Source organism: Oryza brachyantha, chromosome 5 (assembly GCF_000231095.2).
Source record: "Oryza brachyantha chromosome 5, ObraRS2, whole genome shotgun sequence".
Classification (NCBI taxonomy): Eukaryota; Viridiplantae; Streptophyta; class Magnoliopsida; order Poales; family Poaceae; genus Oryza; species Oryza brachyantha.
In genome coordinates this window covers 2148941-2398465 of record NC_023167.2, presented here as the reverse complement: position 1 = coordinate 2398465, position 249525 = coordinate 2148941, and the positions used below count along the sequence as shown (strand labels likewise).

At 41.0% G+C, this 249525-nt stretch overlaps 24 protein-coding genes, 1 non-coding gene and 1 pseudogene across 39 annotated transcripts; 11 read left to right on the top strand and 15 right to left on the bottom strand.

Moving 5' to 3' along the window:
* Nucleotides 1-36580: 36580 nt before the first annotated feature.
* On the bottom strand, nucleotides 36581-42177 carry LOC107304227 (putative pentatricopeptide repeat-containing protein At1g68930). Of its 5 annotated transcripts, none has more exons than XR_005811766.1 (6): nucleotides 41796-42177; nucleotides 40560-41393; nucleotides 40261-40415; nucleotides 38564-39949; nucleotides 37082-38177; nucleotides 36581-36971 (listed from the first exon to the last, which is right to left on the bottom strand). XR_005811766.1 is itself a non-coding variant. In XM_040523818.1 (3 exons), the coding sequence occupies exons 1-3, from the start codon at nucleotides 42085-42087 to the stop codon at nucleotides 40604-40606; spliced, it is 972 nt and encodes a 323-aa protein (XP_040379752.1). In that variant the 5' UTR covers nucleotides 42088-42177; the 3' UTR covers nucleotides 40560-40603. The 5 variants fall into 5 exon arrangements, 1 of the variants encoding a protein (XP_040379752.1); XR_005811767.1 differs by having other exon boundaries at nucleotides 38572-39949; XR_001550260.2 differs by having other exon boundaries at nucleotides 38564-38606.
* An 18360-nt stretch (nucleotides 42178-60537) lies between these two features.
* On the top strand, nucleotides 60538-65456 carry LOC102717434 (triacylglycerol lipase OBL1-like). The gene is made up of 4 exons (XM_040524169.1): nucleotides 60538-60959; nucleotides 61717-62027; nucleotides 63611-63644; nucleotides 64406-65456. The coding sequence occupies exons 1-4, from the start codon at nucleotides 60620-60622 to the stop codon at nucleotides 65308-65310; spliced, it is 1590 nt and encodes a 529-aa protein (XP_040380103.1). The 5' UTR covers nucleotides 60538-60619; the 3' UTR covers nucleotides 65311-65456.
* A 3012-nt stretch (nucleotides 65457-68468) lies between these two features.
* Nucleotides 68469-72950, bottom strand: LOC102717155 (annotated as a pseudogene).
* Nucleotides 72951-73494: 544 nt separating this feature from the next.
* Nucleotides 73495-79590, bottom strand: LOC102720235 (villin-1). Its single transcript, XM_006653995.3, has 20 exons — nucleotides 79244-79590; nucleotides 78650-78749; nucleotides 78481-78549; nucleotides 78137-78373; nucleotides 77874-78051; nucleotides 77464-77599; nucleotides 77214-77376; nucleotides 76774-76924; nucleotides 76602-76687; nucleotides 76369-76524; nucleotides 76051-76119; nucleotides 75873-75941; nucleotides 75628-75765; nucleotides 75359-75487; nucleotides 75109-75256; nucleotides 75016-75026; nucleotides 74750-74890; nucleotides 74513-74641; nucleotides 74323-74385; nucleotides 73495-73916 (listed from the first exon to the last, which is right to left on the bottom strand). Exons 1-20 carry the CDS (start codon nucleotides 79285-79287, stop codon nucleotides 73569-73571), a joined length of 2565 nt encoding a protein of 854 aa, XP_006654058.2. The 5' UTR covers nucleotides 79288-79590; the 3' UTR covers nucleotides 73495-73568.
* Nucleotides 79591-82161: 2571 nt separating this feature from the next.
* On the bottom strand, nucleotides 82162-87005 carry LOC102716872 (beta-glucuronosyltransferase GlcAT14A-like). 5 transcript variants are annotated; one of them, XM_040524646.1, is made up of 5 exons: nucleotides 86196-87004; nucleotides 84515-84590; nucleotides 84328-84443; nucleotides 83724-84251; nucleotides 82162-82454 (listed from the first exon to the last, which is right to left on the bottom strand). In XM_040524646.1, exons 1-4 carry the CDS (start codon nucleotides 86767-86769, stop codon nucleotides 83734-83736), a joined length of 1284 nt encoding a protein of 427 aa, XP_040380580.1. In that variant the 5' UTR covers nucleotides 86770-87004; the 3' UTR covers nucleotides 82162-82454; nucleotides 83724-83733. The 5 variants fall into 5 exon arrangements, with proteins under 5 accessions (XP_040380580.1, XP_040380582.1, XP_040380581.1 ...); XM_040524648.1 differs by lacking the exon at nucleotides 82162-82454 and adding an exon at nucleotides 82583-82680 and having other exon boundaries at nucleotides 86196-87005; XM_040524647.1 differs by lacking the exon at nucleotides 82162-82454 and adding an exon at nucleotides 83320-83662 and having other exon boundaries at nucleotides 86196-87005.
* A 6265-nt stretch (nucleotides 87006-93270) lies between these two features.
* LOC102716596 (translocase of chloroplast 101, chloroplastic) lies at nucleotides 93271-97439 on the top strand. The gene is made up of 2 exons (XM_006654939.3): nucleotides 93271-94184; nucleotides 94271-97439. The coding sequence occupies exons 1-2, from the start codon at nucleotides 93369-93371 to the stop codon at nucleotides 97220-97222; spliced, it is 3768 nt and encodes a 1255-aa protein (XP_006655002.2). The 5' UTR covers nucleotides 93271-93368; the 3' UTR covers nucleotides 97223-97439.
* Nucleotides 97440-101129: 3690 nt separating this feature from the next.
* On the top strand, nucleotides 101130-103007 carry LOC102716319 (REF/SRPP-like protein OsI_017815). The gene is made up of 3 exons (XM_040524194.1): nucleotides 101130-101392; nucleotides 101494-101751; nucleotides 102356-103007. Exons 1-3 carry the CDS (start codon nucleotides 101345-101347, stop codon nucleotides 102809-102811), a joined length of 762 nt encoding a protein of 253 aa, XP_040380128.1. The 5' UTR covers nucleotides 101130-101344; the 3' UTR covers nucleotides 102812-103007.
* A 1030-nt stretch (nucleotides 103008-104037) lies between these two features.
* LOC121054408 (translocator protein homolog) lies at nucleotides 104038-105123 on the bottom strand. Its single transcript, XM_040523901.1, has 2 exons — nucleotides 105057-105123; nucleotides 104038-104969 (listed from the first exon to the last, which is right to left on the bottom strand). The coding sequence occupies exons 1-2, from the start codon at nucleotides 105121-105123 to the stop codon at nucleotides 104194-104196; spliced, it is 843 nt and encodes a 280-aa protein (XP_040379835.1). The 3' UTR covers nucleotides 104038-104193.
* A 687-nt stretch (nucleotides 105124-105810) lies between these two features.
* On the bottom strand, nucleotides 105811-107000 carry LOC102719954 (desiccation-related protein PCC13-62-like). The gene is made up of 2 exons (XM_006653994.3): nucleotides 106393-107000; nucleotides 105811-106299 (listed from the first exon to the last, which is right to left on the bottom strand). The coding sequence occupies exons 1-2, from the start codon at nucleotides 106978-106980 to the stop codon at nucleotides 105916-105918; spliced, it is 972 nt and encodes a 323-aa protein (XP_006654057.3). The 5' UTR covers nucleotides 106981-107000; the 3' UTR covers nucleotides 105811-105915.
* Nucleotides 107001-108302: 1302 nt separating this feature from the next.
* On the top strand, nucleotides 108303-112114 carry LOC102716040 (histidine--tRNA ligase, cytoplasmic). The gene is made up of 6 exons (XM_006654937.3): nucleotides 108303-109734; nucleotides 109894-110073; nucleotides 110292-110684; nucleotides 110767-111048; nucleotides 111279-111419; nucleotides 111499-112114. The coding sequence occupies exons 1-6, from the start codon at nucleotides 108370-108372 to the stop codon at nucleotides 111796-111798; spliced, it is 2661 nt and encodes an 886-aa protein (XP_006655000.2). The 5' UTR covers nucleotides 108303-108369; the 3' UTR covers nucleotides 111799-112114.
* Nucleotides 112115-112407: 293 nt separating this feature from the next.
* LOC102719671 (bifunctional protein FolD 2) lies at nucleotides 112408-114670 on the bottom strand. The gene is made up of 5 exons (XM_006653993.3): nucleotides 114480-114670; nucleotides 114206-114389; nucleotides 113190-113347; nucleotides 112879-113091; nucleotides 112408-112795 (listed from the first exon to the last, which is right to left on the bottom strand). Exons 1-5 carry the CDS (start codon nucleotides 114570-114572, stop codon nucleotides 112565-112567), a joined length of 879 nt encoding a protein of 292 aa, XP_006654056.1. The 5' UTR covers nucleotides 114573-114670; the 3' UTR covers nucleotides 112408-112564.
* Nucleotides 114671-124094: 9424 nt separating this feature from the next.
* On the bottom strand, nucleotides 124095-127010 carry LOC102715760 (heavy metal-associated isoprenylated plant protein 35). Its single transcript, XM_040524427.1, has 3 exons — nucleotides 126419-127010; nucleotides 126207-126282; nucleotides 124095-125295 (listed from the first exon to the last, which is right to left on the bottom strand). The coding sequence occupies exons 1-3, from the start codon at nucleotides 126713-126715 to the stop codon at nucleotides 124364-124366; spliced, it is 1305 nt and encodes a 434-aa protein (XP_040380361.1). The 5' UTR covers nucleotides 126716-127010; the 3' UTR covers nucleotides 124095-124363.
* Nucleotides 127011-128546: 1536 nt separating this feature from the next.
* LOC102719384 (ATP-dependent DNA helicase Q-like SIM) lies at nucleotides 128547-138207 on the top strand. Of its 2 annotated transcripts, none has more exons than XM_015837843.2 (17): nucleotides 128547-128682; nucleotides 128814-129588; nucleotides 129725-129944; nucleotides 130022-130132; nucleotides 131028-131217; nucleotides 131761-132064; nucleotides 132343-132542; nucleotides 132729-132785; nucleotides 133266-133346; nucleotides 133517-133580; nucleotides 134319-134418; nucleotides 134532-134615; nucleotides 134852-134939; nucleotides 135727-135846; nucleotides 136067-136159; nucleotides 137190-137820; nucleotides 137950-138207. In XM_015837843.2, exons 2-16 carry the CDS (start codon nucleotides 128952-128954, stop codon nucleotides 137496-137498), a joined length of 2658 nt encoding a protein of 885 aa, XP_015693329.1. In that variant the 5' UTR covers nucleotides 128547-128682; nucleotides 128814-128951; the 3' UTR covers nucleotides 137499-137820; nucleotides 137950-138207. The 2 variants fall into 2 exon arrangements, with proteins under 2 accessions (XP_015693329.1, XP_015693330.1); XM_015837844.2 differs by having other exon boundaries at nucleotides 128548-128682; nucleotides 135733-135846.
* Nucleotides 138208-146370: 8163 nt separating this feature from the next.
* LOC102719109 (transport inhibitor response 1-like protein Os05g0150500) lies at nucleotides 146371-152807 on the top strand. Its single transcript, XM_006653991.2, has 3 exons — nucleotides 146371-147322; nucleotides 150323-150815; nucleotides 151613-152807. The coding sequence occupies exons 1-3, from the start codon at nucleotides 146823-146825 to the stop codon at nucleotides 152381-152383; spliced, it is 1764 nt and encodes a 587-aa protein (XP_006654054.2). The 5' UTR covers nucleotides 146371-146822; the 3' UTR covers nucleotides 152384-152807.
* A 3745-nt stretch (nucleotides 152808-156552) lies between these two features.
* On the top strand, nucleotides 156553-161184 carry LOC102718831 (double-stranded RNA-binding protein 2-like). Its single transcript, XM_006653990.3, has 5 exons — nucleotides 156553-156847; nucleotides 157370-157508; nucleotides 157644-157891; nucleotides 159273-159492; nucleotides 159760-161184. The coding sequence occupies exons 3-5, from the start codon at nucleotides 157646-157648 to the stop codon at nucleotides 161049-161051; spliced, it is 1758 nt and encodes a 585-aa protein (XP_006654053.1). The 5' UTR covers nucleotides 156553-156847; nucleotides 157370-157508; nucleotides 157644-157645; the 3' UTR covers nucleotides 161052-161184.
* Nucleotides 161185-161268: 84 nt separating this feature from the next.
* Nucleotides 161269-171969, bottom strand: LOC102715482 (probable chromatin-remodeling complex ATPase chain). Of its 2 annotated transcripts, none has more exons than XM_015837583.2 (26): nucleotides 171344-171969; nucleotides 170693-170824; nucleotides 170449-170552; nucleotides 169767-169879; nucleotides 167543-167640; nucleotides 167223-167402; nucleotides 166924-167145; nucleotides 166651-166785; nucleotides 166284-166566; nucleotides 166114-166187; nucleotides 165678-165898; nucleotides 165513-165600; nucleotides 165021-165114; nucleotides 164750-164938; nucleotides 164351-164382; nucleotides 164125-164204; nucleotides 163940-164029; nucleotides 163792-163861; nucleotides 163434-163479; nucleotides 163298-163356; nucleotides 162986-163151; nucleotides 162683-162861; nucleotides 162403-162609; nucleotides 162159-162263; nucleotides 161678-162060; nucleotides 161269-161593 (listed from the first exon to the last, which is right to left on the bottom strand). In XM_015837583.2, the coding sequence occupies exons 1-25, from the start codon at nucleotides 171827-171829 to the stop codon at nucleotides 162040-162042; spliced, it is 3474 nt and encodes a 1157-aa protein (XP_015693069.1). In that variant the 5' UTR covers nucleotides 171830-171969; the 3' UTR covers nucleotides 161269-161593; nucleotides 161678-162039. The 2 variants fall into 2 exon arrangements, with proteins under 2 accessions (XP_015693069.1, XP_015693070.1); XM_015837584.2 differs by having other exon boundaries at nucleotides 161269-161556.
* Nucleotides 171970-173660: 1691 nt separating this feature from the next.
* LOC102715209 (pyridoxal phosphate homeostasis protein) lies at nucleotides 173661-178512 on the top strand. Of its 4 annotated transcripts, none has more exons than XM_040524047.1 (8): nucleotides 173661-174005; nucleotides 174919-174985; nucleotides 175377-175423; nucleotides 175762-175849; nucleotides 176140-176273; nucleotides 176357-176455; nucleotides 176538-176629; nucleotides 178187-178512. In XM_040524047.1, the coding sequence occupies exons 1-7, from the start codon at nucleotides 173784-173786 to the stop codon at nucleotides 176610-176612; spliced, it is 732 nt and encodes a 243-aa protein (XP_040379981.1). In that variant the 5' UTR covers nucleotides 173661-173783; the 3' UTR covers nucleotides 176613-176629; nucleotides 178187-178512. The 4 variants fall into 4 exon arrangements, with proteins under 4 accessions (XP_040379981.1, XP_040379982.1, XP_040379980.1 ...); XM_040524048.1 differs by lacking the exon at nucleotides 178187-178512 and adding an exon at nucleotides 177861-178180; XM_040524046.1 differs by lacking the exon at nucleotides 178187-178512 and adding an exon at nucleotides 176921-177854.
* Nucleotides 178513-179609: 1097 nt separating this feature from the next.
* Nucleotides 179610-180175, top strand: LOC102714921 (monothiol glutaredoxin-S8). Its single transcript, XM_040524225.1, has one exon. The coding sequence runs from the start codon at nucleotides 179763-179765 to the stop codon at nucleotides 180087-180089; it is 327 nt and encodes a 108-aa protein (XP_040380159.1). The 5' UTR covers nucleotides 179610-179762; the 3' UTR covers nucleotides 180090-180175.
* A 6-nt stretch (nucleotides 180176-180181) lies between these two features.
* On the bottom strand, nucleotides 180182-187313 carry LOC102718548 (anaphase-promoting complex subunit 7). The gene is made up of 18 exons (XM_006653989.3): nucleotides 187155-187313; nucleotides 186736-186804; nucleotides 186457-186507; nucleotides 186028-186165; nucleotides 185870-185932; nucleotides 185570-185685; nucleotides 185285-185369; nucleotides 184437-184496; nucleotides 183746-183791; nucleotides 183304-183377; nucleotides 182987-183037; nucleotides 182714-182914; nucleotides 182577-182621; nucleotides 182226-182319; nucleotides 182009-182154; nucleotides 181624-181853; nucleotides 180949-181009; nucleotides 180182-180839 (listed from the first exon to the last, which is right to left on the bottom strand). The coding sequence occupies exons 1-18, from the start codon at nucleotides 187221-187223 to the stop codon at nucleotides 180753-180755; spliced, it is 1686 nt and encodes a 561-aa protein (XP_006654052.2). The 5' UTR covers nucleotides 187224-187313; the 3' UTR covers nucleotides 180182-180752.
* Nucleotides 187314-188479: 1166 nt separating this feature from the next.
* LOC102714647 (probable serine/threonine-protein phosphatase 2A regulatory subunit B'' subunit TON2) lies at nucleotides 188480-193776 on the bottom strand. The gene is made up of 12 exons (XM_006654932.3): nucleotides 193515-193776; nucleotides 192794-192885; nucleotides 192516-192578; nucleotides 192294-192392; nucleotides 191854-192012; nucleotides 191307-191378; nucleotides 191099-191231; nucleotides 190941-191005; nucleotides 190721-190796; nucleotides 190446-190547; nucleotides 190075-190267; nucleotides 188480-189009 (listed from the first exon to the last, which is right to left on the bottom strand). The coding sequence occupies exons 1-12, from the start codon at nucleotides 193690-193692 to the stop codon at nucleotides 188769-188771; spliced, it is 1473 nt and encodes a 490-aa protein (XP_006654995.2). The 5' UTR covers nucleotides 193693-193776; the 3' UTR covers nucleotides 188480-188768.
* Nucleotides 189720-189837, bottom strand: LOC121054592. The gene has a single exon (XR_005811980.1). It is a non-coding gene; the product is annotated as a small nucleolar RNA snoR104 (small nucleolar RNA).
* A 14889-nt stretch (nucleotides 193777-208665) lies between the features above and the next one.
* On the top strand, nucleotides 208666-214617 carry LOC102718267 (cullin-1-like). The gene is made up of 18 exons (XM_006653988.3): nucleotides 208666-208958; nucleotides 209071-209170; nucleotides 210133-210318; nucleotides 210394-210441; nucleotides 210523-210726; nucleotides 210815-210892; nucleotides 211078-211167; nucleotides 211254-211334; nucleotides 211420-211482; nucleotides 211990-212025; nucleotides 212091-212177; nucleotides 212273-212422; nucleotides 212500-212555; nucleotides 212663-212945; nucleotides 213102-213245; nucleotides 213329-213547; nucleotides 213634-213801; nucleotides 214116-214617. The coding sequence occupies exons 1-18, from the start codon at nucleotides 208819-208821 to the stop codon at nucleotides 214215-214217; spliced, it is 2235 nt and encodes a 744-aa protein (XP_006654051.1). The 5' UTR covers nucleotides 208666-208818; the 3' UTR covers nucleotides 214218-214617.
* Nucleotides 214618-215586: 969 nt separating this feature from the next.
* Nucleotides 215587-218950, bottom strand: LOC102714376 (protein O-glucosyltransferase 1). The gene is made up of 5 exons (XM_040524406.1): nucleotides 218695-218950; nucleotides 217979-218571; nucleotides 216979-217168; nucleotides 216816-216880; nucleotides 215587-216248 (listed from the first exon to the last, which is right to left on the bottom strand). The coding sequence occupies exons 1-5, from the start codon at nucleotides 218836-218838 to the stop codon at nucleotides 215765-215767; spliced, it is 1476 nt and encodes a 491-aa protein (XP_040380340.1). The 5' UTR covers nucleotides 218839-218950; the 3' UTR covers nucleotides 215587-215764.
* A 3740-nt stretch (nucleotides 218951-222690) lies between these two features.
* Nucleotides 222691-224114, bottom strand: LOC102717987 (1-aminocyclopropane-1-carboxylate oxidase-like). Its single transcript, XM_006653987.3, has 2 exons — nucleotides 223855-224114; nucleotides 222691-223729 (listed from the first exon to the last, which is right to left on the bottom strand). The coding sequence occupies exons 1-2, from the start codon at nucleotides 223960-223962 to the stop codon at nucleotides 222911-222913; spliced, it is 927 nt and encodes a 308-aa protein (XP_006654050.2). The 5' UTR covers nucleotides 223963-224114; the 3' UTR covers nucleotides 222691-222910.
* A 7242-nt stretch (nucleotides 224115-231356) lies between these two features.
* Nucleotides 231357-232805, top strand: LOC102717708 (1-aminocyclopropane-1-carboxylate oxidase-like). Its single transcript, XM_006653986.3, has 2 exons — nucleotides 231357-231660; nucleotides 231786-232805. Exons 1-2 carry the CDS (start codon nucleotides 231553-231555, stop codon nucleotides 232602-232604), a joined length of 927 nt encoding a protein of 308 aa, XP_006654049.2. The 5' UTR covers nucleotides 231357-231552; the 3' UTR covers nucleotides 232605-232805.
* Nucleotides 232806-233869: 1064 nt separating this feature from the next.
* On the bottom strand, nucleotides 233870-240702 carry LOC102714097 (nascent polypeptide-associated complex subunit alpha, muscle-specific form-like). 2 transcript variants are annotated; one of them, XM_040524138.1, is made up of 4 exons: nucleotides 239841-240667; nucleotides 236499-236576; nucleotides 235618-236288; nucleotides 233870-235500 (listed from the first exon to the last, which is right to left on the bottom strand). In XM_040524138.1, exons 1-4 carry the CDS (start codon nucleotides 240583-240585, stop codon nucleotides 234013-234015), a joined length of 2982 nt encoding a protein of 993 aa, XP_040380072.1. In that variant the 5' UTR covers nucleotides 240586-240667; the 3' UTR covers nucleotides 233870-234012. The 2 variants fall into 2 exon arrangements, with proteins under 2 accessions (XP_040380072.1, XP_040380071.1); XM_040524137.1 differs by having other exon boundaries at nucleotides 233870-236288; nucleotides 239841-240702.
* Between the last annotated feature and the right edge of the window lie 8823 nt (nucleotides 240703-249525).

Below are 249525 nucleotides of genomic sequence, written 5' to 3'. Positions count from 1 at the left end.
CACACCACTTTAAATGTCTGAGTCTGAAGTTTGTGATGCTGCCGTTTTGATTTCATCGTCACAACTTTAAATGTTTGAGTCTGACGGATTGCACAGCCAAAAAATACTAATATGTAATACTACATGTCCCAAAATATAATCATTTTAATTAGGTTGTTTAGCAGATATTAAGTTTAAGAAAAAAGAATTATGACGTCTTTATAATAAATAAAGAATGAATGGGAGTGAGAGGGTGTGTGAGGATAAAATAAGAATAATCAACACAACAAGTGATTGATTGGACATGTAGTATTGTGAATAATGCTAAGTGGCTGTATGGATCCAGAAATATTTTTGTAGTCCCTTGTCATGTTGGATGTTCGGACGTTAATGATGAGTATTAAATATGGCAAAATTTGCTACATGGCATCGAAAAAACGTTAATTAGCCGGTGGACACCGTAAGATCACGAATTTGCTGTAGGGCACCATAAAAATATGTTAATTAGCTGGTAGACACTCCGATCCTTATTTTATTAATTTCGCAGTAAAAAAATTTAAAAATGACGAGATTGCCCTCGGTGGCCAGGTCGCCGCCGCCCTCGCCGGAGCTAGATCACCGCCGCTGCCACCTGCTCAGTCACCCTGTAGGCTAGGATTCGGGTGTGGTACGACGCCAAGACCGACTGGGTCTGATAACCGGAGCATAACGGGTTGATCACCGAGGGCAATCTCGTTATTTTTAAAATTTTTGACTCCAAAATTAATAAAATAATGGCTGGAGTGCCTACCATCTAATTACCATGTTTTTGTGGTGCCCTACAGCAAATTCATGATCTTACGGTGTCCACTGGCTAATTACACATTTTTTCGATGTCCTGTAGCAAATTTTGCCATTAAATATAGACTGATAATAAAACTAATCGCATAAATAAATGCTATTTCATTACACAAATTTTTTAAGCATAATTAACCCACGATTAGCAAATGTTTATGGTAGCATCATATTTGACAATCACGGACTAATTAGGCTCAAATAGATTCGTCTCGCGAAATAGTTCAGAGTATGAGATGAATTTTATTGGTCTATATTTAATACTTCTAATTAGTGTTTAAACATTCGATGTGACAGGAACTAAAAAAAGTTGAGGGAAATAAACACCCCCTAAATATACTTATATTTTGGGACATGATTGAAATACTGAAATACTTACATTTTGTGATAAAGAGAGTAGTTGAAAATAGTTGCCGTCTCTAATGATTAGAGGACACTATACAAATATTTGGTCAGTGGTTTGTAGCGGTGAATCCCTAACGATTGGTGAACAGTCATTAGCTAATATTGTGACCTCTAACGGTTAGAGGGAGGGATAAGCCGTTATGGACCATTATCGATTAACTGAAAGATGCATATTCTTTTATTATGAGAAATTCTAAATCCTGGCATTGATAAATAACTGGTTCTATAAATTGCAGTCCACGAATATAAGATCTTCAAAATACAATTGTACAATTGCTTTTGTCGCACTTTTACCACTGTTGTCAGGTTACTATCACTGAAGCCATATATATAGGAGTATAAAAATGTCACTCTGTGTTCTGTTTGTTTGTTTTTGTATGCAACTATTTGCACGAGAAACACGTACGCATGCTGAATATAGTTCCATAGATATGCAGACATATGCAGATGCAGTTGACCTAGCTAAGGTCGCGTTCGGGTAGAGGAGAGGGTAAGTTAACTTATTAGATTAGTACATGATTAATTAATTATTAATTATTAAAAAATATAAAATAGATTAATATAATTTTTTAAAATAACTTTCCTATAGAATTTTTTATAAAAAATATACCGTTTAGCAGTTCGGAAAGTGTGCGCGTGAAAAAGGAAGGTAAGTTAACTTATGGGTGGGTGGCGAACGCGGCCTAAGCCAGCTGCCTACAAGATTCCCTAATCCAAATATTTTTATCAACTCTATTTTTAATTCAACTATCATTCTATACATGTCACATTCAACATGTTGAGATGCTTGTTCTCCTCTCCAAACTGTGTGGTATGTCAAAGTACCCATAGCTTGTTGATCCCATCTAAAAAAGAAATAAAAAAGGCTAGATTAATATTCATATGCTTGCCTTTTTTGGTTTTTTGTTGTCATTTTTTTCCCTGCGCTGAAGCTACCAAGCATATTTTGCTTCTTAATAAATTAAGAGTTGAAATTAGGGTCGTGATCCATGTGTTCAAATATTTTATCGTCGTTTGATCATGCATGCATGTTAATGTGTACATCTCAATACCTAGATTAATAATTAGACATTTAGACTGGGTTTGCATGACTTCAGGCAACTATTTCTAGAAAGGGAATGGTGTTAGTTAAAACAAATAATTCAGCACAGCCTGTCCGCTTTCTTTTTCCGAGATCACAATCTACCTAAATAATTATTTTCTCAACTAAGCTACCTTGTTTCTGTCCTAATTATTCATCAGATTATTGAAGCATATTACTTGTTTCACACTTAAAAAAATGCGGTTTTTCTCAAAAACCTTTCTTTTACCATCACATTGATTTCTGCACGTTTTTCAAAATGTATCTGGATATTCTTTTGTTCAGACACATTTTGAAAGACACCAAAAAATGCTTATAAATAAAGATGTTATTTGTCGAGCTTATTTCTCAAAATATTTATAAATAATGGTTAGAGGACCTGTTAAGAAGCCCTTTTGCGTGTTGCATCGTTCAGCCCCTTTCCACTACTTTTCTTTTCTCGGCCTCTCTTTTTCTCCCTAGTCTTCTCTCCTAATCACCTCTCCTCTCTAACGGGCGATAGGCACAAGTGACAGTGATGGTCGAAAGTGGCTGGTGGTGCAGTGAAGGCCAACATCCACAGTGACGGGTGTGGTGTCGATTGGCACGACAAGCGGAAGCTGCCAGCGCCTGGCACGACCACGAGCAGATCTAGAGCCACTGGCCCCGCTACGAACAGATCTAGCACTGGTTAACTCGACTGGTCTAGGGCTTCTCCTTCTCTGCCTTTTCATTGCTAGCCAACCTGACTTCACCTCTTTCGCCCTAGATCGCCGTTGGCAGCCATGGGAGGGACAAAGGAGGTGCTGGTCACAGATAGGCATGGTGGTGGAGAAGAATGGTTGCATCCGTCGTGGATGATTGTGCCAGACATATGGGCTAGGTTTTGGAATTGTTTTTGGGGATTATTTTCTGAAATTTCTTTGTGTAGATGAACGACGTAACTTGTTCATTTGTGAAATTGACTGTCATAGGCAGGTGCAAGGACCACATCTGAAAATTTCAAAATTTTCACAGATATCGAAGGTCAGGTGGGCCTTGCACCCACGTGTGAAAACCAATTTAAAAATATGCAAAAACCATCTTTGGAGTAGTGTTTTATTTTCTCCCTATAATCTAGTAGATAATCTGTCACAATAATTCACTGAATATTGTAAATCAAACAAGACCCAAAAGTTATATAGTTCCAAACTGGAATTCCAGAATTGAATTACCTTCTGCAGATCAAAGATCAAATTTTTTTGAGGAAGGCGGCAGGAGTTCTGCCAAATTCATACTAGAGAGAAAAAAACAAGACCTGATACAACCACACTATCGTACCGACGGACGCGTCAAGCACAGAAGCGTCCACTCCAGAAAACTAAAGGAAACAGAAAGCTCATAAACTAAAGGAAACAGAAAGCTAATATTAAATCAAAGATCATATTTAATACACATTTCATTCTATATTATATTTCTAGGAGAGTATCTCAACTAAAAGAAAGCTCATAAACTAAACTGGTGATCAATTCTTGAAAGTAACGTATGAGTGGAACTATATTGCTGTCAAGCTTAGTTTGTGCTGATCCATGGAATTAAACTGAAGTGGCAGCAACCATTGACCTGTAGCAACATATACTATATAATCCAAAGTCGGACCGATTCATACATGGCTAATTATATACATATATCTAGCAAGTATGATCAGTTCAAACAAAAGCTAGTTAGCATCGCTGTTAAGGAATGAATAAGTGCGTGCAAAACGTGCACCTGTCCATCTGATCAATCTCCAACGATACTAGAAAAAAAATGGCTGATAATTAAAGAATGAATGAATGAAATCATGAATGAGAGAGAGGTTTACATATATGTAAATGGCCTCACCATTACTTTCACATTAATTTGGATATATCTGGCTGGATTTTCTTTGGTTCTTCCCAAAAGGTCACCATCTTGTGAGCATGATTCAATTTTGGTCCGAAACTTCTGAAATTTCAGGAATTTTGGTTGCCCTAATAGCAAATCTTTTTGGCTGGCAGAGAAAATGCAATTTTTAATAAGTAATTTTTATTAGATTCAACAAAAAACCGTTCAAATTTCAATATTTTTCGCTCTGAAATTTATTGAAAATTTTGCTTCTATTTAGTAACCTGAAAATATTTTTGATTTCTTTGATCTATAAAACACTGATTGTGAGTTGCAAGCAAATAGCATAAGCCATTTCATAGCAGATTTGTTTAGTGAGCTGGCATACATCTACTTCACTGCTCTGCTAGCTAGGACTACATCACAGTCACGGCCGAAACAAAAAAAAATACCATTTCTTTTGCGTATAATTTGCTCTACGCCGATTCCTTTAACGTCAAACATCAACTACTGGATAGTTTTAACCTACCCATCAGTTTGACATCCCATTGAAAACTCCAGCTTAGTATCAATGTTCTTGCTACAAGTTCATCTGTGGGCTCAATATAGTTCATCCCCTTCCAGTTCTGCAAGTGACAAACAAGCTCGAAAGCACACACTCTTATATGGATTAAAGATAATCCTAGGAAACTACTTTATCATAAAGCAACCATTACGATTGCCTACTATTTCCATATTAATTTTTTCTAAGCCTTTGTTCATCCACGGGTCCGAACTATAGAAGAAAGAAAGCAACACAATCAAGTAGCACGCAAGCTACGACAGGTTGACAACACATATTCTCTTCTTATAACTCACATGGCAGCTCTTAGATGTATATGTAGATAAAATGTTGATGCATATATATGGCTCATTTTATAGCTGCTGTATTCTGATCTGTCATTAATATGGAGGGAATGCTACGATAACCACCGGAAAGAAATAATCAAAATCACAAAAGCGTAAAAGAATAATCAAGACCTACCATTATCACTTGCCCTTGTTTCACCTTCTTGTGACTCATGGTTGTTGAGAAAGTTAATAAGCTAGGTGGCAAGGCAATCTTCTGGTTATTAATGCAGCCAATAACATTTCATTTACTTTCAACTACAAGGACATATTAGGAAAGAGACTTTAGCACCAACGAGACTCTACGAGAAATACATGCAGGGAAGGCCTCGTATTTTTGCTTTTGTTTATACTTATAAGTCAAAATTTAAATTTTTAATCTTAAATTTTAAGTTGAGTTTAGGTTTTTTCATCTTAGTTTATTTTTTAGACTTTGCTTTTATATCGTTAAGAATACATATATAAATTTTTTGTTCGCAGGTTATTTTTCGTTTGTGAATATATCGTGAAAAAGCCAGCCTGGAAATCACTGCACTGTTAAAACGAAATGATTGTTCATTATCACCGATATATATGGACCATTTTTGTTGCAACATAGAAGACAAGGGACAGGGAATATGGGTATAATCTAGCACCTCCAATCTCTATTTTTTTTCATTAATATGTGTTTCATTTTCCTAGCTAACACCCTGCATACAAGGCAACAAAATTACAGATAACATCTACAACACGGGCGAGATGGGAATACATGTCTAATTTTTTATTTTCTAAGCATATCAAAAGGTTTAAGCTATTCTGGCAGGTTTGGGCTACTGGCCATCATTAGCTAGACATAATCAGCCCATTTTGCAGCCATGTATATTTTGTTTAACTACATAATATTAGGGGTTCTAAAATCTTAAAGAGGTAAAACATGTGCAGGGCTGTCTTGTCCGATTGTCTCGCTGTCCTGAACACCCATACCAGTATGTGGGTATGTGCCATATGCATGGTAGCTTCCCCTGAACTTAGGCACTCTTTAGTTCCCAAAAAGTTTTATCAAAAATATCACATTCAATTTTTGAACATCTAAATAGAGCATTAAATATACATGAATATTAAAACTAATTACACATTTATGGGAGAAATCATGAGACAAATATTTTAAGCCTCATTAATACGTGATTAGCTATAAGTGCTATATTAACCTATATGTGCTAATGACGGATTAGTTAGGCTCAAAAGATTCGTCTCGTAGTTTCTTGGCGGAATCTATAATTTATTTTGTAATTACACTACGTTTAATACTTCAAATACGTGTCCGTATATTCGATGTGATGTTTTTGCAAAAAGTTTTTGCAACTGAACAAGGCCTTGCTGAATACAAGATACAGTATTTGGGCGCGTGGGGGCCTTGTTTTCGATCTATCCGTGCCGGGTATTAGGGATCCGACACGGATGCCCTGACGTTTTTTGGTTGTTCTGGGATAGTGTCTCGTTGACATCAACATTATTTGTAATGATATATTGACGTTATTCACTGGGCCTTTGGATATATTTCTCTCTCCTTCCCATTCCCATACCTACATTCTGTTTTCTCCAAGGTTGTTTGGGAGACACCTTAATTAGTTACATGGGATATTTCCTTGTGGACTTGGCAACACCAACACTTACTTATGATGTATCTGCAAGCAAATGATCGATCAACTGATGCTGTTATCAATAAATTAATTTCTGATTGTTAGTGAATTTTAGAGATCTTGTTTGCAGCAAATAGATGATATGAGATAGGAAACTGATATTTGGATGGACGAATAGAGGATATGCTTTCTTTCATTAATGTGTGCTATATTTTCTAGTGAACGCTCTATGTACGAAATAATGGAATTTCAGATAGCACCCAAAAACATGAAGAACACATGAATAAATGTCTATGTTTTTTTTTTGTCTCTAAGCCACACCAGCACTTCAGGAGGTTTAAGCTAGTATAGCAAAATTTGGGCTACTAGATCATTAGCATAATACACAAAACTGGTCGATTTTGCAACTATGCATATATATATATATATATATATATATATATATATAATTGTAGAATATTATAGATTTAACATTCTTAAAGACTTAAAATACACACAAACATCTTAAAAAGATTTTCCATATCTCCATACTATTGGCCACATAGGTGTGTCTTCCTGATTCCTGTTGGGCAACAGAGTTATTTGCAGGAGCGTAATAGCCGTGGACAAAATTATTCCATTGCTCTAGGGATAGATTTCTCTCTGCTTCCCATTCTCATACCTACACCCTCTCTAGAAATCTCACTCATTCAACAAGACATGTAAAAACTCCTTTTGTGGTTCCACCTAACATCCTGGCAGCACTTGTTTGCTGTTTCTTCTCTCCCTTGTAGGTAAGAGGGACATGTATAGATATAACTTCATATAAGTCATTCTACAAGCACAATTATGATTGTATAACAAGGGTCAGTGAGGAGTTACCCTACAATCTACCATCCGCACTTCTCTATTCAAGTTCATTCATTGAATTTCACATTTGTGGTTCAGCCATTATGAAACATGGTAACCTGTAGGACATCTTAAATAGTTACATGGAATCTTCGATTATGTCATTGAATTGAACAATCAAAATATGCATGCATAGTATTGATTATTTTATGTTATTGTAATTGGAGGAAGAAGAAGATCAGGGCCATGCCATTATAGGTCAATATTGATATTAACACACAATGGGCATTTCCGGGCATGTCCTTTTGGGATAACATTTGTGTTAAAATTGTGGATATTGATCTAAATAATAACAACGATCTCTTTAGATGGAATTTACATCGGAATACTTCTGTTCACTATATATATATATATATATATATATATATATATATATATATATATATATATATATATATAGCCTTCATCAATAATGGTTATGTTGAGAGGAATAAGTTGTTGTGGAAACTTAAGTTGCCACTTAAGATCAAGATTTTTATGTGGTATTTATATAAAGGAGTTATTCATAGTTTAGCTAGGAGAAATTGGATTGAGATTAAGAAATGCAGTTTTTTATGCATAATGAAACTATATATCGTCTGCTTTTTTATTGTCATTTTGCTAATATTTTTATGGAGAGTTATTTATGTAGCTTTGATTTAGTGTTACGAAATAGTTTTTTACTTATGTTTTGGGTTATGGCTTGATGGTGTGGATACCAAAACGAAAAGCCAAATTTTAGTAGAGGCATATGTACTTTGTTGGGCTATGTGACTTAGTAGAAATGGCATATTTGTAACAAAGCTCCAATTATATTTGACATGCATGTATTTTACAAGGACTTATTGGCTTTGACACTGTGTCATGTTGCAAAGGTTTGACAAAGACAAGGACAAGATGCAACTTGTATGCCAAAGTTCGGAAAAAAAATTGTCATGCAAATATTCACAAATCATGGATGGAGGTTTAACCCTAGGATATGTTTCTGAATAATTTGTCTCCATTTGTTGGTGTTTGATTTGTTGTCTTCCTGTAGTACTTTGAGTTAGGTACTGTACAGTTTGTAATAATCGGCCATAGCTTTTTCTGAAAAAAATAATAATCAAAGGCCATGTTTCCATTACCTAAAGAAATGCATCTATTTGCCGTTGCGTTCACACTTCTATTTTTCACTCTTAGTATTTTTCTCCTACCTTTCCAATTTTGTGATTTCCCCTAAATTTTTTAATTGAAGCTTGTGCTCGCTACCATTCCGTTAAGAGAAAACTATACGGTGCTAAAATTCATGTCAAAATAAAGGCAAATCTCATGTAAAAATTTTCAATGTCAAAATAGGTGCAAAATCACAAAGTTATCCAGAAATTAAGTAGGGGCAAATATAACGGAATTGGGGCGAACTAAGGCAAAATGACAATGTTGAAAAGCAGGGGTAAACACTATTGAAGTTGTGCCATTTTTTCTGACAACGAGCATTACGACGGGAATTAATGTGTGAACATATATATCACTTTGCAGACGTATAACGAAATTGACCAAAATTTCTCCCCAAAAATGAACTCTAGCAGTAATATAGAAAGCGCTAGAATAAACTAGCTCTTTTTATTTGGTTTCATCAGCTCTGGTCTTGAGACCAATACTTTGGCTTTATCTAATTAATCATGAAGAATCTGACAATGTTCTGGCTAAACTTTTAATACTGATGTCTCATATGCCTAACAACACATTTGTTAATTAAGTACTCCATGTACATGCATGCGTATGCACTATCTGTAACCTATTTGATCATGCATAAGCAAGATAATGGCTAAATACACCATCATATGTATGAGAATACAATTTCCTATAAGGGTTTGGTTAATGATGATTTGCAACAATGAAACTATAATACATTCATCGACAGAGGTGGATGAAACAAATGTCATGTATGTTGGTTAATTGAAACCACCCTAATGGGGGGCAACATCAATAGCCTAAGTGCCTAACACAACTAACAAAAATCATAGCCAAATTCCCGATACCTTCTATCACCTCTATGGAAAATCATCAACCAGAGGAATCTACATATGTAAGGTCATATTTGTGATCTACAACCGGTGTAGTTTGCTTCCTAGCTAGGCACACATTTTATAGATGAAGGATGAACAGTTCTACACCTGCCATCTCTCTCTATGTGGGTGATTGTTTCAATAAATGTGCAAGCGAAAAATAATTTATAAATAAAACTTATATATACATGTTCTTAGTGATAAAAACAGAAACTGAAAAATAAACTTCGATGAAAATCCCCAAAATTAACTCCAAATCTAAGATTAAAAATTCAATTTTTTGCTTATAAGTATTATAAAAACGAAAAGGTATATACGCAGAAGCTACTCCCTATGACAAGTTGACAACACCTAATTATCTTATCTCCCACTTGGAAGCTCCTAGATATGTAGGCAGATGCATAGTTGCATACTCATTGATGCATATATGGATCGTTTTATTGCTGATACATGAAGCTAGCCTGTCATTAATAAGGAGAGAAGGTCAATTAGTATCTTAACCTATGTAAAGAATTAATTAAGACCTCTCACATGCCCTCATTTGACCTGCTTGCCTGTCATTTGTTTTTTTTTATGGAAGTGTAGAACCATTTGCCAAATTCAATGGCAGCAAACATTGAAAATTAGAGGGAGTACATGCTATGTTCTATTTATATACTGTATCATTGAATTGAACGAGCTAAATACGTGTGCAGAAAATATGCTATTTTACTGTCACTAGGAAGAAGAAGTGCAGGATAATGATGTCCAGTACTGATATTAACAGACATGGGGTGTTTACATGAACAATGTAATTTTGCTGTAACATCTTTCTGGTGAGGAGTTTTGCAGTGGCATTAATGTGTGATCCTATCTAAGAGGTATTAACATGTGAACTAATCAATTTTTTAAGGTATAATGAAATTAATAAGAAAGTCCTACAAAAATTTAGCTCTTTTATATTAACTATAATCTGCAGAGCACTTAGTTCTTCAAACTTTGTTCTTATCTAATAGTTTCTCTACACCTAAAATATTCTAGCAAATACTGATGTCTCATATGCCAAACTAACCAGATTATTGTCTTTCCTCGAACTAATAATTTAATATTGCCAATACCTATTTTTAGAAACCATGACTCAAATTCCTGATACCTACCATCCTCATCTTGACGATTTGCCATTCTTCAGAGAGTTTAGATCAGTACTGATTGAGATAGTGTAGAAAATTTAATTAATCTTGGCAAAGGTTATAATTAACCCACACAAACACAGCAGAGATGCCTCCATATATAACTCATCCATGCTGTTTCTCAGTAGCAGCAGTATCATCCAGATTATCCTTTCTTTGTTGTGCATAGGAGAGGAACACATCATTGGCATCATGCCAATATATAGGGTTGGATGCAGCCAATTTGTAAGGTGAAGACAGAAGAATCATTGGAGTGAAAATGGTGAAAAATATTACTATTTTGAAATTAGATCCAGCTAACAACAAATAATCAACCTAGCATATCATTTCTTTTTTAATTTACAGTGAAAAACTTGGAGGCTTAATCCACGTAACTTGAAGACTTGATTACCCACTTTGCTATGAAATCTGTAAATAAAATCTTTCCATCTCACCTGACAGATGCGCATGAGCGCGCTGGATCGTAAAGTCGGCACCATTCATACTAATCATTATTAACATATGGTTAATTATTTTAATTATAAAATAATAAACATATTAAGTTGAAAATTTTAAATTCTGAAAAGTTTTAAATATTAGGTTGAAAATTTTAAGTTTGAGTTAAAATTTTTGAAATTTGTATTTGAGTTGAAAGGTTTGAATTTGAGATTGAAAGTTTAAAATTTAAGGTTAAAAGTTTTGATCTAAAGTTGAAAATTTTGATCCTAAAGTTGAATGTTTTGTTCAAAAGTTAAAAGATTTTAGTACACGTGCGCTAATTAGCCAGCCCCTATATATCCATATACTTCAATTTATTCATTGAAAGATCATGTTGAAAAAAAAGTAGTATCCAATAAGTGAATAATGGAAAAAAAATGATGTACTAAAGTTAGAGGTCTAGGCCCAACATCATCACTGGGTTTGTTCCCTGATGGTTACAATAGACTGAGTTATACATATTTTCCTTGGTGACTAACTTTATTGTTTTCACCATATCTTCAACCTCTGAGAGGTAGATAGTTATGTTATAAGCTTAACTTTTTTTTTTGAAATGTTGCTTCAGATAAAAATCCCTGAAAAAATACAAATGTAAAAAATCTGCTCAAAATGGTCCAAGTTAGCAAAAAAGAATCACCATTTTGTTTTTTTTTAATCTACAAGTACGTATGGCAACTTCCTTCCAGTGATTTAATCAATATAGACAGAATGGATTAATTAAAACTATGCATCAAAATTCTGAAACCTGCCATTCCCATAATTATAGCTTGACACTGTTCAATCTTCATAAACTTTAGTTTTATTAGGATCTAGTTGCTACATAGGACCAAATAGTTGGAGTTGACAAAGTCATAATGAATACTAATACAGTATAATAGATGGCACTACAACTTTATATGCCTTCACAATTAGCAGCAGTATTGTAGTTGCTGATTTTTATCCTGTCATGTAGAAAGGAGAGAGCCACTATGTCAACGTGTCAATTTATAGGTGTTGGATGTAGCTAGTGCCAAGTGAAGACAAAACCTGAACTTTAACTAGGGTTAGATATGAGTACTACAATTTTTCACCTACCATCTTATCTTCACTGGATTAAGTAGAATTTGCGCTTATGATTGCAATATAAAGTCCAATAAACCATGCAATTGGCTACATGCATCTTTAGGGATGGCAATGGATCGAGCTTGGGACGGGTAGAGCAATTACCCGCCTGTCAACTTGAAGGTTGAGGATAGAATTTTCTACCCGTACCTGTGCCCGCAGGTAAAATTTAATACTCATACCCATACCCGTAGGGTACCGAGCGGTTATCGTGTACCCGTTGAAAGTGCATCTAGCCCCTAAACGAAGTTTTGGATGATTAATAACAATGCTAGCCAAGTATGTGTGCGCTAATGAGTTGTGATTGCAGAGAAGATGCGAGATCATTTTGATTGAAGGATTACTTGATCAAACTTAGAGCATGTGTGACCCGAAGCGGCGGCTCTACGAAGACGAAGGCGCTCGAAGGCGTACTTTTTTTGAGTCGTAGGAACTCTGTACTACTAAGAGGGGTCACTGGAATCTCTGCATGCATCCTGGAGTAAGCCTAAGCCGAGTGGAGTAAGTTTAGGTCCAGTTGTAGCCTATGCTGTTTTTCCTGAAGCAGGGACAGGACGGTCCGGTCCTTGATCCGGTGATAGGACAGTCCGGTCCTTGGTCCGGTTTCTGCTTGGTCTGGCCCTTTGTCCGATGACAGGACAGTCCGGTCCTTGGTCCGGTGACAGGACGGTCCAGTCCTTGGTCCGGCCCCTGCTCAAGTCGAGTGTGTGGACGGTCCGGCCCCAAGCCGGTTAGTCCGGTGGCAGGACGGTCCGGACCTTGGTCCGGCCCCTGCTCTGAGTGAGTGAGTTAAGTGTCGGCCGGACGGTCCGGCCCCCTAGCCGGACGGTCCGGCCCCCTAGCCGGACAATCCGGTTAGGTTTCTTTTCCAACGGCTAAGTGACGTCTGCCAGCCTATAAAAGGGGCTCTTGAGATCTAGCCGTTGGTGAGGCTTTCTGTTTGAGTTTTCTGGTTGCTAAGGCAAGTTTAGCACCTCTCAAGCCTCCCCACTAACCTAATACACCTCCTAGAGAGATTAATCGTTGGATCATGTCTTAGAGAGAGTGTTAAGGTTAGTGAGTGATAGAGTATTCATTCTCGGGCGTTGATGGATGCATGTGGAGCCAAGGTGGCCTATTACTCTTGGAGATTGATCTCCTAGACGGATAGGCGTCGCTCGCGAGCCTTCGATTCGTGTGGATCGCCGGGAGCAAGTTGTGAAGGTTGGTGCCTAACCTCCGCAAGAGAATAGGTAAGATTGATAGTGGATTCTTGTGCTTTCTCATAGAAGGCTGCAGGGTAGAGCGAATTGCAATCTAGGGCTAGGCAAGCCGCCTTGATCTTGACCTTGGTGGTCGATCGAAGGGGTTGCTAGTCCCTAGTTGTGAATTCGGAGACCCGTGTTGTCCTTGTGGGAGGAAGCCAAGAGTGGGAAAAGATCGAGAGATCCCACTCGCAGGAGCGCCTCAACGGAGAGTAGGATCGAAAGATCCGAACTTTGGGATAAATCTCTCGTGTCTTTGTTCTTATGATTTTGTGTTCTGTTTGTTCCTGCGATCTTTCTGCTATTTTATTACACAAATAATCACATCACTTTTCTAGAACATCACCGAAAAGATAGATTGTCAAGTCTGCATTTTTCACTGACCGGACGGTCCGGTGTTCTAACCAGGACTGTCCGGCCAGAGCTCTCGGCCCAACCCGAGAGTGCCAACCGGACGGTCCGGCCATAGGCCCGGACGGTCCGGCCCCTGTACTGACCGCTGCGATTTGAAAGTTTTTTTAGGACACCTATTCACCCCCCTCTAGGCTGTCTCTCTAGGACTTCAATTGGTATCAGAGCCTATTCTTCTGAAAAGGCTTAAAAGCTTGAAGTGATCCAAAATGAGAGACACGACTAGCGACGTTTCCAACAACAACAACCGTAAAGATGAAGATGATGGAGAAGGCTCTACCAAAAAGGGAGCCTCTATTGAGTTTGATTACTCTAAACTCAATACTTCATCATCTAACATTTCTATCTCTTCCGGCCGTGCACCTTCCTTTGATGGTACTCACTATGGGGCATGGAAACATAAAATGAGACTTTATCTAATCTCCTTGCATCCAAGTGTTTGGAAAGTTGTGTGCACAAGTGTGAAGGATATGTCGGAAGATGAAGAAGATCTCACTCCGGCGCAAGAGCTCCTCATCCACCGCAATGCTCAAGCGGCAAGCGTGATTCTCAACTCCTTGAGCCCGGAGGAATTCAACAAGGTTGATCAACTTGATGAAGCCAAGGATATTTGGGACACGCTCCGCATTGCTCATGAAGGATCAAGAGGAGTTCGAGAATCCAAGATTAAACTTCTTGAAGGGAAGCTAGGTAGGTTCGTGATGGAAGATGACGAAACACCTCAAGAGATGTATGACCGGATGATGGTCATAGTGAACAAGATCCGTGGCCTTGGGAGTGAAGACATGACGGATCATGTGGTGGTGAAGCGCTTGCTCCGGGCAATTTCACCAAGAAATCCCACCTTGGTGACTTTGATCCGTGAGTCAAGCGGTTTCAAGAGAATGACTCCAAGGGACGTGCTCTCAAGGATCATCTCGCATGAACTCTTGGAGGAAGAAGCCAAGTAAGTTAAGAAATACGCCACCAATGCCACCCAAGCCAAGAACAAGGAGGTTGCATTCAAGGCAAAGAAGACTAACTCCAAGCTTCAAGAAGAGAGCTCAAGTGACTCGGAGAGTGAGGATGAAGAACTCGCTCTCTTGGTTCACAAATTCAAGAAATTCCTCCGCAAGAAGAGCTATGGGAGAAAAGATGAGGACCGGTACAAGAGGCAATCCAAGAAAACATGCTATGAGTGCAAGGAGTTTGGGCACTTTATAGCGGATTGCCCCAAGCTCGCTAAGAACAAGGAGGGCAAGGGCAATACCAAGTATTTCAAGAAAAGGCCCGGGAGAGCTCACATTAGTGAAGAGTGATTCTCAAGCGACAATGAGAGCGACAAAGAGGAGGAGCCCAAGTCAAGCGACTCCAAGAGCAAAGGCGTCGCTACCATGGCCATATCGTCATCAAGCACAGAGCGGCTCTTCTCCAACTTGAGCGACGACGACGGTGATCATACGCCATTGTGCCTCATGGCGCAAGGGCGCAAGGTATATCTAGCTCCCAAGCATCATGTTGACTCTAGTGATGATGATGATATAGACCATGATAATGATGATGCTTTGCTTAGAAATTTTAGCAAACCCGCTCTCATTCATATCGCTAAACTCATGAAAGTGCTAGAAGAAAAGGAAGGATCTCCCGAGAGGCAAGAGGATCTCCTTATTCAAGAGAGGATAAAAAATGACTCTCTTGAAAAGGTCCTTGCCGGAAAGGATGAAAAGTTGGTTGATTTGTCTAAGGAGCTCACGCTAGCAAATCAAACCATAACCAATCTTAAGGATGTCAATGAAATTCTTGAGGAAACTATTGTGTCCATGAATGTGAGGCACAATGGTCTTGAGAATGAAATTGACAATCTTACGCACAACCTCTCCAACTCTAAGGACAACACAATAGTCAATACTATTCTTGATTGTGAGAAATGCAAAACTATTGACTTAAGTGTTGTTAAGACTAACAATACAGCTCTCAAAGAGTTGAAAAAAGAAAATGAGAGGTTGGAGACCTTGGTAAAGTTTGGATGCATTCGAACTTACCAATCTAAGGATGCTCTCTTCAAGACAATCACCTCTTATAACAATAAGGATAAGAGGGGTCTTGGATATTCCCCCGACTCAAATGCAAGCCCAAAAAGAGTAATGATCAATGGTAAACCATGTGTTACATTTGTGAAGGAAAGGGAGTCAACTGCTGAAGAGGACACAAAAATCAGCCCTGAGGACAGACAGTCTGAATAGGGCTGGACAGTCCTGCCTAAGTCCTCTGTTCAACAGAGAAGGCAGACCGGACGGTCCGGCCCGGTCCGGCCCCTCTGTTCAACAGAGAGGGCAGACCAGACAGTCTGGTCTGGGTCGGGCAGTCCGGTCAGACTTCTCGGTCTGGCAGAAGGGTCCTGCCGGACGGTCCGGTCCCAATGACCGGACGGTCTGACCTGAGCTGTCTGTCTGGCAGAGAGTACCAGTCAGACAGTCTGGTCCTACGGGCTGGACAGTCCGACCCCAGCTGAGCAGAAAGGTTGACTTTGAGCTCTCCTTAGTTCATGAGGATCTAGCTCGAATCAGGCTTATCTATGGCTCTCATGTGATCATGAAGGACAACCGTGGACGTGTGGTTGCTATCTTCATTGGATCAAGTCAAGAGAAGCGAAGGCCAAACATATGGATCCCAAAGGAGTTGATCACTATTGTTAAGGGACCCAAACTTAAACAAGTTTGGGTACCTAAATTGCATGCTTGACCTGTTTCTTGTAGGCATACTCCTTCGGTGGCTTGAGTTGGGTGATCAATAGCGGATGCACTAATCATATGACCGGAGAAAGGAGTATGTTTATCTCACTCGACGAGAATGGAGGAAATTGCGACGACATTATCTTTGGAGATGACAACAAAGGAAAGGTAATGGGCTTAGGTAAAATTGCTATCTCCAAAGACAATTCTCTCTCAAATGTCCTTCTCGTTGAGTCCCTTAGCTACAATCTACTCTCGGTTTCTCACTTATGTAAGCTTGGATTTAATTGCCTCTTCACCGATATAGATGTTACCGTCTTTAGGAGAGATGACAAATCGGAAGTGTTTAAGGGAAGATTATAAGGGGATCTCTATCTTGTCGACTTCGACAATGATAGAGTTAACTCTAAATCTTGCTTAATCGTCAAATCGACTCTTGGATGGCTTTGGCATCGATGCCTTAGTCACTCCGGGATGAGAAATTTGTCAAATCTTCTAAAGGGGGAGCACATTCTTGGCTTATCTAATGTCATTTTTAAGAAAGACAAAGTTTGTAGTGCTTGTCAAGCGGGGAAGCAAGTTGGAACCTTCCACCCCACAAAGAACATCATGATGACTACAAGACCATTGGAGTTATTGCACATGGACCTCTTCGGACCAATAGCTTATCTAAGCTTGGGAGGTAACAAACACGGTCTAGTAATTGTTGATGACTTTTCTCGCTTCACTTGGGTCTTCTTTCTCTATGACAAGAGCGAAACTCAAGAAATCTTCAAGAAATTTACGAAGAGAGCGCAAAATAAGTTTGAAGTGAAGATAAAAAGAGTTCGGGGTGATAACGGAGGAGAATTCAAGAATACCCAAGTTGAAGAGTTTCTTGATGAAGAGGGAATCAAGCACGAGTTCTCCGCTCCATATGATCCTCCTCAAAATGGGATTGTGGAGAGGAAGAATCGGACACTTATCGAGATGGCTCGGACAATGCTTGATGAGTACAAGACTCCGGATGTCTTTTGGGCCGAAGCCGTCAACACCGCGTGCCACTCCCTCAACTGTCTATACCTCCACAAGCTTCTCAAGAAAACTGCATATGAACTTCTAATCAGTAAAAAGCCAAACATATCCTACTTTCGTGTCTTTGGTTGCAAATGTTTCATTCTTAGCAAAAGGCCTAGATCATCTAAGTTTGCATCCAAAGTAGATGAAGGTTTTCTATTATGATATGAGGCAAACACATGTGCCTATCAGGTTTTCAACAGAACCACCAGTATTGTTAAAGTCTCAAGGGATGTGACGTTTGATGAAACTAATGGCTCTCAAGTAGAGCAAGTTGAAGTGAATGATGCAGGAATTGAAATTTCACGGGAAGGTCGAGAGGAGCTACCACAAACTGGTTCCTTCCCCTTCTGCTTCTTGATTCTTGCATTTTTTGTCCTCAGTCATGACTTCAGAAAAGTGTCAGAAGGCTCGTCAGGAGCTATCTATAGAAACAGACAGTGAGGATTCCTCTCCTGTTGAGTTGCCAAGAGGGAAAATGACAAAAGGAAAGAAGGTGGCAACCAAAGTGGGAGGCAAGCGAGCTGCTATCCGTAAGCGCTCCATGGGGATTGTGATTGAGTCTCCTCCGCATCCCCGCACTCGTAGTCAGACAGGTCGAGAGACCGCTTCACCTGTCTCCCCCTCATCCCCTCCTGCCAAGAGCAAGAAAGCCAAGACAGCTAAAAAGTCCAAGAAATCCAAGAAGCAGAAGGGGAAGGAACCAGTTGGTGGTAGCTCCTCTCGACCTTCCCGTCGTGAGTCGAGCGGCCGTCCCCTTGAGCTACGGAAAAAAAATGTTGTGATGCACTATAACCAGTTTGAGACTCCAAGGAAGAGCATTGACTACATGAGGTGTATGGGAAAGACCAGAGTTGATCGTTTGAAGGCTCTAGAATAGCAATACCTGTGTGAAGCAGATTACCGTTTGAAGACCCAGGTGCAGGTGGATTGGTACAACTCAGTATTCCTCGGCAGGACCAATTCCCTCACAGAGATGAAATGGGTGGATTAGGACTACTTGCAGGCTTCTACTATTCCGGTAGCTAAACAAGTGATCAAGATGTGCATCAACAAGGATGTCGGTGGCATCATGTGCTTGGAGAAGGATTGGAATGAGGAGCTGATTGGACAGTTCTTTGCAACTGTATTTTTTGAGGAGACGGAGGATGGGATAGAACAGCAGATGCGGTGGCTGACTGAAGGGGAAGAGTATATTGTGACCATGTCACAATTTGCCACCATCTTGGGACTCGATGCACTCGATCTGAACAAGCCCAGCATATACGCAGAGTCCCCAATGTCTTCAGAGGTGGTTCGCACCTTGTATGTAGACCGGATGCTGGCAGGGGCACTTGGCTCGATCAAGGGGCTCCTTCCTCATTACGATCTGTTACTCAAGCTTTTGAAGACTACTGTTTCGCCCAAGAGCGACGACAAGACAGCCCTTACCTCTAGGCACCATACCTTGTTGTTGCGCATGAGGGAGAATGCGCCTCCTTTCAGCATCATGAAGTATATCTGGTATGAGCTGCAGCAGATCATCCTGGATGCCTCTCGTGGACTTGCTTATGCTCCATACCTGCATCTGATGATTGAGACAGTCACTGGTCTGCGTTTTGTAGCTGACTGTGCTCACCGTAGTTACAAGCCCATTCTCCCCAAAGTCAGCAAAGCGAAAGGAAAGTCCAGTGCCTCAGCTCGCCCCTCCTCTTCGCAGATTCCTGAGCGTCCATCTTCAGGATCGCTTTCTCCTTTCAAGAAAGCGCTCTCTGCTATCTTTGGGATCTGCAAGAAGACAGCAGTGAAAATAAAATCCAACGAAAGAAAGATCAATCAGCTTCTGCGTGAGTCTGGCATGAGATTCCCTCTGAGTCCGAGGATGAGGTCTACGAGGATCCCTTTGCTACCTATGAGGCTGCCCGTACCATCGTCCGTGACGTCGACGCATCCTCTTCTCGCCCTGCTCCTGTTGATAGTGATGTCGACACCGAGGAGGAGGAGTACGTTGAGGAGGACGACGAGGAGTTCGAGGTGCCTGCAGCGGAGTCCTCAGAGGAGGCCGAGTCTGATGAGGGCGAGGCAGCAGACGATGAGGAGGGAGACGCACAGGCAGGGGGGAGCCAGAGCAGCAGGCAGAACAACTGCTAGAGCAGGCGGCCCTAGAGCCTCAGGTTTCAGGTGGCCACTCTACTCAGCAGGAGTTTGTGTTTGGTGCACCTCAGATGGAAGAAACAGCTCAGCCAAAAGTAGCTGCAGAGGCGGAGGCCACTGAGAGTGATGGAATTCAGACAGAGGACGACACTGCGAGCATCGCCTTTGGCGCCACTGAGATTGTCCCGTCAGATGAGGATTGACCATCTCATTCCTCTGCTTGCTCCCTTTTTTGGTGTATTTATGTCAAAGGGGGAGAAGTTGCAGAATTGAGAGGGGGCCAAAATGATTCTGAGTCTGTGTCGGCCGGACCGTCCGCCCTGAAGTCGGACAGTCCGACCCCTCTTTTATCCTGTGTTCTGAACTTTTGTGTTGTTGGGATGTATTGACCGTAGGCTAGCTCGCATTTAATTTCCTTGCTATGTGTTGTGTGTTCGTTGTATGAACTCGTATGCCTTACGTTAGAAAAATTCAAGTTTCATGCATAATTGTTTGTTGAAGGTAGCACACATCTAGGGGGAGCTAGATTTATTGCATCTTTGCATGTATAATGTTTTATTGTCACGCGTTGACTAGTATTGTCATCAATCACCAAAAAGAGGGAGATTGAAAGTGCATCTAGCCCCTAAACGAAGTTTTGAATGATTAATGACAATGCTAGCCAAGCATGTGTGCGCTAATGAGTTGTGATTGCAGAGAAGATGAGAGATCATTTTGATTGAAGGATTACTTGATCAAACTTAGAGCATGTGTGACCCGAAGCAACGGCTCTACGAAGACGAAGGCGCTCGAAGGCGTATTTTATTTTTTCTTTTTGAGTCGTAGGAACTCCATACTATTAAGAGGGGTCACTGAAATCTCTGCATGCATCCTGGAGTAAGCCTAAGCCAAGTGGAGTAAGTTTAGGTCCAGTTGTAGCCTATGCTGTTTTTCCTGAAGCAGGGACATGACGATCCGGTCCTTGGTCCGGTCCTTGGTCCAGTTTCTGCTTGGTCCGGCCCTTTGTCCAGTGACAGGACGGTTCGTTCCTTGGTCCGGCCCCTGCTCAAGTCAAGTGTGTGGACGGTCCGGCCCCAAGCCGGACAGTCTGGTGGCAGGACGGTCCAGACCTTGGTCCGGCCCCTGCTTTGAGTGAGTGAGTGAGTTAAGTGTCGGCCGGACGGTCCGGTCCCTAGCCGGACAGTCCGGTAAGGTTTCTTTTCCAACGGCTAAGTGACGTCTGCCAGCCTATAAAAGGGGCTCTTGAGATCTAGCCGTTGGTGAGGCTTTCTGTTTGAGTTTTTTGGTTGCTAGGGCAAGTTTAGCACCTCTCAAGCCTCCCCACTAACCCAATACACCTCCTAGATAGATTAATCGTTGGATCATGTCTTAGAGAGAGTGTTAAGGTTAGTGAGTGATAGAGTGTTCATTCTCGGGCGTTGATGGATGCATGTGGAGTCAAGGTGGCCTATTACTCTTGGAGATTGATCTCCTAGACGGATAGGCGTCGCCCGCGAGCCTTCGATTCGTGTGGATCGCCCGGGAGCAAGTTGTGAAGGTTGGTGCCTAACCTCCGCAAGGGAATAGGTAAGATTGATAGTGGATTCTTGTGCTTTCTCATAGAAGGCTGCAGGGTAGAGCGAATTATAATCTAGGGCTGAGCAAGCCGCCTTGATCTTGACTTTGGTGGTCGATCGAATGGGTTGCTAGTCCCTAGTTGTGAATTCGGAGACCCGTGTTGGCCTTGTGGGAGGAAGCCAAGAGAGGAAAAGGATCGAGAGAGATCCCGCTTGCAGGAGCGCCTCAACGGAGAGTAGGATCGAAAGATCCGAACTTCGGGATAAATCTCTCGTGTCTTTGTTTTTATGATTTCGTGTTCTGTTTGTTCCTACGATCTTTCTGCTGTTTTATTACACACATAATCACATCACGTTCCCAGGAACATCATCGAAAAGGTAGACTGTCAAGTCTGCATTTTTCACTAACCGGACGGTCCGGTGTTCTAACCAGGACGGTCCGGTCAGAGCTCTCGGCCCAACCCGAGAGTGCCGATCGGACGGTCCGTCCATAGGCCCGGACGGTCCGGCCCCTGTACTGACCGCTGCGATTTGAAAGATTTTTCAGGACACCTATTCACCCCCTCTAGGCTGTCTCTCTGGGACTTCACCCGTCGGGTCTGACATTTGACATGTCAAAAGCACATCAAAATAACCAAACATACTGCTAATAATATAATATTGCATCACACATGAAAAGTTCAATAAATATAACATATTGCTCATAATAAAATATTCCAACAAATACAACAAACTAATCATAGTAATAATAATAGCACATAGCACATTATCTGATGTTCAGATTCAACCATTCAATATTGCATCACACATCAAAAGTTCAAGACATAGGTTACATAAAAGTTTTTAGTTAAAAGGGAGTGCATCACAAATATTATTACATGAATAACCTAATAAGTTTTTAGCCAAAATTCAATATGTGGACTATATTCGGATACCGACGGTGGAGAAAAATGCCAATACCCGTAACCGTGTTGATTCGGGTCGGATACGAGTACTATCTATGGGTAAACAATCATACCCGTACCTAGGGGCGGTATCAGGCGTGGGGCAGCTTCGGCTGGAGCCCCACGCCTAGCCAAAAATTGCACAGAAAATTACTATTTTTTAGTTAAAATTTATCTGAAGATTTATATTTTATTGTTAAACTCTAGGCTTAATAAATTTCTTGTTCTGCCCCTACCCGTACCCGTCCCAGTCGGGTCGGGTACCTTGTACCCGTACCCAGATTGCCATCCCTATGCATCTTAGCTATGCAAAGTCCATAAATATTCTTAATACGGTTGTGCCATCTGGTTAAGTTCAATAAAATTTCTATTATCTAAAACAAAAGAAAACCATGCAAAAATGTTTGAATAACTACGTCATTAGCAGGAATCACATAAGTCTTTAATGGCCAGAGTATGTAAATTATCCATCTTGTAAATCTCACTAGAAACTATACATCAATGCTTTCTAATATGACCAAGCAGTACATTTTAGTATGAATTAAAGAGGCTCAAATAGATAGGCATAATCGAGAAACAAGAGGAATTTGTGAGTCCGTTAGTTAGAAGAGAAAAATGCATTGATAATAAGAAGAAATATATAGCATAAGCAAAAAAATAAAAGAAAAGGATGAATTTCTATATAGATTTTTTGGGCAAAAAATAAACTATTTAGCATTTTAAGAAACATGTATGTAAAAGACGAGGAATAATCTAGCCCAAAAGAATGCAACTCTAAGACCTTGTTCTTTCTTTTCTTATTTGATCACCATTTGCATTGTTTGTATGTTAATACTTTTGAAGTCAAAGCATGTACCTTGCATAAAACTTTTTGGCAAATTTATAGAGAAGCTTTATTGGAAAGATAAAACAGATTTGTGTGCCATGCAGCTCTACAGTAGCAACTAAGATGAAACTTCTCCTCCCTAGGAATTAAAAAATGAATTTTTTTCATCTTCGGATTTACTGCCCCTTAGTATCAGTGACGATAATCAAGCATACAGCTATGATGATATCACAATAATAGTAGTCTTAGATAGCTAAGCATATGTTCTGATATCTCGATGCCTCCTATCCCTACATGTGCAAATTCCTCGTTAGTTTTCCCTTTACCACGAGCTAGCAATGAACACGGCACAGAAATTGGTACATGTATAGGAGAGAGAAATTCTAGTTGACAAGGTCTTAACACATAACATACACAAGAGAGATGTCATTATATATCACTCCATGCACCTTCTCACCAGAAACAAACGACCTCATATTTTAGCTTATATTAAGCATAAGTAAAATGACTTATTAATGATTAAAAAATAAGTTACATGTAAAACTTTTATATACATGTTTTTAGTAATATAAAAGTAAAGACTGAAAAATAAACTATGATGCAAAAGAAAACCTTAAAATCAACTCTAAATTTAAATCTTAAAATTTAAATTTTGGTTTATAAGCATAAGCATAAGAAGCGAAAAGATGGTTTTTGTCCCTCGTGGTAGAAAAGAGTTAGCCACGATAGCAGCACGCCAGTTTATATGTATCGGAGGTAGTACATGAAGTCATTGTTAGGTGAAAGAGTACATTTTTTTTCACCTACCATCTTCTCTTTTATTCGATTCAATAGTTCTCTTGCTTATAGTTGTACTGAAGTCCAAAAGGGCAAACAGAGTTCTGAAAAAAAACTCCAGCATGCATGTGATGGAATGAAAAGATCATTCTTACTTTAATTTCGTCCACAGCGAACCACTGTGTGCTGCGCCAAAGCCTCTCCTCAAGAGTAACAAATTAAACAGAAAGTAGAGCAGTACGCATGTTCTTCACTTTGAACCTACCACCCTCTGAAAATCGGACACGGCATGATCGACCATCATAATCTCGTGGTATCTTTGACATATAATCATCTGTGTTCTACTGTCTGCTTCTCTCCATGCTTACCATGCATCCTAAGTCATCCATTTTCAGTTCACCGGTTAACTAACATGGAACAAATAGTACAAAGCCACTATAGTATCTGTATTTGTTGACTCCCAAACAGAAGATAGCTGCTGACACTCGATGCATTATATATTCAGAAAAAAGTAGATGACATACTAAGTAATTAACCATGTTGCACACGGAGAAACGGCCGATCCGTTTTCCACAGAGGCGGCTCGACGATCTCTAGCTTCGCCGGCAGTTTCTTCCGTCTCGCCGCCGCCGCCGCCTGAGCAAGCCGTCGACCGAGGACGGCGGCGGCAGAGGGGTCCTGCAACGATATACGGACACGCGATCCGACAATTTCATTTTGTTTGTACTGGATGTGTTTCAAAATCATTGTAAATAATATAATAAAATGGTCCATAACTCTGCATCATTTTTTTCGAGATGGCTAAATACTTTTTTTAAGTCATGGAAATCCATGTAGGTTTTGGTTATAGAACCGACAACAACAACTTAGGTCATTGCCATTGGTGCCACCTGTTGGGTGTCGGTTAGAAAACCAACACCTAAGAGCAAGGCTAATAGTATAGCTAGCAAGCTGGTTATAAGAATGCTTATAGCTTTCTCTCAACCCACTCATATAGTAGTTAGTTATTTATAATTAATACAAGATCCACTTGTCGCTCTCACATAATTTCATGGTTCTTGTGTCAGAGCTGGTTATAAGCTTACAGTCTGCTTCTCCTCTCTCTTCTCCACCTTAGCATTTAACCGGCTTATAGCCTGCTATTATACTTGCTCTAAGTAGATTTTTACAGGAGTGATATATGATATACTCCATCTATTCTAAATTAATCATTATATAAGGTCTAGTAAAGCCCAAAAATCTATTTAATTGGTATTAAAAATGTTAGTCACAAATCCTAAGATGTATGTATGAATGCATGTAAAATCACATCAACACCGATTGAATGGATGCATATAAATATTTAATGTGCGTGTGAACCGAAAGGTTATTCGCATTTCAACTAATGCATAATTGCCTCTCTTTCCTTGTATGATGATTGATTTGAGATTTTTCTTTTTCTTTTATATGATGATCAATTTGGGATGGAGGGAGTATATGATTTTGAAGAGTCCATGGGATATTAAATGATGTTATGTAATTCATCAGTGATTGAGTAGAACAATTAATTTCTTCTTAGACATACATGCATTCGATGCGGTGAGAATGAAAAAAAAATTCCAACAAAATGGAAGCTACCATTTCCAATCTCCTTGTTGCAAATTAACTTGCAGTTGGATTTTAACCAATAGGACATGAACAGATCTATGTCAATCCGTGTTGGCGTCGTCCCTTATGATCCAACATGCTTCTTTTGCCATCACTTGAAACAATTAACTTTGGGCGTGGCCATCCTGATGCCTACTATTCCTTTCTCATCCAGTCATGCATCTAACAATTTTGAGTTTTAGGGAAGAGATCTAACAAGGAGCCATCAAACTTTATATGATTAATGCCTCTCTCTGATCCTTCCTTTTTTCTTCTATCTCTCTTGGGCTGATATTGTTCTTTTATACAACCGCGGGATATATGATGTATTCCATCCATTACATATTATAATACTTTCTGGTCTTTCATATATTGATTCATGTGCTAATGAATCTTTAGACGCTTAAACAAAAAATATATATTGATATATGGATGAATCTAGACAAACCTATAAATTTTATAATATGAAACAGAGAGAGCATTTAGAGATAAGTATATAAGGTTGACAATAGTGAGTAGCAGTGGATGGGAGATCACACAATCTTCGAATTGTATTCAACTGAAAAACTCAGATTACAATATATAGGATCACCATCCAATGAAATCTCAACAACCCTGTTTACAGAACCAGGGAAGAGAGCCGGTTGTGATCCTGGCGTGATTGCCGGCCGGGAAACAGTCACCGTGCCGTGCAAAGCCAGCTAGCAGAGCTAGGAAGGAAGGAAATAACCTAGTTCCTAGATAGAGTAATTTTCCCATCCGCTCTTCTAGATAATATAATTCATCTATTCGGGATTTTACTTTATAATAGCTACGACCAATTATTAATGAGACCTAGGACAAATAACCGTAAGTTACAGATTAACAGAGACAGAAAACTACTCAGCGTTGTGTATAGTTCTTCTTGTATTCCTCGAGCTGGTAAAACAGATCTCGAAATCATCAACCGACTATAAGTCAATCGAATTCCGCTTGCAACATCGCTTACGATTGATGCCGAACTAATGCAGAAGATAACGCTGGAGAATAGCTGAACTGTAGACCAGTGTTATATCCAAATCTTGCGATCTTGTCACCGCTGTTACTAATAAAATCCAATCCATTTCATGCCGTAAGGCTTTTCTAGTTATATTTAGATTCATGCATTAATCTATATACATACATATATATATATACATATATATATATATATATATATATATATATATATTATTTGTATAGAGTTGTTTTAAGGTGCTCCATCTTACCACTATAGAGGTAAGAGAACTATTTTAATCCTGACCATTCATTATTCATGATTTATTATATTGAATAAAACTAATAGACTCCTTCCATTAATACATCACATCTAAAATGAAGCAATTATGGGTATAATTATCCTACCAAATAGTGCATTCCAGTACCTACAAGGCTACAAAATAGTCAGCCACCGTTAAGAAGAGCCCTAGGTCTTAACAGAAAAAATAAATATTTAAAATCTAAATATTTAATTCGAACATTGAATTTTGTATGGAATATACTCAAATTACATAAAAGTAACCAAACAATTTTATAGTTCTGATGATAATATATAATTGCATTTTTGAACATCAAATTACATAACAACATTTCAAACACCAACAAGAAACTCCATTATAAACTAAAATAAAAATCTAATCACTGTCAATTTCAATCCACTACTGCAATATATTTCAAAAAGGAAATAAAACTTTACTAGGATACATTTTATTATATATGGATTTTCCAATTAATAGTTAAGGAAAACTTGGTGGCTTTCCTTGTTATAATTCACTAATTATCATTAAAGGCGTTGAATGATAATAAATGACTCTTACCACCTATGAGGTAAGAGAAAACATCCACCCTTAGATCAAACCATGATGAATGGTTCATAAAAGTTTTGGTGCACCTTAAAAAAATCATTTGTATATATGTGTCTAGATTAAGTAGCATCCACATGAATATAAATAACATTAGAAAGTCTTACGCTGTGAAAGGGAGGTAGCAGTAGTTAGCAGGTAATTTACTTGAATGGACAAAGTATTAACAGAAAAAATTCATGCCCTCGGCAAACTACTGAATTAGTCTTATCAGGAACTAGGACCGGCAGTGGTAGCAGTAATATGTAATTCATTCTAGTCTAGTAGTGTTTTTTTGAACCAGTAGCCTAGTAGTTAACCAGCACACGAACCAATCAAGAGGCATGTCCACGAGCCATTTGAACAATGAATGGAATTGTGGTGATCATCAGCCACGGCAGATGATTGAAAATTAAATAGCAAATTATGTTGACGCGACGGTATAAAAACATGTGGTAACTAAGTGTAATGCAAAATGAACATTCATATCTTATTCTTTTTCAGAAGTGTGAGCTTCCTAACCCGACAGTTCTCTTGGTCTAGGCCATTGAGTTGAGGACAAGCTAGGGTTTTTCCATATGAATGTGAGCAACGGCATCCAAGGTTTTGCTGTAGTGCTAGAGTACATTATTAATTTTATACTAATTAATTTAATCATTTATATAGCTATAAAAAATCAGATGATTTTTTATTTTTCATCTTTTATCATCAAATGCACACATCACCCTTTCACTTATGGGACTAGAATTATCTATCTAACTAAAGAAATACTTGATCCTCTCACAGCGGATCGAGTTCGGCCTATGTACCGCAATCCTGATGCCTACCATTTCTTTGGTATTCATCTAAACTAATTAAGTTAATTCAGAAGAGAACACAGCTTGCTGTATATCAAACTTTTGCATCTGGCGACACCTTACATTTTCTCCCCTTCTTTCTCTTAGCCATTTTATACGCCGTTTTATAGACAGAAGAAGCTAGGCTAGGGTGGTAGCTAGGGTCTTAACCATGTTCATCAATGAGGCCAGCTTTGTACGAATTTCTGTACTATTCCTGTCTACTTAATTAAATTTGTACTATGGACAGTTTGACGAGGCGTGTCCCTGACCTTACATGGTACAATGATATAGAGCTAGCTTACTATATTGACCTCTGGATTAGTAACAAGTGGTGATGTGTGAAGGTGATGGTTAGCCGAGCATCCCCAACAGCTTATCTAAATTTGGTCATCCATAAATGGATGGTCATCTAAAACACGTTCATCCTTCATATCCCTTTATACTTCAGCAGATCATCTATATATGACATCCTCTATATTTATTTGGAGGATTGGAGAGAGAACATCTAAATATAGAGTTTCTCTCTCCTAATATGGATGACATCCAAAAATAGATGATGAGATAGATGTTCTGCCGAAGCTCAACTTTTACTCTTCATCCTCTATTTATAGGATGGAGGATGGGATGCATGAGCTGTTAGGGATACTCTAATTTGATCAACTAGCTAAATATAATTTCGTTTTTAGACCCTCTAAAGTCGAAATTCAGTTAACTGAACTGAACTAAATTAGGCCAACTATTACCCATAATGGACCAGCCTGCACACATATCTAGTAATAGAAAATAATCACTATTATAAAACCCCTAATTGATGATGTCTTATAAACCGACATCTCAAAGAGTAGGTACAGTAGTAAGCTATAAGCCAGCTATAAATATATTTTAAGAAGATGAGAGAGAAGAGAAAAAGACAATGTGCTACTAATTTGTAGTCAGCTGCAGCATGAACTTCAAGACAAATGTGAGTATGATAGGTGGGACCAGATATTAATTGTGGAGTATATAAGTATTGTATGGATTAACTATTAAGTTGACTATAGACGATTTAGAGCCAACGGTTGACTATACTATTAAACTTGCTCTAAGTAACTATAGGTCACATATACTAGCTGCCAGCTCATATCACCAACCGGCATATATGTAAAGACGGGCATTGGTGTCTCCTATGGAGTGTCAGTTAGAAAACCGGCACCGATGTGCCCTTAACAACCGGCACCAAAGAGCATTTTGCAGCAGTGGTTGTGCATGTAACATTCTTAGTTCATGGACCTTACAGCTGTCCAAATTAGTCATGGAATTAATGCAAATACACCCTCAATTGTTTCTTTGTATTCAATTAACCACTTAAACTTTTTATTGGCTCCCGCAATAATAAGCTCAAGCTTAATGGTATCAAATAGTAGGAGAAACCTGAACAAGGATGGATTAAATGTAATACTGATGCATCGTTTTCTCATACCAATAACACTAGATCATTGGGGATGATTCTACGGGATCATAAATGACAGGTTCATTGTCTGGAACCTCTTGTTGTTGAGGCGGCTGGCTTGCTGGTACGGTATGGAAATGGCTAGAAGTAGAGGCTTCCGTATTTTAATTATTGAGACCGATTGTTTAGAGTTGGTGTCTCTTTGGCACATGGAGAGGGTCCAGCGTTCTGTGCTCGCGCCTTACTTTCAGAGGATGAAGGAGCTCCAAAGGAGTTTTGATGAGTTTAGATGCACTTATGTTCATCGTTCTTATAATAGGCCTGCACATGAGTGTGCAAAACTGGTTTCTCCTGATCAGATGGTGGTTGAGTGGCAATATAATGTTCCACCACTGATTCAGGGGTTGCTTGCACATGATAATTGTCCTGTTATTTAGTGAGTTCAGGCTCTCTTTTCAAACAAAAAAAATGGTATTTTTTACACAGTGCTATTTCCATAATCCCATCGAGATAATTGGGATTAATCCCAGTAATACGATTTCCTCTCCGATCGATCTTCTCTTAACATCATCGCGTTTCATCTCCATCCAATCAGTAAATTTTTCAGAAAGATCTTATTTATATATTTATATATTTATATTTATATATACCATTTCCATCTTGTGCTTTTTGTATTTCTAAGTGCACATTTTATAGGCTGATTCAGTGATTTAAAGTTCTCCATCTGCAATATATTCATCGTAATATTTTTTATTTGTAGAAGCAGTATCACATCGTATGAGTAGGTGCTATTTTTTGTCCTTTATTTGTACAAATGATAGAGTTATAGCAACAACCCCCATTAGCCGTCATGCTAGTTATAGGTAAAGATAGAAAACTATTAGCCTTATTTTTTTGCTTATGCTTACGCTTATAAAATAAATTTAAATTTAGAATTGATTTTTAAGATGTATATGAGCAGGCATCTCTCAGCTCATAGACTTTTTATAGAGAAGCGAGGCTCTTTACCATGGCCAACAAGAATGAGGCCAACATTGTATTAATTTCTCTACTGCTTAAAAATGAAGCCGCCCGTCATCCTCTCTATCCCATGTCACTCAAAAGTCACTGTTTAAAAAAAGGAAAAATTAAGTTGTTTCTTAGAAAAAAGATAGTTTCTTTTCTCTATATGCATGTGTCTCTTTTCTCCGTAAACCCGTATGATCTATCATCAGTTATATAGAACATTTCTTTTTTCTAATGTTCTGTGCAGTCCATTATCAGTTATATGGACTTGTTGCAATGTACAAGTATATTAATAGTTTTAAAACATCATGCATGGTTGGATTTTCTTCTATCAATTGTTTGTCATACGTGTACAATTCTGACATGCTGAAAATATTTTCTTTATTATGTAACAAAAGCAAAAGAGTAGTAAATTTAAGTACGTTTGACTCCAATACGATTACTAGTCCATTCTGATTTGTGCCTAAAAATACAGTACACCCTTTAGCATATAACTCAAAATCGTTATTAATTAGTTGATTTTGCCCTCCGTTGTTTTTTCCTATTCATGTTGGAATGATTTTTTCATGTTAAATTTATGTCTTCTCTTGCCCTATTTTCCTAACACCTAGTATTGACTGGATCGGTGACAACTCACTAAGGCTCAAAAATCATGACACCGACCATTACTAGGCCGGGGAGCAAAACTGTCACCGGCCTTGTGTTGGCAGCAAAACCGGCAGTGATAGGCGGCACCAACCGGTACTGATGAGCGGTTATGAGGCAGTGCCTATATTGACAGTATGACATTCTTCAGAAATTTCAGTTCATTACTGACAGCTACATATATATAGTTCATAAAATTTAACATTAGCAAGGTCAAAACCCATATGAACCGGAATCTCTTAACGCTTGACCATCATTGACATTGCATATCTGTTAACGCTTTTGATACATGTGGATTGACATTGTCGGAATCTTTTGTGTAATCCTTATCTTGTTGGAATTGTAGATGGTGAATCTAATTGAATGCAGATGTGTGGTTTGGTGGCTCCAATGAATGAAGCTTCCCCTCGCTAGCAAGTGTCAGGCTTTGGAATTGTGCTTTCATTATTCACTTAGAATCTAATTAGCAATGACGATCATACTCCTCCAACATTACTATTGGAGCGATACTGGTCAGCTAAGCGGTGTTATGTTATATCGATACCTCCTATTCTTACATGTACAGTTCTGTACAGTTCTCTCCATTTTCCATTCACCTACATGTACAGTTCTCTCCATTTTCCATTCACCTGATCTAGCTTGACCTAGCTATTTTCCATTCACCTGACCTAGCTTGACCTAGCTAGCAATCTCGATACCTCCTATTCTTACATTCACCTGACCTATTCACCTGACCTAGCTAGCAATCTCGATACCTCCTATTCTTATATGTACAGTTCTCCATTTTCCATTCACCTGACCTAGCTAGCAATGAACTCCTACATGCACAGTTCTCCATTTTTCATTCACCTGACCTAGCTAGCAATGAACTTGGAATGAAGAGTTCAGGAGCACTATACTAACCACACAAGCTAACGTACAGAGATCGATGTGTCTGTCCTGATCTCTCTGTGCACCCAAATGGAAGTGATCCATGTGCTGTTTTTTATAGCTGCTGTGGTTGATGCATCGTTCATCTAATGTTGAGTAGAGATGGTTAGGATTTTAATTCTGGTATTCCAAGATACACGGTACCTTAATGTACTAAATTTTTATACTGAAAAATTTACCTCAAGATACTTTTTAAAAATAGTAAAAAATATATCAGCATATTTCCCTCTCTTTGTGATTGATATATCTTGGTCTGATAGTCCTTTTATAGAGCTGCAGGAGTAGCTCGCTAATCATGGCTAGAAATAATGCTAGGATTTTAGTTAAACATGGTGAAATACACACTGAGGTCACTCTGTACAGTTCCTGTACTTTCTCATATAATTTGGTTTCTACTGATGATAGTTTGGTGAGGCCATGAGAAGCTAGCGGCCCTGATCCTAATTTCGCAGTACTTGGATTATACTAGCGTGGTAGTTAGTAATTCTCTGGATATATTGCAGAATAGATAAAGGATGTGTGAAAAGCCACTGTAACACTCCACACATTTAACACATGCCGTTAGTGTTGTTTGGGCACAAGTGACCCGGGAGTGGTTCCAGTGGTGATGGTTTAGTACCAGCTTGGAAGTTTACGTGGTCAAGAGTAGGGATGAATGTGGGTTGGCCCACAGGTAATCCGTGGCTGGCTTAAGTTCAACTAAATGAAACTAATTTTTATTTCTGAGATATTAAAAATATAACTTAGTTCATTTCAATAAACTAGAGCTGACCATGGATTAACTGCAAGACGATCCACACACATCCCTAATCAAGAGCTTGGTTTAGGTGGGTGATGGCCTAGGTGCTCCAATTATAGTATTATGGGTTAATCCTTTTACACGTAGTGAGGACAAAACTGCAATTCTCTAAGTTAATATTTAATGTATCTTTATCTTTACTACTGACCACCACCATTGCTGACAGGTAGGCCTGACGTCCCTGCTCGCGTTAGGCGGCCTCGTCGCCTCGGCCGCTCCTGGCTGGCTCCCGTGGTCCCGCCTCGCCTCCCCGCGACCCCGCCTTGCGGCCTCTGTAGCTCGGCCGCACGCCCTCGTCTACCACTCGCCGCCTTGCGTCGGCCCTTGCCGTTGTCCTGCGCGGAGCTGCAAGCCACCACCGCCGCACCAACCACCAAAACGCCAGCAGCCATGGGAGATGGGAGGTCGGGAGCAACCCTCCACCGGCCACTCCCGGCTGGCCGGCTCTCGCCGAGAAACGTCGACAGTGTGGGTGGCCGGCAGCCGGCGGCAAAGAGGAGGCGCGGCGGTGCCGGGGCAGGGGAGGAGAGGAGGCGCGGCTGCGGGGGAGGAGAGGAACAAAGGAACGCCAACGCGCGCCAGCGCCAGCGGCGGAAGCACGGAGTGGAGAGGAGAGAAGGCGGCGGCGGCGGTGGCTAGGAAAAGGAGAGGAGGAGGCGACGGTGGCGCCGGGGCGGGGGAGGAGAGGAGCAAAGGAACGCCGACGCGCGCCGGCGCCAGCGGCGGAAGCACGGAGTGGAGAGGAGAGAAGGCGGCGGCGGTGGCTAGGAAAAGGAGAGGAGGCGGCGGCGGTGGCTAGGAAGAGGAGAGGAGGAGGCGACAGCTAGGTGGGGTGGGTGGGGGAGAGGAGATAAAGAGAGGGGGATTAGGGTTAGGGTTTAGGTTGTTGGGCTTATGTTGTAAGTTGTTGGGTCTTTGGGCCAAATTTATCCGTGAATTTATATTTCGGGGCCGTGGGCTTTTTTTTAATTGATTGATAATAACGTATTTATAATAATATATTAACGATATTTTTAAAATATAAAATCTCGTTGCAACGCACGGGCAATTTGCTTGTGTGTGTCTATATATATATTTCCTATATAAGTCACTATCCTACTACCAGGTATAGCTACTCCCTTCACGTCTAAGATGCAGAAACACCTCGATACATATTTCTGCTCTGTTCCAACAGAAAATACAAAGTCTATACATATAGTTGTGTCATTCATATGAGATTTAACAGTGGAAGTAGAAACAGTTATAAAAGTGTTTCTCATCATAAATGTGAAAGAAGTAGATGTACCTGGTAGTAGGATCTAATATATATATATATATATATATCAATGGTACATGGTACCAAAGATATCAGAAGCAAGCTTAAATGAATAGCAGCCAAGAATATTATCTAGGAAACGTAGTAATTAAGAAGCATGTACACAAGCCAACCAAGAGGCACATCGCACAAACCATTTCAATCATGTTTGGAATTTTGATCACAAAATCGTAAGTGAGCAGTAGTCACAATATAGGACTAAATAATAATAGTCAATAACGTGCATTTTCTTCTTTAGTGCAGTAATTTGCAAAGCAAACATTAAAGCCATCGAAATAGTTTGCATGATGCATGTGAACCAAAGCTAATGTGTTCAAATCTTGGCCTATTCGAAGCACTTTGCCCCTTGTTATAGCATTTCATGAAGCTGTTGATGCTGATATCATGCTACTTGCTAGGTTCGGAACTATGGTGTCAGTCTCCCTACTTGCTAAGTTCAGTAGTATCCGCGAAACATAATCTCGAAACAATGTAGATGGTTCAATTCAATGCTCATATGCCTTATCAATAGTTGATATGTGGTGCTAATAACAAGCTTATTAATAGGTTTGGGAGCGGGAGAACAAACACCTGTAGTATTTCCTAGATTGTGTGGTTATGTTTAATTAGTGATTATAAACCAAAAATAGAGATGTGCGGTTATGTTTAATTAGTGATTATAAACCAAAAATAGAGATGTGCGGGTTACATGTAGGAATAGGAGGCACCGAGAAAAGGGGATATAGACTTGCTCTACATCACTGTTCTTCTTGAGTTCTTGTGCCATGATGGACTGAGTTAGATCGTCGAGTATGATCTGATACTTGGAGTAGAGATTTGAGGTTGAAGTGTTAAAGCACCGTCTACCCTTATGTTTAATTAAATCCACCAAATCAATTTCATCATTGAAAAATTTAAATAAATGATTGTAGGCCCTACCACTATGATTGAAACAAATCTTAAGTCGCCAAAGCACCGTACCGGTCATCGGCAGTAATTGGCAGGGCCTTCGAGACCAGGAACAATATTGTATGGTAGCTCCATCTGCACAACCTGTACTAGGCTTAGTTTAGGTCAACAAATAAGACCATGACCCACAGACTATTATCCCCTCAAAATCAGAATCTGCTCAGCATGAGATCATATTCTTAGGATACCATAGCAACTCACTCTCATTATCTTTGGGTAGCTAACTTATGCGAGTTGTTATCTTAATACCTCCGATCCCTACATGTACAGTACAATTCCTCTATCATTCACCTAGCTAGTACTCCACCCATTCCAAAATATAAAAACCCGGTATTGTATGTCACACATTCTACTACTATGAATCTAGACATTCCTTATGTCCAGATTCATAGTGTCATTAGACCGACACCGAAGCACCCATTAGAAACCAAATGTGCAAACACACGATAGAAGATCAAAAACTGACAAAGACACCTAGGCACAATATTTATTAACGAGGTTCAACCATAGCTTAATCCCTGGGACACTGATTACGACTGCTCTTGCCTGATCTAGCATATTTACAATGTATTAGAGTATCGATGACCATCGACCAACATCATCACTGGCCAATTGTACCACAATTGGTTTGTCACCATGTGGTTAAAACAAATTCATCTCTCTATTTAATAGAGATACTAGGATAGAGTTCGACTCTTTTACCATCCTAAAACCTAGTACGACTCCATGTCCTAAAATGTAACCGACTACATACACTTATTTGACACAAAATTTAACAAACTCCACATTGACAAAGAGCCCACACCAATCTTAAATTTGTTCCTGCGTGAACCTCCATGTACACGGACTTGAGTTGATTCCTCCTTTGCATCTCATGTCGAGACTATTCTATCTTATAACTTCTTTATCTTGATTACACACACGCATAATTAGATTTGTTTTTAGATGGCACATACCTGATCACGTTCATATCTGTCTTAAATTTGATTTTATCTGCTGCATGGCCTAATAACCGTTGTCATCATCAAATAGGCAAACTCAAACTCTCCAAAATAGTACAAAGAGAACTCTTTCTTCCTTTGCATCTTACAAACTTAGAAGGTAGCATAAATCACAAATTTAGTGCAATAATTTGCAAAGAAACTAACCATTGAGGTAGCTTGTGTGATGCACATACATAGGTTGCAGAAGAAATATTCTTCATATCCCTGATGCTACATCTACAACTGTGCTGCCAATCCATGTCCCCAATCAAGTGGATATTAAGTGTGGAAGCACAAAAAGGTTTAGCTACCAAGATGGATGAGACCAAATACAATATTGTTCATTAAACCATCCAAATGTAGGCAACATCAACTTGCCGTAACATCTCCATATACCTTCCATTCTTCACCGCCACTGAAAATGTTTAGAGACTCTAGCCATACAAGCTCGTTTTTTTTTTTGTCGAACCTATGGAATGTTTTTCTATGGATACATTTTGTTGGTGTCGATGCCAAGTTCTACACATTTGCCATCTGCATCTTAATATTTCATTATTCTTTGTCAGTTAATATGCTATGTTATTTTAAATTTCCACCATAAAATGGTCCCATCACTCTTCTTCCTAAAGGACAAAAGGCGCCTCTACTGCAATAAATTAATATATTCAGCTAACTTGTCATTATATCAAACTTTAAAGTTAACATTGCAATGAAAGGTGTGCACTTGTGTACTGGATAATTACAGAACGCTTGTACCTTTGATAGGTTGCTCTAGATAGTTGAAATAACTTCATGAAGATGAAATAGCTTTGCATCTGATCTATACATGCATTCCCCAGAGACCCAGAGGCATAGGAGGACCTTTGGCACTGGCTACATGGTGGGTGGTATGATGCATATATAAGTTCAGTTATAGCATCACCATGATGCCATTGATCATACATAGCGTATGTGACCTAAATTGGTTGCTTGGTTGTGTAGTGTCTGAATTCAATTCTGATAAGGTCTATATATCTTCTTCCTTGTGACAAACAAAATTAATCAAAGAGGGGCAATAACCTGAGTTGAAGAGTCACACATCATTAATCAACTGAGCTGTCACAAAAGAATTCAATTGCATGAAACATAATCTCAAAAAGGTAAAAATGTACATGGTTCAATGTTCGTGTAACAATGGTTGATCTGTTAGTGCTGCTAATTAACATGCTCCTAGTTAAAATAGAACAAACACATAAAGTATTTTGCTAGCTTGTGTCATTATAGTTTAGTGGTTTTCAATTCTTTTGTTCCATGTTAATTGCTAGCTAATTAAGTGAGAAACAAATCTACATATGTATGTAGCTAGGGATAGGATGTACCAAGAAGGGGACACAGACAGGTGAAACAAGAGTACTCCTGTTGAATTCATGCGTGAGTTGGATCATTGAGTAATGTTTTGATGAGTTGAATATTCAATTCAAGAACTATGAATGATAAGTGGAGTCGGTTACCGATTTGTTTTTGATAGTCATACATTCAGCGTAGTGATGATGACGGCAAAATCTCCAACAAACGAAAGATAGTGTTCCTTGGATTGCCATAAACAAGATGAAAGGCCCACAAATTCCTTGTTGCAATGCATAGGACAGATTTCTAGACCGTGTGATTATTTGGACCGTGTAGATTAAGTGGTACCAGAAAATTCATGTGCGTACATGTAATCAATCACACACTATCATCCTATCCTAGGATCATGGACCAACAGTAAGCACATATCCAAATTAATTAATCACATCAGCAAGTGGGATGATCGATTAAGGCCGTAGGCTGCCACCGGTATTAGAAAAATAGCAAGATGTACCGTACCAATTTTCTGCAAGTTACCAAAGAAAATCACAGCAAACTGATAAGTCATATGTAGCAGCAATGAATATAAGTAATTAATTCATTGATAAACTATGGTAATTAAAAAGCACCCGAAACCACTCAACAGGCATGTGCTTGGACAAATAAGTGGAATTTTGGTGACCAATTACAAGTGATTATCCATAGTACAAGTTTGAAAATTAGCTAATTGTGTTCATGGTATTAAAAACAATTAAGAGATAGGTGTAATTCACCAACTCTATATAATAGTTTGCAAAAGTAAAAAATAACATGTATGGTGTGTGCAAATCAAACAAAAATATTCCAATTGAAGAATTTTGATGCTGAGTGGGGTGAGTTGTTCTTTAGAAAACACAACTCTTTTATGGTCACCTTCTTACTTCTATTGCAGATATGCGACTTCGGTGCACGTCCCCTCAATTTTCGTCGGCCACCAAAAATGGAATATAACCATACCAGCAAAGAAAAATCAGCTAGACAGATGGATGAGACAACAAATAAAGGTATTTCTTAAATTACCCTAATGCAGCCGCTAAATAAAGCCATGTAGAAGAGGTGTTCAAATTCCTGATACCTTCCATTCACTAGCTAACCAATACTACTATCTTCAGATGCTCTAGTCATGTAAGGTCTTATGTTTGTTGAAAATGTGCAATGTATTTCTGGATCTAGGTATATGCATTTTATAGGTGAGGAATGCGAAATTCGGCACCTACCATCTTATCTGTATTGTACTATCTTCATTCATGTATAGGTGCTGGTTATTTTCTAAAATATCTGCCATGGATCTTGATCTTTCTACTGAAAGGTAAAAGTGTGTACGTTGAATAAACTCTATTAAACAGAAACAAATGGAACAAATTTCTCTAACTACGGCAACATGTGCTGCTTGGACCTCTCACCAACAGATGGCCGCCGCCGACAAGCTTTCAATGTTGTTCTTGACCAAACTAAGAGGCTCGAGTGTTGGAAGCTTGTCTCCTTGGCTTGACGACGATGATGACTTCTTGGTTTTTCCCAAACATGGAGGTAATTGCTCTAATAACTCGATTGTGTTTAATTTACGAGTGAGATCTCTGTTACATTTCAAACTCTAAAATCTAGAATTGTCATGGGATTTAATTTGATCTCAAGACATCTTCGTGGAGTTAACCGTCCTTTTTTTTTTCTCCCTAAAATTTTGCCATAATATTCTACTACTGTCTACTATAGTATTAGGAATTCTGTTTTACAATTTTGGGATAAGAGACATATGTACCTTTCACAATTTTGGAGATTTTTTAAGAAAAAATACAATAATTTTAGTTGTTATGTGTACCTCTTAGAAAGAAATTACATGAGACCTCTTAAAAGAATTTGCTGCCAATATATTTTTTGTTCTTTTGTATACCCTGTAATAAGTATGGTAGTTTAGACATCGGTACTATTTGTCAAAAACAATACATTTAGAATTGTCTAACCTGCTATTTGCATTTATTCATTTATAACATGCATTTTTGTCATGTACTCTAACAATCTTCACTCTCTAGATTGGTATTACTCAGTAGCTATCATTGTCCGAAGAGAAAACCCATATCTAAGATTCGCATGTGGTTTTGACCCAATTTATGTACTTTTAATCTTCTCATGTCTTCATTTCAGGAGAGAGAGAGCCAGATTACAATACTATGAGACATCAACACAACAGCAATGTTATTGCAATGAATTGCATTGGTGTGCTCATAATGAGATTCAGCAGCAGGGGTGCAAAACAGGCGCCTATTAAAATCAGATAAGCTCGGTTATTCAAATAGAAGCATAAGTTTGGAGGGTTGGGGCAATAAGTCCTATATCAGCACATCTAAAAAACAGATAGAAGAATTTGTCAATTTATCGCAACATTGTTTTTAAGGGATCTAGATTGACATTACTACATGTATGGGGTATGGCCTTAGGTAACATTGTTTCTTAGGATTACTTGTTAAGTTTCTTTGCAAACATTTCCCTCTTCACGAGTGAAATGTTTTAGAATAATTACTGAGCAGAAATTGGTTCAATTAACATTAAATATATTAATAGTATAGTCAAACCTGAGTGTGCTTCTGCAGGTACTTTTCAAGGACTACACATTGATAGTCGTCTTCATGAGGGAAACATGTTACTCCGAGTTAAGCTCCACTAAGAAGAGAATTTGATGCCAAGTAATACGGATCACATACATCTAGATGGCATCCCAATACCTCCTCTGTCAAGAGTAAGAAATCAAGTGAGCATCTATGCCATTCATTTTCGAGTAAAATATTCTAAAAATAAAATAGAAATTTATCCTACCAAGCAGGACAACTTTACACTAATTCAAAGTAGTATGCCTAAGAAATTATCCACATACCCTCATTATGCGGATATCAACAATATATATCCTCCTTTAGTGAATCAAGAGCCTGCAATAAATGAACCAATTCAGGGTGAGATTGATCAACCATTAGAAACACATGAACTCCATCATGCAGTTCAACACAACTACATCCGGGCTCTTTCTTCACACACTCACTGCTCATGCTCTCTCTGATCATCAAGGTATCATGCCAATTAATTTCTGATGCATGTACATTTGATAGAGCAACCCAGTTGCTGTGATTATTTGGATCAAGCTGAAGCAGACGGGATGCTGCAAGTTGACCTAATTTAGCATTACCGTGGATCCTGCATGAATTGAGTAAAGCGCTCCAAGCAGCAACACTGGAGTCAAAAGGCATATTTCTAATGAAATCAAGAGCTTCTTCTAAGTAACCACTCCTACACAAGAGATCTGCCATACAACCATAGTGCTTAGGCTCTATCTTAACTGAGTTTGGACCATGAAACATCAACTTAAAGTAGTTCCAGCCTTCCTTGACAAGTCCACTATGGCTACAAGCTGATAAAACTGCAAGATATGCAACACCATCTTGTTTTATTCCCAATTTTGGCATCCTATCAAACATAGAGATTGCATCGTATACACGGCCAAACTTGCCATAAGCTGAGATCATTGTGATCCAAAGAACAGCATCCGATGACATTGCATCATTAAAGACAAGCTCTGCTGAATCGACACACCCACATTTTGCGTACATATCCACTAAGGAATTCCTGATAACCACATATAACACAAATCCACCTCGAATTACTTTTGCATGTATCTGCATCCCTTGCATCAACAATGCCAGCTCCCCACAAGCATCTGCAAATATGGCATAAGAGAAGTCATTTCCACCAACCCCACAAGAAACCATTGAAACAAATAAACCTAGAGCCTCCTCAGCCTGCCCACTCCTGAGACACCCTGCCATCATCGAATTCCATGCAACAATGTCCTTCACCAACATCACCCCAAACAATCTCGTTGCATAGTTGACTTTCCCACATTTTGAGTACATGTTAAGAACCCCATTCTCCACAACCGCATCAACCAACTCATCCAAACACATCTTGACAATTCTGGCATGGATTTCCATCCCATAGGCAAGAGCGCCTCGATCAATGCTGGCACAAGCAAGCAATGCACTGGACATGGAGTATCCATTGGGCGCAACACCAGATGAAACCATACGGTGAATCAGGGCGAGAGAATCATAATACAGACCGTGATGTGCGTGGCCGGTGATGAGGGACGTCCAGGAGACCACATCCCGATGGGGCATTTCGTCGAACAGCTCCCGAGCGTACTCGAGGAGCCCGCACCGGAGCGCTAGGTGAGCAAGCGAGGTGGCCAGGATAGTGTACGCCGAGAGGCCGAGCTTCAGTAGCACCGCGTGGAGCGGCACGACGTGGGGCGCGGACCGCCGGGCACCGGCGGCCTTCAGGGCGCCGGTCAAGGAGGCGGCGTCCCACCGCTCCCCCACCGGGCTCAGCCACGAGGGACACCGACGTGACATACCGGCAGCAACGTCAACCTAGCCTGCGCGAGAGAAGAAGAGGAGTACGTTTGCCCGTGCAGTTGATCTCACCGGGGAACCAGTCCACGCGGCGGCGCTCGCCGGCGAGATTCACCGCGCCTAAATTTGTTGCGGCGTGACATCAGCTGCCTGGATTACCGTACATGGGCCATGCTGGGCTGAAACTAATTTGTTGAAGACAACTATTAGCCCAAATTTAATCATGGGCTGAATTAGTTGAACGATAAAAAGTGGGCCGAAATCGTTGGTCACTACTAAATGGGCCAAATTAGTACTGGGCCGTAACTGGGCCAAATTCACTCGTGGTCCCAAATCGATGACGGAAATTAGTTGGGCCAAATCCAGTAACTACTCGAATTTATTGTAGGCTAGCCTGTTGGCAAAAATTTTCAGTTGATCGATTTGATGTTGGGAACATTTTGGGCTAAATTCTCCAGTGGGCCTATTTAGTCGGCTGGACTTGGTCAGGTTGAATTCAACTATGGGCCAAATACTTATCCTATAACTAACTGGGCCAAATTCTTGTCTTGTATCTAACTGGGCCAAATTCTTCCATTGTAACAAGCTGGGCCAAATTTACGCTTGGACCGAATTCGATTGCGGCACGTAATTGGGCCAAATCTAGTTACGGTTGGAATTCATTGTAGGCTATTGTGTGGGCCAACTCATTCATTTAGGCTAAATTCTACTGTGGGCCTATTTAGCAGTCTTAATTAAAAAATCTACCTGTGGCCCAACAGACATGAATTGGGCCCACAATAGAATTTCATCATTGGGCCGTAGATTCTGAGGCGGGGTGTTTGTGGGCCAAATTCTAACTCCGTAACTAATCGGGCCAATTTCACTCGTGGACCGGATTCGATAGCTCGAATTGGTTGTTGGAAATTCCGTGGACCGAATTCAAATGTGCGCCCAGTTCATCTAAGGCTATTGTGTCCGTAAATTCGATCGTGGGCCGATTTCGATGATGGGAACATTTTAGGCTAAATTATCTGGTGGGCAGATTTAGTTGACTAGACTTGGTTAGGCTGATTTCACCTATGGGCTTAATTGTTTACTAGTTCGGCCCAATATATTTATGGGCTAACTTTATTAATGGATATGAGTTTGGTCCAATGAACGTGCATTGGTTCGACTAATTTAAACCGGGGGCCAGCTTTGTTCTTGTAAAATTTTGGGCCAAATTCACTGCTGGTCCTGAATTTTTCACAAAATTGGGCTAACAGATTTGGTAATGGAGTCAATTGATGGGCCAGTTCGCCACGTGGGTCGTATTTAAAAGTGGGCCGAATCTTATTGATGATAATAGTTGGGCCTAGGCTGAATTGGTGACGGGAGTTGAATGGGCCTAGACGAGCAATGGGCTAAATTCTTTGATGGAAATACGGAGTACATTTGTGAGGGGAAAGAGGTTTTTGTGAGCCTAATTCACACATAGCCACATAGGCCGTTCGCTGTGGCTGGAAATTTTGGGCCGTGGTGTTTGTGGGCTGGTGCTATTTAGTGGGCCCTGTTGTTCGTAGGGCCCGTTCTTTCCGGCTTATGAAATTGGCTTATATCTCACGTTAGCACGTTTTTAAACCATTAAACGTCACGTTTAGCGAAGAAATTTTATATATAGAAGTTAACTTAATAATCAAATAAACTTATTTTTAAATTTTTTAATTACTAATCATCCGCTAATCATATTTTTTTTCATTTTTGCTTGTGGCTAATTCGCCTGATTGATCCGCTGTAAAAGAACGGGGCCGTAATTCGTATGGTTGATGACGATCGAGAAATGTTACAGGCCGAGAGCTTACAGTTTTAAGAATTTAGCATTTCAACATATTCGAGCACACACATTTTAGGTGTACACATGCAAATTTGCATACGTCTGGCCGTGCCGTCGGGGGAACCAGTCTACGCGGCGGCGTGACATCAGCTGCCCCAACAGTTGGGCTAACGCCGCGTTCGTATGAGCACAGTTAAGTTAACTTAGAGGGGTGTGGAAAACGTAGTAATAGATTAATACATAAATAATTAATCATTAATTATTAAAAAATATAAAATCGATTAATATGATTTTTTTAAACAACTTTCCTATAAAATTTTTTTGCAAAAATATACCGTTTAGCAGTTCGGAAAGCGTGTCCGCGGAAAATGAGAGAGATAAGTTAACTAAAGGGGAGAGCCGAACGCGGCCTAAGTCAACTATTAGCCCAAATTTAATGATGGGCTGAATTAGTTGATCGATTAAAACTGGGCCGAAATCGTTGGTCTCTACTAAATGGGCAAGATTGGTACTGGGCCGTATTCACTCGGGGTCCCAATTCAGTGAAGCCAATGAGTTGGGCCAAATCCAGTAACGAGTCGAATTTATTGTGGGCTAGCCTGTGGCAAAATGTTCCAGTGGGTCGATTTTGGTGTTGGGAAAATTTTGGGCTAAATTCTCCAGTGGGCCGAATTAGCTGAGTGGACTTGGTCGGGCTGAATTTACCCATAGGCCAAATTCTTATCCTGTAACTAACTGAGCCAAATTCTTATCATCTAAATAATGGGCCAAAATTTTCCCTTGTAACAAACTGGGCCAAATTCGTCGCAGGAAATTCCTTGGGCGGAATTCGATTGTGCAACCAGTTCATTGAAGGCTATTTTGTCCGTAAATTCGATCGTGGGCCGATTTCGATGATGGGAACTGAACTAGGCCGAATTGGTGCATTGGTACAATATGGACCAAATTCAGTCTTGGGCTCCATTGTTGGGTGGAAAATTACTGGACCAAATTCACTCGTCGACCGAATTCGATGACGGGACTTTGTCGGGCCAAATCCATTACGGCTCGGATTTGTTGCATGCATGGGCCGAATTCATTCATCGAAGGCTATTGCTTTGGCAATATTTTCACATGGGCCGATTTAGATGACTGGACTTGGTTAGGCTGCTTTCACCAATGGGCTTAATTGGGCTAACTGATCGGCGAGTTCTCCAGGTTGTCAAATTCAATGTGGACCGAATCTTATTGATGGTAATTACTTGGGCCTAATTCATCCATGACCTAGGCTGAATTGTTGACGTGAGTTGAATGGGCCGAAATGAGAAATGGGCTGAATTCTTGGATGGCAATACGGAGTACATGGCAGAGTTCATTCAAGGCCGTTGGTGGGCTGAATTCGTGGCGGAAAAGATGTGGGCCAAATCACACAAGGCTGTAGATTTCGGGCCGCGATGTTTATGAAATTGGCTTATATCTCATTTTTTATTCCATTAGCACGTTTTTTAAACCGTCATGTTTAGCGAAGAAATTATATATATACAAATATATATATATAAGTTTATTTTAAAACTTAAATAAATTTATTTGAAATTTTTTAGTAATTAATCATCCACTAATCATACTTTTTCTTTTTTTTCTTGTGGCTAATTAGTCTGATTGATCCGTAAATCGTATGGTTGATGACGATCGAGAAACGTTACAGGCCAACAGCTTACAGTTTTAAGTATTTAGCATTTGGTGGCAACGAACCTATTCGAGCACACAAATTTTAGGTGTGCACTTGCAAATTTCCATACGTCTGGCCCAATTCGATGACGGCAATTAGTTGGGCAACTGCTCGAATTTATTGTAGGCTAGCCTGTTGGCAAAATTTTTAAGTGGGTCCGTTTTTTTCAGCTTATGAAATTGGCTTTTATCTCAGTTTTCCGTTAGCCAGTTTTCAAACCGTTAAACATCACGTTTGGTGAATAAATATAGAAGGTGATTAAAAAATAAATTTAAATTTTTAATAATTAGTATTCGATTATCACATTTTGGGGGGAGGGGGGGTGGGCCTAATTAGCCTTATTAAACCGCTGGATTTAACGAGGCCGTAATCCGTATGTTCGATGATGATCGAGCAATGTTACAGGCTAGCAGCTTACAGTTTTAAGTTTTAAGTTTTTAGTATTTGGTAGCAACGAACATATTCGAGCACACAGATTTTAGATGTACACTTGCAAATTTGCATATTTAGTGCAATTAAAAATACAATAAATCATGATAAACATACTACAATAAATCATGAAAAAATTTTACGTTTGTTCTTCTCATATAACATATTGTTCGACAAATCGTGATTAAAATTTCCAAACAGTACAAGGGAATTTCGAACAATTGGCCACACCATTCTTGTCTTAGTTACAGCTTAACGTCTACCGTGAGGTAATTCTAAATATGTTCTAAATAAAAAATTGGTAATTAAGTGCGTAACAACCGTTGATACCAGCCTCATTGTCTCACTAAAATTCACCATAAAAATGCAGTTGTATATTTTTGAATTCGTGAACGACTCGAATTTATTTTAGGCTAATTACTTGATTGAACCGCTGGATTTCTCGTTTTCAAACCATTAAACATCACGTTTGGTGCAGTAATACACGTATGCGTGTAGTTGTACATTCTTATGCACATACAAAGTAGAAAACCTAATTAAAATTGATCAATGGGGCCACCGCCACAGCTGCTCATCTAAGTATATACATGAATAGATAATATCGGTCCCAATAGATCCACTAATCATATTTTTTTCCATTTTTGCTTGTGATTAATTAGCCTGATTGATCCGCTGTAAAAAACGGGGCCGTAATTCCTATGGTTGAATGTTGATGACGACCGAGAAACGCCGACAGTTTAGAGCTTTAAGTATTTAGCATTTGGTGGCAACGAACAAATTTTAGGTGTACACTTGCAAATTTGCATAAATCTGGCCGTGCAGTTGATCTCACCGGGCAACCAGTCTACGCGGCGGCGATCGCCGACGAGATTCGCCGCGCCGGTGGGTCATCAGCTGCCTCGACGGTTGGACTGTGATGGGCTTGAATTTTCCTGTTCGGTTTGAGATTGATTACCTTACATGGCCCATGATGGGCTGAAACTAAATTTGTTGAAACCAACTATTAGCCCAAATTTAATTATGGGCTGAATTAGTTGCTCGATATAAACTGGGCCGAAATCGTTGGTCTCTACTAAATGTGGGCCAAATTGGTGTTGGGCTGTAACTGAGGCAAATTCACTCGTGGTCCAATTCGACGGCGGCAATTAGTTCGGCCAAATCCAGAAACTGCTCGAATTTATTGTAGGCTAGTCTGTTGGCAAAATTTCTTAGTGGGTCGACTTGATGTTGGGAAAATTATAGGCTAAATTCTCTGGTGGGCCTATTTACTCGGCTGGACTTGGTCAAGCTGAATTCAACTATGGGCCAATTTCTTATTACGTAGCTAACCGGGCCAAATTCTTATATAGTAACTAACTCGGCCGAATTATTTCCATGTAACAATCTGGGCCAGATTCACGAGTGGACTGAATTCGTGCAGGCAATTTTGTGGGCCGAATTCAATTTAATTGAAGGCTGTTGTGTCTGCAAATTCGACCGTGGGCCAAATTCGTGGGTCAAATTTAAACTGGCCAAAATGTATTGATAGGAATTAATTCGGCCCAAACCGAATTTATTGCTGGGCTGATTTAATTGATGGATATAAACTGGGCTGAATTCGTGCATGGGTAGTATATGGACCAAATTCACTTGTGGGCTCCATTTTGAGGATGCAGTCAGTTGATGCGCTAGGTGGGTCGTATTCAAAAGTGGGACGGATCTTATTCATGGAATTAGTTGGGCCTAATACATCCATGACCTAGGCCGAATTGTTGAGTGGGCCCAGATGAGTAATGGGCTGAATTCTTTGATGGGCTGGTGCTATTTAGTGGGCCCGTTCTTTTCAGCTTATGAAATTGGTTTCAATCTGAGTTTCCCGTTAGCCAGTTTTCAAACTGTTAAACATCACGTTTGGTGAATAAATATAGAAGTTGATTAAAAAATAAATTTATTTTTAAATTTTTAATAATTAGTACTCGATTAATCATGTGCTAATCTTTTTTTTTGTTTTGGGTGTGCCTAATTAGCCTGATTAAATCGCTGGATTTAACGAGGCCGTAATTCGTATGGTTGATGGTGATCGAGCAATGTTACAGGCTTGCATTTTAAGTTTGAAGTTTTTATTATTCGGTGGCAACGAACATATTCGAGCACACAAATTTTAGATGTACACTTGCAAATTTTCATATTTAGTGCAATTAAGAAATATTGTAATTACGATAAACATACTACAATAAAACATGAAAAAAATGTGTTATGTCTATTTTACTAACGTAACATCGTGTTTGGAAAATCGATATTAGAATTTCCAGACAGTGAAAACGAAATTCGAACAATTTGCCATCACCATTCGTGTCTTCGTTACTGCTTAACCTCAACCGTGAGGTGATTCTAAATATGTTCTAAATAAAAAAAGGCTAATTAAGTTGGTAGCAACCGTTGATACCAGCCTCATTGTCTCACTGAAATTCACCATAAAAATGCAGTTGTATATTTTTGAATTCGAGAACGACTCGAATTTATTTTAGGCTAGCGTGTTGGCAAACCTTTTCATTTCGGTGTTGGGAAAATTTTGGGCTTCATTCTCTAGTGGGCCGATTTAGTTGGCTGGACTTGGTCAGGCTGAATTCACCCATGGACCATATTCTTACTCTGTAATTAACTGGGCCCAATTCTTACTCTGTAGCTAACTGGGCCAAATTCTTTCCTTGTAACCAACTGGGCCAAATTTACGCATGGACTGAATTCGGTGGCGGCACGGTTGGAATTCATTGCAGGCTATTGTGTGGGCCAACTCAGGTTAAATTCTATTTTAGCAGGCTTAACTGAAAATCCACCGGTGGCCCAATAGACATGAATTGGGCCCACAAATAGAGTTTCGCTATTGGGTCGTTCCCTCAACATGATGCCGAGTCTGTATTTCATCCCTCAAGTCGAATACCAGATATTTGTACTCCTTATGTTACAAAAACCATCCAGTATAAGTCCTAAGGCTATATGGACCTAAGTTGACCCATGTTTTGCTTACGTGGCGCATGGTGGGACCCACTTGTCAGGTGCCATTGGGGGAGATATTAAACGGTGTTAGAAGTTAGAACAGATAGAAGCATGCCAACCATTTCTCTCACCCCGTGCTTGCTCCTTCCAAACCCGGCCACCGCTGCCCACCCGATCGTCACCTCGGTCGCCGCCACGAGACAGGCTGCCGCCCCCGCCACCCATCGTCCCAAGACCGGCCGCCACCCACCCAGGCGTCCCCCCGGCCGCCGCAAGCCCAAGAGGGCAGGAAACCCCAAAACGGAGGAGGCTTCGCTGGAAACCCAAGACAATCGACGCCGTTCGCCGGAAACCCTATACTCATCGAGCCGAGAAACCCCACCGTCTACTACTAGTGTGCACATTTCCTCTCTCTCTGCAATCTTCTTGCTGCTTGTTCATCATCATAACTGAATAGTCAGCAACAAGGTACAACTCGCCCATGGCTGCCTCTGATTTAACCTTTTGGTTCCTGGTGTGACTACAGGGTGGTCATCAGTTCACTAGACCGGTGAACTAGAACGATCCAGCATGAGATGTAATAAGCAATCGAGCAGAGGATGATATGATGGTAAAGGAAGCTAGCTAGCTAACGTGCTTAAGGCTTCATGCATCCGTTGTGTTTCATCTGTACCTATGTCCTGTGTGTAGTGAGGTGGTCATCGACATGCATTGTTTCTTTTTTTGCTGATCACGTTTGCTCAAATAAATCTTGCTTCTACATGCAAGGGCACCGCTGCTGATGAAAACGACGAAGCCGCTGATGCGAACAGCTTGATGATGAAGAAAACGACGGAGCCGCTGATCCGAAGAGATGCACCGACGTGGCACGCCGCTGCTCGTGCGAGATCATGCCGGTGAGCAAGCACGTGCCCCTCGTCTGCTCTTACTCCCGCCTGTTCACCACTTGGGGACCAGCTTGCACACATCATACACTAGCGCCGCGCTCCTAGCGTCGCCGGACAGCCCCGTCGGCGACCAGGCCAGCGCCTCCTGCCGGCAGGTGAGTATTGCCTTCGCCGCCGCGTACGCGCCACGCTCGTCTGCTTGGTCGCGATGTCTTCGGTTGTCTCCACGCGGATACGCTCTCGCTCAACCTTCGTGGACGGCTCCATGTCGGTGGTCACCTCCACTGGCCTTTCCACAATGGTGTCCACGCCGACGACGACCATTGACTGCCGAGCAGAGGGCATTGATGACGGGGGCACTGGGAATCGACGGCAGAGCGCGAGGCGACCGGTGTTCCGCGGCAAGTCATTGACGGACGACATCCTCATGCGGCGGTCGTCGTCGATGAGGAGGCCACGCGGCAGCGCCACGGGATGGAGGTGATCCGATGCCGCCACGCGACACCTCAGGCCTAACCCTCTCCACAGTATGGCCCTGGCGAAATCTGAGTCAGAAGCCGACGACGATGAGGAGGAGATGACGACGGAAGCAAAGCCAAAGCCGACGTCAAGGACCCAACGACACCTGACATGTGGGTCCCACCATGCGCCACGTTCAAAACATCGGTCCAATTGGGTCCATACAGCCTTGGGACTTATACCTGACGGTTTTTATAACATAAGGGATACAAATATCTAGTATTCGACTTGAGGGATGAAATACAGACTCGGCATCATGTTGAGGGACATAATGTGGACTTATTCCAAAATTCTGAGGTGGGGTTTTTGTGAGCCAAATTCTTACTATGTAACTAATCGGGCCAATTTTAGTGACGGACATAATTTATGCCCATTAGTAGTGGGCTGATTTAGTTGACGGGAATTGACTAGGCTGAATTTACTTGTGGGCCAAATTGCTTGACTTGAGCTACCTGGGCCAAATATACTTACTTGTAGGCTGAATTTGTTAACGACAATGATGTATGTGAAGAAATAAGTTTATCAGAGGTCTTTCATCTTAACTTCGAGTTTATCTAAGATCCTTCAACCTCAAAACCAGAAATATGTACCCCTAAACTTAGTTAAACCGTTTAAAAAAAGTCTCTTAGCAGTATCGACTTATTTGTTGTCTGGTTTTTGCTGACGCGGCATATAGTGGGCCCACATGTCAGATTTTCCTTTTTCTTTTTTTCCTATTTTCTTCTCTCTTCTTTCTCTCTTCCTCTCTTCTCTCTCGTGTAGCACTGGCGACGGCGCTGGTGCGTGGATGGCAGCCAAACAGCTGGGGGCCCCGCGACAGCGGTCGGTGAGCTTGGGCATGCATGGCAGCCACAAATCGTCGCAGCGCTCGTGTGCTGTCAACTCCGCACGCGCTCCCCTTCCCGAGCGGACCTTGGCGATCGACTTGGCGCCGCCGCCGTTGGGTGAGGAGGTCGTGGTGCCGATGGTTGAAGGGAAGAAAGAGGAGGCAGAGGCGGAGGAGGATGCCACAGGAAGCTCGCGTACGATCACAGCACGTAGCTGATCAATTAAAACACCCACCATGCATCACTATACTCTAGTTAATTACAAATGAGCACCAGCAATCTAGCTACTAGTATTATACTCTAGTTAATTTAATTGTATACAAATTAGTTAGCGCAATGAAGTAGAAATATGTATGTAGCAGTCATGACTCATAAGGGGCGGCGTGGACGGCGCGCTCCAGGTAGGCGGTGGCGCGCTCCTTGTCCTGCCGCGCTTCCCACAGCACCTGGTCATAGAGGCTGAGCAGGTCACCGTCGTCGGGGCAGGCAAGCAGCGCCCGCGCGTAGCACTCCTCCGCGCCGCCCAGGTCGCCCTCCACCTCCTGCAGGTACCTACCGTAGTTGCGCAACAGCAGCGGATTCTCCGGCTCCCCATCACCGCCGCCCGCCACCGCCCACCGCCCACCGCCATCCCCACCCCATCACCGCCGCCCACTGCTGCCAGCGCCACCGCCTGCCATGAGCGCCCGAGCTCGCCGACCACTGCCGCTCGCCCCAGCGCCGTCGCCAGCGCCACACGGGAGAGAAGAGATGAAGAAGAGAGAGGGGAAAGCGAGGGAGAGAAAGAAGAGAAAAAAGAAAATAGGAAAAAAATCTGACACGTGGGGCTCACTATACGCCACATCAGCAAAACCGGATAAAAAATAAGTAAATATTGTCTGTCTAGGAACATTTTTTGAATGGTTTCCTTAAGTTCAGGGTACACATTTCTGGTTCGAGGTTTAAGGATCTTAGTTAAACTGTTAAATCAAGGGACCTCGGATGAATTTATTCCTATGTGAATTGCCTCGTCCAATTCAAGTCGTGGGCCAAGTCAGGTCTTACCGATTGTTGGGCCAAATTTAAACCTGGGCCAAACTTTACTGATAGGAATTAGTTGGGCCCAAACCGAATTTATTGCTGGGCTGAATTAATTGATGGATATAAATTGGGCCGGATTCATGCATGGGTACTATATGGACCAAATTCAGTCGTGGGCTCCATTGATGGATGGCTAATTAGTGGACCAAATTCACTCGTGGACCGAATTCGATGATGGGAGTTTGTTGGGCCAAATCCATTACAGCTCGCATTAATTGCATGCGCGGGCCAAATTCATTGAAGGCTATTGCTTTCGCAAAATTTGCACGTGGGCCGATCTCGATAATCGAACATTCTGGGCTAAATTCTCTGATGGGCTGATTTAGTTGACTGGGCCTAGTTGGGCTGAATTCACCCATGGGCTTAATTGGTTACTAGTTCGGCTAATCTTTTGGGCCAAATTCACTGTTGGTGCTGAATTTTTTGCCAGTTAGTTGATGGGCCAGTTCGCCAGGTGGGTCGTATTCAAAAGTGGGCCGAATCTTATTGATGGAAATTAGTTGGGCCTAATTCATCCATGACCTAGGCTGAATTGTTGACGGGAGTTGAGTGGGCCCAGATGAGTAATGGGCTGAATTCTTTGATAGAATTCATTCATGGCCGTTGTTCGTAGGGCCCGTTCTTTTTCGGCTTATATATTAAATTGGCTTTTATCTCAGTTTTCCGTTAGCCCGTTTTCAAACCGTTAAACATCACGTTTGGTGAACAAATGTACAAGTTGATTTAAAAAATCAAATAAACTTATTTTTAAAACTTTTAATAATTAGTATTCAATTAATTATGTCCTAATCATATATATATGTGCTAATTAGCATGCTTGAACCGCTGGATTTCTGTTTTCAAACCATTAAACATCACGTTTGGTGCAGTAATATACGTTTTTATGCACATACAAAGTTGAAACCTAATTAAAATTGATCAATGGGGTCACCGTCCCAGCTGCTCATCTACCTATATACATGGATATAATCTCGGTCGATCCCAATCGATCTAGCGTGAGATTTAATTGGCACCTACCCTCAGATGTTTGGTCACCTAACCCACATATATATTAGATCAGTCTAAATTAATTAACATGGGTCAATATAGATGATCGACGTCCCTAATTTAATCATATCCTATGCATATCATACCGTGTGGTGGGTATATCGATCATCGACTCCATCCATATATATGCATTCACGCGCCACACGAGATTTAATTAATATCCAGCTGGGGATCAATCGATCGATGCAAGAACAGTACTGAGATTGGATGAGGTGATTGTCTACTAAGTTGGGATGAGGTGATTGTTTGATTTTTTTAAAAGAAATAAATGGTATGTTTATAAATAGAAATAAGTTATGAATAAAATTTATATATACATATTTTTAAAGATCTGAAAGTTAAGATGGAAACTAAACTATGATATAAAAGGCCATAAAATCAATTATAAATTAAAGATTAAATATTTAAATTTTAGCTTATAAATATAAGCAGAAACAGATTGACAGGTGGAAGTTGGATTTATTATATGTATCGAAATCCATATCCTACTTGGCCTGGTGCAACTTGCTAGATGACTACTGTTCTTGCACATGGACACTACGAAAACTCTCACTATGATATTTTTTCTATTCATGACGACCAAACTTAATATTATCATTATCCCAAAATGTAAGTACGTATAGCTAGGTTTTAAACAAAAATTAAGATTAAGAGACAAATATTATGATGTTTCTTAATAAATAAGAAATAGATTGGGTTGAGAGAATAAGTAGGAATAAAAAAGAAAAGAATTAAATAAAAGATATTTGATGGGATAAAAAGTATAACACAAATACCAGATTGAAATCCTAAAGTACGAAGAACGTACATCGGGTTAAGAGAGATCGAGGATGGCTGCATCGATCCTGCAGGCGTTGGCGGCTTCCCTCCGGCGACGTCCGCCGACACACCCCACGATCATTATATTCCTCGTGCCAATAATTCACCCACGATCATTATATTAGCTCTAGCCATGGCATTTAATTATTCTCTCCATTCCATATTATAAGATTTTCTTAGCTGTCTAGATTTTATATATATATATATATATATATATATATATATATATATATATATATATATATATATATATATATTACATATGTCTAGATTCATTAGCATACGTACGAATCTATAATTTCTCGTGTGCACAAGCCGCTTTGTTGATAGAGGCAGATTTGCCATGCATGGGGCAATGAGGGTTTGAGTCTCTACTAACCCATTAAGGAAATGGTCTTAAAGTGATTGTATCACCTTATATATAATCATCTGAAATCAATAAAAGCTTTATTTATCTTAAAAAACTAACCTGTCAAGGCTATGAGAGCTCCACTAAGCCTCGACTAAACTTTTGTATCAAAGATCAATGAAAAGAGGTTGAAGCTAGTTTGTTCAGACTTCTCTAGTATTGTTGTCTAGATTCACCACTACTTGTTGATGTGTTAAGTATCACTGGCAATATACCCGTGTTTAACACTACGGTCCAATTTAATAATGTAAATAATATATTTTAAATTCTTTTAAATACAATCATATATAAATCAAACATTCGAACTTATTTTCATATTTGGTGTTATTCTCTTCACAATAAACATAATTACACCATCCTATTATTACTTACCTTCAAACGATAATGTAACAATATGTATGTGCACACACACAAAAACACTCTAATCAAGTAGCTTTTTTAATATAAAATTAGTGAAGAAAATAAAAGATAATTAAACATATGTTGCTGCTACGAATCAACTATGAAAGTGTCGTTGCACCAGACATCTGCCAACATACGTTGCTGCTACGGACGACATTAATATGTTCTTAGCTACCGGAGTACTATTGCAACAGCTGCCTACCAACATTCATTGCGTTTAAAAGCGATGAAGACAACAATGGTGTGATATGCCAACCTTCGGTGATTTTGTGAAGGAGTTTGTCTTGTGTGTAGAAACTCTTATAATATAAAAATAATATATCAAATATTATCCATAAAAAATAGTGACCTTTATTTAAAAATAATTAAATATATAAGATTTAAGAAGGAAAATTCTTAATTAGTGATCCTTCTACGATATATGGTTGACTTTCCATTAATATAAACCTTTAATATGAAAACATTTATCTATCATAACGGAGAAGGATCTGGATCGATAAATCATTTACAGATGTTTCAGACCGTCTGATGTGTCACACGATGATGGTGAGTAAAATGAGTTGGTGCATGGTAGATAGATGAGTTTTATTAACTTTAATAGATCATATTAAGGTTAAAGAGAGAGATGATAGATGTGATTCGTGGAGATAAGTAATTAGATGAAAAGTGTTAATAGATGCTTGGTTATAATTGGTTTAGATGATGCCGTATATATATAAGGATAAGTTTCAAACTTTAGAAATACACGATTAAATTTGTTGATAGAGAACCTAGAGTTGAGATCGTGAGACGTTACATACATAATACATCGGTTTCAAAATATAATTATTTCTATGTTATTTGCTATAATTATTTCTATGTTATTTGCTAGAGGGCAAGAAAATGTTAAAGGATTACTTTTTAGCCTTTTCGATGGTTAATTTTTGAATTTTGAATTCATTAGACTTATTTTATTCACATCTTATTAACTATCATTGAAACGATTGAAATTATGAAAATTAGTGCAGAAATATTTATATTATGGTATAAAATTTGAATCCTGCTTATTTTTATATTTTAGAAGTGGGGGTATATATAGCTAGTGATCATCACTACACACTAGGATTTCTCAAATTAGTACTTTATCTATCCGTTTAAAAATATAAGCATTTTCAATATGTCTAGCAGAAGTAAGGTCAAAAAATACTATAGTGCCCCCAAATAAATAAGGAATAAATAGGTGTGGAATAGTAAAAGATGATAAAAGGGGAAGAATTTTAAACTAGAAGTGATCGTGGAATAAGCATACAATATATAATTTTAGAAATAACTGAATAGTGATATAAGTATATCCACAATGTGAAGCAAATGCTCCTTATAACTCTATATAGACTATCTATTATTGTGAAATGGGTATTAAGAAATGAAATAGGATGAGTTATCTTTAATTATCTATATGGACTATCCATATGAATTAAAATACATTATCTCTTTTCTCTTCAGTGAGAGAGCTATATCTATCGGATGTGTTTTATTTGTTACATGTGTGCCTAACTTATGTCCATCAATATGTTTATACATTGTGCAACATTTTCTCCATTATATGAAATCTCTTAATCCCAATTAATTAACTTGATTTGCGGCATCTCTATATGAAATATATCTCTTAATTCCAATTCATTAACTTGATTTGCGGCATCTCTACATGCATGCTTTGTTACTCCTCGTGGATGAACTTTTAGTATATGTATAACTTACTATAACTTGATGTGAACTAGCTAGTTATTTTAGCATGCATGGCTATGTTCTACTTGAAAAAAAAAAGATGCATATGAACAGGTAGATAATTAACAAGAGGCAGTATTCTCGCCGTTTTTATTCTTGACACATTTTAACTTTTGGATCTATATTATTTATTTTGTTGTAATTTATTTTATTATTAAAATAATTTTAAGCATGATTTATACATTACATATCTGTGTAAATAATTTGAATAAAAACAAATTATCAAACATACGTCTAAAAGTCAACCATGTTAAATTAAACATACAAGATACGAGTGAGCAGTTGCTTAAGAAAAAAATACGGAGATTTGATATTTTAAACTGCAACTAGAAATTAAATTCTAATATCAAGAACAATACGAAGACTTAGATCTCTGACACGTAAAAACACGTAAAAACAAAGTGAAGATAATAGATTAATATATATGCACGTTGCAAGAGCTGGTACACATCTACATTTTCGCATATATGACAGGTTTTTTTTGCTACTAGCATACTGCCCACACATTGCAATAGGATTTTACTTTAAAAATGTCATTAACGGTTATTCATATTATTTTTTACATATATTACTTTTTAGTTCATACATATATTTATTATATTGATTCCATGGTCTTTTTCTTCTCATAAAAAAATAGAGTTGGTATGGGTTGTTGACATATGGGATCTATAAACATTTTTTTCTTTTAAAAAACATAGTATAGATAAAAAGCATGGAGTTAGTGGTGGTGACGGTGACAGTTTCACTACTATCACTAGGAATGTTTATAGGAATATAGATATAGATAATTACTGGTTGGTCTTTTGAACCAGTACAACATATAGATTAGCATTAATTATATACTCCAATCAGTTTTTAATGTTTGATACCACTGATTTATATTTATATATATACATATATGATTATTCATGGTATTTATAAATTTTGTGTAAATATGCAAAAAAATATAAGTTATGATGAAATACTTATAATGATAAAATATGTCATAATAAAATAAATGATGGTTGCATCATTTTAATAAAACAAATAGTCAAATAGGTGTTCAAAGTCAAGAGCAACCAGAGTAAGTATTTACATTATATATTAGGGACAGTTGTAAATTTTCCACTGATTTGAAACATCATTGTAAAATTACCACTAGAAAATTACAAAAATACCCGAACTATCATTCGAGTGACATCCTTATAATTAAAAAAACAAAGGCAAATTAGAAAATTCCCATATATATTAATAACATCAACTTACATTTTTAGTACCCATTCATATTATAACAAATTGTGTTGTTGATTTTTTGGGTACGTTTGATCGTTCGTATTATTAAAAAAACTAATGTAATTATTATTTACTTTGTTGTGATTAGATTTTTAATAAATATTTTTATTATAACTTTTTATTTTTATATTTTTACAAATATCATAATCAAACAAATAATCGAACATGTGGAAAACAAATCAATGACTTTATCTATTAAAATAAGGAAGAAGCGCGTGCTTAATTTAGTGCAACTTCTAGCTTAGTGTTTTTATGCGCTCTCCTAGCTACATATAGGTGTATTCTATGTTTGTTTATATTTGAAACTATCATGTCTTATATTTGCCAGGGTTCACCGAAATACAATTTTTAAGTACCTTAATTAAGACAAGAAAAATCCAGTCACCACAGAGTGATGGTCCCAATTAAGAACCTTGACATCAGGCTGGGACGATTTGGTGGCAGCTAATTAACACGTGACTCTCATCTCCAATTAGTGGAGAAAATGAATTAAGTTGATGTTGCGTGTATAAATATATTCTTAACGATCTAAAAGTCAGTGCTAGAAAATAAACTTCGATGAAAAAACTCAAAATCAGTTTCAAATAATTTAAGGTGAAAATTTTAAATTTTGATTTATAAGTACAAGAACATATGCACGAAAAGATGGGGTGTAACGTATCAAGTATCTGTGTTTAAAGTTAAATAAGGATCCATGCATATCCCTGACAATAATTGAGCATGATCTGACAAACAAAAACAAAATTAAAGGAACTAATCGATAGAGCAGCCATACTGTACGGGTAAACTTCTTACGTTCGAGATTGATTAATCATGATTTAATTTAAGATTGTATGAGTTATCCACATCTTTGCTATATGACGATAAACTATCAACAACTTTTGGACAGACCCGCAACCATAATAATTTGTTAAAGATGAGCAAAAAAGATAGAAATAATATATAGACGACCGGTACAAATTAAATTTGCTCACGGAGTACTACTCGTTAATTAGAAAAGGATCAGAGACCAATCCACAATATAATATTGCAAAGTTTGTGCACATGAACGATATGCATTAACTACTCGCTCCGTCCCAACATTATAACATTATAAGTGATTTTAACTTTCTATTTATAATGTTTGACCACTCGTTTTATTTAAAAAATTTTGAAAATATTATTTATTTATTTATTATGTTCTTTATTATTAGAAGTAGTTTAATTATTACTTATAAATTTTATATTTACATTAAATTTTTGAATAAGATGAATGGTTAAAAGTTATAAGTGCATAATGAGAATCTCAATGGAGGTAGTAGCTAAGAAAGCATTAATTATGACTTAGCCACTGCATGCACTATGCAGACAAAACATAACTGAATTAATTTGGTAACTCAACATCACACATGATCGATCGTTGAAAATGTATACAAGCTACTTTATGTAAACTTATCATCGTCAGGTCAGCCTTCCAAGTACATACTAATTTTTCTCAACTTTATTTCTTGGTTGACTAATTGATCCCTTCTGTTAATAATTAACCATGCAAGTGTGAAAACACGTGGGAATCACACAGACGCATGCTTCACGAGTTATACCTAGCTAGCTTTAGCTGCTGCTGACTGGCATATGCATCTAGCTAGCTGGAGTAGTGTGCACATTGTCTTAGTTTGTCGGCTATTTACTCCCTTCCATTCTAAAATATAAGTATTTTTAGAATCTAGGTTATGCGTCACAATATTAGTATTTATATATTTATGTTCATCATTTAATTATTCTAATGATTTCAGAGCCAATTAAATTCTTACAAAGTGAATATAATCACCCAAAAATTAAAAAATAACCATTAAAGTGACTAAAATAGAATATTTTAGTATCTCCTTGGTCTATGCTAAACACGCTAAAAATATTTTAGGAATTGTTTAGTTGCCAAAAATTTTTAACAAAAAGGTCACGTCGAACGTTTGATCGGATGTCGGAAGTGGTTTTCGGACACGAATGAAAAAAAGCGAATTTCATAGGTCGCCTGGAAAGCAAGAGACGAATCTTTTGAGCTTAATTAATCCGTTATTAACATGTTGGTTACTGTAGCACTTATGACTAATCATGCACTAATTAGGCTCAAAAGGTTCATCTTATGATTTCCCCCATAACTGTGCAATTAATTTTTATTTTTATTTATGTTTAATGCTCTACTTAAGTGTCTAAAATTTGATGTAATATTTTTAAAAAAAGTTCTTGGGAACTAAATAGGCCTTAGTTTTGGAATGGGGATAGTAATTTAGAACCCGATTGCAACACCAGATCCTATGCATGTACAGAGAACCCTAGCCAGCAACCAATACTCATGCATTATTATTGCTTGTGGATAGATCTACGTACCCATTGATAGGCCAATCAATCAGCCATGCATTCCGGGCTTCCAGCCCGGCCCCGCTGGCCCGGCCCGGCCCGGCCCGGACTCCCCATCGCCGGAGCTCTATAAATGGCACACTCCTTCCAAGCGTAGCACCGTGCCTTTGAGCTCACTCTTCTCACTGAGCTAGCTAGCTAGGTTGGCCGGAGAAGAAGCTTAGTGGTAGCTAGGTTGGCCGGCCGGCCGGCGATCCATCGGAGATGGTGGCCGGTGGGGGTGGTGCGGCGGTGGCGGCGAAGATGGGGGAAGAGAAGCTGATCATCCGGTCGGAGAAGGTGAGGTTCATCGACATCCTGTCGCTGCTGCTCCTGCGGCGGCGGCCGCTCACCAGCTACCACTTCGTGGACGCCGGCGACGCAACCGCCGCCGACCTCGACGGCACGCCGGGGGAGTGGTTCGTCGCCCTCACCGAGATCGTCCAGAAGGTGCTCGCCGCCGCGTACTACCCGGCCAAGTACCTCGGCGTCGCCGTCGAGTTCTTGCTCAACTTCCTCGCCCTCAACGGCGGCCTCCTCGGCATCATATGGAACATCTTCCGATGTACGTCGCCCCCGGCCGCCGCCGTCGTCGATCGGTTACAATGCACACGTTCATATTGCATGCAACTAATTTAATCCACGAAAATTGATTGATTAATTAATTACATGCACGTATAAATTAACCGTTCGTATATACTAATCATTTTTCATGTTAATTAGTAGTATATACTTCATTGGAACGTAATTAAGTAAAATGGATGGCGCGCAATCTGAATTTAAGTTGATTATAAACTAAATATAACATTTAGAATTCTGTCCTTGATGATCAACTTGGTTTCATTAACTTATAAAAAGTGTGAAATGCTATAAATGGACGCACTTGGACATTTTACTTGCAAGTTGCAAGTTCGTGTGTACAGGAACAGATCGGCAACACGCTCGCTAGCCTAGTTGCTGTTTTTTTTTGTTTAATTACTATCGACTTATAAGTTATAAGGTTTTTAAAGGTTTATTATATACATGCTTTTAATTTAATTAACATGTTAATCTATCCCTAGAAGAATCGATCTGACAAAAAAAGAAGAACGGCAGTTTTCCTTTTTCAAATGGCCAGTGTTATTAACCTAACCTCAACTTGTTTTTTTCTATTACATCACCCATCTACAGAAGCTTCTGACATAGCAGATGAAGAACTCTATCAAATGCAATTTGCTTCTCAGTTAGATCTAACCAGGATTAATTAATTTAAACATGCAAAATTAATTAATTAATTAATTAAACTAACCAACTAATTAAAACGTGTGAAAATTATTTGATAGGCAAGCTGGTGATCCCACTGAACCGGGAGGCGCCGAACTTCCGGTCCATGATCGCCATGATCGACGGGAGGACGGAGCTGAAGCCGATGAAGAAGCCGGCCGCCGCCGTCACCGAAGTCGACGACGACGACGACGACGACTTGGAGAGCGGCGGGTGCTCCGCCGACGTGCCGCTCATCCGGCGGCAATACGTCGACGGTGAGCTCCTAATCAGCGAGCAATACAGCCTCTCCGAAGTCACCGTCATGGCCGCCAAGATCGCCTACGAGAACGCCGCCTACGTCGAGAACGTTGTCAACAACGTCTGGAAGGTATATATATACATACGTACTTTCTCCGTCACTAAATATTTGACGTCATTGATTTTTTATACACGTTTGACCATTTGTCTTATTTAAATTTTTTTTAAAATATATAAAGTTATATATATGCATAAAAGTATACTTAACAACAAATAAAATAATATTAAAATAATTATTAATTATGTAGATATTTTGAATAAGATTAATGGTCAAACATGCATTAAAAAATCAACGACGTTAAATATTTAGCGACGGAGGTTGTATAAAGTTAATCATAATTTTGTTTCTTAAAATTTCTAAATTTTGAACAACAAATTAAGGAAGTTTTGTTGAATGAATTCGCTCAGATATTTTCTGTAAAAAAAGTTAAACAATATATGTGTCAGGTGCCAATTAAGCACAAAACTCAAACCAGATTTGACACACACACACAAGGTTTTTAAAAGGTGGCTTATTGTGGTGACAGTCTATGAGAATCGTATTCCACATACAGCTTATTTACGCATGTGGAAACCACTAATTTTCGTAGGCCTGGACTATACAGGAAACCAGCTAATTAAACGCTTATATATAAAAATATTCTCATTAACTTCTGAATCAATGTTTCGACATTCATCAGATTTTAAATATGTAAAAAAAATATCAATCATACTTAAAGTAACTTTGACGATAAAATAAATCAAAACAAAATAATAAATAAAAATTGGAGGTAGGATGTTACTACATCTGTTTCATAATGTAAGATATTTAAATTTTTTTTAACATTTGATCATTTGTCTTATTCAATAATTTAGTGCAAATGTAAAAAATGACAAGTCGTGCTTAAAGTTCTTTTGATAATAAAGTAAGTCACAAGCAAAATAAATGATATTTCTATAATTTTCTGAATAAGATAAATAATCAAACATTATAAGAAAAAAAATCAAACATATGTTATGAAACGGAGGGAGTACCCATTAATATAAGATTGACAAGTAAGATAATTTAGCAGTACTGGACTACTGGACGATGGTAACAAGGACATGATCTGAATTATTTTAGGACAAGTACACATGCTCTCAATGCATGTGCGTGCGATGGAGATTGATCATCCCTAGACCCTGGACATTAGTGCATGAACATATATATCATTACATATGTGCATAGGTTTTTTTATTTAAATAATGAAAGATGCATAACTTTAATTATACGCCTGCATCAAACGACACATATATACGTACAGTGGCCAATTTGCCCAGTAATAAATTAGTTAAATATAGTAACTATATGATAAGAAAAGGTTTGGTGATCATCATGATTTCATATTGGCAAAAAAAGTATAATAAAATAGATAAGGCGGGTCCGGGGTAGATATATATAATTAACCTGAAAAAAGTTTCAATTATAAATTAAAGAGATCTACCCCCCACAGGCTGGATAATATTCACCTTGTTTCTACTCTTCAGTACATCTTATTAAATGATTGAACAATTTTACACCAAACATTACAATCACTTTTTGCAAGATTAATTTATATTTTTTCCTTTTTTTTCTTGTGAAAAAATTCATTACCAAAGCTAAGCTAACTGGTGTTTTTTATTCAATATTTGCAGTTCAACTTTGTGGGCTTCTACAGCTGCTGGAACAGTAAGCACGCCAACATATATAAATTTTGCAGCAAAATAATTTTATCCGCTTTTCTTGTCGGTCCACCGACATAAATATTCCTGTCAGCAATGTTATCTTTTTATATCAGCTATTCTCATCGGTCCACCAACATAAATATTTTTGCTAGCAGTAAAATTTATTTTCTGGCGATTTCGCGCCCACAGGGTAGCTATACTATTAATTCATACTCAGAGATTACTAACTAGCAAACCAACAACTCCCTCCGGTTTTTAATTGATGCCTTCACTTTTGTATCTGATTATTCATTTTATTTAATTTTTTTGTAAATATGAAAAATATAAGTCATTATTGACGTGCTTTTAATAATAAATTAAATTATAATAAAATAATTAATAATTACACATATTTTCTGAATAAGATGAATGATCAGATACGTGTAATAATTAATAACTACACATATTTTTTTATTCAATTTTTGTAAATATGAAAAATTACAAATCATGCATTCTTAACGTTCTTTTAGTATAAACCAAATTGTAATAAAATAATTAATAATTATACAAATTTTTTAAATAAAATAAATGGTCATACGTAAATCTAAAATTCAATGGCGTAAATATAAAAAACGGATGAAGTATAATAATCCGATCATATCTAAAGAACACTACAACTTAGAATAGCAAAGACGGGGGACGAGAACCATTTCTATTATTTCTATTACCTTATAATTAAGGTTACTGAATTTCGCGATCATCGCCGACGCGATGGCGTGCGTGCAGAGTTCGTCGGATCGGACACGACGCAGGCGTTCGTGATGACGGAGCGGGCGGAGGACGCGGCGGTGGTGGTGGTGGCGTTCCGCGGCACGGAGCCGTTCAACATGCAGGACTGGTCGACGGACGTGAACCTGTCGTGGCTGGGCATGGGCGCCATGGGCCACGTCCATGTCGGATTCCTCAAGGCGCTCGGCCTCCAGGAGGTGGACGGCAAGGACGCCGCCCGCGCCTTCCCCAAGGAGCCGCCGGCCGCCGCCGCGCCCGCCGGCAAGTACGCCGCGTACTACAAGCTCCGCGACGTGCTCCGCGAGCAGCTCCGGCGCCACCCGAACGCACGCGTCGTCGTCACCGGACACAGCCTCGGCGGCGCGCTCGCCGTGGCGTTCCCGGCGCTCCTGGCGTTCCACCGCGAGGCCGACGTCCTCGCCCGCCTCGCCGCCGTGCACACCTACGGCCAGCCCCGCGTGGGCGACGCCACGTTCGCCGGGTACCTCTCCTCCTCCACGGCGGCCGCCCCGGCGTCGGTCTCGTCCGTCCGCGTCGTCTACCGCTACGACATCGTCCCGCGCGTGCCGTTCGACGCGCCGCCGGTGGCCGACTACAGGCACGGCGGCACCTGCGTGTACTACGACGGGTGGTACGCGGGCAGGACCCTCGCCGCCGGCGAGGACGCGCCGAACAAGAACTACTTCGACCCGAAGTACGTGGTGTCCATGTACGGCAACGCGTGGGGCGACCTTTTCAAGGGGATGTTCCTGTGGGCGAAAGAGGGGAAGGACTACCGGGAGGGCGCCGTGTCCATCGTCTTCCGCGCCGCCGGCCTCCTCTTCCCCGGCCTCGCCTCCCATAGCCCCCGCGACTACGTCAACGCCGTCCGCCTCGGCCGCATTGCACCCAAGCAAGCTTAATTAGTAACAATGGCTGGCTGGGGAAGAAGATGAATAATGTAATTTTGCTTTATTTTATTTTATTTTATATTTCGGGTTTGTATGTCATTGCCATTATGTGTCTCTCGGGAAAATTTGGAAAAATAATAATATGCAAAAGCAGCTTAATTATCACATGATCTTCGGTTACTCAATAGCTAGCCATTTGTTTTTAAATAACTGGTAACTTTAACTTTACTATATGAACTTTAAAAATACCCTCATTTTTTATAGGTATGCTTCCAATAATACTAAACGGTGTGTTTTATAAATAAATTTTATATAAAAGTTGCTTTAGAAAACTATATTGATTTGTTTTCCATGTTTATAAAAATTAATGCTTAATTTATCATTCATTAATAATATACTTTGTTTTACGTGATCATCGTTGCTCTTCTCCAAATTATGCCTTACTGTGAGATTGTTAGAATTAAGCAAACATTGCCTGCCGGTCGCTATAAAGTTGTGTAAAAATGGGGAGAGTGCGTGCTGGATTAAGCGAACTAATCTGATCATTTCGGAGGAAAATAAGTATTGGGTGTTAATTCAAATCTATTAGACTAAATCTGGGACCAATCATTCATGCAAAACCATGTGGTATCAGATCCTTTCTGTTCTTGTTCCATCTCTTTGGAGTTTGGATGCTCTCCTTTTCACCAGGCTGGCCAACACAGGGAACAGATACTCCCTACATAGCCTAGTCTCTGGACTGTAAGGGCGCATGCAGTGCTTCTACATGGTGAGTGGCTCAGGTTCGCTATGAAGGAGCCGTGGCTCCAACTCAGCTCAATGTAGTATTCTGTGAAGCCACACGTCTCTTGCAGAAGGTACAACGAAACCGCGTTGAGCCACAATCTTTAGCGTGTGGAGCCGCACTATGAGCCAAACCGCTTTGGCATGTAGCTTGGTCGTCTCGGGCGGAGATCCAATCTCTAACAGCTAGGCAGTAGCTTGCAGTATGAACTGTATAGCCTAATAGAGACTTTGGCTCACGTGGCGGCTAGGGGAGTGGCTCTGACTATGCGTGTCCTAAAATACGCTAATTTTCTCACGTTCTGCAACTGTCACATTCCACTTCCTATGGTCAGAAATCAAGTCCTCGAGATCTGAACTGAAGATGAAGATAGATGAACAAAATATATAGGGAAATTTTGCTACAGGATGTCCTCCCTTCGTGAAATTAGCTAAAGGACACCACAAAAGTCAAATTTTATGGAAGACACTACCGAAAGTTAAAAATTAGCTTAAGGACACCACCTTCTTTTTGTAGTGCATTTGTGCCGACTTGGAGAGATAAAGGAAAATTTTGACTAGAATGGACCAAAATGCCCTTGCCCGATTAAGTTACCCCAACTCTTCTAGCTAAATCGAGAAAGGGTATTTTCGTTCATTCGTGTTAAAATTTACCTTCTCTCCGCATCAGTAGGCAGTGTCATACAACTAATTTTCAATTTTCGGTAGTATCTTCCTCAAAACTTAACTTTGCGGTGTCCTCTAGCTAATTTCACGAAGTCTCGATGTACTACAACAAAATTTCTCAAATATATATAAATGTTCTGTTGGAGTGATAAGAGACTCTATTTTGGATGGTTATTAAAATGATAATATAGATGATGAAATTTAAATAAGGTGTTGAGAGTACTCTTAGCTAGGTAATCCATGTGAGAAACGAGGGACCGACAGAATAGTCCAGAAAGTCATAAACCAATCAAGAAATCTGGTCGAATCGATATCCATGCTCTCTTTTCCCAGCAGTAGTAGTACTACAGCTGGATGCTGATTGTTTGTGTCTCTCCTGGATCGACTGTTTGTCTTCTTTAGCACAAATGCTTATGGGTGACCGACGTCTTTGGATGCCCTCTATCTATCCATTGCTTTTCATGCAGCATCATCCTCATGTTCTTTGAAGCAAGGCCTGATCCAATCTGCTTTGCAAATTTCAGACTGAATTCTTTCTTTCTTTTTTTTGCGGGGATTTTCAGACTGAATTCAATGACATTACATTGTAGAATTTCGGATTGAACAACCAAAGGTTAGCTGTGTGATGTCTTAGACATACATGTTTGATCATCCGTTGACAAAGTTATCACTGGTGCCTTATTTTTATAGGTACGTCATCTGCCACCGAAATAATCAATAGTAAATGCAAGCACCTTCGTTAAATCTAGGATTTGAACCCAAGTGAGTTACTTCCCCACAATAAACCTGATCAGTTGAGCTGAACATAAAATATGCATAAATATAAGTGATGTTTAAGGTCTATTTAATGATAAAATAAATGCTAGTTACGTATTTTTGGATAAAATAATGATTAAACCTAGCTTCAAAATTTAATACTTTCAAATATTAAAATCAGATGGAGTATAATGGTAAGCCAGCTTTGCTGGACCTTAAAAAAAAACTATGGTTTATTCGAAGTTTCGCCTACAGAATGTTTGGCATCTGATATATAGAGTAATATATATAATGTGAAACTTTGAATACACGTGAAAAATCATCACAATTACTTAGGACATGTTGGCCCATCTCTCATATTGTTTCAAGATATTAGGTCCAAGTTAATCAGCCCAATGATCACAACGGATTTTAGGTCCAAGTGTTAATCAACGAATCAATTTGCAAACCCTGTCCCTCAGACACGTAGCTAGCCCAATGGACATGGTGCTGACCAGCCCATCATAAGTTCATACTAGAAGTCACAAGTTCAGAGGAACAAAATGCACCCAGTACATCAGCTGGAACTAGCTATACATTGCACGGGGTTCACTTATCGTTTCATAAGCCAAAACCATGTGCTAGTGATACCACGATTATCACCAATAATCACGTAAAAATAGTATAAATTTAAATTTTTTAAATAAAATCATTGTGTTTTGGGATCAAACCACACTGGAGGTAGCGATTATCGTCAGTCTTTGTGGAAATAATAATCAAGGTTTCTATATGAAACCGTGCAATATGTCACAATCATCACGATATATTAGCATGATTTTTTTATTTTTCTTCCATTTTTTAAAATAATTTAAATTCTCGTGATATACACTGAACTAAAAGGTATATCATTATCGTGTCTTGATGGTATGACCGATTATCGTGACGATAATCACGATATTGCAAACCCATTAAATATTTGCTGGCAATTTAACTGGCAATAACATTGTAGGTAGGTACATTGTTCATCTTTAATCTCAGCAAAAAAAAAACACATCCTACTAAATTAACTGAACAAGTTTAATTTGCAGTGTGAGAGCTAGCCGTGCCATCGTCATCTGCGGCAGCGACGGCGCGTGACGTCGACGATCGCCCGAGCTCGCTGAACTGGTCGCACCCCTCGGCGCCGATCTCCACGAACGCCTCCCCGAGCACCGCCACGACTCTGCCGAGCGCGAGCCTGAACCCCACCGAGCACGTCGCCTCGGCGTCGCCGTCGCCGGCGACGGCGCCGCGCGAGCCCCGCAGGTACGACTCGCAGGCGGCGAGCACGTGCCTCCCGCGGCGGCGGAAGTGGGCCCTGACGAGGTCCTCGAACCCGCGCGGCGGGCGGCGGAGCAGCTGGAGCGCGCTCCGGAGCGTGAGCAGGCGCGCGTTCTCGGCGTAGGGGAAGGCGCCGCCCCGCCCCTCCGGCGTGCCGATGAGCGCCTCGTAGCCGGCCTCGTTGTAGTAGGGGTCGCCGGTGAGGACGAGGCCCTGGATGGAGACGAGCACCTGCAGCAGCGTGGAGCTCTCCAGCGACCACACCTCCGTGTCGCGGCCGGCGAACGTGTTGAGCAGGCTGAGGCAGACGGTGCTGGACTCGTAGAGGTTGTAGGATCGAAAAAGAGTTAAACAGACCTAACAGAGAAGGGTGAATAGTAGATTAAATTAAAATCCAAAAATCTTCTAGCGGAAATAAAAGATTACCTCTGGTTACGTCACTCCTGAGATTATCTCTGGTTACGCCGCTCCTATGCCGCCAAGCTAGTTGCGTCACTCCTGAGATTACCTTGATCGCGTCGCTCCTGTGCCGCTGATCAGATCATCGAGATCCAGAGAAAACCACTAGTAGATAAAAGCACAAAACGTAGATTGAATGATCTGAACTTTATTGTTTCAACTGTTATTTACAAAGTGCACCAACAGCACTCTCAAAATTATTGATCTAGAATCAACAACTAAATCTCAAAAAGCACACCAGAGACATACCCCTCGGTATCTATTTATATCAACAAAATCTATCTCTGACTAGGAATCAGACTTCTTGTCCTAGTAAGACTCATCTTCAAAAGTTATCTCTAATTAGAATCTAAAACCAAATCTCGGTACTACAGTACCCGCGTGCTACAGTGTCCGAACATGAACAGTGCATGGTTGCTACAGTAATCCGATTCCGCTACAGGAACCTCCCGGGTACTGTAGCGTCTCATTTTTTTCCTTTTACCTGCATCGGTTTTCTTCCAATTTTCTTAGCAATTTTCACCATATTTTTCATAGTCATGGTCCTCGCCATTGACCACAGTTGACTTCAAGTTATCTGCATACATAGAAACAAACAAACCGTTTTCGGGCACAGATATCGTAACCTGACCCACATTAGTCACACACACTCACACCAACACTATACTGTTTCTAAACCAAATTCTATCAATTTATAAACCAATTATTCATCACGAAATATAGGTCATGACTATGATCTTACAGAGGTTGGGGTTGACGCGGAAGCCGAAGGAGTGGTAGTACACCTGCGGTGGCACCGCCGGGAACGTCGGCGGGAGGTGGACGTCGAAGAGGAAGAGGCCGTCCTGGTACGGCGTGCCGGCGGCGCCCACCATGGCTGCTCGGAGCAGGTCCATCCGGTCCTCGAACGCGCGCACGTATATCGTGCCTGCACATGGAAATTTCACAAATTAAATTGAATTTCAATGAAATAAATGAAGCGTTCCAAGTTTAACCAAATTATAGAAAAACATACCAAAAGTCTCAACATAAAATAAATATGATATAAAAATGTATTCAATAGCTGATTTAACGAAAATAAGCTGATGCTACAGATGTTATTATATTTTTCTATAAAGTTATTTAAATTTAAAGTGATTTGACATCAAAGGCTTTTGTATTTGGTACAGATTAATACGGCAAACTTTGCAAAAGCTATTACGGAGTGAATTGTGAAAAATACCTGGTAAATTGTCGTCAGCCAATATTTTCCATTCTTTCTGGACTCTTTTCACCCATTTGTTTCCGTGTGCAGCGCCCTGCATTACACGTGCAACATTAGCAGAGCAAATATGAATAGTATTCCCAGTTTTTTTTATCGACGACTATTTTTTTAATCTTCGTTTGATTTTTTATTTAAAATTTAAATAATTATTAATTATTTTGCTATGATTTTATTTATATTACAAAGCATGATTTATAATTTTTATAATTAAATAAAATTTTAATAAGACAAGCAGTAAAACGTTGATCACATAGTTATTAGAAGAATTACCTCTTGTTTCGCATCCAGGTAATGGTGATCCAGAGGGCACTGCACGACGTCAAAGCGCGCGAAGCTGAGAGATTCATCATCACCGCCATTACCGTCGTCGGTGTTGGCATCGCCGCCGTCGCCGTCGGCGGCGGGTTCGGACGGTGCCGTGGCTTCAGCACTGGCCGTAGCTGCGGCCGAGTTTGCCGAAGACGGCAACGACGACGACACGCTCGCCAGGTAGCTCTTCCCATGAGCCAGCAATCGGTACGCCACCCCGATCCCCGACTGGACGGCGGCGCCGATACGGCCGGTCAACGTCGGCGTCGGTGGTGGTGCAGGGGCGTTCGCCCCGCCGCCGCCCGCGTTTCCAGCGTCTCCGGCGACGTTGTTACGGGCGTTGCTGTCCGCGGCGGCAGCCGCTGGCTCTTCTTGTTCCGCAACCCATGGTCCGAGGTCATCCTGCAGGTCCCAGATGTTCCGACAGTCGACGAAGCGTATCTCGTGGTGCGCGACCATGGATGTCTCGCCGTCGCCCACTTGACTAACATGTCGCCGCTGCTGCCGACGGGAAACCCGCGGACATGCCCGACCCATGAAAGGTCGGCGGAGGTGGTGGCGGCTTTGCTGCCGCCTTGACCCATACCTGCAGGTGGTACTTCGTCGCCAGCGTCGGCTGGTTCAGCAGCCGGCGGCGGTGGCGGGAACCTGATGACGACCTCGCTTGGAACGTCGTGATAGGAATAATGGCGGAGATCGTAGGAACTCTCCACGGTCTCGTCGCACTCAGCCTCGGCCTCCTCCCCGTCGCCGCGCCCGGGCCAGCGCACGCGCACCGTGTGGTCCTTGGCGTCGGCGCTCATGACGACGCCGACACGCCCCGCCGGCGCATCGTCCGACGCCGTTGATGCGGCCGCCGTGGTTTTGAGGACGACGTTCCATGACGGGAACATGTCGTACTCGTTGAGCATGTAGATGGGCACCAGCTCCGCGGAGGGCACGTCGGAGGACCGCGTGCCGTCCTGCCACTCCACCTCGGCCGTGGTGCAGGTGCCGGCGACGACCATCGCCTTGTCGACGGCGCGCGTCGCGGCGCCCATCCGCGTCGACCTCTTGTCCTTCTTGAAGGAGAACTTCCCCCTCGGCTTCGCCTCGTCGGCGGCGATGAAGCAGCGGTCGGCTAGTCCCCAGTAGCACTCCTCGTCGGAGGAGAAGAGCGTCAGGTCCTTGGGATTCTGGAACGCCGGAGGAGCGGCCACGTCGACGAGCTCCTTGTCGATGCCGAGCTGCGCGGACGCGATCCAGTAAACGACGGCGCCGGTCGTGGTGACCTTGGCGACGGTGCCCTCGGTGAGGGAGGGCTTCCAGTATCCCCTGACCCACAGCGCGTTCTCGAACGCGGCCTCCCGGCCGGTGACGCGCTGGCCGGGGTAGTAGCAGTAGTTTGCTTCCGTGCGGTGCCGATAGTTACGGACCACCGCGTCGTGCAGTCTACACCTCGTCGTCACGTCGAGCCTGCAGACGGCGCCGTCGTCGAACACCACGTTGGTGCTGACGTGCACCTCGACGACGCGGCCGAGCCACCGGCCGTGGCCGGACAGCACGACGTAGTCTCCGGGGGTGACCTCCCTCACGCGGCGGAGCGCCCCCGGCGACACGCCCTGCACGACCGGGGCCGCCGCCGCGGCGCCGTACATGCCGTCTGGCTGGTGCTCGATCAGGTCGACCACGGTGGAGACGTCCCGGACGACCCCCTGCTGGCCGGTGGGGTCCGACGCCGACGTGACCACCATGAGGGGCCGCAGCGACGGCCTGTCCACGACGGTGAGCTCGCCGGCGTGCTTGCCCGCCACGACGTGGCCGTCCATACAGAGCAGTGAGATCGACGAATACGACCTGCTGGGCATCAGCAACCCGAGGTCGCCGTGCCTCCGCTCCTCGTCGCCGTCTCCCGGCTTGAACCTCACGACGTCGGAATTCTGAATATGAGAATAAGACACCGCCGCCGCAACCTCGCCGACGCCGGCCATGATCACACCAAAGCAAAACTAACAACTTGATCAAACGCGAAATTAACCGATCGATCGACAAAGCGTACGTGAAGTTAATTATTTGTAAGCCTGGATTAAATCCGAAACCTGTTCGTGTCTCCCTCACCGAGCCGCTTTCTAATTGAAGTTCGAGTGGAATTTTGAGTACTCCATGCGTGTCCGAATCGAGCTCATATACGTACCGATTTCAAAAAGGTTTATCGCATTAGGGATTTTGACGTCAAAATTTAAAAGATAGAGTGTACCACTACCAGGTTCAAAACCACATTTAACACAAATTAACATCCGGTTTTATTTTTCTTCTCTCGTTAATTACACCAGGTACATGCGTGAAATCATGTACTTTACATAGAACAATATAGATACAGTCTCAAAATACACACGTAATCAAGAAGCTGAGATGGGCAGGTGGCATAACGAATTCGTTACATACAGGAATAGATAAAGTGGTTTTTTGTTTCTTTTGAAGATTTTAGATTATTTGATTTTTACGGTGGATACCTGAGGAGTTAAATAATTGAATTTATCAATTTTCCACTTGTTTTTTTTTGTGGCGGGGGAGTATCGGTTAGTACAAGTCACAAAGTATTACGTCACGGACAGGATTCCGCCATATGGATTCTCAAGATTCATTCTTTAAATTTACTTCATTAAAAAATCATCAATATTTGTTCTGAATTTGATCTGAATCTGAATCTGCAATTCTTAATACAGGCATGCAGGAGATCGCTTGCCGCAGTGGCTCACCGCCGGCGAGGGGACCCGGTGGCGACCGGGTGACGCGCGGCCTCCGACGAAGGCGGGAAGAGCCTCCGCGCGACGGTGGTCGGCGTCGAGTTCCACGACGGCGACGAGGAGGCGGAGGAGCGGCTCCTTGGAGACGGCGACGGCGTCGACGACAACGACGGTGACGGTGATGATGCAGCGGTAGAAGCAGCCGGTGATCTCTCCCTTGCGAGCCTCCCGGTGGAGGCCGAGCTGAATGGCCTCGCTGCTGCTCGCTGCTCCGGCGTGGCCGGCTCCGACGACGTGCCTGGCGGCGCCCTTCTCGTCAGCAAAGACGACGACTTGCGGATACTTCTCTCCGGTGTCTGTCAGAAATTTCTCCAAATTATGATGTCTAATTGAAAATTCAAGTAAGGTTTAGAGTTGATTCAAAAATTTTCTATAAGTAGAACAAGGGCATCGTTCGTTACAGTACATTCCACTACTAAATGCGGGAGTTTAGTAAAATTTAAATCTAACTACGTATTTTTATAAGTATATTAAATATTTTATTTGAAACTTAGATAAGATATATTTACTAATTCATCTATTTTAACGTGATATAAGACACAAATTTATCACAATGTTATTTATTTTAGTTCTAATTTTACCCCTATAAAATTTTTAATACACATACTACTCCGTTGGATCCAAAGCATCGGATGACTCGCAATTATTTAAGGGCATCTTTAAAAAATCCTAGAACAATATTCTGTGAGAGAGTTGATTAACCTCTAGTTTTTGTGAAACCCCTTTCAGGATTGCCAGCTTCCTCTCAAATGAGTTGCCAAGCATCTGCATTTGCAAGAACAGCAAAGAAACAGGTCACTGCATTTGTTCTTGATTCTTGCTCGAATCGAAGGACTGGATTTTTATGGTTTATTGGCGAGGAAATGGCATCATGTATGTGAACTTAACTTACAGCTTGCTTGGAATAGTCCCAGTTGAAGAAACTCGTGAAAAATTTGGGTTCATCCCCTTCCATGACAATATACATGGTTGTGTCGATTGATCGTCGTCCTTCCTGATGAATTCCTGCCTGAAGGAACATCTGCAGGTAATATAGATGAATCAGACTTACTGTGGCAATTTTTGGATAGATCAGTGATCAATGATCAAACGTTCAAAACATGAAATCATTTTATTAATTAACCATAACCTTGCCGATATCAAGAGCTTGATCCTTGGATAAAACACCAGAGTGCAGTCCAACCCAGACATAGAATTCTTCAACACAGTCCAGTATCAATATCTCTTCAGTTGCCAGGTCATCCTGGGAGAAGCTGAATACCTCCTTTACCTGAAAGACAGAAACCAAAACCAAAAAGTTTTTAACCTTCCACAACTTTTCGTGTGAAAGCTACAAGCTGGTTGTATCCTCATAACAAACTTTGTGCTCTTCGTTATTCATGAGGTAGCACTAACCTTGAAAAGACCTGAAAAGAATCATACATTTTGATTAGAAATGCCTATGTGCATGGAGGCTTTTTGAAGAACAGAAAAATAGCATCAACTTGCCTTGTTCAAAAAAACAAGTATACAGGCGTGGATCTGCAGGCCAATCTTTGACATGCTTTTCTTTCGAGTATTCTGATCTTCCACCTAATGCTTCCCAGAAGTGACCAGGTTCAGAACCTTCTCTTACTAACATTGATTGTTTCAGTGGCTGTCAGAAAGTTCAAGAAACAATTCACAGGGAAATAATTCTTATTTTCAAGAAACATCAAAAAAATAATATCAGGACGTTTGCTTGTAGTGTTCTCCTTACACACAACTTATCCATCATCCTGTCCAGTAGATTGTGGTCGCTCGGTGAAGAAAGGCCCCCTAGCCAGGTAAAGAAAGAATCGCCGGCTTGCAAGATGTAACAATGTGAAGAATTAAGTGAACTTGCATCCTGCAATTCAGGTTAAGTAATCAAAGCACCAGAATAGTTTAGAGCAGCAGGTAGTCAAATTAAAATGGAAATGTGATTAATTCAAAGGACGGAATTGTGTGTTTTGCGGTTCTCATTTTCTCTTAGTTTTACTAACTCACCAGATCAACCTGAATAGCTTGTATGCAATCATGCTTCAGCCCTTGAACCCGGAATAGAGCAACTCCTTGTTTCTGGTACGATCCATTTATATCACTTCTCTGAGAAACGAAGTTCTTATGTCCCATACTCCTGCCCCCCTGGAAATGGAAGGAAACAACAAACTCCAGAATTTATATCTAGAGATCCCTTTCTAAATTGTTATGCAGGTACAGACACTGTACATGAAAAAAATCACAATGTGTACCTTGAATATGATCAGTGACTTGAACACTAGGAAAAACATTTCTGGTTCTCTGCCCTGAAATACTTGCGCCTGAAATTACGTTTTGTAGGGGAAGTGAAAATTTAAAATATCATGGAAATGAGATTTGTGATGTTCCTGAAGTTGTAAATGTCTAGACGAAAGAACTGGAGTAGCATACCACAACTGCATGCCCTTTTACTGAATCAGCCATGCCTGATATTAGTGATGTTGCTGCAACTCTATCTTCCTGTAGCAAAGCACTAACTTTTTTTAAAAAAATGAAAATATAACAAACTTGTGATCTGTTTAACGAAGCAAAAGTAAAAATACTGGATCAATTTTTCAATGGACCTTGTTTTGGACAGACTTCCAGCAGGAAATTTGAACTGATCCTTAGCAAAGTTTTCATAGTTTGGTTATCATGTAATTGGTTGCTGATCATTGAAATTGCACTAAATTTATCTACAAGTTGTTAACAAGTTACGAAAGAACGCACATTTACACTGTTCTGTCCAGACCAAGCAAAGAACAAATGATAGTCTTTTCCATCTTCGACATAGCTGTACTGTATGATATAGCAGTCCCCATTGTATAGTTGCTCCTGCTCCTCGGTGCAAAGCAGGGACACAGAACCATCATCCACTAACCACACCTGTAGTATATCTTATTCAGTTTCAAGATGAACACAGCTTCACATCAATACAGTCATACAGAAGCAAAGAGTTTTACCTTCAGACTACCATTACAACTGATGATGTAACGAGGTTTATCCTCTGGAATTTCTGTGACATCATATCCCTGATGTTTGAAAATTGCTGCACCATGGTTCTGTATTAGACCTTTTTTTTTCTGAACTCCTAACAAAACCAATTGGCATACAAAGCAACTAAGGTCCATGCACCTGCCACCTTCTCCCGCCCTGCCTCATATAATTTTGGAACAACATTCTTGGGCCAATGCTGAAAATGCATCTTAAATTCAACTGTTTCATGACCTTCTGTCAATATAATGGAACGTGCATTCGATTGCCTTCCTTCACAACGCATGTAATCCTAAAGGTAGTAGAAGTTGGTGTCAAACTTTCACGTGCAAGAGTCCCGTGACACAAACACACTTAAGTAGATAAGCATTAGCACATGTTCCTGGTACACTTCATTCTGTCTGTAACTTATTTACAGCTATTCAAATCTGTGAGGTTTTTTTATTATTATTATTTTCTGCTGTTTTATTAGGGATATCACAAGGCAACGACTAGGATCGTGGTTGTAAAGTTATTCTAAAAGTATAACTACACGAACACAGTATAATATTAAAAAGAATGATAATCAGATTTCATCTTACTTCCAAGGAAGTAGCCGATGTCCTCCTCTCTGAAACAAGTGTTGTCATACCCATCCATAGGAATACTTCGGTGCCACAGTCCAGAATGTAATTTCTGTCTGAGTTCAATATTTCTCTTTCTAACAGATGTGTCTCCACAGGAACAAGGTTTCTCTTGTTAATCCTACAGAGAGCAAAAGGCTATGAAACAAATTGCTATGTACCAACTAAGGGTTAATGAAGTACTATGAATTAAACTGGGGTTAGCCACCAAAATAGTTTCTTGGATGAGGTTGTCATCAGCTCTGTCATGGTTGTGTCTTCTACATCACGGGGAATAGGAGCATATCCTCCAAATAAGTTCCAGAAATCACCAGCGTCAGAGTCACCAACAAGCTTCCCATCCTCTACGGTCAATGACAACATGGAAAAACTTAGTATCCTTCTAGTAATGTTTATGAAAGACATTTTTTTAGATAATGGGAATGACAATATCCAGGTCACTGCACCCAGAGATACACAAAGCCATAATCACTTATTACAAGTTTTCCGCACAAAGCGGAAAGCAGCATACTGTAGAAGTTGATGAAATACAAAATTTTGATGCAGTTGTCTTCCCCGCAAAAAACAATTCAGTTTGCAGTTCACACACAATCTATGGAAGAAATATAGTAGTTGTACCTATTGTCGCAATCTCACATCTGCCACAATGTCGATTCTCTTTGAGGTACTGAACAACATCTAAGGCCTTAGCCCTTGTTTGCAAACTAGAATTACAGCCACTGAAAACAAAGATCTTTGACTGTGTGTCGACAATAAACACAGCTTTGTGATCTAGGGAGGACCGTGAAAATGGTACCTGAGGTAGCATTAGAATAACACTGGTTATCTTACAAAAGCAAATACCAAGATGTGCTGTAAAAACTTGAAATAGAAATTCTTACTTCTGTTACACGAGCTACATGCTCCCCTTCGCACATAAACATTGTGGTCTGGTTTGATTTATCTCCAGATATTCTCATGTGTGAAGACAAGCTACCTTGTATAGGGATGATGCATGGTTTAAAGTATGACAAGAACTTGTCAGATTCTTCGCCTTGTGTTTCCCTATATTGGACTGTATTTGAGCCCAATGCTGCATCCAACTCAACAGCCTTGTCAGAGGCCATCAGATAATCTTCCTATGTCACCACAATGCAGGATATATACAAAGTCATAAGAAAAATGTGCATCCAAGCAATGAAGCAAAACAAGTGTAAACAGACACATCATTTCTGCATTAGCACACCTCTTTGGCTTCATCCCCTACCCAGTAATGCACATTGTGTTGCCGAACTCCGCTTCTGAGCTCAACAGTCTAAAACACCATAAAATTTATGTGAACTCAACAGCGCAAATCAGCTAGAAATCTGCAAATGTTACAGCTGGATCAAACTTTTGAGGAGAGCAGAACTTACACTCAGTGTGATGTAGGTGTTCCCAGTGTAGAACTTGCCGTGCATTGGTTTTTCAATTGCAACTAGATTGCTACCCATGATGCACCAAATGTCCAGTCCCCTGGAACCAGATATTTCCTCAGTTCAGAAACAACATAGGCTATAGATTTTGGCTAAGGCAAAACTAAGAATGACACCTCTAGTTAAAGAGGACTTTTAACACCTTGAATTTTACTAAACCCATTCCAACCAAGATTCTAGAATCTAGAGTTTTAGACAAATTTCTTTCTGTAAAATTTTTATTTGCTGCACTTCCCTCCTGATAGAAGTGCAACAACAAAACAAGCTCTCTCTTTTTTTTTCTTTTTAACTCCATCAGACAAACAAGATGCATTGTAGATGTTCTTGGGTAAAAAAAATTAATTGCCAAGTAAGTACATTTTCTTTCTGTAACCAAAAGGCCCTATAAAAAGCAAATGCCGATCTCCCAAGATTCCAACCTCATCAAGATTCTAGCCCCCACAGAAACAATACAAACAAACAGAATCAAACACGGCAAAAGTAGTGCTAGTAACAGCAAAGCTAAAGATCGAGAGAGAGAGAGAGAGAAGGTACGGCTTGTCGCCGACGCCGAGGAATGCGTCGTCGACGCCCTTCATGGTCGCCGCCGGCAGCAGCAGACAGAGAAGATCAACGGCAGGTCGCTAGCTGCAAGCTCACCGCCGCACAGGCACACCTCAGCTCCTCACCCAGATTAGAAGAAATGGAGGAGTGAGCACTGAGCAGAGAGAGAGAGAGAGGAGGCAAGAAGATGAAAGGGAAAGGCGAGCAGGCAGCTGGTGGTAGTAAAAGTTTGGTAGGACAGCAGCAGCAGCACTCCATCACTGCACCCTGCAGAGGAGGAAGGACAAGGAGGGGAGGGAGCAATTTCTTTGATTTCTTCTTCTTTCTCCTCGCGGGCTCCACCACCGCCCACCATTGCCAATGCACCTAGCACCACCCAGTAGAGAGAGAGAGAGAGAGAGAGAGAAGGCGACGCGTGCCGCTCCGGGAGAGAGAAGCCATTGCTTTGCGTTGAAGCTGATGACGTGCTGTGCTTTCCCCTGCGCTTTCACTGTCGCAGCGGTGACCAAAAAAATAGTAGTATTGCAACTAGGGATAGCCGGGGTCTCCTACGGATAATTTAGGAGTGTCAACTTAAATGAATATGTTTTATCGTAAAATAATATCTTATTACTCCATTCATCTAATAATATAAAACTTTCAAGTCTTGTGTCGGAAATATAGGCCAGAGATATCCCCTATGTTAAATTGGCATGTGACGATCGTGGTCCCACAACCCCTGGGGAAGGAAGGGGTCAGGCCTAGAAAGCCACGTGCCCTGTGGATCGGACCCGAAAGGTGGCCAAGTGGCCGGGCGCTGGAGGGGTTGGGCCACCCCCGACCCCTTCGGCACAAGAACTGCGCGTGGCAGAGCTCACCCCGCGTCAGAAATAGTCTTAGCGTCTAACCACCATATTTATTGCAATGGTCGCCCTCATATGTGCCTGCACCATATTAAATATAGCTACAGGCGCCCCCCTCCCCCGTTTGCACACTATTTCTTAGGAAAAGTTAGAAAGAGATAAGCCACCCTGACAGCATGGTGACGTCTATCGCTACTGGGATAGCATGTCTCTCTTGCGTCGCCGTCGCATCAGATACGGCAAAATTTAAATTTATAACCTTAAATTTGGAGTTAATTTTAGAAGTTTTTTCTTGTAATTTATTTTTAGTCTTGGCTTTTAAATCGCTAACTACAAGTATATAAAAGTTTTATATTTAAATTATTTTTTATAAATATATTATTTCGTTTTTTATTAAAAAGATAAAAGATGATCTCATTAGAATTTATCCTAGATTTTAATAGACCTAACAGCATATCTGGAGACGATGACAAATAGTGGTAGGCCCTGTTGTTTAATGGGTCAAATAGTGGTAATAAACATTGACGATGTAATGTGTTTTAACTAGTTGAGGCGGTAACAATGGGAAAATGCGGTAGGCCCTGTTGTTTAATGGGTCAAATAACCGGCAAGCTAATAATATATTAGTATATAATTAATTAATTATTAGCTATAAGAAACTTACAAGAAACTTACAAGGTGGATTGATTTAATGTTTTAAATCAACTTTCATATATAATTTTAAAAATAAACATATTGTTTAGCAGTTAGAAAACGTGCACATGAAAAAAAAAGAGAGAATTTGATCTAGTTATTTGGATGAAAGAACATCGACCGCAATGGCTTTTACTTTGTGACCGGCTTAAGGAATATGCTAGACAGAAGTAAGTGTGCACGAGAAAATAGCGATCTGTCTTGTGTTATGTACGGAAGAAATTTGAGAGAAACAAGAGAACACATTTTCTTTGAGAATTGGTTTTCAGTGGAGCAATAATGTTGAGCTACACCGGATGTTGAAATTGTCTATGATTTCTTTTGGCAAAAAAGGCTTTATGGAAATTATGTCAGTTGCGTGCTGAAACTATTTGGAAACAGAGAAGAGAAATGCTCTTATCTTTAAAAACTTTCCTCTCGTGGTAGATAATTGGCTTGGGTGCTTTAAGCGAGAAGTTCTCTTGCATCTCTGTAGGATGAAAGGTCTCCTTAAAGATTCTGTTGCAAGATATTTCGAGTTAATAAGAATTATATGATAAACACAATGTGTTGTATCGGACGTAATCAAGACAGTACAATATTGAGGATAACAAACAATAAATTATCAAGCCAATACAAATTACACAAAATGGTTAACCAAAATGATTTTGATAAACAATGGTAACTTAAATCAAACTGGTACAATAACTTCGATCAAAATATTGGATCTAACCAAGAAAGCCTCAATCTAGCCAATACAATTAGTAGGGTGACAAGAACTAATTTAAATGCTGGAGATCAAATTTAATTGATGCATCCCAACCAAGAGTTCACTCGGTCGAAAACTACTTCTAGGGAGGTGATGCGCCGAATTTTGTGTTGAACATATTATTGTTTCTACAGGGTCCTTAGATACACATATTTATACCCTTAGGACCCATCAGAGACACGGTTACATGCAACTTACCGGCATTTATTCCTAATGGTAAAAGAAAAATTAACACGTGGAAGGAAAATAGACTATCCGATAAAGTAGAAATGAATTGATTCATTGGGCCATTTATGAATCAACGCCTCGTATTGAAAAGGTCCAAAATATATGACGTTCCATAAAATACACGCATTTTGACCACTATTGCTACTATGAAAAAAAAATAGTATCAATAGATTGGCCAATGAGGCATTACAATAGAGACAGCAGTAGATATGGAGCATACGATTTAAGGATAGAAATTATAGTTATCGTGTGAATTGGATAAATCAAGGCTAGTATACTTTGGGTCCGTCTTTTGGGTCCGCCTAGTGATCAAATGTTTAAAAATTTTAATTCTATCGATCAAATCCCACTGCCGTTGAATAATAATCTGAAGACATACACGCAGGTAAAAAAATTCCATACACGCCCTCCCCGCAGCCCCCATACATTACGCACGTGTTTAATAGAAAAAAAATCAAATATTTAATCAATAGCAAAAGTTATATACTTTCCATTTCTTTAAACACAATACAAACACATGCGTACATACACATACACACGCTCACGCTCGAGCCACAACGCTATGAGCACCTTTCATGACGCATGAGATTAAAGTGGTGTATCTTGATATTGATAAAGTCATCTCTAATCATCTTGCCTTCTATAGTTACATCACTTACCATACATGTCCCCCATGTAGTACTTTAGATATCTGTAAAATATGTAAATGTCATTCTATTGCTGGTAGATTTATCATTAAAATCACATCCAAATCAATATATATATATATATATATATATATATATATATATATATATATATATGTAGTAATACCCAGAAAATAGCTATAGAAATAGGTAGGGTGCCCGAAGCACAATAATTGACATGACTTGTACTTTGGATCAAAGGGAGAATACATCAAGATGAGCTAAACAGCTCTGCAAAGAAAAAAGGACGAGTTAACAACATTCACAGTGGAATGATGCTCATAGAATAAATAAGTTGCCACGTAGACTAGAAAATGTGATAAATAAGTAAAAGAAAAAAGAGAAATAAACTATATCTTATATGAGACATGATTTCTACACAACACCCAAGACATCATAAGAGATAAATAACATTAAATTATATGTGAATTAGTAGTATTTGCATTATAAGAATAGTGTTTATTACTAGTTTTTTATAACATAGTGGATATAGAAATCATGCAGTGTTTTACATTATAAATGCTCTTAGGTTCAGTGAAAGAAGACCAGCGAGATGACTTTATAACCATCACAATGAAACAAGACCAGCGCGATGACTTTATAAGATAATTCGCGCAACCAAAGTTTCCATAAGAAGAAAGACATCAGCTAGTTGGAGTGTTCAGTAAACACAGCATCGGAGACAATTGGGGTGGTGATTGTTTGGGTAAAAGCCGAATAACATATTTGTAAATAAAAGATAATTTCTGAATAAGATTTTTATATACATGTTCTTAGCAATCTCAAAGCCAAGGTTAAAAAATAAACTACGATGAAAAAAACATCAAAATCAACTCCAAAGTTAAAGTTGAAAATTTAAATTTTGGCTTATAAGCATAAGTAGAAAAAAAAAAGATCGGGGTCAATATGATCAACAAGATTATGTGTCTTTTTTTTCATCAATATTGTGATTACAATATTGAACGAACAGCATCACATTTTTTTTTCATCGGTTGTGTTAAGGACAAAGACAGTTTAACTCATCAATATTGTGGTTACTGCTTGCTCTAGCTCTCTGCCTTCAGTAGTTCAGTGTCACTGAGGTGCCAGAAATGAACACCCCCTGCTTAAAGTGAAAGTCTGGAGCCAAGATTATGATAGTCACAAAAAAAAAATGTTTCAGATAGATTAAACGCATCACTCCCCAAGAGCACAGGAATATATATTCGTGCACCTGCAAATTATTCATTTCAGATCAAGGAAAGAATGGCTAATTATTCTGCAGAGCGGTTCACCTGCAAATTGTTATCGCCTGCATGATTTGCTGCCAATTTCTGCCTCTTCAGAAATCCGGTTCATATATTGGCGCAACTTGATGGCCTGAGGACCTGGTCTTACGATGTTCACATCACTCCACTGGTAACATGGGTCATTGAACCAGTTTTTCCTGCCTGAGCACCAGGCCCCAGGAACAGGTCCGTGACCCCAGCGTCCAAGTATGTTGCCGTCGATCTTATCGAGCAACGGTTCGTTCCCACGAAAACGCCTTGCAAAAGGTGCCCCATTATCTACCAGCTTGTCATAATGTGCCATGTCCAGGAAAACAGGTTCTGTCTGAGGTGGATCATCCCACACCTGGTACCTCAAGTCATTATTCACAGTGAAATTACGGAATTCAAGAGAGTTGCATATGACCGAGTGGAAATATCCTTCCTGAGGTAGTATGACATTGTTGAAGTACATCAGAAGAATCCGAGGAAGATTCTCCCAACCAAGAATGCAGTACTCTATAAACCGCCGGTTCAGAATAACCCATGGAGAACCTATTAAGGAAACATAGATCATGGGTGAGCAAACTATCTGACCGACCAAAACAAAAGTGCAGACAGCAGGAAATGCCTGTGAAGAACTTAAAAGCATCAGGAGTTGGCCTTTTCTCTTTAGCTCGGAAAAAGTTGGTCCTCCCTGCCAAGTAAATTCCGGCATCAACTATCATCGATTGCACCTTCTCAGATCTACAGTACACGTTTTTCATCAGAACATACTATTAGAGGAAAGAATCAATTCTAATTCAGATAATCCATACTCTTTCTGTCCAATGTCACTAGTGTGATCAACGAAGTTGAACTGTCTTGAAACATTTGATAAGACATAAATCAAGTCTGCAATAGGACAAAATGTATAAGAATTTCATGACTAGCAAAAACTTGCATAGTGCAGTGATGATAAGATAGCAGATTAATTGAAAAAAAAAACCCTGATAACTATGGGACACAGGAGATTCATTTGGAAAACCCAAACACTAAAGGTCAGCACAATATAATCAACATCATTTACTGGCTTTACTAGCAGCATATAGAATATAGATCTGATTGTATGGATACAAGTACAGGTCTTTCTTAAAAATGAGAGTAAAAGGGATGCACCCCTGTTAAACAACTGTGAAAAACTCTTGACAAAGGCTATGAATCAGCTGCTTAGGTTGGTTTGTGAATCATCACAAGTCAAGACTAAGTACATGGGAGTGTCATTAGCTCTTGTGAACAATTAGTCAGTTAAACTCACTGATCAATAAGCTATTTTCCATTTAGCCGGAAGCATAATTCGTTTTAGTACCATGTCACCTCATAGATTAATGATTTAAAGGTTAAAACGGCCAATATGGAAGTACAAATTGCCTCAGCCCATATGCTCTTTTGGCACACTGTTCCATCATATATGATGATGTTCTGCTTGGCAATGATCTAGGATAACTGGTTTTATTTTGTCGGTGCTTATACTAGTTTGCTGTTGTCAAAATTTTAGTATAGTTATAACAGTCTACAATTTTTCACAGATCAAATCCTGAAATGCCAATGAAATGATTGGCAATTCCTGACTTGTTTCATGAAGGGATATAGTACTATGATAGTATTCCTAACTATGAATTCAAAACCCTATTACTAGTAGTATTGTTATAAAGGTAAAATGCATACATATATTAGCATGACCGCCACACCATCCTCATTGTTCTAATTACTCATCCATACTCCTGTTACTCACTCGGCGGCACCCTATCGTTTTTCATTTTCACGAGACTTCATTATCTAGTTATAACATACAATTTAGGTTGAAATGCATATTCATATGAAGCTCTACCTTGGCAACAAATAACCACAATGACACAAAATCTGCATAAGTAAAAAGCATTAGGATCCAAACCATGTTTACACTGTTGCCAGTTTGTTTAAATTTTGTTGATGTTAATCGTTACTTTTCTTGCGGCACAGATAAGGATGGACAATTGGACACTCCATTCAATGCTAGTTAATCAATCCAAATGTAGCTGGTGAATGTAGCTTTGTTGTTCACAACATATAGTCAGTTGAATCAATAAATACAAATTGAAACTAAAATTCCGAGTAAAAGTCACTAGGACCCAAACCAAATGTCCACTGTTGCATGTTTGATGTTGATCATTATTAATTTGCTCGTGGAACAAATTAGGAAGAACAATTGGGCACTCCATTTGATGTTATTTAATCGATGCAAATGTAGCTGGCGAAAAGTAGCTTTTGTTTTTTGACCATATATAGATAGATGAAACTAAAGCGGCCAATTTTGATCAAATTGAAACTAGACGCGAGCCATTGCATCATTTGGTGAATTGATACTGCAGATATTTTCCTAGATTTGAATACATTTTATCCATATAAATAGAGGTGACACATTTATCTTCAGAAAGAGAGATAGAGAGAGAAAAGAAAAGAACTTTTGGGTGACCGTACCGTCTTGCGTGACGACGGGGTAGTCGGCAGCGTTGAGGGTGACGAACCAATCCCAATCCGGGTGGAGGCGGAGCAGGACGGCGGCGGCGCGGAGCGTGCCAGCGAGGCTGGAGGAGCCGACGGGCGTCCCCGCGGTAGGCGTGCCGACGACGGCGACGTTGCGGAAGGCACCCACGGCGGGCGTGGAGGCGGCGGCCCGGGCGGCGAGGTCCCGGCGCTCGTCGTCGGCGGCGTCGGCGGAGAGGTGGAGCACGTAGCGGTTGCGGGGGTGGTAGACCGCGAGGAGGAGCCTGAGGAGGCGGGGCCCATCGCCGCGTGCCCCCGTGAGGAGGTACGCGAGGCAGGGCGGCGCGCCGTGGCCGCAGCGGACGGCGGCGTAGGAGGGGGTGGCGCCGGCGGGGCCCGGGAGGCGGAGCCGCGGGGGGGAGGAGGAGAACAGGAGGAGGATGAGGGAGACGACGAAGAACACGGATACCAGCGCGAAGAAGAGGATCCACCTCCACCTCTCGCCGCCGCCGCCGGATGGCCCTCCTCCGATGCCTCCCCCACCGCCTCTCACGCCACCGACGCCCATGCCCACCGAACAAGGGGCGGAGGCGGATTCCTCAGGCTACACATGCAACGCAGCGAGGGCAATGGTCGGTCGAGTCGCCGTCGCCGGCGGTGAGTCGGTCGCCGGAGGAGGAGCCGAGGAGATGCGAGGCGGCGGCCGGCGATCGCGCGGCGCGTTTGTCTCCGCGTGCGAGTGGGAGGGCTTGTCGGGGAGGAAATTGTTATTTAGACCCTGAAATGGAGCGGCTTAGTTCCGATGGCCTCTAAACCATGGTCATTTTTTTAAAAAGCCTTATATTCGGCGTTCTTATCTTAAATAGCCTTTCCGAATTTTCTTAACTCAGGAAAAAATATTGTCAACCGGTTAACCCCTGTGTAAAAAAACATATTTCAATTCTTCTCTCGCTCATTCGATCTCTCACGTCTCTCTCTCGTGGAGGCCATGAATGTCGGTAGCACCCACCCTGGCCGACGAGGCTCCTCGCCGCCCCACCCCACCGCTAGGCAGACTCCTCCCCACCCTCACGCTGAGAAGCCCCACCACCACCACCATTTCCAAGTCAACTGCCTGCCTTCGCCGGTCGAGGCTGGCGCTACCGGCGGTGCACTGGCCATGAACGTTAGTGTCGGCATCTCCACGAGAGAGAAAACGAATGCGAGAGATATCAAACGAGTGAGAGAAGAGTTGAAACGTGTATTTTGCACAGGAATAGTTCGGTCCTAATTGTTGTTGATCGGTTGGCAATATTTTTTATTGAGTTAAGAAATCTGAAAAGGCCGTCTGAGAGGAGGGGTGTTGGATACCAGATCTTTTAGAGAAGTCCACGGTTTGGAGGCCATTTGAGCGAAACCGCTCAGTTTCGTAGCCTAAATAGCAATTTCTTCCTTGTCGGGGGTCCGTCTGTCTGGTGGGTCATTCGATGGTTTCGTTGCTTCTGGCCTTTTTTTTTTGCACGACTGCTTCTAAGGTCATTCTCGATATAAGTTTTATGGGGATATTAATTTTATTAAATAACATGTTATATAGCACTACTTACGATGTAGTTTTATTTTTAATAGATAATGTGTCATTTTAACAAAACTGGTGATATGACATGAGATTTATGAGGAGATAGATGAAACCAGTGGCGCACCATTTCTAACACTTTGAAATCGACTGAAACCAGCATTCAAAAACGATCAGTTTCATGTCAACTTCTTTCTGCTAATGCAACCATAGTACATGTGATAAATTGAATTCAAGTTTTGCCTAAGAAACAACAAAAAATTAAAAGTGTTTATTGGAAGGGGTGGTTTTGTAGCACTTGAGTTGACGAGGCATATTAGAAATAACAAAATGAAACTTGCCCTAGAATAGCCTAAGCAAAAGTGCTGACGTGGTATAGAATTTATGATGATAGAGAGTAGTTGAGTTTTATTAGTATGAAAATTGGTGTACATAGTACCTATACCATAAAACTGAAACCTCCACTGGGAGCAATTTGTTTGATGCTCAAACATTTAATCAACTCCTTTTAATTACTTTAATGCAACGTTTGAGTGATGTATTAGCCTATGAAACTCTGGTGTGGAATTTCCATTGAAAAAACTTCTTTCATTTATCCAATCAAATGACATGACACTGTTGGAACAACACGATGAAACCACACAATAAGAAATGGCCTAAACTTATCCGCATAAGTTATTGGGAAATTTACAAATGTGCCATTATAATTTTGTAAAGTTAGATATATGTCATTGATATCTTAATGACATGTGGGGCATGTATAAGTCAATGACATATGGGCCAGGATGTAACCCATGTGTTAGGATAATTGTACCAAAAAATTAAAAGAATTTACGGATCCACATGTCAGTCACTAGGAAAAAAATAAAAAAAATATATTTTCTTTGTCTCTCTCCCACTTCTGTCTTATAGGTCGGCGAGTTCCTCTTGCCGCTGGTACCTAATGAGGTGCATGGGGCCAGTGGCGAACCTAAAACAGAAATTACCAAGGGTCCAATATATATTAATTATCTAATTTTTTACTTATATACTAATTAATATGATATAATTTAGTAAAAATTGAATAATTTACCTAGGGTCCGAGGACCCCGGGAAGGTGAATGTAGGTTCGCCACTGCCTAGGGCCATCATTTCCCACCGCTCGCTCTCGATCGTCATCCTCACCACCAATGCTGCCTGCTGACCCGAGCTTCAGGTAGGAGCAACCAAGTCGCTACAAACTCACTAGATTTGTCGCCTCTATCTCGGATGTGCAGAATGGTCAAACACAATAGGCATATCCTTCTCGGTTGTGAAAGTGGGCTCCTTCATGGCAATTCTCTGGATTGATAGCATGGGCGAGTGATTTGAGATGAGTTGGAGAAGAGGGTGTTACTGTTGCTTTGTTGTTGCGGGTGGTGGTGAGGTTTGTCATCATCGACTCATCTCATTTCCTCCCTCCCATGCTCAAGAAGGTAACAACACGCATGGTGCTCAAGCTCGACAAGGTGAATGACTAGACGTGGACCACATCTCACCGCCTCCGAGGCGAACTAGTGGTGACGATGAGGTCAATGGGCTAATGACTGCAGAGGCGCCTACCAACGCTCTCCGTGGTTTCGTCTGCATCCACCTCCATCAAGAGGACTGAATGTGCTCAGAGCAACCATGTTAGTGCATCTACTACTAACAAGCACACGAACTTGACTGTTGTGAATGCATCAAAGGGAAGGGTGTCAAGCCTTACCGTACTTTCACCACCTATGGAGGTGATTCTCGAAAGGGGGCCGAGCTTGATAGATCTTGTTGTTGCTAATGGTGTTGACGACAAAGGGAGATATAGTCGTTGAGATTCTCCTTGCAGCAACCCACTTGTCAAGAGGCTCCATCACGGCTTGGGGTGAGGATTTCACTAGCTCCATATCCTACATCGCTACTACCACTTTATTCCTTATCTAATCATCCTGCACATGATGCCCCATCCACTGCTTGATCCCTTTTGACTTTTCTGGTTGCGCCAAGTTGTAGCTTCCCCAATAAAGCTGTCATCACTTCAACATTCATCTTCGACTCATCTTTCGCCATCAAATTCATCTTCAACTCATCTTTCGCCATCAATTGCTCGTGACCACCGTGAGAGAGAGAGGAAGATTGGGAGAGGTGGAGACAAATGGGCAAGAGGTGAGAGGGCAGGATGGAGACAGGGATGTGGTTACTATTTTAAAATTTCTTTTATAGTTGCAAGGCCACATCAGCGCCACATAGATGCCACATATACAAAGACCATTTCAACACGCCACATTGTAGGCAAGTGTACAAAGACCATGTTAAATTTGAGGGACGTATACTAGACCTTTTTCCAGGAATTGCAAGTGAAAGCCCACAAGAAGGCCTATATACATGGGTGTAGCTTCGTTTTGGGCTCAAGACAATTTTCTCCGTTGAAGCCCAGATTTTTTCTTGTTTTTTTGTTTTCTTGCAGATAGAGTTTGAATTCATAATAATCATTTGTTTGTAGATGTAGCATCAACTGGCACTTAGAGAAATTTTATCTCGTCAGAATCTCTTAGCAGAATTGCAATGCCGGATGCACGTCGTCATACATTCCTACACGGTTGATTAATTTAGCTAATCGATACATTCCTTTATCTTGCAAATTGCAGTGCTGAAAAAACAATAGGAGGCTTGCTTTAGAGGTCATCATTTCGTTTAACCTGCTTTGGTTTGCTTGATCCAACGGAAAGGCATGAATTGGCCGCTGGGTGTTCTCCTATTTAACGTGACACTCTATTTAATCTATTTAATGTACATAATACCCTATAAATTGGCCTAAGTGTGTATTCCTCGCACAAGCTTTGCTTGATCCAACGGAAAGGCATCTCGACACATGTGCAGCAGGGGGGGTGTACGAGGGGAGCACTCTCTCACGCACGGAAAACACCGATGAAATTCTTAAGTTAATTTACACATTTATTTTTTCGTTTCTACGACAAAAATTAGATTTTTAACGTTAAATATGAAGTTGATTTTTGTGCATTTCTATCATAATTTATTTTTTAGAATTGTCTTTTTGATTGCTAATAAAATGTATATAAAAGTTTAGATTATTTTTCGTTTGTAAATATATCGTTTGATTTTTACACTAAAAAAACCAAAATTGTCACCCCTTAGATTTTATAATATTTATCGTTCTGGACAAAACCAAGGTCAGATTTTTTTTAAAACTTTAACCATAAATAATTTTTCAAAAATCTTCCAACTATAGACTAATATTAAAGGTACGTTAATGAAATCATATATTTTATTTATAATTTCATGTATATCATAATGAGAAGTAGTAGTCAAAATCATTTTCTTTAAAGACCGTGTTCTATTCAAAGTGACAGGAGGGAGTCATCTCAAACATGTCAACGGGTTAAAGTTTGATAAAAAAAGTCAGCACTGTCATATATTTAAATACGGTGCTGGTACAAACTAATGTATAAAAATGGGCCTTTCTAGATCATCTAATTCATACGCCATGCTGCTAAGAGTTAGTTGCTCTGACCTCTGTTTGTGTTTCTCGCTAAACTAATTCTAACCAAATTTACGTTTCAGACGACTAATTCATTAGTTATTTCACTTTAGTCCCTTTAGTCTCTAAAAACTTAAATAGGAGAGACAAAAATAGATTAAAATTGTATTAGTCTATTAGTCCCTTCCAGAGATGCTTATTGGGACTAAAACTTTCTTTCACGCATTCCCCTAACCGAAATTTCTAGCTTTTAATCTCTCTAACCAAACAATAGGACTAAAGATTTTGGTTTAGAAACTAATTTTTAGTCCTATGATTAAAGAACCCCACCTTAACTATTACAATTGCATAGATCCCTGTACTCAAAAAAATAATACTATTCCTCTGGAGCTCTTTTTGCAGCTTATTAGTACAATTTTCTTATTCTTTTCTGCGTAAGGTCGTATTTCTGTCTTTTGCCTCTCAATCTTAGCATTTTTGAAAAACTAGCAGAATTGCTTTGCTATGCATAAAAAATATATATTACAATACAACATAAAATAAATAAACGTATGTTTATCGTAAAAATGTGTTGCATATACTCCCTTCATATTTTTATGTATGACACCGTTGACTTTTAGAATCACGTTTGACCATTCATCTTATTCAAAATTTATATCCAAATATGCAAAATTATAATACATAATTAAAGTTTCTATAATAATAAATCATATTATAACAAAATAATTATATAATTATATAATTTTTTAATAAGACGAAAGGTTAAACGTGGACTAAAAGTCAACGACGTCATATAAAAAAATATGGAGGGAGTATTTCTTAGCCATATTCATCTAATTTGATTTTATATGTCACTGTCCATTTTGATTTGATTTTTATTGATATTAAAATGTTTGATAGGTAATCTATAAAATTTACAACATATAAATGGGGTGGTAGATCACCCCCACCTTCTTTTAAAGGAGCATATATTGATTTTTAAATGATTTAAGATCATTTATATATTTTTTAATTAAGGAACAATGGTTTTTATTTGTTATACATCTAATGGTCAGTGAAGCTGAGTTTAAGAGCATGAAAAAAAATGACCAATATATTAACTAATCCATATAGTTTTCTTATAAAATATATTCTTTAGCAGCTCAAAATTTTATGCGTGAAAAAAAATAAAGGATATTTTATCCTTTCCCTTCACTGAAACGGTGCCTTAGCCTTGACTAGACCATAATAGCAAAGGAGAGATGAAGACTAACACACAAGATTAGTAAAACCAAAGTCGTTAGGCAACCAAAGCCATCACAATTGAAAACCACTTGTAACAAAGCCTAGAGAGGATATTTCTTACACTCCTCCCCTTCAACTAAATGACAAACCAAAGCAAAGGCCCAGCCCAAGCAAAAATACAAACACAGCTAAAAGGAAAAAAGGTAAAAAAACAAAAACAAAACAAATCAGACCTTATCGTCACGCTCTTCCCAAATTTACTAGTTTTTTCCACTTTCATTTGCTTCCTCTGCCATCTCACCACCACGCCCCCAGCGTGGCCGGCGCCCCAAAATCACACGCCAAAGCCAAAAAAACCAAATCTTTTCTTCAAAACAACAACAACAAAAAAAAAAAACCATTTATCAGTTTTTTTAACAGAAGCAAAGGGGGAAAAACCAAATCTTTTCTTCGTAACAACAGTATAAAAAAACTCCTTTTTTTATTTTTTAAAGATTATCATAGGAGAAACAAATCTTTTCTTCAGGACGTAAAAGATTCCTCTGGTATTTTTTCTGAACAGTTTTTGAAGAGAAGTAAAGGGGAATTAAAATCAAAGATTAAAGAGCAATATACTATATTAATACTATATTGGCAAGATACAAATCATTTTTTGAGAAGAACAACGAGAAAAGATTTCTCCTTTTTTACGAGAAAGAAAGGGAAATAGAAGAGCACCTATATATATCGGCGAGATATATTCTGATTTTGAGCTCAACCTAAAACCCTCACCTTATCCTCTCCTCCTCCTCCTCCTCCCCCTCCCCCTCTCTTCTTCCTCGAATCCTCCTCCAGCTGCTGCTGCTGCTGCTGCTGCTGCTTCTTGCTTCGTTGCTTGCGGCCGGAGCAAGAGGCGGCCATGGCCACCACCACCGCCGACGCCGACGCCGCTCCGGTAGCGGCGCCCGTGGTCGAGGAGAAGCCTGCGGCGGCGCCTGACGGAGATGAGGTCGCGGCTGCTGCGGCGGCGGCGGCGGTGGAGCAGCCCAAGGTAGTCGAGCCGGCGGCGGCGGCGGCGGCGGAGGATGAGGAGGAGGAGGAGGAGGTGGGATTGGAGGGGAAAGGTGCCGGCTTGGGTGATGAGGAGATGAAGAACGGCGAGGTGGAGGCGGCCGGAGGCGGCGAGGTGGACGTGCCGGAGGGGGACGGGGAAGGCGGGAGCTTGGTGGTGGCGGCGGAGGCCAAGGACGAGGGAGGAGGCGTGGAATTCGCCGGGGGTGATGGGAAAGCTTCCTACCTTGCTGCGGCCGGGGAGGCCAGCAACGGCGAATTGGGCGAGGGGGATGCTTATCCGGCTTCCTCCGATGCACCGGTAGGTGAGGAGAAGGGCGAATTGCGCGAGGAGCCGGAGGAGAAGGCTGCGGCTTCGGAGGTGAATGGCGCAGGTTCCGCTGCCGAATTGGCCGACGAGGAGGAGAAGCCAGAGGACAAGAAGGGGGAGGAATTGCCTACTGGGGGTGGAGATGATGCTGAATTGGGAAGGGAGAAGGAGGTTGCTGTTTCTGCCGGGGCCATGGAGGCGGCGCAGCCGGAGGATAAGGTAGCTTCTGAGGCTGAAGCTAACGGTGATTTGGGTGACAAGGCGGAGGAAGCGAGTGCTGCGACGGCCGTGGCAGAGCGCGACGCCGCAGAAGAGGAGGCAAAGCCTGAGCCAGTAACCGACGCAAGTCCTGTGGTAAATGATCCTGCTCAATACAGTTTTGTTTCTAGATAGTTTTGATACATACAAAGATGCTGAATTATTCGTATGGCCGAATCCAGGTTATTGATGAGATTAGCTCGGAGAAGATTGCTCCCGTGAGTGCCGACAATGCGCTTGAAGAGACTGCTGAGAAGGAGCAAACTATTGAAAACCAGGCTGGTGAATCCGTGGAGACTGTTGGTGTTGAGAAGCCTACAGAGGTTGAGAATAATGCTGCTGGTGGTGCTAGTTCTATCTTGTCTCGAGAATTAGCTGCAGAACAAACCAGTGACAATAATGTTGGTGATGAGGATGATGGTGTTGCAGAGGTTGTTGACCTTGCTGCCGATGATGAGATAGTTTTAGCTGCAGATGGTGATGAAGATGATGGTGCCAACGAGGCTGACGATGATGAAGATGGAGTGAGCTCTGACAGGGGCCCTGCACGAGTAGCAATTATAGAGAGTTCGGAAGCTGCGAAGCAAATCATGAAGGAGCTCGGGGAAGGCTCTGCTAGTGATAGTCCTGTGTCTGGCTTGGGCAGCTCAAGAGAGTACACCAACAGCATGGATGGGCAGATTGCCCTTGATGATTCCGATGAGGATGAGGATGACGACGATAATGAGGATGATGATGAGAAGGGGTTTGATTCTGCTGCCTTGGCTGCCCTGCTGAAAGCAGCAACTGGTGCATCCCCAGATGGGAATGTCACGGTTTCTTCCCAAGATGGTTCTAGAATCTTCTCCATGGACCGGCCAGCCGGCCTGGGCTCATCAGCCCCATCTCTCAGGCCAACTGCCCCACGCCCACCAGCACGGTCAAACCTTTTCAGCCCCTCTGAGCTAGCAGTGACTGCTGAACCTACTGAGGAGATGACAGAGGAAGAGAAGAAGCTGCATGAAAAGGTTGAGTTGATCCGAGTAAAATTTCTGCGCCTTGTCTACAGATTGGGGGCTACTCCTGAAGAAACAGTGGCAGCACAAGTGTTGTACCGTCTGAGCCTTGCGGAGGGTATTCGACATGGAAGGCAGACAAACCGAGCTTTCAGCCTTGACAATGCACGGAGGAAGGCCTTGCTGCTTGAAGCGGAGGGAAAAGAGGAGTTGAATTTCTCATGCAACATACTTGTGTTGGGTAAGACAGGGGTTGGCAAAAGTGCAACTATAAATTCTATTTTTGGTGAAGAGAAGTCCAAGACTGATGCTTTCAGTTCAGCCACCAACAATGTGCGGGAGATTATTGGCAATGTTGATGGTGTCCAAATACGGATTATTGATACTCCAGGCCTTCGACCTAATGTGATGGACCAAGGATCCAATAGGAAAATTCTTGCTTCTGTGAAAAAATATACCAAGAGGTGTCCCCCAGATATCGTCCTGTATGTGGATCGCCTGGATAGTCTGAGCCGTGATCTGAATGATTTGCCTCTTCTGAAGACCATTACTTCTGTTCTGGGCTCATCTATATGGTTCAACGCCATTGTTGCACTCACTCATGCTGCCTCTGCCCCTCCTGAAGGCCTAAATGGGGCCCCTATGACATATGAGGTGCTAATGGCTCAGAGGTCTCACATTATCCAGCAATCCATTAGGCAAGCTGCAGGGGATATGCGCTTGATGAATCCAGTGGCTCTTGTTGAGAACCATCCTTCTTGCAGAAGAAACCGAGAGGGTCAGAAAGTACTTCCAAATGGCCAGAGCTGGAGGCATCAGATGCTGCTTTTGTGCTACTCTTCAAAGATATTATCTGAAGCAAACTCACTTTTGAAGCTTCAGGATCCAAATCCTGGAAAGCTTTTTGGGTTCCGTTTCCGGTCTCCACCTCTTCCCTTCCTTCTCTCCTCCCTGTTGCAGTCAAGAGCTCACCCAAAGCTTTCGCCAGATCAGGGGGGCAATGATGGAGATTCTGACATTGATTTGGATGACTACTCTGATATAGAGCAGGATGAAGATGAAGAGGAATATGACCAGCTTCCTCCCTTCAAGCCATTGACCAAATCTCAGCTTGCAAGGCTGACAAAGGAGCAGAAGAATGCTTATTTTGATGAGTACGACTACAGGGTCAAGCTTCTCCAGAAGAAACAATGGAAGGATGAGATCCGCAGGTTAAAGGAGATGAAGAAGAGAGGTAAAACTGATATGGATGCTTATGGGTATGCTGGCATCGCAGGAGAAAATGATCAGGATCCCCCTCCAGAGAACGTATCAGTTCCCTTACCTGATATGGTGCTGCCCCCCTCATTTGACTGTGACAATCCCACGTACCGGTACCGCTTTCTGGAGCCAACTTCAACTGTTCTTGCAAGGCCTGTTTTAGACGCGCATGGGTGGGATCATGACTGTGGTTATGATGGAGTAAGTGTTGAAGAGACGCTCGCTCTCCTTAGCAAGTTCCCAGCTAATGTGGCAGTTCAGGTCACCAAGGACAAAAAGGAATTCAGCATCCATTTGGACTCTTCCATCTCAGCAAAGCTTGGGGAGGAGGCGTCGTCACTTGCTGGTTTTGATATCCAGACTGTCGGGCGGCAGCTCGCATATATTCTCCGTGGCGAAGCCAAGTTCAAGAACATCAAGAAGAACAAGACTACTGGAGGATTTTCAGTGACTTTCCTGGGCGACATTGTCGCGACTGGGTTGAAGGTCGAGGACCAGATCTCTCTTGGGAAGAGGGTGGCATTGGTGGCGAGCACAGGTGCAATGCGAGCGCAGGGCGACACCGCGTATGGAGCTAACTTGGAGGCGCGCCTGAAAGACAAAGACTATCCGGTTGGCCAGTCCCTCTCAACCTTGGGTCTCTCTTTGATGAAGTGGCGCCGAGACCTTGCTCTCGGCGCAAATCTGCAGTCCCAGTTCGCGATCGGAAGGGGCTCGAAGATGGCGGTTCGTCTCGGGTTGAACAACAAGCTGAGTGGGCAGATCACCGTCAGGACAAGCACCTCGGAGCAGGTCCAGATCGCACTGCTGGGTCTTGTCCCAGTTGCAGCCTCCATTTACAGGAGCTTCAGGCCCAGTGAGCCCTCCTTCGCTTATTAGCTTCGCCAGCAGAGACCATGTCGTCAGCGTCCCCTTTTGTCTTGGCAATTTTCCTACTTATATGAACCATATTCTCTATCTGTTTTGATTTTACCCGTGTACTCGAAGATCGTTCCTATCATAATTTTGGCTGAAGAGGGTTGTGAGATTTATGTGGAACTTCAACTGAATAATGTTGTTAGATCTATAATCCATCCGTTTATCTATTATAGTATCATTGTTGCTCTGAATTTTAGTACATTTCATCCTGGTATTATGCTTTCTGCTGGAACCTGCAGATGAAGCTGCTGATAAGCATGCCTTGAGCCTCTGCCGATAATTTTGGTTGAGATGCAGATGCTCTACTGTGTCACTTCAGATCTTTGAGAGACTCTAATCAAAATCTGCATCGTTGGTGAAGTGCATTTTCTTGCGGCAGCTTCTTTGGAACTTCTACTGTTTTGTGCAATGTAATGTCCTGCAAAAAAGTTATGATGTTCTTGGTGGCCTTTGGCTGATCCTGAACCTGTTTCTGATTGTAGTGGTAGCATACTAGCATGTGACTTCACCTGAACGTGCTCTCTTTTTCTACAAATATTTTCAGCCAGACATTTTTTTTCGTCGCTATTGTTACACCTGAATATAAGGGATTAAGATCACCTAACTCAGCTTTTGCTTTTCTGTAATGTGGTGACTGTCTACTTACTACGTTTTATATTATATATTTTCCGTTTTATATTTTGAAGTCAGACTTTTATGTTTAACTAAATTTGTAGAAAATATAATAACATATATGATACTAAATTATGATACTATATTAATTTTATTAAATAGACCATCGATATATCCGAAGAGTAAATTTGTTTTTTGAAATATATTTGATACATTTTTCTATAATTTTAGCTAAACTTAATGAAATTTGTCTTTGCAAGATTGAAGTATCTAGGTGGGTTCTTTTACGCATATTATCCTTAGACTATTCTTCAGTTTTTTATGCATGTTGTCCAAACTATTAAACATTATGTTTTTTATAAAATATTATATACAAGTTCATCATCTCGTCTTTCTAAATATTTTAACCTTTTAGTAGTTATTTCATTATTTGTATCATTAACTAACAGTCAACAAATAAAATACTCCCTTCATATTATAAATATTTGTAAATATTTGGGTAGTTGAGATATATTAGTAAAATATGATATGAGATCATATGGAGTATATAATATAGATGATTAGTTTTTTTAAGAAAAACACGGTACAACTCTGAAATATTCACTTTAACGAGGAGTCACCCTTTCGCAATATAGATGATCAGTTCGAGCACAGAGATATGGAGGGAATATTTTTTGTGAATGACCATCAAAAGGGGATGTGGAGGATTGGATTTGAACAATCCGTGTGGAGGATTGGACTGAACGATCCGTTGAAAATGCTATTATAAAATTAGAAGGGTTAATTTGATTCATGCCATTGCAAATATATCATATTAGAAAAATACCATTAGTATTTACGATATCAGCTGAATACCAATGGAATTTTATAAAATTTGATTTATGCCATCACCGTAATTTTTCCGTCACCCTCGTCTTCTTCCTTATCCTCTTTTCTTCTCCTCTCGATTCACACATTCGCACACGCCTCCAGTGCAGCCGGGGGACATTGTTGCAGCCTGCCTGCCAAGCACGATGCATCAGCACCACACCAAAATGCAATAATTGAGATGGAAGATTCAGCTGATGTACTGGCCATCCAGCTTTGATCTTCAAACAAGTGCGTGGATCCATTGCTTAGCTCACTCCGGATGGAAGGATGAATTAGCAGACACGAGTTATGGTCAGTGATAGATCCACGCACTGGCACTGCTATATTCATCCATTCGCACATCATTGTTCGCCGCATGTTGGCTGATGAACACATGCGAGCGACATTAGTGGCAACCCCACAAACCCTCGGCTTGTTGCCCGACTCGGTGCACCTGCACCTGCACATGTTGCGGCTGCTCTGGTGACACACAACTTGTCAGCGTCCAGTCACCCTGTGTACCATCTTTCTCGCTGGGCCGTCGCTGGCCTCATCTATCTTAGAACGGGGAGGGGATGAGAGGACGGAGGAAGAAGATGGAGCTGACAGCTAGGGCCCACATTTAGGGGTATTTTGGTCTTTATGGAGATGGAAAATGTGACGGCAAAAAATGTGACGGCAATGGTATATATCTAATTTTATAAAATTCTAGTGGCATCTAGCTGATATCGTGAATAGTAATAGCATGAATCAAATTAACCCAAATTAAAATAGGATAAAACGTCATAGATCCCACCGTATAGGTCTATATGTCCATGTTATGGTATACTTCTTGTGGAAGGACTTTGGCTGCATTCTTTTCCATTCAAATTACATTCCTTATGTTTTTTAAGTGTTAAGCCATGTATTAACTTGATAGTTGTTAGTTTTATCATTTATACCATAAAACAATTAACATAAAAAGTAGTTAGATAATCTTTCATCTTTAATTTTATCTAACAAGACAAAGTGCATTTGTTCCAAAAACATGATATGGCTTGTGTAGTTCTACTTTTCCCCCAAAAACATCACATCGACTCTTTGGACATCTAAATGGAGCATTAAATATAAATAAAAAAATTAATTACGCGGTTAAAAGGGAAATCGTGAGACTAATCTTTTAAGATTAATTAGTCCATGATTAGTCATAAGTGCTACAATAAACATATACTAATGACGGATTAATTATGCTCAAAATATTCGTTTCGTGGTTTTCAGGCGAGCTATAAAATTTATTTTTTATTCCTGTCTAAAAATCCCTTCCGACATTCGGTCTTGACATGACATAAAAGAAAATTTTCATGAACTTAACCGTGCCTAAGTTGAAATGAAGGATATTATGCTTGTTGGTTTCTCCAATTTCAGATCATCTTTGCTCTCCTTAGGCCCTATTTAGGTCCAAAAATTTTCGCCCAAAAACATCACATCAAATCTTTGGACACCTAAATAGAGCATTAAATATAGATAAAATGAAAAACTAATTGCACAGTTACGTGAGAAATCGTGAGACGAATCTTTTGAGCCTAATTAATCCATGATTAGCCATAAGTTCTACATTAACCTGCATACGCTAACGAGGGATTAATTAGGCTAAAAATATACGTCTCACGGTTTACAAGCTAGCCATAAAATTTGTTTTTTCATTCGTATCCAAAAGCACTTTTAACATCCGATCAAACGTCTGATATATGAAAAAAAAAATTCATTTCACCGTCTAAACACCGGCTTACTACCTCAGTCATTATCTGAAAGAGATTCAGGGTTTCTCATTCTCTATCGGTGGTCAGCGCAACTCCCGAATCATTCGAATTAACAAAAAAAGCAAAAATAAACTAAGGCTAACAGTTCGTAAAATCTTTTTCCAAAAACATCACATCAAATCTTTAAACACCTAAATAAAACATTAAATATATATAAACATTAAAAATAATTACACAGTTATGAAGGAAATCCCGAAACGAATCTTTTGAGCCTAATTACTAATTAGTATATAATTAGCCATAAGTACTATATTAACCAATATATGTTAATAATGGATTAATTAGAAAAAAAAAATTTGTCTCGTGATTTTCAGGCGGAATCAAAATTTATTTCGTAATTAGATTACGTTTAATATTTTAAATATCTGACACGCGGGTTAACGTGACATTTTCCAAAAAAATTTTGCTGCCTAAAAAAACCCTTAAAATCCGCGGACGGCGTTCACACGCGAACCCGCGTGAACCAGAGCCGACCGCCCTACCCACCGACGCGTGGGCCCACGGGCACCGGACCCCACCTGTCAGTGGCACGCAGATCGCCCCTTCTAGAAGCCCCTCGTCTCGTCGATGCGGACCAAACCGCCCAACGGCCCATGCAGAGGAGACGCGTCATCCCAGTTCAAGCGAACCCTTAACACTTAAGAAATTTTTTATTAAAAAAAACGGCGAGAAAAAGCTTGACGCCTCGATTAAGTCTTCGCCATCCTATAAAACTCCCCCAAATTCCCCACCAAAAACCCAAGCAAAAGATCACAGATTAGAAACAACAAGGAAGCCTTCGATTCGATCCACCACGAGCCGAGCAAAGATCCGGAGAGGAGCCATGGCCGCCGAATCAGGCAGCGACGCCGCGCCGATCAGCAACCGCCCGGTAAGAAAATCAGTTTCGATTTCTTCTTGTTTGTTGTTGAGTTGCTCTGTCCTGGATTGTGGTGGTGATTGGGTTGGTTTGGTTTGGGTTGGGTTGAGCAGGTGGAGGAGGAGGTGACGGTGGAGAGGACGCCGGAGTCGGAGGAGGAGGAGAGGCTGAGGTACCTGGAGTTCGTGCAGCAGGCGGCGGCGCAGGCGCTGGTGCTGGCGGCGGCGGCGTACGCCTACGCGAAGCAGGGCGCCGGGCCGCTCCGCCCCGGCGTCGACCACGTCGAGGGCACCGTCAAGGCCGTCGTCGGCCCCGTCTACGACCGCTTCCATGGCGTCCCCCTCGACCTCCTCAAGTTCCTCGACCGCAAGGTTTCTAACTAATCGCCCGGATCAATTTCCTCAATTCGCCCATCATTTTATTTTACTTTTTTTTTGAAGAAAAAGAATAAAATTGCATATGAAACTAGTAGTAAGTTCTACCTACCTGTTCATCTTTTCTATTGGTTGGTACTTGGTTATGCTCAATTCATCTCACTTATCTTCAGAAAGAGAAAAAATAAACTGTCATCTTTTCCTATAATCACACGATGTCTCTCTTGAAATGGGATTAAAATCAGTTTGCGATTGAAATAGTTCTGTCGCTGTTTGAGTTAATGAAATTAAAATCGATAGTTATAAGATGGTAGTACTACAAATCTCCATATGAAATTACTCTCCAACTGGTTCGTCCTATCTACTGCTTGATGAAATTACTCTCCGACCGGTTCATCCTATCTACTGCTCGATCAAGTTTTATCATTAAAAAACAAATCAATCTTTTTGAAAAATGACGCGCTTTCACTCTTAGAATGGGGCTAAAACCGCTTGATTAAAATGGTTTGATAGCTGTTTGAATGAACTAAATTTGGACGCAATTTCGTTGGTCGGATGAAGAGAAGTGAAATTTTTTGATGTGTTGTGTTGTGTGCTGCAGGTTGGTGAGTCTGTCCAGGAGCTGGACCGCCGCGTGCCGCCGGTGGTGAAGGAGGCGCCGGGGCTCGCCCGCTCCGCGGCGGCGGAGGTGCGCCAGGCGGGGCTCGTCGGCACGGCGACCGGCCTCGCCAAGTCGGCCATCGCCCGCGCCGAGCCGAGGGCCCGCGACCTGTACACCCGCTACGAGCCCGTGGCGGAGCGCAAGGCGGCGGAGGCGTGGGCGGCGCTGAACCGCCTCCCGCTGGTGCCGTCGGTGACCCGCGCCGTGCTCCCCACGGCGGCGCAGCTCTCGGCCAGGTACAACACGGCGGTGCTCGACGGCGCCAAGCGCGGCAACGCCGTCGCCACCTACCTCCCGCTCGTCCCCACCGAGCGCCTCTCCAGGGTGTTCGCCTACCCGCTCGCCGACAGCGCCTCGCCGCCGGCGCCGGAGATGCAGCCCATCCCGTCGCAGTAAAAACCAACAATTTCTTATATAGAATCGTACTAGTGTGCAAATGGATGAACAAAATCTTGTACTGTCAGTAGTGTGGTTGGGCACTCTTGTTAATTGTTTTCTACGATTTGTTCGTGTAATCTTGTGTTATGTGAATGTGAGTGGACAAATCATTTGTATTCAATAATGCCGTTTGATTATATATTTCGTTCAAAAACATGTCTTTGTTTGCTAAATTTCAGATTTGCAGATGATTAAGGCTCCTCTGTTTGAAGGGAATACCATTGGGATGTTGGAGCGTTTCATTCTCCTAGACCACTCCTTGAAATGGACACTATTAAATACAGCAAAATAACTATAAAATGTCTCATTCTATATAAGAATAATATGAGGTCCAAAGTTCATTGTAAGTGTTTCTCTTTCTTTAACAAAGTGACGTTCGTATCACTCTAGCTTTTGTTCGCCTATAAGCCAAATTTTTGAATTTTTAGTTTAAATTTAGAAATGTATAGGCCAAATTTTGAATTTTCTAAATTTCTGAGTTGATTCTAAGTTTTTTTTTTTGGCATTTGGCTTATAAGTCAAAACCTAAAATTTTAGCTTAAATTTGGTGGAGTTAATTTTAAGGTTTTTTCATCGTAGTTTATTTTTTAGCCTAAATTTAGATCACTATAAACACATATATAAAATAAAAAAATTTATTAGTGATTTTTTATAAATATGATGTTTGGTTTTCATCGGAAAAGTCAAAACACTTATATAAAAATTTTGTATATAAATTATTTTTCGTTTACAAATGTATGTTATCGTTTGGTTTGGTTTTTCCGTTGAAAACGTCTTTCCTGTATTTGAAATTCTCGATTTTCCACTCGTATTTACGTTAAATTTAGTTTTGTTACACCTCCGTTTTCTTAATCATGCGTTCCAAGATCAGGGTGTTTTTTTTTTTGTAAGTTTCTGATAAGAGGGTGTTTTTCTAAGAGTTGATGAATAAAGCTGAGACTAAGACAATTGAAATGCAACCAAATACCCAATGAAATAAATATCCTCTATTTTGTATATGTGATCGGTGGTGGGTCTTGTTAATCGTACTACTATTTTCTTGTAAATCTCGTGTTATGTGCACCGCATGCGTATTTCATATTTATGTTTGATAATGACATCGTTCAAAAGGGAGATTTGTTGCAGTTTGGTGCTTCTGGTTGAATCTTGGGAGAAACAACTACCAAAGTATACACACAACTATGTAGCAGCAAAAACATTCAGAAAGCTGGTTGCCACTGCAGTGACAGTGATCATACACATATACAGATGAGGATGAGATCATGAGAGAACTGAGATCAAACGCTGCACACACACACGTCGCCGTAAAGAGGCAAGCTTTTGGTTGATTCGTTGATTGATCACTTCATCATCTTGTAGTTCATGACGGCGAGGAGGATGGCCCAGGCGACGCACGGCTTGGCGAGGTCGCCGGCGACGGGGTTGACGGCGCCGAACCCGCGGGCGCACGCGGCGGCGGCGGCGGCCATGGCCGCGCAGCACGCCAGCCCGGCCGCGGGCGCGGCGAGGCCCAGCGCCACCGGCGCCCACGCCAGCGCGGCGCCCAGCTGCGCCAAGAACGGCGCCAGCGTCGCGCCGGGGCGGCGGTGGAGGCCCCCCTCCGCCCACACCATCCACGCCGCCAGCGCCATCACCGCCTCCGCCGCCACCGACCCCGCCCGCGCCACCGTCACCTTCGCCGCCGACGCCGAGGGCAGCGACGACGACCCGGAGCCGTAGAACGAGGCGGCCGTGAGCGCCACCGACAGGGACACGGCGGCGGCGAGCGAGCGGAGGCCGCGCTTGGCGCGTCCCGCCTTCCTAGTATCCCGGCTCGCCGGCACCGGCGCCGCAGCATCCGCGTCCCCCCTCACAGCACCGCGATGAGTGATCCCTTCCTGCGCGGCGGCGGTCGCCATGGCTCTCGTCTTTACTCTTCCGATCGCGATCAAGCACTCGATCGAGCAAGAGATCAAGATCTTCCCCTCGCGCGCGTGCCCGGTTGGTTCTTCCCTGCCTGCGATCTGATGAAGAAGCGGTGGGAGCGACGAGGGGTTAAAATGCGCGCGAGATGAGCTCGTGGCGGGACACGTGGGGAGACGAGGTGGCGGGAACGGTGGCACGTGTGCAGATGGGGGTGGGTTGGGTTAATCAAATCATCGGCCATGGCCAGGTGAGCGAGCTGACGAAGGGAGCTTCTGGAGCTGAAGATGACGAGGACAACCTGCCCCGTTCCGGGGACGAATGAAGACGAGTAGAAGAACGATTTTCTCGGTCACCTCAGGCGCCATCTTTCGCTAATTTCACAACCAAGTAAAACGATGTACTTAAAAAATAATTTATAAATAATATATATTATATATATTGTTAGTAATTTAACAAAAAAATAAACTACGATAACAAAATTAAAATCAACTCAAGATTTGATGTTGAAAATTTATTTTTTGGTATAAGCATAACAAAAAAATATGAGGGTATCATGATTCGGTGACAACTTTTATTTTAGAAAAGGCAATTTTAGTCATGTAAAAATTTCTCTCCATGATTTTATTAAACGACGGAGTGAATTCTGTGAAATTTATTTAAAAAAATATCTAAGTTTGATTACCTTTTAGTTTATCTCTATATAAATTCATTACCTTTCATAATTTATCACATCATTTTTCCTGTTTCGGCTTACGCTAGTAAGCCAAAACTTTAAAAATTTCAACCTTAAGATAGTTGTTTATTAATATTTTTCATCGTAGTTTATTTCATAACCTTAGATTTTAGGTTGCTAAAAATATATGTATATAAATTTTATTCACAAAATACTTTTAGTCTACAAGTATGCCGTTTATTTTTTTTCTCCGAAAAATCAATCAATCACCTCTGTGATGTTTGATGCTCTTGATTTTTGAAGACGTGTTTAATCATTTGTAATAAGAATTAGAACTATCATTTATTTGTTTTGATATTATAAGGATTTTGAGCCTGACTTATATTTGTTTTATTTATATTTTTTTCATAAATGAAGATCAAATGTATCTAAAAACAACGATATTAAGCATGTAAAAGCATTAATTGCGAGTATTTTTGTGATCTTAGGCGAGCTGGAAGAATCCTCTGGCAATGGTGCCGTTGCCGCCGCGGGGGAGGAAGCCGCCGGGGATCTGCTCGTTGCGTGAGCCGTAGAGGATGCGGAGGACCTCGGCCGGCGTGCGCGCGAACCCCAGCGAGTCGTCGCCGGCGCCGAGGATGTTGCTGATGGTGCGCCGCTCCGCGCCCTGCCGCCGGTCGAGCACCTTGACGCCCTCGTCCTTGGCGCCGCACCTCGAAGCGCCGTTCCTCCAGTCGGAGATCCTCCGAGTGAACTCCGCCACCGTGTGCCCCTTGTACGGCGCCACCACCTCGTCGGCGCGCTGGTACAGCAATAGCCGGATCACCGCGTCCTGCCCCGCCTCCACCGCCAGTATGCTCGCCTGCAGCTGCGCACGCCAAGAATTGGATTAGCTCGGTCAGCTCCTCGCTGGCGTCCATGGCGAGGCGGGAAGAGGAGAGATTGGTTGGCGGCGGCTTGCCCGCTTGGAGGCGAAGCCAATGAGGGAGGGGCTGATGCCGACGGCGGCAGAGGTGGTGATGTGAGGGAGGATATAGGAGGCGAGGAGGAAGTTGACGCTGCTGGCGTAGGCGTCGAACGGCGGGTCGAGGCGAGCCCCCATTGCCTCGTCCATCACCGCCGCGAACCGGCCGTCGCTGAGGTCGATCGCCGGGCGCGGGAAGCCGCCCATGGACTGGGTGATCGCCCTGATGTGGCCGACCTCCTGGTAGCCGAGCTCGGCGGCGACCTCGGTGGTGCGGAAGTCGAGGGCGGCCTTGCGCGCGCCGGAGGGGGGCGGCCCGCCGGCGGAGAGGTTGCGGTCGAGGGAGTCGACGCCGCGGCCGAGCGCGGCGTGGAGGAACCACTCCGCCTCGACGAACTTGGCGTTGAGGAGGAACTGCAGCTGCGCCATGTCGCTCGGGTACACCGCCACGGCGCCGCGCCGCGGAGGGCTCGGGTGGCACCGCGGGTCGTCGCCGCCGGCACTTGGCGGAGGAGCGTCCGGCGTCGCCGCGGGCAGCAGGTGGAGGAGCAGGAGGAGGGCGGCGGGGACGGCGCGCCGCGCCATGGCGGTCGGGGTGGAGGGCGAGGTGACACACTGTGACTGTGAAGCGTTTGCGCGGGAGTATTTGTGGTGCGGTTGCGTTCGGTTAGCGCGGTTTTAGGTTGGGCAACCGAGGCGTCCAAATGCGTGCGTTGAAGACAGGTAAGGTTTTGTTGATCCTCAATTTTTTATTTTCATCTGTATTTGTTGTGTATTGCTTCTCCATTTTTTTAATTAACATAGTTAATTTTTGAATCTATGTTTTATCGTTCGTCTTACTTAAAAAATAAATAATTATAGAATATTTTATTATAATTTAATTTATTACTAAATTAATTTCAAGTATGATTTATAATTTTATATATTTACATAAAACTTTGAATAAGACGAATGAGCAACCTAAAAGCTAATAGCATTAATTTGAAAAAATGGGGAAAGTTCAGCATAGCTACATTAAGTCACATCTCCTTTAGTCCCCCTCTTATCATTTTTCTCATATTCATAAACCACCCTTGTTTAATAAAGGATATTTTAGAATTTGTCTCCCATATAAATTGTCATCTCTCTTCCGAAACAGACAATTATTTTATAAACACGTAGTACTAAATTAGCGGCATATAAGAGCACATCAGAATATGATACAAAATTATTGTCATCATTAATATTTTGTGATGAATAATTAGCTTATAAATAATTTCCTTAATGAAAACAGGTTAGGAATATTTCTTAAGTAAGTGTGAGTATGTGACTAAATTAGATAAAGTTAAGATATAAGTCAATGATAGGTCAACATGATTAGGATTTAGGACTATATGCGGTAAGATTAAAATAAAATCATAAGTTATTAAGATCAATATCAGTCAATAACAATCTCACGGCAGGCTCTAGAGGCCAAAATATGAGAGTTAAACATAACATGACAACGAATGGATATCGTGTGAAGGTATCTACGTGGACTTCACAACCATTAAATTAAGTCGGGGACTATACTCTTCTTCTAAAATTTAAGTATTTATATAATTTAAAACTTGTATCAAAATATAAAACAATACTATTGTGCCCATCAAACTTAGCAATGACAATTCTTTCAATTTTGCACCTATCTACCCTTACAAGTTACATCCCTAATGGCACCATAGTATTTTATTCTTAATTTTAATCTTAAATATTTGTATTTTAGGATGAATGTACTATACAAAATAAAAAAATATCAGGTAGTGTTTTGTTTTCAGCAGTTATATCCATAAAAAGAATTTTGTTGCATCTGTTTCAAGTCTAATGAAAACAATTCATACGAGTACCAGAGTGGCAGTGTAACACCCATAGACGAATCCACGCCGTCCATCTGAAGCAGCCCACGCCTCCTCGGCCGCTCTAGGGTTTTGCCTCTCTCGCCGGAGATCTCCTCCCCAAATGGCGACTCCCGCCGCCGCCGCCGCCGTGACGCTCGGGGGCAAGGGCACCGCGCTCACCCCCGCCGCGGTGTACGCCCTATCCCATGGCCTCGCCGACCCAGCCATCGACGCCTCCACGCTGCAGAGGCTCTCCGCGCGCGGCGCCCCCTCGCCGCAGGAGACCCCCGCGTGCCTCCGAGGCCTCGCGCTGGCGCCGGCGGAGTCCCGTGCCGCGGCGGCGGTGCTGCTGAACAAGCTCCTGGTCACCGCGGGGGATTCCTCCGCGCTCGTGACCGCCGCGACGGCCACCCGCCTCGCTGGGTCGCTCGACCTCGCCGCCGCGCTGCCCCCGGCCTCCCGCGACGAGGCCGCCATCGCCGCCGCCTCTGCCCCCGTGGCCGTCGCGTTCGCCGCCGCGATCGACTGCTGCGCCTCCCCGCTCGTCCGCGTCGTCGACGCCGTCGCCGCGCTGTCCTGCGAGGCCGCGCGCGGGGACGTCTCCGCCTTCGATGTGCCCACATCTGGTGATGGTCTCTCCGCCAAGGACGAGACTGATGTCGCCGCCGACGTCAAGATGCTCCTCTTCGGGTCCAAGCTCGTCGGTGGAGCCGGGGGTGCCGCCGCCGCCTCTTTCACTAAGGTGCCCACGGTGAATGGAATCTTCCGTGAGGCAGTGCGCTCGCTGCACGCCAGGGTGCGTATTGAGCTCAACGCTCCGGTGAAGTTGGGAAAGAGGGATGCTGTCGAAACCGGTGAGGGAAAGGAGGAGGCATTGGTTGTTCTGGCAACGCAACTTGCGAGGTCGGTACAGGCAATGTTCAAGCTTAGTGTTGCGCGGATAAGGCATTGTGTTGAGAGAATTGATGATGCTGAGCTCTGCAAGAAGCTTACTGATGATTTTGACATCGATGTTTTGAAGGGGATGCTTGATAAGATTATGATCGATTCGAATGATGTATCTGTTCTGCGGGGTGTGTACAACTGCCTGCTCAAGTTCAGGGACATCCTTGCGTGGGAGGCAGCTGTTGCCATGGCAGTGATCGAAACAGACAGCTCGATTGAGAAGCCGCAAGCTGGTGGGGAGAATGAGGCAGGCAGTTCAACTGAAAATCCACAGGCTAGCGGAGAGAAAGGAAAAGGTGACAAGAAGAGCAAGAAGAAGAAAACTTTGGGCAAGGGTACTTCCGCTGTACTGATGTTGCTTAGGGACCATTTGACCAACGGAAAGGAGGTTCTTTCAGTGAATTCTGCACTACTTGCAGAGTGGGGAACTGAGCTTTCATTGTTGTTTGATCCAAAGTGTCCCAGATTGATGTCCCTTGTGGACAAGGTGAAGGAGATTGTTGAGACCAACGAAGTGAGGAGGTTGCCTAAAATTCCCAAAGTAAGGATCATGTTGTTATGAGTTGCATCTCCATTTTCCTGTTTAGTTTGATCTCTATGCTCCAATTACTTGACAAAAGAAAGTTCAGAATCATCTTTGCATTCAGACTGGTATATTTCCCCCCTTCTGCTAACTAATGCTTTTCATTACTCCTGTTAGGGAACACGTGACTTTGGGAAAGAGCAAATGGCCATAAGGGAGCGTGCCTTTTCAATAATAACAGGTGTATTCAAGATGCACGGTGCAACAGCACTTGATACACCTGTATTTGAGCTGAGAGAAACACTTATGGGAAAATATGGTGAAGACTCAAAGTTGATATATGACCTTGCTGACCAGGTATTGTTTCAATATCGTTGTACACTAGGTTGGTAGGTAGGTTTAGTTTTGCATCGAATCTCAATTATGTTAATCTGTCATTTATTCTGTTAAAAGTTAAAGGATAGAAACTCCAACATCTGTGGCATCCAGCTGCTTGGCTATTCATTTGTTGCAGTAGTTTCCTTATTTTGTGCCTCCCAGTCATGATCTTGTTTGTACAATCAAATATTCTGCAGGGAGGAGAGCTTTGCTCTTTGCGGTATGATCTGACTGTTCCTTTTGCCCGATATGTTGCAATGAATAACATAAGTTCATTGAAGAGATACCAGATAGCTAAAGTGTACAGGAGAGATAACCCATCCAAGGGAAGGTACCGGGAATTCTACCAATGCGACTTTGACATTGCTGGAGTTTATGAAACGATGGAACCAGATTTTGAGGTCATCAAAGTTTTAACTGAGTTGCTGGATCAGCTGGATATAGGCTTGTATGAGATAAAGTTAAACCACAGAAAGTTGCTTGATGGAATGTTGGAGATCTGTGGCGTGCCTTCTGAAAAGTTCAGAACAGTTTGCTCAAGCATTGACAAGCTAGACAAGCAAACATTTGAACAAGTGAAAAAGGAACTGGTAAACATACAAACTAACATATTTTGGTTTGTTTATTTGATGTTACTTGATCATGGCCATAATGTTCATCATGTTGACTTAGGTGGATGAGAAGGGCATATCAAATGAAACTGCAGAAAAGATTGGTGATTTGGTGAAAACTAGGGGGCCACCGCTGGAAGTATTACTGGAGTTGAGAAAAGAAGGTAGCAAGTTTATGGAGAATGCTGGGTCTGTTGCTGCACTAAATGAGCTTGAGATATTATTCAGAGCTCTGGATAAAGCAAATGCAATAGGCAAGATAGTTTTTGATTTAAGCCTCGCTAGAGGCCTTGATTACTATACTGGTGTGATATACGAGGCTGTGTTCAAGGGCACCACTCAGGTTAGACATTTTTATCCATCTCTGCACCTTACCACTTCAGGTTGCAGTTAGTCCCCTTTTTTTTTCCCTTTATCATTGGAAACATGTCCTGTATTGCCTTTTTTCTGGTACTAGTTTATTACCAGACACTGGTTTATATCTGAAAATCTTTCACTTTATCTATCATCTGAAGGCATCGAGTGAATAACACTTAGATTCCTACTTCATGAACTAATCCTACTTCACAACAGGTGGGCTCCATTGCAGCTGGGGGCAGGTATGACAATCTTGTTGGTATGTTTAGTGGAAAACAAGTCCCTGCTGTCGGCGTTAGCCTTGGAATAGAAAGAGTTTTCGCAATCATGGAGCAGCAGGAGATGGAAAAGAAACAGGTATTTATCATTGCTCATGTCATCCGTTCACTCTTTGGATGAGTTGTAATGACAGAATAAAATCGTTCTTGAGTTGCAGATCCGAGCTACCGAGACGGCGGTTTTGGTGTCAATTATCGGCAAGGACCTCGTATTGGCAGCTGAGCTTTGTAGTGAACTGTGGAATGCTGGCATAAAGGCAGAGTTCAAGCTCACTACTAGGATACAGAACCATTTGAAGTATGCAACACAATCTGGTATCCCGTGGATGGTGCTTGTTGGCGAGTCGGAAATAAGCAGCGGAAAGGTGAAACTGAAGAACTTGATAGCCACCCAGGAAGAGGAGGTTGACAGGACAGAGTTTGCTCAGGTGTTGAAACAGAGATTGAGAAACGCATAGAGAAGAATCTAATTTTTGTACTTCATGTTTTAACGGTGATACATTCATCTCAATTGTTTTACACCGTTTGCCTGTGTGAGATTACTTGGAAAATTCCATGCGGCATCTTGATTTATATACTGGCTGTTTTGAGCTACATGTTAGTAAACCGATTGTTGTAATTGAGGCCTTGATTAGTTGCCAAAACAAAAAATTTTATGCTGTCACGCCGAATGTTTGGATACATATATGAAGTATCAAACATAGGGAAAAAAAATCAATTACACAGATTACGTGTAAGTGAGATGAATCTTTTAAACCTAATTACGTGTAAATTGCGAGATGAATCTTTTAAGTCTAATTACGCCATGTTTTAATAATGCGGTGCTACAGTAAATATTTATTTTCATCTAATAGTTTCTTGGTAGAATCTATAATTTATTTTGTTATTAGACTATATTTAATACTTTAAATATGCATTTTTGTCTCATAGTTTCTCAGTAGAATCTATAATTTTGTTTTGTTATTAGACTCTATTTAATACTTTAAATATGTGTTCGTATAAAATTTTCTAACTAAACAGGACCTGAAATAAATCACCAAATTCAAAACATCATCCTAGTACCTACTGATGGGTGATAAGACAAATTTATTCTTATTATATTATTCTCAAAAGTATCCATGACACAACAAAAAAGGAGAAAGAACTTGTCCAGAAATACACTCAATTACAACATCATTCTTGCAGCATTAAAAAAAAAAGTTACAACACACAACGATGAAGACTCTACTGAACTATACCCCGTTTCGCTCCATCCACCGTGTTCTTCAGCAACATTGCCACCGTCATGGGGCCAACACCACCTGGGACAGGAGTCAGGTGACCAGCAACCTTGCTCACCTCTGCAAAATCCACGTCGCCGACGAGCCTGTACCCTGATTTCCTGGTTGGGTCGTCGATGGAGTTCGTCCCAACGTCAATGACAGCAGCACCTGGTTTGATCCAGTCTCCCTTGATCTGAAAACCAAGAAATGCTACAGTTAGAACTGGACGATGAACTGCAAGAAACAAAAATGTGGCGGTAGAATAGAACCATGTACCATCATAGCCTGGCCAGCTGCTGCAATGACAATGTCTGCTTCACGGACGATGCTTTCAGGGTTAGGGGTCCGGGAGTGCACAATGGAGACGGTCGCATCTGCCTTCAGAAGAAGCAGGGATACAGGTAGCCCAACAATGTTGCTGCGACCAACCACGACCGCTCGCTTCCCTTTGACAGTAACCCCGCTCCGCGATAGGAGCTCCATGCATCCCTTCAATGAAAATTGAAACATAAAAAGATGAAAACGACGAATGGAACCTGAAAGTAGCAGTCAGATTGTAATAGCATTATGTTATAGCGTTTCAATACCTTTGGTGTACATGGTAGGAACAGTGGGTCTCGGCCTTTCATGGCAAGCTTGCCAATATTCAGAGGATGGAACCCATCAACATCTTTCTCGATGCTGATCTCATTCAATATCCTTTCCTCATTTATATGCTTTGGCAATGGAAGCTGGACAAGTATACCTGGTATGACAGCACACATTTATAGTCAAATACATCTGATTGCATCAGACGCGTATTCATATAATCTAAACCTCAACATTAGGCAGGAGCGAAACCTGAACCTACAGTCCTATTTTGCTCCCAAAAAGAGAAAATCTACAGTCCTGTTTCATACTAACTATGGGCCTGTTTACGGAGCTTTTGGCAGTTGCAGTTTCTCACAGAATTTCCAAAAATTAGAAACTCTCCCAAACAACACTTAGCTTTTGAGAACCTAGAGTTGTAAAATCCAGAAAATGAACTATAAGCCAAAAGATTATGAGAAGCTAGCTTCTCACCAACTATTTCTTAGAATCGTAAGTTTCCCACAAACAAGCCCTATATCGTGTGTAATCAACTAGGCAGCCCAACTTTTCCAGATTTGTAACTTCAAATGCCTGAAATGAATATCTGATGTCAATTTAAAGAGCATTCTTCAGGAAATCACTGAAAATTTTCAGTACAGCAACACGGTGGACTACAAATTGAGCGGCTTATCCCAGGATTAAGGTACCAAACTACATTCTGGAGAGGAGACATTCTTGAATATAGCCTTTTCAGATCCAAGCAATGAACATAAACACACACACACCCTTTAATTCGCTCAATAATTCCCCAGCATATCGTTCAAAATACTGCTCAATAACTCCTAGAGACCCCCAAATCCTACAGCACCATTACTATTAGTAATGATTCCACTAAGGCCTAACCTAACCAGGGATGAATTTTTCATACATTTAATTGCAAGAGATTGATTATTGAATAAATGACAGTATTGCTCTTTCTTGTACTAACAACAAGAATGGATGTGTTGGATTGGATGAGACGATGATGATATACCGTGGACGGCGGGGTCGGCGTTGAGGCGGTGGACCTCGGCGACGAGCGCCGCCTCGGAGATGTCCTCGGCGAGGTCGACATCGACGGAGCGGATGCCGACCTCGGCGCAGGCCTTGCGCTTCATCTGCACGTACGTCTGCGAGTCCTTCCGGCTCCCCACGATCACCACCGCCAGCCCGGGCACCTGCCAAGACAGAACCCCAGCTCTGCATCACCTCCAAGAACATCCGCCGGCGGCGGCAGCGGCGTGGATCGGCGAGCAGGGGTGGCTTACGATGCTGTGTGCGGAGGAGAGCGCGGCGACGTCGGCGGCGACCTCGCGGCGGATGTCGGCGGCGACGGCCTTCCCGTCGATGATCCGCGCCATTGGGGTGGGCTGGTGGTAGGGGAGGAGAGGAGAGGAGATGAGACTCGCGCCTGTTGCTGCGACGCGAGTGGCGGCGACGAGGCCGACGGCGACAGCGACGGCGACGAGGCGAGGTGGGTGGTGGACTGGGTCGCTGCGTGGGTGGGGTTAGGTGAGCCCGCCGCCCCGCGCCACTGGGCCGGGCCCATGGGCCTATTTGGGAGGAGATGGGTAGGGCTTGGGCCTTGGGCCGGGAGTTGGTTGGTGGGAAAAGAAGATCCATAGGTGGGACTGTTCTTTTTTTCCTATTTTTTTCATAAATTTCGCACTAGACTAGTATTCATGCATTTCTAGATTAGTTAACAAAGAATTAAGATTAATAATAGAAAACTATAGTGCCCCTTAACAACGAGGAATGAATGAGTGTGTCAGTAGGTGGGGGTAAAGCAGGAAGAATTTTAAATAGAAATTGATCGATGAGATAAATAGTGTCGTGAATACTATAAAAAAATACTTGTATTTTGGTATAAGATTCAAATACTAGAAATGATTAGATTTTGGAATAGAGAGAGTAAGTACTACATACAACAATATATGAGGTGACAAATGAGTAATCTACCCTATAGTGCACCAACTCATTTTACTCATTACTCATTACTCATTGGATAGATCTAACGATTGATATCATCTGCTTCGATCGGATGGCTCAGATGCTTCTACCGCCTACAATCTCCTCAGCCTAACATCCGCACCCAACATCTGCGTACGTCCCCTCCGCCTCCATCACCGCGTACGCCGCCTCTGCCTCTGCGCAGCCTCGGCCGTCGCCTGCGTCGGCCGCCTCCTCTCCCGGCCGCTGCCTCGGCCCCCGCCAGTCCTCCCCGCCTCCGTCGGCCGCCTCCTCTCCTGGGCGCCTCCTTGGTCGCCTCCCTGCGTCGGTCGTCGTCGCCGAGCCATCATCCCTGCCGCCGCCGGCTTCTCCATCCCCGCCGTCGCCGAGCCGTCCTCTCCATCCCCGTCGCCTCGCGGTTCCCAGTGCTGTCGCCGAGCCATCATCCCCGTTGCCGCCGGCCTCTCCATCCACGCCGTTGTCGAGCCATCCTCTCCATCCCCGTCGCCGAGCGTCCTCTACATCAGTTCATCACTAGATTTATCAATCAGGTACCACTTGATTATCACCGCCGTCGTCTCACGCCTCGCCGACATCACCGTCCTGTGCAGCTGCAGCCACCGCGAACCAACCCACGCACCACACACTCGCTCGAGCACATGTCCAAGCAGGCTATCTAGGGCAGCTCCATCCACCATATCGGATCCTTCTCCACCGTGAGGACTTCGGGAGGTTTTCCGGTTTTCCCTTTGCCTTCTCACAACCTCCCTCGTACGAATACAATAGATTCACTTTGTAGCTTCCAAACCGGTTTGATTAGATGTGTTAGGCTTACCACTGATAGTCCTTCACAATCACACGGAGCGAACTCTATTGTGAATCTGGGAGTTTGAGTAACTAGTTTAAAGCATGCACGCTTGCACATTGCATTTTTCTTGCTGCTTGCTGCTACCTGCTACTAGAATGTTTCTAGAATAAAATTGTTCTGTTGTTCTTCTCCATTCTTTCCCTACCTCTAGCTCACCTGCTTGAATTATTTGACTTGCTTGCATATAGGAATCAAGGCCTAATTAATTGACAACTGTACAATGTAAAGTTTGATCAAAATGTGTGTGCATGTAGATGCAGAATAATGTGGTCAGAGATATGATCCCGATCAGGTATTTCCACGAGCTAATAAACTTTCTAAATAGAACTTCAAATGCATTGTATATGTGTTTCTCTACGAATCTTGAGACCAGTTTTCCAAGGTTCTGGTACCAAGAATATGTTGTCATATTCTCATGTCAGTACATATGCATTGCAACTGTAGTCACAACCATTTTAACATTGATAATTTGACCCCGCTTTTTAAAAATGATACTTGGGTCTGAAGTAGCCTATCCATAAAAAAAAATTGGCAGTAGTGGATCCATTGAAGTGGCAGTAGTCTGCATTCAAAAGTGCAAAAAATAACTTAATCTATTGAACAGAATCAACACTGAACTTTGTCAGGAGAAATATATGTACCAACCAAGTAACTATATGTATGTAGGTGTGGACACTTGCTATGGTTGCCATTGATCTAAATGAGCTTTAATTAACCAAATGAGCCTGGAGTACGACAGCGAGTCATTGTTTCTGGTTTATGGTTTTGAGGTGTATATGTGTGGGTACTTGATATTTATAGATCTGTATCATCTATCAAGGAAAAACCATTGTTCTTTACAGATTTATTAGAGAGGATCTGGTGCGTACTGCCTAGCAGCCATCATTTGTGGTTTCTACCATTGATTTTACTGACAAAAGAATGCAGTGCATGCAGTTTATTTAGTTCTGTTTGCTGGTTGAAAAATTGAGATGTGGCTTTTGAACTATGTTGCTTGGGAATTACGCCTGTTTACTATATAATTTGGTGTTATTATGGACATGTCAGAATTATTCAATATATGTAGAATTATAAATCAACATGAAAACTTTCTGATAAGGGTTTTTTCTTCAATCTGATGGGAGAGATGCTTCTCAATTTTGGTTTAGTGTACGCTGTGAATGGGAACTTGGCTATGACAATTGTATTGTGTTCTCGAGAGATGTATGGCTAGGAAGCCTCTACTTCATGTGCTGCCTTTACTTCTACAGTGGAAGGGCCCTCTACTCAAGCAAGGGGAGCATGAAGTCCTGGAAACATCATCTCTGCCGAGCATTTTGCAATATTGGCAACCTGTGCCCAACGAGAACAAAATTGGATGATAGCTCATTTCTCTCAAAGTGTATTTCTTTCATTTTCCTTTTGTGAGCGAGTTGTTTGGTCTTGCTTTTCTGAACGTAAGTGTTTTGTGGTGTTTTAGTTTGTTGTCCTGACGTTTGTTGTAGTGAATAAGCTGATTGGAAAAAATGGAATTGAACTACTACAATATATGCTAAAATCGGTCATTGATTAACGTAAGTACGACAAATTACATGTTGCACTCAAAATCGACAGTGTTCGCATATATTGTTTATGTTGCACACTATCAGGGGTGTAAGGCAAACTGCAAGAATTTATGTTACTGAATTGCAACTAATTCAACGGGAGGATATTAATCGGCCATATCAAGTTTGGCCACTATTTTTCAATATGACATCATGTTGTCTTCTTTATTTTCTTGCAGGTATAGCACTATTGGCTATTTACCAATAGTTAGATTTTTCATACTCCTTGATAATTCTACGTTATTCGGTTTTTGTCTCAAGGTGATTTTACAAGGTATTGAGTATGAACTGTTGAATCCATCAAGCAAGGTGACTAGGAAATGCCATTGTCTGTTAAGCTAAAGAGCTATGACTAATTGTATATATGATTTTTTAATTTATGTTAGATTGTTGTTAAAGAACGTTGTTCACCGGGATTGCACAAATTTGTCTAAATATTTTATTTTACATGAATTAGAAGATAGATCTCAAAATGACCGGTGTGCATGTGTTCAAAAAGATTTCTATTTAGTGTATCTTTAGTATAGATATACCTTAATAGCATGGTGAATGATACACACATAACCATGAAATTCATTTGGTTAAATATGACTATGGATAAAATTGTCCAATGTTTGAAACATAAACTTTATTTTAATTCTTTGATTTTTATTATCAAATATCACCACACGTTAGCACATATATGTTTGATATATGATTTGAATCGAATTAAGCTGTAATTTGATCTATTTTGGGAGAAATTAATTTAAATAATAAAATTAAATAATGTATGAGTAAAAATATTATGATATCGTTACGTTAGCACGGGTATATTGCTAGTTGAAGAAAAAGAACAAAAACATGTCTTATAGTACTTCCTTCAAATTTTAATATATAACACTGTTGACTTTTTAAGTATACGTGTGACCATTCATCATGTTCAAATATTATGTACTAATATGCAAAAATTTAAGCTATAATTTGAATAAATCTAATGATTTGTACACAACATCCTATATATATATTTGAATTTAAATATGAATTGGCAGTTTTGCTTAAAGAAAATAGTGTCTACAGACTGGTAGTTTTTTCAGTTTTGCTACGGGAGAGAAGGGTGGTGCTGGTGCATGCACGCTCCACACAGTGGGGGCGAGGAAAGTGGACAGACAAAATATTACTTTCATTATGGTCTTCTGCCATCTCACTTTTCCAAGTTCTTCAGCCAGACATTTCCCTGACGATTAGTACTAGCATTGATCAGTGAACAAAAGCAACGGGACAATTGGCCATTGTCTCAAGAAAACCGGCTGCCGGATTATTAAACCGGCCTCTGATTAACCTGTTCATCCGGTTATATGCTTAACCTTTCATTAACAACTGGATTTCTTTAATGACATAGTTTAGTATTTTTTAAGGTACCCACGAATGATGATTGTGAACGGTCCATTACTTTGGATCCAAAATACATATAAATTTTACTGCACTACTACAGTAAAAGATACCATAACTTCACGTGCCGCATGTTAAGAACCTAACTATCATAAAACAAATACATGAGAACAGTAACTTTTTAGTTTAACATTTAGAGTGTAGAAACCTAACTCTTATGACTCCTAGATAGTAGATAATCCATTTGTATTCTGGTATAGTTTTGTCACTTCTATACGAGCTGTAATCAAGCATGAGGTTAGGTTTCCTCCATGGCACAGTCACAGTCCAGAAAGAATTATTCGGTTCCCCAACGTCGATCAGCACTTGAGCCCAATTTGATCCACTATTTCGGAGCACCATTACTGCAGTTCACTAATATGCTGCGATACCATGACTTGATTTGATGTTGATTGACATCTAGAAGAAGAGTTACATTGAAGATTTATAGGGTAATCTTTTCAACATCATATTTATAAATGAAAAATAATTTATAAATAATGTTTTTATATATATGTGTGTTTTTGGCGACCTAAAAGATAAGACTGAAAAATAAAATATGATAAAACTACTTCAACTCCAAATTTAAGGTCAAAAATTCAAATTTTGCTTTATAAACAAAAACAAAAGTGAAATGACGTGGACGCTAGCTATACCTCATGGAGTATGGAAAACACCTCTTAGTTAAAATCGCGGTGTACCTTCGTATCTCGTACCTCCCAGGATTGTAGAGAAAGTCATGCTACTTATTGCTAGCCAATGTTTCTTTTATCTCTAAAAAGTGAGTGGAAGCTATCCCAATTGTGTATATCTCAACTATTGTTCATCATTTTGTCACATCAGCTAGCTATGCTGCTATGGTGTATCTTGTTGGCATATCACAGCGGTCCATGGATGGAGCTCTCTACCCCTCTCCAATCTATACATTGGTGAAGAGGCAATGATACAATGGATATTTTGGAATGTACCAATCCAATTGCTCATTCTAGAGAAAGAGGGTATGTGATTCTGTTTCTCATTCTTCTATGTGGTTGATTGGTAGGGAGAGAAGATGCTACAAAAAATGTACTACCTCCATTTTATATTGTAAGTTTTTTTAGCTTTATCTTAATTAATTCACATAATTAATATATGTGTCTAGATTCATTAGTATCCATATGAATCTAGACAATGCTAAAAAGACTTAAATTACGAAACGGAGGGAGTATCAAAATTCAGTGAGGCTAGGGAGGGATCAACCTTTGCAGCACCATCACTGTTTAGGGGTGATGGGAATAATAGCATGGAGTATCAAGCCCCAATACATCTTCATCATATGCCTTTTTATTTTTTTTTTCCACTTTCTGGATAGTGCTAGAAGGATCACATGAAGATCTAACACAAGATTTGGACCTGCCTAAAAATCTATTTAAGGGACTTTTTTTTTCATTATGATAATCAACCACTTCAGAAACACCAGGGGAGGGTCCATCAATGATTATTACCTTGTTAGGTGTTCCACTCAAAATAAAGTAATCCAAGTGGTATTTCTTTTTAAGATGAGATCATGAAAGGGTTAACTAGTTAATTTCCATATTACCTGAATAATGAGCCAAAATTTCTGTCAGAGGATATTGCCGAAGAACCGAAGACATATATGGTGAAGATGGCTGAAATTTTTTATAATAAATATGCATAAATTTTATAGAAGATAGCTTCCTGACCTAATATATCACCCTCACATATATCTCTCTCTCTTTTTTGGTGTAATTTGAGAATATGTAGATTGTTGAACCTTGATGCTGCATTTTTTCACATCAAATAAAAGATGAACCATGAAAAGGGTCTCTCCTATCACAATCAGCCTATGGAGATAAGTTTGAGAGGGAAAGAAAGAACGGTTCCCTTTGTATTGACATCAAGGTGACCGAGGTCAACAAGGCATCAAATAAATTAAGCCAGGAACAAGAACAAGGTACATCCATGTATCTGGCCATGTATGCACCCCATGGATGAATAGTGAGAGCATTTTGGCAATGTGCACTCCATAATTGAATGCAAAGTGCTAGCTGCAGGATTATTCAGATAAGTCCTGCCATCTTCAGGCCAGCTGATCATCCATTCATATCCATCCATCACCTCATTGAAAAAGAGTTAAAGAGAACCCAAAGAGAAAATGTGAACAAAAGAGGGAGATAATGAGAACAAAAGAGGGAGATAAGTGACATCAAATCAAACCTTGTTGATCAGTGAGAGTGAGAGATAAGTTGTTTCCTCAGATATTGCTCCCTGGATGGCTTTTCCTGCAATGCATTGTTTGAACACAGTTGCGCTTGTCATGGTGTCATGTACTTATGTACTCCATCCCAAAATAAATCTATTTTTCAGTTTTCGATACGAATGTTTGACTTTTTGTCTTATTTAAAATTTTTCTATAATTAATATTTTTATTGTTACTAGATGATAAAACATGAATAATACTTTACACGTGACTAACTTTTAAATAAAATTTTTAAATAAGACGGATTATTAAACGCTACACACGAAACTTAAAAAAATTAGTCTTTTTTTGGGCAGAGTACATTGTATTGTGTCGTGCCCTAATGCCCTATCAATCTATCTTCTTCACAATGGTTCTATCGAATCTAGGAAATTTGCGACCTATTTGGAATATAGAAATCCTGCTAAAATAACTTACTTTTTACAATAATTTTCAAAAAAAAAAGTGTAGCACTGAGATTAATATGACCAAGCATGCCTCTCTGGGTACGAAATTTTAAGGCCTTTGTCGTTGCACATTCTCAAAGAAAAATCGAAACAACTTATTTACGAACGAGAAAAAGTTTATAAATATAATTTGTATATACATGTTCTTACCGATCAACATTAGATGAAAAGTCACAAAGTCAACTCTAAATTTAATTTAAGATACAAAATTCGAATTTTGACTTATAAATATAAGAAAAATACGAGGACTTAGACCCTCGTATCTGTGCAGGGAAGGTCTATATATGCATTGTATTCCTTTCTGCGTGCAAAAATCCTGATGTCAATTTGTGACCACAAGGATTGCTCCCATCGTTTAGTTTTCCAAAGAATATTGACAGATGCTGATCCTTTTATTTCCTCTTTTTTTTTGGGCAATGGGCTTTGTAATTGCTATAATGTCCTGTCCACAACATGTCTTGTTTTTGGTCAAATGGCTAGTCAAGTTTAAGCGTACAATATTTAGTAGGTGGTTAGAGAACAATTAAAGTAAGAACCCCTTGAAAGGAAAGCAAGAAACAAAGGACAAAAGGGAGTGTACCCTCTCATGGTCATGGAGAAGTGCTCCATTCTTTGGTATTAAAATTTGTGATCTCCAGTGTACCACCATGGCCATATATTGAGATCTTCTTGTGTTGTTTGTTACTGGTGTTGCCCTGGTGGAAGAACATTGATAACTGATCTGGACAAATCTTCTCCTTGTTGCTTTCTCTTCTCAAAGAATCTTGTCAACTTTCTCAACATTGGGTTGTGCAGTTAAAGCTGGACTCAAGGTAGAGCCCATTGGATTTATTTTATTTTTCTCTGAAACAAGAGAGGTATGTATTGTATTCCTATGTTTGTAAAATATGAAAACTATATTACAGTTATTTGGCAAAGAAACATAACCTTTTTTTGTAGAAACTCAGTGGAAAGCAATAAATCACTTTCTTTCTAAGCTTAGTGCCATGAAGATCTTATGGGCCTTGATTTGACTAATTAAACAAGTGAAGTTGGAGTTAGGTCCTATCAGTTGATTCTGCATTAGTTTTTCTCTTAGCAATACATTGTTAATTTGCATCCCCAATCAGTCCATTCTTTTAAGGTTCACTATTTTATAGTATCCGTTCTAAGCACGTAGATTATGCCCGTACAAATGTTGTTTATTTTTATCTTCTCAAAGTAAGCCATGCATATTTGAAAGGTCTGTATTGGCTTTTCTATCAAAATTAAAAATGGTGATTCTGGTTAGCTGCTCTAAGTCCATTAATGGTTGCAAAAGTTCCTTTCCAGGCGCCACTTTTATGCTAATCTAATCCAAAAATTACAGCCGTCTTTTCGCGTCTACTTATATTGATAAGCCAAATTTAAATTTTAAACTCAAATTTTTGTTAATTTTGGGAGTTTTTTCACTATAGTTTATTTTTCATCTTAGCTTTTAGATCGCTAATAACACATATATAAAATTTTATTCATAAATTATTTCTAATTTGTAAATATGTCATTTAGCTTTTCCCTCTAAAAAGTTAAACAATCAACCCCCTAAGAGCAGGTACAATAGCAAACTATAAGCCAGTTATAAATATATTTTAAGAAGAAAAGAGAGGAGAGAAGAGCAGTGAGCTATAGCTTTATAGCCAGCTGCAACACGTACTCCAAGACACATGTATGTATGATAAGTGGACTCAGATATTAATTGTGTAGTATATGTTTATAGGTAACTATTATATGAATTGGTTATTAACTTGGCTATAGATAACTTAGAGCCAACGACTGGCTATACTGTTGAACTTATTCTAAGTTGTTGATGATTTATTCTTTTCATGCAACCTGCAGTTTGACTAAAAAAATTGACCCCCAAATACAGTTCAAATTGAGATCATTAAAGTCTGCACTAAAGGTAAGCTCAAAGAACCTTTTTAACTTGGCCTCATGTTGAGACATGTTTCGTATATTTGCGAAAATTTCTTGTCTCTGCTTGCAATGGTATTCTATTTTAGATGAATTAATGTAATATGTTGTTTCTTGGGACTGCTCTCAATCTCAATAGATCATAGGGTAGCAGTTGACATTCTTCTTGCATCTATCAAATATATATATATTCTAGAAAAAAGAATATTCCGTTTTTGTTCAATTTAAAAAAGTTGTTCTTGCAAGTTGCCAATGATAGAAAATGCATTTATATTGCCCTACATACATTGGCTATACATCCAGTGGTAAAATTTCTTATTTCATTTCCTTTGTAAATGAATATGTTTATTTTCAGTTTATATACATGTTCCCCCTTTACATAAAACAGAGGTATGTGAAAACATAAAACAAAGTGATTTAATCATGCTTAGTGTGTTAATTGTACCAAAATTTGATGTAGCAATGAAACGTTGACACTCTTTAGTGCCACTTATTAGGACCATTCACTTATTTTCAGCTACATTATCACTACAAAAATATAAATTGTACATCATGACATCTAAATTAATATATCTTTTGTCCAACACACAAAAAAAAAGTAAGATGCAGCTTACAAAGAGGATGATATTTCTAGCAAATGATATGCTTAATTAATTAACACAATTAAGCATGACATTTCTTAATTAATGAAATGATTAATCCCCTCACATCACATGACGCTGCATGCGTTGGCGTTCTCCTCGCTGAACATGTAGTACGACGACGCCGGCGACGGCGCCGCCGTCGAGTAGAGGTAGCCGCCGCCGCCGTACGCCGCGCCGACCATCGGGTGGTAGTAGGCGCTGCTCCGGAGCGGGTGCGCCGTGCTGTAGCTCATGACGTACGGCGGCGGCACGTGCCCGCCGCCGGCGGCGGCGTAGTACGACCCCGGGTAGCCCATCGGCGTTATCGCCGGCGGGTAGACGGCGGCGGCGTCTACGACGCCGTTGCTGCTGCCGGGTGCTGGTTTCGTCGGCGCGTCGTGCGGGCTTACCTCCACTGCTGCGCCGGCGCCGCCGTCTCCGGTGGCATTGGCATTGCCGTTGCCGTTGCCGCTGCCGCCTCCGCCTTTCTTTCCTTTCTTCTTGCCGCCGCCGCCGCCATTGCCATTGGCGGGAGGTGCGATGGGCTGCTTACCGTGCGGCGTCATGGCAAACGGCGCCACCGCACCACCGGCGCTGCCGGCTTGCCCATCTCCGGCCCCCATCTTGCTCGGCGATCCACCGCCGCCGCCGCCGCCGCCCTCCTGCTTGTTGCCCTCGTCGTCGGACGCCTCATCGCACGAGCCACCGTGGTCGTGACTCTCCGGAGGGATGCCGCCACCGCCGCCGGCCTCCGCCGTCGCAGCAGGCGGCGCCGGCTCGGCGGGCTGACCGTTCGGAGGATTCTTGTTCTTGTTCTTATTCTTTTTCTTCTTCTTCCCGCCGCCGCCTCCTCCACCGCCGGGAGAGTTGGCTGCCGCCGCCGACGGAGGAGCGGGCTCCGGCCATGGCTCGGCGTGCTTACCTGTCTTGACGAGCTTCTTGACGAGCGTGTCGACGGAGACATTGCCGATGACCACCACCTTCTGGTGCTGAACGTCTATGTCCGTCTTGTACACACCTGACATGTACAAATCAGTACAAATCTCACTGCTTTTTTTCTTCAAAATATTTCAATCCAAACAATGTAAACATTGTATGAACATTATGTTTGGACAAAATTTAAGATAGGGAGCAGAGTTTCATTTTCTTTTTCAAAATTTACCCATAAAACATTATGCAACAAAATCAGTACAAATCTCACTGCTTTTTTTCTTCAAAATATTTCAATCCAAACAATGTAAACATTGTATGAACATTATGTTTGGACAAAATTTAAGATAGGGAGCAGAGTTTGATTTTCTTTTTCAAAATTTACCCATAAAACATTATGCAACCATTTCAATTCAAATAAAGTAAAACATTGTATGAGCATGTATGTTTGGGACATAGTTTGAGATAGGGAGCAGAGTTATGTGGTGAGCATATTTGTAACCGGGAACAGGGGATGAACATGAAACAATTAAATTTTCTGAAGAGAAACAGTGCAGGTCTGCAGGATTGCAAATAAAATGGTATCCTTGAGGGGATGCTTTCCGTACAATTATCATTAGTTTGATAGTAACCAAACTGTTCGAATTTAATAGGAGCACTATCGATGGGTAAAAGCAAACATGAAAAGAAAGTTGTATGAACTGAAACATTTCTCTAGGGTTAGAAACATCAGGAGCCATGCTTATTCAAGGTGCATAAATGCAGGTTTGAAGATGTTTATCTTGCTAGGGAAAAAACAGATGAGATTTTCACTAAAAATAAAACATGAGTTCAACTCTGAATACATCCATGATTTGTCAGTTACAAAATTATAGCTGTAATGAAAGTCACTCTCTTCAAGTTTTGTAGCACTTCCAATAAATTATACTAATAAGTAGCAGTGATAGAGACTTGCTAAGAAATTTGAAAGTTCTGGTTTTGTTTTTACTCCATCTATACCTTCTATGCTATGTAGCACCTTCTTGACCTTCTTCTTGCAGCCCTCACAGTGGATGCTAACCTTCAGAGCCAAAGTCTGGAAAAAATGGACCAGAAAAAGAGCACAAACCAAAGCCAAAAAAGAACACCATCAGCATCTTCCTACAAGCAAAAGAATGAGCAGTGCTCCTGCATATCTGCCAACAAGATCACAAGAACCCTAAACCAGTTACCTGATACTTGAGTGGCTCTGGACCTTCTTCAGCTACTGCCATGGCTGGAGACAGACACAGAGAGATAGAGATAGAGAGAGAGAGAGAGAGAGAGAGAGAAAGGGAAAGTCTGAGAGAGATGAAATGGAAGAAGTGAGGAGAAGAGAGAATATAGTGTGAGATGAGAGTGTCTAGTACTCTAGTGCTGGTGCAAGTGTGGAGGGCTGGAGGGAGAGTGAAAGAGGTCACCAATGAGAGAGAGGGGGCAGAACAAAGTGGAAATGTTTGGCCCTGAGGAGGGACATGACTACATAGCATCAGAGCAAAAGGGAACAATTCTATTGGTTTTCTTTTCTTTTCTTTTTTCTCTTTTTGTTTTTTTTGGGGGCAGGGAATGGTATTGATGAGGTACTTATTCCCCACATCTCAAGATGCCCAAGAATGCATTCACAGTAGTAATTCTCCTTTTCTTCTCACTATCTTGGTCTTGTTTGAATATTCAACGTTCTAGTAAATATTTTTACTATCATGTTTGGAACACATGAATTTTTATAGGAAAAACTATTCAATGTCCATCTTTCAAAGCAGACCTGAAGGATGCAAGTTACGCCCTTCGGTCATAAATATTTCACGTTTAGAAAGATTCTGTCAAACTTTTAAAATTTTGGCAATCAATACTCTACCAAATGGTTAGTTCAATAACAAAATGTTATACCTATATCTGCCTCAAAAGTACTACACCCTATTCTAAAATACAAGATACAAGTATTTTTTTTAATAGCCAGAAACACCAATATTTTGGAACCCGAGGTAGTGCCATAATACAAAATTAATGGCCAAAGTTTTAAAAGTTTGACCGAATTGATCCTAAACGTCAAATATATATATATATGACCAGAAGGAGTGCATATATAGGACCAAACGGAATTGCTACATGCTTTTCATTGAAAAAAAGAAAAAAAAAAGAATGAACAGAAGATGTATGCATGCATGGGCTGGGGGTTGCATTGCACCCCAACAGCAGCATCACATGCAAAGTCCATAATTTGCCACACCTACATGAGAAAAAAGGGTGATGTACTATGAACTGCTATCTCCGCGGGAATTGAGGACAATGATAAGACAGACAGCAGGGGAAGGCCCTCCCCTGTCCATGAAAACCTGGAAGAGAATCAAATTCATCACCTCCCACCTCCTCCTGCTGCTGCTATACGGATATGCAATTATGCTGCACAAACGATGTGAGTGAATGATTCTCTCTCAAGATTGGCGATGCAAGCAGAAGCGTTTCTTTGCATGGTGCAAGAATCTTTTCTTCTCTAGCATGTCTCATGGATGCATCCTAGCAGCTGTCAGAGTGTACCTGAATGTTGTTGGCAAACTGAGATTTTCTTTTTCTCTTTTGTCAAGAAGATCCATACAAGTAGTGAGTAACCATATGCATTTCGAGTTTGTGACCATGCGTAATACTCAATCTTCAGTTCAGGTTGCAGTTCAGAGGTGAGGCAGCTCTGAAAATTGCAACTGGATGTGATGAACCCTGAACTCTGAAGCCACCAGCTTTGCGGTTCTGAACTCTGAACAATCAGAAGTATCAGAAGTTCAGAGCACCAATGCACCCATGCCCACCACGATCATTGGGTTTTCTTGGCAGAAAGCATCCATGCCTGTTCAGCAATGGGAGAACCCCCACGAGCCGCCGCGGGCTAATCGCCGCCACCGACGGCGGCGGCGGCGGCGGTTTTGCTCCTCTCCCCGTACCTGCTCCGGAACGCCGGGGAAGTTGGGATCGGCACGCAGCACATCCCGTTCCCTCCTCGAGAATCGGAGGGGGCATAGAGAAGAGAACGGCCGGCCACCTCACCGCCGGAGCGGAGCGCCGGCGGCGGTGACGGACGTGGCCGGGCGCGTCATCCACCGTCCGATCAGGCGCTCACGGTCCAGATGAACCTGAGCCGCTGCCAGTGTGGTCCCACATGTCAGTGAGCGATCGAGGGACCGAGCCGCCGCCAATTGGTCCCACATGTCAGTGAGAGACCTAGGGACCGAGCCACTGCCAGTGTGGTCCCATATGTCAGTGATCGATCGAGGGGTTTCTTCCTCCTTCCCTCGCGCGATTCGAAACCAAAAACCAAACCAACCGAAACCCTCGCCGCCGGCGGCCATCCTCCTCCGCCTCTCCCCGATGGAGCCGCGCCCGCGCGCGCGGCGAGAGGTGGCGTAGGGCGACCAATTTGGCCGGTGTATCCTCGCACGACTCGCCATTCCTTCTCGTCCAGGGGCAGGTTTGGTTCGATCCGATTCAATTCAATCCAACCGCTCGCCCCTAGAATCGCTTGAAACTGAATCGATCGACGGCGTGTGCTTTCGCCATTTCGGCGTGCTGATTGATTCCTCAAAAATGGTTTTGGTCTAGGGTATCGTGCTTTAGCTATCGGTGTGGACGTGTGGTGCTCTAGCGGCGAGTTCTCAACTTCAGAGTAGCGAGCTGTGAGGTTGCCTGAGGAAGCTTAGGAGTCAGGAGGTTGGTGGGGGTGGGGTGGTTCTGGGATCGATGGACGACGGCGCAACCGAAGGTGATGTGTCCGCCGACCGTGTCATTGCTGAGTTGCTCGACATGGGGTTCGAGTTCGACAAGATCAGCCAAGCAATCGGTGTGGTCGGCCCTCGCCGCGCCGATGTGCTGGAGTTTGTGTTGAGTGATTCAGGCAACGGGAGAAGGAAGCCGAGTAGGGAATCACAAGGCCGGCATTCTGTCTCATCTAATGCGGAAGCGTGCTCGAGTGGCCGACATTCTGTCTCATCTAATATGGAAGCGCGCTCGAGTGATGATGGGAATAAATTGGCTAATCGCAGGAGAAGATTAAAGCAGTTGAGCATTACTGATCATCTTGCCTCGAATACTGGCTGTGAGAAGGGATCTTGTGGTGAGAAAGCTATTACATCGTATCCCTATTTAGTGGCTTCCAATGATCCTGGAGTGCCAATCAGTGATGATATGTGTTCTGCATTAAAGCCTGAATCTCAGGTTTTGCTTGCTAATTCAAGAACTGAGTCTGACCGCAGAGACAAAATTAGTCTTGTTCTGCAGAAGCACTTTGGATTTTCCTGTGTGAAAGGATTCCAACAGGAAGCTTTGGATGCTTGGTGTGCTCACAAGGATTGTCTTGTTCTAGCAGCAACAGGCTCAGGTATTTTTTTAAAAAAATATTTTTACTCTTTATCTTATGAATTGGGAGGTTCCTCCATTCTTATGCAAGTAGTAGTTTCATCCTTCTTTTGCTCAGATAAGTCAAATAAGTGAGGGTTGAACGACTGTGTTGGCAGGAAAATCCCTTTGTTTTCAGATCCCGGCTCTTCTAACTGCAAAGGTTGTGGTGGTGATTTCACCCTTGATTAGTCTAATGCACGATCAGTGTCTGAAACTTGCAAAGCATGGGATATCGGCATGCTTCCTTGGTTCAGGGCAACCTGATAGCCGTGTTGAGGGCAAAGCAATGTCTGGCAAGTACAAGATTATTTATGTTTGCCCTGAGACAGCATTAAGGTAATCATTCTGATTTTGGACTGATGATTTGGATTTACATATTGATGTGCTTATTTTCGGATTTTGTTTACATGTAGACTTATGGAACCATTGAAGAAACTTGCAGAAAATCCAGGGATTGCACTTTTTGCCATTGATGAGGTTCACTGTGTTTCTAAATGGGGCCATGATTTTCGACCTGACTACAGGTCTGCTCTTGTGTTCAATATCCTCCACTGAAGGTGCAAGTCGTTGTTTACATTGTTTTTCCACCACAATAAATACAATTTATATGTGCGACTCTGCACTGAGATATAGGGCCTGTTTGGTAGAGCTCTAAACTCCAACTCCAGTGAGAGCTGCTCCTGTAGGAGCCAGAGAGCAGATCAAAACTGTTTGGCTAGCTTGGTCTGCTCCAGAACTCTTAAAAGAGAGAATACGGAGTAGATTGACAATAATAGCTTTGCGGATTATGTGTAGTCATGATTAAACCATGATTTAATTATGTTTCTTTTCATGTAATTAAATACCGATTATTTTTCTTTTGAACTTCAACAACACAACTATATGGTTATAAAATACTATATGATAGTTAACACACAATATAAATATTTACTAATAATATATAATAGCATGAGTGGCAGATTCAAGTAATTACAATAAAATAATAAAGGGTAGTGGGTCTTTTGACGTGGAGTGGAGTTGTGGAGCAGTAAAAACCCAGCTCCACCCCTGTAGTTCATTTTTCAGGAGCAGCTCTATTAACTCTGCTCTAAAAAAATTAGAATTTATACCGTTTGGCATAACTCCAGCTCTAGTTAAGTTGGAGTTGGGAGCTGGAGCTGTGCCAAACGGGCCCATATTACCTCCGCTTCAAGTTATAAAATGTTTTTGTTTTCCCTAAATTCATATGAATACTAACGAATTTGGGCATATACATTGGTTTATGGATGAATCTAAGGAAAACCAAAACATCTTATAATCTGAAACAAAGGGAGTATTCCACTTGGTACTTACAAATACATGTCTGCCCTATTTTTTAGAAAAAAAATCATACAATTTTCTTGCAACATTTTCAATCTCTACCTTAATTTCCACAAACAGGAAATTGTCTGTTCTCCGAGAAAATTTCAGTTCCAGCAAATTGAAGTTCTTAGAGCATGATATTCCTTTGATGGCATTGACTGCTACTGCTACCATTCCTGTAAGAGCAGACATTATCAAGTCGTTGAAAATGTCTGAGCATACTGTGATTGTCTTGACATCTTTTTTCCGGCCTAATCTCCGATTCACTGTAAGTCAAACCTGATTTCTGAATTTGTTCTGTTGGTTTCTCCTTTTTATGTTCTTGCTAGAGGATGTGATAAAAGCAAGTTAAGAACATTACATTCTGATATGCTGCATTAAATTGTAAAAGGTTTAAATTATTTTCCCTTCCTAACAATTAAGCTGTGTGCAAGTATGTTGGATGGTTTAACTGGCAGGTATTCCATTACATTCTGTAAATAGATGCCTCCTTGCAACTAGATAGGCCCCTGGGGTGCACATTTCATTAAATGGTGTATCAAGATATGAACACTTCGCTTTCCTTGAATTGAAGTTGTAGTTTGGACTAGTATATCATGTGAACATGAAATAATCTGTCTGAAGCTACACAAACAAGCTTCCAAGCTGCTTTACTTTGTTATTTTTTGATGGATTGCCTTACTAAAATTTCATACTTAGACACAATTTGAGAAGTGTTCCAGAATTACCTACTGATTATCTTATGCCACTGTGTTAAAACTGGGCTTCTTAGTCCTTACCCCCTCTCCCTCCCTTCTGTTTCTGGTTACAGGTAAAGCACAGTAGAACCTCAGCCTCCGCGTATGGAAAGGACTTCCGAGAACTTATAGATACATATAGCAATTCAAGGAATTTTATGGGGAAGAAACAGAAAGCTCTTCATGAAATCAACCCTGATTCTGAGAGTAGTTCATATGAGTCTCCAGATGATACTATGTCAGATGACGAAGATACATATGTTGACTCCACGAGCCATGTAGATAATAATTTTGATAAAACTAAAGTTGGCATGCCCTTGAGAAATGAGAATGCTGAAAATGAGTTGGATGTATATCCAGGAGTAGATGATTTTGATGGTAATGGACTATTTTGCATGACTATTTTCTTTTGAGTGGAAATTGTCAGCTTGATTCTGAAAAGAAGTACTGGCTTCCTTATTTTCGAACATAGATGTTTCGTCGTTTACAATGCTTGTGAAAAAGTGATTATTCTTTTGGGGATTTAAGTTTCTTTGATGAAACTCATATTTGAACATAATCTGGCTATTGAAACATCTGGAGGATATGTGATAACAGTGTTTTTAAGACTGTATTTCTGTAATTTCATGTATCTATCTGATATGTTTCTCTTGTAGTTACATGTGGAGAGTTCCTCGAGTGCACACAGCCTGAGAACTTTGCATCTTCTTCTCAATCCAACAAAACTAGTTCCAGTTCCTCAGAAATTGTTGATCAAGGCCCTACAATTGTTTATGTACCCACAAGGAAGCAGACTGTGGAGCTAGCGAACTATTTGTGCAAAACCGGTCTCAGAGCTGCTGCATATAATGCAAAGGTAATCGTCTTTGCTTGATTTGTGTGGCAAACAATACTCAATCAGCAGGGCCCCGTTTCCTCATATGTGCTAATTCTCTCGAACCAAATAGCCTTTTGTAACTTGCAACACATTTGGTTGGATTTTTCTCTTAATTGCTATTCACAGTCCTGAATCTTGTTTTAAGCTATCTCACACCTTTTTCAGATGCCTAAATCACATTTGAGGCAGGTGCATGAACAGTTCCATTGCAATGCCTTGGAGGTAATAGTTACTTGTTTCACTTGCCAGCCTATATCTTGCCATTGCTAGGTGCAATTTCCATGTGCTCATATGATGATTTACAAGTTTAGTTAGAAAACAATATGCATGAACAAGTGACAATATTGGAACTAGTCACAGTCAGATGTACTTCCACAGTAACATAATTTCTGTCTAGAAATCTTCAAAATCTTAGTGTCTAGTATATTTTCCATGGTTATACAGGTTAATCCGTTGTATTTGAGCTCTGAAACATTTTAAGTTTTTTAACAGCCCAGCCAACAAGGTGATTTTCCACATTTCCATTTGTTAGTATCATACAAATTTTGGATCGATGACTGTAGGATGCTCCAAAACAAACTCAATGTGTACCATTCAAATTCATTTATGTACAAGTTGTCTATGCTTTCTTCATAGCTCCATCTCTTTGTGAATCCTTCAAGCCTTTCACCCAACTCTAATGACCTTATCCTCTTTATATAGGTTGTGGTAGCTACCATAGCATTTGGCATGGGAATTGACAAATCAAATGTCAGGAGAATTATTCACTATGGTTTCCCGCAGGTTGGTTTAGCCTTTAGTGGTTCTTTCACAAAACTACATAGAAAGCTCTCTTATGCCTTGCTCTGACTGTGTTGAAGGCGAACATATTCACACACTTGAGCTTCCTCTGTTTAAACTCTGTTTATGCTTTGTTTGTGTGGGTTTTACTGTTCCATACTTGATTGATGCAGAGTTTGGAAGCATATTATCAAGAAGCTGGTCGTGCTGGTAGAGATGGGAAGTTGGCAGATTGCAGTGAGTTGTTATACTCCATATTTCATACTTGCTATATTCTACTGGGGACGTAAATGCATGAGCAGCTCTGCCACTGACGTGTGGACCATAGCAAAGTGGGGCCCACGTGTAAGTACATGCAGTTAAGTCAGAGGATCCGTTGCCAATTCTACCTTGTAATGCTGCTAAGCGCACTTTTGGACTTAGTAAAGAAAATGATTGAAGGTTTTACTTGTATCATTATGCTTGTCTGCAACTAATACTGATGAAGTCTTCAGGCATCATCTTGCCTCCTGCGATGATACTGACGAGTTCTTCGATCATTTTATTTGTATTAAGCTTGTCTGCAACTGATACTAATGAAGTCTTTAGGCATCATCTTACCTGCTAAGCAAAGGATATCTGTATCATTACCTATTTGCCTTGGTGCTGGTTCTAGTGTACCATAAAATCTGGTCAAGATCGCTATGATAAACTCTAAATGTTGAACAGTTAAAAAGGCCAACTAGTAGATGTTGGGATGTTGACATGTTGTAGTTCAGTTTCGCTAACATCTTATCACCCAACTATTCCCTTCATGGTAAAAATCTCCTGCTGCAGTCTTCTTATTCAAAGTCATCTGACAAACCAAAGGCTGTAGTAATGTAGTATTATGCACTACTTTTATGAATAATTATTGTGCCTTGCTTTTTTTTTTCATTTTCCCCCTCACCATGTCATTTGTTTTTCTTTTGAGACATCTATATGTTATACCTGCAGCTCTGTATTGTAACCTTATGAGAGCACCAACACTCCTTCCTAATAAAAGAAGTGGGGAACAGACAAAAGCAGCATACAGAATGCTACGTGATTGCTTTCAGTATGTATCATAAACCATATATTCATATTCTGGTAATTGCATAACATATTTATTTGCTAAAATATTTGGGAACTAATATTGATTAATGTTTATGTATATTTGCTGTGTTGCAGCTATGCTTTGAACACTTCAGTATGTAGAGCCAGAATATTAGTAAAGTACTTCGGGGAGGAATTTGGTCCTGATCGATGTCACATGTACTTTCCTCTAATTTCTCCATGTTTCTTCTTTTTATATAGTTCCATCTGATTTGAATTTCTTAATGGTATGACATTAGTACCGTAAGTATTTAAAAGATGTTGTGTAATAATGACCTCTGAGCTCCCATGTGATGGCAAAAATAATGGTCGTTTTGGAACTTCCATTTCTAATGATCCCATTTCCAATTTATCTCATCAAGTGTTTTATGAGTTTAACCAACTTGTTGCCTCAGGTGTGACATCTGTATTAATGGCCCTCCTCAAATGCATGATTTCAAGGAAGAAGCAGTTGTGTTTATGAATGTTCTCCAAGCTCAAAGTGTAAGTTTATAAATTTGGTATATACTAGCACTGAACTGCAATGGATGTGTCCATATCAAATTTTTTCCACTCACCAATATTCACACGTATAATTTGTTTTCCTATTTTGTTTAACCATCTTTAGAGATCTAGTGAGTTTTCTTCTTTGTGTTAAAACACACTTTTCATTTTATTGAAAGTAGATGCCAAGTTCTTAACAAAGTAGTTGAGGAAGCATTCTAGGCAATGACGATGTCTTCATTTCTGAAATCATCTGAGTGCTTATATTTTTTAGCCTTTTGATTTATTCTAGGTTTTGAATGAGTTTTTACTTGCATGCTTGTAATGATGCTGCGGATGTCCATTTTCTTTGAATAATTAATATAACTATGGTCATCATTGCTGTATATATAAGTTGTGTGGTCTAATTTTTGATATTGATGAAAAGAAACTTTCATGATATAATTGAAGTACAGTCTACAGCTGCCTGCTTAGTAAACTCATAAAAGAGAGCAAGAGACATACATCCAAGTGATATTGATTGCTATATAAAACATGAGGAAATATGCTATTTAATGCTTTGTTGTTACTACTAACGATATAGGTTGGCAAAAGTTACACTTTGCGTATGCTATTTTTTCCCTTTTACTTTTACATGGTTGTTTTCATTTCCAGTGCCCTTCCTGTCAGATGTCTCTGCATATGGAATTGTTATGGGATAAGCAAATTGAGCTTTTTTATTTTTTGCTGTACAATATAAGTTGTTGCATGTGAGATTTTTGTTGCATCCTCAAGTAAATCTTGATAGATCCAGGGACAACCAGCCGAAGATATGGGCTGCAGCAGTATACCCCGTTGTATATCTGGAAGGCGAAGGTTTGGGGAGGTTCCTAATTTCAGGGTGGTGGTCAGTTATATAAGGGAGAAGGTTTGTGTTTCCATCTTCGATTTGTGAGATTGATAGAATTTGGAGCAGTAGGCAGGGAGTTATACTCTTAAGGTTGCAAAATAGCCTGATAGATGTTGCATGATAGCAACAGAAGTAATTGATTAGCCTCTTGCTTATCATTTTGCAAACTTATAGCCATAGCTGCTATGTAGCAATTCTATATTCCAATTCTGTTATCTTGATTAAATATTTTTTCTAGTTCCCTAGATTTGCCACAACCGACAGAATATGGTGGGAAGGCCTTGCTCGTATATTAGAAGCCAAGGGATACATACATGACGCTGCTGAAACTGTAAGCAATTTACTTATTTCATTTCTTTTTGTTGTGAATCATGTTATGTACCTCACTTTGTATTTTTGGCATATTTGAATGATGGGCATATTGGGATCCAACTTCCAAGTAGTGAGTAAATATTTCTGTGATATGAATCAGACACGTATTTTATGTTAAATCATTTCCTTGATTAATTAAGTGAAAGTCCATCGTATTTATATACCATGTTTAAAGATAATATATGAACTACAGGATTGCTTTAATAGCAGAAACTATGGGACTATTTCAGGATTGCATCTTCCATCACATATCTACTTTTCAAAATTTGAAATTCTAAAGGTAGCCTGTTAACTATCATGGATTTTTAATAATCATCAAAACTAGCTCATTACTGCCATCAGATGTCCACTAATTACAAACCTGAACTACAGTCAGTTTTCAGAAAACCATCTTGCCTGTGTTTCTTTCATTCACAATGGAAACATATACTAGACTGTTGATGGGTTCTATTGCCAAGCACAATGTTCTAAAAGTCTGCTCGCCTATTAGGAGCTAGGCGCTGGGTAGCTGACCCAGTTAGGAATTAGATGGTGTAATTGCTAACTATCCTTGGGGACTCTTCTGCTGCTATCTTAATGTTGTATTGTCTAGGTTTTACATAATATGCTCACTAATTGCTTGGAATTCAACAGTACCTAGGTGCCCACTAGCCCCCCCCCCCCCCCCCCCCCCCCCCCCCCCCACCCCCCAAAGCGCTACTAGACACCAGCCTGCAAACCCTCTAGCGCCTAGCGCCTTATTGAACCATGCCAAGCAACCACTGTACATACCACGGCCTTATGACATGGTATGTGTAGCACACTTGTATTTGCATCATTTCTGGTGTTAGCAGAGACTTCACTGCATTATTAAAAGGGCATACGATCCTGAATAGGGTTGGCCAAGTAGAGCCAGGACAAAAATGAATTGATTGGAGAAAAAGCTACTTATTTGTTTCCAACATTATTTTCGTTTTATCCCTCCACTGATTGATGGATCTGCTTTGCAGCCTCGTGTTTTAATCCAGTGCCCTGAGCTGACAGAGGCCGGACTGAACTTTTTGAGTTCGCAATCAGAAGAGGAAGGTTTATATGCATACCCTGATGCAGCTATTCTATTGGCAATGAATGACCCAAAACCTATCTCTACATCCTCCGAGTGGGGCAGGGGTTGGGCAGATCCTGAGATACGCCGCCAGCGTTTAGCAGGCAAGAAAATGGGGAGAAGAAAACGAAAGAGGCATTCTCGGAACCAGTCTACAGGTTTCACAACTGCAAAACAGAGATTAGCTGAAATACTCTCAAAACGCAGAAGATAATACAGAAACTGATGAGATGCTGGGATGGCAATTATTCACCTAAAGCCTGGATGAGATGAATGCATAGTACAATTCAACTCAGGGGTGCACTTCTTTCTTTATTATTGGGCTCATGACCGCCAGAGGAAGAAGCAGGATATGTTACTTGTTTGATTTTAGTTTGATTTACACAACCTTTGTGATTATTTGCTGCAATTTTCATGTGATGTGGCATGATTTTATCTCAAGGAAACAATATGATGTAAAGAAAATGGATGGGGATTGTACTGCACTGTTTTAGCAACCCCTCTGAACAAGAATTTCTTGATGTGATTTTAAGGAGGTACAGTTACCAGATATTATTGCCCGTAGCTGATTCATTTGAACAGCGAGGGCATCACATCAGTTTTCACATCAAATCCATAGGGTTTGTCAACAATGTTCACTCACTTGTGATCTTTTCAACCCACAGGTGGATCTGTGGATCATGGAGTGCCAAACTGGAACCTGCTTTCCGCTATGGATGGATGGTCCAGTTAACTCCAAGTGTGAGGAAGATATGTCTATATCTGACAAGGTGATTCTGTTGTCTACTGTTGTCATACTGTTCACTTGCCTGAGATGAGAATTGTTAGGTGCTGAGTTGCTAATTGCTGAGTCCAAATTTTTTTTTCAAAAACATCCCATCGAATCTGTTGACACCTAAATAAAGCATTAAACATAGATAAACCAAAAGACTAACTGTACAGTTACGAAAGAAATCTTGAGACGAATCTTTTGAGCCTAATTAGTTCATGATTAGCTATAAATGCTACAGTAATCAACATATGCTAATGATGGATTAATTAGGCTCAAAATATTCATCACGCGGTTTCTAGGCTAGCCGTGAAATTCGTTTTTTCATTCGTATCCAAAAACTCTTGTTCAAACATTTTGACGTTACACTTCTCCTAAAAATTTTCTACACCGCCTAAGCCCTACCACCTCGTGGCAGTAATGCATTTTTTTAACCTGCCGACGAGTGATACTGCAAGTCTGGCACTGTGGTGTTATTGTTGTTTTTTCTACCTTTTTGGATATGGCAATTGGCACTATCACACGGTATGGTCTAACTGTGTTAACGATATAGTATACGGGATATAGGAATTTTATTCTAAAACCTATCGAAGTTAATTATCTTGATTTGCTAGTGTAATATTAGCTCTGTTTCTTGTTTTGAATCTACGTAGATTTATATTTATCCTAATGAACTTGGATATATCTATACTATTATAAAAAAACATTAATAATGGTGTAAGTCGACCGTCACCACCAGTGTTATGTGGGTCATTATATCGTTAGAACATGTATGAATACTAAACATGCTCTAGTAGCTCTACAACTTAATTTTCTAAGCATGATATTTTTTTTGTTTTTTTCAGATGAAAGTTTTTTATTTTTAAACACGGAATAGCACACATGTAATATTATTTTAACCAACTAAACATATTTGGTCAATAAGACTTAATTTTGATATTTTCTATAACATGTTGCAACACACATGCATGCATATATGCATTGGTTTATGATGAATCTACGAAATACAAAAACATCTTATAACTTAAAAAAGATGGACTAGTGTTGTTATGGCATCTAAAGTTCAAATTTGAACTTCAATTACGTTTTGAGTTTTTTTAGAAGTAAATTTTCCGTTAAGAAAGTTTTCAACGCTGCTAGCATGATATATATGTATTACATTTGCTTTTATCATCAATTTAGTTTTTCACATTCATATGAAGTACCATGAGCCTAAATGTGCTGTGTCTACTTCATTCACAAATTTTGTTACTCTAGTTCCGACGTATTACTGCCTTTGTTTCAAATAGTAGTACTCCTTTTGTCTCGAAATAGGTTCATTTGGCCAGTTCAAAATAAAAAAAAGATAATGTCCTTAGAATACATGCTGTCAAACTTTAACATATTAATACTCATACATTCCAAAATATTAAAAATGTAACAATTATACTAAAAATCCTTAGATTTTGAAAGGTAAGATTAATTAGAATATGCACATGATTGATCTATAAAATGATAATAATAAATTTACTGTGAAAATACCTTTACATAATTATGTTTTAATGTTTTTATAAACATTCATTTTGAAAAAATAATGATGAGAAAATGTGACTAAAAGGTCAAGTAAAACAACGGAGCTAATCCTAATTGTGAATCATAAGATACTCCAGAATGAGTTACACCATATACTTTACTAAATCCTATATTTAGAACCATCCATTGAGCATTTGCTTAGGGTCAAAAACTCGAGGGTGTGATTGTTTGTTTATTTAAGGAAAAAGACAAACGATATATTTGTGAATAATTCATAAATAGAAATTATATATATGTGTTCTGAGTGATGAAAAGTTAAGGTTAGAAAATAAACTATAATAAAATTTAAATTTTAGATTATAAACAGAAGAAGATAAAAGATCAGCCTCGAAAACTTCTAGTTATTAGCTCAGTCAAAGACTCCGAATTTGTTACAAGAGCTATTTGCCACATTCCATAGCTGATTGGGAGCACGTTACTACACGGACACGGCAAAAAAAAATTAAAAACAAAAACAAAAAAAAGGTGCATGTGCATCAGCATTATTAAATCTACTGTACCACCTCCAAACTCCAAAGGCCATCACGCATCACCACCGTACGTATATCGGTACCTTTTATTTTAATCGTTTCCCCCCAAAAAATTATATTAAAAAGAACAAGAAAAAAAAAGAGCAAAGCTGGACGAGTCGATGATGTTTTCGTGAAGGCAGGCCTGAAAAAGGGCCCGGGCCCACACAGTGTCAGGCCAAAGAGAAGGAGAAAAGGCAAGAAAAAATCAGGCCTGTGGGCAGTGACGTCATCCAGGGGCATTTCCGTAATTCTCCGTGCAAATGATTTGGTCAATCGGATCTGGACATCCGGGCCCACCTCCACCCCCTCATCATGTACTCCTCTCCCCTTTTAATTTCCCCCCAATTTTAAATCTTTTTTTTAAAAAAATGGATAATTTGCACTTGGGGTGTGGAGAAAAAGGAGATTTTAAATGATGAAAAGAAGTTGAAAAAAAGGGAGATTTATAAAAAGAGAGAAAAATGATGGACATCATGAGATGGATGGGATGATGCATTGCAGAGTGTACCAGGCCCTGCCTGCCTCTCTGTAGCCTTTTGCCGGCCAAAAAAATGGGAAAAGTGAGGGGCTCCCATGAAAAGAGCAGATTGCAGGATGCCATCTAGGATCATCTCTGCCTACAAACCACAAAGGGCCAGATTCTATGATTTCCTAGGAGCATTGGTTTGTCTAGGGTTTTAGATGAGATTCAAACTTTTGGTGATCATGGTTTCTCTACATATGATTCCTTAGGTTGGCATTTGACTAAGTACACTTTAGAATAAAATGATGGTTTCTTTGTATCCCATGTTTACCCATGAGCTTATAAGTGTAATCAAAATTTTAAATTTTAGAACTTCACTTGGGAATTAGTTTTTTTTTACCGTATTTTACTTTTTGGCATTTGCTTTTCAATCATCGAGACATATATATAAAGTTTTACATATAAGTCATTATTTTTTGTTGTTGATGGTTGTCCCAATGACGTTGTTCATCTTTTGAATAGCACAATTAGACTTAATATGAATTTAATAGGATCAAGGATTTGCTATGTTAGAGCAAACCCAACAAATCATCTGGCCTATCATCCATCTTGAAAATAGATAATGTAAGGGAAAAATGCGTTCCAGTAAATTTTCCATCATAAAAAAATATAGCATCAACGTCTTTCTCATTCTCAACATCAATTATAAGATGACAGAGCAATAATAACATGAGAAAATATGGTTACAAAATATTAATAAAATATATATGGATCATATAACATGGATATTTCGTTGGAGTGGTATAGAGAATTTACTTTGGATGTTTATCCAAATGATAACATAAATAATAAAATTTAGATGAGTTACTTAAGAATGTTCTTACGGGGAGCACTTAACGTCGTATACACATGGTGTTAGTGTCTAATGGTGTCGTTGCAACTGAAAGTTATGGTTCTCCATGTGTAATCATTTACCCTTTGCCTTATAGAGTAAACAAAAAATTGAATTTAAAAACATAATTCTAATGGTGACCTTGGATTTATTTTCATCTTGCTTAATTTTTTTAAATTGCTAAAGAAAATATATAAAGTTTAGTTATAAGTTATTTTTGATTGCCGATAGCCATTTTAATGAGGTTATTCATCTTTTGAATGGCATGATTAGGTTTAATATGAATTTAATGAGATTAAGGATTTACAAATAAATAATATTTGCCTCTTTGAGCATACCATCTCTGTCCCAAAATAAACGAATTTCTGTATTTTTTTTAGAATTTTTGACTCTTCATCTTATTTGAATTTTTTTATGATTAATATTTTTATTATTACTACATGATGAAACATGAATAATACTTTACGTGTGACTATTTTTTTAAAAAATTTAATAAATTTTTCAAACAAGACGGATGGTCAAACGCTCGACTAAAAAACCCAAAAAATCATCTTTTCCTGGGACGGAGTAGTACGTTAGAGACACACTTAACGTCATATACATGTGGCGTACTTGTATGCGAACTCCCGTCTAATGTGAAAGATGATGATAGTGACATTGAAAAGTCACCCCATCTTTTTGCCTATGCGGTATTTGGAGTTGTTTTGGAGAGGGTTTTTATCGTAGTTTATTTTTCACCCTTGATCTTTAGTTCCCTAAGAACATGTTTGTAAAAATTTTATTTATAAATTATTTTTAATTTGTAGATATATCATTTGATATTTTCACTGAAAAACCAAACAATCACCCTTAAATCTTACTCTTTTGTTTAGGCTTATAACCATGTATGATGGATTTTGTTTCTAAATTTAAATTTTAGTCTTTTAGTTACTCCTTTCATTAAAAAATAATATCCTTATTAAATAGTAAGACATGGTCTCGGATGAAAGGATGATCGATGGAACAATCAATGCTTTAAATAGTACTTAAAATATTTATATTCCGATATTAATTTTAATTGCTGCTGATTGTTTATATTTTAAAATGGGGTATCTTATTTACTAGTTAAGTTTCATATAAAAACATGACGTGTCATTGTTGTCACGTCATGAACAACGACACATCAGCAAAATGTCTTATCATTTCTATTTTATTTATGCTTGTCACACTAAATTAAAATTTCAAAACCTAGCTGTGGTATTCATTTTATTTTTTTATCATAGATTTTACTTTTGAATTACTATGGACATATAAGGTTTTACCCACTTAATATTTTTCGGTTGATAATACGTAGTTTCACTTTTTTGAATCAAAACTTTTATAACGAAATAATCGGAGCCGACGAGCAAAATCATGTGAAGGTGATAATTTGAATCAAAATATACTAAAAAAATATTAGGTGGCGAGATTCAAAAGGTTTCAAATGATTGCAAGTTACATTTGCACGTTGGACCGGTCTTCTGAAAACTGCAAAAAGGATAAGCAAAAAAAACACGATTCAGGACCATCTCGAAATCCCGTCAGTAAAGCTTAACCTCTTAACGGTGATGACCAGTCGATCAGACCAGATAAAAAAAACCTGCAAATTCTACCATCGCAGTAAAAAAAATTACAACATGAACTGACCTAGAAATTTGCAGCAGTAATAAATTAATTTAATTTAATTAAATTAATTAATTAGCAGTAGTCACTTACTCCCAGTCACTCTGGCTGCTTCTGCTGCTAAACGTTTGATCCGATTTGATTTGGATCGGGTTAAATGTTAGATTACGCAGCTCGATGGCTTAATTAAGAGGTAATTAGCTTAATGCTGGGATCAGTGCGTGCTGCAGCAATTTTTTTCACGGCTCTCGAAGATCTTGCAAAACACCACGTACTTCGAGATCACCGTAAAAAATTAAACAATGTGTAATTAGCAGGACCAGTAAATATTCTACTTCTGTCCACTGACATGAGGCAGGATTAATTAAAAGATAAGAATGGTTATGCTTATCATCGGATGGACTATATTAGTGGTGTTAGGGTTAGAGTATTTTATTTATAGGGAGGAAATGCTTCTTAATTTGGAGGAGTTAGATTTAGGATATGCAATTAGCTCTCTTGATTAAGATGGAAATGTGCACACAAAATAATCTAGTCACGTATCGATTGTAGTACTGAATTTCAAATTTGTTCACAAAGAGTGTATCTACGGAGTACTATTTATCCCATCAATCACCTCATAGTATTAATTTTGCAATACTTATCAATTACTCTGTAAAATCTTCTTATTTAACAAGGAGTATATAAGTCATTTTTCTTACAGCTGTAGTGCTAGAAAAATATATTGGGACAGAGACATAGAGGGAGTAGAATAGATAGAGTGTATGAAACATTAAAATTTTTATAGGACTAATTTTAAAGATTTTAAATCCATATTGTCAATTAAAAGAAGAATGGTGCAGCTAAAAATGATACTTCTTTTTTTCTACTGCCTTTCTTAAAGTGTGGCATATACCACCATTTCTTTTCTTTGCATTTTTAGAGAAAAAAATGTTTAAAGTGTGGCATAGAAATTTTTTTATCACAGCAAGTGTACATAAAACACAGTTTATTATAACTGAGCACATTTTCTTAAAAAAGATAATATTTTGGATTAGAATACATATTCTATAATCTCGATAACACAAATCTCAATTAAGTTTCTCCTACAAAACGACGAGTTTACCATGAAAACAGCTTGCACCGACATTAGCCAATATTTTCGAGAACCGAGTTAACCGAGAAGATTAAGAGCCAGTACAGTAGCAGATTATAAATATATAAGGCGATAAAGAAAAAGAGAGAAAAACAACGGGATATAAATTTATAGTCAGCTACTATATGAACTCACTCAAATAAACATATATGTGTATGACATATAAGATCGAATATTAATTATTTAATATATAACTATGATATGAATTAGCTATTAAGTTGGCTATACACAATCTATAGCCTAGCCTAACATGTGGCTATACCCTGCCACTTTCATCCCTCTCTCTCAGTTTTCACCGTGAAAAGATGTTTGCAGCGAGATTGGGTAACCAACAGTGAAAAGGAGGCGGCGAGAATAAAAATTTCTCGAGATTGGGTTTTGAGAGAGATTGGAACCGAGCAAGCAACCAAGCAGCAAGAATCAATCAGGTCAAAAAAGGAGAAAGTAAAAATCTTTTGGTTAATCCGTTTCTCCCTTCCTTTTTTTTCCTGGTTTTTATTTATTTATTTATTTTTGAGTAAGAAGAGGCAGACCGTTCTTGAGTTGGGCAGTAAAAAGGTGGAGAGGCCCATGCTCCCATCACATGCTGCCGTGGTTCCATCCACTGCCTGGGCCCACCCTGTGGTGGGACCACCCCCACTCTCCCCAAAAACCTAGGATCTTCTCTAAACAATGGGCTCCAATGGTCTCTCATGTAGTGTAACCATGGGTGGCTACTGTGCACAATTAGGGAGTGTTGAAATATTACTATGATATTGTTACGTTTAAATATTTAAAATTATATTGTTACTCTTCAGGTGGAAAGAGATTATGCTAGTTTTGTTTTCATGTATGATGAGGTAATTTTAAGAGGGGCAAAATAAAGGAAAACAAAAATGATAATAAGGGACCACTCATAATACAAATATGATTATTGATGATGATGCAATTGGAAATTTATGGAAAGAGAAAGGCAGGGATATGAATGCGAATAGGTAAAAATAAAAGGGAGAATAATAAATATTTTATTTTTTTAGCCATACTTAGTCTCATCTTGAGAGGATAATGTGTATATGAGTATATGTGTGTATATAAGATGTTAAAGTGAAAAATGTTTCATTTGTAATGAGAAAGTATTACTAGAGGCGACAACCAAATATATGGAAAGGTTAATGACACGTGGCAATATTTTACGTGCTTATAGTGAATTATACAAATGTGTTACTGAAATACACAGAGGTACATAACATTGTACTACCATGAAAACATATGTTAAGAAAAAAACAAGCATACATATAGGATGATGATTGTATAAAGTGATATGGATTTATATCATTTGTGGTTAATACACCATAATACAATATATTAATTATTATCATGTTTATGTTTAAAGTTTTAGCAGAACAGAATTGAAAAACAATATTCTTTTCATAAGTCAGAATAAATGTATCTTTCTTATAATGTACTAAAATACAACAATAGTACATATGATAATACTTGATCAGAGAAAAACCAACTATTGAATAAAAAATTTATCTAACAAAACCAACCAAATGACTCTAGTCCATTTTGACATCAAGAATTTGAGCACAGTGATCAACGCTCATTAACAAACTAGCAGCTCAGCATCAACATGACAAAAGGAACATTCCTATCACAGTTCACTCCACAAACAATCCCATAACAATTGGTCCAAGAGCTAAAACAAGAGCCTCCTTCCTACCCCAACTCCATTCACAATTTACCTGGTCATCCTCTAAAAAAACTACAAACTGAAAAGGGTCTGGGGAGATATATATATCAACAAAAATAAAAAAATTAAATGCAACAAAAATATTTTCACCTCAGGGTTGCTCTCAAAAATAAAAAATAAAATGTAAACACAAAAATATTTTCAACTCATAGTCACCCACTTTTGGAAAAACTGCCAACCGAAGAGGGCTGCGGAGAGGAGAGATCAATAAAAGTAAAAGAACGCAAACACAAAAATGTTTTCAACCTGTCCTCCTTTAACAAATTACTACCTTCGTCTCAAAATTATTTTATTTTTAATTCCAAAAAATATTTATTCGTAGAAATAATTTTGTTGGAGTTTGATAAATTAGGAGATAAATGCATTAATATGTTAAAATTTAGAAGACAAATGTATTCTAGTATGAAAAATAAAGGGTATTTATCTTTGTAATTTTGTATGTATATATAATAGGTTGAAAATAAAGTCATTTTTGACTGAGGAGGGTAACCACTAAAAAAGCTTTGAGGAGGAGAGATCAATAAAAATAAAACCCAAAATTCAATCACAAAAATAGAGGCAGAGAGTGACGAGCTCCATGAGAGAGAGAAAAGAAAATTTAAACAAAAAGTAAAATTTAATCTAAGAGAGAGAAGGGGTAGTAGTAGAAGTGAAAGAGCAAGAGAGGAGGCTTCACCTCACAAAGCCAAAGCCAAGGCCAAGAAGAACAAGCGAAGCAAAGCAGATGCTTCCCCAAGCGGGAGCCCTACCGCCGCCGCGACGCCCCGGGTAGCCTCAAGCCGCCGCGTCGACGCCCCGATCCCGACGGCGCGCGCCGCGCAGATGGGGCGCGGCGGCTCGCGCGCCGCCGCCGCCGCCGCGGCGCCGCCGTGGCACTCGCTCCCGGACGAGGTCTGGGAGCACGCCTTCTCCTTCCTCCCCACCGCCGCCGACAGGGGCGCCGCGGCCGGGTGCTGCAGCTCCTGGCTCCGCGCTGAGCGCCGGTCGCGCCGCCGCCTCGCCGTCGCCAACTGCTACGCCGCCGCGCCGCGGGACGCCGTCGAGCGGTTCCCGGCCGTCCGTGCCGCGGAGGTCAAGGGCAAGCCCCACTTCGCCGACTTCGGGCTCGTGCCCCCGGCCTGGGGCGCCGCCGCGGCGCCGTGGATCGCCGCCGCCGCCGACGGGTGGCCGCTGCTCGAGGAGCTCAGCTTCAAGCGCATGGTCGTCACCGACGAGTGCCTCGAGATGATCGCCGCCTCCTTTAGGAACTTCCAGGTGCTGCGCCTCGTCTCCTGCGACGGCTTCAGCACCGCCGGCCTCGCTGCCATTGCCGCCGGTTGCAGGTGAGGTGGACTGTTTGGGTCAATCTTTTCATTTACCCAAACATGGGATCTTTGGATTGTTCTTAGTTTCGCTCACGTTAAAGATTTGACGCTTTTGGATCCCCCCTTCTTTGATTTGGGAGGAATCTTTGATGGCAAGCTTTGTTTCGTCTTACTTTAGCTAAAAAATTGCAGATTTCTTGGTACCATTTCTTTGTTCAGTATGTTCTTTCGGGAAGTGAAGAAGTTCTTGGTCCATCTGAAGTGGTTTAGCTTTGTTTTGAACTTCAGTGTGTAGTATATGGAAGTAGATGTGATTTTCTCTTAAGATTTGATCTATGCTTGCCGTTTAATTTTGAAAGAAAAATACAGCCTTTTTTGTTTCTGTTCTTAGGTATTCTCGTGTATGATCTGGATTTACTTTTAGTGTTCCCTAAGTTGAAGATTCGAGAAGTCTTCATGTCAAAAGTATTTTAGACGTTTGCTTGCTAGTGTCAAAAGAATGATTTCTATGAAAATTCTTGTGTGATTTGTACCCTATTAGGAGTTAAGTAACAGACAGATGCTCATGTCTTCGTCAAATCTTTGGTCAGTCTTAGCTATGATTTGTTCCTATGAAGCATTGCCTCAGGTTTCGAGTGGCTGGTTTGTGAAGGTGTGATTCTCTTGCACGGATCTGCGTGATTGACAGAAGAAATGTTTCTATGTGTTTAGCAATGATGGATCCATCTCTTTGGTTCTCTTTTGCTTTTCACCCAAAAGAATGGGATATTTCAAGTTTACAAGTAACTGGGGATGCGCCTTTACTTAAAAAAACTGTATTCCCCCATCATGAGTCACCAGATCTGAGTTGAACTGTTTTCCTTTGTATTTTCCTTATACTTAAGGTGAATTTATTGGGTTCCTAGCCTGATCTGAGCTTCAGATTCTAAAGAACCAGGTCTTTTAAAGCATGTTTTTGACGTGTAGATTCCCATTTTTATCCCCCTCCCCCCTCTTTTTTGTGCCCAAGAATCTGCCTTTTACCTTGCTTTTGGTGAGGGAATGTGATTTTTGCTCCAAATTTGTGAGTCCTCATGTGATAAGTTGTGTTTTGATTTAATCTCTTACGTTAAGAGTATCTTCTGGAGTCCCCCCCTAGAAACGAATTTGGAATATATGGGATCCTTATAATTGAAAGCTTATATCCTACCCCGGAAAGAAAGGTCTAATACCGATAGTGTCGATCCTGATTCGTTGATTAGTACTACGTAGTCTCATGTGCTAAAGCAGTATCATTTGGGTCATCTTGACAGTTGAGCTGAGAGGTCTATCTATTCTGATTCTGTGGTTCACTGCAAGCCTTCAACTTAGGATAGGTTGTGAGATAGCTGAATTCAGTTTGGTTATAAGCCTATATTGTTAGATATTAGACGTATTCAACCTGGGCACTGACATGTGTACTTGCAGATGGTTGAGAACTTGGCACCACAAATACTCTAGTTTTTATGCCAGAAACAAGTGTGCTAGTGGTGCATTCACTTGTTTGTAATTTTAAATCCAGATGTATCAAAGTTTTGATTCAAAATGTGTACTTGCTGATGGTTGAGAAGTTAACATTTGAAGATTACAGTTGCGATGGCATGTTAGTGAAACTACTTTTAGACTTTTAATCTGTTATTTAATCAGAAACATTTTTGAGCTTTTGGTACTTTCTATAAATACTGTTATGCATGTAAACTCAGCATTACATGTATTCTAATTACAAAGGCCTACACATATAGCTCTGGATGCAGATGGTAGTTGACGTAGATGAATCTTTGCTAGTAGTTTAAGATTATTTGCTTGTCGTCTTGCATAATTATGTTGTAGTCTGATAGTAATTAGTTTCTAACCCTAATTGGTTCTAAATACCATCTTCTGAGGAAAAAAATGATGAACTCATCAGGTGCCCCTTGAAAGTTGTGAAGGGTACTGGAGTTAATTTTGCTTGCTAGAGTTTATGTTACCTTTTAATGTAGTCACAATTAATTTTCTTGTGTGTTTCTTTTCTTTGTTACTGTTGCTACTTACATCCAATGATCGAGCATGTTTTGAATTAACTCAAAGGATTCAGTAGGATTGGGTTTCACATTGGTGACTTAGCTGCAAAGAAACCATTTTATGTTAGAATCCATGATTATGGGAATGTTGGTTTGGAAAATATGCTAGACATTGATGATTTGATTCTTTGTAAGAGTAATTTAAAGTACTGGAACTCTGGAAGTGTCAACTTAAAGTTCAAACTTGCCCTAGCCATATGCATGATACATTAGAAAACTGGTGTGTTGTGTTAATTGCGACCAGAATTATTGATGTTCCGTCTCCCTTTCTTTGCTTTAGAGTAGACAGGTATTTTGTATCCAACTAAAAGTGTGTTTCACATGTTGCTTTATCCAATACCTTTTGAATAATTGGGTATAGGAAACTTTCAATAAATGGCTCACTTACTTTCCAATTGTTGGCGCTTTCCTTCATTTTTTTGGAAAAAAAACCATCATGTTTAAAATGATTTATCTAGGGAATACTACTTGTGCTGAACTGTTGATTCATAGTATGTGGTAAAAAAAATGTCTTCTTCCGACACTGATTCAATTTTGTTGATATTGGCTGTTGAACTCCATTTATGTTGTTCATTTTAATCCCTGCACTGCTTTTATTTGTTTGTATTCTGCTAGCATGTAATATAGTCATAGTTGAGCTACATCTGAATTTACGTCCCTCTGAAATGATAGCACACTCTACATGTTCATGTGATATAGTTTATGATATGTTCCAGTACTGCTTGCCATGGTGATTGAATGCAATGGTCAAGTTTGCTGCTGTCTGTTTGGATTGGTTCTCATAAATTACCTTGCCTTCTTCACCAAATAGTCATGTGGGCTTTGTCTCACAGCGATAACATCAGCTAATGAGTATAGGCTACTCTTACAGTTTCCATCGTTCTTTCTAGATATGAGTCATCATATACATATCTTCACCTTCTGATGTCTAATATTGCAGACACCTAAGAGAACTTGACCTGCAAGAGAACGAGATTGAGGACTGTTCTATTCATTGGCTCAGCCTCTTCCCGGAATCCTTCACTTCTCTAGTAACTCTAAATTTTTCATGCTTAGAGGGGGATGTCAATATCGCTGTACTTGAGCGATTAGTAACTAGATGTCGCAACCTGAAGACTCTCAAGCTCAACAATGCTATACCTCTTGACAAGCTTGCTAGCCTTCTCCGTAAGGCTCCCCAGCTAGTTGAACTTGGAACTGGCAAATTCTCTGCTGACTACCATCCAGACCTGTTTGCAAAGCTGGAAGCGGCATTTGGATGCTGTAAAAGCTTGAGAAGGCTTTCTGGGGCTTGGGATGCTGTTCCAGATTATCTACCAGCATTCTATTGTGTATGTGAGGGCCTCACATCACTTAATCTGAGTTATGCTACTGTACGAGGTCCTGAGCTCATCAAATTCATTAGCAGATGCAAAAACTTGCAACTATTATGGGTATGCAACTCTTGTCAGTTCTTTTTTAAGGATACACTTTTGAATCTGTTTACTTATGAAAACTATTACATATGTTTTTGCAATACAATCATTTGATTCCCTATAAGCAGATTTTGCTAACTTCTTTATATCCCTTCAGTAAAAAGTTCTTGATGTTTTCTTATCATGGTCTCTAGTAAAAACATAACTAAATATAATCTCCTTTCACAGTGTGGTTATGCCAATTATATTGGGTATTAGACCGCGAAAGCATCTTTACGACGAAACTAGTTGTAGGTCATTTGAAATATTTGAAAAACACTGTTGATCAATTAAAGTTTTATTGTTCTCTTCCCATGACAAGAATTTGTGGATAGGAGTAACTGAGTGTTCGATCATGCATATTTTTTTTTCATTTATCAGTACAGTTATTTTCTGTAAGAATGGCTTTTTTGGTGCTTCAAATGAATAGATTGGAATTGCCACTCTTTATCTTCTGTGGTATCTAGGATATTATATGAATAAATTAGGAATTACTATGATTCCCTATCCTCATTTGAATCATTACCAAAACACTGCCAGATGATGAATCACTTGTTCTAGAGCAGTATACTTTCCCTAAACTGAACTATTGTCGGAACTCTGAACCCTCATAGCTTCTGTCCTTCCATTGTCAAAATACTGCTAGATGAATTGCTTGCTCTACTGCAGGATATTTTAAACTGATCTGAACCCTGATGGTTATTGCCCTGGTCATGTCAGCTCTTTGCTTATTTTCTCTATATTTTTCTTCTAAAAGTTATGCTGCAAATTTTCAGGTGATGGACCTCATTGAGGATCATGGTTTAGCTATCGTGGCATCATCTTGCAATAAACTTCAAGAGCTGCGGGTCTTCCCTTCTGACCCTTTTGGTGCAGGATTCTTGACTGAAAGAGGCCTTGTTGATGTTTCTGCAAGTTGTCCAATGTTGGAGTCAGTGCTCTACTTCTGCAGGCGGATGACAAATGAGGCACTTATTACCATCGCAAAGAACCGTCCCAACTTCACTTGCTTCCGCCTATGCATCCTTGAGCCCCACACTCCAGACTACATCACACGGGAGCCTCTTGATGCAGGTTTCAGTGCCATTGTGGAATCGTGCAGGGGCCTCAGGCGTCTCTCTATCTCAGGCCTTCTCACAGATCTTGTGTTTAAATCCATTGGGGCACATGCCGATCGTCTTGAGATGCTTTCAATCGCCTTCGCTGGGAACAGCGACTTGGGCCTGCACTACATCCTCTCAGGCTGCAAGAGCCTGAAGAAACTGGAGATCAGGGACTGCCCGTTTGGTGATAAGCCCTTGCTGGCAAATGCAGCGAAGCTGGAGACAATGCGATCCCTTTGGATGTCGTCGTGCTTGTTGACCCTGGGCGCATGCCGACAGCTTGCACGCAAGATGCCCCGCCTTAGCGTCGAGATCATGAATGATCCTGGACGAGTGTGCCCCTTGGACTCGCTTCCAGATGAAAGCCCTGTCGAGAAATTGTACGTCTACCGGACGATCGCAGGTCCAAGGTCTGATACACCAGCATGCGTCCAGATTGTGTAGGGGCAGTATGTGTGGTATGTGTGTGCTATGGAGGTATTTATTTTCAGTCTCGGTTAGTACCTTCAAACACCTTCCTCGCATAACATAGAATTGTTTCCTTCAAGTAGAAAGGCTTGTGGTTTGATGCACCTATCATAATCTCTACTCAGCTACAAAACTGTTGCAAGTGTAGGATGAAATGCACAGCCTTTTTCAGGTGTTAATAACTGTAGGAGGAGACTGGATGAATTACAGAAACTACTAGATAGCGTCATGAGAAAACTTCGGTTTGTTTTCTTAGCGTGTTTAGCTCTTTGTATGTATAAAATATGGCATCCATTGTACTGTACTAGTGGAAAATTGTATCTGGAGCTGAGTTTGTCACATCTACTTTTTTGACCTAAATTATGAATTGTTGTTGCTTCAGCTTGTTGTGAATGCTTAATAATTATAGCTTTTGCTGTTCATCATTCATTTGGTATTACTTCATTTGCTGAAAACTGTACTAACATTCAGTTGAAGCGCCCAACTTCATTCAGCTGTAGGCTCAAGCTCAAACTTAAATCCCATCAGGGCAGTACAATTACTGTACATGATTTCTCTTCTTTTGGTACATAACTACATATGATATGGACCCATGCATAAGAGCAGGTACAATAGCAGGACATAAGCTAGCTATAAACATATTTTAAAGATATAAGAGAAGAGAGATAAGAGAGGTGAGCTACTAATTTATAACCAGCTGTACACGGACTTTAAGACAAAATATGTGTATGACATGTGGGATCGACAAAATATGTGTATGACATGTGGGATCATGTATTGATGTTTTGTAGGTAACTATTGTATAAGTTGGCTATTAGATTGGCTATAGATGAATTGGAGCTAGTTGTTGGCTATACTATTGAATTCGCTCTAAGGTAGCAATGAACATGGTAAAATAGTTGATTACCTGGCTGAACTCAGGATAAGCACCGTTCTGGATCTTCAATTCTTCATACAACTGGAGCAAGTGTCATTTGACTACTTGGAAGTACATGCTACAAAATTCATTTTGCAATACCTACCTTAACTGATGAACAAATTTAATTCCAAAAGGTGGTCACTTGTGCCATAGCTTGATACTACTAGAAATTTATCACACTGGAGAACGTACATTCTTCGTCCAAAAACAAACCTTTTTAAGCTTGACTAGATTTATAGAAAAATATGTTAAGATCTACAGTACCAAATAAATTTAATTAAATATATTTTGATAATATATTTGTTTAGTGTTAAAAATGTTCTATGTTTTTTTAAAAATATATGTTTTTACATAAATTTAGTTAAATTTGAATAAGATTGATTTTGAGAAAACTGAAAACGGTGAAATGATTGTAGTAGTGTACTTGTGCCTTATCCATTTGCTCGCTATCATGCATTCACGCAGGGGCTATGTAAAGTCGCCTAGTAGGTCTTTGACTCGAATGTGCTGCTGCTCCTTTGTCATAAAATAAACCTATTTCTACCCCTTAGTTATATTCAATAATAAAAACTATTTCATTTACCTATTCCTCCTCAAACAATCACCACTTACTGCATTCAATTTCTTCGTATACATTCTTTTATTAGACAATCATAACTTTTACCTGATCATTGGCCTCTTCGTTTCACATAAATTTTATGAGAATTTAGAAAAAAATAGTTTAATTCCTTCAGTTTTAAAACAAAGAGGCCTCAATCTTTTTTTCTTATTTCTCCTGCTCAACACTGCAAATAGTTTCATTTTGAATCAGAGGAAGTACTAGTAATAATAATAAGTGCAAGACCTGGATTCTTCAGCAACAGGCAAGCTATGCAAAACTTTTTGTACTGTTTTGTGCATTTACAGTACAGCGGCCATGATATTTATTCTATTATCTAAAACATGTAGTTGAGGATACAATTTTTTTTTGTTAGGCACTATTATTTGTAACTTCAAGAAAATTATGATGAGCATGTGGACCACATTGGAGCATACGAATTTCGATTCCATCATGGGTATTTACTGTGCTTCAAACTGGGGCAAATGATGTTCGCTTTTACTCGTGGCAAGCACTTGGACAAGGAAAGCAGACTTCAGAGAAAAAGCTAAACAACATATTTATAAATAAAAAATAATTTATAAATAAAATTTTTATATATGTATTCTTAGCAATCTAAAAATTAAGGTTATAAAATAAACTATAATAAAAAAACACCAAAATCAATTCTAAATTTAAAGTTGAAATTGAAATTTTGGCTTATAATCATAAGTATAAGCTAGAAAATGAAGTTGAACGACCGAAGAATATTGCAGTCATCTTTTTGCTTATCTTAAGCATAAGCAAAATAACTTGCACACAATTAAAAATAATATATGGATAAAACTATTATATATGAAAGTCTAAAAATAAACTAGATGAAAACACCAAAATCAAGTTCAAATTGAAGCTTAAAAATTTAAATTTTAGCTTAAAAACATAAATATAAGTGAAAACATGAGGTTATATACTTGTATGTTTACGGTACCTTTAACCAGCATAACGTTAACTTTATTAGATCCTACTGTTAGGTGTAGTTACTTCGTTGACGTTTAAGGTGAGGAAATGTTCTCATCCAACATAGAGCATAAACATCATTAAATATACCATGAGGGCTTCGTTTTGTTTTAGGCGTTGGAAACTCTTCCTCTGTCATGTAAAACAAAGCATGGATTAGCGTGTAGTTAAATAATATTAAAAAATGATTGATATAATTTCTAAAGAAGTTTTTCTACTATTTTTATTTTACCTTTTTAAAAACATAATATTTAACAGTTTTAAAAACGTACACACAAAAACAGAGCGACGAGAAGTTGCCTTTAAACATGTCACTATGACTAGAGCGAGTAGTACAAATAGGATGGAATACATATCACGAATAGTGACATTTTACCAAATTGATAAATTTACAATGATATGATCTAATTAACTCTAAAATAAAATGAGAAATTAGTACAGACGAAACAAAGGGCTTGCAAATTTTTTTTTAAAAAACATCACATCAAACTTTTGCACACATATTTGAAGTATTAAACGTAGTCTAATTACAAAACAAATTTTAGATTCCACTTGAAAACCGCGAGACGATTTTTTTAACCTAATTAATCCGTCATTAGCACAGGTTGGTTACTGTAGCACTTATGGCTAATCACGTACTAATTATGCTCAAAAGATTCGTCTCACGATTTCTCACATAACTGTGAAATTAGTTTTTCATTTTATCTATATTTAATACTCTATTTAGGTGTCCAAAGATTCAATGTGATGTTTTTGGGTGAAAATTTTTGAGAACTAAACAACCCCTTGCTCCATCGTTCAAAAATGTGAGTTTTTCTATAATTTGAATCCTGTAGCAAATATGAATATTTCAAGCACTATTTACAATACTGTCTATCTACTTCTTATTCAAAGTAATTCTTATCTTATATTTTAGGATGGAGGTAGCTATTACCAACCTCGTCTTTTGGTTGTTTAGATGCAAAAACAAAAGCCGCCTAGACTCAAAAATAATGTATAGAAAAAACTTTTATACATGTGTTCTTAGCGATTTGAAAACAAAAGCAAAAAAGTAAATTATGACGAGAAAACCCTAAAATTAACTCTAAGTTTAAGTTTTAAAATTCAAATTCTAGCTTATATGCATAAGTATAAGCGAAAAGATTTACGTCTTCATCCTTCAAAACGACTTTATTTTTAACCCATAAAACTCCATATTTGAACAATTATCGTGTTGATGTTCGGTGAAGTACAAGAAATGTACATTTAGATTTTAAGTAGGAGGCGTATACATTGGAGTTAAAAAATAGTGAACATTATAATCTTGGTATGGCTACATATTATCTACCGTAATAATAGCAATGTCACTGTAACCACATATGATCTCACTCTTCTATGATTTTCATACGCCGGTGCCTATAATTATCATATCATACTAAACGACGAAGAATAAACTCATATACATATATAAAACTAAAAATAAAGATTTATTTTTTTAAATAGAGAGAGTACTTTCTCTATCTCAAAATAAGTTAGCATCTTGTCTACTTCAATACTTCGTGACAGAGGAGGGAGTACTCCTTCACTCTCACCACAGCTACTGTTAATAATGCTACCAGCCTACCATCACTGCTCCTCCTAGACCTAAGTCCGTGGTTAGCACTTAGCCGTCGCCTAATTCTCTCTACCTGCTCCTAACCTTGAGCTTAACCCATCCTCCTCCTCCTCCTCCTCGCCCTCGCCACTCGCAGCAGCAGCAAGCTCGCCGCGATCCCACGAGCCACGAAGGACTAGTCTCCTCGCTCCTAGCTAGGGCGCTAGGCCTAGAGGAAGGAGGAAGGGAGGAAATTTTGTTTCTTTTTTGTTTCTAATCCTACCTTAAGATTGCTGCCGTAGCTGGAGGGATCGAGGAGTGGGAGGAGGAAGACGAATCGAGCGGTCTCCGCAGGTTTGCGTTTGCTCTGACCTCCCTCTCGCTATCTGCCGGCGGTATTTGCTCGATCTGGGTTGGTGGGTTCTTGCGCGGCGGGGGTTCCGTCGATCTTGGCTCCTCTTCGCCGGCGGCCATGGCCGTGGTGGTCGGCTCGGCCGCACTCCGCTGCCGGAATTGGTCGCCGGTTTTGGCTGATACCCGATTATTCGCGCCTGAATTTGGTTAGCGCGTGGGTTTCTCAGGCGCGAATTTGGTTTCTTGATTTGCTCCTCCTGTCGCGTCCGGGCCCGTGTTCTTGATTCCCTGCTGCGCTGCATTTGATTCGGGGAGCTGAGCCAGCCGTTCTTGCTGCTGTCCTCCGCTGCTCTAGCTGTAAGCTCTCCATGGCTGTGGAGAATCGCATTCATCTCCGTTCCGTATGATTGTTACCGCGAATTTGAGCATCTGGTTTACTGCGTTCTTAGAACCGAGAATTGTGTCTTCTTCTGTAGGATTTTCGAGTGCAAAAGTAGCTAACGTTTTTCTTCTCATATGTAGAGTTGTTGATTGTCATGTGCTGCTGCAAGAGGAGGATATCAATGGTGAAGGAGAGCTGAGGGGGAGTGTGGGCAAAAGCAGTTCTGGACTCTTGACCATAGAGATATCTTCATAGCTTGTTTGATTTATATCATCTGAGGTGTGTGCCTCTTCGCGTTATCGATTTATGCTTGTGTCTGGATTGTAGAGGGAACAAGATGTGATCTTTGCGCCCTTCCGGTTGCGATTACCGGTCTGTAATGCTAAAGTGGTTTATTTGGCTCCTGGTTTGCAGGCATGTACAAGAACCAGCTCCAGGAGCTTGCTCAGAGGAGCTGCTTCAATTTGCCGTCTTATGCGTGCATCCGTGAGGGACCAGATCACGCTCCGCGGTTTAAGGCCACGGTTAATTTCAATGGAGAAACATTTGAAAGCCCCACATTCTGCTCTACTTTGCGGTTGGCAGAGCATGCGGCGGCAGAAGTAGCGCTCAATGAGTTGTCGAGGAGAGGGCCATCATCATCACTTGCTGCAAAAGTTCTGGTAGGTTTTGTTGATCCCTCCAGAAATTGGTTCTTGTGCAATATGATATTGAAATCAGTTACATATCCTTGTATGAAAACTTCTACATTTTCCATCTTGAGAAATCTCTGTATGTTGACTGACACCCTGGAACAGTACTTACTCCTAGTACTAACCATGAGTGCTTTGTAATCAATCTAGTTTGGGTGTAAAGAGCTATCAGCGTTCCCCTAAATAAGATCTCATTGTAGTTCAATTTTATCTAGAATTAGAATTTAGAACTTGACCTGTCATAGGCACCTTTCTGTTGATAAAGTGCTCAAACCGGGGAGAGTTAAATGGTATTTTCATCTTTACCAAATAAGTTTGTCGCAAGTGTACTAGCTAATAGATCATCCAGATTGAAAGTGTACTAGCTAATAGATCATCCAGATTGCATTGTTGCCAATCATCTAGTGACAACTGCAAAAGGCTATCACAGTCACACCAAGCACCGAAAAAGTCAGATTAGCACGGGAAGTTGAAAGCAACAACCATCGTCAGTTCTTTATTTAACTTGCCGTAGCTTAGTTGGATGCGGTAAGAACTCACATTTCATAATTAGACTTTTCAATGTTTAAGCTACAGCATGACATGAATTCATAGCTTATGCTGAAAGGAAACAGCATAAGCAAACCGTTGCTTCAGACCAGGACTCACAATTCATAGTTAGACTTTTCAATGCTTAACAATGCTATACTTACTGACACCATTACACATCATCTGATTGCTTTATCTGTAAAATTTTTATTTGACAAGTCGTACTTGCTGGATGCTATTATGGCAGCTTTTACACCCTGCTCCAACTCTATTGTATAAATTGTAGTAGTTGCTCTGTGGATGGACATTGTGAAATGTCAATATCCTGGATCACTGGATGTGATTCATTGGTTAAACCAACCTTTCCTTTGGTCAAATGGCAATAAATTTCATCTGCACTGTGGATGTATCTAAAATACTTCCAGTGGCAGGTTTATTAAAAGTTCAGTGTTCTTGACAATTCCCACAGCAATAAGTCAAAGCAATGTGGTATTATTTATGATGGATCGGTTGGGATGGTTCAATTCATTTATGATATTTGATGTTGACTTGTCAGTTGTCCCACCTAGTTGCATCATTCCTGATTTTTACAGTAAAAACAAATTAGTATATGCAACGACAAGGTTGGCAACCATGTGATTTTCTTCCAGTGTGCACCTCTACAATGCTAACTGATGTCATCAAGGTTCCAACATCTGGAATGGATATTAATAAATAAACATTGAGCTTACTTGTGTTAATGTGCATATACTATATTGTGCATTTTGTAACCTCTTGAGAAACGCTTTTCAAGCTGAGGGCCTAAAGCTGTTTTCCTCTATAGGATGAAACAGGGATCTACAAGAACCTACTTCAAGAAACTGCTCATCGAGCAGGTTTAAAACTGCCCGTGTACACTACCATTCGGTCTGGGCCAGGCCATACACCAGTGTTCACATGTACAGTGGAGTTGGCGGGGATGACATTTACTGGCAATCCCGGCAAGACCAAGAAACAAGCACAAAAAAATGCTGCTATGGCTGCCTGGTCTGAATTGAAGAAATGTGAGCATTTTCTCACCTTTTTACCAACTTTTTCTTCTAATGCATGGTTCGTTGCATGTTTATCCCCATCCCACCTGCCTTTTACAACAATGAACCACCTATTTGCTAAGTGCTTTCTTCGAAAAATAAAGAGGAAAAACATTCATATAGGCTGGTGCATCTGGCCTTATTAACCCATCTATAATGTACTGCGGCATTTCCTATTCATTCCATTATGTCAATTTCAGAACTTGTTCACTGACTATTTGGGTTTATTGTGCTTAACAGTGCCCCGAGTAGGTGACCCATCATCCTCATCTTGTCCACCAGATCATGATGACGATGATCAGGAACAGATTATAGTGGCTCGTACTCTTGCAAGCTTGAATCAGACTAATGGAGGCAAGACACCACACCAAAAGGAAAAACAACAGAGCAGCAACCGACTGCCATCTCGGAGACCCTCTTATCCAAAATCAAATGCATCACTCCACCGGTTGCATTTACAAAAGCATACATATCCAAGCGTTCCACCAGAGCAAGCAATGTACCATATGTGGCATCAGGTGCACACAACACAGCAGAAGCCACATTTTCCGATGGTACCCACCATGGGCAGTACAGGCTTTCCACCACCTCCAACTATGCTCCACCTGTACCCTGCACCTAGAGGGCAGTTCACCATGCCAGCCAGTCAAGATGGTTTAGGTCTTCTTCCTGCTCCTGTCCTTCCACGGTACTTCTCACCTTATCCAGCCTCCTATGTACCAAGAAGCCAGTTGCAAGTGAATGTCCACAAAGTTCACGAGAAAAGGTTAGTGGGTGCTGGTGCAGTTGAGCTTCCTGATGCTGCGGTCTTCTCCCAATACACTTCTCCAGATTTCTCTGGTCCATCAGAAAATGTTGGTCTGGATATCAGGAAAGAAGAATGTACTGAGAGCTGTCCTCCCTCTGAGGAAGAAACCAAAGCTCATACTGCCTCAAGCTCCACTATGCATTCACCATCACAAAAGCTAGAATCAAATCAAGAAAAAGAAATTATGGGTGGTGTGCGGTTGGAATCAAAGAAGTCCGCAGAACAGCCACCATCACCACCATCAAAGGTCAATCCTGTTCTTCATGGAACTGGCCAGCAGCATCATTATAGTTCTGTTCGTCATAGTGATCCTGTCCACAGAAATAGTCCTCAAATTAGTGTGCCTACATCACCTAGTTCTGTTCATGAAGGTGGTGATCCTGCCCACAGAAGCAGTCCTCAAATAAGTGCGGGTACGTCACCTGAGTGCTGGTCTCCCCGTGCACAAGCTCCACCAAGATTTGGAACAAGAATTCCTTCACCAAGTTTGTTATACCAGCAGCGGCCTCCATGGTTAGCTGCCTCTGTTACAATCAGGACGGCTGTCCCTGTATGCTCCGCGAGACCAAATGTGGTGAACTCCAGTGCTGGAGCAGCTCATGCACAACCAGCTGTTCAGATCTTCTCAGCCCCGCCTAGACAAGAACCTGAAGCTCACAAGAACACCAGAGAAACAAGCGGTGCTGCACCAGCGAGTTCCGAGCTCAGTAAGCTCCATATTTGAGCCACAGTTTTAGTCAGGGCTGCTGAGAGCTTGAGGCTCAGCTGCATCTCAGTTTTGATTGTTTCTTTTCCTTTCATTTTTCTCTCGAGTATTAGGCAGATAGACATAACTATATGAAGAGCTGGAGAGCGGGCATCTCGTGATATCCGGACCTGTTGGATTTTTCATGTACCACTTTCTTGTCAAGAAGATTGAATGAGAACTATATATACATATATTTATACGGAATGCAAATTTTCTTTGTGAGATTACAAACAGCAGTGAGCATCCATGTTTTTTTGTTGACAATGTAGTATCGTTCATTTTTCTTCGGATCATGTGCATCTGTACTCTGCCTGTTATGATGTTGCCACATGAAGTTGTTCCAGAGTTGCGAGATACTGCAGTGCAGGGATAGATTTCATCGCCTGATGCTGGCTGACATCCATTTTGCTCACTGATCCATTTCATCTTTACTAGAGACAGCCAGCATCCATTTTGCTCTCATTGATACATTTCATCTTTTCTGGAGATATCAACCACGATGAGTTTTGTGCTTCACACTGGGTAGGAAATGAGGCAGAAGAAGACATCAAAGATACAGGGGATGTCATGTCCCCTTTCCAGGAAAAAGGAAATATCATTACCTGTGCGAAGATGCAGACGCCAGACGGTACTGGTACATTGGTGTGCAGAGTGCAGACGACATGCATACAGGTAAAAGCAACTTTTGTTTTATTGGATGTCTCAAAAAGAGGTATCAACGACTTGCTATGGCTATGATCCACCTAAAAATGTTGCCCATCCAGTTTAAAACTTAAAAACACATCACTTTAACCGGTATACAAGTTAACCATTTCACTGGAGCTATGTTCTACGAGTTTCAAAGTCACCATTTTGAACTAAAGCTACTGCTACACAACGGGGATGTATCTGGGGTTTCCCTTGAATTTCATGTCAACCTCCCAATGAGCTTCCCAAATGCATGGGCAAGTATACAATTATCAGATCAACCTCGCCTTCTCCTTCCCTGCGAAAATATGAATGGGTGAGTTCCTACTTTACTTGAACAAAGTTATGCAGTTCAGGAAAAGATAGAGAACAGGGTGACATGTAAACAACGCTTACAGAGCCTGCATTGCCCTCAGTGTGGGACTGGCGCCTCCTCTTTGAAGAGCTCTGTGGAGGGGTATCGAGCGACCTTGATGAAGAACGCTTTGCTGGTGACATGTTCTGCAAAGAAAGAAAGTAAAAACTGTAAGTTTAGAAATACTGCAATGTGATGACTACTACAGGCAATATGCTTGTATTTCACTATCAAGTGAGCTAGAAGCCAAAAGGAAATAAGAGAAGGCCTATTAATATAACCAACCTTCTTATCTTTCCTGGCCAGTCTCTCACGCTCATCATACTCTTGGTTCTCCTTCTCCACTAGACGGATGAGGGTCTCACACCTCCTAGCCAGCTCTTGGGTTGTTCTAGACTTCACAAACCAATCAAAGCGGAACAAGGGCGACATGCGAAAGGCTGCTTTCAGTTCATCCCAGTTTCCGTAACCAAGTTTGTGCACCATGCATAACTGTATAGGCACAACATATTAATATGCAAAAAAAAGGGTTAAGATGTTCAGGAACAATTGGGTCATAGCTTACCATGAAACGATCACATTCTTCGTTGTACAACTTCCCTTTATTCTGGCCATACTGGATTTTCAACTCTAACCAAGGGTTCTTATAGCGGTCCAGCTTTTTCCCAACAGCTTTCATAATCTCATCCTTCCGGTAGATCCTCGCTTCTCCTTTCTCAATGTTCTTAATAATTCGGTCAAAATCTGATAAGATGAAGAAACCACATGGATTAGTCAAAACAGGATTTGTGTCGCCATTTCTCAACTACACATATCAAACAAGTCAGTTGGGAACAGTAACAGTAAGAAAAAAGGTTCCAACATATACCATTCAATTCCTTGTATCTTTCCTGGAAAACTTTAGCGTATCGTTGTACTTCCTCTTCTGTTTTTCCCTCCATTTCAGAGGATATGTTCTTTATGTCATTACGACCATATTTCTCACAAGCCCGGATGAATGTATTGAAGTCCCTCCTTGTCCATGTCGAAAAACCCTGGGTATTATATAATAGAAAACCAAACTTAAAGGGAAGAAAATATAGATAAAGCAGGCAAAGAAGTTCAACGACAGGAACAGACATTTTCCCCCTTAAAGATATAACAGTAAAAGTAAATCCAATAAAAGATTTTTTATAGCCACCTCTTCCAATAGCTGCTCCTTCTCTTCTTGCTCCTCCGCGTTCAATGGTTCCAATTGATCTAAATATCAGAACAGAATTCATAAGCAAAACCAAATATTTGCTTTAGTACCACTAGAAATGCATGGTTGCTAGTACCTTCGTCATCACCCTCACCAACTGTATCCTTTTTCTGGTTAGCTTGCTGGTTAAGATTTATGAAATAGGTAAAGTTAAGATCAAGAATCACAAAAACAATTGTCCCACATAGTGCACATATACAATTACTTGCACACTGGGAAACCTATTTCTCTGGAACTTCTACATGGCCAAGGAATAATATGTCAAGAACAAAAGTAATCTATCATATAGTAATGTAAATATGTTATATAGTATGTCATATGCTTCTGACATAAGTGAAAAAGGGAACTTTCAGGTACGAAACTGGTTACTTATCAATTAAACACTAAAGTGGAAGGTAGGTGATATTGAAAATAGAGTTCTGTTGGAGAGTTACCACAAGGTATTTGACTTCCTTTTCATATAATTCGTTGAGTCTCTGAGTGTTGAAAAACTGGAAGTCATGCCTGACACAAACAAAACCAAAATCCAAATTAGTAGATTAAGAGTTTGAAAATGGAAACCGACTATGTCAACAATCTTACAAGTGTGGCATTCGAGGAATTCTTGGTTCCCTAGGTTTTGCTGGTGCACCTTGGCGAAGTGCTTGCTTGAAATAATCAGACTCAGAGTAGCTAATAAAAATATATTGACACAGATTAGTCTGATCAGAAAATGACGATTATTTTTTTCATTAAAAATTTCCATAACACGGGTTAAACAAGCATACTTCCGCTTCCTTTCTCTTCTGCTGGTTGGCTCTATCCAGTTGTCAGTCACCAACTTCTTAAAATCAAGCTTGTTTTCATCCTTCAGAAAAAAGATAGCACGCATTTGATTATCATAAATTTGGACCAAATATGACAGCATATCTTAATAATATCAAAACAATGATAACAATTGAATTAAGCTAAGGTATATGGAACAGACAACAGAACATAAGACTGGTTCATTACCTTGTCGTCATCAAAATCATACAGTTCAGCAGCTGCAGAAAACATGAATGCATAAGCTTAGGAATAATACAGTCCATATGTACAATAGAGCTATGTGCTGATTTTATGAGGAAACACTAATTTCTGCAAACATATTTAATTATGATCTTAAAAGGTTTAGAAAATTCTTAAAAAATAGATAAGATGCATAATGCATTATGCAATGAGTATGAAGTATGTGCACAAATAATTGAATCTTCATTTCCAGTGAGTTCTTTTTTAATCTGGCAGAAATCATGCCACTACACATGCATTAACATTTCTTGGAGCTATTAAGAACCAACAAGACCAAAATTTTATGAGTTTGCATTGAATATATGCACAGACTCAGAGAAAAGAGGGGGAGAGAGAGAGACATACTGTCGTCCATTTTAAATTTAATAGCATCTTCTGTGAACTTCTTCATTTTTGCATCAAGTTGTGCTGTTGCCTCTTCTCCTTTAGCGATGATGCGGTCGATATCTTCATCTGTTATTGTGCTATCCTTAGAGCTGAATACCATTTCAGCACCAAATCTCACCATCTGCAACAGCTCATCCTTATTGACAGCTGAACAACAGAAGGACATTAATTCATGTTCTTATTCATAATCTTCATTTGTCAAGCAACTTTATGAAGTGAAGAAACCAACCTTTCTGCTCTGCCAATCGACCTTGTTGTATGACCAAAGCATCCAAGGCAAGCTTCTTATATGCTCTCTCAATCACTTTTTCTTCAATAGTATACTGCATAGTATATGAAATATATTCTGTTATATACATAAATAGAAGATTAGCATACTGCCCATGCGTTGCAATGGGATTTTACTTTAAAAATATTATTAACATGTTATTAACATTATTTTTTTACATATATCATCTTTTAATTGCTACATATATTTGTTATTAACATATGGACCTATTGATTCCACGGTCTTTTTTCTCATAAAAAGTAGAGTTGGTGTGAGTGATTGACATGTGGGATCCACAATCATTTTTTTTTCTTTTAAAAAACATAGTATAAATAAAAAACATGGAGTTGGTGGTGGTGGTGGTGGTGACAGTGAATAGGAATGCTTATAGGAGTATATATACTGCTTGGTGCTAAACCAGCGTTTCCAACTGTAAAAAAAGTGAGAAAAAACCTCAGTGCAGAAACGGAAAACTTGAACTTCTTTCTTTTGACCAATTCTATGTGCACGATCTTGTGCTTGCAGATCCACTTGAGGATTCCTACGAAACCAAGCAACCATAACCTTTAACTTCACACATTGTAGAATGATAACATTTACAATTTGAAAGGGACTTACCAGTCACTATCATAAAGAATAACAACATCAGCGGTGGCAAGATTAATCCCAAGACCACCTGCCCTAGTTGAAAGCAAGAAAACAAATTTTTCACTCCCTGGCTTGTTGAAAGCTTCAATCGAAGCATCACGATCTTCACCGCCAGTATTCCCATCAATTCGGCAATACTGATACCCTTTGTACATCAGATAATCTTCCAAGATGTCCAAAAGCCTTGTCATCTGCAGGATACACAATTGTGTGTATACAAATGGTATGGAAACAGTCATTGGCAGAAAAGTAATAATTAGAGATAAAAATGTGGACATTGGCATCAAACCAGCTCACAAGCAGAACACATGCAACTCATGAAATAAGATTGCTATCATATTCTTGGTTGTGTCTGAACTGACACGATGCAAACTCAACTTGAATGTAACAGAAAGAAAATATTGACCTGTGAGAAAATAAGTACTCGGGAGTCACGCTCCTTTAGCTTGGGTAGCAATTTATCTAACAGAACCATTTTTCCTGCAAAATAAGAGTGCATGAGCTATGTGTGAAGTACTAATTTATAACAAATACTAGTACCGGTTTATAACAGATACGAGAATGAATGAATATTACCTGCATTCTCAATTAGATGATCTCCAGTTGTATAAGGTGGACCAGGTTCAGCACCTTGGAATAAATATGGATGGTTGCAGCACTTACGCAATTGCATGGCTATGTTAAGAAGGCGCTTGCGCTCACCACCTGCATTGACAACCTCCAAATCTTTCTGAAGCAGAGCACGATAATATTGCTTCTGCATCTCAGACATTCCAACTTTAAGTATAGTTTCCTTTTTTGGTGGTAAACCTTTCTCAACATCAGATTTAAGCCTCCGAAGAAGAAATGGACGCAGAACCTTCAAACACAACATGCTACACAAATCATAACATGAAAACCAACAGGATCTATCAATTGAGAACATGGGTATTAAATCTGTTACCTTATGAAGCTGCTGAACAACCTCATGTTGATCGTTTTCCCCTGAGATTTGGAACCAATCATCAAAAGTTTCAGCAGAACTAAATATTTCAGGCAACAAGAAGTTGAGAAGAGACCAAAGCTCATGAAGATTATTCTGCAGCATAATCCAGTCAGTGGTGATAAAATTAGACAAAACTTAAACTTGAAATATACTGAAGCAAATTACCAGAAGATTAGAAAGTACAAAATTTGGATAGGTCGCATTAATGTGATCAGGTTGGTGCTAATATACCTGCAGTGGAGTGCCTGTAATGAGGAGACGATAATTAGTATTGTAAATCCTCATCGTCTTAGAGAGGAGGGAATTTTCATTTTTTATCCGGTGGGCTTCATCAATAATAATATAACGCCAGCTGAAACGCTTCAATGCAGTTTTTTCTTTAATTGCCATTTCAAAACTAGTAACACAGACGTCAAACTTCCCCGGAACTAACAAGTTTTCCCGTATATGATTCTGACAAAGTAAAATAAACATGTCAGCAATACATCACAAGAGGTTCACAGGAATGACTGAGATAGCGTGGGGATTACCCTTTCTTCAGGGTTTCCTAAGAACTTGATAGCACGCAAAACAGGACAAAAACGCTGTATTTCCTTCATCCAGTTCCCAAGAGTGGACTTTGGTGCAACAACCATGTGGGGACCGGTTATACCTCTAAACTCATGCAAATATCCAAGCAGGGAGATAGTTTGAAGGGTTTTTCCAAGACCCTGAACGAGAAGGGGTTTCATGCCAAATATGAGCTCATAAAGTTGAATTAAGCATAACCATATATGAGCAAATAAGTATAATGTTAATTAATGTGTAAAAACAGTGGAGAGAAATAATAAAAGGCAAAATGAGTGCATACCATCTCATCTGCCAATATCCCGTTGATGCCATTCTCATACAAACGTATGAGCCAATTAAGTCCAGCTAGTTGGTAATCTCTCATCTTTCCTTTTATGCCTGTCAAGTAAACCAAAGAGAACATAATGAGCATTTAGTAGTTAACATGAACTGATGAGATCATACAAGTCTGTGGCCGTTTGACCGACTCGTTATTTTCACAAATAAAGCAACAAGAAGATTTGTCCATAAACAAAAGCATTCAGTTCAAGGATGTAAATACGAGTATATGACAACATCAGGACAGAAAGACTGGTGTTAAATGCTGACAAGGATGCATACTTATCCCCAAAAATCAAGATCAACTTATCAAAAAATGAAAAAAAAATCAAATGAATGAACTAGGAATCTATGACAACACCGTAGTGCACCTTGCTATCACACACGCCATGAACTAAAGAGAGTGACTGCCAAGAAGCAGTGGATAGATTCATAGGCAATTTGTGTATTGTTCTGTACAAGTGTAATCCGTTACATGCCACAGTTTACTCCTGTAATTCCTTTGCATACTTCACTTCAGCTCCTCTCTTTAATGGATAAAAACCTAACAACTTTTGGTCTACAACTAACTTCTTTGATTTATTAAAAAAAAACTATTTTGACCAAAAGCAGATGATGCACAGCATACCGTCGATGACTTGGACCTTGGCTCACACAAGATCAAAGACATGTTAACTAAGCAAGCAACATGCAAAAAAACAATTTTAAAAAGACAAGTCAGTTTCTTCTTCCTTTCTATATTTACGTGTTCTACTTGTCCATTTTAAGTGGAGCAAATATTCTACTGTTTATGATTAACTGTGCCATGAAAAAGTCACTAATTTGAGTCCTCATAGGTATCATCAATCGTTTTTTTTCCCCATGAGGAATGTCATCAATCATTTGATCAACGGCAAATAAATTTAAATAGACCTACAGATGAATCATTTTCAATAATTGAACGAAAACTAGCAAACTCGGACAAACTATTTTACAGACTTGTTTAGATTGACCGGAATCATTGCCTCGACATGTGTAACCCAATGAAAATCAGTATAATTCCCACATGGATATGCAGGAATTCCCGGCTATCCCAGTACATAGAGCAACCCCTAAATGTGGTCCCTTGCAGATATTTTTTTGCAGTAGGCTTAGCTAAATAAGTCATTGTGAGAAAACATGCCAAATATACTTTTATTAATAAATGGTTAATGGCACTTAACTGGCATGATCAAACGGCATGATCTTCGATCAAATGGCAACAAAGAGAATGCCGCTAAGGAGAACCACTTGATTTGTTATATTAAAAAAAATGTTTTTGGTAACACTCAATTTTGCGATACAAAAAATATATATATTGGTGGCCAGAGACCAAAAGAACTGAAAATTTACTAAAATCAAAGAAACTACCCCTATGTTCTAGTCAACGTGTTTGAGGTTGCATTGAATTGAAACAATGGCTTTATAATTGGGTGAGTCTGAACAAAATGCGTGCAGTGTTTACGGGAGGTTCACTGCATTGGTATGTCTTCTCCAGGTGGGCGTTGGTATTTGTCTCGCCTTTTCAAATAAAAAAGAGAGATGAAAATAATGAGTAACCACAAGGAATATAGTGGCAAAAGCTTCCTATAAGCTTGCAACTTCATCGGCACAATATCCAGTAGAACAATAGAAAGAGCCCAAATCTAGTTGTGGCCATCAATGAAACAGACAGACAGACCGTCAACATCAACACGTTCACCAAGATTTGCTCAAATAATGGCGATAGATATTATCTCTTTTCCTGCCACTAGGACCAAGAGTAGATAAGAATAAGCACCAGGGTTTCCTTTCATAACAGAAGTGGTAGACAATTGTATCCAAGCCGTGGGATGCAGCAACATAATTTACTGCGCTCCCTCGCTATACCTTAAACTTTAAGAGTTAAACAACATCCGAAATTAAAATCTTGTTACTCATGATACCATCAAGATCCCAAATAACCAATAGAAACTAGAAAAGCCACTGAAGAGAAAATAATCACAAATGTTGATTAATTCAGCACAGGCAATTGCAAATTTGCAATGAAATCACAACCCGTGCTGTACTGTTTCACCGTCAAACAAACTGAACCTTCCATGCAAAATAAACATTTTTCTTACATGAACTGCATTTAAGACTGGCCCGTAAAACAAAAGGTCTGATAGAATCATCAAGCAAATGCTCACATGATGGTTGTGAAACTAGACGGGTCCCTCCTGCACCATCAAGGGCATCCTCCTCCTCTTTGAGATACTCCTCATCTTCTTCCTCCTCTGTCATCTTTGATGCATGTCGTCCCCTAAAGATCCTGACCACATTAGCAAAACAAAGAAGACCTACAAAGAACAATGAAATATATTCCGCAGCAAGCAGAACAGATAGATGTTCTGGATAAATGGAGCTGAATGTTGTGGTCAGTAGTACCATTGCCAGATTATTGAAATATTTCAAATAAACACCATGCAAGGTGGAGTTTCTTCAATTATTCATGAGCTGATCACTTGATATTAGATAGCTAGGACGCAAAAAAAAAATGCTGAAGGTTGTACGCGCTTATGAAAAGTTACTAAACAATATAAATGAGCCAAAGATGACTGGTAGCTGCATGTTTTAACAATTTCCATCTGAAATCAGAATATGTACAGGTTCCAACAGAAAAAAGCTTTAATGTGAATATAGGAATGCACTACATGATATCTTGGAGTTCATCAAGGCTGTGAATATAGGAACAGGACAGGAAGCCAAGTATCAAAGACAAAGCATTGTACATGTTATAAAAGGATGATTGGCACTGTTGTAACAAATGAAAACCAGTAACTTCCTTTAATGGAAAGCAGGGGCTTAGTATGTTTCCAAGGAAGAAAATACCTTCCACGCGACTTCTTCTCTGTTGATTGGTTTCCTTTTGCAAAATGAGCAAATATTTCAGTTTGCTGCAGGAGATACTTCAAACGTCCCTTCCCCTTGTTGTTCTGTCCATGAATTTAATTTTCTAAGCTACCATAGAACTAAAAGCCATAAAGTGAATGCAAAAAGCAAAAAAGATATAAATCATGTATCAAAAGACATTCCCAGCTGCAGGTTTATTTATAGTTATGGGAACTTATCGAACCATGTCAGCATCAATGGCCTTATTTTGGGCATCCAGTATTTCCTGAATTTTCTGCTTCTTCATCTTTTGCATCTCCCTGAGCTTTGCTCGCTCCCGCTTCCCAACCTCTGCATTTCCAGTAGCATCTTCCGACTGTAATTGAAAACAAAGAGCAACTCAGTGATGTTGATCGACACCTCAGAATAATCACCACCTTTCAAGAAGAAATTATAACTCCTTTTTAGAACTAACAGATCACAGTTTGATAACTAGGAAACTACATTAGTAGCAGAAATATACCATGAAGATTTAAACATCTTGCTACAGAAAACTTAACTGATAAAGATGGCAAAGACCACCAGATGGACCAAACAAAGAACAATTTTACTGTAAAACTACAATCTACATTTCAAAATGAACTATTGAACTCTAATACCATCCCTCAAACGCCTACGAGAGTATACAAGCATATCAGTCTATTTTACAGCTAAGCAGAGGGGACAATGAAAAATCTATATAATCAACGGAAATCAGAAGACCACCTGATGATTTCGTCTGGAACAAAAAGGATCAATCTAAATCCTAGCATAATCGCCATCACCTACCACTAGATTCAAACATAAAACCAACTCCATGTCCCCGAGACCACCGAAAAAACAAAAGCCCACCCACCTCGTCGCCGTCTTCACCGCCGCCATCCTTCCCGGCAGCGACCTCATCGTCCTCCGTGGACTCTGACTCTTCCTCCGCACCCCCGCCGTCGCCTCCATCGTCGTCGTCGTCCGCTCCCGCGCCGGTGGTTACCGCCTCGATCTCCTCCTCGTCAACCTCCTCCTCTTCCCCCGCCCCCTGCTCCTCCTCCTCCTCCTCCTCAGCACCCTCACCATCCGCCTCTGCTTCCTCTTCCTCCTCCTCATTCTCCTCCTCCTCTCCACCGCTGGACTCCTCCTCTTCCTCCTCCTCCACTTGCTCCCCCTCCCCCTCCCCTTCCCCTTCCCCTTCAACCTCCTGCTCCTCCTCCTCCCCGCTAAACCCCTCCTCCCCCACCTGCTGCTCCTCTTCCTCCTCCTCCTCCTCGCCGGCGGAAGACGAAGAGGAGAGCTGCTGCTCCTCCTCGGAGTCGTCCCCGCCATCATCATACTCCCCCGGCTTCCCCATCGCAAGCAGCCTCAGCAGCGGCGGCGGCGGCTAGGGTTTTGCGGGATTGCGAGAGCGCGGGATCGTGGGCGGATCGGGGGTCGGGGGAAGTTGCCGAATTGGGGAGTGGGGAATTCGTGATCTCGTCTTTATATGGAGGGGAGGGGGGGAGTCGCCGCTCGCGCGGGGGCGGCGTGGAGACGAAAAAATGATGCAACGAAACGGAAGAGGAAAGAAGCTGGACTGAAGCAGCGGGGGGTGTGTCTTTTTTGCGATTTGGTCCCCGCAGAATTGAGTATTTCTTCCCGCCAAGGGCGTGGGGAGGGATGCGTGCGAGGTGGGCTTGCGAATGGGCCGGCCTGTTAATGTCTCGGGCCTGGTTGGGGTAGAACGCTTTTGTCGGTGGGCCTAGTTTACGGTGGGGTGGCGGCGATCCGTGGGCCTCCACACTGCCGAACAGGTCTAGGTAAGTTCATTTGAGGTCCTTTAACTTGACGGCGATTTTCGTCCCTAGACCGCAATAAGAGATGCAGCGTGGGTCTCTTAACTGTTAAAATTGGTGCAGACGAGGTCTCTCGTTGGTTTAGATGGCGGTTTTAACTTATGTGTCACCTACGTGTTTAGTTTAACTTAGTTCTCGTCCTACGTGATACTGACGTGACACTGAAAGTAAATATAAAAAATAAAAGTTTAAAGAATGTGAGGTCTCATACCAACCAGACAAAAATAGTGGGATCCACCTGTCAGTGGTCTCACACTCTTCTCTGTCTCCACGACGAGTTGGCGTCGCCTCCTCTCTCCCTTCCGGTCATCCTTGTCCCCACATATTTTATTTTAGAGTAAAGTACATGGCCGGTCCTTAAACTTGTGGCGTGGTACCACTTAGGTCTATAAACTTAGAAAATATTTGTTGTTTTAATGTAGCATCCAGGACCATAAACTTGTTTTAAATGTACCATCCGGGTCCATGAACTCGTTTTAATGTAGCATCCAGATCCATGATTTTAGATATTAAAATAAGTTCATGGATCTAAACGTACACTTTCTAAGTTTATGGACCTAAGTAGTACCACGCCACAAGTTTAAGGACCAGTCATGTACTTTACTCTTTGTTTTATTTTTTAAACAGACAAATTGAGAGCCATATAGGGTCACGTCAGTTGAAACAATAATCCGAACCCCAGTTTTAACAGACGAGGTACCAGATGTATCTGGTTTTCTGATTGAAGGATGAAAATCAAATTTATTATCGAGTTAAGAGATCTTAGATGAACCTATTCCGCCACAAGAATGTCCGCTTGTCATGCGGACCGGCAGACATGAAAATGTTTTTGTTCGAAGAGGTGCCCTGTTTTTCTTAAATTTAAATTATTTCTCGATTTTTACGCACTACAGTTTTTCGAAATGTTCTGGTGCATGCACATGCTACCATCCGATACCTAGAATTAACATGGTTTCGTTTTCACTCTACCAACACATATAAACATTATACGATTACAATTATAAACAATAGTGATTTCACATATTCTTATAAAGTTACATGAACAAAGTCATTGCACGAAGATCCAACTTTCTATTAGATATAATACAATTTACTGAAAAACATTTCTTTAAATTTTCTATTCAAATAATATGATTTCAATTTTTAAATTGAAAAGTCTGACTTACCCCCTGACTACGAATTACCACCTGAACATAAAAAATCGGTGTTTTTACGGTGACCGAGGAACAATTACTATATCCGTTTACTCCGGCTTGGACGGTTCAGATTGATCCGAAGTCTGACACCTCTCACATCTTTTTCTCTAAATATTCCCTCTTTTTTTTTCTTTTAGAAAAGGGCGAAAAAAAATCAGAGGATTCGAGAAGAGTCGGAGGCGGCTCGGGCTCGCACCACTCACCAACTACCGCGGCGGCGGCGCCGGAGGAGGAGACGACGGCCACGGCGGCGGAGGAAGGCGAGGGGTCGGGGGCGATGGCTTCCGTTGCCGCGGCGGAGGGCGCGGCGGCGGCGCTCCGGTCGGTGCTGTCGCGCGCGCAGCAGGCGGCGGCGCGGTCGGGGCGCGCGCCCGAGTCCGTGCGGGTGGTGGCGGTGAGCAAGACGAAGCCGGTGGGCGTCATCCGCGGCGTGTACGACGCCGGGCAACGCTGCTTCGGCGAGAACTACGTCCAGGAGCTCATCGACAAGGCCCCCCAGGTTAGGAACCCTCCCTCACGAGAGGAGCTCTCGCCTTCCCATCTTATTTGGTGTGTGAATTATTGTCTATTAGGACGTGTCTCTTGAAATCGAGAGGAAATTTTTAATCTCAGCCGGTTCCTGAATTCTCATGGATATATAGTTGTGAGCAATTTAGCACCGTAGCCAGCAGGCAACATTTCCCCTAATAAAGATCAGAAGTAGTTAATTTTGCTATCAATCTTGTGCAGCATGTTAATTTTGTGTGTAAGTTTTACTTTTACACGTAAACTCTGATTAGAATAGAATCATAAATTATGTTAGTCAATGAACTAGCAAGCGGCTTTGTAGTAGAATACTACCAAATATTGTGGTTCCATTTGAGATACTGAGTTTCACAGGCTTTTCGCAGTAATTCTATAGCAAACAGTTCAGTATTGGCAAGGAGCATGGGAATCCCCGTGTTGTGATTGGAACATGTAGGCGTTTTACAGTTGCAATATGGGTAGTTCCAAAGAGTTTGGCTCGCAATCAGTTGTATTTTAAATAGAGGATGTGGTGGTTGTATGTGATGATAATTTTGTTTCAGGTTGACTTCACACCAAATGAATCATGTATGTATTCCTTACTTTGTTAAACCTTATTCTTAGATTATTTTAAGATAGTCCCATTTGCGGTTTCTTTTCTCATGGTAATGTATAAGTAACTATTGTTTGATATTGAACTTGTAGCAAATCGTGAAAATAAAGATAAATGTCAAGGAATTCACTGATGACTCCTCTCACAGTGTTTATGTAAAAAGCACTCCACATGAAGCATTGTACCTTTTTCTCTCTTTTATGTTATCTTGGAGTTCTTGTTGGATGCTTTCTTGAATTAAATGACCTCAAACATATTCAAAATTTGCTAAGCACAAGTGCTGTTTGTTTTGCAGCTTCCAGAGGATATTGAGTGGCATTTCATCGGGAACCTCCAAAGCAACAAGGCCAGAGCTCTCCTAGGTTGATCCTTGCTAATTAAGACGTGCTTGAACTTTTTCTTATCTTTTTCTAGTTATGTTTTTTTTTCTAAAACATGGCTTTAGTTTCCTACTGCAAATTGCATTGGTAGTTATTTAAGTTAGTTCGCCATCTGCTTTCTTGTTCTTTTATTCTAGCAGCCAGAGTTATTTACTCTCAATTCCTCTGTTTGTTGAATAGTTAACTGTACAATTGACTCTATTATGCGATCCTTCTGTATGTTCCTAAATTAAAGCACTCAATTAGATTTTTTGTTCTGGTTTCATGGAATGTTTGATTAGCTCTTTATCAATGAAGGGTCAATTTCGTTTGAATGTCAGGTACTTAAAGTCTTTTGCAGCTAATATTTATATTCTTGTTTTTTGGCCTACAGCTAGTGTACCAAATCTTGACATGGTTGAGAGTGTTGATGATCAGAAGGTACACATCAAATTAATCTTTCTTTGTTTGATTTCTGCAACTGCAATTACCTTTTGCTTTGAAATATTAATGCAAACTTATTTTCTGATCAATCATCAACTTGTCATACTTATTTTCTAATAATAAGGTATCACTTCTGGTTCAAAAGTAACCAAAAAAAAAAAGTTCATGGCTATAGTAGAACTTGACATTATTTCATATTTCTAACCAGACCATGTTATACATTTATCATAATTTGATATATCATGACTTGCATCACTGGTAAGTTAGGAAAGAATAATTTGATGACAGACCATTTTCCTAATCTTGTGACTATAAGATGCAATATTTTCTCTCAGATTGCCAATCGGCTTGATCGTGTGGTAGCTGACTTGGGAAGGAAACCCCTTAAGATCTTAGTCCAGGTCAACACCAGTGGAGAAGAATGTGGGTACTCTAATTTCCTATACAGTACATCTTTTAACTTGATTTCTGGTAGCAACAGATCTGCATATACTGGGTTGATTATAAACTTACATTAGAATTCCTGGTTGTTTGCATCTCTGTTCCTTAATGCTATACTGTTCAGCATTTCTATGCATTCAGTCATTCACATAGTCTATAGTTATGGATAAGTATCGTGGAATGATCAATTTTGCTGTATGAAATCACAGGATTCTTATCCACAAGCATTGAATATTTGTACATAGTTCTGAAATTGCATTGCCATTCTGCAGCGAAATTTGGAGTAGATCCATCAGGATGTGTAGAGCTAGCAAAACACGTCAAATTGGGCTGCCCAAATCTTGTGTTTTCTGGTTTGATGACAATCGGGATGCTTGATTATTCCTCAACTCCAGAGAATTTCAAGGTTACTTTCTGAGACACCAACTTAGCTGGACTATATTTTTCATAGGGGTGAGGGCTAATATATGCAATTTGTTGAACAAATAGACATTGTCTAATTGCCGAAAAGAGGTGTGCAAGGAGCTTGGGATTCCAGAGGAGCAGTGCGAGCTGTCTATGGGCATGTCTGCTGATTTTGAGCAAGCGGTAAGAACAGATTGCAACCTTCATTTTTATAGATTTAGTAGCTGAAAGACTAACATTTTCTACTGTTTCTGCATTTACATAGATTGAAATGGGAAGCACAAATGTTAGAGTTGGGTCGACTATATTTGGTGCAAGAGAATACCCAAAGAAGAACTAGGATCGTTATATGATCAGGTTTTGTTGCGACACTGCATGCATAGAATATGTACAATTTCGCTTTAACAGTTGCAAAGTTGATGATAAATTATCCATTGAAACTTCAGATTTTTACACCAGTAAGAAATAATAATAAGGATATCGTTGCCTGGGTGCGTCTTTTTACTTTAAAACATTCAGACATCACAAGATGACGGGAATTCCAATTTATTTCCTTGGTTCTTAAGCTCTAAATTTTGTATGCGCATTAATTAGGGGTAACTGGGACTAAATAGGGTTGCTCGTTTATGGAAAAACCTTATTTTCCAGGACATCTGGAGGTGCGCAGATGAACCGGTTGTTCTTGTGGATGACATCTGAATCAGCAGATGGGAGAAGGATCGTTTGATCTTCTGGTTCTGCAGCCGAGTTGTCGTCTTCCCTTCCATCTTTTTTAGATTTGGGAATAAGTTTTGGGATGTTTTTCTAAATAAATATTAGAAAAAGTGATCATCTTAGTTTCATACTATAACGAACATGTTCCGGTGCTCTGTAGATTTATACAGATGCTAATGAATCAAGAAACCGTCGTCTGCCTACTGCTCGTCGTGCTATACGGGGCATTGCGCCACTGGAGAGTAGAGACGGTCGCCGAGGTGTTGAGGTGTAAACATTCCATAGAAATTTCTTAGTATTCAATCATTTGTTTCAAAAAAATAATATAGGAAAAACTCCTGTAGCATTACAATATTACAAACTTCTTATGTTTTTTCCTTCGAACGAAACAAGGCCAAAATAGTATACAAATGGTTCGGGGTGGGAGGGGGGAGGCATAAGATACATATATACTGTTTGGTAGCCAGCTTCTGAGAATCTGGAAAAGCTCTGAAACCTAGCTTCTGGCTTCTTAGTTCATTTTTTAGAATCTATAACTACAGATTCTTAAAAGTTCTGGACCATTTGGGATAGCTTCTGGTAGAAGCAGCTTTTGGGAAAAGCTGCAGTTAGGAAAAGCTCTCTAAACAGGCCTCTAGAGTGTGTCGATTTTCTAGTGATCTCAAGTTTGCAGGTTCTATTATTTATACCAAGGGTAGAGCTACATAAGTGCTGTGGGTGCCCAAGAACCTGGTCCAACAAATTTGTTAGTTGTAGTTTATCTATTTTTACCATATGTGCATCCCGCTCTAAATTTAAACTTAGAGCACTCGTATCAGTGTAAACTTGGTTTAAAGCAGAGTAAAGCGAGTAACACCACTCTATTTCGTTTCAGCTCCGTGTCTTTATACCGTACTATTGTACAACATTGAATGCTGGGAAGATAAAGATTATCCTCACAGAAGAAATTCCCAATCTGTCAATACAAAATGCATGGTTGATCTTCCACTTGCAGAATCCATTCCATTCCTTTCATTATAAAATATCATCTCTCCAACTGTCTAAGGTTCCATGTCTCCCACAATCTGCCACATACAGTGGCATGAGATCTCCTGAGACCTACTCAACCTGGAATCCCAACCCTATATCAGACCACCAGATGCTCCTTATCCATTTGAAATTCCACCATCCTGGTCTGTGCTGAAAGATTATCAATGGCAGGTCTATGCACTGCAAAAGCGACCTCGGATCGCGGCATCGCATGGCCCATATCTGGTGAGGAAAACTGGTGGGGAGAAGAAGCCTGCTGCTAGCTTTTGGAGATTCTATGAAGGCATTGGATAAGAGCAGCACTGAGTGGGCAGTGGCCCTTGTTGATTGTTGTTCTTGAGGGCTTCTGTTCTGTGTGGAATCTGGCCCTGATTGTTGATCTGAAACTGGCTGTAATTATCACTAGCTGTGGTTCAGACTTCAGAGAACATTTGTTATTATACTCATGTTGTGAATGTTGTCTAAATGTGAAAATAAAGATTCTTTTTACCTTTCTTGAGAAGGTTCCTCGAGGTACCATATTTTTCTAATTAAAAAAGTAATACCTACCTTAAAATTTTAGTATATCTAGGTATTTTATTGAAGTTCATAAATTTTCTCGAAAATAAAAGATATAGATTTGTGAGAATTATGAGAATAAGGTACCAGAATACTGATTTACTATGTTCTAGTTTCCAAATCGTTGTTCCTTTGCATAAGATGACTGATTGGACCAGCCCATATCCTGGATTAAGAGTTTGGTAGTCTCGCAAATGTTCATAAATGTTATTTTAGTTTTTATTGTAGCTTCATTGATATATCTGCAGTAGTAACTTCTGGTCTACGCAGCAAAGCAAGATTTTGCCAGTTTGGCTGCTCTGTATTATTCAAATGGAACAAGTTTATCAGGCCATCAGGGCATATGCAAACTAATTTAATCGCTGATCTTCTGACTAAAATCATTACTTGTAGGTTTTTTCTACGTATACGCATGTCCGCATGTTTAGGCGACGGATTACGTTGTAATCTGCCACTGCCAGGCAGTATCCATTGTCATCTGTCTGACCATGTTTAAGCCATGGCAGCTGCTAGTGTAAAATACAAGGCACAACATGATCAAAGTTACTCCAAATTTCATGCAAACACACATACACTAATGCATATGTAAAATCTGGTGGATAACTAATCACTCTTACAGAATTTTCTTTTTTAAACTATGTATTGAAAAAGTAGAACCTAGCACACCATGATCGTCGTTTATAACAAAATTATCAGGTGACTTCGAGCCTTATCAAAATGCAGCCACCTTTTGGTAAAAAAAAAAACGCCGCAAATCGTTTCCGTTGCCGCCCAAATGTTCCATATTCCTTACCAACCTATCAGCTCATCTTTTCACAAACCCAGAATAGGTACCATCCATTATCCCAAAACAAAAGAAAACCAAGAAGAAAAGACAGAAAAAAAAATCGATCGATAGCCTTTAATTATTCCTATGAAGATTCTGCCAGATTAACTCCATCTTCACCCTGCATCGGCACGCGCCATATATGATATACCAACATGCATCAACCACTATATAAGCAAGCCTCCCCTAAACCTCTCGAATGCAGGAACACACAAGCAGATCAGCATCACTGACAACCACAAGCGATCACCGCCGGGTAACATCTGATCTTGAGTAACCAAAGTATCCGCATTTGGTGGTCCACGGCCGTCGCCGGCCGGAGACGAAGAAGGAGGAGGCACTAGGCATATACCAGGAGGAGACATGGACAGGGTGACGAGGCTGGCGTCGCAGAAGGCGGTGGTGGTGTTCAGCAACAGCAAGTGCGGCATGTCCCACGCCGTGACGCGGCTGCTCCGGGAGCTCGGCGTCGACGCGCGCGTGGTGGAGCTCGACGAGGAGCCCGCCGGCGCCGACATGGAGAGCGCGCTCGCCAGGATGCTCGCCGGCGGCAGCGGGGGCGGCCGCGGCGGCGTGCCGGCGGTGTTCATCGGCGGCAGGCTCGTCGGCTCCACCGACAGGGTCATGTCGCTCCACCTATCCGGCAGCCTCGTCCCGCTCCTCCGCGACGCCGGCGCGCTCTGGGTGTAGCCATGCCAGCTGGCAGCTGCCAAGTGTACGTACGTACGTACCAATGTGCGCAGTAGGATCACCGTACTTATATACATATCGTACGTATCGATCACTGCGCAGATGTAAGTACGTACGTATATGCAACCTTTTTTTTTTGCACCATGACATGCATATACATGTACAATAATATGACCGGAAATTTTACTGGAAAAATACCTTCAGATATCAAATTGTCTAACGGTTTGAAGAATCGAGTTTTTACACTAGAAAATGTGATATCTCCATGTGCCATTTTAAAAATAGTAAAAAATCTCATTGCTATAGAGTATACCATCATGGGACAGATTTGAAGAGAATACTTTGAGTTTGAATTGAAGCCAGCAAATTCAGTTCACAAACATTGCTACTCTTGATATCCCAAGCACTAGAGCAGTAAAGTACAGTGAGCATTGCTACACTACAACAAGGATTCGCGTAAGCAAGAGAACTCACGCAGTAAGAGAGCAAGCCGTCGTCGTCTTCCAGTTGCCGTGCCTTCCCGGTTACTGACTTGCTTGTTCATATGGCAATGGAAGGAGGCTCTCATGCTGCGGCAGCAGCTTTAGATATGGATGAGCCTTCGAAGTTGAAAAAGCTTGTAAGAGGTGGTGCCTTAGGTTCACGTGAGCCGGCCATGTTTTTCTACAACAGTTCAGGGTCGTCTTGGTCGCCATCAACGTCGTCGGCTTCGTTCTCTTCATCCTCTTCAGGAGCGTCTGGGTCTACTCCCTGCGAGTGACAAATCAGAGGAATCAATGTTTTATTTTTTTTGTCCTAGATGTTATAAGAGAGCTTGGTACCCGGTAGCCCCTGCGATATATGGTTATGGATCACAAACCTTCATTTGCTTCTCTAGGCGCTCCAATCCTTTCTTTGCGGCTTCATTATGTGGGTTTATCCTGCAACACAAGTGGATTCTTTTTCAACTAGAACATGAAATAGTTGTGTAATAGGCACATGGATAGATATTAGCAAGGTTCTACAAAACCAAATTCGGCCAGCTGACACAGTAGTGTCCCATAAACATTTTTGATCATACTGTTAATTCAGTATACCCCTGTCCAAAGTTTACACAGTTACAGGATTCAGCACAAAACTTATCTACTACATAGTCCAAAAACCAGCATTATAACCTTACCCATATAGTTATATCCCATACATTATGAACTATATCTTGACTACTTGTGTGCTGAGTGTCAAGGGTCACCGTTTGGCCTTTTCAATGAAAAAGTCAAACAGCATATTTGCAAACAAAAACTAATTTGTTGATAAAACTTATACTTGTTCTAAACGATGTAAAAGCAAATGATGAAAAATAAACTACGATGAAAAAAACCCCAAAATTAACTTCAAATTTACTGTTGACGATTCAAATTTTGGCTTATAAGCGAAAGTGAAAAGATGCGGCCTGTCTTTGGGTTTCAGGTCATTAATAAACAGGGGAAAGAATAAGTGGATGAATGCTATTGCAATAATGATGTTATTTGACAGTTTAACTCCAAGAAAGGCACACCTTAGAGCAGATTGATAGTGGGAAAGTGCATCAGAAAGCATATTAGTTGCAGCAAATACTTGAGCCAACTTGATGTGTAGGGAATCATCTGCCCACTGTCTTAGATATCTTTCAAGCAGCAATACTGCATCCTTATTTCGTCCTTCAGCAACATGTAAATCAGCCAAAGCCAATGCAGCTCCAAGAAATCCAGGTTCAAGACGAATAGCAGATTCGTAGAACTTCCTAGCCTGGTAATATAACAAAAGTAAATTGTCAAAGGGCATAATCATTGAGAAGTGTGCAAAATATAATTGTGACTGAGTGGCCAACTGACCATCACCAATTCTACAGGAAATAAAAACATATAACTGAGGCATCAATGACCAAGGAAAATAAATATTACCTTCTCTCTCCCACTGGAACTGATAGCATGCACATCACCAACTAACTTGAGAGCTTTTGCAGACTGATGCATAACTTTCATTGCTTCGCGTGCAGTGAATAATGCATCTTTGCATTTAGAGAGTGCTAGATAAGCACGCACCAAACCTGGTGTAATATATGTCTTAGGTTGATGGTAAAATTTGATCACGAAAATCAGAAGCATCATGCCAAAATACCCTGATAAGAGCGAAGATCAGCCCTTAGTTCTTGAGCTCCCCTGAAGTCTGTGACTGCCAAATCAGGTCGGTTCAACAGAAGATGAAGATTCCCCTTGAAAAGCAATGAGCAAATAATAAGACTGACAAGTGGATAAATAAAAACATAGGTAGCAAAGCTACATACAGCACAACCCACCAAAGTAAATACCAAGAAAAATTCTCATAACATTTTGGTTTTAATACTACGCAAACACAAACTACTTCATTGTAGACGAATTTCTCTATAATACTTTGCAAAGCAAGAAAATGCCACTGCAAGTCCAGAGCAGTGCAAAATCCAGTAGTATGGACAATCTTTTGCATTATTACCTTCATGATATACCCAGTTATATGTCTATCATCAACTCGAAGGCTCTGTTGATGGAAAATCAAGGACTTGAGGATCAAAATTAGCTTCCAAAAAAGATGTATGTAATGCACAAACCCTTTTTTTAGAACTCACAAACCTTTTCAGCATATGTCAAAGCTTTTCTTTCATCTTTTCTTTCCCACAATGCTGCAAGAGCAAGACATGTTTCTGGTCTCGCAGGGTCAATATGCAGCATATCATGAACCAATTTGTTAAGTTTTGTGTAGTCAGATTTTGACTTTAGGAGAATTGCATACTCGTCCATATATGTCATGATGTTTGGATCAATTAACCGAGCCTGTAAGGCAGCAAATAAGTTTAACACATACTTCTGTTTTAAGGGATTCCAAGTCTATACTTGCTAATTTACCTTCTCAAAGTTCATGGTAGCTTCATCATTTCTACCTATGATGGCTTCAACCTTCAAAAAAGAAGCTCCAAAGTCAGGATCACACAACAGAGGGAATTAAATCCACCAAAAGAAAATTTTAAGAGGAAGCTCCAACATTTCAACACATAACAAAAGGGAACTCTACAGACAGAGCAGAACAGCAGAATCAAACTTGAAGTACATAAACAATAAGTATTAAGAAGTCTGATATAGGCCTATAGCTGTGATGCTTAATGAATCAAGAAGTCCACAACGTACAGAGAGCACAAAAACAGAATGCTTGCAGAAAAACAAACCTTAGCAATTTCCAACAAGATGTGCACATTGTTTGGGAATCGCTGCATTAAGTCTACATATATGTCAAGGCCACCTAAAAAGAATAATAAGCATGATTATATTTTGTGATCGTTATAAATGAATGACATACCAGTATTGCTTCCTCAAGTTTATGCTCAACAGATGAGAGGATACAAGTAAACAAATCCTAGAAAGGTTGACTATCAAGCTTCACCGAGCAGCACAACCGCACAAGGACCAACAGCAAAGGCACAAGGGAAAATAGCAAATTAAGATATGTAGATGGCAATAAAGGATGATATAACACTACATATCATTTCTTTAGTAGTTGAAATCTTCTGTAATCATGCAAAGCAATTTTTTTGACATTGATAGAAGTCAACTAAGTGCATCTTATATTTAAAATTATCAAATGAATTTGGACAACTGCTAGTTTACCACCTTTATAATCATGTGAAGCAATGCAACATTGGGCCTCAACATAGCGCTGTTAATAAAAACAATGATTTTAAATCAATAATTGTTTGAGTCAACCAATAACAAGAACGCATAAGTAAGATCAAATATACACCATGACTTAAGTAGAGTTTGCAAGGGAAGTTGGATATTATTATACATAATTGAGCACAAAACTAAAGCTGCACTGTACTGTGATTCTCAACGATAAAAAAATACAACAGAATGTGATCAGTAGGTACAATATGATGGCAGTTCCTAATGTTCTAGCATTGATCACAGTATGACCACTGATCAATAGGTGTATAAGAAAGCAGTAGAATTGTAGAAGTTCAGGTTTGCATTTGTTGACGCAGTGGTGACAAATTATTTGTGGTCAGGTTAAAAACTCCAGGAGTTGTTCATGAAAAGCTGTGCGTGAAAAAACTGTTCCAAGTGTGAGCTCAGTTCATACAATGATAACATTGAGCTGAAAGAAGCATAGACTTCATTCCCACTCTTACAATTTAATAAGAATGGAAATTGTACACTAAGTGGCTGAGGTTCAATAATCGATGTAATTATACTAGGCAAATCCAACATAAAAGTTTAGTTGTATCCAACATAAGTAATGACAAATGGTTTTGGGGGTTATATGTTCTATCTACACAAGAGGAGTGCAATATAGTTCACTTACGTTCCACCAACGTTGTGCATCTAAAGAGTCACCTGGTGCCTTGCCTCCTCGATTTGGTGCCTACAGAGATAGCACAATATCAATATCATGTCTTATATTGCTTAATAAACTGATGTGTTCATTATTTGTATATGCTATGAAATACAAAAAAAATGGTGGAATGATGGTTCTGTAACTATGTTGAATTGTGCAAAGGTAAATATTATGTGCTCCCTCCATTTGAAAATATACAACGTATAGCTTTTTACAAGGTCTCCAACCTTATTCTATGACTATTAATTTATTTTATGATATATTATCAACAACAATAAAATTATAATCATATAAAAATATTTTCAAATGTGAATCTAATGGTACTATATGCATGACACAGAACACATATATGGTTAGCTCTTATTAGTCAATTATTTTTTCTCAAATGTTGAATTTGCAGGAAAACAAGGATGCCATATATTTTAGAACAGAGGGAGTACGAATTGAGAGATCATCAATAAAATGGTGGGATATATTTACATAGAACTATTAACAATCTATGATTTACTATTGTCTTTGTTGCGGCATGCATCTTCCATCAATAAAATATCATTTTTGTATGATACTGAGAAATGGTCCTTTTATGTAAAGCAAAGAAAATAATGACCTATCTAATTGTGTAGCAAGATTGGCCAAGGCATGGCATCAATGGGATCTGTATGCATCGCAAACACAACGGGCAACCAGAAGAAATGGCAGACTATCAAGCACTCATGAGTCTTAGGATCAACAGCATAACAAATATTTATCTGGCCTAACTAAAACAGTACCACATTTAGCTTGAGAGTGCAAGCTGTCTATGGACAAAAACTTACTTGTGAGAATATCAAAGAGAACTCCTTTGAAGAAAGCCCCATTTCAGCCAAAGCTGTAATAGCCTCAAAAACATAAGGGCATTGCCTGTCAGAAGAGCATATAGATGTAGAAAGAAATTCGTCAAATTAAGTCTTCACGAATGACCAAGTGCTAGCCAACAAATTTAATGGTGAAACAATTGTGGCTTATGTATCAATGTTTAGGGGGAAACATGGGATACAAATGACTGTTTACACTGTTGAAGAATTGAAGAGCTAATAAGCAAATAATTTGGTGTGGCATACCTCAGACATTCTTTATAACATACAGCAGCTGCACGGTTATTTCTGGATATCCGATATAGTTTCCCTAACATCAGATTCATTTTTAGAGTCCTCACTTTAGAAGGAATCCCTTCCATCTGCACAAAACATATAGGCCATTTTTTGCATCACATGTTTTTGTCCATAAAGGAGAAGCTGCCACAAGTTAGTTTGAATCATCCTACAGAGTATATTCTAGATGTTCCTCCTTTTCCACTTGCCATTATGGAGTAAAATTTCAGGAAAATAAGAGAACCAAACAAGGTGAATGAAAAATGGGACCTCTTGAAGTCCTTCACGGTGCTCACGTAGAGCAGAATGGCAGAGTGCAATTTTAAATTTCACCTGCAGCAGTAGAGAAAGAATTAGTTACTTGCTAGGTATGACAGAAATAAATACCAATCCATAGAATATCTAATAGCTCACAGAGTCATTGTCACCTCATTTTCATTAAGTGCTGCAAGACTTGAAGAATTTGGAGAAGGAGACCGGCCGGTGGGGGTTGCTGAGCTTCTGGTGCTACTTGTTGCTTGTCTAGGGATGCTTTTGCTGTATTGCATAGCTTGCTTGTAGGCACTCTACCATGGTGAAAATGGAAATAAGAGACTAAGATTTCGAGCTGAGGTCTGAATTATGTACTTCCTCCATTTCATATTGCAAGTTGTTTTGGCTATGCCTAAATTCATCTATTGATCAATGTATATTGTTTATACATATGTCTAGACTCATTAGTATCCATATGAATCTAGACAATGTTAAAGAGTCTTACATTCTGAAACGCAAGTAGTATTTAATTTCCGAACACAATGAAATCCCAAAATGCATTATCATTTTGCCATCAACATAAATTTATCAGCAATGTTACCTACCAGTGCCCTGCGAAATTCTCTCTCTCCATGCAAAGCATCGCCATGCAGAACCTGCAATACACTGACACCTTAAGCTCCAAGAAATGATATCGGGCCTTCTAGACAATAGAAATGAGCAATGCAAAGCTTTTTTTTCTTAGATGTAGGAATGTAGATAAAGCAACATAAATGTTCTGACGATATGACTGATAAGGCAGCACACAAGGACTATCAACGGCAAGATTGTGTACCACTAAGACCATATTAGCACCATTTCCAGAGCTACCCGAGGGAGCTTACCAAGCTCTCCACCTTCATGGACATGCCGGCCTCATTACTCACAGGCGCCGAAGACACGAGAAAGCATCCCTGCAAGCAACAGACAAGCATTATCCCCACATGAGACCTCGATACAGCCATCCATACAGGAGTTGTTTAACAGATACTAGTAGCGTGGAACAGTTCGCCCAGCCAGCCAGCCAGCCCGATCCCGCGGTCATCCAAACCTCCCCGCGGCAGTGCGCCACAGGACGACCGGAGCAACCACGGGTCCCCGAGACGGAGACCCAAGCGGCTCCGATCCCGCTCGCGCGCAGAGGCCGCGACTGGTTCGCGGGGGGCGGGGGGCGGGGCAAAACCCTAGTGATTTGGAGAGGGGGACAGGAGCAGGAGGGGAGGGGAGGGGAGGGGAAGGGAAGGGAGGAGGGAGGGTTACGGACGAGAGTCTGGGCGCAGTCGTAGAGGCCGGCGTCGACGAGCGCCGCCATTGACTCCCGCGCCGCCTCCATCTCCGGCGACGGCGACGGCGAGGCGACTCGGGAAGAGTTTTGAATTGGAATTCGTAGTTTGGTTCGGAGATGAGCTCAGCGCACTCCGCTGGCTTCACTGGTCGGCTTTCGTTTCAAAATCGCGGGGGTTTGCAGCTGTTTCGCCGGCCCGGTTGTTTGTGGGCCGTTTCAAAATTCAAAAGTCAAGTTACATTTATTTTATTTATTTATGCCCGCTTAGCACCAAGTTTGAAGAAATAGATTTCAAATCAAATAATTTCCTATAAAACCGATAGTCCGGTTTTGTTTCCTCCGAATGGAATGGCTACAAACGGCATGACAAAACTTATATTATCTTTACTCCAAATTTTTTACCATCCATACCAAATTTAGTGAGGGTCGGAACATCTTAAGGCTCCATCAAAACACATTGCTGTAAAAACGCGGAAATATGATGTCGCACACTCCACATTCCCACATGATTTCAAAAAATAAGAATTTTAGGCTTTGGTCATTTGGATGGCCTGCAGGAAACAAAACAAAGAAATTTTAGTGGATATATATATTTTTTTATAAGAGAGTGCTAGAGAGAAAGGGAGAGAGTCCGTGCATGGGACTTCTCAAAGTAAAATAAAAACATGAGGCAGAAGCTCACGTTTATTTTCCGATGGCTGGGGCATAAAAAGCAAATCCATAGGAATTTTCTCAACCATATTCCTAAGGATTAGAATCATTCAAATTTCCAATGAAATTCATTCGATCCAAATGAGCCATTATAATATGAAACGGAGGCAATAATTTATTCGTGTGTACCCTCCTCCAATAGCCATTACAAATCATTCAGCTCAAGAGAAAGAACAATGCCTTAAAAACACCACTCAGCATTGAGCGTGTATAACTACTTATGTACAAAAAAAAGAACTTCAAATTCATGTTTCCTTGGGCGTTAATGGAGAACTTTACGCCACCTTTCAATGATTCCAAGAAAAAATGCTTTATTAGTACAAGAGAGGCTCCAATCCAGACTTCAACAACATTGCCGTAACTATCAAAATTAAGCAACCTCCCTCAATGCTGAAAGGAAAGCACGGACCAAATGAAAGCAAACTACAGTTTAAGGTGAACCACACAATCAGCACGACCAACCATCCTCATATCAATACGCAAAATTGCAACCATGAAAGGCACACAATGTATAGTGTATGGACTTGCTGTTGCAAACCGAATTACATGCGTGGTGTGTGCTGCAACGCAGAATCATATACTAGTCTCGTAGATGTACAAATTCCAACAGACTGAGGCTTTACTTTGGGCATCCAACCAAAGCCCTAAGGTATACAGCTAGTAGGCGCGACAACAACACCATGTTCAACTCAAATATGTCAGATTTCACTCCGGTTACATAAATGGAACACTTACAGGTTACAACAAGTCTCTCAGCGAACAGGAAGAACTTATCTAATATGCTACGTAAGCTACAATAACACAGACACACAGAGTGGTACAAGCAATTGCACATGCCTTGCGGTTGAGTTTACCAGATTGGGTGCTTGGCAACTGGAGAACTCAGGCTTCTTCCACTTGCTCTTCCTCTTCCTGGAGGAGGTTCTCTCTGTTGTCGTGCGCCCAGAAGCCACGTACATCTATAAGCATGCTGGCAATAGTCCCACCTTGCTTGCAAGAGAGAAGATCGTTTAGTGCGATCCGGAGAGGATCTGCTGGCTTCACCATGTCCCAGATTTCATCCCTCACGTCTTCGATGCAAAGTTCATAGTTTCCTCCTTCTATCCATTTCTGGTGTACATCTCTGAAAATCATAACAAAGTTGAATGAATAAATGCAAGTAGGAACAATGATGCGTGGTGATCTGACAAACCTACCACAAGTTTGATACGAATGACTACTTCAAAATGACTTTTGGATAGTAAAACCACTTGCAAAGGTTCAAAGGTCAAAAGAATAACTACAGCATCCTGTTTGAACATTTCCTGAAGTTATCAACACGTCACAATTTCCTAATTATTTACCAATAATTATCATAAAATATTGAGAAAATGCTAAAGTGAATAAAACTACCTCACATGCAAATGCAAAACGCTTGCAACTTATATAAGAAATAGTTGCAGGATATGTCACATGCTATAGCTTATAATGTAACAAAAGTGATGGGACGTTCCAACATCCAACAACTGTGAAAAATCTAGCTTAAAAAATGGTCATAATGGATGTATTTGCAACCCCTGTTTATGGAAAGAGATGTAAATGGGCTCAGAGTCAGATTTGCAAGTTATGTTTGTAAGGTTTTTATTCACACAGTAGATCATAAGTTTCCAACATGAAGGCCTTTTGATAAATGGTTTATAATTTGTAGAAACTATAGACTACTGTGACTTGTTTGAATCACTCTATGTGCCTTAACCAACATAGGGGCCACTGATTAGTACAAAATCAAAGTTGAAGCTGTGAATACAAAGCTATTCAAGATGCTAATTCGAAAAACCATTGAACCAATGTCACTGCAATATTCTGCCGACTAAGGCCAGCAAAACCATCTAATAGTTCAGCGAGCTAAAGATGGCAGATTAAATCTAGGAAGATGGTATCAGGCAGGAATGCTAACTCTCACATCCTCCTTTCTTTTCTTCCAAGATAAGGTTACAGATAAATACTAGAATAATAGTATACTGTTCAAAATGTGTTTAGGGAGGCTATTCTTAGTTTTGGAAAAAATCGATGCTAGCTTAAACTTTAATGCAACAGAAAAGTTATTCTAATGAGCAACAATCAGTCCTACCCTGCTTGAGGCACTTCTCTCAAACATACTTTATACCATTAGCAAAAAACATACATAATTTAGATTTCTTGCACATACCTAAACAAAGTATGGATATCAGCAGTTGTCAAGAATCCCCTTCCATTAAGATCAAGGCATCTGAATAGGTATGTCAATCCTTCAGGAGTATCTTTGTTTTCTAGAGCCAGAACAAAGTCAAGAAAGCTTTCAAAGTCCATCTCACGACTGTTACCACCTCCAACTTTGCTCCGACGTACATGTTCATCAAAAACTGAAAAAAGGAATCTTAATGTCATTACCTATTCATGACTGAAGATTCATTAAATCTGACAAGATGTGTATCAGATACATTAAAAACTTCAGATTCAGCTAACGCATGTTCTTTTTTTGGTTAAGGTAGTTTAGAAGAAACCATTTAAGCATCATGGGATCAAACAGCGGGTTTTAACCTCTTTCGATGAAGATATCTGTCAATGTGCCATCTGCATATTCCTTTAACTCCTGTTTGCTCAATGTGCCATTTGTATCTTTATCTAATGCAAGAAACATATCTGCATGGGGCCATAAGAATTAGATAGGTTACCAACTATAAAGAAATAAATGGCAAAAGGTAATTTTTGCAAAATACTAATTGCTGTCTGCAATTGAATAGCAAAAGGTAACTTTTGCAAAAGCACTGAATCCTATGTTACACCAAAACAAAAAACAGCAAAAGAAAGCATACCACAAATGCGCTGAGCTGAAGTCAGAGAAAACCAATTTTCAGCCTGCTCAGTATCAGTAACTTCTTCCTCACTCTCCTGAATATTAGTTGATAAGAATCACAAACACGGAGAACCAAAATATATTATATATAGCATGCAGCAAAATTATGTTGAAGCCCATAAGTGCATAAAATCATCAGAAATTGCACTACCAAACGTACAACCTGTTTCTTCTATTACCTGATGTAGTTCCATTAGTTCCTGAAGACAATTGCTCAGCAATACCTTCTTTATGCATGCTTTCCCTGGAAGAAATGTATCAATTTAGAACTGAGGCAGTTCCTCTTTTAAAGAATAATTTGCGGATTAATACAACTGTATTTAAGGTGGTTCTAGACCTCGTCTGTGTGGATCACAGAAGAAAAAGAACTTGCGTGCAGCTATTCGGCAGTACATTTGCACAAATGCTGATGGCATATCACGCAATTGTGCCAAATTGGGGATGAGCCCTCTTATGTATGCTTCCATTTCCTGTGAATAGAATTAAGGCCTGTCAAACATTACTAAGGTGCGCAATGGCATTAAAATGTATTTGAATGTCCTTACATGAGGTTGAAGGAAACCATCAGAATCCTCATCGAGCTCACTCATATCAATTCTCGCTTGTGTAAGCGATACCTGAAGAAAGCAGTTTAAGAAAATGCCATACAGTTGCATACACACAGAAAAAAAGCAGTCAGCATGCATGATATGGTATTATAGTTCCAAATAAGCTATAGCAATAAAGCAAAACTATTTTAGCTGAATGGGAGTTCAAACTTTATCTGAGAATTCTTTTGTGTTATGGTTCAGACTTACACGTGAGCCATCCCACTGTAAGAGGAAGAAACAATTTTAGCTTTCTTGGGTGTAGTTGTACCCATGAAGTTTATTTTCGTGAGTAACATGCCCCATGTTCTTATATTCTAAAACTGGTTTGGGGTGTTGTTACTTCAAGTAGCTTTTGTAATAAAAGATACCATCATACCAAACAATAATAAAGTAAGAATAGACTAGAACTCCAAGATCATCATAGACGCGCATAGACACATTACAGTATCACACAAATTGAAATAGTAAGCCTAGTAATATTTGTCTGTGAAAAATAACTTACTGTTCGCATGACATAAAGGTAAAAGGGTAAGATTGCAATTCTCCCAGAATCGTCCTTCTCAAACTTCATAAAGTTTGAAGGGCTGAAGAAACGTTTGCACTTCTGACCAATCTGCTCTGTGCACACTGTGGCAATATGGCAAAAATCTTCATAGTTCATCTGCGAGATTCCATAAAAATGAATGAGCAAGATAATCACACAAAAGCTGCCAAACGAACACCTACCTGAACACAAACAGATATATAAGCATTCAGTAGTAAGCCTTGCAGAGCAGTATACAGAAACAAATCAAAGTAAGTCGCAATGAACTAAAAAATAGCTAAAAGGTACCAGTCATAGCAGACTATTTTATCAGATGAGTTTTCTGCATCTATATTATGCACTTGATGCCTATCATCATACAATTAACTGAGTTTTTTTTTAGATTACAAGAATTATACCTTTTCAGCACCTGTAGCATCATCAATAACGCAATTTTCTCTGAGACAAACCCACATCGCATCAAGATCATCAGCATTAAGCAGAAGTTCAGATTGTTTCTGCCATTTCATAAAGGTAACTATTGTAAGACCCAAACCATGCGAAGGTTAAATACCAGCGGAAATAAGGTAACAAACAAACATAAATATCTCAATATCAATAAAAAAAAGGTTTGATGTTACCTTTAGAAACCTGTATTTTGCCAGTTTCTGAACTCTATGGCTAATGGATCCATCTTCTGGTTTCTGCTCGAAAAGGATAAATTAGTCTCATATGTTGATAAGAAGGGCAATGTATTCTTCAAACAGAATTAAACTGTTGTACTTAAACCCAAAAATATTTTTCATCGCATGTCAAAGCAGCTAGTTCTGACAATATCTTATTTTGTTTACACCACGAGTTTCGTAATAGTATAAAAGAATATGGAAAGTTGGCATCCAAGAAAGTGAAAGCAGTGTACCTTCTTATAAAAACTTGGGATAGCACCAGCTTCCATACTCTTCCGTTGGCGCTCCTTGAAAATCTCAAGCAGTATCCTTTTTGTTTCCAGTTCTGCAATTGAAGGTTTAAAGCAAACAGTTTACAAAAGGCTGCCACATGAAAAAATTCAAATGTTGATCCACATAGCAAATGCACGCCGAGATTATATGCCAGTGAATCACTTTACACTCCCTAATCCCACAAACGATATTGAAAAGGACAACTAAAGCAGCCTCAACTATATGCACATTCGGATCGAAGTGTGGAATCCCTGAACTATCTCAGAGTTGTCCTGAAGCCACATTATAAAAGCACGCATGACTAAAATCTAATATTATCCTCATAGAATGCCAGTACTGACAGCGTCCACGGCCAACAAGCCTTTCTCTGTGTAGAGGACTCCCAGAAACCTACGCCTCTGCACTCAAATCACCTACTCTCCTAGAAATCAAGCAAGAGCAAGTGCATTCCACGCATCCGTCGGCTGCCGCCATGCAATCTCGAACCTGAGGCACGTACATCTCAATCCAGTAGCCCTCCCCAAGAGAAGGCCCCCCACATTTCTCCACCTCAGTCGCATCCGCGTAAACCCTAACCCTACCGCCATCTCCACGGCGAGACTCGAAAATCCCGGCCCCAGCCTTGGACCTCAGAACTCAGGAAGCGAAGGAAAAGAGGGAGCGGCGGCGAACGGCACTGACCCATCAAGGCTTCGGATCCGAGGCCGGCGCCCGTGCCGACGAAGCGGCGGAGGTTGCGGACCCACGGCATGGACGACGCGGGCGGGATCCGCCTCCCGGCGCTCGCCGCGGCGGCGGACGAAGCGCCATCGCCGCCGCCGCCGGCGGCGTCCCCGCCGTCGCCGGAGGGGGTGCTCATGATGGGCGCGAACAGCGGCGCGTGGGGGGGGGGGGGGGGGGGGGCCGGAGCCGACGCGATTCGATTTTGGTTGGTGTGATGCGATGAGGCAGCCGGATGCGTATTGCTGGGGGGAGGAAAAGACAAAACGAATACTATGAAATTTCGAAATATATGCAGATTTCATTCGAGGTTTCGAGCCTCTCGTCTCGTCAACTTAGGCCTGGTTCAGATTGCAAAAAGATTTTTGCAAAAACATCATGTCAAAACTTTAAACACATATTTAAAGTATTAAATAGGGTCTAATTACAAAATAAATTTAGATTCTGCCGAAAAACCACGAGACGAATCTTTTGAGTCTTAATCCGTCATTAGCGCATGTTGGTTACTGTAGCACTTATGGCTAATCACGTACTAATTAGGCTTAAAAGATTCTTCTCACGATTTCTCACATAACTGTGCAATTAGTTTTTTGTTTTGTCTACGTTTAATACTCTATTTAGATGTTCATTTGATGTGATGTTTGTAGGTAAAATTTTTTGGAACTAAACAGCCCCTTATATCGAAATTTAAATTTAGAGTTCAATTTTATAACTTTTTACAGTATTTATTTTTTAAGAACAGCAAGAACAGGTGTGTATACGTTTTGTTATTTTTTTCTTTAACTTATTGATATATTGATTTGCTTATGTCGAAACAATGAATCTTTCTGTTTGATGCCTACACCGTACATAACCTTCTCGTGCATATCAATTATAGTAACAAATATCAAAAAAGAACTTTAAATCAAATTATACCTCCACATGTACTTTTTAATAGTAGAACACCTACACACAAAATTTCAACTAATGTCAGAAACTAGTCTCCTTACATTTTTCGCTTATATTTATGCTTAACTTAAATTAATTTTGAAGTTTTTTATCGTAGTTTATTTTGTGGTCTTGACTTTTAGATCACTAAGAACACGTACATACAAGTTTCATTCATAAATTATTTTTGTTTGCAAGTACGGTATATTGGATTAACTTTTGTAAAGGTAATTGGATCTCGAATGTGTCACCAGTACGACAAATTAGGAAGGACGAATTTTGCCATTTTAAGAATTATTATAAGAGCATGGTTGTCGTGAGAAGGCATACCTAACCGGTCTTGCTAGTTCACATCTAATTCACGGGAAACACAAATAGTAATTGCTATAAGAGACCTATACAAATATGCAATTCATAATATGTCAAACACATTGCTCGATAGCCCTCTTTTTTTTGATGAAATATGAAAAATCTTCTGATTTTTTAATAATTATTTAATTATATAAATGATAAAATTAACTACTACAAAGTTATTAGAATCTACTTTTAAAAGGTGATATAATGAACTTATTAAACCGAGAAAAAAAAGCTGAAATAAAAGCTAGCTTGAAGAACGTGGTCTTAGCGGTCCACAGCCTGAACTCTTCACATAATCCCTCCCCACCAAGCCACAACCATACCCTCAACTAGGGGTGAAAGCGAGCCAAATACTAGGCTCGGGTTGGTTCGGCTCGGTACTCAAACTGAGCTATACATCAAGCTCGGCTCGGCTCGTGAGCAAAGCTCGTCCGGCGTACGAGAGAGGATGGGGCGGCTTCAGGGACTCGGTACTTGGTGTGTTGCCCTACCGCGTACTAGTGGACGAGAACAGGAGATGGGGAGAGGACTAGGATCGATACGGTGACAACCATAACTAGAACTTTAGAAGCAATGGGTCAGAAAATCGATGGGCTTTGTTGGGTTTGGGCCAGAAATCGATCTATTCAACCGAGCCTACTAAGCTCGTGAGCTGACTCGGGCTTGGCTTGTTTAGGATTCGAGCTGAGCTGAGCTCATGAGCCCGGTCTATTTGCCCGACCTTACCCTCAACTTCCCTCCCTCCTGCCTTGTTGTGGAAAGCTTTGTGGCTACCGGCAGCGACAATGAGCACAAAGCAATTAGGCAACGCCAACCTAGATCCAACACTATCTACCATTGATGTGTCGTTGTTGGTGTTGATCAGACCATGTTAACCTAAATCAGACACCATTGACCTTGATCTAGCTCTACCCTTGAAAGCTTTAGATCCTCGTTTGTTGTTTTTGTGATTAATGATAATACAATTATTGGACTAACAATTTGCATTAAAGTTTGATTAAGAAACCTTAATGTTGATGATGATCCAATGATCCCCTATGACGACAGTCAAGATAGGTTCAAAACATACAAAAGGATCCCTGATATGAAAAAACATTCAAGGTGTAGGGTGAATGCATATAGTTGCGGGTTTCCTTTTGTTTAAAATGCCGTACTATACAGAGGGGAATTTGTTTTAGTAACTTGAAGTATCTCACATACTAGAGTCTAGCTGTGGTGCACACTAGATCTTTAGTCCCTATTGCACGTACTAAGGCCTTCCATAAGCTCAAGAAAAACCCTACATAAAAAGTTCAACCAAACCCTACAACTATTCAACTTATTTTGCTTTAAGAGCAAGTGAGTAGGACAGCTTGGGTGATGCCTGATAGTCCAACTCAATAATGACCTTGATAAAATTCAAAACTAGATAGGAAGGTCCAGATGATGTCGAATTGTTCGCCCCAATAATGATCATGTGTTGATCAAGTTGTGGGCTACACACTCTAGACATGCTCATACTATGCGATTAGTTCAATATCCAGTGTGATCATGTGTTGATTAAGTAAATGAGTAGAACTAGACGAACAATCCCACGCTTGTCAGACAAACCATCGGAGGGCTTGATCATTTTAATCAAATGGTCTAGGCCAAAGCTGCACAATTTGACTTGGGCTTTATGACACCGAACAATTTGATATGTGTGATCACCCTAAGTCGAACAATCCTTCCCAGGCTGAATAGTTCAACCTAGTGTTTGTCTAGCTGCTACCAAATAGACCTTAACGATCGGTCAAGTGCAACAAAAAAGTTGTAAGTATGATCGAATTGTACAGACCTTTAAAAACCAATAGTTATATACCTAGTGACCGTTGAAAAGGTGTACAAAGTTGGGCATGCCCAAACTGTCTGGTCCTAGATATTCATGTTGTTTCTAACAACAATCACAAAACAACTAGTTGGGTTGGACCGTGCTATATATACTTGGATTTATGAACTCCTTGGTGACTTTCAGAGCCCTCTCAAGCTAGTGCATCCTTGTGCAAAACCAAGAGTTGATCACATCAAGAGTCTTATGCATAGTGCTTCAATCGAGGAGACATCTCTCGTTACTCTTAGCATCTTTGCGTGCCTAGACAACTTTGGAGGTGATTTTAACGATATCTCAAAAGACATTGCAAGATTCGGAAGTGCTGTGAATGGTTTGGAATTCACCCCCTACAGTGAAGAAAAATCACCACATGAGAGCACCTTTGGACGTCATGACCAAATGAGACAATAACACTCTAGTGTACTTAAGAAAATCCTGGCTTATCTCATTTCCATTCTCTTTGCGTTGCTTGCAAATTACTACTCGTCCCTTTTTGTGTTCTTGTGTGTCTCTTTGAGTAGATCTGGTAAAATTGATATGAAAGGCTATAGGCGGTAAAACTTGTGAGCACTTGTAACCTAGGCACTTAGGGCAGTTTTTATTTTGTGTATTTAATTTTAAATCGTCTTTGAGGGTGTTATTCACCCTATATAGGACATCATTGATCCAACAACCCTTACTGTCACGCCCGGAGTTTATCCCAAGCCTTAATTCGTAAAAGAAATTCGTAAATAATAATTGGCGTAATTAACTCAGGAAAAATCCCTCTAAAAGAACTTAATTTAATTAAATCAAGGTTCCAAATCGATTAACAGGATTTAAACTCAAATTACAGAGTATAAAATTTGGCCAAACAAATTAATTTAAAACTCGGCAAAAGTGGGGCATTCTTTTTTCCCTCATTTTTCTTTTCTTTTTCCCTTCCTTCCCAAATTGGGCCAAAGTCCAATTTGCCTCCCCTTCCTTTTCTTTTTCCTTTTTCTTTTTCCTCTCCTCCTTCCCAGGCCGGTCCACCCGAGCCGGCCCACCTCCCTCCCGGTCGCCCCTGCACGCCCTCCCCTCCTCCCGGCCGGGCCGCCCCGGCCCAACCTCCGTGCCCGCTCGCCCGCGCCGCCTAAGTCCGCTGCGCCTCCCCGCACCGGTCGCGCCAAGTCCTCGTCGCCGTCGCCAACTCCAACTCCGTCGCTCGCAACGGCCGCCGCCGAATCCGGCCGTCGCCGACTCAGTCTCCTCTCCAACGGCCGTCCCCGCCCTAGCCGCGCCACCCCCCTATAAATCCCGCTTCCCTGCGCGCCGCCGCCGCCTTTTCTTCACCCACCCAAGCCGTCGGCGCGCCCGAGCCACCGCCGTCGCCGATTGATCTCGTGCACTGCCACCGCTCCCGCTCGCCGCCGGCCGTCATGCCGCGTTCCGCGACATCGCCGACCTGTCGGACCCGTTCCCGCCGCCGATAGGCCGTCATCGTCCCTCCTCTCCCTCCTTTTCCTCTCCGCGGGCCGTCACCGAGGCCGTTGCCGACGCCGGGCGCCGCGAGTCACCGGTCGTCGCCGCCGCGTCATCACCCACCATCCTCGTCGCCTCGTCGTCACCGCCGTGTTGCCACCATTCGCCGCCGGAGCGTGCCCACCATCCGTCGTGCCGCCGTCGCTCGCGCCGTCGCCGCGCCTTGACGCCTCCTCGTCGCGCCTTGACGCCGGCTGTCCGCCGCCGTCGCCCCTCCCCGTCGCTCGTTCCCACCGTCATCGCCCTCTCGCCGCCGGCCGTCACCCGTCCCTCCTCCTCGCCGATTTGCTGCTGCCCTCCATCACCGCCGGTGAGACCCCCTCCTCTCTCCCTCTCTTTTTCCTTCGCTGCGCCGTCGCCGAGTGCCGTGCGCTCTCAGTGCTCGCCGTCGCATCTCCACCCGACGTCGCCGTCGTCGCGCGGTCGCCAAGCCGCCGCTGCCATCGCCGTCGTTGTCTCTCCCTCCCGCGCGCTGTTGCCGTCGCCGCCTCCCGCCGTCGCGCGTCGTCGCGTGTCGTCTTTCGCCGCACTGCCGCGGTACGCCGTGGCCGTCGCCGCCAGCCGTGCTTCGTCGTCGGTCGTCGGTCGCCGGTCGTCGCCGCGTCGTTGCGCCGTCGCCGTGCGCCGCCGCTGTCGCCGCCCGCCAGTCGCCGTCGTCGGCCGAGCGTCCTTCTCCTCGCTCCCCTGCTCTCTCTCCCTGACCGACGGGCCCCACCTGTCGGCCTCACCCTCTCTCTCCCTTGCCCCGTGGCCCACCTGGCAGCCGTGTGTCAGCCTCTCCTCCCCTCTCTCCCTCTCCGACAGGTAGCCCCCACCCGTCGGCGACACCCCTCCTCTCTCCTCCGCTCACGTCAGCAAGCCCCATTAATTGCGCAATAATTGATTTAGGACTTTTCTGTTTAGTTAAAAACCCAGAAAACTTCTAAAATTCATATCTAATTCATCTAGTCTCCGTTTAGACCCATACAAATTTCATTAAATTCATAAAATTGTCAAGAATCCATTAAAAATACTTTCTTTTATTGTTTCAGTAGAGTTTGTGGCTGTTTTATTTATTTTTGTGCTTTGTCGCTTAGATTCGGACCCCGCCGAAGAGCCGGTTTATTTCGAGATCGTTGCCGAAGTTCCCCAAGGACCAGAGCAAGGTAAGTGGCACTCTTCTTTGATCATATTGAACCTATTATTGTAAATTCCCCGCTTTATTTATTCAAATATGCATTGTTTTAATTAAAGTAATTACTGTATTTATTTTTCGGGTAATCCTTATTATTATGCCGTTGTTTATCCAACTTTATCCATGCTAGACCAGGGGTAACTTGACTAGGGTTAGGCCTAGGTTAATGCTTAGCCGTGCTTAGATCAAGTAGCTCATGTGATCATTTAATAATCATGATTAGCTCTGAATAGCTGTAATAATGATTCATTACCCAGTTCGGGTTAATACCAACTAAAATATTGCTAATGGTGGGTCGTGGGTGCTTGGTTTTGAGAGTCGCGCCCATGACAATTAAGGACCGGTTCGCAGGAAGCCCTGGAAGTTATTTCCGTGCTAACCACAAGCCAGAATGGGCAACGGTGGGATTTGGAGTGTAATTTCGAACTATTCGACGTACCCAGTCAAGGGTGAGCGTGATGGAGTATGGATGGGAGTCGTGGTATAACGATGGCCTATGCTACTTCCGGATTTACCTAGGCACAAGAGGGGGCTGCCCGACTTGGTTTAAAGGAGGGGACGAAAACTGAAGTGTGGTGCGATTGAATAGACGGATTTACCTAGGCACAAGAGGGGGCTGCCCGACTTGGTTTAAAGGAGGGGACGAAACCTGAAGTGTGGTGCGATTGAATAGAAAGGGTTATGCGACGGGTCATATCATAGTTCCCTATCCGGTATGCCATGGTGGTATGTCGGTGCACGTTCAAGTGTAGTGGGACTATGTCTCGTGGGTACAGTAGTACACCTCTGATCAGAGTATAATCTATTCGAATAGCCGTGCTCACGGTTAAGGGCGAGCTGCCAGCTCCACTATGATTAGTCAAACCTTTAATGACTTGGGTAAACTGGTTTTCACCTGGGACTATTGCAACGTGGTGTAACGTTGAGTAGTGGTTGGGCCTGTCGCAACGTGGTGTAACGTTAGACAGTGTGGTATTTTACAACTGTTATTTACTTATTCCTTAATTTATTTAATTATCAGTTTTCATTTTAATCTCTGTTATTTATTTAAATGTTGTCTTTTTTGCAACTAACCCTAGCTTGCCCTTGATGATCCTTATGCATCATTTATTCCCCTCTTTTCCGTGCTGCTTGTTGAGTACGATGGTTTGCACTCAGCCTTGCTCGTTTTCCCCTTCAGAGTTAGAAGTTGAGTCAGATGGAGGTGACTCTCAGGAGTGAGCTGGTCTACCGTCGAAGCTTTGCCTGTGGACTGGAGTCGTACCCGCTGGAGCTAATCTACTTCTTTTTCCGCTGTATTTACGTTAGAATAAATGTTATTTTTAGTTGTTTCTAAGAACGATGGTTATGTAATCAACATTGTCTTTTTTGTACCCTGACTGGTCCTGGACAGAGATTTTAATACACAATTAAATTCAGAAATTCGTGTGAGGAATTTCTGGGCGTGACACTCACCCACGCAATAGTGCATTATTGCCTTCATCCATGGGCACAAGTGTATGGTGAAACTGACTACTGCTATTTATTATGCTCTTATAAAAGGTTTCGCGAGCTCACAAAAACTTACAATGTAACACTTCACTTGGTAGTATTCTGGAGTATCATGTTAATAATTTTTCATGGACGTGCCTAACATTAAAACTGGATTTTCTTTCCGCCTTGCTTTGTCTAAGTAAATCTATAGTCACTAGAGATACGGAGTAAGATCCGATAAAAGATGTGAAAAATTTATAACATGAATGACCTAAAAAAATGTTATACATATCTTGTTCATAAGGCCAAAGGGATATAACAAAGTCGAGTTGATTTTGGCATGAGTAAAACTCAACAGAGCTAGATTTTTGTAAACATCTTTGTTCACTTTACATACAAAGACAGGAGAAAAGCACAATTAAATAAATTGCTACCTCAAATATAATGTCGTTGTCAACATCGGACAACTACATTTACCCATTACTCTAGCTTACCTTTGTTGCAAATACACGATTAAGACATCACACCCATGACTTATACTAAAGCATTTCTCCCGATCAAAGAGAATGACTCTTGAACTTAGCCAAGTGTACTAGGCTCGAATTAAAAACTCATAAACATGCTTATACAAACTACAAGCGAAACATGACAAACTCTCAAATGGATGATCGAATCAATAATTCCGTAGACAAGAAAGTAGTAAAATTAAATGCAAAAAAAATAATACTTGACAAATAATAAATAGTATACAAGTAAAAAGATACATAAAATATTGAAATGTAAAAATTGGGAAGGGGGATTTATCAGTACTGGAATTTCGAAGGTAACTCCTCCGGAACTATGGCTGATCTCCAACGAAACTCAACATTAGACCTAATCTACTCCCACTCCCCTACAAACTAGAGGCAATTATTCTCGATTCTCACTAACGTTTTGATAAGATGGAGCTGACTTGTCACGCTCAGAAATTTACACTAAATTTCTGAACAATAGCATGCATTGAATCTCGGTCCAGGAATCAGCCCGAGAACACACTATACAAAATTAATACTCAGTTCCACGACTTAAAAACAAATAAAAACAATTATCTATCGAAATGCAGCGGAAAAAGAAAACAAACTAAAACTCAACTAATCTTCAGCTTCAGCTGGCGATGACGGCTCCACACCACAGGCATTCTTGACGGCGGACTGAACCTTACTTCAACCTTGGGAACAACCTTCTGACTGGAACTTTGGCACTTGCTCTGGTGGGAGAAAAATTAAGCAAGACTGAGTATAAACCATCGTACTGAACAAGTAACACCCACAAGAGGGAAGAATAATGAATGTAATAGGGTATCAAAGATAGGCTAAGGTTAAATTGCACAAAAGCAGTAGATTTAGCAAAAAAGGAGGATAAAATAGACTGAAATAAAAGTAAAGTAACATTTAAAATAATCATCCACTGTCCAACGTTACACCACGTTGCAACAGGCCCAAACCACTGGCAACATTACACCACATTGCAACAGGGTCAACCATCTGTCCAACATTAAACCACGTTGCTACATACCCAAACCACTGCCAACATTACACCACGTTGCGCAGGGTCAAACCAGTTCCAAGATTAATAAAATTATTAAAGGGGTTCAACTAATCCCAGTGAATATGTCAGTTCGCCCAATAACCGCGGGCACGGCTATTCGAATAGTTTTACTCTACAGAGGTGTACAACTTTACCCACAAGACATGGCTCCCAAGCATGTTACCATGCCCCAACGTATCACCGCGATACTCAGTACGGAAACCATGATAAGACCTTTCACATAACCCTCCCTAGACAATCGCACTACACTTCAAGTTTCACCCCCTCCTTTACACCAAGTCAGGCAGTCCCCTCTTGTGCCTTGGTGAATCCGGAAGCAGCAGAGGCTTTCGTTACACCACGATTGCCCGTCTATACTCCATCACGCTCATCCTTGCATTGGTACGTCGAATAGGGACAAGCTAGATTACGAGTCTCACTGTTGCCCATTCTGGCTTGTGGTTAGTACGCGTAAGACTTCCAGGGTTTCCTGAGAACCGGTCCTTAATTGCCATGGGTGCGACTCTCAAAACCATGCACCCACAGCCCACCATAAGCAATATTTTAGTTGTATTAATCCACATCGAAAAATTAATCATGATCAAAACCATTAAAGGTCTATCAAAGTCTAATCAATAATTAAATAATAATTGGTGAGCTAGTTGAACTAAGCATGGCTAAGCATTACCTAACCCTAAGTCTAGTCAAATTAACCCTGGGGTGACAATAATAATAAATGGGGATCAACGGGTATAAAGGTAATTGTCCAATAGATAAATTAAATAAAGTAAATTTGCATAAAGTAATGCATGTTTAAATGTAAAGCGGAGAATTTTATAAACATAGGTTCAATATGATCAAAGAAGGGTGCCACTTGCCTTGCTTAGACCCACGAGGAACTTTGGCGACGACTTCGAGAACGAACGGCGCTGTAACGGGGTCAAAACCTACGACAAATAAGGCAAAACAAGAAAAACAAGCTATAAAACTACTAAAACAGAGAAAGAAACTATTTTTAATGGATTCTTGGTATTTTTCTGGATTTAATGAAACTTGAATGGACCTAAACGAAGACTAGATGAATTAGCTATGGATTTTAGAAGATTAACTGTGTTTTTAAGCTAAACAGAAAAACCTTATTGATTTATTGCGCAATTAATTGGAGGGACTGACGTCAGCATCAGGAGAGAGAGGAGGCTGACGACTAGGCCCACTGGGTAGTGACACAAGGCAAGGAATAGGCACTGACAGTGGGGCCCACGGGGGAGAGAGTCAAAAAGGGAAAGGGAGAGCTAAAGCTGACAGGTGGGCCCCATGGTTCAGTGAGATAGAGAGGAGTGGAGGGGATGACACGTGGGGCTCACAAGGAGAGAGAGGATGAAGCAGGGGTGCTGGCTGACAAGTGGGCCCCGCTTGTCAGTGGCCCCAAAACAGAGAAGGGGAGGCGGCTTCGGCCGGATGGAGGAGGGAGGCGGCGGTCAGTCTGGCGAGCGGCGGAGGACGGCGGCCGACCGGCGGCGGTGAACGGCGGTGGCGGGGAGGGGCAGCGGTGGACGGCCGGCGGCAAGGCTCGGCGACGGCACGACGGTGCTTGGGTGCGACGGTGCGGTGACACGGATGACAGCGACGCGGCGACGGCGGTTCCGCGGCGGCGATGGCGAGGCGATGGAGATGACCCCGAGAGGGTGCGTCGGCGGCGGCAAATGGCGCGCACGCGACGGCGACACACCGGTCGACGACGACGATCGAAGTGAAAAAGAGGGAGGAAGAGAGAAAGGGAGAGGCTCACCGGTGATGAGAACAGCGGCAGCGGGTTGGCATGGAGGAGGTGGAGGTGGCGTCAGGGTTGCGCGGCTCGGAGCGGCGGCGTGCGGCGGAATCGGGTGGCGGCGGCATCGGTCGAGCGGCGCGACGGCGAGCAACCGATGCGGGCGTGGTGGCAGGGAAGGAAGAAGAGGAGGGGAGAGGACGACACTCACCGACAGAGGAGAACAACGAGGAGGAGCGATGAGGGCGGTGCTTGGCAGCGACGATCGGCGGTGAGATGGGCGCCGACTGAGCGTGGCGCATGGCAGTGATGGCGAACGGCATGGCGACGACGGCGCCCGATGATGGGAAGCGGTCACGCGGGAAGGCAGAGGGGTGGCGCGACGACGACGTAATGATGGTGGAGACCGGCGACGACTCGGCTGCGACGGTCGGGAGGCCCATGATGTCCGACGACAGCGGGGTAACCCGGTGGCGGCGGTGAAGGCATGGTAGATGGGGAAGAGGGGGTGCTCACCAGCGATGACATCGGCGGCGAGGACTTGGTGAGGTCACGGAACACGGGGTGATGGCCGACGTAGAGCGCGCACGGCGTCGGAAGGCGAGATCGGTTGACGACGGGGGAATTGGGTGCGGCGGCTCACCGGCGACGATGACGGCGAAGCGGAGGAGCGGCGACGAAGGCAGCGTTCGGCCACGGCGATCGGCGGCGTGGTCCCGACGGCGGTGAGAGGCGAGAGTGAGCGAAGGGGGCGGCAGCGCGGCCGGGGGAGGAATTTTAAGGAGGGTGGAGTGGCGGCAGCGGGCGCGTAGGGCGGGGAGTTGGTTGGCGTGGCGCGTGGGATGCGGCCGACGGTTGCGGGGTGGCAGTTTAGCGGGCGAGCGACGGCCGATGGCCGATAAAAACGACGTGGTCGTTGGGCCGGTGTGGGCAAAGCGGCGCGGGTGCGACGCGGCAACGTGAGACGGCGACCACGGCGAGGCAGCGCGAGCACTGGCACGGCGCAGCGATGACCGAGGAGCACACACGGCGATGGCAACGCAGCGGCAAACACGCAGGTGCGTGCGGCGGTGACGGCGAAGCATGGGCACAAGGGTGCGGCGCGGGCAACGGCGGCACAGCGTGGATGCAGCTCGGCACCTGGGCGCGGTGAGCGACAGCCGGAGGTGGTGGCGAGCACGACGCGACGAAGTGGCGCACGCGCAAGTGAGGGCCGGGCAAGCGCGAGGCGAGCGGCGACGTGCATGCGTTTACGGGCGTGGGCGCCGGCTGGAGGAAGGGGACGGGCCCGACAGGTGGGGTCCACCTGTCGGGGTCCCGAGCGAGAGAGAGGGGGCCGAAGTGGACTTCGGGCGCGAGGAGGGAAAAGAGAGTGAGGCGAGTGGAGCGGGCCGTGGCCTCTAGGCCGGCCCAGCGGGAGAGAGGGAAGGAGAAAGGAGGTGAGCAGGCCAGGCCGAGAGAGAGGAGAATGTGAGATGGGCCGAAGGGAGTGGGCTGAAGGAGGTGTTGGAGACTTCGAGTGCACGTGGGGCCGCGGCTCGTGAAATCGCGAAGAGATAACGTATTCGCATAACGGAACTAAGACGTGCATGAATCAGAGATTCACACAACGAATTGGATCTGAAACGCAAAACCATGAACTATTAGCGGAACAACGACAGGAGTTAACAACCCGTTACATCGAGATATAAAGACACATTAAACTGGGATCACACGATTTTAACGTAAAATCAATCTACGTGTACGAAATTGAACTCCGCACTATAGATCAATCTCACGCTAGCTAATAGATTAGAAAATCTAAGCAATTACACGGTAGATCAAAAATAGATTGATTCGCATGAGTAAAACGTATGCGAACCTAAGGTTTGGTGGAGAGGTCAGCAACGGATTGCGGTTGTTCCTCGCTGTTCGGTTAGGAAACCTAAACAATTAAACGGTAGATGAATTTAGATTGATTCGCATGAATAAAATAGATGCGAACCTGAGTTTTGGTGAAAGAATAACCGGCCGGTGACGTGCCGTGACCAGGGATGCAGCAGGGCTTGTAGCAGCTTGCTGTTGCTTGCTCGCTGTTTGTCAGGGACAGAGCATGGATGTGCAGCGGGGATCGAGCACGATCGACCAGTGCACGGGAGTTTGGCTGGGGACGGCGCACGATAGAGGGGCTCCCGGCGGGGTGCGGATCCGCCGGCGGCTAGAGGGGACGGCCGGGCAGGAAGCGGCGGCTTGGCAAGAGGCAGCGCCGGCGAAGCAGAGCCCACGGCGTGGGCGCAACGCGGCTGAAAAAAGACGGGAAAGAGTGGGGGTTTGGGGGTCTATTTATAGGAGAAAACTAGAGATAAATCTAGTTATCCATCTCCTATAAAAAGAATAGATAAAGTTTCAAAGGAATAAGAAATTGAATCCTAATTAATTGGAATTAGTTTAACGTGAGAGAGGGAGGAAGAGAGGGCTGCTCACTGGCTGGCAGGGGGAACTTGTGCGCACGCACGAAAGGGGGGGTGGAAAGGTGGAGTACGGCACAAAGGAGAGGGGGTGGAGGTCGTGCAAAGGGTGGGGGGAGAGGTAGAGGAGCTTAGCCATGGAGGGGAAAAAAGAAAAGAGAAAAACAGAAGGGAAAAAGAGAAAAAGAAAGAAGGGAAAAATAAAAGAAAAAGGAAGGAGAGAAAAAAGAAATTGTCTTCAATTTTACTGATTTTTATTAAGTTTATTAGAGCAAATTTTATTCTCTAAAATTCAAATATAAATCCTGTTAATCATTTAAAATGCTTTCGGGATATTTTAGAACATTCCAAAAAGCTTTCAATTAAATTAAGTTACACTGCTTTTCTCCTGAACTTTAATTAAACAAATTATTTTTAATGTATTATTTAATTATTTTTTGGCTAAGGTAAAACTCAGGACGTGATTGAATAATGAGATACTTACATAGCGGGTAGCGGGGATGGTCGACAACTGACTGGTGCTTGTAAATAGGTCGGGCTCCATTAGATTGGTCGGTTGCTTCAACAATCTAGATTGGTTCTTGATGTCCGAGTACGGTTTCAGATATTATCTAGAGTTTTGGCTGGAATGATGGTTGTGCTTTGGATTGGGTCGACGAGTCTCTAGAGGTGCACCAACTGGTCCAACACTTAGGACAATCAACCCCTTCCTTGAGTCAGACTTTTGCCGTCGGGCTTTGGTCGGGGTAGGCTAGGCTAGGGAAGAGTTTGGCCTAACCAAGGTGGTCGCTCGCTCAGGTTGGTTCCTCGGGCAACAACCCATGCAGAGGGTGTTTAGCTAGTCACCTTCTGACCGATTGTCTTCGTCTTCATTTGTTTTGTGCATGTTCATCTTTATTTAGATGAACAATGCAAAAGCAAAATACTTAGAAAACAACAAAGCTCATGGATGTGGACTAGTACAAGATAAATTGGTCCATTGAACCTCTGCTTTACGTGTTTATTGTGTGCCAATTCTCTATGTCATCCATATTAGCCATTGGATCTGAGATCTATGGATCGTATTATTTTATTGTCTTAGGTTAGTGGTCGAAATATGATTATTGACCACCAACACCATAAAAAAAAGAACGTGAAATTTGTCCATCTTACTCGTTAGGCCATCGATGGGTTAGTGGAGTTTGGCAAATTCACCAAATGTCACATATATATAGCTTCTTACAATGTATCATACAAATTATAGTATATGTTTATGTAATATCTAAACACCGTAAGAATCAATACATTAGTGCAAATATACTTCTTTCCTAATCACAATCATACTTTGAACTTACTGTGCCTGTCAAAACATATTGAACCATACTATGTGCTACTGGGACATCATAATATATACTTAAATAACAAACATGTGCTATCTACATTTCTATAGGAGCCAAGCCACATGTTAATAGTGATCAGTAGTAATATACATGCATACCAGGATCTAATTTAGCTAGTTATTATTTGTATACAAGAAAATACATTTCCCTACACTATAAAATTATAAGGTCATCCTCAATGTAAGTTTTATGAACACAATTAACTAGAGTGACATGTCATCAAAAAATTTGTAACTAGGATAAAACAGCTCTATCTAAATGCATAGTTTCATTTATTGTTGTTTCCTAGGTTACATGCTAGACACACACTGTCTAGGTAACAGTACATAAAAGATTTTATCTCCATAAAACTTATTTTATCTCTCTTTTCATTAATACTTTACCATATTATTAAAAATATCATATAATACTTTATTTATTGTTCTATAAAACTTAGTTAATATTGGCATAGGCCACTCACCTTCCTCGTTCCTTCGAGAAAAAGCCTCTTCACCTTCCATGTCTGGTGCCATCGGATCCCGTCACCATCGTCACCATAGTAGGGAAAAATCGTTACGGAGAGGCCCGCGGCCCAGTTTGTAGCCTCGAGAGGCGGTCCGTTACACCAAAGCGGTACACTTACCCGTCCCCACCCCACCCCACCTTCGCCTCCTCCGACCCTCCCCCTCGCCTAGTCCCGTCAGTCCTCTTCTCCCCTCCCCCATCTCCGTAGGAACCCAAACCCCACGCGGCGCACGGCGGGCGGCGGCGGCGGCGGCGGCGGCGGAGTCTCTCCCTCCACTAGGATTTCGCGGCGCCCTCCGGCAGGGGGAGGCGGCGGCGATGGCGGGGCAGGAGCGGAGGACGATCGATCTGGAGGAAGGGTGGGCGTTCATGCAGAAGGGCATCACCAAGCTGAAGAACATCCTCGAGGGGAAGCCCGAGCCGCAGTTCAGCTCCGAGGACTACATGATGCTCTACACGTACGTCGCTTCCTACTCCTCCTCCTCCCGCCGCCGCCGCCGCCGCCCGCTAGGGTTTCCTCCGATTCGGCTCGATCTGGTTCTGATCTAGGGTTTCCGTATTCCCTTGCAGGACGATATACAACATGTGCACGCAGAAGCCGCCGCACGACTACTCGCAGCAGCTCTACGACAAGTACCGGGAGTCGTTCGAGGAGTACATCACCTCCATGGTGAGATGGTTTTTCTGCGACCCGCGTACATGTTCGATTTGATTATGCATGTCTCTGGTTTCCGCTTGGATTCGCTACGAGATGGTTTGGGGGCTGATCCATGCGATTTTTGGTCGTGGTGGCTGGGCACCGATTGGTTACCTTTTGTGCTGGGTTGGGTCAAGAGAAGAACGGAGTTAGTGTATTTGGGATCATAGTTTTGTCTAATTGTGTTACCTGATTACTGTGGATTCAGATGATCTATTACAGTAGGTGTATTGCAGTGAAATGGGTTTAGACGTAATTTGTTCTCTTTTTATTAGTATGCCCTGCCACCTCCACGCTGGTTGTGGTTGCTAGTAGATGCTTTGTGGACAGAGGTTATCTAGTCGATCGTAATTGGTCTTATGCAGCTAAATAGTTCATAATCTGTTTTTTTAGTAAACTGACATGGTGATGTTTTTTCCTTATGAATCAAATCTCCCTAATTAGGACTCGAACCTACAACCAGTCAGTTAACAGCCAACAGCTCTACCTCTGAGTGGCTAGTTGTAATATTTCATTGCCACCTCATTACTGTTTTGTCCAAGGCTTCTGTAAAAGCGAATCTAGCCTAGAGACATAAAACTTATACATCCTTTCAGGGTCATGCCAGCATGCTGATTGTTTCCATGACTTTGAGGATATATCCTTAAATGTCTGGTTAATAGTGGCGCTGTGACAAAGGCCGTGCTCTGCATCCTAGCATGATTCTTCTTGATTGGTCTTAAGCATGGTGCAAATCATGGGCATGATTTTATAGGATTGCGCTCAGCAAATTGATACATTTTGCTTGAAACAAGAACTATCTTTCCTAACCGTGTGCATCTTGATCTGATATTCTAATGTATAATTGTATAAATTGTTCTTTTTCTATGCTATCATTTGTTATATCTGTAAATTTGTGTTCTGGACTTGTATCACTTAATTATAATATATTGCAGGTCTTACCTTCATTAAGAGATAAACATGATGAGTTTATGCTGAGGGAACTAGTAAAGAGGTGGTCAAACCATAAAATCATGGTTCGGTGGCTCTCACGTTTCTTCTTCTATCTCGATCGATACTTCATCTCGCGGAGGTCACTTATACCACTTGAAAAAGTTGGGCTTACTTGCTTCGGAGATTTGGTAAAACGACTTTTACTCTATTTCAAATTTTATTTTGCAAATTCTTTGTGCACTAATCAGTCCAACACATAACAGATATACCAAGAGATCAAAGGACAAGTAAAAGGTGCAGTGATAGCTCTGGTGAGTCAGAATTCCTACATTGAGTTAGGAAAATGATTTGTGCGCGCATATTTACATAGTTGCAATACCTTCATCTGACAGATTGACAAAGAGCGTGAAGGCGAACAGATTGACAGGGCCCTGTTGAAGAATGTCCTAGGCATATTTGTTGAAATTGGACTAGGCAGTATGGAATGCTATGAGAATGACTTTGAAGAATTCTTGCTTAAGGATACTACAGACTACTACTCTCTCAAGGCTCAAAGCTGGATTCTCGAGGACTCTTGTCCAGATTACATGATAAAGGTACCTTTCAGGAGGATTTTCTGACCGATTCTATCTGTATTTGTGCATGCCATTTTTGGGGGTAATGGATCAGTGCCGTTTTTATTAGGCCGAGGAATGCTTGAAGAAAGAGAAGGAGCGAGTTGGTCACTACTTGCATATTAGTAGTGAACAGAAGTTATTGGAGGTTTGTTTGAGAATTTGCTGTTCCATTTTGATATCCCTTCACGTTGATAAGTCTTGAATTCGACATATGTTCTTATAAGTTTGTGTCCAGATTATCCTAGTGACATCTCCTAAAATAATGTTTTGGGCGCTTTCCCTGTATGGTTTGGAATATCATCTTATATTATCCTCCTTGTATTTTCACAGAAAGTGCAAAATGAATTGCTTGCACAATATGCAACTCCACTGTTGGAGAAGGAGCATTCTGGATGTTTTGCATTGCTGCGTGATGACAAGGTTTGTTGGTCAGCAATTTTTTTTCTGAAATGTGTACCATGAAATCAAATTATATTGAATAAATGAATACCCATCCTTTGCTCCAGGAGGAAGACCTTTCTAGGATGTACAGACTCTTTTCCAAAATTAATCGTGGTCTAGAACCTATAGCCAACATGTTTAAAACGGTATTGCCTCACTCCCTCTCAATTGGCCTGCTTTGTTGCTTTGAACTTTTTGGTGCATTCTGATTAAATTATCACTTATTGGCAGCATGTTACAAACGAGGGCACAGCGTTGGTCAAGCAGGCAGAAGATTCTGCTAGTAATAAGAAGGTGCAATATTTATTTCAGCAGTTCTGTTGTGTCCCATCTAAGTATGTTTTTCAGGATTGCGGTTTGTGCATGCCAACTTAGAGCTTTCAGACAACCCTTTTTAAATTGGTTTCAGTTGATTATTGCCAAATGGCTCTCTCACTGTTTTAACTGTGACATGTCTTCCTGGTGTGCACAATTCCTGATGTGCATATGTTGTTTCTGGTTTCTCTCCAATTCTTGATGTCCTTTTATTTAGTGATTCAAATTGATGTCATTCATTTTATTTTTTATGAAATCTACTATATAAAGAAAGTAGAAACTAGTGGTGATGCTGGTGAGGTTGTGTGGGATGCTATGTGAATATTCAAGACTGTCTTTGCATGTGGTTTGTAGAGTAGTTATATTTGCTTGCAATTATAAGTTGCCCTGAGAATATATACAGCTTTGGTGTCCGTAACTTCTGATTATTTCGAGTTAATTGCAACAAACTGGTATTTTGCTAACACTATAACATTATTTGTACAGCCAGAGAAGAAGGACATGGTTGGTATGCAGGAACAGGTACACAACTTGAATTTGTTGCACTTTGGTGAAATCTTTTTTTGCCTAACATGTTCTTTTTTTAGGTTTTTGTCTGGAAAATCATTGAGCTCCATGACAAGTACGTAGCTTATGTCACAGAATGTTTTCAGGGTCATACCCTCTTTCACAAGGTTAGCCAATCAACACATTTATATTCCAATTTTTATGTAAGCATTGGTCACATTAAATTGAATGAAATGCCTCATTCTCAAATCTCACTCTACAGGCTCTTAAAGAAGCGTTTGAGGTCTTTTGTAACAAGGGTGTCTCCGGCAGTTCGAGTGCTGAACTGCTTGCCACCTTCTGTGACAATATTCTGAAGAAAGGTTGCAGTGAAAAGCTTAGTGATGAAGCCATCGAAGATGCTCTTGAGAAGGTACATCCCTTCCCTTTTGCTACAATTATTAAATTTTACTAGAAGGAACTCTAAGCTGAAAATGAAAAATGATTTAGGTGGTGCGATTGCTTGCATACATCAGTGATAAAGATCTCTTTGCTGAGTTTTACAGGTAATGCCATGTTATCCTGTTTTAGGCCTATATACCTTCTGAATTGAAGAAATCGTCCCTTTTGGATTTTGTGTTTATGTTTTTTCATGTGTGAAACTATTTTGCAGGAAAAAACTTGCAAGGAGATTGCTTTTTGACAAGAGTGCTAACGATGAACATGAAAGAAGCATACTTACCAAACTCAAGCAGCAGTGTGGTGGACAATTTACTTCAAAAATGGAGGGGATGGTTACTGATCTTACTGTTGCACGGGATCATCAAACTAAGTTTGAGGAGTTTGTGGCTGCACATCAGGAGTTGAATCCTGGGATAGACTTGGCTGTCACTGTTTTGACAACAGGATTCTGGCCAAGTTACAAGACTTTTGATATTAACCTTCCTGCTGAGATGGTAAGTTCCCTCTTTCTTGAGGATCGTTAGGGTTCCATCTTTAAGTTCCTGTCATGGAGAATGTTAAGCAGAAATGTGATCTAGATTTACTTTCTTTCCCATGCAACATATATTGGCAGATCCTTTTACATGAACTTTTACATTTATTATTTGTAGGTGAAATGCGTGGAGGTTTTCAAGGAGTTTTACCAAACAAGAACAAAGCACAGAAAGCTTACCTGGATATATTCCTTGGGAACATGCAATATCAACGCAAAGTTTGAGGCAAAAACTATTGAACTCATTGTCACAACATATCAGGTAAATTTAAAATATATGATTATTGACAAATCCATTCCACTAAAACCTTTATGATATTTTTTGATATGCCTCTCCTTTTTCAGGCTGCATTGCTGCTGCTGTTCAATGGATCTGACAGGCTTAGTTATTCTGAGATTGTAACGCAACTAAACTTGTCAGACGATGATGTAGTGCGTTTGCTCCATTCCCTTTCCTGTGCAAAATACAAGATTCTTAACAAGGAACCTGCCAATAGATCTATTTCACCCAACGATGTTTTTGAGTTCAATTCAAAATTTACTGACAGGATGAGAAGAATCAAGGTATTTCCTCTTTTTTGTGTTGGTGGGCCTACTCCTTAGCATGTACGTGGTGATATTAACGTTTGTGTTCTTCACAATGTATGCAGATACCACTACCTCCTGTTGATGAGAAGAAAAAGGTTGTCGAAGATGTTGACAAGGACAGGAGGTATGCAATTGATGCATCGATTGTGCGCATTATGAAGAGTCGCAAAGTTATGGGCCATCAGCAGCTAGTTGCGGAATGTGTGGAGCAGCTCAGCCGCATGTTTAAGGTACTTGCCGAATATTACCTCTAGGAAAATCCACATTTTAGTCCATGCCAAATCTTGCATAGTTGCATGTGAGCACAACCCATGTGGTATATTTGTCTTTGGTTTTAGTTGCATATTTTTCTACGCTGATGTGCTTAATGTGTTCTGAGTTCACATGTCAATCATTTTGACTTGTTTGCCTTTGTCCCGAGAAGTCGTTCTTATCATGAGGAAGCAACTGTTTTATTTAAATTAGTTATACGACCACAGTACACTGTATTACAAGCAGCCAATGTTTGCCATCAATCTCTTACCTGGGTTTATGTGCACTGCAGCCTGACTTCAAAGCCATCAAGAAGAGAATCGAAGACCTCATCACAAGAGATTACCTTGAACGCGAGAAGGACAATGCGAATGTGTACAGATACCTGGCTTGATTGGTGGTTGGTGCTAAGTTGAAAACAGCTAGCTTGCTGATTTCGCGCACTCGCTGCAGCGGTGTCATGATGCGTCAACAATGATTTCGTCATCGCGCGGTGTCATTTGGGCATTTCTATGTTATGATGTACCGCGGTCTTCCCGATTGCAGCACTGGCTGGTCTCATTTTGTACATGCGTCATCGGATAGGAGAATGATGGTTGTCTGAAAGATAAAACAGTAGCAAGCATATCGGCAGGATAAGAGAGCCACTTGGTCACTGTTAAGTGCAAGTGCTAACCATGCCTTTATGTTTGTCATTATGCTTTTTATGTATGTCGTAGCATTTCTCAAAGTTAATCTGGATGCTAAATGGGTATTTCTTTGCTCTATGAAATAGTATTGAAATGAATGCTCCATTGATGCATGTTTGCCCCCTGCGAGAGACAAAAGGGAAAAGAGACGAAGTACGGTCTCTGTTCTGAACCTCGTCTGAACTTAAATTTCTGAAATAAACGCGTCGGTATCCGGTTGGCAATATTGCAATAATCACCAATATCGTTAGGCCATGCCATGAAAACGGTAAATATCATGAAAATTCAAAAATTTTAAAAAACTAAAATAATAAACAAAAAAATAATCGTGACATTGTGTGGCTTTAAAAAAAGAGTGATTATCACTATTGAAAAAACGTTGTGGTTATTGTCTTAGATGCCGTGATTATTGATTTTATCAAAATCACGGTGATAATCACTACAAACCACGCAATTATTGTGTCATGCTGCGCGGCATTCATGATTTTATATAAAATTTTAATTTCAAATATAATTTTTTGTGTGAAATTGCTGATAATCGTGCTACAGTGGATGAGCGATTTCGATCCCCTCCACGGTAAACAAAACCCTGGTCGGTATGCGTTTTACTGGCAGTCTGGCACCTGTGCTGATAGTGATTAGCTGAACTTAAACACCCTCTGTTCAATAAAAATCAATCCGTAGCATGGTGCATCTGGGGTAACCCTCCAATATAAACCAATCTATAGCACGGTGCTATTTTTTACAGTTGAATCAAAACGGTAATCACTACATTGTTCGTGTTATTTTAACAATCCATCACTTGAACGGTGACCGTCTGCATTACCGTAGATGATTTGGACCACTATAATCACCCATGTGAATTACTCCCTCCGATTTTTTTTATTTAACGTCGTTAATTTTTGATCTGTGTTTGACCCTTTATCTTATTCAAAATATTTATATAATTATTAACTACTTTATTATAATTTAATTTATTACTAAAATAACTTTAAGTATGATTTATAATTTTATATATTTAGATAAAATTTTTAAATAAGACAAATTATAAAAATAAATAAAAAAACAACAACATTAAACAGAAAACCGGAAGGAGTACTTAGGAGGAGAGGCTGAAACTCTTGCGAATCCAAAATCAATATTTTGAAGTTACAAACTTCAAATTTAATTTGTATTGTTTTGGGCTCATTTGAAAGCAAATCCTAATTTAATAAATCTATGGTCATCCTAAAATTTTCTATCCCGCCGTGGCTCACTCGCCGGCGTCGGGCGGCATCACGCACGGCTCCGACGCGGCGGGCCTCGCCGCGGACGCCTCGAGGAACCGCCTCTGCTTCTCGTCGGCGAGGCACAGCACCGACGCCTCGCACACCTCCTGCGCCGGCGCCGGCGGCGCCTCCTCCGGCCGGAACCGCATGAGGCGCGCGTACTCGGAGAGCAGGTGCAGCATGTAGTCGTAGACGGCGGCCATGTCGAGCTCCTGCATCAGCCGCTGGCCGCGCCGCCCCACCGCCTCCGCCTCCGCCGGGTGCGCCTGCCCCCACTCCACGGCGTCCCTGATCGACTCGCACATGCCGGCGCCGGCGCCGCGCACCGGCCAGAAGTTCACCTCCGGCCGCAGCCCGCGGCTGAAGAAGTCCTCGTACTGCGGGTCGATGATGAGCGCCATGGACCCACATGACAGTATGTACTTCAGGCTCACCGACCACGCGAATCCCTCTGCATATATTTTGTACCTGACAGAGAAACCATTACTGTGAACCGCTTGATCCACGCAACTCAACGATGCGTTTTTCGCCCACCACAATGTTTACGCCCCATTTTGATTTGTATGAAAAACATAAAAATTTGCAAGATCCTAAAGGTTATGGTTTGTTTTTTCAGTAAAAAAAGCAAAATGTTTTATAGACGTATTATTATAAACCTAAGAGTAAAGTCTAAAAGATAAACTATAATAAAAAAAATCTTAAAATTAACTCTAAATTTAAGGTTGAAATTTTAAACTTGAAGCTAAAAATAAGGGTGCCAGATTTCTATTATTTTTTTAAAAAAAACTTATTTGTTCCTCTCAACCAAATGATTTGGAGTTAGAGGATCCTATTGAAATTCCCTACTTTGAGTTATTATCTATCCTCTTATTCATGTATTGCTCACCGTTCTAATCAAACATATATTCTCACATTCTTTTCAGTGTTATGCAATTCTCTATTTTACACCTATCTTTCTATTAAAATTATAAAATTACAAGTTTTCGTTTCTGTTTCTAAATTTTGCAATTCTGCGTTTCAAAGGGGCCTTTTTACCTGTGGGTGCATTGGCTGGAGAGCTTGGAGTTTTGGTACCCGGACTTGGCCTCCTCATCCCAATTCTGCACTCACAACAAAATGTTGATCACCACCAAACTACTCACACTGCGACCGATGTTGGTGTTTGATCATATGTTGATGTGAGTGTGATACAACATACCTGGCGCATGATCTCGGCGTGCCAGAGGTTGGTGTCGTTGCAGCCCAGCAGGGCGACCCTCAACGGCGACGCCACGTCCGGGTTGCCCTTCCAGTACGCCGTCGCCACCCTGTCCTGCCACTTCGTCGCCTTGGCTCCCTGCTTGATGCTCATGAACTCGTTGCTCCATGGCTCGATGTTCGTCTCTGGCCTGCATTTGTGCCAGATTAATTTTTTTTTTCTAATCTCAGCTCACATTTGCCGAAAACAGAGGGGACAACTTAGAACATCACTGTAGAATGCTGATAAACATGGATAAATAAAAATCATATTTGACAAGTAAACCCTTTTAAATTATGTTGTTTTGATGAATGCAAATAGTAGAGATATATTTTCACCCTTAGTTTTCGCTTATGCGTATAATAATCTAAATTTAAATTTTTAACATTACCTTTACAGTTGATTTTGGGAGTTTATTTTATTGTAGTTTGTTTTTTAACCTTTGTTTTAGATAGCTAAGAAGACCCATGTAAAAATTTTATTTATAAATTATTTTCCTTTTGTAAATATGTCGCTTGACTTATTTGTGGAATAAGCGAAAGAATAGGCACCTATGATAATATGATGTCTCTTGGAGTATGTATAAAACTTTTGCAAAAAGAAAAGATAAGCAGTGAAAGTTTGTATTGAACAGTATATTAGTACATGGAGTGGAATAAAAAGAAACAAATAGAGTAACAGTAAATCACATCAGTAGTACTACCTTCGTTTCGTAATGTAAGATGTTTGACTTTTTTATCGTAACGTTTGACCATTTGTCTTATTCAAAAATTTAATATAAATATAAAAAATAGTAACTCATGCTAAAGTTCTTTTAATAATAAAGTAAGGCACAAGCAATAGATGATATTTTTATAATTTTTAAATAAAATAAATAGTCAAAAATTACAAGCAAAAAATTCAACCAGAGCAGTAAGAAGAGGACAAGCAATAAGACAAAATACTTTTTGTTTATTCTTACCAGCCCCAGAAGGACCAATCAGGGAAAGGGATGTCGAAGTGGTCCCGGGTGGTGCAGTACCGGAACAGCGGCGGCGCGCCAGGGTCGCCGTCGCCGCCGTGCTCGGTGCGGTTGATGGCCGGCCGGTCCATGCAGTCGAACATGAGCTCCACGTCGGGGACGCGGCCGGGGTACCGCCGCATCAGCTGCAGGAGGCTCCACGCCGTGAACAGCGCCCGGCTCTGGACGCACGCGTAGTAGAGCTCCACGTGCAGCCGCCGCCCGCCGCCGGTGATGGCCACGCGCATGGACGCGCGGCGCCGCGCTGCGTCGAGCAGCGCGCGCGTCACGCCGCCGCGCCGCCGCCACGGCGCGAGGTCGCGCCGGATGGCGGCGAAGTACGCCGGGCACTGCCGCGGCGCCGACGCGTTCGCCCCCGGCTGCGGCCGCGGCTCCGGCTGCGCCAGCGGCGGCAGGCAGGTCAGGGACGGCGCGCACCGGAACGCGGCGCGCGCCGGCGCCCTCCCCTTGTCGTGCGGGAACGGGTGCCACGGCGTCGGCTCCAGGTTGTGCCCCAGCAGCGTCGTCGTCCTCGACACCGCGTCGTCGTACGCCTACACCCACCCACCCACCCGCCATGAACGACCGATCCGTGCAAGCACACGTACCACACCCACAAACAATGGCTGACTGGCGAGCAAGAAGACAAGATCGATCCGGCGCGCGCGCGTACGTACCGAGCGGACGATGGCGAAGACGACGACGGCGGAGAAGGCGGCGATGGTGGACACGACCAAAGACGACAGCGGCGGGTTGCGCGCGCGGGCACGTCCGCCACCACCACCACCGGCACCGACCGGCTCTGGCGTGTGTCCCGCCATGCAATGCGCTCCGACGAGGCGGCCGCGGCGGCGAGAGTGGAAGGGAAGGTGTCACTGGCACGAGTGTGGGTGTGATGCGAATGCGATCCTCTGCCATTCTTGGCTCCCTGAATTTGTGCAGCCAACGGCTGCTGCCAACGTTCTCTCACTGTTAGTTATAACAGCGATCTTTACCCGGTCCTAGCTAGCTTAGCACATGGTAATTGTTATTATTGTTATTTACTACTACTATTATTATTGTTATTATTATTGGATCTGCGGTCAATTTTGCCTTGAGATTGGTGCAGGTTTTCGAAATTCAAACCAAACAATGGATGTTTTATTTAGTGTTGTACCCTTTGCACATGCCTTGGTTAGTACCTGTTCGTACTACTTATGGTTTTGTTTTTTTGTTTTCCATTTTGTTGTCTGATAAAGCACCTATTAACCTAGGTCCTGCTTTGAAGATTCTTTTTTGATAAAGCACCAATTAAATTAGGTCCTGTTTGTTTTTTAATTTTAAAACTAAATCCTTTAGAAACATATTTCTAGAACTGAGTCTTATCCCACGGTACTTTTCTTAGCATGACTAAATAATATTGTCAAATATGATTGTTTTATTTGATCATGTCAGCAAGACTAGTGGACATCGTTATTAGGTTGCGCTAGTTTCGCTAGTGCAATATAAACCGTCACATCAACTTCTCGTGAGATGATATTATTATTTGGTCACGCTAGGTGGGGTTGGGTGGCTAATAGATTCAAATCTAGAAATAAATTTCAAGAGGATTTAGTTTTAAAGTTAATAAAATAAAAAAGCTTAAACAAGATAATTAAAAACATTTTTTGGTTGCAGCTTATAAACTACAAACACGTGCCGTTGGAACGAATTTCACACCTCTATTTTTAGTGGTTTAAAAACCAAGGTTAAATGATGACAAAAACGTCACTGTCTCAACTTTAATCCTAAAATTCAATTTTGACTTAAATATTTTTTATGCAAAGTCTAGCTAGAAACCACAACTATTTTGGAATGACTTAGTAAAAATAATCAAGGGAGACTATGACTCCTTTTAAACAAGAGGATGAAAAAAATTGTAAAAAAACATGCTTAAAAACCATATTTGTTTCAAAAAAACAACTTACATGTATTTCTTAGAAGATTCCTATACCACCTAGACAACATATAACCAAGGTCCATTTAAAACATAAAAATCCTATAATAATTTCGCAAACAACTCTAAATCAGGTTCAAGTTACGTTGCTCGTTTTGCTACGAAATTCGGTGCGTTTTAGATGGGCCTAACCTAAGCCACAAAAGACACTTGCGCCATTGCGGATATGGATATCTTCCAGCTAAGGGCCGGAGGCATCTTGCTCCCATGTGGACCAATCGATCCAAAATTGCAAAAGAGAGTGAGAAAAAGAAGAGAAAATTCCATCATAGAGGAGGCAGAGCCCTTGGGGCTTCTTTTTCCCATCCATTGGTGTGCAGATGGCAAGCTCAGCAAGGTAGCATCCTGTTCCCTCTTGTCGCCAATGGCAGGGTCGCCACCACATGGAGTAGTGAGTGATTTGGACGTGCACTAATGGTGGTCCACAGAGTTGGCATCTGCACTAACTCACATGTGAATTGTGACGAGTGTGATGCACTACTACTGGTACTTTATACTCTCTTGAACAAGTAAAGATGTGTGCGATTTGAGCCAGACTTATGAGTGTTAGATCCATCCCTGTTTTCTTTAAAATGAGATGGTTTTAGTTGTTTATTTGGTTTGATGGATGAGATTATTCTATTTTTTAGACAGACAACGCTTATCTATATGCTAGTCCACGTTCGGTCAAAGACCCAACAAAGGATGAAGCGAGCGGTGGCGGTGCGGGCGGGTTCATCGCTCCAACGTGGGCAACAACTTCGGTGTGAGCTCGGTCGGCGGCAAGCGCGCATGCAAACAAATGGCAGCCTCCTCCTTTCCCTTGGCCGACGATTTAGCTCGGCTGACGGCGGGAACACGAGGAGGAGGGGAGGATCTTGGCCAGTGTCACTGCTCTCTAGATCTGGCACTTGGTTGGTATCATTGGCCGGTGCAGGAGCATGGAGGAACCAAGGAGCTCGGCCGACAACATGCACACATGAAGGAGCTTGGCGACAGTGAGAGCACGGAGGAGCGACAGTTAAAGACAGAGGGTGCGCATATACAAGAAGTAGGCTTGGCGATGGCAGGCAGACAATGTCACTCGACCCATGTAGGTTGGCTTGGTCCAATGTATTTTGGCAGACGAGCTAGACTCAGATCTAGGAAGAATATTTTTCTTCTAGATCCAACTCATCCACCCATATTTAAACCAAATACCTAAGAATGTGTTGGCTCTGTCCCAACCTTAAAACTAAACACATCCTATGAATACAACATTCTAAGGGGTGATCCAAACAACATATTTATAAAAAAATAATTTAGAGTAAAACAATATACATTTTTCTTAGCTATCAAAAAGCCAATGTTGAAAAATAAACTATGATAAACAAAATTCAACAACAACTCTAAATTTAAGGTTGAAAGTTCAAATTTCGGCTTATAAGCGGAACCAGAAGCGACCTCCTTAGAAATGCAACTATCAATTCGACCTTATTTTCTAAACTTTTCTAATTTGGCCTTGCTTTTCAAAAAATAACTTGTTGTTAAAGACTCTATTCTATAAAGTCAAGTTAACGATGCTAAACTTAGGGCAAAAAATACTGTTTATGCCATTGCTTATTTGATCATACTTTCTCAGAGGTTTTATTTATGCTAAGGTTTCTGTTAAAATTATTAAGGCCCACTTGTAATTTTGTCAAATCTAAGCAGGTTAAATAAGCAAGGACATAAATAACATTTTGAATCAAATTTTAACACCATTAACTTGTTTTTACTAACTAGTGTGTCACAAAGACTATTTTTAAAAAGCAGGATCGAATAATCAAAGTTGAGAAAACATACCAAAGGAGTCAACTTTTAAAACAGGATGAAAAATACATTAGCCCCTGAATTCTAACACCTATCTTCTAATGGGTCGGGCATGGATCCGAATAGATTATTTGGTTTATAAATTTTCACCGACCATTAATTAGAAAGTGGGGAGAAAAGAAAATACACTTTTAGTAAAATAATAGGATCATGGTGTAATTATGAGTGCGCACACATCCTACCTGTTTGTCTTCTTACTTTTGTTCAATATATGGCTTATATAAACTGAATTGCTAGTAATACTATATCTTAGACATCACAATAGATAATTTTAAAAATAGCAAAAGGTATCCTGCATGAAATACAGGATAAAACATATTGAGGATTTGGGATTACAATTTTGTTAACCGTCAAGGAATTTCATTATTAATGGTACAGAAACATGAGCAACAGAAATATTGCAATCTACTTCCTCCGTTTCATAACGCAAGAGGTTTGTAAGGTTTGACCATTCGTCTTATTCAAAAAATTATAAAAATATCACTTGTGACTTACTTTATTATGAAAAGAATTTTAAACATAACTTGTTATTTTTTATACTTAGTTTTAAAGTTTTGAATAAGACGAATGATCAAATGTTGTAACCAAAAAAAGTTAAACATCTTACATTATGAAACGGAGGTAGTATATATCATTCAAATAAATAGGACAGATCCTAGATAAAAAAAAATCTGCAGGCACAACAAGGGCGTAAATAAAAATTAGTAAACTCCACTTGTAATTTTGTCAAATCTAAGTTGGGTTAAATAAGCAAGGGCGTAAATAACATTTTGAATCGAATTTTAACACCGTTAACTTGTTTTACTGAATAGTGTGTCACAAAGACATTATTTTATCATACAAATAAAAGAAATAAAAATCTACAGGTACAGACAACATCCTTTATATATAACAATACACGCTTATATAACATTCTTAGTGACAATCATGAGACACCAAAATTCCAAATTACTGTAACATACAATAAATGCAGTCTCATGACAATAATCACACTACAATATTTTAAGATAACATTTTTTTAATCTTAATTTAGCATGTTATATGATTTATTATGCAACTAATTTATTCACAAATAAAAGTGTTTAATTTTAAGCAGATTTTGGCGCCTTGACGGCTTCGAAGCGTGGCTCCTTGGCATCGAACTTCTGCTTGGCGTACACGTCCATGTACTCGCCGAACACGTACTCCGGGTAGGCGGCGGCGCCGTCCACCGCCGGCGAGATGCTCGCCTCGAGCGCCGGGTTGTAGAACGACGCCACGGAGCGCCGGTTGCCGTCGCGCATCGGGAGGACGCGGTGCCACGCGCTGCGGTAGCGGCCGTTGCTGAGCACCTCCACCTGGTCGCCGGTGTTGATCACGATGGCGTCGGCGAGCGGCTGCACGTCGACCCACTCGCCGCCCTTGAGCACCTGCAGGCCGCCGACGCGGTCGTCCTGGAAGAGCAGGATGACGCCGCCGGCGTCGGTGTGGGCGCGGAGGCCGGTGATGAGGTCGGGCCGCGGGCACGGCGGGTAGTGGCTGACCTTGGTGCCGAAGAAGGGCGCGTGGCGGCCGTCGCCGGTGAAGGCGCGCTTGATGCGTCCCTTGTCGAGGCCGAGGTTCTCGTCCATGGCCTCCATGACCCTCTCCGCCAGCTTCCGCAGCTCGGCGCGGTACTCCCGCATCGTCTCCTTGAACTCCGGCGGGCTGGACGGCCACTGGTTGTCTTCGTGGAGGTAGAAGATATCCTCCCAGTCCATGTCGTCCACCGGCGCCACCGCCTCGCCGCGCCGCTCCGCCTCCACGAGCCCCTTCAGCGTCCGCACCGGCTCCGACTCCATGAACGCCGCCTCCCGGAGACGGTAGCTCTCCGAGCACACCTTCTTCACCCGATCAAGAAGCTCCTTCGGGACGCCATGGTTCACCAGCTGCAATGATCATCTCAAGATATTACCATCTCAATCAACAACACGATCAATGCTTCCTTCCATGATCAGCTAACCAGCAACCATGGCAGGCACGTCGATCTGATTAATCATTCATGGCTACCTACCTGGAAGAACCCCCACTCCTCGCAGCCGCTGTCGATCTGCGCCATCGTGTCGGCCCTCTCGGAGGCGGTGCCGTCGAGCTTGGAGAAGTCGATCACCGGAACCACCATGGCTGAAGCTTTCAAGAAGATGATGCAACTAAAACACAAGTTATTTGTGAATGAAGATGATGAAGCAATCAAGCTTGGTCTTGGAAGTAATTAAGCTGCTGCTGCTGCTGCTGCTTGATTGAGTTCTTATGGATTGAGTTGCTATGGATTTTGAGCTAGGATGGACACATATTTATAGGCACTAGGCATGGATGCACAGAATGGATTAATATTTTAATTCCAAAAAGATGCGGGACAATTTGGTCAAACACACCAGCAATGTCGGAGCTGACCTGGCATCAGCCAGGTGATGAAGCTTCTGGGCAGCAGACAGCCGTTGGATGCCTCTGTCAATTTGGTATTTGCATCCTCATGTAATTATGCACCAATTGGATGCAAGCTGATGATGGACCATGCATGTCCTTGTCATGTGTGTGTGACCTTTGAACTAACCCTCATTACACTGGCAGAGGCATGCCATGTTGCCATGACACATCCTTGTACCATGATTAATTAGTGTCGTATTATTGTTCACATGAATGATGATCCATAATTCAGAGTTAATTCGATCTAGTTTTGGAGGCAGAAGGTGGGTGTATATATCCGTGCTAGATCTAGAGGCTAGGTTATAATCTATTTCTTAAGAGAGCAATTTTACGATACTTGAGTATGTACTGAGAGGTATCAAAATTTTATTGTAAAATTTGGTACCTCCTTGATACCTTTCGATACCTTCTTAAAAACTGTAAAATTGCCCTTCTTAACCATAAAATTGCTCTTCTTAAGAAGAAGTCGAATTAAAAGGTAAGCTATACTTTCCCAACTAGATGTTTAAACTGTCCTAAAATACAAGTGTGTACATACAATTTTTGCCTTAGATCGAAGTATACAAAGGCTGGGTTCTAGAGTAGGGGATGGAGAATACACGCAAAGTAAAATGAGACATTATCGTATAATTGTGCGTGTTAGTTATTTCAAGCTTGAAAAATAGATTAATAGTCTCGCTATTTTTTTATTTTACAGCATTGACTTTTTTATTTGCGTTTGAATATTCGTCTTATTTAAAAATATTGTGTAAATATGCAAAATTATAGGTTATTCTTAAAATTTCTTTAGTAATAAATCAAATCATAACAAAATAATTAATAATTATATAATTTTTTAAATAAGACAAATGATTAAATATTTAAATGTAAACCTAAAAGTCAACCACGTCAAATAAAAAACATGAGAGTATAGTTTCCATATCAACTTTTGTATGATTTTTTTCTTAAAAAAGATGTACCAATGCGTGTGTGCAGCAACGAACACTTGCAAATGTTCGCATGTAGCAGTATCTGTACTAACACGAACTCCCTAATTCTTGGAATTTTCTGTGGAAAGTACGCAAATACTATAATCAGTTTACATCAAGAAGACAAATTTACCTGAAACTTGGCATCTGAGATACACTTCAATAGACTTCAATGATCGATGGCACAGTATTCCCTGAGGAAAAGGAAAAGAAAAGAAAATGAAATGAAAAGCTTGCAGCATATCTTGCCAAAGAACAAATGGCCTGGCCATGAGAGTGTTATTGATGTTTCCTGGATTGTTTCTCTCCAGGAAAGTGTGAGGAAAATGGCCAAGAATTTTTAGGGCCAGAATTGTATTCCTCTATCTGTCCCCCCCCCCCCTCTCTCTCTCTCTCTCTCTCTCTCTCTCTTTCTAGTTTTGGATCCAGAGTTGTCATCTCCTTTGGTCCCTAGCTCATCCGGTCATCCAATTGTTCAGGCTTCACAGTGAACTTGTTGTTTCTTTGCTCTTGTGTTTTGTGCGAGTGCAGCAAAACTCCATGAATCCCAGTGACAGCCTCTATCAACTTGCAGCTGGGGGGCCAGGTGAATTAAATTGTCCATGTGATTGGCAAGCTATCAGATGGAACCTCAGTTCCATGTTCCATTTTTTGCTTCCATTGTGGATATCTATATGCATGCAAAGTCCAGTCAATGTTTGCAGCAACAAAGTTTTAGCAAAATTTTTCTTCAGGTGTAGGACACAGAAGTGCTGAACCGAGCAATTCGTTCAGGAATCCTACTGCCGATCACGTTCTCCTCTTATGGATAGGGACTATCACGTGCACACATCTTGAAGCTCCTAAACAATATTTTTAGCTAAAGCTTTGTATGTATAAGTTTTCTGAATACTTTTTCAAAGAACCTTTTCACTTTATAATATTTAATTCATTTGTGAGTACAGTCAAATATTCTCATAAAATAAGATAATCAATCATCTATTCCTTCAATCAGCCGAAAAGAAATGGGCTTTACCTCATCAAGGAGCCGAGCTTGAGTAAGCCAGTTTGCGTAGGCTCGAGCTCTTCTGCACAAAATCGAGCATACCAAAACTTTGATCTCTTGCTAGGCTCGGCTCAAGTATATAAGACAATATATTTCATAAAAAACAATTTTAAGTCAATCATGTTAAATAAATGTAATTAATATATATAATACAGAGACATATGAGTTTATTATTTAAATGTATAATAATTAATACTTAATCTATTTTCTCATCAAATAAAAAAAATATAGCTAAGCCTATGAGAAGTTTGAGCTCGCCTCAACAAAGCTCGCGATGTTTAGGCATAGGCTAGACCCATTAGGAGCTCGGATCAAGCCTGAGACAAGACAATCTGGAACACGTCGACAGTTTTCGAGCTTTTTTACTAGCCCTAGCCCTACCTGAATCTTACTTTGCATGTCTTTATAGAATGACCAATTTTCATCTATGTATGGAACAAAGTTTGGATCAATGTTTTCGTTTACAAAAGTTTAGGTACCGTTTAGTTTCTAAAATCTTTTTCTAAAAACATCACATCAAATCTTTGGACATTTAAATGAAACATTAAACATAGATGAAAATAAAAACTAATTGCACAGTTACAGAAAAATTATGAGATGAATCTTTTGATTATAATTAGTGTATGATTAGTCATAAGTGCTACAGTAACCAACATGCGCTAATGACGAATTAATTATGCTCAAAAGATTTGTCTCGTGATTTTCAGGCGAGCTATGAAATTCGAAAACCCCTTCCGACGTCCGGTGAAACATTCAACGTGATCCTTTGCCAAAAATTTTTAACACCAAGGCCTTAGATCAATTATGTTGCATATTGTCAGTGCTGTCAATTATGTGATTAATTGCCCAGTTGTAACCAGAATCCCGTCGCATCACGTCAGTGTAACAGGTAGCCAAATGAGACCAGAAAAACATTCAGGCAGGCAGATGTCGCTGTCACCTTTACCTGCATAGGAGGTCATGTTGAATTAGTCGTAGTTAAGTCAAGAAATTAATTAATTACATAGTGCCTAGTCGAGTTAATTATTCAGTTAGTTGGCATTCATTCCAAAACAAGAATTCAAAGATTGTGCATGCTAATTTTTATATATATATATATATATATATATATATATATATATATATATCACCATTATATCAGGAGGTTTGCAATTTGCATTCCAGATAAGAAACATATTTTTCTCGAGTAACATTTGAATTCTCCTCCATCTCACATTCCACTGATGATGTGTGCATTCATGCATGTGCATTTTGAACAAGTCATATGTTTGATCTCAATAAGATCAAAATTAAAACTTAATGTTCATTTGTGATAACTAATATGCCTAATAGCCCATGAAGTAATCGTGCCTGGATTAGTTGGAAATATGAGCACTGATGTGTGTATGAGAAAACATACGCATTTGTATGCACGAGACCATATGGCATGTTGACGAAGAACACAAGACTGAAAAGAATAGCATTCCAATTTAGTTAGTCCGATGTTGCATTAGGGATGATGTGGAAGATATATATAACTTTTAATCAACACAATCTTGAACTGAATTGAAGTCTTTCAGATGAATTCGAGAAATCTCCAAACTAAACGTCATATCACCAGTTTCATCACATTGTTCTTGAGCAAAACATGCATGCATATGAATCTATCGCCATGGTCCCTAAGTAATCCTTGATCAAACGGTCAGCAGTCTTCATTGTCAGCCATGCATGATCAACCGTATGCATCTATATGTTGGAAAAGAGTCATAATTTTTTTAAAAAACATGTTATATTATCTATTTATTTGTTTGGTGTTGGTTTTATCAGTACTCTATCTTCAGATATCACTTATTCTTTATCCGTTTCATATCATAAGATATTTTAACTATACCTAAATTCATCTACATAACAATATATATATATATATATATATATTAATATATATATATATATTAATATGTACACCCCATAGAATAAGCTATCTATGTCCCCCTTCCCTCATAAGGCCCAAACCCACCTCCCACTTACTTCTAAAGGCCTAAAACCTCTCTCTTAGCCTGGTCAAACCTCTCCCACGTCGGTCAAACCCGTTCTTTGACCTTTCTCCACAGCTCACATTTGTTTCAGTCCCGTCTGTCTGAAAAGTGCAGTAACACGAAGACAAAAATACAGTAACATGCCTTATAAAATACAGTAACAACATTATGACATATCTAGTTTTTTAAATCATATTTTTAACCACGGTAATGAAAACGGTTTTAAAAAATAATATAAGACACATGAGATATTGGTCTCTAAAGATTGGAAATATAACCTTTTAGCTCTCCCACATGTATTAATTGTATTGTAGCAATAGTATACAGTCACACCTTGTGTTACTGCCCTTCGATCATGATGTTATTATATTTATATCACGACGTTACTGTAATTATGCAGTAACAACGCACATATTACTGCACTTATATCGCTATATTACTATATAATTATAGTAATAATACTCATATTTTATAGTAACATGGTATTATTGCTACATAGAATGTATAGTGTTATTGTAGCTATTGCCATAACATTAGTATATACTAATACAAATCTTATAGATATTTCTTAAGATTCCAAACTTTAAACAACTTTATCTCTCACCTCATATATTATTTTTTAAAAACGTTTCTACCGAATTGTTAGAAAAAAGTGCTTTAAAAAAGTAGATCCCTCATGTGTATGTTTCGACGTTGTTACTGCGAATTAGTTATCGTGTTACTGTATTTTTTAATTCGTGTTACTGCAGAATTCCTAGAAGACGAGGGGTGAACTTAGATAGACAAGAGGGGAAGCCCATAAGGGGTTGGCCCATGTGGGGAACTCTTTGACCAACCTTTAATTGAGGTGGATATGATTTTTGGACCTAAGAAAGAGTGGTGGGAGGTGGGACGGGCCTTAGGAGGCCTCAGAATGGAGGGGGTTACTAAGGGGTGCACGTATTAGTCTTGTTATATTTAAGGTGCCCTATCTTATATCTCAAGATGTATGAATTAATAATCAATCTTGACCATTTGTTTTTTCTATTATCTTCACATCCTATTTAATAAAACACAACATCCAAGTAAAGCATTAATATGTCTAATCATGCTTTCTAAAATTAAACCACGCAAGCAAGGAATGTGCAACAATTATTGAACTTTATAAAAACAAATAAATCGTGGTTTTAAATCCAAAAATTATACAAGAGATACAAAAATAAAGTTTGTTTTGAATTTTAAAATATTTGAATTTTTGTCAACACATGATATTTTAATTAATTCCCATTTAAGATGCATGTTCATATAACTTTGAAGATTTGAAATTACCTTTTACCCACAATAATACTAATTTGAGAAAAAAGATAATCATATTAAAAATTAATATAATTCAAATATATAGAATTTAATTTGATTATTTTTATTTGTTTTATAGAATTACAGACTTTAATATCCAATTAAGGAAACATTCATGCGTTTCTTATCACTTATCAGTCTACAACAATTACCTTCAAAACCATTTAGATTGTAATAAATGATGTTTTAACCCTCATAAGATAAAAGTAACACTAGCCCTTAGATCAATGGGCATTGGATGCTGTGAAATACTTTTGATGTACCTTAAATTATACTTTATATAAATGTCTTAAATTATCCCTTATATAAATGTCTAGATTTGTTATTATTTGTATTGGCAATTCTAGAAAATCTTACCTTTTAAAACAGATATTGTATATTTTTACGGTGCTCATTAAGGCTACCGGTCAATGTGCACGCGTTCCATGTGTCCTCTTTCTAAACAACCGGTTGCATCATTTTTATGGTCGAAGTTGGATCCTCTCGCTCTCCTTAAGCATAAATTTTCTTCTTCTTTTAAAGGAAAAAATAACAACCAAGTGTTTCACTGAAGAAGATGACAGCACACGCCGAACAAGAGTGCAGACATTTGCTAATTCCTGATAATCATGTTCCCGCCAAGATATCTAAATTTTACTGCTCCGTTTTATAAGGCTCCGTTTTATAAGGTAAGATATTTGACTTTTTTTATAACGTTTGACAATTCATCTTATTCAAAAACTTAGTACAAATATAAAAAACGACAAGTCATGCTTAAAGTTCTTTGTTAGTCACAAGCAAATTAATGATATTTTCATAATTTTTTGAATAAGACAAATGATCAAACATTGCAAGCAAAAAAATTAAATATCTTACATTATGAAACGGAGGGAGTATTTGCTAGAGGGGCTAGTTTTGTTTAAATTACAATAAGAGATTTTTTACCATTCTTTAAAAAGTATCTCGATGTATCACACTTTTTAGTATAAAAGTTTAATACCTTGAGATACCAAAATTTTATACTAGTTTTTTTACCTCTAAGGAATAGTAAAAAAACCCTTACAATAATACATAGTGAGTACTTTAAAAGGAAAAACTCAAATTATGGAAAATGTCTAGCTTAGTCCCTGCTCGCCCTACATGTTATATTCTTCCTGAAACTTGGGAAAAATGTGATGTTCAAACCAAGTACCCAATCCTGTTTGAAAACACACACACACACACAAATCTAATAGTGGAAACAATCGAAACTGTTACATTTTGTCTGATGCAGAACAACTTGTCCTGGGTCAATATCCTCTCTGCATCAACTTGCTCCAAGATATATCAATCATCCTTTATGACTTGATTTGCTATCTTCATGTTGATTAGGAGGATTAGACTTTTGAGTCCTTTTATTCTACTCAAGAGAAGGGAAGCGGTATATAAGGACAACACAATGACAAGGGTTGTTTTGGTTCCAGAGAAAAAAAATTAAAAGTCACTGATAATGACACATAGGTAATCAACCAACCAATCAGCTTGGTATATATGCCAAATCTAATTAAGCATGACATCCAAACTCAAATTCTAGCAATCTATCTAACCAAAATCCAAGCATCCTGGCCGGGTGCTACCTCCCAGAAACTTCTAATTTATTTTTCCCACATGCAGAAAATTATTATTAATTATTTACAGCAGCCAACCCAGCTGATCCTGGCCTATAAAACACTCGTGCCCTAGATCCATTTGAAGCCATCATCAGCTGCATGCAATTAAGCTTGCATCACTAGCTAACTAAACTTCCTACTTGCTCTCTTCTTGTTGCTTAATTACACTAGCTACCTGCTGCATACATTGCAGCAGCTTAATTAATTACTTCCAAGACCAAGCTTAATTGCTTCATAATCTTCATTCACAAATAACTTGTGTTTAGTTGCATCATCTTCTTGAAAGCTTCAGCCATGGTGGTTCCGGTGATCGACTTCTCCAAGCTCGACGGCACAGCCTCCGAGAGGGCCGCGACGATGGCGCAGATCGACAGCGGCTGCGAGGAGTGGGGGTTCTTCCAGGTAGGTAGCCATGAATGATTAATCAGATCGACGTGCCTGCCATGGTTGCTGGTTAGCTGATCATGGAAGGAAGCATTGATCGTGTTGTTGATTGAGATGGTAATCGCTTGAGATGATCATTGCAGCTGGTGAACCATGGCGTCCCGAAGGAGCTTCTTGATCGGGTGAAGAAGGTGTGCTCGGAGAGCTACCGTCTCCGGGAGGCGGCGTTCATGGAGTCGGAGCCGGTGCGGACGCTGGAGGGGCTCTTGGAGGCGGAGCGGCGCGGCGAGGCGGTGGCGCCGGTGGACGACATGGACTGGGAGGATATCTTCTACCTCCACGAAGACAACCAGTGGCCGTCCAGCCCGCCGGAGTTCAAGGAGACGATGCGGGAGTACCGCGCCGAGCTGCGGAAGCTGGCGGAGAGGGTCATGGAGGCCATGGACGAGAACCTCGGCCTCGACAAGGGACGCATCAAGCGCGCCTTCACCGGCGACGGCCGCCACGCGCCCTTCTTCGGCACCAAGGTCAGCCACTACCCGCCGTGCCCGCGGCCCGACCTCATCACCGGCCTCCGCGCCCACACCGACGCCGGCGGCGTCATCCTGCTCTTCCAGGACGACCGCGTCGGCGGCCTGCAGGTGCTCAAGGGCGGCGAGTGGGTCGACGTGCAGCCGCTCGCCGACGCCATCGTGATCAACACCGGCGACCAGGTGGAGGTGCTCAGCAACGGCCGCTACCGCAGCGCGTGGCACCGCGTCCTCCCGATGCGCGACGGCAACCGGCGCTCCGTGGCGTCGTTCTACAACCCGGCGCTCGAGGCGAGCATCTCGCCGGCGGTGGACGGCGCCGCCGCCTACCCGGAGTACGTGTTCGGCGAGTACATGGACGTGTACGCCAAGCAGAAGTTCGATGCCAAGGAGCCACGCTTCGAAGCCGTCAAGGCGCCAAAATCTGCTTAAAATTAAACACTTTTATTTGTGAATAAATTAGTTGCATAATAAATCATATAACATGCTAAATTAAGATTAAAAAAATGTTATCTTAAAATATTGTAGTGTGATTATTGTCATGAGACTACATTTATTGTATGTTACAGTAATTTGAAATTTTGGTGTCTTATGATTGTCAGTAAGAATGTTATATAAGCGTGTATTGTTATATATAAAGGATGTTGTCTGTACCTGTAGATTTTTATTTCTTTTATTTGTATGATAAAATAATGTCTTTGTGACACACTATTCAGTAAAACAAGTTAACGGTGTTAAAATTGGATTCAAAATGTTATTTACGCCCTTGCTTATTTAACCCAACTTAGATTTGACAAAATTACAAGTGGAGTTTACTAATTTTTATCACAAATCTTAGCATAAACAAAACCTTTGGGAAAGTATAATTAATAAGCAATGGCGTAAACATTATTTTTGGCCCTAAGTTTAGCATCATTAAACAATTTTTTTATTTATTAATGTTATATTCGATTTGTATTATTTTAAGTACACAACTATTACAGATTGGTAAAATATGTATAAACAAACCAATATATCTATTATTACGTAGCCACAGCATAAAAAATAATTAGACAACAATACGTAATACATTATGGCTATAGGATAAATTAAAAAACCAATTCAATTGTAAAAACCACCTGTTTCACCGAAAATCGGTCGGTTCGCTGGTCTTTTACCAGTTCGATCGTAGGGGCGGGTGGAACCGAGCCGCTAAGGATGGTAGTTCCCGTTTTTTTTTTCTTTTCAACCGCCTACTATGCTCCAGACAATGAAAGTGTTCTCTATTTTTATATAACAGTAGAGATTCAATGGACATTGGCCTTGTTCAGGTGAGTAAAAAAGAATGTTAGTTATCCGACGCTTAAAATATATAATTAGATTAGTACATGATTAATTAATTATTAATTATAAAAATGTATAATTGATTAATAGATTATTTAAAACATCTTTTCTATAGATTTTTCTATAGATTTAGGGTCAGTAAGGAGGGACCCTCACATGGCCATATTATTCTTTTACCACATTTCTCTACGAAATTTCATGGATATTCCTATGATATTCATATTACAACATTGGAGAACACTACAAATAAGATATGCATGTCTGCAACGGTTTCTTGAATCTTGACGTGACCATAAGTCAACCCAGAAATATAGCACACTACAACAGTAGTAGGAGTTCATCACATGACAGGCACACACCCTGTTCCTGTTCTTAAAATCCTTTTTTCCTTTTTTTTCTTCTTGGCAAAAGTCAAGAGCAACTAGTACTATTACTACAAATAATAGAGGAACAACTACAAATCCAGCTACTGCCACTGACGGTGGGGCCCAGCTGTCTGTGAGAGACACTGCCCTGCTCAAGCTGAGCTGAAGAGGTGGTAGGGGAAGTTGCCGTTCTTGTCCGTCAATGGCTCCACCAGCTTGGCGATGCCGAGCATCACCCTCATCAGCTCCTCGTCGAACTCTCTCCCTCCCCTCTTCCACGCCGGCATGTCGTCGCCGTTGCCGGGCCGGTACGTCTGCTGCTGCTGTCCGGGGAAGCCGCCGGTGCGGAGCTGGTACGGCGGCAGCGGCAGCGGCGGCGGGCCGGGGAGCTGGTGGTGCATGCCGTCGCTGTGACGGGGGTGGTATGGCGGCGGTGGAGGAAGCTGTGGCTGCACGGAGAACGGCGGTGGCGCGTCGGTGTGGCGAGGTTGGTATGGCTGGTGCTGATGGACAGGCGGCGGTGGGGGGTGTGGCTGTGCCACCGGTGGGCGCGGAGGCTGCAGCGCCGGGCGCGCCGGCGGCTGCAGGTGGGGGTGCTGGGCCGGGCGCGCCGGCGGCTGGAGGGGCTGTGGCGCGAAGCCGACCGACTTGGTGGCGCTCTTGCTGAGCGGTGGTGGGGCGTCGACACCGCCGCCGCCGCCGCCGCTCGCCGGCGCTGCGGGTGGCAGTTCGAGCTTGCTGTCCCCGGCGTCGAGCATGAACTTCACCCGCGGGGCATCGCGGAGCGCCGCCGACGGCGCGGCGTCGTCGGTGGTCTTCTTCAGGATCGACTTGGGCTGCCCCACCACCGCGCGCGCCGGCACGGCCCGGGACAGCGGCAGAGGCGCGCCGTTGCCGCCGGAGCTCCCGGGCCTGAACGGAGCCGTCTCCATGAGGCGGAGCTCGGAGCGCTGCTGCTGCTGCTGCGGCGGCGGCGGCGGCGCTGCGTCGGCCGGGTCGGCGCCGGACGACTCGACGCCGCGGAGGTAGTACACGGGCATCACGGGGCCGAACATGGCGTTGGTGCGCGCGTACTTGATGGCGGCCTCGGCGTCGGACTTGAACCTGTAGATGACGCGGCACATGTGCGACTTCCAGTAGACGCGGATGCCGTCGACGTCGAGCGGCCCGAAGCGCGCGAACCTCGCCTTGAGGGAGGCCACCGACGGCAGCGTCGTTTTCGCCGGGAACTTCATCATCAGCGCCATCGGCGACGGCGTCCTCATCGCCGGAGCCGGCTCCTTCTCCTTCTTCCTGGCAGCAGCAATCGCGCCATTCTTCCTCTCCACGCCGGCGCGCAGCTGCGCCGCCGCCGGCGTCGCGGCCACCGCGGTTGCCGACGGCGCGGCGGCGTCCAGACCGGCGGCCTTCTTGTCGGTGGCCAGCGTCCTGATCTTGTTGAGCTTGGCTTTCTTCTTGATGGCAAGCTCCTCCTGGCGGTCAGACGGCCCGCGCTTGACGCCGGTGGCCTTGGCGGCGGGGTCGGCAGGCCTGGTGGCCGGCTTCTTCTTGGCCGCCGGCGGCTGCTGCTTGCCGTCGGTGGCGGCATTGGGCTTAGCATCGGAGCCCTTGTTCTCCTCAGGCGGGTCGTTCTCATGGCTCTTCTTGTAGCATTTTGAGCGGAACGCGAGGAGGAAGGAGCGAGCTTCGTCAGAGATGCTGCGGCGGCCGGCGACATAGGAGGCAACGAGAGGAAGGTTTTGAAGGTCGGCTATTACCTGCTTCAGGTCAACTCCGTTGTGATCTACCTTAGCAGGCAATAACCCCGGCTTGCCGCCGGCGCCGCCAGAGGGAGCGGCCACGCCGTTGAGCTCGGCGAGCTTTTTCTTCTTCTTCTTCTTCTTAGGTTCGCCGCCGGCGTCGGCGTCGGCGGCGGCTGTGCCAGAGGCATCAGCGGCCGGTTCCTCGCGCTCGCGCTTGCCGGCGGCCTTCTTCGTCTTGATCGCCTTCTTTGGCGCCGCAGCCGCGTCAATGGGCGCGCCGCCGTCGCCAACCTGACCGGCGGCGGCGGGGGGAGGCGCGAGTGGGGTGGGCGGCGCGGACAGCAGCGGCGGAGTGCGCCTCTGCAGCAAGAACTCCTCGTCGACGGCGGCGCCGACGGTGCTGCTCGGAAGCGGCGGGGTCGGGGGGTCAGTCGGGAAGCCAGGCGGGACGTCGCTGAGAGCGGGCGCCGCCGGGTAGGCGTCCGGCATGGACGGCGGCGGCGGGGCGCGCGCGTCGTCCCGGCGCTTGAGCAGGTACTGGTCCTGCTTCTTCTTGGCCCTGGGCTTCATCGCCGCCGCGCTGGGCATAATCTTCTCCATGATCCTCGCCGCCGTGCTGCCCGCGCTGCCCTTCCGGCGGCGGCCGGGATTCTCCGCCGCCTTCTTTCGGCCCTTCGCCGGCCGACCTGAGATGCATCGCGGCCACACATCAAGAGAGGATACGCCACGTCATCAACAAATTAAATTTAACTACTTACATTAAATATAATATTTTATATTGTATTAAACTAGTGGAAATTGTATTAAAATTAAAATAATGAATTTTATTTGAAAGCATTTGAATTTTGGATTAATGAAATTCAAAAACAATATGAAAATGACAAGAAATAGAATACCTGCAGAAGTATTTGAAGAATCGCCAAGATCCGCGGGTTCGTCCTGCGTTTTCCGGTCCCACCAAACACGTGTCTTGCCTGGCAAATATGGAAAAAAATAAAATCAGATTCCGTTAGTGTACAAAAAATAGTTTGGGTGCAAACCTTCTTATAAGTGGAACGATTTACGAGTAATTAAAATATAATTTACAAAGAAAACTTATATATATAGGTTTGAAACGATTTAAAATCAAAGCTATAAAATCCAAGCAAAGACATGTGCTATCGACTCTTTGAGAAAATAAAACAAGAGCGATGAGAAGGTGCATCCTGATTTTTTTTCATATTTATTACTTATACGTATTTATTTTGTTATCGAACACTGTAATGTAACATGGACATTCCTTATACTTATTTACTTATACGTATTTATTTTGTTACGGAACAATGTAATGTAACATGGGCTCGGGCAAATCAATGTATAAACACACACAACAAAACAAACAAACAATCCGTCTTGGTTCCATGGAAAAGATGGGAGTCGGCGAATCTGCTTCTCCTGGATTTGTCTACTCCAGGATTTGTCTGGTCTCTCTTCGGCCATGTTAATAATATCCAACCAAAAAGCAATGACTTTTTTTTCAGTGTAAAATACTCTATACTACTACTACACTATCTTGTAGCAGTGCCTCTCTTCGAGTGAGGAAGATATATCTAAGAAAAAAATTAAAAAATGTGCCTAGCTATGTGCTCGTCTAAACGCATGGCGCGCTATCCAAATGCGCGATTTGGGTTGATGGCAGGGCGTAGCCTGCAAAGTGTCCAATTGAAAATAGCTCCAGAATTTTTTTTCTTCTTATTCTTGCTTGCTACTACTAGTAGTGACCATTCTTTATTTAAAAAAAGCATGTCACTCTGTTTTTTTTAAAAAAAAACATAGTGACAGGCTGACGACCCTCGATTCATTCACCAATGCGGTGGTCCGGCCGGCAGACGGGTGGATCTTCCTTGAGAAGTGACTTACGTGAACGCTGGAGTTGGGCGGGTGAATTTTTGTTTTTTTTTCAGAAAAATACAATCAGTGTATTTTTAAATAAAAAATAATGTATGAATAAATTTTTTATTTATGTGTTCCTAGCGATCTAAAAACTAAGCTAAAAATACGATAAAAAAACCTGAAAATATACTCGAAATTTAATATTAAAAATTTAAATTTCAGTTTATAAACATAAGAAAAAGCAAAAGCAAAATAATATGGCTTGTGAGTTTGGATGGATTTCAACAAAGAACTCTGATTGCTTTTTTTTTTCCTTCCTTAGGGAGGAGGGGGCACAGGCACTGGAGCAGAATTTGTCTGGGCAGAAGAAGAGGCCACGCCTATAATAACAATCAATTTTTTTTGTGCACACTCAATAGCTTTTTTTTAACAAATAAAATAACTAAAGCTCTACCTATAGTAGTGTTTCCCTAATCATTCTGTTCGGTGCAGAAGGGGCCTACTCCATTATCTGCTACTACCACTAATACGAAATAGTACAACTTTAGTGCTGCCAGAGCAACCGACCCCTAATGGATGGTATAGTTGCTGAAGGCATCTCGTCTTCAGAAAGGAATTTGGAATGGGATCAGGAATTGGGAATAAGTCGGTTTAATAATGAAATCCTTGCAATTTTCCCGTTTAATAAAAGGGCGAGCAGAGAAGTGAATTCCAGAAACAGGACAGCAGCAGCAATAGCTGAAGCCTGAAGGCATCAACCTATTGGAGTTAAGAAAGGGCAAGAAGAGGAAGAAAAATCCAGCAGCAGCAGCAGCAGCGGAGAGTACTCCGGAATATAGAGACACTACTAATATGAGGGATTCGTTAATTATGCAAGAATGGAAGGAATTGAACGAGGAGGGGCTCTCCTAATCGCAGGAGCAACTAAAACACACTAGTGGTGGTGAAGGTCAAGATCATGGGCAAACATGGACAGGTGAGTGCAAAACATGGGGCGATTGATGACCCCATTTTATAGTGTTAGAACCTCCCGTGCTTATTTGATAGTGTTAGGACCTCTGATGCTACTGCAAGTTAGATGTATCTTGCTTTACTCCAGACATGGCTCTCTGCCCCTCTACGACTTCCAACTTGACGTCTGCGAAGGATGCTTCGCATTCGTATTGTTTGAAGGTTGAGAATACAAAATTATGATTCCCTTTCTTATGAATTTTACGTTATGCGCAAATATGGAGAATTAACCTTTTATAAATAAAAGAAATCCTAATCCCATTCACTGTTTCAGAATGGTTGGACTAGATGTGCCTAAAAAACAGAAAACTTATCTGTAGTTAATCTTCATACATTTTATACATGTTTATATAAGTATAATAACTAACGAATGCTGTAGTCATACGTATCTTAACTTGGTGCCTTCCTTCACAATGTGATAGTGAACTCAGCCACCTCACCTCGAATCCTGTTTCATCGATGAAGAAATAGTGCATCCAGAACAAAACATGGTATGCTGATGAAAACCCCAATCACATACATTTCGCACATCTCCATAGATCAATGTGTTTTATCAGGTACATTAACATTGTTTCTTCCAAAATTTATAATAGTCCTTTTTGATGCATGACTCTAATTACACATATAACCAACAATATGCAAAACGATGAATGCACTGACAATAAGTGCATATATCTATGTGCCATACTATAGGGATGAACAAACAAACACCTAATAAGCATGCATACAGGAGCGCAAAGGACGATGGACAGAAAATGATGCACAGCCGTTAGAAAAGGAGAAACACATAAGAACTGAGGCCAGGCCAAAAAAACTGCAGTAAGTAACACTTGAACAGTGGAAACATATGAACAGAAGCATGAAAAAAAACAATCAAATATATCACAATGCATATTAGGCCCTAATCCTTTTCTGTAAGAAAAATCATGCCTGCAAGGCAGTGGAGAAATAAGTCTTATTCTATCCTTAATAGTTGTTTGGAAAGTTTAAGGTATCAAACGGGATGGGGCTACTGTAATACCCACGTTTCTAAGACAAATCAAGATTGGTTGCTGCTATGCATCTGTCAAGCTTTACTTAATTAGGAAGCGATAATGTAATAATCGCGTGACAAATTCTGATCAACCCAATGGGAAAAAAACATTTATGCAACATACAGATCATTAAAAAAATGAAACAAACAACTAATTCAAGCAGATCTACACCTCTATTCAGAACAAAGGAATCAAAATTCAATCTATATAGCACCATTAGTATTACGGTTAGCTTAACAATCATGTTCGAGTACATGGCAGCAGAAACAAAACCATAATCTACCGTACAACTAACAGGATTGGGCATGTGAGTGTGTATACCTTGTCGAGCTTTCTTCAACGCGGCTGCTTTCTCCGCTTGGAGCTTCTCGTAATCCATCCCAAAAGCTTGGGCGTAGGTTGGGTCTTTCAGCGCGAATCTGGATCGGCGGTAGGCCTCAAGCATGGCACTCATATGGACAGCCGGAATGTTGCGGTTCCACACCTTGTCGGCCGCATCCCGCTGCTCCAAGGCGGCGCCCTTCAGGTAGTCCAGAAGCGCACGCGGCGCGATCTTCTCCCGCTCCGCCGTCACCTGGTCGGGGTGGTACTCGGCGTCGGTGTCGAACCCAGGCACGTCGACGAGGAGGTACCTCGGGTCGGCCTCGTGGGGGCGGAAGGCGTCGGGACTGCGGCAGGGGCAGAGGAGCGCGAGGGCGGCGCGGCGCGCGACCTCGTCGGCCGCCTCGGAGATGGCGGTGGGGAAGTTGCGGCCTCCGCCCTGGGCGGCCTTCTCCGGGAAGTTCTCCTCGAAGGGGAGGAGCTCGTGCGGCTCGAACCAGCCGTAGCTGGAGTCTCCGAAGAAGGCGACGAGGACGAGCCCGTCGCGGTAGCCCCGGCGCACCTCGCCGTCGCTGGTGAGGGTGATGCTGTAGACGTGGCCGGGCCACCACGGGTGGGACTTGACCTTGCCCCAGACCATCTCGCCGAACCGGACGCCGCGCGGCCACGCGCCGCCGCCTCCGGCGTGCACGATGGCACCGGAGCCGGCGAAGGCGGCGGGCGCGACGGCGGCCAGATCGGACATCCTGCGGAGCGGAGGCGAAACCCTAGATTTGGTCGCGGGCGATCTCGATTTGGGCTTGGGCTTGGGTTGGGGAAATTTCGGGAGCTTGGGCTCCGAGCGGGAGAGGATGGGGGGCATGATGGGAATTTGGGAGGTGAGAAAAAGAAAAGAGAAGGAATGATTTCTTCGCGGAGCGGGCTAAATGTTCGCGAGAGTTATATAACCGGATGGTAATGCGAAATGACATATAAGTCAGTAAAGTTTTATAAAGTAAAGTAAGGTGGTTTGGCATCGATGTGTAATTGATACGATATAGCGGGGTATTTCACAAAGCGATACATGGTGGTCTTTGTGTTGCGAAACCGTGGGTATGTTGTGAAGGTGGTTTTTGGCAAGGTATTTGTGTGGGCTGATGTGACCCGTTTATATGCATATCTATCATTGTTATTTTGTTTAAGTTGGTAGAATTGGCAAGTTTAATTTAAGAAAAAAATAATGGAACTTATATCACTATGTTGGGTCCAATTAATATGGAGTTCATGTTCATATTTTTTTTCGTGATAGTATACCACATCGTCAATATTATCTACCAAATCACTACTGATGTGCACGGGGGTGGCCTGATCTTTCGGTGAGTTGATGATAACTACGATTTATGGAAAAAACGCCGATGATCCGACTACAACTGTATGAGACATTATTGTGTTGCGCCTTAGCGATCGATACACATATTTAAGGATTGTTGATCTTACCGGTGCAGATTAATCATATTTATGCAAGCAAACGAGAACAAGCAAGAACAAGATAGAAGCAATCTAAATTACAAATAGGAATTAAGGCACACGATAAATGATACACTGATAAAGTAGGGTTCTTAACAAGCAGACAGACAATCTAGCCGACGTGCGCACAACAATCGAAGTAGCAATAGCTAAACTTACAATTAATCAAAACCCATGAAACTTGGAGGGGGACCTAGCTATTTATAGAGGTGGAAGGACGACCAAGGATGTCCTAGGATCGTGCTCCACCAGATTAGGGCACCACTTAGGTCGGGGTCTCAAACGAAGTTACAAGCCCAAAGACCCATGACAGATGATACAACATTTTATTTCTTTATCCGCGGGTGGCTGGAATAGGATTTGGCGATGAGGCTGAATCTGTTAGAAAGTGAACTTCGTGAGCTTCCCATCAAGTACTCATGAATCAAAAACATATGTTGTATATAGATCCGGTGGCCATTTGAACTCAGCAGCGTAGCAGATGGCCGAATCGGATTCCAACGCTTAAAGAAATTAATCTTTATATTATCTTGTTCATCCATAATGTGAGCAACGGTCATATCTGTAGTAGCTGTGGTCATATCAGCTACGATGGATTATTTAGATGGTGTTTGAAAGCACAAGTACAGGTGGTAAAAATAACTGAGACGTACGAACCGAACCAAACTAACCAATACCACAACCGAGATGACCGAAACTGTTAAACATTCTGTTAGTGTTTTTATTACGAATATTAATTCGGTTAATTTGGTTATCATCCTTCATTAATCAAAATGACCGAACTAACATAAACTTAATAAAAATGTCATGTAACTATAGTAATTTTGGTGATTTGGAACATAAGATAGAAGTAAGAGTAAGCATGATTGATGCTATCTTGGTAAATTATTACGGTATATATTGTTTATTATTACGGTGTGTTGTTTCATTATTAAACATCATAAAAAGAGGGAAATACCACCTAATTTTTATTGTAATTTGTTTGTTTCTTTATCTTCTCGAACGGTCACGTATTTCAGTCATGATCAAAGACCACACCGAACTAGACGAACTAAACTGCTCGCTCCTAACAGCATCTCTGATAGAGGGCTAAAAATTAAATCCTAAAAATCATGTGTCGAAGGCCTTCTTAAAAAATAATAGGACTAAAAAATACCCCCTACTTCAATAGAAACCCAAAAATCAAGTCCTAAAATAGTTAGTTGATCAAATCAACCAAATTAGTTAAGATATGATCGTTCTCTGCTTCTTCTTTTTTTTCGTCGCCACCCCTTTCCACATAGACATTGCCGACGTTGCCTGGCAGAACGTCGCCGCCGCCTGCTATATACGTGCCGCCGCCCATTGCCTTGCCTGTGGACGGTATTTTTCTTTTAGGGTTATTGCATAGCTGATCCTATTTTAAGAGCCAATTACGGATTTGATCTTATTTTTTTCACTTTACAGATTTGACCTCATTTTTTAAAAATAAAGACGCCGACTGACCCTAGTCGGTTAAGTGAGCTTAACGGTGTTAAATGAGACATGAATTGATGTTTGTACCCTTACATATTTGACCCTACTTGTAAATAGTTATTGCACATATGGCCCAATTTTGTACATATATACTTTGTAACAATTAATGTATTTGTAATATTTAATTTATTTATGTTTACTATTTGAGACAAATTTGTTTGATATTTCAGTGAAGTTTGATTAAATTGAGAAATGTACTAAAATTTGAACTAAATTCAGTTCAAATCTAAATTAATTTAAACAAAATTTTGACATGGTTTTGACTACTTTTTAACAAAATTTTGATAGCACATTGCCCAAAATTGCCAAACTGTGCACACAGTGAGGTAAGTATAAAAAATGTTTATGTAAAAATAGCACATAATCATCTCCAAAATACACATTCACATGTCAGGACACAAACATAGCTAGCACAAGGTCCCATTGCCGGCCTGTCAGAGCTGGAGCAGCACCACGCCGAACATGTAGACGTCGTTCTCCGCGCGGGCGTCGAGGCGGCCATCGCCGTCGCCGTCGTCGCCATCGTGGAGGAAGGTGGACAGGCCGTAGTTGGTGACCCTGACGCCGTAGGGCCCTTGCGCCGCGGTGGCGGCGTCGAACAGAGCGTCGCTGGATGGCTCCTGTGCTATTACTGTTGGCTGCATTAGGACATCAGGATCATGAGCATCTCCCGCCAATATAGTTTCATCCTTTTCCATCAACAGCTTGGTAAAGAATAGAATGATTGTAAGAAGAGCAGTTCGGGCAGCTTTTATCTCTGCCTCTTTCTTTGGGCCTCTTTGGGGAGCTTTATTCTGAGAAACAGCTGCTGGGTAGCCAGTTTCTGATAATCTGGAAAAGCTCCTAAACCCAGCTTCTCCAGATTCTAGATTTTTAGTTCATTTTCCAGATCAGTTACAGCTGTGAGCCGTTTGGGGCAGCTTTTAGAAAAAGCTGCAGTTAGGAGAAGCTCCCCAAACAGGTCCTTTGTTCTAGCTGCAGCACCAATATATTGTATTCCACCAATCTCTACAGTGCATATGAAAGGAGCTAAGCCTGAGGCTTGTTTGGTGCAAATATAAGATGGAATAGCATAATTCATCTTCTGGGCATACTCCTGAAGAAGGTTCTTGCAGAGCCCAGTTTCTTGCTGGAAACATAGTAAGATGTGTCAAAAACGCATGGAGATCTGGGTAAGAGATTATAAAACTATTCTAAATTTTAGTCAGCTTAATCCTAAGAACTAAAGAACATCCAGTACGTTGCTGGACGCACGCGGCCGTGCGCGTGCAGGTGCGCCAGCCCGCAAGCGGTCGCCCGACCGCGGCGCGCTCCGGCCACGATGGCAGCGGCTTGTGTGGTGGCCCGGCGCCGTGTAGGAGGGTGTCGAGACCGACCGACCCGGCCGACGCCCGCTCGACGATGAGGCCGCGCTCGCCTGGGCCCTCGGAGAGCCGACGATGCACGGCGAGCGACCGGACCGCGGCGGGGAAGCGGCGCCCACTGGGCTCCCCACTGGCCGCGCCACCAGACGACGCCCTGCCGGCCGCCGCCGCCCCAACGCGTGCGTGCGCCCTGCCCCGCCGGTGGCCGCCGCCTCTCTCGGCTGTCCAGAGGGAGAGAGTGAGAGAGATAGCAGATATGGATTGAGAGGAGGGTATTTTGGTCTTTTCATGTCTCTTTTTCTCTTTTTTTTTTCACTGCCAACTCACGGTAGGCTAGCTTCAGGGTCTGCAAGTGAAAAAAATGAGATCAAATGTGTAGTTGGCTCTTAAAATGAGGTCAGTTATGCAATAGCCCCTTTTCGTGTTCTCAATGCCACGTTGCTCTCTTCTTTCTCCTTCCCTTCTGCAGCAGAGGGGTAACTTCGATGCTTGCCGGCAATGCAGGTGGGTAGGACCGGCCGAGTTGGTAGAGGATGTAGGGAACCGGCTGCAAGGAAGGCTGCCGACGCCGGTGACCTGGAGCGGTGGTGGCGGAGGAGTTAGGTCACCGGCTTGCAGCACATGGGATGGAGTTGGGGTCGGTGGAGGAAGCGACACCGGCATCGATGAGCGGAGGGGGATGGCCAGCGTCGACGAGCGGAGGAAGGCTGCCGATGCCGACGACCTGGAGCGGAGGTGGAGGAGGAGTTTGGTCGCCGGCATGCAGCAAATGGTACGGAGTCGGGGTTGATGGAGGAAGCGACGCCGACGTCGACGAGCGGAGGGCGTCAGCGTCGCCGGTGGACTAGTGGAGAGGCCGGATTATTTGGGGGCGCAGGCGGCGATCGAACACATTTGAAGAAAAAAAAAGTTTTGCCGTGGCTGGGAAAAAAGCGCGGCACGGACACTTCCGCGCCACGTAGCTGTGAAATTTTCCTGTGGTACTACCGATTGGGAGCGCGGATTGCTTCCCCTGCGGATATTTTAGGAGCAAGTTTGTGCTTACACCTGTTTTTAACATAAATCCAAAAAAATCGTTTTGAGAGCATGGTTGGTGCACTATTGGAGATGCTCTAAGTTCTTCCCAACATAATTTGGTCTTTAATTTTAGATAGCCGAATTTTCTTTTAAAAATGAAATAAGAAACCGAATTAACCGAATACACTTGACGCCCACCCTATTCACTTATTCAGGCAGTTTTGAAGTTACAGTCATATAGGCTGAACCGAATAATTCAGGCATGGAAATAGAGTTTTTCCTTAAGGTCTCTTTTAGAACGCGGAAATTTTATTCATTTTTTCAAATTCCCACAAAATCACTTCGTTGGGCTTAATGAACTACAAGTATATAGTGTTTTTGTGTTTGTTTTTTTTCCCATAAAGACAGACATATATGTACATCAGTGCAGGGGCGGAACTAAAATTTGCTCAAGAGCAGGGCTGAATTAGTATAATTTACATAAATTTATCTTTTATCATTTATCTTTTAAATTTTGAAGTATAATTTTAATGGATATTTGGGTTTAGGAGTAGGGAGCCCAATCCGCCCTACTTATAGTACTGCCCCTGCCTCACTGGAGTACTGCATACTATACACTATATAAACACAAACCTAAAAATATGATGTCATACAAAGTATATAAGAGCATTCCCAGTAGCTCACATATATTTGATTAACCATATTGCTATCCTGGTGATCATCTAAAATAGATTCTTTCTTCGTATTATTTATCATTCTAATAGAACATCCATATTAAATCCTCTCTTTATATATTTTATTAATACTTTACAATCACATCATCTCATGTTATTATTGATCTTTAATTTTGAGATTGGATGTTGAGACAGGAAGTGGGGGAGAAAGAACGTCTAAACATTAGCATCTTTTTTCAATATGGATGATGCTTTGTTTTTAAATGATAGAATGTTTTATTTTTAAGATGGAGTATGAAATGAAGTATCTACCAGGGTTCGCGTTACCGCGATAACCGGGACCTCCACGGAGGCTCGGGTTCGGTAAGCCGCGATAACTGAATTTAAATTTGAGGAGAATTTAAAAATTTTGAGAAAATTTAATGAAAACAATATATGTCGTATAGATTGATATATGATGTAGTTTTGTCAAAGAAATTCATGAAAAAGTGTATTTCCGTCGTAATTAAAAATCATAACCGAGAGTTTCGGGAAAAATTAAAAAAAATAGCCTATTGCAAATAATATTTCGTAAGAAGATGGTTAAGAATATTTCGTTGTTTAGTCATTATTAATTTGCACTAGACACCAGAGTACATAATGTTAAAATACAAATATACAACAATGGATATAGGGAAAATATGTACGGAGAAAAATTAAATGTGCATATTAGTACATACATAATAGTTTTGTTCGTAATAATGGGTAGTAGTTATAGTTGTGACGCAGCAATCAAAATGAAGTTGTTGTTACTTATTATTGATGTAAATTATTTGGTGAAGGTTGATATGATGATGCATGTTTGTATGTTGCAATGTCAAGAATTTAGAAAATGTCATGTGAAAATTTTCTTGTTTTCCCTATAGCATGTCCTAAATATCACAAATATCGTTACAAAATTTTTTTCCTATTTTTCCTGTATTTTTTCAGATTTTTTAAAGTTTTTTTTTATTTGACATCTCATATATTTTCCTATTTTTAAATCTTCTTCTTCCCGCAGTTTACTCGTGGTAACCGCGGTTTCGGCTACGAAAACCGCACGATTCTCATGCATTGTTCTAGCAAACATTAGCCGCGGTTCCTGTGCGAAACCACGCGGCAATCATGCAAAACCGCATGGTAACCGCGGTTACCGCGCGGTTTTAAATTCAAATTTTTGGTTTTCAAATTCGTCGTGGTTTTTGCGGCTTCCGCGGTTACTGTGCGGTAACCGGGCGTCCGCGGCGCCGCGGCATGGGCGGCACTGACGGTAAGGTGAACCTTGGTATCTGCTAGGAATGCTGTAGAAAAAAGTCCTTGGCTGTGAAGGGAAAATAGAGTCCTAACCAAGGATTCTAAAGACAAATTGGATTTCATATCCTAACTTGCCTTCTTTGAATAGTAGGAATCGAAAAACAGAGAAATAGGAAAAATATAGGATTCTGTAGGAATGCAAGTGTAAAACAGAGGATCACGAAACATAAGAAAAATATAGGAATAACCGTTTGATTGGACCATAGAAAAAACACAGTAATTTGAGAAGAGATAAAGAAATTTTTTCTAAGAGGTTCCACCTCCGGTTATAATTCCTCCAAAATTTGCATAGGAAGAGACAATCTATAGGAATTTCATAGAGTTTATTCCTTTGATTCAAAGAGGCTTTGTAGGAAAAATTTCTATAGGAAAACAATCCTCTAAAAATCATATAAATTTCCTTTTGAATCAAGGGGGCCTTAGTTTTGCTTAGATAAGTGGACATTCAAGAGTATAAATATAAGGCTCTCTGGTATTACAAGGACAACTTAACACAAACTAGCACAATTCAAGGGAGACATAATCAGTCTTATATATTTTTTGCTTTTGCTCATACTTATAACCTAAAATTTAAATTTTTGGTCTTAAATTTGGAGGTGATTATAGATATTTTTTTCATGATAGTTATTTTCCAGCCTTTGACTTTGGAGTGTTAAGAACATGTATATAAAAAAATATTTATAATTTATTTTTGTTTAGAACTAAGGCCACGTTCGTCCAACCAGGTAAGTTAACTTACCTCTATCGTTTTCCGCGCGCACGATTCCCGACTGCTAAATGGTGTATTTTTTTAAAAAAAATTATAGAAAATTTGTTTTAAAAAATTGTATTAATATATTTTATATTTTTAATAATTAATAATTAATTAATCGTGTACTAATCTATTGTTTTTCGCACTGGGTAAGTTAACTTGCCCTCTCCTCTCACGAAGGCGGCCTAGGTCGTGTTGCTTTTTTTATCAAATAAATCAAACAATGACCACCGATACAAGTCACACGTCCAACCTCATTGTCGATATTGATGGAGTCCAAAAACAGCTATACGCCGACCACCAAAACCCAAGTTATACATAACTAGGGTCTTCATCCTCGCATTTAACGCATGAGATTAATATAATGAAACAACGACCTTCGGCTTAACAGGAGTAAGGCTATCGCCTGCAAGTGCCCCGAATCTCTCTATAAATTCCATATATTCCCTTCCTTGTATACACCTTTGTTTGAATTTCATATCCACATTACCCTACCTATACAAATACACAATATATGCATATATATTATAGTTAGATACTATCTCTGTTCTATATTAAGTTCATTTTTCAGTTTTTAGATATAATGTTTTGACTCTTCGTCGTATTTGAAATTTTTTACGATTAATATTTTTATGGTTAAAACATAAATAATACCACTATTTCTTTTAAGATTTTTTATATATTTTTCAAATAAGATGAATAATTAAAGTAAAACTTTGGACACAGAAATCGAAAAATAAAGTTATTACGGGATGGAGGTAGTATCAGTCTTTTTGGCGTAGTAAAATTGGTTATTAGCCGTATATTAATATTAATGTACATGTTTTATTAAGAATATAAACCCTATGATATATAGGGCTCATAATAGGTTTGCCATTGAGAACCATCGAAAAAATAATCAAAATAGTCCTTAAAATTGTAGTTGGGAGGGCCAATAACTTTTTCTACTTAGTTTGAAAATAAAAGAAAATGGTAGGCATAGATTTAAATTGAAAAGTATGATATATTTTTTCTCAAAATCACACGGTTAATGTAGATACCCTAAGCCCCTATGCTAAGATCTCAATTTAAACACGAGAATGACAAAAGACAATAATAAGGAAAAATAACACATGCTTCTAGTTGTAATCTACGTGTAAAATAGACGATTACGGAAGTATATGAAAAACATGAGAATGTCTATTTAAATATACCAAATAATAGTAAAACTCTTGCTAACTCTTCTCCCGAACTACATAAATTAAGCCATTTCTAAGGTGTTAAATAAGATTTGAGAAGCTCCAATCATTTAATTTAAAAGTCGAAACATGAGAATTTCATATAAATCTGGTATCCTGTAAAACCTCTCCACAAATCATCTGTTTCACGGTTTAAAACTGAAGATGAAATTTGAACGCATGCTCTCAATTACATAGGGGTGAATGGGTGATTGTTCCAAACAACATATTTATAAATAAAAAATCATGAATAAAACTTTTATATACATGTTCTTCACAGTCTAAAAGCCCAGACTAAAAAATAAACTA

Coding starts and splice junctions, on each gene's coding strand:
- LOC107304227 (XM_040523818.1), bottom strand. CDS start 42,087: ATGTCACGTCGGTGTCCCTCGTGGCTGAGCCCGGTGGGGGAGCGGTGG. Junction 41,394..41,795: donor CACCGGCCACGCACATCACG/GTCTGTATTATG, acceptor CCATATTTGCAG/ATGCTTGTGGGGAGCTGGCA.
- LOC102717434 (XM_040524169.1), top strand. CDS start 60,620: ATGGTGGCCGGTGGGGGTGGTGCGGCGGTGGCGGCGAAGATGGGGGAA. Junction 60,960..61,716: donor CATATGGAACATCTTCCGAT/GTACGTCGCCCC, acceptor ATTATTTGATAG/GCAAGCTGGTGATCCCACTG. Junction 62,028..63,610: donor TTGTCAACAACGTCTGGAAG/GTATATATATAC, acceptor CAATATTTGCAG/TTCAACTTTGTGGGCTTCTA.
- LOC102720235 (XM_006653995.3), bottom strand. CDS start 79,287: ATGAAGGGCGTCGACGACGCATTCCTCGGCGTCGGCGACAAGCC. Junction 76,688..76,773: donor AGGGCGGGAGAAGGTGGCAG/GTGCATGGACCT, acceptor ACCATGGTGCAG/CAATTTTCAAACATCAGGGA. Junction 75,257..75,358: donor GGATGATGGATAAGTTGTGT/GTAAGGAGAACA, acceptor ACTTTCTGACAG/CCACTGAAACAATCAATGTT.
- LOC102716872 (XM_040524648.1), bottom strand. CDS start 86,769: ATGGGCGTCGGTGGCGTGAGAGGCGGTGGGGGAGGCATCGGAGGAGGG. Junction 84,444..84,514: donor AGTGACATTGGACAGAAAGA/GTATGGATTATC, acceptor CGTGTACTGTAG/ATCTGAGAAGGTGCAATCGA. Junction 84,252..84,327: donor TGCTTTTAAGTTCTTCACAG/GCATTTCCTGCT, acceptor TTTCCTTAATAG/GTTCTCCATGGGTTATTCTG.
- LOC102716596 (XM_006654939.3), top strand. CDS start 93,369: ATGGCCACCACCACCGCCGACGCCGACGCCGCTCCGGTAGCGGCGCCC. Junction 94,185..94,270: donor TAACCGACGCAAGTCCTGTG/GTAAATGATCCT, acceptor GGCCGAATCCAG/GTTATTGATGAGATTAGCTC.
- LOC102716319 (XM_040524194.1), top strand. CDS start 101,345: ATGGCCGCCGAATCAGGCAGCGACGCCGCGCCGATCAGCAACCGCCCG. Junction 101,393..101,493: donor CGCCGATCAGCAACCGCCCG/GTAAGAAAATCA, acceptor TGGGTTGAGCAG/GTGGAGGAGGAGGTGACGGT. Junction 101,752..102,355: donor TCAAGTTCCTCGACCGCAAG/GTTTCTAACTAA, acceptor TGTGTGCTGCAG/GTTGGTGAGTCTGTCCAGGA.
- LOC121054408 (XM_040523901.1), bottom strand. CDS start 105,123: ATGGCGCCTGAGGTGACCGAGAAAATCGTTCTTCTACTCGTCTTCATT. Junction 104,970..105,056: donor TCGTCCCCGGAACGGGGCAG/GTTGTCCTCGTC, acceptor AACCCAACCCAC/CCCCATCTGCACACGTGCCA.
- LOC102719954 (XM_006653994.3), bottom strand. CDS start 106,980: ATGGCGCGGCGCGCCGTCCCCGCCGCCCTCCTCCTGCTCCTCCACCTG. Junction 106,300..106,392: donor TTGGCTTCGCCTCCAAGCGG/GCAAGCCGCCGC, acceptor TGGCGTGCGCAG/CTGCAGGCGAGCATACTGGC.
- LOC102716040 (XM_006654937.3), top strand. CDS start 108,370: ATGGCGACTCCCGCCGCCGCCGCCGCCGTGACGCTCGGGGGCAAGGGC. Junction 110,074..110,291: donor TATATGACCTTGCTGACCAG/GTATTGTTTCAA, acceptor AATATTCTGCAG/GGAGGAGAGCTTTGCTCTTT. Junction 111,420..111,498: donor AGGAGATGGAAAAGAAACAG/GTATTTATCATT, acceptor CTTGAGTTGCAG/ATCCGAGCTACCGAGACGGC.
- LOC102719671 (XM_006653993.3), bottom strand. CDS start 114,572: ATGGCGCGGATCATCGACGGGAAGGCCGTCGCCGCCGACATCCGCCGC. Junction 114,390..114,479: donor TCTCCTCCGCACACAGCATC/GTAAGCCACCCC, acceptor CTGTCTTGGCAG/GTGCCCGGGCTGGCGGTGGT. Junction 113,092..113,189: donor TCCTACCATGTACACCAAAG/GTATTGAAACGC, acceptor TTTTCATTGAAG/GGATGCATGGAGCTCCTATC.
- LOC102715760 (XM_040524427.1), bottom strand. CDS start 126,715: ATGCTATGTAGTCATGTCCCTCCTCAGGGCCAAACATTTCCACTTTGT. Junction 126,283..126,418: donor CAGAGCCACTCAAGTATCAG/GTAACTGGTTTA, acceptor CATTTTTTCCAG/ACTTTGGCTCTGAAGGTTAG. Junction 125,296..126,206: donor GGTGCTACATAGCATAGAAG/GTATAGATGGAG, acceptor TGTACATGTCAG/GTGTGTACAAGACGGACATA.
- LOC102719384 (XM_015837843.2), top strand. CDS start 128,952: ATGGACGACGGCGCAACCGAAGGTGATGTGTCCGCCGACCGTGTCATT. Junction 131,218..131,760: donor GGCCTAATCTCCGATTCACT/GTAAGTCAAACC, acceptor TTCTGGTTACAG/GTAAAGCACAGTAGAACCTC. Junction 132,543..132,728: donor CTGCTGCATATAATGCAAAG/GTAATCGTCTTT, acceptor CACCTTTTTCAG/ATGCCTAAATCACATTTGAG.
- LOC102719109 (XM_006653991.2), top strand. CDS start 146,823: ATGGGGCGCGGCGGCTCGCGCGCCGCCGCCGCCGCCGCGGCGCCGCCG. Junction 147,323..150,322: donor GCCATTGCCGCCGGTTGCAG/GTGAGGTGGACT, acceptor CTAATATTGCAG/ACACCTAAGAGAACTTGACC. Junction 150,816..151,612: donor AAAACTTGCAACTATTATGG/GTATGCAACTCT, acceptor GCAAATTTTCAG/GTGATGGACCTCATTGAGGA.
- LOC102718831 (XM_006653990.3), top strand. CDS start 157,646: ATGTACAAGAACCAGCTCCAGGAGCTTGCTCAGAGGAGCTGCTTCAAT. Junction 157,892..159,272: donor CACTTGCTGCAAAAGTTCTG/GTAGGTTTTGTT, acceptor TTTCCTCTATAG/GATGAAACAGGGATCTACAA. Junction 159,493..159,759: donor CTGGTCTGAATTGAAGAAAT/GTGAGCATTTTC, acceptor TGTGCTTAACAG/TGCCCCGAGTAGGTGACCCA.
- LOC102715482 (XM_015837583.2), bottom strand. CDS start 171,829: ATGGGGAAGCCGGGGGAGTATGATGATGGCGGGGACGACTCCGAGGAG. Junction 163,862..163,939: donor ATTCCTCGAATGCCACACTT/GTAAGATTGTTG, acceptor TGTTTGTGTCAG/GCATGACTTCCAGTTTTTCA. Junction 162,610..162,682: donor AAGAATGTGATCGTTTCATG/GTAAGCTATGAC, acceptor GTGCCTATACAG/TTATGCATGGTGCACAAACT.
- LOC102715209 (XM_040524047.1), top strand. CDS start 173,784: ATGGCTTCCGTTGCCGCGGCGGAGGGCGCGGCGGCGGCGCTCCGGTCG. Junction 175,850..176,139: donor CAACACCAGTGGAGAAGAAT/GTGGGTACTCTA, acceptor GCCATTCTGCAG/CGAAATTTGGAGTAGATCCA. Junction 176,456..176,537: donor CTGCTGATTTTGAGCAAGCG/GTAAGAACAGAT, acceptor GCATTTACATAG/ATTGAAATGGGAAGCACAAA.
- LOC102714921 (XM_040524225.1), top strand. CDS start 179,763: ATGGACAGGGTGACGAGGCTGGCGTCGCAGAAGGCGGTGGTGGTGTTC.
- LOC102718548 (XM_006653989.3), bottom strand. CDS start 187,223: ATGGAGGCGGCGCGGGAGTCAATGGCGGCGCTCGTCGACGCCGGCCTC. Junction 182,320..182,576: donor TAACTGGGTATATCATGAAG/GTAATAATGCAA, acceptor TTGCTTTTCAAG/GGGAATCTTCATCTTCTGTT. Junction 182,155..182,225: donor TGATCTTCGCTCTTATCAGG/GTATTTTGGCAT, acceptor ATATTACACCAG/GTTTGGTGCGTGCTTATCTA.
- LOC102714647 (XM_006654932.3), bottom strand. CDS start 193,692: ATGAGCACCCCCTCCGGCGACGGCGGGGACGCCGCCGGCGGCGGCGGC. Junction 190,268..190,445: donor AGATATCTTCATCGAAAGAG/GTTAAAACCCGC, acceptor TCCTTTTTTCAG/TTTTTGATGAACATGTACGT. Junction 189,010..190,074: donor GATATCCATACTTTGTTTAG/GTATGTGCAAGA, acceptor TATGATTTTCAG/AGATGTACACCAGAAATGGA.
- LOC102718267 (XM_006653988.3), top strand. CDS start 208,819: ATGGCGGGGCAGGAGCGGAGGACGATCGATCTGGAGGAAGGGTGGGCG. Junction 208,959..209,070: donor GACTACATGATGCTCTACAC/GTACGTCGCTTC, acceptor ATTCCCTTGCAG/GACGATATACAACATGTGCA. Junction 210,442..210,522: donor AAGGTGCAGTGATAGCTCTG/GTGAGTCAGAAT, acceptor TTCATCTGACAG/ATTGACAAAGAGCGTGAAGG.
- LOC102714376 (XM_040524406.1), bottom strand. CDS start 218,838: ATGGCGGGACACACGCCAGAGCCGGTCGGTGCCGGTGGTGGTGGTGGC. Junction 218,572..218,694: donor TCTTCGCCATCGTCCGCTCG/GTACGTACGCGC, acceptor GGGTGGGTGTAG/GCGTACGACGACGCGGTGTC. Junction 217,169..217,978: donor GATTGGTCCTTCTGGGGCTG/GTAAGAATAAAC, acceptor GCACAAATGCAG/GCCAGAGACGAACATCGAGC.
- LOC102717987 (XM_006653987.3), bottom strand. CDS start 223,962: ATGGTGGTTCCGGTGATCGACTTCTCCAAGCTCGACGGCACCGCCTCC. Junction 223,730..223,854: donor AGGAGTGGGGGTTCTTCCAG/GTAGGTAGCCAT, acceptor TGATCATTGCAG/CTGGTGAACCATGGCGTCCC.
- LOC102717708 (XM_006653986.3), top strand. CDS start 231,553: ATGGTGGTTCCGGTGATCGACTTCTCCAAGCTCGACGGCACAGCCTCC. Junction 231,661..231,785: donor AGGAGTGGGGGTTCTTCCAG/GTAGGTAGCCAT, acceptor TGATCATTGCAG/CTGGTGAACCATGGCGTCCC.
- LOC102714097 (XM_040524137.1), bottom strand. CDS start 240,702: ATGCCCCCCATCCTCTCCCGCTCGGAGCCCAAGCTCCCGAAATTTCCC. Junction 236,577..239,840: donor GTTGAAGAAAGCTCGACAAG/GTATACACACTC, acceptor CATATTTGCCAG/GCAAGACACGTGTTTGGTGG. Junction 236,289..236,498: donor TTCTTCAAATACTTCTGCAG/GTATTCTATTTC, acceptor GATGCATCTCAG/GTCGGCCGGCGAAGGGCCGA.